The sequence below is a fragment of the Heteronotia binoei genome, chromosome 5 (genome assembly GCF_032191835.1).
Source record: "Heteronotia binoei isolate CCM8104 ecotype False Entrance Well chromosome 5, APGP_CSIRO_Hbin_v1, whole genome shotgun sequence".
Lineage (NCBI taxonomy): Eukaryota > Metazoa > Chordata > Lepidosauria > Squamata > Gekkonidae > Heteronotia > Heteronotia binoei.
This window is the reverse complement of record NC_083227.1, coordinates 126,120,478-126,408,835: the sequence shown is the minus strand read 5'-3', so window position 1 is coordinate 126,408,835 and position 288,358 is coordinate 126,120,478. Positions and strand designations below refer to the sequence as shown.

The following is a 288,358-nucleotide window of genomic DNA, read 5'->3' as shown; positions in this document are numbered from 1 at the left end:
AATATAATGCAGACATCTTTGCCAGATACAGTACAATATGTGTAACTTCTGGTTACCCTGAAAACAACACCCTAATCAATCACCGGACATTAGTAACTATGGCCACAGTCTAATACAGAGTTAAGCATACTTAAACCCATTGGAACCTGTGGGTTTATTGGTGCCTAACTTTGTGCTGGATTGCTTTCCATTTATGCTCTAAAAACAGCTTTTCAAAAGACACCTGCTTCTCAGCAACTCCCACTGCAAATCTTTTAAGTTCCTTTTCAAAAGAAACCGAAAAATGAGAGTCAGACTCTTTTAGAAAATTCTGCCTCTTTCTCTCTGTCAATCAAGCAGATTTCCTGAGCATTGAATCAAAAAAACTCATCAAATTATACTTCACTGATAATTGCCCTGACTTGGTCTAGTGCAGAGCTGTCACTTAAGGCACTACTGATGCCAGCACCCCGCCGGTTTACTCCTCTCTGTTTCTGCAGTCATTATTCTGTGTTTAATTCACAGAACAGTTTACTGCCCTGAAAGCAATTGCAATGTCATAAAATGTGTTTTCTGCTTTCAGGCAGTGAAGGAACAGCCATGACTTGGATCTAAGGTATCAAGCAGAGACTGCAATAGCTTTCATCATTAGAAAGGACAAGGAAACTTAGGGGGGAAAGCAATAAGCAAATTAGGGCAGATGATACAGAAACAAGAAAACTATTGCAACAGTTACCATTAGAATTGACAAAATTGTTTAAAACAGGCCTGTTTCATCCCATACACACTGCTTCTCTTTCATCCTGTTCATTAGGAAGATCATTCCCATGCCTTGATTTTTCTGCAGTTATGCATGGTGCAAGCTAGGCTCACTCACATGGCTATCCTACATGGACACAGGCTGACTTGGGCATTGTGAAAAAAATATTTATATCCATAAATATTTTATCATCACTTATTTTTAACCTTTTTGAATCAGCCTTTTGTGTCACCCCTACCATAGGTTTACTCCCCCTCTCCCCAAAATTGAGAATACGGGGACAGCCACTGCTGTCAGGTTGCCCCATGAGGACAGCCAATGCTCTTGATTCAGCGTGTATTGGAAACTTAATCTGTGATGCTCAATCATTTGTTCTAATTGCACAGCAGGACTATGGGATGAAAAGAATACCTGAAGTCTAAGTGAAAACTGAAGGTACAAGTCAAAACATTATGAGTGGGATCAGGCCTCATTTTGGACAGGAGCTCACACCTCTAAATTTTATTGTGCTCTTTCTTTCTTACCTCCCCCCACCCCAAAAAAACCTTTCTTCTGGGCTCCATTATTCAAACTCCTGTGAAAATTTCACTGAACTCTAAGATTCGATAAACTTTCTAATATTTTTCATACAAAAATGGGCAAATAACCAAAACATATAAAGCAGACAGATGGAAATCTTCATCATGCCACTGTGGCTACATAGGAGAAAGTTATTTAGAAAGTATGATGGGAGTATGGTTTTATTACGACAATTATAATTCTAGAAGCATTTTAAGGTAGATGTTGAGCTGATATAATTTAGTACACCTTCTGGTGATGTCAGGGGTGTGGGGGATATGCAAATGAGTTGTGCTAATGTGCCTCAGCACCTCTTTTTCTACAAAATGATCTCTGAGTGGCATCCTGTTTCTTCTTTAGACTGGAGGAAGTTCCTCAAGCCTAAAGAGCCTTCCTCTAACTTCAGGAGCTCTTCTGCTGAAGGAAGAGGCACTTACCGTATTTTTCGGACCATAAGACGCACTTTCCCCCCAAAATAAAGTGGGGGAAAAAGGGTGTGTGTCTTATGGAGCGAAGGGACGATAAGACGTACCTTCCTCCGGTGTGTGTGTGTGTGATCCGCTGCCTCTGATCCCGGCGCTTCTGGCAGCAGCCGGCGCTCGCGAAGTGCGGGGTTTGCAGAGGGGGCGGGTGCTTCCTCGGTGCCTGTCTGCCTGGCTCCAGCTCTGATACTTAAAGCAAGTGCCGGGATCGGAGGGTGGAGAGAGTGATCCTGGCACTTGCTGTAAGCGTCAGAGCTGGAGCCAGGCAGACAGGCACGGAGGAAGCACGCCGCCCCCTCCGCAGCCGGTGCTCGCGAAGCGCTGGGTTTGTGGTGGGGGCAGTGTGGAGCGATCCCAGCACTTGCTGGAAGCAGAGCTGGAGCCAGGCAGGCAGGCGCGGGAGAAGCGCTGGGATCGGAGGCGGATCGGAGGCAGTGGATCACCCCCCAGGAGGAAGGTGCGTCCTATGGTCCGGAGCGTCTTATGGACCGAAAAATACGGTAAGTTGGAGGAAGTCTCCTCAGGCACTAGGAAGGTTTCATATTTGCTTAGTGAAGTAGCAGGATACAGGCCATTGTGCCTGTACTTGGCTCTGGTTTGTGTTTCTTTCCTGGCACCACAAACTTTGAAGGAGTATATAATGGTCATTTCATGCAATCACAGCTCAACCATCAATAGCATGGCATGCTAAGTAAATCCTTACTGAACAAGAGTGCATGACAAGAGTGATGATGGTAATAAAATATCAGCACCAGCAGCTTATTAGGGGCTTCAATTCCTGAAGGAGAGCATCGCCAAACAACTTGGAAGACTGGTATCCTCTCTGATGGATGTCTGACTGATATGTCTCATTCTTTCTGCAGTAGGGACAGATTTTTCACTGATGCAAGAATTGCCATGTTAATTGACAGCTGATCTAATCTTCTGTAATTTGGAATCAGCCCCCAAGAATCTGCAGCTTTCATCCAGAAGTAATTACCTGTAGCCTTTGTTAAGCCAGTTGCTTTGGTCTCTGCTTTGCACTATCACCAAGGATGCTCTTATCTTCTTTGCCTTCTTCCCCCCCTTCATTGATGCGTAACAGCAGCTGCAGGAGAAATCCTATATCTTATCTCTAATCTGTTCAGTATGCTGGTGTCGTCACTGCCAATACTAGAGTCCTTTAGGCACATTCCAGGAAATCTGGCTTCCATAGATTCATCTGGCTATGAAACTATATAGGAATGGGTTTAAAGGTCACTAACAAAGATGGATGGTGTGGATGCTGTTATAGAACTGAAAAGATTCAGTGGAGCAGCAACCCAAGACAGGAGTTGCTTTACCTAATGCTTTTCTAGGTGGCGTCTATCCAGCATTTGCTTTGAATTTGGTAAAAAAAAGGGTAGTTCCCTGTGCAAGCACCAATCGTTTCTGGCTCTGGGGTGACGTCGCATCATGACATTTTCACGGCAGACTTTTTATGGGGTGGTTTGCCATTGCCTTCCCCAGTCATCTACACTTTCCCCCCAGCAAAGCTGGGTACTCATTTTACCGACCTCGGAAGGATGGAAGGCTATTATAGCATTGGAGAAAGTTCAGAAAAGGGCAACTAGAATGATTAAAGGGCTGGAACACCTTCCCTATGAAGAAAGGTTGAAACGCTTAGGGCTCTTTAGCTTGGAGAAACGTCGACTGAGGGGTGACATGATAGAGGTTTACAAGATAATGCATGGGATGGAGAAAGTAGAGAAAGAAGTACTTTTCTCCCTTTCTCACAATACGAGAACTCGTGGGCATTCGATGAAATTGCTGAGCAGACAGATTAAAACGGATAAAAGGAAGTACTTCTTCACCCAAAGGGTGATTAACATGTGGAATTCACTGCCACAGGAGGTGGTGGCGGCCACAAGCATGGCCACCTCCAAGAGGGGGTTAGATAAAAATATGGAGCAGAGGTCCATCAGTGGCTATTAGCCACAGTGTGTATGTGTGTGTGTGTGTGTGTGTATATATATATATATATATATATATATATATATATATATATATATATATATATATATTTGGCCGCTGTGTGACACAGAATGTTGGACTGGATGGGCCATTGGCCTGATCTAACATGGCTTCTCTTATGTTCTTATGTTCTTATGAAGGCTGAGTCAACCTTGAGCTGGCTACCTGAACCCAGCTTCCGCTGGGATCAAACTCAGGTCATGAGCAGAGAGCTCAGACTGCAGTACTGCAGCTTTACCACTCTGCACAATGGGGCTCTTCTTTTGAAGTTGGACAAGATACTAAAATTAGGGAAACCCGGATTCAAGTCCACACAGGGACATGAAGTTTACTGGGTGACTTTGGGCCATTTACTACGTGTCACTGTAACCAATCTTGAAGGACTGTTGTGCAGATCAAAAAGGAGCACCATGTAGTCCCCCAGAGCTCCTTGGAGGATGGACAATGTAAAACTCAGACAGACTGACAGACAAATAGGGAAACAGGTTCTGGGAAGGTAGACAAGGAAGCTGACAGGTCAGTAGTTGATCAAAATTAACCTGGAAGTTCTTCACAGCCTGCCAGGCCAGAGAAGATCTGCTTAAGGCCTGCAAGTGGAGAAATGGGACAGAGGACAGTATATAGTTATTTGCCCTCAAATAACATAAGCGCATAGCCATATCAGACTGGTTGCATGATAATGTCACTGCTGCTAGAATGAACAAGACTTTTATTATTATTATTGGTGATGAAACTGCAGCCATTTGGGATAGTATACTTACACAGAAGTTCTGCTGTTGTCTGGTGGGGAGGGAAGTCCTTGTGAATCAAAGAGGGCACTCTTGCTGAGTGAGCAGTTTTACCTCCCAATTCATGCACCTGCTCTCCAAATCAACAAAATTACTTCCCAGTCTCAAATTTGTGATTTCTGGGGAAGATAATTGAGATAGCAGTAGCTGAGCAACTCCAGAAATTCCTGGATGAAACATTTGCATTAGATTCATTCCAGTCTTATTTCAGACCTTGGTATGAGATGGAGACCATACTTGTGGTGCTTGTTGATGACCTTTGATGACAAGCAGACTGTGGTGAGTCAGCAGCGTTTTGATTTTATTAGATCTTTCAGCAGCATTTGACATGGTTGACCACCCAATACTGATTAACTGCATCATTGCCCTGGGGATACTGGGTACTGTGCTTCAGCATGTTTCCTCATTCCTGAAGCGACATTCACAGAAGGTTGTTGTCAATGGCAGCAGTTCACCTAGTATGCCACTCACTTGTGGTGTTCCTCAGGGTATGATCCTGTCATCAATTTTATTCAACATCTATGTGCGCCCTCTGGCCAATCTCATCAGGGGTTGTGGGGTGGGGTGCCATCAGTAAATGGGTGACACCCAGCACTCTTTCCTGCTTCATGATCAGCCAGAGTCTACTTTTGCTGGATTATCCCAGTGTCTAGACACTGTAGTGCAGGGGTCCCCAACCCTCGGGCCGGGGACCACTACCGGGCTGTGGCCTGTCTGCAAGTGGGCCGCGAAGCCTGGCGGCCCCCCACCACCACGGAATTTAGCTTCATTACCCCCCTGCCACTGCCCTACCTTTCTCCCCAGTGCTGCAATGCAGCGTGGCGCTCTGTCGTTTCCCTCCCCCCTCCCCCATCCCTCCAATTGCACCAAATCAAGCCGTGCTGAAACTGGGCTTTACCAGTTTTGATGGGGCCAGCGCGCCATCTAACATTTTGAAGTACGCGTGAGAAAATGCTTCTCCCCCTCCTTCCTGGAACTGGAAGTGAGGGGGGAGAAGCATTCTCTCGCGTACTTCAAAGTGTTAGATGGTGTGCTGGCCCCATCAAAACTGGTAAGGCCCAGTTTCGACTCTGGTTGATCTGAGGGAGGAGGGAGGGAGGAGGGGGGAAGGGTGACGACGGAGCGCCGCACTGCATTGCAGCGCAGGGGAGAGAGGGAAGGCGGCAGGAGGGGGGACCTGAGCTTTGTCGCACAGGGTGGGGGGCGACAGAGCTAAATTCTGGTGGGCCACTTCTTCAGCAGGTTGCCCAGTGCTGCGAGGGGTGGGCAGTGAGGGGAGGGGGACAGGGCGATGAGGCTGCACAGCACCAGGGGGGCAGTGAGGCTGCGCAGTGCCACAGGGGGCAGGGGAAATTTGGTGCTTCCACCCTGCCAGCTCTGGGGCCGCGGTGGGCGAGCCACCCCTGGTGTTGGTCCCCGGTACCAAGAAGGTTGGGAACCACTGCTGTAGTGGACTGGTTGAGAGAAAACTGGCTGAAGTTAAACCCTTCTAAGACAAAGGCCATATTGCTGGGTTGACATGGACCTGTTTGGCAGTATACAACTCCCAGCTCTTGGTTGGGTTCTGCTAATGTTGCTGGACTCTGTCAGGAGTCTGGGGGTATGGCTGGATACCTCAGTCTCAGAGAAACAGAAAATGTCAGAATATAGGTCTGACATTGCAAGGATTGCCTTTTACCATTCTACAATGAGCCTGCCAATTAGTTCCGTACCTCTCTTGTTCTGACCTTGCTACAGTGATCTATGCCATGGTCACCTCTTGCTTAGATTACTGTAATTCGCTCTATGCAGGGCTTCAGGTAGATTGTATCTGAGACTGTTGTATCTGAGGGACCAGCTTTCTCACTGTAAGCCCGTTCAAATGCTGTGCTCATCATTGTCCAATTTATTGGTGGTGCTGGGCCCCCAAGAGGTCTGCTTGGCTACCGCAAGGAGAAGGCAGGGCCTTTTCCACCTTGGCCAATCCTGGTGGAATGCCATGCCACCTAAGATTTGAGCCTTGCAGAATCATCTGAGCTTCTGCAGGGCTTGCAAATCAGTCTTGTTCAGGGAGGCGTTCTCTTGATCTTGTTCTTTTGGCCCTCCTGGAATTTACCTATTCACTTTTAACATTTTATTGATTATTTCTGAATAATTTTATTATCTTATATATTATGGTTTTTTATATACAATTGTTGTTTTATTGTTGGAATCCACCATGAGCCTCTGGGAAAAGGTGGAATAGAAATTAAATAAATAAGTGGGAAGTACATATGTTGGGGGGGGGGAGAATGCTCACAAAAAGCATAATGTTTAGCTAATTCCTGTCAAAGCCTTCCTTTAAAAGATGTGTTTAATTGTTCGTATTTATCAATATCTTTCTGCAGATTATATACTATATTAAATATTTATTGTTTTAACATACCCCCAAACTCATATATCCATCTGTCACACAGTCAAATGGAAAGCTATTAAGCTATTATTGGGGAGGGATGGTGGCTCAGTGGTAGAGCATCTGTTTGGTAAGCAGAAGGTCCCAGGTTCAATCCTCGGTATCTCCAACTAAAAAGGGTCCAGGCAAGCAGGTGTGAAAAACCTCAGCTTGAGACTCTGGAGAGCCGTTGCCAGTCTGAGTAGATAATACTGACTTTGATGGACTGAGGGTCTGAATCAGTAGAAGGCAGCTTCATATATTCATATTATGCTGCAGGTAACTCAATTTCTTCATTTTTTCTCCCCCCCCCCTTCCCTATTAGACTTCTGTATGCTTTCTTACCCCACTACAATTTTCTGCTCTTTCCTCTCTTGATATACTTCTTAAACTGCAGCATCTAGAATGGAAAATAGAACCCTCCCCCCAGTGAAGTCTTTTCAGTGACAAATTTATATAATTTCTGCTCTAAACATGAAATTGATGGCCGACAATGGCATTGACCATTTATGCTTCAACATGACACTGCTAGCTTATGTACTGTTAGCTTGCACAGTAGTACTCTGCCACATTATTCTACCACAATAGTTCCTTATTGCATCTGTGGGCAATTTTCTCCAGAGCTTGGCTAAGATTGCTGAATTTATTGCATTGTTGTGTTCAAAAGAGAAGATTTCTTTAGCAACATGTGGCATAATTTCTGCTTTTCTAGAGTACGACTGTGAAGCATCTGAATTAACATTATAAACATTTGGTGATATGTGCACACAGGCTCAAACAGATGTCTTAAAATGAAGAGAGAGAATGCTTTAGGAAAAAAATGTCTACTCTGTACAGCTTTTTGAGAAGCATGGATCTGAAAATCTAGCTACCAAGACCTATATGACAGAGTTCTCCCAGACTCAAAGTGAAGTTGCAGGATTTGCCACATAGAATCAAGGTTAGCATTATATTTTGGGGGGTGCCAACTTTTACCATACTGAACAGGACTGTTAGTAATTTTAGAGGAAGCAAATGAACATCTTTCTACACATTTGATGCTTGCATATTCTAATAATTTCAAACCAAGTATTCTAATAAAGCAAGGTGATTTATTATTAGTTTATTTCAATTATTAGTTTATTGTTTCAACAATTTTCACCATGTTTTTAAAAAACTATTTTTTTTATTAAAGTTTTTAAAAACTTCATGTTTCCACTGAGAATCAGCGCAGGTCTTGGCCTTCTGTCATGGTTGCCTCTGCAAAGTGAGCTGTGGAGGTGGGTGATATGGTAGCCATGGTTTCTTCTGAGTGTGCCCCCTAGTCAGAAGGAAACATGACTGCTGGATGATAGTGGCTCCAACACTCCCCTGAGAAGCTCCTTGCAGTGTGCTTGTCTCAGGGCTCCTTTTCTTCACACCATAGGCTAGTAGAGTATGTGTGTGGGGGAGGAGTTATGCTTCCTTCATTCCCATCTTTGCTGTTTTTTTGCATGCCGCAGTGGGATGACATCAAAGGTTTGGCTTCTCTAGCAAATAATGTTGGGTCAGGTATAACTCTAATACTCTTAACTGAGTCAGCCAGGGTCAGCTAAACCACATCAACCTCTGCCTTCCTGACCAGAATCACCTCAGTCTTGTGAGGAATCAGTTTCTTCACCTGCACTCCACCTGCAGTCACTTAATCACACTGGCAATATTACAGCAATAGTTGTACCTCTGACATAGATTTGTTTTCCATAAATAAAAGGTTTCCAAGCATTCCAAGTCAATTGCCACACAGTATCTGGAATTTCATTAATTTGGGGGAAAAAAATCACTGAGTCCCTGTTTAACCAAATTCTTCAGAAGATTATTATCTAATCACCATTGTCTAACTTTTGTCTCTGGACATTGAATGACAACAAGATCATGGTCAGCCCAAAGTCCCAGATATTTCTTGAATTGCATTTGGCAACCCTAAACAAACAAAGACTCCATCTCTCCTCAAATTTCAAAATTGTTCGATTTCTCAAATATGTTAATTTCACCATTGCTGTGTAATCAACAAGTTTATTTTCTTTTTCTAAGCTTGGATAAATTCCTGATTTCCATTTTTCTGTGTAAATAATTCTAACCACTGCCACCACATATTCAAATATCTCTTCCAAAATGCTTGGTAATTCATTCCGTAATATTCCCAATAGCTTGTTTTTAGCTTCCATAGGGAATTTAAATTTTATTTTCCCCCCTGCATTTTTCATGTATTTCCTTCCAATATCTTCTTGCTTATTTACAAGTCCATCACATATGATAAAAAGTTCCATCTATATCTTGACATTTCTAGTATTTTCCTTTATAATTTTTGGCAACTTTCTCGATATTCTTTGTAGAGATATAGCATCTGAAAAGCATGTTGTACAAATTTTCTCTTCATGCCTGGATAGCTATGAAAATAATTCCTTTTCCCCATAATTGTTTAAATGATATTATTGTTAATCATGATATTTTTATTTGTAAGCTACAAATGAAAAGCAGAGAACAAACCACTGTATGATCCTTAAGTAAACTGAGTAGTTTTATGCATATCCTATACTTTGTCTAACAATTTGTGCTTCCTGAAAATTTTAAGCACTTTCTATTTATTCCAGCTATACATATTCAGCTGAAAAGGGATATTCCAATTATTCTTTAAGCTACATTTTCTCATCTGTCAAAATTTGAAAATGTTACCTCTTAACAGTGTTTCTGGAAGTAAGTCATTAAGGATTAATAGCTCTTTTTTCAATTGAGAAGGGTTTTTTTTTTTTGCCATTCAATACCTTTGTTAAAATTTTCTCCTTCACTGTTAAGGACAGAAATGTTACCAAAATATCTCTGGGTTTGTTTAACCTTTCTGCTATTTTAAAGCCAACTAGTGACAGCTAACACCCACACCAAAGGTGCTTTACATATCTAAGCACTGTTTCAAAAACTGTGCTAAGAATCCTACTAAACCTCTTATTTCTGCTTGCTCTGAAACGCTTCTGGCTGATTCACACATTAGAAATAACTTGTATCCTCCATTCTTCTGTCCTATTTCTACTAATCTGATGTGTGTTGAGAGTCTCCTGCTCAGAATGTAATTCTCTGATGTGCAGAGGTCAAATTTGAATTAGTACCATGGTATAAAGAAAGAGAATCTTTAGCCACCCCTATGCCATGGCGCTGAAGAGTCACTATTTGGCCCATTGCGGAACCGTGCATATATATGTTTCTTCAATGGGGAAATGGCAGCTCCTTAGGGCCATTTCAGGTCAGGAAAAAAACGACACAGTGAGGCCTTTAGTCTCCTCTCCTTGCACACTACAGGCCTGAACTGGGCCATCATGAGTGTGTGGGAATTTAGTTCTGAGCATGTTCCTTTGTGCACAAGGACATGAGAATTTTGTAACATGTGAATTGGCTGTCAGGTTGTTCCCTGCACTATCCTCATCATCAAAAGAGGGAGACTCCAGGAGAGAAGTAGAGCCCCCTATGATCCCCTTTACACATCAGGCTCCTTACCCCACAGCATCTTCAGGAGATTCCTGGCCATGACTGTCACAACTGCTTCCAACCCCAAGAGCTAGGAAACCAAGCAGATTAAGAAACAGTTTCTGGCCAAGAGCCAGAGTTTCAGGTGGATCAGGATCCCCCAAGTGGTCCCAGTCCCTGCCTTCATTCATGGAGGACCAGACAGGGAATGGGATGTTGCCTTTCATTTAAAATTATGCTTTCTTTTCCCATTCTGTGCCTCATGTTCAACTGGCTTCTCTTTTTTCCAGCATTTTCCACAAGTTTTTTTGGTATGTTCCAAGGATCTTTTCCCCAGTCCCTCAGACCGATTTCCCACTCACCTTATACCACACTCATGTTCCTCTTCTCAGCGGGGCTTCCTTCCGATTTCACACGATCTGCTGGGGGTGTCAAGTAACGGTGTTTTCGTGCAGCGAACAGAAATTGCTAAAAACCAGTTTCTGTTTGCTGTGTGAACACACCGAAGCTAGCTGCAGCCCCGGGGCAGACAGTTTGAAATCGGAAGGAAGCCCCCCTGAGAAGAGGAACGTGAGAGCGGCGTAAAGTGAGTGGGAAATTGGTCTCAATCTCTTGCTTCAGTAACACTATAGATATAGTTTCCAGTGGGTAGCAGTGATGGTCTGCAGTGGAAGAGTGAGATTCAAGACCAGTAGCAACTTAAAGACCAACAAGATATTGGGGTGTAAGCTTTTGAGACCTAAAGCTCTGTTCATCAGATATAAACTATAGATACAATTTATTATTTTATTTTTGTGTCCATGAAATAAAAATCTGTGTCCATTTTCAAAAACATTTAGTTTAACTTCCAGTACCCCCCCTTCCATTTCCAGACCCTTCTTCTTAGAACAAAGTTTGAGTCCAGTGACACCTCTAAGATTGATAAAGTTTAATTCTTGGTACATAAGCTTTTGTGTGCATGCACACTTCATCAGATATTTCATCAGGCATGAGTACAAAAACTTATACTTGGAATTAAACTTTGTTGGTCTTAAAGGTGCCATTGGACTCAAGCGTTGTTCTCTTGCTTCAGACCAACATGGCTGCCCACCTGAACCTTCTTCTTAGCTCTTCCTTCACTATTTTTCTGTCTTTCAACTTGGGTCTTGATATCATAAGCTTCAAATAATGTTTGCCATAGAACTATTTAAATAGACTAAAAGGAAAAAAATATGACACCCCCCCTCAACCAGCATAAAAGGAAGGAATTTAAACTGAATCTATAACTATAATCAGAAATACTCACAATTAACTTATTTATTTATTGAATGACTTTTATCACACTTTCCCCACAAACAGTCTTGTTATTATTAATTATTAAACTAATTATTGTTAATTGCCACTATTTATTGATTTTCATTAATGTAGAGAAAGATAGCCTTAAAGGATTAATTTTCACATAGAAATAGCCCAGTTCAGATTAGGTTATATAATAAGTGGAAGATAATGAAATGAGGTTTGAATAGAGAAAATAATTAGGCTCTGTAGGTAACACATAATAGATAATCAGGGGCTAGTTCTCCAGCCATTGTTCTCAGCCTTTCAGTTTCCAAGCTGAAATTTAGTTCAAGGTGGTGAGAAAAAAAAGCCCATAATGGAGGAGGTTAATGAGAAGGCATAGCAAACTCCAGAAGTGATGTGTAATAAGTAGTTAATCAGCATCCAAGTTACTTGTTAGTTCCATATTATACTTTGTTCATCAGGCCTCCATTCATCTCATAGTTAGTATGTTAGATCAAATTAACGTGATGAGAAAGTTCCAGATCTAGGAAAGAAAAGGAAGCATGAGAAGTCCAAAACCCCAAAAGCAGCAGCCTGTGGAAAGCCAGCTTAACTTCTAGGATCCAGCTCCAAAGATCTTTAGCCACATAGCTCTGGCAGATACCAGAGGTATGACCTCTGGCTACTTCTTTTGCTCTTTCTCCCACTAATATGCCCAGAAAACAGGCCCTTAATTCCTATAGGATAAGATTTAAAAGGTGTTGTTTGCTGTTTCAGTCCATGGGCTCAGGTTAACTTGGGTGGAGGGGCAGTGCTGGTATTTGCCTCTTCTTTGCAACTATATTAGAAACACACACAATGCTTCTGGCAACCTCTGTTGGTCTTAGGGTTGTCAACTTCCAGCACCTAGAAATCTCCTGCTATTAAAATAGATCTCCAGACAACCAAGATCAGTCTCCCTGGAGAGAATGACTGCTTTGGAGGGTTAACTCTATGGCAATATATCCTGCTGAGGTCCCTCCCCTCCCCAAACCCTGCTTTCTCCAGGCTCCACCCCCCAAATCCCTAGGTATTTCTCAACCCAGAGCTAGCAACCCTTTACAGGGAAAGAGTAAGTGCCTTCCTACCACCAGAGTATTCATGAACTGACCCCTTCTTCCTCCCAGACTCTGGGACATTTGCAGGGATTCATCCAGTGGGTCAGTTTCACACCTGGAAGGTGGCTAGGGTTACCAGTCTCACGGTGTGGCAGTGGGGGAGAGACCTGAAATTTTCCTAGAATTACGATTTATCTTCACTGTACCAGGGCCGGCTCGCCCACTAGGCAAACTAGGCAATTGCCTGGGGCACTGGCGGGGGTGCCAAATTGGGCTCCCCCCCTCCCAGTGCTCAAGACAAATACTTAAATTTGCCTCTCCCCCCACCGCTGCCACCACCACTGCCCATACCCTCCCTTCCCTAGTGCAGTGCCGCACCGTGCTCCACCTGCCCACCGCCCGGCACAATCAGAGGAGTGCGCCGTGATGGGGCTTGACCCTACCGGCTTTGCCATGGCCGGCATCGAGTTGTTCTTTGAAGAGACCACTGGAGGAGGTTTCGCTCCCCCCTCACTTCCGATTCCAGTGCCCTCTTCAAAAATGCTTTGATGCCAGCTGCATCGAAGCTGGTAGGGCCGAGCCTCATTGTGGCGCACTCCTCTGATCAATCGAGGCGGTGTGTGTGTGTGTGACGGAGCACGGTGCTGCATTGCTGTGTTGCAGAGGAAGGGAGGGAGGGCGGAGGCGGGGAGCAGCATGCAGGGAGCCTGCCTGGGGCACCACGCACCCTAGGGCCAGCACTGCACTCTACAGACACTAGTTCTTCTTGAGGAAACGACAGCTTCAGAGGACTGACTCTACAGCCCTGAATCCCTGTTATTTACACAGACACACTCACACACACACATACACACACATGTATACACTGAAGCAGATGGGGGGCAGGGAATCCCCTGGCTGGGAGATATTTCCTGAGTCAAACCTGGCAACCCTATGAGGTTTTAAACATAAGCAGAGCCTACTTCACCGTGCTATGCTAAGCGAACATGTTTTTATGCCATAAAAAAAATGTCTTTCAAGTTCCATAGTAGTCCTGATAATTTCTATAAATGTTTTACATAAACTCCTGGTACTGACTTCCTGTAGAGACAACAAGATTTCAGGGGATAGGAATGGTGATGTAGCAGTAGCACAACCCCTATCAAAGGGTTCAGAGCAATAATTCAGAAATTGCATAATCAGAATGTTGACAAGATGAGGGAAATTAAGCTTTATGGGGCACTTAGGCCTTGACCCTTCTGCAACAGCCAATAACTTGCCTTTCTGTAAGGGAATAAGGGGATTTATTGCAAATCTTCCCCCAGTTGATCATTTTCATTGATTGTATGAGAAGGCTGACTAACTGTCTGTCTGTTTCTAGGCACAGAAATTCCTGGGGTTCATATAACTAATTAGAAGCACAGGATGGGGCTGGTGCTCTCAGCATGATTTTGAAGGAACACAAATTCAATAATAATTACTTTACAGCACAAAAAGATTAAGCAGGCTGGCACTCAGCCCAAGCTGATCGTGTAGTGAGGAAACAAAGACTTGTGAAAAGCGCCATTGGAGAAGTTGTTGGTCACTGTGGGGGCAGCACTTAGCCTGTTCTGAATTGTGCAGATATGGGGGCATAAGCATGTGATCAGGGGTAATAGCACTACATAGGATTGCCAACTTTGGGTTGAGGAATTCCTGGAGATTTGGGGGGGCGGAACTTGGGGAGGATGGGGTTTATTTTATATTTATCTATTTATTATTTAGACTTCTAGGCTGGCCTTCCCTGAAAGCAGGGCTCAAAGTGGCTTATATCAGGGTAAAGGAAAAGGAATGACCTCAGAAGGCATAATATAATGCCATAGAGTCCAGACCACCCCCCAAAACAGCCATTTTGTCTAGGGGAACTGATCTCTCTGGGCCAGAGACCAGTTGTAATTCAAAGAGAACTCCAGGGCACACCTGGAGGCTGGAAACCATAAAGCCTGAGCAAGATTTACTATACAGTTATGATAATTTGATCAGCTTTATCCCCTTCTGAAATGTGGCTTTCCTGTGGATCATGAAGCAAGAGATGTTTGGAGGGGATAGTAACTGAGTACAATGGAATAACAATCATGTCTCAGAGATATGGAGGCATTATAAAAATTATAATTTCTCATGGTTTCTATGTTTGTTTTCTTTTTCCTGCCCTGATCCCTGGCCAAAAGTTCAAGCTATACCTCAGAAATACAACGTACATTGCTGTTGCAGATATATGAACTGGTATTTTGTCCGGTATCGAAGGCACGTGGAATGATATAGTATACATGAAGCTGCCTTATACTGAATTAGACCAGTGTCCATCAAAATCAATACTGTCTACTCAGACTGGTGGCAGTGGCTCTCCAGGGTTTCAACTAGAGGTCTTTCCCATTGCCTACTACTTCATTCTTGAAACTGGTGATGTTAGAGTCTGAACCTGGGACATTCTGCATGCCAAGCAGATGCTCTGCCACTGAACCATGGCTGCTTTCTGGAGACAAACACTTGCTCAAGGGACAGGGGCAATTCTGTATTGCAGTGGTCCCCAGCCTTTTGGCACCAGGGACCGGTTTTGTGGAAGACAATTTTTCCAAGGACTGGGGGCGGGGGTGTGTGGAGGCGATGGTTTTGGGCAGGGGTCATTTTGTAGAAAAATAGGTGGTGGAGCTCATCCAGGCATTGTTATACAGCTGCATCTACTATTCAATGGGCAAGGAGGTGGAACTCTCAGAAGGAATAGGTGGAACTCTCAGAAGGAAGAGGTGGAACTCTCAGAAAGGTTCAGGAGCTGTGCTCCTGTGAGCTCCCACTGAATCTGAGGCCTGGTTTCGGGATGATACAATTGTACACATTATTTCTATTATTATATTGTAATATATAATTAAATAATTCTACAACACAACACGCGTCCACACTAGGAGTCCGCGGGGCGGTCTGTACTTGTGGATTTGTGCTGGGTACTCAGTATTATCTTGTCAGGTCTCAGAAGCTAAGCTCAGTTAGTTCTTAGATGGGAGACCACCAAAGAGGGCTTTTCAGAGGAAGGCAATAGCAAACCACCTCTGCTTCATCACTTGCCTTGAAAACCCTCTGGGATGGCCATAAATCTGCTGTGATTTGACAGCACCTGACACATTGGAATTGTCCAGTGGAATTATAATAGGAAATGAATAGATTAGCATGTCCCACCTGGATAAGTCTTTTGTAGCCTGCTTCAACATTTTTAGTACTACTTCCATTTTCTTGGAGCAGCAGCTGAAGCTTGTGATCCTTAGAGATTGACTGTGATAGCTGTTACAGGAAAGCTTTACTCTTGCCCTACCTAGTTTTCGAGAGCAAGCCAGGAGAGATTGCACAACCTTTATGCAGGGATAGTTAGTGCTTCCTTGGGTGAGGAGGTATGTTCATCTCCCTTTCAGAAATTAATGAGCAAGCCGCCATCCACGACAAAGAAAATCCTAATTCTGGGCAGAGAATATCTGGCGAGATCTAGACATGTTTCAGGGTATGTGGTGATGGAGCAACCTCAGACAACCCTGAATGTATCCTTCCTTGAGCCCATATCAATTTGACTTCTCTGCTAATCAAGACAGCTTGGGTAGCTTAGCATTTCCTAACATCCAAAGCAGGTTTTGATTTTGTGAAGTCCATTCAGCAGAATTCCCCAAAGAAGGAGAGGAGCAGCGTTTCACTGTCCATGGGCATGATAGAAGACATCTAATATCCCCTAATCAAATTTAGTATATTCCCATATCCTAGGCAGATGGTGTAGCACTGTGAAGATCTGTCATTCTAAAAGTGTGCATGCACATGAAAGCTCTTAGCTTGAATAAAACTTCATTGGTCTTAAAGGTGCCACTGGATTCTAACTTTGGCTGTGATCACACACATTGAATAATGCACTTTCAATCCACTTTCAGTGTATTTTCTAACAGGATTTTGCCAGTTCACACAGTAAAATCCATTTGGAAAATGCATTGAAAGTGTATTGAATGTGCATTATTTAGTGTGTGTGATTGCAGCCAATTTGTTGGGCTATCTGATGAACTACCCCTGGCTATGTATTTATGGGCTATAGCAGAAGTGGCCAAATTTGTTTAAGATAAGAGCCACATAGAATAAACACCAGATGTTGGAGAGCCGCAGGAAGGAAGGAAGGAAGGAAGGAAGGAAGGAAGGAAGGAAGGAAGGAAGGAAGGAAGGAAGGAAAACAGATGGGAGAGGGAGGGAGATGTAGAAAGAAATCAACTTTAATTTTAAATACATGCTGCCAGCTGGCTTGGCTTTGAGAAGTGATTGAAAGAGACAAAAGCCTTCTCCAAGCTGGCTGATGGAGCAGTGGGGGTTTTGAGAGCCACACAATATGTGTGAAGGAGTCACATATGGCTCCCAAGCTACAGTTTGACCACCTCTGAGCTATAGAGAATGGAACTTTGTGTGCTGGCAAAGCCTTGTGGTATCCATATAGGATAGGTCATGCACTGTGTGCCTGAATGATACAATTACCCCCCCCCCCCAATTTCAGCCACCTTTCCATAGGGATAACCTCTCCTTTGGTTAGGGTTTCTAACTATGGGGAAATTCCTGGAGAATGGGGGACGGAACTTGGGGAGGGCAGAGTTTAGGGATAGAAAGCGCTTCATCAGAGTAGAATGCCATAGGGTTAACCCTCCCAAATTGAATTTTCCTTCAGGAGAACTCACGTCTGTAGTGGAGATCAGTTGTAATTCTGGGAGATCTCCACTTGGAGTTGTCAACCATACCTACAGTATGACTCAGGTTGTTTAGAGTTGTCAAGAACTTTGTGTCAGGTTAGCGCCTTACAATCCAATCGGAGGACCTAGCATTTATTAACCATATTGAAAGCAGTGTTGGGCATCACAATGGAAAATCAATGCTTTGCCAAAGGTTTATGATCTGTGGCATAGTTTGCAGCTAAATTCTCTATTGCACAGGTCAAGAGGCACTGACGCTTAACCAGTTTTATTATTCTCCAGTGCCCAAGTGTCAGGACTGTTTTATTCTTTCTCTAGAATTATTTCATTTGTGAGCCCATAGCAGTATGCACATGAAATGGCAACTCATAGCCCTCTCTTGGAAAACCTCCTCGGCATCTCTCTCAGTTTAGCTTCTTTGGCTGCAGCAAAGTTGTGATTGTAGAGCAACTTGTTTGTTCCACCACTGCTCCATAGTAATTTCTCAATATCCCAGGCCCCTTGACCCTGTTTAGCTGTGGGAGAGATGAAAACTCAGACTGCCTCTTTGATTAAGCAACTCAAAAGTCTACAATGAGACATGAACTATGTACTGGCCAGAGAATTCTGTCCCATCTCCCCTGCCCCCACCGCAGCTTCTAATCTTTGGTGATGGTGATAAACCCTTCACTGGGTCCTGCTTTAGAGGATTAATGCTCATGAAAAGAAGAAGAAAAAAAATCTGTATTTTGGCAGGAGTGTTTGCATTGATATTTCTGGCATCCAAACGGTCAAGAATTTTTATTGCAACATCATCACATTTCAAAGATTAAGGAGTCCTTGCTTAATTATCTCTTAATTATTAGTCATTTTTTTTCTTGCTAAGGAGAAACCACAATAGTTCGGAACAGAAACAGTATGATTTTTGTTAGTGACATGAGCAGAAGCCAGAAATGTTAGTCTTAAACACAAATTAAATATTTAATTAAATAAATGTGTTTATGTTTGGCTTATTATAATACCTTTTTATCTAATGATTCAGGTTTCCAAAGAACATGCATAGTTGGTGAGGACTGGGAGAACAGGAAAAGGGCAATAGGATTTCTGCTCAACTTCTCTTGATTTGAGATCTTGCCAGACATTGTCCAAACCAAGTGTCAGAATCAACTCTGTTGCACTTCCCAGAAACCACAGAATGCTTAATCCTTAAAGATATTACATAATAAAGAATTAACCTTTGAAGCACATATAAGGATATTTTCATATATGACTGTTGCAGTTCCCACATCTGTCATTTTACTATAAACCCAAATGAATTAGAATGTATGTTTGACTGAAAAAATATTTCTCTGCATCTTTCTGTCCTCCATTGACATTAATCATATATTGCATACACAAAGCAAGGAAGACCTGGGCATTTTAATGTCTGGTTTGAAAACAAGAGATCCCTCTTCCTTTACTCATTCTTTTTCTCTCTCCTGTACCCTACATGCCAAAAAGAAATACCCATATGTTGCAAAAAAAAAAAAAAATTGCAATCCAAACAAAATGATCTAAATTAAGAAATTCATGCAAATATGATGAAATTGCCTCATTTATTCTGTACATGTTTTTAAGACAGAGTGTCCTGCCACACACATAGAGATTCCCTGACCTCCAAGTATGCAAATAGGCCTCAAGTATAGTATTTCTACAGGGAATATATTGGGCTCCTAAAACTCATGTTCTCTGGACAACATCTGAATGGCTGCTAGATGCCAGGTGCCGTATCTTTAGAGGAAAAGATCTGTGTATATTTTATTTTGTTGACTGAGTAAAGATCACAGCATTTCACTGTCTCTAGAATATCCAGGCTGGAACTACTGCACGAACACTTCCATTCAAGGACCATTCAGCTGTCTAAGGAAAGAGGCTTACATTCAACATCCTACCTGGTGAATAGAAACAGAGCCATGATACTTTGTTGTGCAATCCAGGCATGTAGAAGCTGCCATAGCTGCATGAGTCTCTCGGGAACATGAATGTGGTTGCAATGTAATCCCTGTTCTTGTGGCTCTACTGTAATATGGGCTACAGGAGCACCCTGGAACAATAAATGAATGAGTGTCTTGGACCTACACAGTCTCTGAGTAGTCTTCATTATAAATGAATATAGTTACATTTTTTTTGTTAAAGCACTCACTAGAGACTTTTAGGTACAGCCTGCCTACTAAATTAATAAGACTGGTTATGCTACAGAGCCCTCTGTTACAATTTACCACATAAGCTCATTTATTGAATGGCTGGAAGCTGCAGGTGACGTGGAAAGACATGCTAATGTACTACAGAGAAGGATAATTGTATTTTGAATATGCGGTTGCTTTTCTTTGTCTGTTCAACCCATCTGGTTTCTCTCCACACACATACACCACTTGCCACTTTTCTAGCAGTAATCAACTTAGAATCAGAAGGGCCCTAAGATCTGAAACCCACTTGACATTTGACGCTTTGTATAGATCTGCATCTCAACTTACACAAGAGTTCAGCTTGAACTTGTACTGGCTTCTGGCTCATAAAAGAAGTTATGTTCTTCTCATTCTTGGCTTCTAGGATGTATTAGGGATGCCAGCTTCCAGGTCTCCTGGAATTATAGATCATCTCTAGACTACAGAGATCAATTCTCCTGGAGGAAATGGATGATTTGGAGGGTGGACTCTGGCTGTGTACTCCACTGAGGTCCCTGATCTCCCCAGGCTCCATCCCCAGTTCTCCAGTTTCCCAAACTTGATCTGGCAAAACTTACCTCCCCTTCCCCTACCAATGGCTGGGGGACCTAGCAACTCTAGACTGTATATTCATCATTTTAATACTTGGTTTCAGGCTGAGGTGTCTGAAAACTTGCTTCTTCTTCTTCTGAACTGGAGCCTTTTATCACCATGCCAGTTGGAAACCTAAATATATATTTAACTATCAGCTTGTGTCAGAGATCCAGATCCTCTCCATTAGTCATCAGTCCTTAGTGAACATCTGCTTTCTGCTACTTCACTCTCTCAATTTTTAATTTAAGACCACAGGCATTGGCAATTTGCAATATCTGGAATCCTAGTAAAAGATGTTACTTGTTTCACTAAAACTTTTTTTCTTTCCTTTTGGCCCAGTAGGAGTTTTCTAATTTGCCTTGAAATTATGTATGAGGTGAAACTTCATGAAAACTGTAGATCTTTTCTTTATGATTATCCATGCTGATGGGGTAATGAGGCAGCCCTTAACTCTCTTGACTGGACATCACCAAATCTTTACCAGCATTCTGAACTGGGAAAAAGCAGGCTTAGAACACCTGCTTTATGGCAATATTTCTCTGAAAATGCTTTTCAAAAGTCTGTCCAGTATAAGTGTGCTTCTGTATATTTCCTAAGGGTGAGCAATACTGCTCATCTGTTGCTGCAATAAGTATTAACATTGATTAATATTTCCTCATTCAAAGCTGAAAGGTGGTTTCTGAGGAAAAAGAATGAGCAGTCATATGGCTGGCATTGTGTGTGTGTTGGTTTGTAGATATTTGAGGTACTCTGTACTCCCTAGTGCCCTAAACACTTTCCGGATAGCCTTATTGCAGGGCTCTGTGCTAATGCATGCTTACTTGGAAATTAGTGTCCTTTGTTGAATGGGTGTCACTCCCATGTAAGGATGCATAGAGTTATACATAAAAATTTATCAAAAAGAGGGTTTATCAAAGAGAGTTCGTACCCTTGAGGCCGAGGTGACTGCCCTGGGGAAGCAGAGACGGTCAGTTAAGCACTTGGGAAAGACTCTCGGGGGCGTATTAGATGAGCCCCGTTCTGAACGTAGCAGCCCCATTGCTGCCAGAGAGCGTGAGGGTCGAGAGGGAACAGGGCACCGTGCTGAGGATAAGGGATAAGGGGAATGCACCCTCAGAAGGGACCTCTTCTTTGGTTGGTGAGCGGGAATCCTTTCACGCCAAGGAACCATTCCTGGACAGGGGGACGGGGGGGTTGGTAGTTGGTGATTCGATCCTTAGGCAAGTAGACAGCTGGGTGGCGAAACCGCGTACTGACTGTATGGTGACTTGCCTGCCTGGTGCGAAGGTAGCGGACATTACACGTGTAGTAGATAGGCTGATAGACAGTGCTGGGGAGGAGCCTGTGGTCGTGGTGCATGTTGGCACCAACGATGTGGGGAAATGCAGTCGTGAGGTCCTGGAGGAAAAATTTAGGCTGCTAGGCGGGAGACTTAAGGCTAGGACCTCCAAGGTAGCCTTCTCAGAAGTCCTACCTGTTCCACGTGCGGGGCAGGAGAGACAGGCACAAATTAGAAGTCTCAATGTGTGGATGAGATGATGTGTAAGGAGGAAGGGTTTAAGTTTGTTAGGCACTGGGATGCTTTCTGGAACAAGTGGGAGCTGTACAAAAGAGACGGTCTCCACTTGTCCCCGGATGGAACCAGGCTGCTGGCGCTTAAAATCAAAAAGGTGGCAGAGCAGTTTTTAAACTAAATCTTGGGGGAAAGCCGACAGGAGATGAAATGTCTCTGGTTCGGGAGGACTCGTCTCAAAGAGATGAAGGGTTGGCTGCTATTTTTCTACCGGGTAACAGATCAGAGTTGTCCATTGTGATGGTGACAAGCAGTATGGACTGTCTGCCAGAGTCACGAGGCGGCAGGAGGAAGGTGGTGGGCCTAGCTTGCCTGGGAAATTATAGATGTTTGTATGCAAATGCTAGAAGTGTTCGAAGTAAAATTGGTGAATTGGAATGCTTAGTGTTGGGAGAAAACATAGACAATGTGGGAATTTCAGAAACTTGGTGGAATGAGGAGAATCAGTGGGACACGGTGATTCCTGGATATAAGTTATATCGGAAGGATAGGGAGGGAAGGGTTGGAGGTGGGGTGGCTCTGTATGTCAGAGAGGATATACAATCCAGTAAGACTGAGGTCAGAGAATTAGATTCCCTTTCAGAAATGCTTTGGGTTGAAATAGAGGGCCCAAAAGGAAATTTAACTATGGGTGTTCGTTATCGCCCACCAAATCAAAAGAGAGAGGACGATTATAATATGATGGAAGGCTTAAAGATAGCGGCTAAATGTAAAAACTGTGTCGTAATAGGTGATTTTAACTACCCGCAGATTGATTGGGTCAATATGTGTTCTGGTCGAGAGAAAGAGATTGAGTTTCTTGATGCTCTCAATGACTGTGCTATGGAGCAGATGGTAACAGAACCTACCAGGGGTGGGGCGATCCTGGATTTGGTCCTAAGTAATGCCCAAGACTTGGTGAGAGACGTAAAAGTGATTGCGCCGCTTGGGAGCAGTGACCATAATGTTATTAATTTCACTGTTTGTATAAATAGGGAGTTTCCCAAAAACACCGCCACAACCACGTTTAACTTTAAAACTTTAAGAGCCAGTTTGGTGTAGTGGTTAAGTGTGCGGACTCTTATCTGGGAGAACCAGGTTTGATTCCCCACTCCTCCACTTGCACCTGCTGGAATGGCCTTGGGTCAGCCATAGCTCTGGCAGAAGTTGTCCTTGAAAGGGCAACTGCTGTGAGAGCCCTCTCCAGCCCCACCCACCTCACAGGGTGTTTGTTGTGGGGGAGGAAGGTAAAGGAGATTGTGAGCCGCTCTGAGACTCTTCGGAGTGGAGGGCGGGATATAAATCCAATATCTTCTTCTTCTTCTTCTAAAAGGGGTAAATTCTCTGAGATGAGGAGGCATGTGAGGAGGAAACTGAAAGGAAAGGTAAATATGGTCAAAACCCTTGGGGAAGCTTGGAGACTATTTAAAACTATAATCCTAGAAGCTCAGATAAAATACATACCACAAGTTAGGAAAGGCACAAACAGGCATAAGAAAAGGCCTGCATGGTTAACAAACAAAGTAATGGAAGCTGTAAAAGGTAAGAAGGACTCCTTTAAGTGGTGGAAAACCAGTCCAAGTGAGATTAGTAAAAGGGAACACAGGCTGTGACAAATCAAATGCAAGACTGTGATCAGGCAGGCAAAAAGGGACTATGAGGAGCATATTGCAAAAAACATAAAGGCCAACAATAAAAATTTCTTCAAATATATTAGAAGTAGGAAACCAGCCAGTGAGGCAGTGGGGCCTTAGGATGACCATGGGGTAAAAGGATTACTGAAGGAGGATAGGGAAATGGCTGAGAAGCTGAATGCATTTTTTGCCTCCGTCTTCACTGTGGAAGATGAAAACTTTTTGCCCACCCCAGAACCACTAATTTTGGAAGGGGTGTTGAAAGACCTGAGTCAGATTGAGGTGACAAAAGAGGAGGTCCTACAACTGATAGACAAATTAAAAACTAATAAGTCACCGGGTCCGGATGGCATACATCCGAGAGTTCTGAAAGAACTCAAAGTTGAACTTGTGGATCTTTTGACAAAAATCTGTAATCTTTCATTGAAATCTGCCTCCGTTCCTGAGGACTGGAAGGTAGCAAATGTCACCCCCATCTTTAAAAAGGGTTCCAGAGGAGATCCGGGAAATTACAGGCCAGTCAGTCTGACTTCAATACCGGGAAAGTTGGTAGAAAGCATTATCAAGGACAGAAGGAGTAGGCACATTGATGAACACGGGTTATTGAGGAAGACTCAGCATGAGTTCTATAAGGGAAGATCTTGCCTCACTAACCTGTGACATTTCTTTGAGGGGGTGAACAAACATGTGGACAAAGGAGACCCTATAGATGTTGTTTACCTTGACTTCCAGAAAGCTTTTGATAAAGTTCCTCATCAAAGGCTCCTTAGAAAGCTTGAGAGTCATGGAGTAAAAGGACAGGTCCTCTTATGGATCAAAAACTGGCTGATTAATAGGAAGCAGAGAATGAGTATAAATGGGCAGTCTTCGCAATGGAGAATGGTAAGCAGTGGGGTGCCGCAGGGCTCGGTACTGGGTGCCATGCTCTTTAACTTGTTCAGAAATGATTTAGAGTTGGGAGTGAGCAGTGAAGTGGCCAGGTTTGCGGATGACACTAAATTGTTCAGGATGGTGAGAACCAGAGAGGATTGTGAGGAACTCCAAAGGGACCTGTTGAGGCTGGGTGAGTGGGTGTCAGCATGGCAGATGCGGTTCAGTGTGGCCAAGTGCAAAGTAATGCAAATTGGGGCCAAGAATCCCAGCTACAAATATAAGTTGATGGGGTGTGAACTGGCAGAGACTGACCAAGAGAAAGATCTTGGGGTCGTGGTAGATAACTCACTGAAAATGTCAAGACAGTGTGCGTTTGCAATAAAAAAGGCCAATGCTATGCCGGGAATTATTAGGAAGGGAATTGAAAACAAATCAGCCAGTATCATAATGCCCCTGTATAAATCGATGGTGCGGTCTCATTTGGAGTACTGTGTGCAGTTCTGGTCGCCGCACCTCAAAAAGGATATTATAGCATTGGAGAAAGTCCAGAAAAGGGCAACTAGAATGATTAAAGGGCTGGAACACTTTCCCTATGAAGAAAGGTTGAAACGCTTGGGACTCTTTAGCTTAGAGAAACGTCGACTGCGGGGTTACATGATAGAGGTTTACAAGATAATGCATGGGATGGAGAAATTAGAGAAAGAGGTACTTTTTTCCCTTTCTCACAATACAAGTACTCGTGGGCATTCGATGAAATTGCTGAGCAGACCAGTTAAAACGGATAAAAGGAAGTACTTCTTCACCCAAAGGGTGATTAACATGTGGAATTCACTGCCACAGGAGGTGGTGGCGGCCGCAAGCATGGCCACCTTCAAGAGGGGTTTAGATAAAAATATGGAGCAGAGGTCCATCAGTGGCTATTAGCCACAGTGTGTGTGTGTGTGTGTGTGTGTGTGTGTGTGTATATATAGACGTAATATAGACGTTTTTTTTAAAAAAAATATTTAAAAGCAGTATTTAAGATGTGCTGATAGAAATAAGTACTTCATTCATACCTACTGGGGAGCACCTTCTGTTTCCAAAACAGTGGACTTGGTTATGGTAGTTTATATGTTTACTTCCTGTAGTATATTTATTTACTTCCAGTGGGAGCCCAAAGTGGCTTACAACATTCTCCTCTACTGTCTAGCAGCTGTTCTCAGTGAACTAAAGCAGATACACCCAGGAAAGAATGGTTATTAGAGTCAGGTATGTGGTAAAAGAAGGCAAGATCAATGGCACAAAGTGTAGAAGTGGTTTGCCCAGGGCAGTGAAGCAGATCAGTGCCACAGGAAAGCATAGTACTGACCTGCTGAATGAATCCCTGATTGGTAACTTGGCATAGACACACTAGGTGTGTTCACACTACACTAAATAATTTGTTTTGCAAATGGATTTTTGCTATTCTTACAGAGTAATAATCCAGTTGCAAAACACATTATTTCGTGTAGTGTGAATGCACCCACTGTCTGCAACCTGTATTTCACTGGGAAGGAATCCAGTATAATCACCATAGGACATTTCATCTATGTAAGCCCCTCAGTGGCTGAACAATGCATGAACAGCAGCTGCCGCTGGCTCCCTCTCTCCCAGTGCTTTGCTGCTTGGTAAACGCACTCCCTTCTCCCTCTCTCTTCAGTACCTAACAGTGCCTCCAGCTTTGAAGGGTAGGGGCTGTCATTCATTCTCAGAGGCTGAAGCCTAGCTTGTCAGCAGTACCTTTATCAAGAATGAGGCGAGCTCCAGGGGGAAAAGACTTCTGTGTAATTTGGAGGGGATTTTTGTGAGTTACTTTAAGAAAGTGCTTTCTCCCCCTGGTTGGTACAAGTTAAATCCCACACAGTGGAAGAAGAGTGGAGGAAAATAAACAAAGAGTTCGGTTTGGCACCACAATGAAACAATAACTTCAGGTAAGTGATTTTCCTTTTATTTCATTATCCAGGAAGAGCAAGGTAGAGGGAAACCTGGTCTTTCAATTGCTAGGAGGTCTAGAAGAGAACTTGTTTTTCCTGTGTGACTGAGATTTAGCATGTTTCATCTATGCCAACATTTACAAAACAGCATTTTTGTAGCTCATTTTAGGCGGGAGAAAGACAATAATTTTTAAGAGAATTCAAGGTTGTAAAATGGAAATGCTGCTTCCCTCATGGCCAGAACTGATTTCTTTTGCACAAAAGGTTCTGCAGGTTTCTGAAGCAATTCAAAACATGACAGACCTGTAAATGGATACGCTACTGAGCAGGCATGTCTTGGGCAATTATGCCTCATCTCACCTTTTAGTTTCTCAAAAGGTATCGTCTGTCACCAGCCTCAAGGTGTTAGTGTTATGTGCAAACAACAATGCCAGGAGTTTTGAAACCTTTGTGAACTGTGGCTGGGACTAGGAGCTTGGGATGCAGGATGCTAATGGAAGAGAACAGTGTACAAACTTGGCTTCTTTTTGTGTTCACACTTCAGGACAACAGTAACCCTGAAAAATTCTGGTCCCCTTCTATGTCCCAAGCAATGCTGTTTCAGTTACCACCAGAAACACAATCCTGGGGCTCAATCCTGGTCCTTCATAGGTGTGATTACTACTCTCTTTCTGGCTTGTTTCTGATCTACATCCTGCATAGCTTAATTCAGCAGTCTTCAAGAGCTTTCTGGTATCCCAGGGCTGTTTTTGAGCAGGAACACACAGGAACGCTGTTCTGGTGGCTTGGCATCAGGGGGTGTAGCCTAATATGCAAATGAATTCCTGCTGGGCTTTTTCTACAAAAAGCCCAATGAAACAATGGTGACACCAGGGGGTTGTGACCTAATATGCAAATGAGTTCCTGCTGGGCTTTTTCTACAAAAAAACCCCTGGGTATCTCCTTCCATTTCTGTAACTGAAGTCTGCCATGTGGCAGTTCAAAGTAATAAAGCTGGCACAAGTATTGTAGACTTCCGGAGGCTAAATGCTAGACTCTTCACCTGTAGCGTTTTCTACACCCTACCTTTCCACTTCTATTATCATCCTATTTCTGTTTTTCAAAACCAGCAGAACATCTCTACTGGCAGAAATCTTGCTGTTCCTGGGCAGGAAAAAAATTTTTTTCACTAGTCCAACTCAATTTGTTCATGCAAAAAGACTTGCACATGATCAGTTCGGGTATGGAAAAAAAAATCCTCCAGTTATTGCTTGTAAATGGGTTGCTTAGCCAATGTAGATTTGAACCCTGCTAGGTACATAAGTTGATGCTTGTTTCCCCTTTTCTACGCCAGTGAGTTTGGGAATTTCTATCAGGCATCTCAGAAGGAAACTGCCTTTGTCTTCCAAGGTGTTTCACAAGCATCCTGCTGCTGTTCAGGAGAAACAGTCTTGTTCAAATGGAAGCAGTCTTGGGATGGGTTGATATTGCTTGGTTGCATTTTAATGGAGGATATTTAACTGATGCTTTTGGTATACTTATTTATGGTCTCAGGGTGGGGTTTTATATTGGGACAGCTACTGTTTGGTCTTCTCATTTTAACATATTTATAGTCTTTTTACTGTATGGTATTTTTAAAGTTCTATGACTGTGAATTGCCTCAAAGGGCTGGGGTGGAGAAACAGAAACATTCTAAAGAAACAGCCAACTGTGGAAAGGTCAGTTGTGAATGGCATGGAAGGCTTGACCCTCTGGGCTTTTTTGGCATTGTGGTGTAAGATGGCAGCCTCCAGGTAGAACCTCGGGATCCCCTTGGAATTACAGGTCATCTTTGGAGGGTAGAATCTATGACATTGTACTCCACTTAGGCTGCTCTCTACCCCAGGCTCCATCCCCAAATCTCCAGGAGTTTCCTAACCTGGATCTGGCAACTTCTGCCCTCCCCACTGGTGGCTGGGGGGACCTGGCAACAATATTATGGTGCCATAAGTCTGTTGATTCATTTTGATGTTAAGCAGAGGACTTTGGCTTCTTGACCAGGGATGGTATCCCAGAGCTTGAGGAAGAGCCTGAAGACCATGCTCTTGGATGCTTCCACTCTTGCATGTTCTTTCCTTTTCCCCTTTTGCCTGACACTCTCTTCAGACTCAGGAAGTGTTTACACATTTTGCTCATCTCCAGGTTCACATGCTTGACAAGGCAGAGCAGCAGAAAGGAAGATCAACAGATACTGGGGTCAGGGGTGTGCTTTTGTGTTTTCTCCCTGATTCTGCACCCCTCAACAAAACAATATAAACCGCACATATAATATATATGATTGCCCTCTTCTGGCTACACTTTGCAATAGTTTGGCCCTTTCATGTATGTATGAGTGAGAGTGTTCTGTATTCTGACAGGACAGTTTTCCTCTTGGGATACAGGTTGACTCCTGAGTTCCAAAAATGACATAATTGCTTTAGATAAAAGCTGTCCTGTAGAGTTCTGACAAGATCTGGATGCACTTGTGACGGTGTGATTTTGGCATAAAACTAAGTAGGAGAAATTACTGTGATAAACGAAGTTCAAGAGCTGTGCAGGTTTTTCTGCAACAATCCCTGTCCAACCTGGACTTGTACTCTGCTGCTCATTCTGACCCTACTAATCTCTAGATCTGCTGTCTGGACAGGCGGAGAGCAACATGGAGACCTGCACAGTTCCTGTATGGCTTGCAGGGGTCAGCTGCATTCTCAGGGCCAAACTAGACGTGGCTGGTTGAAGTACACTTGTTCTTCACTCACATATTCTCAAGTGCTGAAATGACCACACCCCTCTGTGGCTGTTTTGGCACTTAAAAGACTCTGGGTGGTGGTGGTGGGACCAAAAGCACTATCCTGACTTTAAAATGATGGCAGCTATGCTGCTGTGCCATGTCTAGTTTGACCCTCTGAAATTCTTCTATCTAAAGGCACCCTGAGAGTCAAGCCAGACAAGACAGGGGAAAAGACTGAATCTGCTATGTGGAAGCAGGTGGGATAAGAATGTACTACAACAATTAAATAAATAAAGGGCTTATCATTGGACCATCTCAGAATTTTTAAAACAGAAAAGCTGCTGTAATGAGGAAGCCAGGGTTTGACAGACTGATCCCATCAATCTCTTCAGGGAAGAGAAAAAAGGCAGGCTTTCCTGTCTCCTCCCAGATGTAAAAACATCACTAATGTCCTTAACTCGGGTTGCCAATCCCCAGATGGGGCCAGGGGATCCCCTGCTTAAGGGTTATCAGAAAGCAGGGGGAGGGGAAATGTTTGCTGGGCACTCCGTTATTCCCTATGGAGACCAATTACCATAGGGCATAATGGAGAATTGATCTGAGGGTATCTGAGACTCTTGGGGGCCCTTGCTTTTTGAGGTAGAGGCACCACATTTGCAGCATAGCATCTGGTGTCTCTCCTCAAAACACTCCCCAAGTTTCAAAAAGATTGGACAAGGGGGTCCAATTCTATGAGCCCCCAAAGAAGGTGCCCCTATTCTTCATTATTTCCAATGGAGGGAAGGCATTTAAAAGGTGCGTGGTCCCTTTAAATGTGATGGCAAGAACTCCCTTTGAAGTTCAGTTATACTTGTCATAACCTGGCTCCTGGCTCCACCTCCAAAGTCCCCAGATATTTCTTCAATTGGACCTGGCAACCCTATCCTTAACCAATATATACCATTCTCTCCATTCCCTCATTCCCCATAAGGGGGTATTTAAAAAGCAGTATCCCCAGTGGTAGGGGATAAAAACATGGAAATGGAGAGTAGTAGTAATAGTGTGGGAGAATTTAGCTAACAATAAAATGAGAAATAGAATGGAACAGGTGAGGACCTGCAATACTCATAGAGGAGGAATCCCTCTCACCATCTTAATTATTCCCATCACTGCTGTTATCCTTGGGGCTCTCGTCCTTCAATCATCAACGGTCTACCAAAGCTTCTCCCCCACATCACCACCTCTCCCCCATTGCTGCTGCCAAGCCTTCTTCCTCCCCATTAGTGACAATAGTGCCCCCAGCAAGCCCTGTGTGGATCCCAGCTGACAGGTCCACTGAGCCTTCCCTTTTCATCCCACCATCAATGGTGGTGAACCCCGCGTGGCTCTCAGCTGTGCCCCCCCCTCCAAGGCCTCTCCCCTCACCTCAGGAGAACTCCAGGAGAGGCTCTGGGGCTGGTCTTTCCTGGCATCTGCTGCAGCAGCTGCAAGGAGCCACTCCTGGGCAAGGAGCTGGTCCCACCACGGCAGCTGACCCAGAGTGATTCTCTGAGGTGGTGGCCACCCCTAGCTCCAACAGTAAGTGCATACTCAGACAATGCTTTTTTATTTGGGGGGCAATTTAAACTCCCAATATATTTTTGTTAAAATTTGGGATTTTTTTTTTTTGCAAACTTAGGTGGTCCCCCAAGATTGCAGAAAAATCTCTTCAACCTACATGTGGCTTCACTCTGCAGATTCAGATATCCGCAGATAGAGGCTACATATGGCTAATAGTATATAGATAATTCCTCTTAAGATGTTTGTTTACATGTTCACTGAACACACACACAGAGGGAAGTAGGCCATGTCCTCTGAACCTACCTCGACATCCAGTATTCTGCTAAACATCTCCAGCAAGCCCCCTGTATATATACATGTAGTCTGCTCTGCTGGAATGGGACCCTTTTTTAGCAGCAGTTGTGATTGTATTGAGTTTATATGTCAGGGGTTCTCCATTTTCCTGTCATTGCCACCATGAATCCAGAGGCATTTGCACTTGGAGTTTTGTGCATCTTTATTCTGTAAGCTGCCATTTACCTTGCATTTTTTTAAAAAACGATAATTCCTAGATCACAACAACATTTGACTTTAGATGGGGTAACTCACTCAAATGAGGGGGATTGTGAAGAAGAAACTGAAAGGTAAGGAGGGTCAAATCCCTTTGGGATACTTGGAGACTATTTAAAACTACTATCCTGAAATCTCAGATAAAATGTATACTGCAGGTTAGGAAAGGTTCAAATAGCTAAAAGGCCTGCATGGTTAAGGAGTGAAGTAATGGAAGCAGTAAACAATAAGAAGGATTCCTTTAAGTGGTGGAAGGCTAGTCCAAGTAAGGTAAATAAAAGAGAGCATAGGTTTCAGCAAATAAAATGCAAGTCAGTGATCAGAAAGGCAAAAAGGGGCTATGAGGAACAATTTAAAAAAAAAAACATAAAGACTAACAAGTAAAATTTCTTCAAATACATTAGTAGCAGAAAACCTGCCAGGGAATCAGTGGATGACCAAGGGATGAAAGGATGACAGAGAAATGGCAGAGAAATGGAATGCATTTTTTGCCTCTGTCTTCACTGTGGAGGATGGGAGGTGCTTGCCCACTTCAGAACTACTGCTTTCAGGAAGGGTGTTGAAAGACCAGGAGAGAGATCTTGGAGTCATGGTATAACTCACTGAAGATGTCAACTCAGTATGTGACTGGAATAAAAAATGCAAATGCTGTGCTGGGGATTATTATTAGGATAGGGTTGCCAGGCCCAACTCAGGAAATATCTGGGGACTTTGGGGGTGGAGCCAGGAGACTTCCATTCCCTAAAAAAATAAAAGAAATAAAAATGCAGCAGTGCAGTTCCCCTGAATACAGTCTTCATTTCCTCATTCTCTTTTTTTGCCTATCCTGGAAGCTGCACTTCCACTAAATGAAATTGAAATTTGTCATACTCCCCACAACTCTCCCTTTTAGGCATTAGAAGCATCTCCAAGAATGGTTTTTTTAAAGGGACACATATACACACACACACAAACGAAGAGCAGCCAAAATAAACAGAGTTTGGAAGCTCACACTTTTGTGATCTCACTGGGGCAATTTACTCACCATGAGAGTTGCTGAAATGTAACAATCTGCTGTATTTCAACCAGCTTCTTCAGCCTATCACAGGAACATGCTCAGCCTAGGAAAACTCCACCCCATAATCAGGTTCTAGCTAACTCTTTTCTATCTATTTCACTATGGAAACAACTTCTTAAGTGAATGCAGAACAAACAGAGGGACTATGCTGGCTTCCCTCCCTTTCTCAGAGGCTTTACACACTCATGGCTCTGCTGGCTTGCCCTGCCCCCATCCAGCTCTCCTGCATTGAGATTTAAAGGCACACACACATTTGGAAACACAAACAGTTGCAAGCTTCTCCTAACCCTGCCCAAAGTTAAAGGCACATGGAGGCTGTTGGGGGCAGGGCTTTCCCCTGCTGGACTGCTGGCTGCTGGTGGGGAGGAGCCTGCAAAACCAGGGGATCCTCTGCTGGGACCTGGGGACTGGAAAGCCTATATTAGGAAGGGGATTGAAAACAAATCAACCAGTGTCATAATGTCCCTGTATAAATCTATGGTAAGGCATCATTTGGAATATTGTTCCAGTCACCGCACCTCAAAAAAAGATATTGTAGCAGCCCTGACCTGGATAGCCCAGGCAAGCCCTATCTCTTCAGATCTTGGAAACTAAGCAGGGTTGACTCTGGGAAGTACTTGGATGGGAGACCTCCTTGGAATATCAGAGCTTGGAGGCATGGACATGCTTTATCCAACCACTTCTCTGAATATCCTTCATGCCCCCAGTAGGAGTTGATCACCAGAGGTCACCATGACTTCCAGGTGCACACTCACATGCACACACATACACAAAGTACAAAAAAAAAAAACAAAAGAAGGGGGGATATTGTAGCATTAGGAAAAATGCAGAAAAGGACAACAACAATGATTAAAAAGGATGGAACACCTTCCCTATGAAGAAAGGCTAAAGAGGCCAGGGCTCTTTAGCCTGGAAAATTATAATTGAGGTATGACATGATAGAGGTTTATAAAATTATGCATGGGATAGAGAAGGAAAAGAAAGAAGTACCGTATTTTTCACACCATAAGGCACTCTGGAGGATAGGACGCACCTTCCTCCTGGGGGGCGATCCGCTGCCTCTGCCTCCGATCCAGCGCTTCCCCTGCGCCTGCCTGCCTGGCTCCATCTTCTTCAGGCAAGCGCTGGGATCGCTCCACGTGGCCCCACCGCAAACCCAGCGTTTCGCAAGCACCGGCTGCAGAGGGGGCAGCGTGCTTCCTCCTTGCCTGTGTGCCTGGCTTCAGCTGTGATGTTTAAAGCAAGCGCTGGGTTTGCGGAGGGGGCAGGTGCTTCCTCCTTGCCCGTGTGCCTGGCTTCAGCTGTGATGTTTAAAGCAAGCGCTGGGATAGGAGGGGGGAGGGAGCGATCCCAGCACTTGCTTTAAACATCACAGCTGAAGCCAGGCACACAGGCAAGGAGGAAGCACCCGCCCCCTCCGCAAACCCAGTGCTTTGCGAGCGCCGGCTGTGGAGAGGGCAGCGTGCTTCCTCCTTGCCTGTGTGCCTGGCTTCAGCTGTGATGTTTAAAGCAAGTGCTGGGATCGGAGGGCGGAGGGAGCGATCCCAGCGCTTGCTTTAAACATCACAGCTGAAGCTAGGCACACAGGCAAGGAGGAAGCATGCTGCCCCCTCCACAGCCGGCGCTTGCGAAGCGCTGGGTTTGCAGTGGGGCCACGTGGAGCGATCCCAGCGCTTGCCTGAAGAAGATGGAGCCAGGCAGGTGCGGGGGAAGCGCCGGATCGGAGGCAGAGGCAGCAGATCCCCCCCCCTGGAAGGTACGTACCTTCGGACCATAAGATGCACACACTTCCCCCCCCCACACTTTTTTTTGGGGGGGAAGTGCGTCTTATGGTCCGAAAAATACGGTACTTTTCTCCTTTTTTCACAATACAAGAACTTGTAGGCACTCAATGAAACTAATGAGCACTAAGGTTAGGACAGATAAAAAGAAGTACTTCTTCACCTAAAGAGTAATTAATACATGGAATTCATTGCCCCAAGAAGTGGTGGCAGCTACAAGCATAGGCAGCTTCAAGAGGAGATTGGATAAACATATGAAACAGAGGTCCATCTGTGGCTATTAGCCACAAGGTATAGATGGAACACTGTGTCTGGGGCAGTGATGCTGTGTATTCTTGAAGCATAGGGGGGAGCAACAGTGGGAGTGCATCTGGACCTCCTGATGGCACTTGGGTTTTTTGGCCACTGTTTGACACCGAGTGTTGGACTAGATGGGCCATTGGCTTGATCCAACATGGCTTGTCTTATGTTCTTATGTTAGTGTTATAACAGTATAATAAATATATTGTCACAAACTAATAATTCCTCTGAATTCCCACCTTTTTTTGGGGGGGGGGAGTAAACGTCTAGTATTTTTTCATGTGGGTTCAGAATTAAAGGGGTTTGAGACTTACTTTTTTCAAAAAATGAACATTGCGGGTTGAGAGGAACTAGAAGATCACTGCAGTAGATCATTATAATATTATAATTCCATAGTGATTTATTCTTACCAACTAAAGGAGTGCTTCCTGTGGTGTGATGGGGAAAATGGCAGCCACGGGGTTCTGAGGCAAGGGAAATGGCATTGATGTGGATGGGACCTTAAAAACTGAGTACCTTCGTATTCACACGGTGTGTAAATGCACTTTGCCAGTAATCTTTTTAAAAGATTGTATTAAAACCAGATTTGGATAAGATTGTGACAAAACAAGTAGAATCCAAACCCTGGAGAACAGGGACAATGTCACGTGAATGCTCCAAAAATGGAAATAACCTTAGTGTGTTTCCTTGTATGTATGTATGTGTTCTCTGTAGATGCTTGGCTGAACATATGAACAGTGGATAGATCCAGGTGGGCAGCTGTGTTGGTCTGAGGCAAAAGAACAAATTAGAAGTTCAGTAGCACCTTTAAGACCAACAAAGTTTTATTCAGAATGTAAGCTTTCGTATGCATGCATACTTCATCAGACAATGGCATGGGATACAGTGAGCAGAGCTACATATAGCTGGGTACTACTTTGCATTCTTAATCACTGCCCATCAGCTATATGTAGTTCTGCTTGCTGTACCCCATCCCATTGTCTGATGACGTATGCATGCATATGAAAGCTTACATTCTGAATAAAACTTTGTTGGTCTTAAAGGTGCTATTGGACTCCTACTTTGTTCTATATGAACAGTGGGTTTGTGCACTTTCCTCTGTGCAATCAATGCATGCACAAAGTTTGGAGAGAGCTATTGTAACTAAGGGTGCTTATCAGCATCTTATGGTTCATCCTTTCTGTCTGAAAGACCAAGGGTAGATACAGGTTGTCATGGGGAAATGGTGTAACAATTGGAGAGAAATCCTTCCTGAGTAGGAGATGAACATTTATAACTTATTTGTATTCTCCTCATTCCTCACAGTCACATCTGGTAATTGAAAGAGCTTCCATCCCATGATAATTAGATTTGAACCAGTGAAAGGAGGTTGGTGGTTCCAGGTCCTTTCATTTTCAGCTTGCACCTAACAATAATTGTGATTTTAGAGAGTCATTTATTTGCATGTCACTTTTGCTATTATTTTCCTTCAAACTACTTTCCCCACTGTGCTGAGTGGAGGCAATAAAAACTGGCTGCTTATAGGAGAAAGATTTTAATTAATGTATTCCCCCACCCCACCAACCCCCGGTTTTCAGAGAGATTCTTCCTGGTTCTGTTTTTTCCCTGTCCACACCTCTTCCTATGTTTCAGCCCTCAGCCATCATTTCTCCGTTCCTGCCCAACTTCAGGTAGCGATTAGGCCTGTGATTTGCATACTGACATACTGTACAGAGCAAAGCTCCATAGAACTTATCAAGTGAGTAATTATAAAAACTCTGGGATAAAGAATTAATCTCCACATTAATGTTTGAGTAGAAGATCGAAGACAAAAACTTACTTTCCTGAGCAAAAGAAATAAAAAGCCTCTTTGATTGCTGGACAACAAACACTGAATGTTCGGAAGGGGAATAAATTGAGCATTTGTTACAATTGTTCAGTAATATACTAGAAAATATAATAACCATGTTTTCATACACAATTGAGTCTGCCAGAAGCATAGGAGACTTTAAAAGGGGATTAGATACATTCATAGGGGCCAATCTAGGATTACAACAAGTTGTGGCAGAAAAGTGCATCATTGTTGTAGTAGCCAAATACTTTTAGAGAGGGATGTCAATTTCTGTGTCTTGTATTAGTCCAGTTGCATCCACTGTATCAGGTGCATGAAATTAAGAATGTGCATTTTGAAAAGCACAATCCAAATACTTGCTCTTGTTAGCCTCAGAAAGGTAATTAATCGGGATAAAATTATAAAAGGAAGTACTTCTTCACCCAAAGGGTGATTAACATGTGGAATTCACTGCCACAGGAGGTGGTGGCGGCCACAAGCATAGCCACCTTCAAGAGGGGGTTAGATAAAAATATGGAGCAGAGGTCCATCAGTGGCTATTAGCCACAGTGTGTGTGTGTGTGTGTGTGTATTGGCCGCTGTGTGACACAGAATGTTGGACTGGATGGGCCATTGGCCTGATCTAACATGGCTTCTCTTATGTTCTTATCCCAGCATTTGTATTTGAACTGGCTAGGCCAGATCTGACCATCTCCCCCCCCCCCCACGCACACCCTGGGCTTTCTTTGAGCAGGAACGCACAGGAACGCAGTTCTGGCTGGCTTGGCATCAGGGGATGTGACCTAATAGGCAAATAAGCTCCTGCTGGGCTTTTTCCTTTAAAAAGGCCCTGTGTGAAACAATGGTGACATCAGGGTGTGTGGCCTAAAATGCAAATGAGTCCCTGCTGGACTTTTTCTACAAAAAAAGACCTGTCCCCTCTGATGTTGTGTTGTCTAGTTGTAATCTGTTTTCAGTTTGCCAATATTAAAGTTTCCATTCTCTGGCAAGGAGCAGGGCAGCAAAGGGAAAGGAGTGATGCAGCAGATATGTGACTGACAAGCACAGCTGCCAATTGGAACATGTAGCTTATGTTCATACCATACACCAGTGATCCCCAACCTTTTTGGCACCAGGGACTGGTTTTGTGGAAGGCAGTTTTCCCATGGACCGGGGGGGGGGGGGCGTGCTGTGTGGTCATGGTTTTGGGATAATAGAATTGTGGACTTTATTTTGGTGTGCTGGTTAAGTGTGCGGACTCTTATCTGGGAGAACCGGGTTTGATTCCCCACTCCTCCACTCGCAACTGCTGGAATGGATTTGGGTCAGCCATAGCTTTTGCAGGAGTTGTCCTTGAAAGGGCAGCTGCTGTGAGAGCTCTCTCAGCCCCACCCACCTCACAGGATATCTGTTGTGGGGGAAGAAGATAAAGGAGATTGTAAGCCACTCTGAGACATGGAGTGGAGGGCAGGCTATAACTCCAATGTCATCATCATCTTATTATTATTACTACATTGTAATATATAATGAAATAATTATACAATTCACGGCCCGGTTGCTAACAGGCCACAGCCCAGTACCAGTCCACGGCCCAAGGGTTGGGGACCCCTGCCATACACCATCGATTGTGACTGGCATTTCTGCTCAATCAGATGGCTCACATATTGCCTCATCATGCTATATAAGCAGGGATGTTTCTTGCCTTTGCTATTCCATCTCTTGGGCATTGTCACATTCTCAGGGTGCAGGCAGGCAGGAGTCTAAAGCCAGTCCAAGGTCAAAGTCCAGGAAGTCAAGCAGGAGCCAAGTCACCAATGCAGAATCACAAACCGGAATCAGAAGTTAATGTTCAAACACCAGAATGTCAGGGTGCCAAGGAAATCAAGCCGGTCAGAATCACAAAGGAGCATGGATGCAAGCCAGAGAATAGACTTGTTGCTTCCACAAGGTTACCAGGTCCTGGGTGGGAGCTATATGGGAGTCCCAATCAGCCTGCTCCCTGGGTGGCAGTGACTCTGCTAGAACTCAGGGCTGAGAGATGTGAAGCATCAGCGTGCCTCATGTCTTCGCTCTGAAAGTTCTTCCCGGAGCCTGCTTTGAACTCTTGAGATGGGAGGAGGAGAGCTTGGAGGAGATTGATCGTCAACAGCTGACACTGGTGCCTGGAGAGTGATTGATGGGCCAGATGCTGTTTGTTCAGCTGAGGAACTGGCTGGCAACTCTTCCAGGTCTGTTAACCCTTCCAGCTCTTCCTCGTCAGGGCTCATGACAGGCATGACCATGATAAAAGCACTGTACACTTTGCTTGCACTCTCTGGGACCTGTTCTCTGACCTTTTTCTCCTGGATTAAATAGCCCATCTCTGACATATTTCAACATCCTGAAAACTGGGACCGGGGTGGTGGGGTGGGATACAGATTGGCATAACTTTTCCCCTATGGGGTATAAAAATGTCTTCGGGTGTTTCTGCAGTAGGAAAATGGCAGAGGAAGAAATGGTTAAAGAGTCGCTCTTTCCTGTGCTGTGTACTACTTTTCCCCTTCAAAAGATAATCCTAGCAACTGCTTTGGGGAAGTGGTGGTGGTGGTGGGGGCTTTTAAAAATTGTTATGCATCTAAATGTAATAGTTCCACCTCAGATACTTCTATTTTATTGCATTAACAAAAAATGCTTCTTAAGGTTGCTAACTCTGGTTTGGGAAATTCCAGGAGAATTGGAGGTGGTGCCATGGAAGAATGGCATTTGGGGAGGGGAGAGACCACAGCTGGGTATAATGCCACAGAGTCCATCCTTCAAAACAGCCATTTTCTCCAGGGGAAATGATCTTTGTAGTATTGAGATTTGTTGTAATTCCAAGACATCTACAGGTCCCACCTGGAGGTTCACTATCCTGTGTTGTTTTCTTCCTATGCTTGCCCAATACCCTAAATTGGTTGCTCTAGACTATATGAAGCACTGTTAAATGACTCTATTATCTGTTTTATGAACTGACCTTCAAAAGATGTCCTCCATCTTGATAGTAGTCTTTCTTACATAAGGTTACAAATTGACTTCTGGAAGGAAATGTCCTGTTCCTTTATTAGAGACTTAATATATAAAAATGGCAGTTGAAGCATTTCATGGAATGGGTATAAATAACATCATATGGTAAATAACATCCTGTTAAGTCCCTCCTGGAAATCGGTGAGGTGTAGGGTTACAGGACCTTATCAGAGAAGGCATTCTGGTAGGCTGTTCCACAACAGCCCTGTGAGGAATGCTAGGCTGAGAGGAGAATGACAGGGTCAAGGCCCTCCCAGTAAACATAAGAACATAAGAGAAGCCATGTTGGATCAGGCCAATGGCCCATCCAGTCCAACACACTGTGTCACACAGTGGCCAAAAAACCCAGGCACCACCAGGAGGTCCATCAGTGGGGCCAGGACACTAGAAGCCCTTCCACTGTCCCCCCCCACCACCACCCCAAGCACCCAGAATACAGAGCATCACTGCCCCAGACAGAGAGTTCCAACAATACGCTGTGGCTAATAGCCACTGATGGACTTCTGCTCCATATGTTTATCCAATCCCCTCTTGAAGCTGTCTATGCTTGTAGCTGCCACCACCTCTGGGGCAAAGAATTCCATGTGTTAAACACCCTTTGGGTGAAGAAGTACTTTCTTTTATAAATTCTAACCCAACTACTCAGCAATTTAATTGAGTGTCCATGAGTTCTTGTATTGTGAGAAAGGGAGAAAAGTACTTCTTTCTCTACCTTCTCTGTCCCATGCATAATCTTGTAAACCTCTATCATGTCACCCCTCAGTTGACGTTTCTCCAAGCTAAAGAGCCCCAAGCATTTTAACCTTTCTTCATAGGGAAAGTGTTCCAACCCTTTAATCATTCTAGTTGCCCTTTTCTGCACTTTTTCCAATGCTATAATATCTTTTGGTTGAGTAGAAACTTTGTGAGAAAAAACCCCCTAATTTCAGAACATCGTAGTCACCTGTTTGGTTGCCAGGGTGCCTGGAGACTCAACTCACACACATCTGCCAGGAAAACGTGGGTTTTGTCTACCAGACTGTAAGGGACAGGTGTGCATCTAGCAGTACCCCATTCCTGCTGTTTAGATACATCCCTGATTCTTGGCCAGTTGAGGGTCCCCTTCCCCATCGTCCTCGTTTGTCGCCATTGGAGCCTTCCTTGAAGACTACGATTGGTAATTATCACCCTGTTTGTCCATCGTTATGTTACCTCTATGCATTTCTCTGTATTTTTATTAGGTCTGTATGTATGTTATATGAGTCTATTGCCTTGTATGTGTGTGTTCTATATTTTTCTGTAATAAATTCATGATTGTTTTACTTAATTAGTGCCCTTGGTAAATTTAGCAATAATTTCTGGAAGTGGAATCCTGAATACATAGATTCTAGATCCTTTTTAAGCCAAAGATGCCCACCTGTCAATTCTCCAACCTTTTTTGAGGGCATTTTGGCTTACAACTTGAACCCATATTCTTCCCAGTCAAATCTATCAACTCAATGTACTACATTAGTGCTGTGGTCTTAAGCAGGTCTACTCAGAAGCCTACTCGGGTGAATGCAGCAGGGGTTAATCTCAGAAAAGCATTCTTAGGATTGCACTATACCTTTGCTAATTCTCACTGCCACCGTTTGGCCATAAGCAGGGCTTTTTTTTGTAGCAGGAACTTCTTTGCATATTAGGCTACACCTCCCTGATGCAGCCAATCCTCCAAGAGCTTGCAGTAGGCCTTGTAAAGCCCTGTAAACTCTTGGAGGATTGGTTACATCAGGGGGGTGTAGCCTAATATGTAAAGGAGTTCCTGCTACAAAAAAAGCCCTGGCCATAACCACCGAAGTTAATGGTGCTATTGGACGGGGTGGTGTTAGTATGTGTGCGTATGTTTGGAAAATAGGATTACCAAGCATCCAGTGGGGGCTGGAGTTCTCCTGGAATACGACCGATCTCCAGACAACATGGATCAATGTCCCCAGAGAAAATGGAAGTTTGGGAGGGTGTCAGCTCCAGGTTTGGAAATTCCTGAGGATTTGGTGGTAGAACCTGGGGAAGGCAAGTTCTTGGGAGCAGAGGGACCTCATCACGGTATAATGCCATCTGCCCTCCAAAGCAGCCATTTTCTCCAGGGTCGCTGATCTCAGTCATCTGGAGATCAGTTCTAATTCTGGGAGAACTCCAGCCCTACCTGGAGGTTGGCAACCCTTGGGGGTGTAAGACTCATTTGTTATGAGGGCTGGATCTAACATAAATGGGACTTTATTGGGCCAGGCCATGTGTGCGATAAAATGTAATGCCAGGTAGCAGAAATATAAACTTTATAAAGGATATGCAGACAAACACAAAGATATGTTTTTAAAATTAAAATACAAACATGCTTAAAAACCCTGTGATGTTTTGTTTATTTAACAGCCTTTGATAACTGACACTTTTAAAAATTGTAATATGTTTTTAAACTGTGAATTGTAAATTATGGTTTTATATATTTTATTAGTTTAACTGTGTAAATGATACTGTGAGCCGCCCTGAGTCCGCTTGCGGAGAGAGCGGGATATAAGTCAAATGTAATAAATAAATAAATAATAAATAACACTTCTGAAACCTCCTCCCTTAAAAGATGCCTGCCTAAAATGGAAAGGTGACAGAATAGTGGGATTTGGCGATGTAATTAAAAAAACCATTAAAAAAGCAAAAGGATCATAGCAGAAACTAAAAATATAAACTAAAACCCTGTGATGTTTTATTTAACAGTTTTTGATAACTGACACTTCCAAAACCTCCCCTCTTAAAAGATGCCTGCCTAAAACGGAAAGGTGGGACAATAGTGGGATTTGGTAATGTGATTTTAAAAAAAAACATTAAAAAAGCAAAAGGATCACTGCAGAAACTAAAAATATAAACTAAAAATATAAAATGCTTTGAACCTAGGAAAACATAAAATGGCTGGGCATTGAAAGCTTTTCTCCCCCTCATACCTCAGATCTACTCAGAGTGAAAGTGACTCGCTAGTGTAATGACCCTCTTTGGCTGTGGGTTCCCAGGTTAGAGTACTCACTCAGGCAACTCTTCTCACGGCTGGATCTAGGGGATGGCAGAGGGGTAGAGTTGCCCAAGGCGCAGTGGGGGGGCAGTGCTGCCGCAAGTCACATGATGCTCTCCTCTTGCACCCGCCTGCCTTTCCCAGCTCTCCTCATCTGCTGCACACTTCCCCCTCCTCTCCTGATGGCCACCTTTCTCTCCTCTTCTCTCCTGCCCAGGGCCGGATTTAGGGGGGCAGCAGTTGCTCCCAGGGCTGTAAAGGGGGGGCAGTGGTGTGGCAAGATATGATGTGACATAGATCATCAGGATTTTTTTTCCTTCTCCACCCACAGTGCTGCCCATTACCCATTTTTTTTATATCCCGCCCTCCCCCGCCAAAGGCGGGCTCAGGGCGGCTTACAGACATGGAATTCCATGATTCAGATAAAACAATATACACAACAATTTAAATATAATCAGTTACATAAATAATTAAATAACATGGATAAAATAGATAAAATAGGTGCTATAAATACTATAAGTTATGATGTCCACAAGATGGCTAGGTAACTACACGTCAGTTTAGCCGGGTTCTATTTCAAAGGCAAGCTGGAAAAGAAATGTTTTGCAAGCCCTGCGGAATTGGTTCAGGTCCCGCAGGGCTCGTATCATCTCTGGAAGATGGTTCCACCATCGAGGGGCCATTACGGAGAAGGCTTCCTCCCTGGTAGTCTTCAGTCTAGCCTCTCTTGGCCCAGGGATTGTTAGCAGATTTTGAGAACTGGATCTTAGTGCTCTCTGGGGGATATATGGGGAGAGGCGGTCCCTTAGGTAGGCAGGTCCTCGGCCATATAGGGCTTTAAAGGTAATGACCAGCACTTTATAGCGAACACGGTACACAACCGGCAGCCAGTGCAGATCCCGCAGCCCAGGCCGCACGTGTTCCCACCGTGGTAGTCCCACTAGCAGCCTGGCCGCCGCGTTCTGGACTACCTGAAGTTTCCGTGTTCGGTATAAGGGCAGCCCCATGTAGAGGGCATTGCAGTAGTCTAGTCTCGAGGTGACCGTTGCGTGGGTCACAGTTGCTAGGTCGCTGCGTTCCAAGAAGGGAGCCAACTGCCTCGCCCTCTTGAGATGGAAGAAGGTGGATCTAGCAGTGGCAGCTATCTGAGCCTCCATTGATAAGGAGGATTCCAGTAGCACTCCCAGGCTCTTGACTTTGCGCACTGGTATCAGTGGCGCACCGTCAAAAGTCGGTAGGGTAATCTCCCCTCCCGGTCCGCCGCGGCCCACGCAAAGGACCTCAGTCTTCGCCGGATTCAACTTCAGCCTGCTCAGCCTGAGCCAGTCAGCCACAGCTTGCAACGCCCGGTCCAAATTTATAGGGACATCGCCAGCCTGGCCGTCCATCAGTAGATAGAGCTGAGTGTCATCTGCATATTGATGACAGCCCAGCCCATACCTCCGTACAATCTGGGCAAGGGGGCGCATGAAGATGTTAAACAACATCGGGGAGAGAACTGCCCCCTGAGGCACCCCACAATGAAGTGGGTGTCTCTGAGACAGCTCCCCCCCAATTGCCACCCTTTGTCCCTGGCCTTCAAGAAAGGAGGAGAGCCACTGTAAGGCTAGCCCCCGAATTCCTGCGTCAGCGAGGCGGCGGGTCAGCAGCCGATGGTCGACCATATCGAACGCAGCCGATAGGTCTAGCAGCAGCAATACTGCCGAGCCGCCTCGGTCCAGTTGTCGTCGGAGGTCATCCATGAGGGCGACCAGGACTGTTTCCGTCCCATGGCCCGGGCAGAAGCCGGACTGGCATGGGTCTAAGGTGGAAGCGTCCTCCAAAAAATCCTGTAACTGCAGCGCCACCGCCCTCTCAATAATTTTGCCCAAAAAGGGCAAATTTGAGACCGGTCGATAATGTGCCAATTCGGCCGGGTCTGATGAAACTTTTTTCAGGAGAGGGCGGACCAGTGCCTCTTTCAGGGGTGTTGGAAAAGCACCCTCTGAAAGAGATCGATTTATAATATCCCGTATAGGATATCTTAATAGGAGGCCTTAATTAGCCAGGAGGGGCATGGGTCCAGATCACAAGTTGTGGATCGCGCAGTGCCAAGAATTCTGTCGACCTCCTCCAAGCTGAGCGGGTCGAAGCAATCCAGGGTTAAATCAGAAGACACGCATTGGGCCTCGAGTTCACTTACTGCGTCCAAATTGGCAGGGCAGTCGTGGCGGAGCGATTGGACCTTATCAGCAAAAAAATTCGCAAAAGCCTCACAGCCAATCTCCAATTCCTTAGCTTTTAAATTGCCCTGTGGCAATGTAGTAAGGTTCCGAATTATTCTAAATAATTGGGCCGGGCGCCAATTTGCAGATGCAATCTTAGCCGCAAAGCCGCAGATGCAATCTTCTTTGCGGCCTTGACTGCCATCTCATAGGACTTCATAAACTTCCTATAAGATGTTCTAGTCGCTTCGTCACGAGTACGCCGCCACTGCCTCTCTAGCCGTCTAAGACCTTGTTTCAGCTGGCGTAATTCCGGGGTATACCACGGGGCCAGCTTAGTCCGAGGTCGCAGAGGGCGCTGAGGTGCGATCTCCTTGATGGCCTTAGAGAGCCGGCTATGCCAGGTCTCAATCAGGTCATCGAGGGAGTCGCCAGAGGGCCAGGGGTCCCGCAGAGCCATCTGGAACCATTCCGGGTCCATTTGGCTCTGCGGGCGAGCCATAATCGGCTCTTCGCCTAAACAGGTTTGGGGAGGCATATCTACACGGGCCTTGAGGGCGAAGTGATCCGACCATGGCACCGCCTCTGCGGTTATATCGCTCACTGCTACCCCAGCCGCAAAGATCAGGTCTAACATGTGTCCGGCCTGGTGAGTGGGGGTTACAACGAATTGAGAGAGTCCCAGTGTCGCCATGGAAGACACTAGGTCCGCCGCCTGACTAGAGGACGGGTCATCAGCATGGACGTTGAAGTCACCCAGGATTATCAACCTTGGGTGCTCCAGCGCCCAGCCTGTCGCCGCCTCAATCAGGGACGGTAAGGCATTGGCGTTAGGCGTGCGGTACACCAGCCAAATCGCCAACCCCTCTCCAACCTCCCAACCCAGACCGGCACATTCAATGCCCTCGATCTTTGGGGCCGGGAGCGCCCTGAAGGAGTAAGCCTCCCGTGCAAATAATGCCACTCCTCCCCCCTGCCCGCTAGTCCGCGATTGGTGGAAGACTGAGTAACCTGGGGGAGCTGTTTGCGAGAGGGCCACTGTATCACCCTCCCGGATCCAGGTCTCAGTCACGCAAGCCAGGTCCATGTTCTGTTCGAGCATAAACTCTCGAAGAGTTGAGGTCTTGTTGTCAATGGACCTGGCGTTGCATAACACCAATGACGGAGGCGGGTTACACCTGGTCCTACTACCTGTCACCCTCGGGATGGGACGCAGATTGGAGGGGGGCCGAGCACTAACATGTCTCTGTTTTCCTCCCTTATACCATCTGCTCCCACCGCCATATCTCCCCCTCCCCAGGAGCACTGGAATCCCTGAGCTGGCCATTTCTCGTTGGCTGCAGCTGCTATATCGACCACTGTCAAGGCTGCTATCTAGTTGTTCTCACCTCACTCTGTTCCACTAGATCCTAAGTCCTAATCAACCCAAAAACCCCCGCCCAATTCCTTTAAATATATTTGATAAAATTAATTCCAATAGCAATCAATTTTTTTTAAACTCTCTCCTTAATTTAAATCAATTTGCTAAAAATATTTATATAATCCAAACCAAATATATAATAATAAATAAATCAATGAGTTAATTGGTAGAAAAATTCATTTTAAACTAGTGGGGTTACAGGGTGGAGTTAAACAATTATTAAAGTGCGATGTAATTGTATGAGGTAGCAGGCACCGGTAAGCTATAATGAGGTATTGCCAATAAAATACAGTTAGCATGGAGTAAAGTGCAAAGTGCAGAGTCCAGGGCAGAGTCAGGGGTGCCGTATGAGTGTGCTAGATGGTTCCGGGGGATCGCAGGCTCTGGGTGCAAGTCTCGCGGTTGGGGGCTTGTTCGGTGTATCTTGCGTAGGCTGGTGAGTCCGCCGTGGGTGAAGGCCCGCTCGTGCTCCCCCGCCACGCCGTAGCCCTTCCTGTTTTATCTATAGGGGCAACCAGTTCGTATGGAGCCCTATTTTGCCTATGCGGCCAGTTGTTATTTTTAAGCACCCAGGTCACCTGCATCTACTCCCGGCATTGTCTGTGTCTGTATCTGTAGATGCCTCGAGACTCTCCGGGGCATCTGCCCCTCCGGCACTCCTCCCGTCGCTCCCAACGCATAAGCGTCGGGGGTCTTTCACTGTACTCGCCGCTGCTCTCCCCACTCCCCGGGTAAACGATTCTGGCAGCAGCGTCGGCTCTGCTCTCTGCTCTCGGCTCCACTCCTCGCCCTGTCAGCAACTCCGGTCTCCAACAGGGCATCAGTTACTCTCCCAATAGAGCGGGTTCTGCTCCGGCCCAGCTCGGCACCGTGGACTCGGCGTCCGGGTGTTCAAGGTGTTCCGTGGCCGCTAGACCACCAGGCCGCCGGACCGCGATCTTGCTTTCGCTCCCGGCCTGGGCGTCCACTTCATCGCCGCGCTCGGCCGCCGTCCACGCCGCCACCTCGGTTGTGCTCGCGGTCAGGTAGGCCAGCACGGACCCGCCCTCGGTTTGGCTTAGTTTGATGTTAGGGGCCCGGCGTCGGGGTATTTCGCCGGCACCCTAGTTCTCCGTGAATCTCCGGCGTCTCGCCCCTCAGCAAGGGTCGGTACCAGCCTGTCCGGGTCTCTCGCTGGTGGTTAGCAAGTGGTAAGAACCCGGCTTTCGGGAGCTCTAGCACCTGAGCTCCTTCCTAGGTTGCCATCTTGCCTTTTGCGTGAAAGTTTCGTGGCCTAAGGGGCCATGAGGCTTGAAGCTCCCCTGCACTATGTACTGGCCTGGCGGCGCTGCTGTATGGGAGCACAAAGAGGAACTGCCTGCCTGGCTTCACCCCCTAAGGCATCCTCCTTTTTTGCGGGCTGCAGGGAAAGCAGCAGGCAGAGAGCTAAGAGCATAGTGTCACGAGCTGGGGCCAGGCCAGGCGAAGTCCAGGGGCAGTCCAAGGTCTGTAACCGGTGAGCAAGAGTGTCCAAGGTGCCAAAGCCAAATCGTTGTCCAGGTATCGTAGGTCAGAGGTTCAGAAGGCGTAGTCAGGGGGTCCAGAAGTCAAGCCAAGGTCAGGGGGTCCAAAGTCAAAGCCAGAGTGGATGCTAGAACGTCAGGTAGATGACTAGTTGCTTCCACAAAGCCTTCTCTCAAAGCCTACAGCTATATAGCCCTCTGCTGTCTGTTGCCCATTTGGGCTAATTGCTGACTCAGAGGGCAGCCAGGATCCTGCTGGGACTCAAGCACCCTCACTTTTAGAAGGGCCAGAATCCTTTCAAAACTCAGAGCTCAGGGAGCATCTTGCTCGTGAGCGTGCCGCCCTTCTCCGATCCCTGAGGTCCTGACGAAGGCGGTCACGCACACGAGCCACCCGAGAGGGCGAGGCAGGGGGGCTTGGATCTTCTCCAGCAGGAGGCAGGGGCACTGGTGCAGGTGGCAGGGGCACAGTTTCTTCTGCAGGCTCGGTTTCTTCTGCAGGGCCCCCAGTACCCATGACACATAGTAGCACGTGCTCCTTACCGCTACTGCTGATGCTGCCAGACAGAGAACCAGCTGCTTTCCTCTTCCTCTCTCCTGCTCTAGCTAGAGTGCCTGCGCTGCCACCCCCCTCCCCCATTAAGGGCATGGCAGCTGCTGTGTACACATAGCACATGCTGCCCTGAGCTAGCCCACACCCGCCCAGTCTCTCTGTAGTCCTCAGAGCACGCTGCAGAGGCTGGGTGCCGGCAGGTCACCCTCCTGCTGTCCTCTGAACACAGGAGACTGTGGTGGGCTGGGTGGGCAGATTTATTTTCCAGGAGGGCCCGTTAGTGGGCAGGCGGCCAGCCCCAGGCAGGAGTGATCAGGATTGTGGAGCACTCTCCTCCACCTGTGCCCCATCCGGAGATGCAAATATGCGGGGGGGGGGAGGGGGAGGAGTAATCACCTACTTCTCAGGGACGCTGCCCCCATTAACTCCTTCTCCCTCCCCAAAAATCTAATAAACATTAAACAAAAGCAGCACGAAACCAACTCCCACGGCAGCAACCTGAAGCCAAAGAAAGCCTGAAGGGGGCTGGGAGATTGACACAGCCATGCCCACCCTGTTTTTGCTCCAGGCTCTTGGACCCTGGCTGGGGCTTCTCAGCTTGGCTCATGGTCTCAAGTTGTCCAGTGCTCTTTCCTTCTGCAATATAAACTGGCTGTGGCTCTATGCTCCCTCCCCACACCCACCCGCCCACCATTCTTCCCATGTATATACTGAGGGCAAAATGAGGATTCTTTTTCACCCCGCTAGTTACAAAAATGGAAGTGGAGTAATAGCTCTTCCAGGTTAGTTAAAAAGGAATGTGCTTGTGCATAAGTGGTTGCTTAGGGTTGCCAACATTGGGCTAGAAATCTCCTGGAAATTTGGGGGCATAGCCTGAAGGCCAGAATTTAGGGAGGGTCCTCTATGGGGTATAAGGCTATACAGTCCACCCTCCAAAGCAGCCTGTAATGTACTGAGTGACGAGACAGTTTGAAGGCAACATGCTTTATTCGGGGGTACATTACAAGAGAGGGAACACGTGGGCCAGGTCCCGCTTATATACATTTCCCGGAACTGCCCCCCAGTCTGACAAGTCCAATCCTGGCTAGTTAAACTTCCCGCCACAGATCTTGATGGGAGGGGCGTCTAGCGAGCTACATCCGGGGACCCGTGGGTTTCCCTGGGTCGCCTCTGTAGTGGTCGCCATGTGGTACATTGGCTTATGTTTCAAGACATAACACAGCCATTCCCTTCACAGGAACTCAACTCTGTAATCTGGAGATCAGTTGAAATTTCAGGAGATCTTTATGCCCCAGAGAGAGAGCGTCCTTAAAATCCAGGGACTCCTACACCCCCTTTCTTTTTCTTTTTTTACCTTCTTCTGGGCAGTGAGGGAAGGGTGTAGCAGTGATCTCCCTGCATTCATTGTGTAGGGGACTGATGACACTTGGGGTCCCGCCTATCTCTATGTTTCTACGGGAATAGTTCACTGATGTCAGTGGGAATTACTTCCAAGGAACCATGTTGTTTGGGGCTGGCTGCAGTCCAAATCACAGCATGGTTGGACTTGATGTTCCTGGAGATCCCTTCCAACTCTGATTCTATAGTCTTTAGGGACTGGAGCAGCTTTGGGATCATTTTGAAAATGCTGAATTTCTGTGCAGGAAACAGTATAGAAAGAGATAATGATATATCGTATTGCATACATGCTTTTCTGTGGGTGGGGTGGGTGGATGTGAGAGAGAATACGCAATAAATGGGGCTAATTTTCAGAGAATACATCTCTAAATGGAAAAATTACATTGCCAGCCTTCTAGAATGTAGCAGCCTGACCTTGGTATATGGCAGGGGTGGCCAATGGTAGCTCTCCAGATGTTTTTTTGCCTACAACTCCCATCAGCCCCAGCCAGCATGGCCAATGGTTTGGGCTGATGGGAGTTGTAGGCAAAAAAACATCTGGAGAGCTACCGTTGGCTACCCCTGGTAGATGGCAACAATTGAATAAGTTGACTTTTAAAAACTCATTGGACTCTTTTTATCCCCTGTTCTTTTCTCCAAGTAAATATATTCTACTGAAGCCAGAAATGGCTGAGAAGCATGGTTGTGTTTGTTTAAATTTGTATGTGAAAGGTGATTCCACAGGATTATTCAAAGTGATTTGTGTGTAAAACTTTTCTGTTGAGAAAGAAAATGAAGGATGGTTGCTTTACTTGTTCTTACAATTATTTTTAAAATAGTGATTTCAAGTTGGTTTCTTTGGTTTTGTGCATGTGTGTGTGTGCACCTGGAAGTCATGATGACAATTTGTTTGTTTTCAAAAATTGGTTATCAGTGTAGGCGGGGCAGCAGTTAGCCTTGCCAAGAGCAGCAGATAATCTGGCAGATATCAGGTCACCTGGAGAAAATGGCCATTTGGGAAAGTGGGTGCTATGGCATTAGACCCCACTGAAGTCCCCCCCAAATATAAGGGGGCGCAATTTTTTACTTTTGCCACCCCCCTCAAAAATATGTAAATCCGGCCCTGCCTGTTCTCAGGTCTATTCAGCAGAGACAAGCTGGCTCAAAACATCAACTGGCATACAAACACTGGAAAGTGAAACTACTTGAGCTCCACTCCATTGAAATACATAGCAGCACAGACAAAGTTGCAAAAAAAAAAAAAAAAGTTAACTGGGTTTTCTGTTAAGATCTCAGGACCCAGATAGACTATTCTGGAACTGAAATGATAGCTTCCCAGAGTGGAATGATGGTAGCAGAAGTGTTCTGGACAGGGCCAGCCCCGTCACTAGGCAAACTAGGTGATTACCTAGGGCGCCAGCCTTCTGGGGTGGCTGTATTGAGTGCCCTCCACGTGACTCAGTGAAGGAGGTCTCCCATCCAAAAAATTGCCAGAGTTGGCCCTGCTCAGCTTTTGAGATCTGACAAGAACAGGCTTGCCTGGGCTATCAGGTCAGAAAACAATTTCAGGTTTTGTGCTTTTCATTTTCCCCACAATTCATCTCTTTTTGAAAACTGATTATCAGTATGTGTGAGGGAGTGCCAGAAGTTAGCCTTGCCTAGGGTGCCAGATAGTCTAGGGCCGGCCCTGGTTTTGGGAATGGAATGAGGGCTCCCAGAGTAGCTGCTGCTACTCCCAAGAGCTGTCATTCCACTCTGCGCCCTGTCATCTCAGTCCTAGAACACAGATTCTGTTGCTAGGGTCCATCATTCCACTCTGGGTGCTGTCATTCCTGTCCCAGAACACTGTTTCTATTTCTATCTGGATGCAGAGACCTTAATGGAAAATCTATTCTGCATTTCCGTTGCAACTTTGCAAGCCCAGAAGAGCTTCTTGCTTAAGCAGGCAAAGACAAGGCAGAGGGAGCTGGGAACGTCCACAGCCTGCAGTTTTGAAGGCTGAGGACAAGTGGGGGAGTGGGAGGGGGAGAGAAAGGAGCTGTGGGATGGATCAAGGCTCTAGGTGGGCCGTTTCCATCCCACTGAATGTATGTTTGACACCTCTGCTCTATGGCACTGCATCTCTGCTGAGCTCCATTCCATTCTTCCAAATCTCCAGTACTCTCTCACCCAGGACAGAGTTGTCAACTCTAGAACATTACTGAACTCTAGGTCTCTAGGATTACTGAAGGAGGATAGGGAAATGGCTGAGAAACTGAATGAATTTTTTGCCTCCATCTTCACTGTGGAAGATGAGAACTTTTTGCCCGCCCCAGAACCACTAATTTTGGAAGGGGTGTTGAAAGACCTGAGTCAGATTGAGGTGACAAAAGAGGAGGTCCTACAACTGATAGACAAATTAAAAACTAATAAGTCACCGGGTCCGGATGGCATACATCCGAGAGTTCTGAAAAAACTCAAAGTTGAACTTGTGGATCTTCTAACAAAAATCTGTAATCTTTCATTGAAATCTGCCTCCATTCCTGAGGACTGGAAGGTAGCAAATGTCACCCCCATCTTTAAAAAAGGTTGCAGAGGAGATCTGGGAAATTACAGGCCAGTCAGTCTGACTTCAATACCAGGAAAGTTGGTAGAAAGCATTATCAAGGACAGAATGAGTAGGCACATTGATGGACACGGGTTATTGAGGAAGACTCAGCATGGGTTCTGTAAAGGAAGATCTTGCCTCACTAACCTGTTACATTTCTTTGAGGGGGTGAACAAACATGTGGACAAAGGAGACCTGATAGATGTTGTTTACCTTGACTTCCAGAAAGCTTTTGATAAAGTTCCTTATCAAAGGCTCCTTAGAAAGCTTGAGAGTCATGGAGTAAAAGGACAGGTCCTCTTGTGGATCAAAAACTGGCTGAGTAATAGGAAGCAGAGAGTGAGTATAAATGGGCAGTCTTTGCAGTGGAGGATGGTAAGCAGTGGGGTGCGCAGGGCTCGGTACTGGGTGCCATGCTCTTTAACTTGTTCATAAATGATTTAGAGTTGGGAGTGAGCAGTGAAGTGGCCAAGTTTGCGGATGACACTAAATTGTTCAGCGTGGTGAGAACCAGAGAGGATTGTGAGGAACTCCAAAGGGATCTGTTGAGGCTGGGTGAGTGGGCGTCAACGTGGCAGATGTGGTTCAATGTGGCCAAGTGCAAAGTAATGCACATTGGGGCCAAGAATCCCAGCTACAAATACAAGTTGATGGGGTATGAACTGGCAGAAACTGACCAAGAGAGAGATCTTGGGGTCGTGGTAGATAACTCACTGAAAATGTCAAGACAGTGTGCATTTGCAACAAAAAAGGCCAACGCCATGCTGGGAATTATTAGGAAGGGAATTGAAAACAAATCAGCCAGTATCATAATGCCCCTGTATAAATCGATGGTGCGGTCTCATTTGGAGTACTGTGTGCAGTTCTGGTCGCCGCACCTCAAAAAGGATATTATAGCATTGGAGAAAGTCCAGAAAAGGGCAACTAGAATGATTAAAGGGCTGGAACACTTTCCCTATGAAGAAAGATTGAAACGCTTGGGACTCTTTAGCTTGGAGAAACGTTGACTGCGGGGTGACATGATAGAGGTTTACAAGATAATGCATGGGATGGCGAAAGTAGAGAAAGAGGTACTTTTCTCCCTTTCTCACAATACAAGAACTCGTGGGCATTCGATGAAATTGCTGAGCAGTCAGGTTAAAATGGATAAAAGGAAGTACTTCACCCAAAGGGTGATTAACATGTGGAATTCACTGCCACAGGAGGTGGTGGCGGCCACAAGCATAGCCACCTTCAAGAGGGGTTTAGATAAAAATATGGAGCAGAGGTCCATCAGTGGCTATTAGCCACAGTGTGTGTGTGTGTGTGTGTGTATATATAATTTTTTTGCCACTGTGTGACACAGAGTGTTGGACTGGATGGGCCATTGGCCTGATCTAACATGGCTTCTCTTATGTTCTTAACATTTGATGTTTATCACACAGAACTTAATAATGTTTTAGAGTTTCTACAGGTTTCTGATGTAGTAAAAATGGCAATGAAGGGCTTCAGCTTGTGCCAGTCAGTGGGTCTATTTGCTGTTGCTTCACCCGTACAAAACTGCCAATTAATACCAGAGATTGCTCCAGAGGCGGTGCGTTACAACTCGATGCACTGCAGCATATTTTTCATTAGCTTTGCAGTTTTTAATGGAGAAACTCATTACATGTCATTAACCAGTCTAGAAAGATTGCAAATGATCCTTGATCTGATTAACATATCATCATTATAATCATCAGCACTGTCTGACCTCTGTTTTTAAAAATGTATTAATTAGTTCTCACACACTGGCCTTTGAAGAGCAAGGGGGGAGGGGGAATCAGTTAATATCCAAAAGGCTCTAAGAATAGTTATGTGTGTAGTGGCTCTCCAGTTGTAGCTTTGAGAAATGTTTAATGTTAGTCAGCAGCCAGGTGGCCCTCTACGCTCTAATCTCCTTGACCCAAATGCTGTATGCTTGACTATAACACAGGGTGAAAGTAGAGACTGTACATCACAAGAAGCATTCTTTGTTCTATTCTCATTCCTCTCTTCCCCCCAGATGTCTGCATAATGGGGAGAGAGGAAAAAGTCCAGAAAAATAACTCATACCAAGGACAAGATGTGGCTCATGAGTGTGGTGGCTCTGTGGATTAGGGCATATAGAACAATGCGGTAGCATTGGAAACACTAAAATATTCCCATCTGTCATCCTATTTCTTACCAACATTTTGAGCTGTGAACTTCAATATGACACCTTCTGCCCAAGAAAGTCAGAAAGCACTGCAGAGCATGCCTCTATTCTACCACTCCATTGAACAAAGTTCATTAATTAATTAAAATATTCCCCATATTTCCTTTTGGCTTATATTTGAAGCCTTCCTTCCTCCAAAGTAATGTCTTTTCCACGGGAGAAAGAGCCACTTAAGTCAGGGGTGTCAAACATGCAGCCCATGGGCCAAATCAGGCCCCTGGAAAGCTCGAAGCAACTCACTGTCATCTGCTTCCTTCTCTCTCTTTTGCTTCCTTCTACATCACAGCTTGCTTTGCCAGGCTTGCTCAATTTCACAGGCGCTACAGAGCAAAGCTGCTATTTTCTCCATTGGCTGACCAGTGCATGAAGCAACATATGTACAAAAGCTCACAATGCCCAGCCATTTCATGTTTTCCCCTGGGTCTTAGGTTCAAAGCATTGACCATGAGATTTCTGTAATGAATGTAAAAAAATCAAAAGTAGGTTTGCAACTTAAATGCACACACCTGAACAACACCTGAACAGCATACTTAAGACTGCTACAGCACATTGTCTCCAGATTTTGATGCAGTAATTCAGAGCAAGAGGTGTCAGTTATCAGAAACTGTTAGATAAACAATATATTGAAAGAGTGCTAATCTTTTAAGCATATTTTATTTCATTTTTTTTTGAAAAATCTTTAATTGTGTGTTTGTGTGTCCTTTATAAAGTTTTTAGCTGTGCTACCTGGCATTATATTTTATGACACACATGGCCCGGCCTGACAAGGTCTCATTTATGTCAGATCCAGCGCTCATAACAAATAAGTTTGACACCCCCTGACTTAAGCTATTTATTTATTTGGCTTCTAGCCCGCCCTCCCCCACAAGCAGTCTCAATTTGGGTTACAACAAAGCAATAAATACATAAAACAATATTTAAGATATCACAAATTTTAAAATCCAATATAAAATCAAATCCATTAATAACAAACAATAACTATCAATGGCACCATTCAATCACTCTATCTCCATCATCTCCCACCTAAATCCCCCAAATGTTGCAAGTGGATGATACTGATTGATACTGATATCAGTTGATACTGATAACAGGTGGACAAGGGATAATTCCAGTTGACAGCATGCACAACAGTACAGCCAATATAGATAGATCTCTGCCAGCTCAACCATGGGCATGGCAGAACATCTGCATCTTGTAGGCTCTGGCTTTGATTGAGGCTAAGCAAACATCCTTAGAGCTAGGAGATCACCAGTAGATCTTGGTCCAACAAGCACAATACTCTCTGGGGGACATACTGGGAGAGACAGTCATGAAGGCATGTTGATCCCAGATTGTATATGGCTTTGAAGGTCAAAACCAAAACCTTGAACTTGACCAGGTATTCAACCAGCAGCCAGTACAGCTGGTGGAGTGCCGGTTGTATATGTGCTCTTAATGGTGTTCCTGTAAGAACATGCGCCCCTGCATTCTGGACCAGCTGAAGTTTCTGGATCAGTCCCCAGAGTGCCTTGTGTAGAGCGAGTTACAGCAATTCAGTCTGGAGGTGACCATTGCATGGATCACTGCAGCTAGGTCAGGGTGGGGAGAGATAGGGGACCAGTTACCTGATCTGGTGAAGATGAAAAATAACAATCTGGCAACATTAGTGATTTGGGCCTCCCTGGAAAGGGAAGCATCCAAAATCACACCCAAACTCTTCACCATTGGCGCTGGTGTTAGAGTGTCCCAACAAGTTGGGAATTGAATCCCCAATCCCTTTCCTCCCTGGCCCAGGCACAGGACTTCAGTCAAAAGAATGCTCCTTGGACTGGAGGGTGGTTGGATCCACCTGGGCAGCAATGGACAAATTCAAGTGTAAGGCTTTCTCCCCGCAAAATACTGCCCACTGATCTTCAGCTGCATCTCTGTTCACATTAGAGAATTTCTGCAGCCAAGCTTGTTATTCAAGATCTATCCATTGTTGCTAGTGTTTTGAGCGAATAAAAGTATGCAGGGGAAACAGGAAGGGGAGGAAGCAGTGGAAGCCAATCTAAATTAGGCATTTTCTCTTTTTCCTTGGGCATCTCAAGTAGCAGGGCTCTGTAGCCAAGCAGTCTAGATACCAGCAGCAGCTCTCAAGAGATGCTATAAACTCTGTTCCACAAAGTGCCAAATGAATGGTCCCTTCTTATGAATTATAACATAACCAAATCCCCTGTCCACATTTGGACTGCAATTATTTTCTTCCATTTGTTTAAGGAACTATCTTAAATTATTGTTCGCTGATCAAGTGAGAGAGCTGCTGTCTGTTCCCCAAGATGTTTATGTTAATGCTAGTGATATTTCCAAATAGGCAGCCGTGTTAATCTGAAGGAGTAGAACAAAATAGGAGTCAATTGCACCTTTAAGACCCATGTAGTTTTATTCAGAACGTAAGCTTTCGTGTGCATGAACACTTCTTCAGTCGAGGAATGAGGTACAATAAGCATTCCAAACCCCATCAGCTATACTTACTGTACTCTGCTTACTGTACCTCATTCCTCATCTGAAGAAGTGTGCATGCACACAAAAGCTTACATTCTGAATCAAACTACGTTGGTCTTAAAGGTGCAATTGTCTCCTATTTTGTGCTAGTGATATTTATTCACCAACATACCTATGGCCACTGCTTTAAATCATGTATTGGTAAGTCACTGTGAATTTCATTGAGACTGTTCACAAGCTTTGTTTTATGGAGTATGGAATGTGAAATTTGTAATGGACTCTTCTGAGAGAAATAGACATGGTTGCTGCTGCATCCTTAATGCTGGGCAGCAGTATAAGGAGCCAGCATAGTTTTAAACAGAAGCACATTTTAACTCTGTATTATCTGTATGGAGCTGCGATAACAAGAAAACCCTTCCTTTTTCTCTGTTCTTGCCCACACTATGAGTAGTGTAGTCTAAAATACTGGCCTGCATAAAAGGAACAAAGTTGTCACAAACACCACAGTTGCTTAAGATGAAAATACAAAAAGCACAATTAACATTTGCAGGTTCATATAATTTTATTTTATTTTATTTTTTGCAAATGTAAATGATCAGAGCAGGCATTTGGCATGCACCCAAAGGTAATGATGAGACCTGACAAATAATACAATGACTTAATTATCAAGCACGCGCAAATTCATGGCATAGTGATATTCATTTGAAAGGAAGTTGAATGGATAATGTAAATTAGGATCTGTATTTAGTACTAGGAAAGAAGCATCATGCTAGACTGGTCCACACGTGCCAGTACTTTAATTTCTCATCACAAGCAGTGAAATATTATCATGCCTTTAATCATGATATTTAGATTAGGATAGGATTGCTGTTGAGACCCTTGCATCAGCAGAACAAAATTCTGGCTAGTGGATTCATCCTGGCACAGCAATGCCTTTGCACCAATAGTAGATTTTATGCACTTCCAACACAAGGGGCAAAATTTGGCAGGCTTGGGTATATGTTTGGATGGAACAGAATGTCGTCAATAATTTATGTTCATTTAAAGGTTGGTTTCACCCTTGATAACAGTGTAATTATTTCAGTGGTGGGAAAAGGTGGCATAAGTAATAACACATTGGTGTCAATGGGGAACACCAGATGACATCCTACATGTTTTCCCTAGCTGGATAACTTCTTCAGATCACAGAAGAGGTTTCCAAATAAAGCAATGGAACAGTAATATCTAGGTCCCAGCAAGGGAACACAGTTCACGCATCAAACACATAGCACTAGGTTCAGCCATTACCCCAACATGTCTATAAAACTATTATCACACACATGGAAACTATGACGTGGGGAACTTGTGTGATATGCTTTAAACTTCACTTCCAGATGTTGACAAATGGGATAAACATAAATGGGTTAGCCTGCCTGGTGGTAAAAGGGATAAATGAAACATCAACAGCCATAATAATAATAATTAAGAAGAAATTTTTATTTATATCCCGCCCTCCCCGTCAAGGCAGGCTCAGGGCGGCTTACAAGACATGATACATATACCATGATATAACAATAAAATACAATTAATACAATAAAATACAGTTAAATACAAATTTGTAAATTTAAGTTAAATAAATAATTTAAAACCGATATAAATTAATGGTGCAACAGTTTCAGTACATATATAAAGATGGCTGGATATCATTGCCAAGATTCCACCTTAGAAGGCAAGTTGGAAGAGGGCGGTTTTACAAGCCCTACAGAACTGATTAAGATCCCACAGGGCCCGCATAAGTGGTCTGTTGTTAGACCTCAAATCCACAGAACGGGCCACACTTCAAAATCGAATGGCCATAGACTCCTTGCTCCTCAGAGCAAATCATGGCTATGAGGAGTTTGATGGAATGTGCTGTTTGAATATAAGCCATCATTCAAAATCTATAGAAGCACATGTGAAGAAGTTACAAGAGTTAACAGAAAAAGTTACCATCAGTGAAGGAATATTTGGAGACCTACTGGGAGGTGTTGGGAAATGGTTCCAGAGCCTGGGGTCAAAAGTAAAACTTGTCCTCATGTATGCTTGCCTATGCATAGTTTTTGCACCTGTATTCAATGCATACCTTTGCTTATATCATGCTTGAAAACAATGACCAAAGGCCTCCCCAACAGGGGAAGCGAAAGAAATATACACAGAGAAAGGTCTGAGGTTGATGAAAGTGGAGTGTAGGTGTCTTCCCTCCATTTTAATCAAAAAAGTGGGATTGTAAAACATAGATTCAGAATTGCTCTAGAACATGGACAGAGTGCCAAATAGAATTGCACTAATCCTGATCATAGAACTCATTTGCACTAACCTGCCTTAACAGTTATAACTAAACCATTACATTCAGAGTATTATATTTGCATAATTTGCCTTAAAGTATATAGTGCCTTTTCCTATGGATTCTAGGCTCAAAGTGTGGGGAACAAAAAACAATAAGCCTCTATTAGAGTCTCTACTAAGTATATTAGCTTAGAGAGGAAGCCTCTTGTTTAGCAGAACTTTCTTATCACCATTTTTTCTGTAAACATCTTTTGGTGGAGAGTAAGCTTTATCTTTCCCACCTCTGGGGTCTATCTCTTGGAGGACAAATCCCCCTGCTAGAGCAGAAGTTGTGCTCTTGCACATTTTGGTGTTTAGCCAGGGGTCCACACTGGAGACCAACAGGAAAGGGGTAAAACCGCAGATATGAGGATATAAACAAGTGAGACTTGGAGGTCCTGATTACAAGACCCCGAGTAGTATCAATTCATCTCTCCCTTCTAAACCTGGAAATGTGACTTATTTGGCCAGTGAATGTAATCAGAATGTCAGAAGCGAGGAATGGTATAGCCAATCTGTAAATTGGTCTTTGTTTACAGGAAGGTATAAAATATTATGACTATGGGGAAGGATTTCAAAGGAGAACGGAGGAGGGGGTGAAGGGTTTGTTTTCCTTCCCACATTAATGTGAAAACATTACAGACCTGCACATTCATCTCTTTTGCACTCTGTTGCTGAGTCTCTTAATTGGAGGAAAAAGGGGACTCTGCTTTATACAATACTTGGGAATATGTACTTGTTTCCAAACAAATAAAGAAAGAACAAACCTCTATTCATATGATTTATTTGGATAGTGGTTGGAAAAATCAGTGAATGAATCAGTCAACTGATCAATAACATCAGCAGAGCCAGTTCTAGGTTTTTGTAGACTCTGGATGAGAGACTATAACCAGGCTTACCCTTTTTCACTTTGAGTCCTTGTTGGGAAGAAAGACAGGGTTCAAAGGAAGTATAGTGTAGAGGGTTCAATGCAATGAAGAGGTGAGGTGGTAGTGATCATCAGCTCTTTATTAGGTACAGCATAGTATAGGGCTGCACTATAAGACTGACAAACTGGGCCAAAGAGGCCAACTATATACAACTTAGGGTTCCTACACAAGCATGTTATTGGGTCATTCAAACCAGCAGGGGGCCTGTGATTGGAGCAGGGCAGCAGGGATTTGGCTCCTGCTGCCCACTGTTCCCAAGTTCCCAAGCTCTGTTCTCATGGCTCCAATGAGCCTGGCAGAAACATATGAACATATGAAGCTGCCTTATACTGAATCAGACCCTTGGTCCATCAAAGTCAGTATTGTCTTCTCAGACTGGCAGCAGCTCACCAGGGTCTCAAGGTGAGGTTTTTCACACCTATTTGCCTGGACCCTTTTTTGGAGATGCCAGGAATTGAACCTGGGACTTTCTGCTTCCCAAGCAGATGCTCTAACACTGAGCCACCATCCCTCCGAAACACCCATATAAGTCTTCACTTGAGTCCTTGTACACAACAGAAAGTATATAAATATCTTAATAGAGCCCTGAGAGGTAGGTTAGAGAAAGCAATAGCAACTTGATTCAGATTACACAGTGAGACTAGATTAAAGTTGAGTACTGAAAATTTTAAAACCTAGCCTCAAAGGTCCACATCTAATTCTTTCATCAAGTGGTTTTCAGTAATCACAGCTGAGTTCCTATATAGTACATGATGTAGTAGGCTTGCCATTCCCCAGTTGGGGATGGGGGATCTCCTGGCTTTGCAGGCTCTTGCCCACCACTGGTCTATGTGTGAAGTCTCCCCCAATAGCAATGTCACATGACATGCCTATGTCACCTGGAAGTGATGTGGGCTGAGGGGGGATGCTCTAGTTTTTGGGCAAAACTTTATGGTTGGAGGGTGATTTAACCATAGAGTTTTGCCCAAAACTCAGAGTGTTGCCTTTGACATGCCTATGTCTCTTCTTGGTGATATAGGCACGGTGCACAACATCACTTCTGGTGATGTCAGCAGTTTGGAGGTGACCAGACCTCAGATTCAGTGGGAGCTCACAGGAGCACAGCTCCTGAACCTTTCTGAGAGTTCCTCCTCCTCCTTCTGAGAGTTCCACCTCCTTGTCCATTGAATAGTATGTGCAGCTGCATAACAATCCCTGGATGAACTCGACTACCTATTTTTCTAGCTCCTGGAACGTCCCCTCCCCCAGCATCTTAAACAGACCAGGCAACTCTACGCTGTAGGTAAACCAGTATAAAGGCTAGTAATTACTGCACAGTGCTTTGTTATGGCATGGAAAAGAACATGATTGCATGGTGTTTTGTTTACACTTAGAATGTAAAAATTAAATCTCATGGGCCATGCTAGTCCACTAAAAAGAATTAAGCAGATGCAACAGAAAACTGCTCTATTTATTAAGACTAAAAGTCACTGCTAAATTTTGAACTTTATTTATTTAAACATTAATTTTCTCAGGATTTCATTATAAATCTATATTTTAAAATTTCTTCACAATGTAATCTCAGATTCTGGTAATCCGAAAAAGTAAAATGTGTCAGAGAATCCCAATCTTTTTTGTTTACAAATCTTGGAGCGTCACCAAGTAGCACCACTCCATCTTAGCTCTGTGTTGGCTTTTCACTATCAAAGATATACCTGAATTCCTAGTCTTCCCAGAACAGACTGAACAGGACAGCTCCCACTCATGGTACTCCTAGGCCCTGTCATTCCACTCTGGGGGCTTTCATTCCAGTTCCCAAAACACTCATGCTACTCCCTAGTGTCGCCATTGCACTCTGGGGGCTCCATCCATCCAGACCTTTAATGGCATAACATACACATTTAGACATATACAGAGTGGGAAAAGAAGTTTTAAACATTTGAAATAAAACCAAAATATATACATAAATTACATATACAGTCATACATGGTCAGATTTAAATTTAAGAATATCTGCCAAAAACTTTGCTACAGCCTTAGTAATCTCCAACATAGTATCATTCAATAAATGTTGACAAAGGGGCAGATTAGATCAGTAATCAGGAGACAAAGAGAGCTTTTGAAATAATTTGTTATGGAAGTTATTGTACAAGTGGCAGTCAAGCAGTAAACTATGTTTAACTGAGTTGGAAGTATTCACTCCTCAGGAACAGAGTCTTTCACACAGAGGTACTCAATGATAGCTCCTCTGTAAAACTTTAGAAGGGAATGCATTTAATCTGGCCAGCATAAATGCCCTATGGTGACTCAAAATCATTAAGTTCGATAAATAGTGGGGCATCTTACCACAAGAAACATCAAGACAAGGAGGCTGGGGAGCAAATATAAGGGATAATTGGACATAATTTAATTTTTTCCAACAATCTCTGTTTAACACATCTGAAGATAGGTGACTCATCATCAACTGCTGTCCCTAATTGGCTGAGTTTAGACGTGAGAACTGTTGAGCGGGTTGAGGTATATGGATTTCTTTTCAGGTAATCAAGAAGATTGTCAGGCTCAGTTCTAAAATGAATTTCAGAATTTGAATGTTGCAATCCAAGCCTTTGTCTCAACCAGGGACTGACCCACTTTGGAACAAAGAGCAAAATAGGACATGCATTTTGGCATGCTGAGAATTTGTCTAAAAATGAGGCTTGAATATCTTCCACTTTCTATGTAAACACTGAAATCCATATAGGGATACCAAAAGAAATCTGGACTAATATTTTAGTTTTATACACTCTAATTGTTGCTGAAACTAGTTGGTTGCCCCTTGCAAAGTAAAATTGTTTGATTTGGATAGGGTTGCCAAGCCCCCAGTCCGGGTGGGGGTTTCCCTGCCTGGGAGGTTCCCAACCTGCAGGCCCACATTGGGCCAGCAGGGGGAACCACGCCCCCATGTCGCTGACATGATGACATCACCTGGAAGTGATGGCATCATGCCAGTGACAGCACGCAGTGGCTGCCCTAGGTGATTCCTGGAAATCTCTATGGTTTTTCCAGACGCTCTAGCCATTTGAGAGGAGAAATTCTATGGTACAATAGGTACCATAGAGTTTTTCCCCTCTCAAATGGCTAGAGCATCCAGGAAAATCATAGAGTTTTCTCGAAAACACCTAGAGCGGTCGCACTGGGTGTTGCCAGTGCAATGCCATCACTTCCGGGTAATGTCATTGTGTTGTGCGCGGAAGTCCCGCGCTCTGGGACGAAAAGGACTTTGCAACCCTAGATTTGGAAAACCAAACACTTAGCTGAATTGATGGTCCTATTACGATGCAGCACCCAACTTAACTTGTGGTTAAAGATGATCCCAAGGTATTTAAAATGTTTTGTTTGCTCGATTGTTGAGTTGCCAATATATCATTTCTGTGTGCACCAGCAGCTTAAAAAGACAACTACTTTAGATTTGGCATATTTAATGGAAAGTGAGTTAGTTTGACAACCACCATAAAAGGCATTCAAATACCTTTGCAAACCCACTCTTTTACAAGAGAAGATGGTAGTGTCATTGGCATGAAATAATAAGGCGACAACTCAGCCTCCTAATTTAGTTGGATGACCATTTATAGCAGGGGTGTCAAACTCATTTGTTAGGAGGGCCGGATTTCACACAAATGAGACTTTGTGGGACCGGGCCATGAGTGTCATAAAATATAATGCCAGGTAGTGAAGATATAAACTTTATAATGGACACAGACAAACCCAATTAAAGATATTTTTTAAAACTTAAAATAGAAACATGCTTAAAACTCTTCCAATGGTTTAAGTTGGAAAGGTGGGTGACTAGTGGAATTTGGCAATGCAGTTTTAAAAATAAAACATCAAAAAAAAAGCACAAGGCTCTGACTCTGTGAAAACAATGAAATGGCATTGTAAACTTCTACCCACCAGTCTACTCAGATTGGTAAAGCCTTTCTAGTATAATATCCTCCTTTGGCTGTGGGTTCCCACATTAGAGTACTCACTAGGTTAGGTCCATTCAGGAGAGATAAGCTGGCTGAAAACATCAACCCTTGCTTGCAAGGACACAACTCCAGGAAGCATGAGTTTCAGCTAGCTATTGGAAAGCTGAAAATGTAACCATCTCCACTCTATTTGAAACCATTGCAGAGTACAGACAAAGCTGCAAGGAAAATGTGGAATAGATTTTAAAATCCCCCCCCCATGTTTTCCTTGCAGCAGACAGCAAAGAAAGGCAGGAAGAGCCTGGGACTCAGCCTGCAAGCTTCAAAGGGTGCTTCAAAGAGCCTTTGAAACTCCCAAGCTGAAGTTGAAAGCGTCTCAGCCTGGGATCTTCAAAGAGCCTGGGAGCTGTAAGAGCCTGGGAGCTTCAAAGGGTAAGGACAGGAGGGGGAGTAGGGGGGAGAAAAGAGCCCTGCAGGCCTGATCAAAGCCTTGGGCTGGCCACATCTGGCCTGCGGGCTGGATGTTTGACACCCCTGATTTACAGGGTTCAAAAATTGTGCCAGGTCAGTTTAAAATAGATTAAAGAGATGTGAGGCCAGCATGCAGCCTTGTTTAGCCCCTTTAACACTGAGATTTTATTAGTCAGATCACCACTAGAGGAATATTTCACTTGGCAAAGTGTATTGGTATAAAGTTTTCTCAAAAGAAACAACAAACAAGTATCCATTCCCAAATTTCCTAGCTTAACCCATAATTGGGCTCTATCTATTTAATCAAAAACACTCTTTAGGTCAATGAAAACAACATATATGATCACCATTTTCAAGTACTTGAAGAGCTGTCATATAGACGATGGTGTGGAATTGTTTTCTGAGGCCCCCTAGAACGTAGGACAATGGGTTGAAATTAAATCAAAAGACTTTCCGCCTCAACATTAGGAAGAACTTCTTGACCGTTAGAATGGTTCCTCAGTGGATCAGACTTCCTCAGGAGGTGGTGGACTCTCCTTCCTTGGAGGTTTTTAAACAGAGGCTAGATGGCCATCTGACAGCAATGAGGATCCTGTGAATCTAGGGGGTGGTATTTGTGAATTTCCTGAATTATGCAGGAGATTGGACTAGATGACCCTGCAGGACTCTTCCAACTCTATGATTCTATGATATAATTTATTTGTCCCTGTATTCATATTTTTTCTGCAAGGAAGACTAGAGTACAACAATGATCCATAGTAGATTTGCCTTTAGAAAAGCCAATTTGTTCAGGTCCTATGATATTATTTAGGTGCATCCAATCTGTTAGTCAGAGTGCCAAATGTTTGGCATGCGATTTGCCCACTATAGATAGTAAACTAATGGGGCAAAAATTTTCAAGTAACTCCACCCCACCCCCCTTATAGATTGAAATACTTATAGAGTCAAGTCTGGGACGGTGTCATGTAAATCAATCAGACTGAATGATTTCAAAAGAGGCAAGAGCCATCAGTCAGCAATTATTTTAAACACTGATTTCGTCCAGAGTTACTGGAGGCCAGACCGGCATATCTGTAGCAATAGGGTTTCCTGTATTAGGAAGAGCTACACATAACCAATCCATGATTGCGCAGAAATAATTGGGTCAATACTGGATTTGATTTTTAAATTAGCCAAGATGATTCTCCAAAAGGCCTACTTTGATTGTAAGAAAGCCTATACAGAGCTTACTGCATCCAAAAAGAAAATCTATTTTCTGAATAAATGGGACCAACTTTACCACTTGAATAAAATCCACTCTAGGGGCTGTCATTCAAGTTCCAGAGCACTTCTGCTACTCCCATGGCTGTCATTCCACTCAAGGGGTTCTCAGTGCAATCGCAGAACACTCAAGATCCTCCCAGAGGCTATCATTCCACTGGGGGGTATCATTCCAGTCCTAGAATACTCATGCTACTTCCAGGAGCCTGTATTCCAGGCCCGGAACATACTTGCTACTCCAAGGGGCTGTTGTTCCCAATAGGGGCATAATTTCACTAAGGGGGTCTGCGATTCCAATTCCAGAACACTCATGCTATTCCCAGGGACAATCATTCCACTCTGCAGGCCATCATTCCAATACCAAAGCGATCTATCTGTGCCCAGAGACCTTAATCCAAAATCCATTCCACATTTTCATCACCACTTGTTTGTGTTGTAATGTATGGAGCAGCCCTGACCTGAATAGCCCAAGCTAGCCTGATCTTTTCATATCTTGGAAGCTAAGCAGGGTTGGCCCTGGCTAGTATTTGGAAGGTAGACCATCAAAGAATACTACGGGAGTGACCCTGAGGCAGTCAATGGCAAATCACCTCTGAAAATTGCATTGAAAACCCTATGGGGTCACCATAAGTCAGCTGTGATTTGACAGCACTTTCCACCACCGCTACCACAATGTATGGAGTCCATGCAAGTCAATTGCCATTCTTGGCTGCCGTTATTGTGGGCCTTCAAGTCTCTCCCATTGTTCCCAATAGGCAATCCTATCCTTCACTGTAGTACATTCTGCAGCAAATACACAAAACCCTCCCAAGAACATAGGAACAAATGGTGTGTGTAGACAGCAGACTGAAAGGGGAAAGCTGGAGAGAGGAGGGCGGTAGGGAGGAGTAGAGGGGATCTGGGAAATAGGTGACTCCTCTCCCACCTTCAGCTGATTCCTAATTCACTAGCAAGAATCTGCCCCTATTTGTAGTCCCTCTGGCAGCTCTCATTGATCAGCCTTTGCCCATCTAAGCTTCCCTGTGTCACCAGCTGTGACTATTATAGGGTTGCCAGGTCCACTTACGTGGCTGGTGGGCGCTCCCAATGCACTTCCAGGAGACTGGAAGTGACACCACATATCTTCTGACAAACTGGGAGTGCCATCCCCAATGTGATGACATCACCTGGAAGTGACATCAGTGTGTCAGGGACATCAGGGGGAGATGCTCTGTTTTTTGGGCAAAACTCTATGGTAAATTTGCCCTCAAGCCATAGAGTTTATGCCCAAAAACCAGAGCATCACCCCTGAAGTCCCCAGTGTGAAGGCATTACTTGTGGGTGACATCATTAAGTCAGGGATGGCAGTTCTGGTTTTACCAGAAGTTGCCCAAAAATGTCTGTTGGGGGCAGGATTTCCTGACCAGATGGAGGGGCAGGACCCTGCCAATGCATTCCCCTGACATTGGGGGGCTGGGAACTCTAATTAGTTATCCTGGAGCCTGGTAGTATGGTTTAGAGAAATCAAAGATATCAGAAGGAAGAACAGAGCTTACCTTCTCCCATCTCATCTCTCCTTGTCTTTCTTCCCCTCTTTCCTCTCCACTGTCCTGTATTGAAAAGGAGGTGCCACACGATGGTGCACCCTGGGAAATGTGCTAGGTCTCCCTAGGAAATGACAAAGGCCCTGTCCTGAGCTTCTCTTTTGCCTTTTTCCATCTAAATTGTTATTGTCAGCAGCATACATACAAGGTATACAAACTGATTAACAGTTTCTTACTCAGAGTTGTATTATACAGGCTAAGATTTATATTCTTCTCTCTTCAGTTTGAAGCTTCTGCATTCCACATCCCCCCAAAGGACACATGTCCAGTCATATGTACATTTGGCATGATCATAACAAACTAACAACAACAACAAAACCCCTTTGCAACCAAAATGAGTAGGGTAGTCAATAGCATAACAGGGGGATGTTTGTATGTACTGCAAACAGGGAAATGCATAGGACTCTTAAAACATGCTATGTGGGGGCAAATGAAGACTGGTTTTTACTTTTTCTTTTTTTGAGGTTCCGGCAGCAATACTTACCAGCAATACTAGACTTTTTGCATAGGGAAGATCCTGCTAGGCTTGGACTGGAGCAAGTTTTCTAGTAATTCCAGAGTGGTAGCCATGTTAGAGAGAAATCATGAGCAGATCCAATCAGAATCCCACTCAAGTCTATTATTGGGACTTTCCCCTAGCAAAGGGGTTTTAAAATTGTGGTATCTAAAAGACTATCTAGTGGAATCTGAAAGACTAAAGACTGACAAAATGCTATTCTAGAATAAACTATTGTGAACTATAGTTCTTCAGATAGAGTTGCCAGGTTCCCCCTGGGCACTGGTGGGGGATGGGGTAGGGGTAGGGTTGGCAGATCCAGGTTGAGAAATTCTTGGAGATTTGGGGATGGTGCCTGGGGAGGACAGGGACCTCAGTGGGGTTCAGTGCCACAGACTCCATCCTTCAAAGCATCCATTTTCTCCAGGGGAGCTGATCTCTGTACTATGGAGATGGGTTGTAATCAGTGTTCCCTCTAAACTGAGTTAGTGTGAGCTAGCTCACAGATTTTTAGCCTCCAGCTCACACATTCTTGTCTTAGCTCAGGAAAAATGGCCCCAGAGCAGTAGCTCACAACTTTAATGCCAGTAGCTCACAAAGTAAAATTTTTGCTCACAAGACTGCAGTTTAGAGGAACCATTGGTTGTAATTCCAGGAGACTTTCAGCATGAGTCTATCACTGATTCTATTTTCTTCCCCAGCTTTTGTTGATTTACATATTTATATGTATTCATGCCCATCCTTCATTCAAATCTGTTCTGAGAAGCAGAGCCAAGGTTACAAGAGGCCACAAATGGCAGACTACAGACCAGTGGCTGGTTGTTCTTTATAGATGAGTAGAATGTCTGGTTTATTTGATTATGTCAGCCCGGCATTTGAAGGGGGTTTTTCTAACATTTTATTGTAGATAAATAGAATTTGTAAATAAAATCTTTTTTTACAAAAAAATTCAACTGGGCCCAGCCTTTTAGCTGTCTCTTTGGTAATAATTTTATCATGCGTATAAAATGGGGTCTAAGTGGGTTAACTTTTCTTCATGAGTGGCCATGGTAACTGTGTACAGAAATCATAAACATGATGCTATTTTTAATGTAAAAGAGGGGTGGGAGGAATTTAGGTATGGGGCTCAGTTTTAAATGCTCTTCCAGATGTGTCATTGTAATCTGAAATGAAAGATTTTCTCTTACCTGAAATATTGTCATTAAAAAATACTCTTGTTTCTCTCTTTACAGGCAAAGCGGCTAACTTCTACTCCTTCAGCCTAGTAGGAAGAATTAATCATGGGGTTGCTTGATCAAGTCAACAACACCATTCTCTTGGACATATTGGATAAGAAGCGACCATTTGGCTGGCACACAAAGAGCATCGTCACCCCTAGTCAGGGTCTCCAAGGATCCACCAACATTATGATGGACAGCACCAAGATCTTGGGGGTCCAGATCATATTGATAGCGGCCTACTCTCTCATAATTCTGTTGGGGTTCATTGGCAACTCCTTAGTCATCTACATGATAGTGAGATACAAAACCATGAGGACTGTTACCAACTTTTTCATAGCTAACCTGGCTCTGGCAGACTTAATGGTGGACACGCTCTGCTTGCCCTTCACTTTGGCCTACACTTTGCTTGATGAGTGGAAGTTTGGGGCTGTGCTTTGTCACTTGGTCTCCTATGCTCAGGCTTTAAGTGTTCATGTGTCCACCCTCACCTTAACTGTGATTGCTCTGGACAGGTACAGATGCATAGTTTTCCACCTGGACAGCAGGATATCCAGGAAGATCAGCTTCACCATCATAGCCATTACATGGCTGGTAGCTGCTGTCCTAGCCAGTCCTCTGGCCATCTTCCGAGAGTACAGGTATGAAGAAATTCCATCCATCAATCTCAAAATAGCTGTCTGCTCTGAAAAATGGCCTTCAGAAAACAGAGATGCTACCATATACAGCTTATCCATGCTCCTTTTGCAGTATATCCTTCCTCTTTCCATCATCTGCTATGCCTACATCAGGATATGGATTAAGCTCAAAAGCCACATCAGCCCCACCTCTAGGAATGATAGCCAGTGCCGCAGGAGGAAGACCACAAAGATGCTGGTGATGGTGGTGGTGGTGTTTGCAGTCTCTTGGCTCCCCTTCCATATTTTCCAGCTAGCCATTGACCTAGATCTGGTGCTTATCTTCCATGAATATAAACTCCTTTATACAGTTTTCCATGTGGTGGCCATGTGCTCAACTTTCGCTAACCCTCTGCTATATGGTTGGATGAATAAGAACTACCGAAATGGATTCCTTATGTTCTTCCGTTGCCAAAACAAGCCTGAGAGACTCTACACAGAGGGATCCATCAGAGGTCGATCTTACACTTTCAGAGCCACCACCTTGAATGGGAGCATCAAGCACTCAGCAGGCAATGGACAGCTCCCAACACAGGTTTAGTAGACACAGACACCTATATATCTCCACAGAAAGGTGTGGAACCTCAGTGGCAGCCACTTTGGACTGAAACCTTTCCTAACATAGAAATGTGTTGTAGTTAAAATTCTGCTGCTGTCATAGCCACAGAAGAGCACCTTGTGTATCTTATCTCCCCAACAAAACTCATACACCATCTGTTCTATCTCATGAAGCAAGTTAATCAATTTTTGCTTCAACTTTTGTGTTGCTTGTTAAGTAAGCAGCAGATAACATATTGTAGACAGGATGCTTTCATTTAATGGATATAAGACAAGTAAACTCCATGGTCATCTATGGGGGAAGAAGCAGACAGGAAATGCAAATGAAAGTATCTGTTGCCATAATTACAAAAGTGAAGGCTAGTATGTTGCACATTAAATACATTGTATATTCTTCTAAATGAGATGTTCTTCTGTTCTTAAGAATTTCTTATTTCAAATTCATTTTTAAAAATGTTCCTAGATCCTAGTCTTTGAGAATAAACTATTGCTATTATAGCAATATGAGAGGTGAGATGTTACAGAAGCAATGCTTACCTTTGAAGGAGGGAACACTGAAGACTTAAGACGTTTTTGTGGCATATGCTTTATTGACAAATATAGAAGTACAGCACAGATGAGATGAAAGAGCATTTCTACCAGAGAACAGATCTGCACCCCATAGCAGATCCTAGGGATGGATTCAGCCAACTCCAGCAGTGGCTGTTTGCTCTTCTCTGTCTTTTTTGGCATCAGGACTGCACTTCCCTTTCACATGAAGACACACATCTTCCCACTTTCTTCACCTGAGCAGTGGGATCATTTCTCCCAAGCCTTGTGGGGCTGCTTGAGCAGTAAATTTGCTTACAATTGAGGCCATCTGAGAAGACATCCACAATCATTACAACACATTACTGTTTTCTTTGTCATGTAGAATAGATTGAGCCACAGTAATTAGAGAGGGAAAGACTGCTGAGGTATTATTGGTAATTTGGGGATTAGTAAACACAACACTTTTAGAAACAAAAGATATGCAATATATGGATTCTGTAGAAAGTCTTGGTTAAAATATGGAATGGTGAGTTTTCATACAATTGTAGGCAGACAAAAATGCTTAGTTTGCATTTATGTCCCCATCAAGAATGGCCGTGGTAATGATGTATTCTTTCATGTAGAAATGTAGTCTTTCATGTAGCATCTACTACTGATATTAGTGTAGAAAACAAGTGACGTTCCCAATTCATTCATTGTTTATATTCCACTGCCAGGGGTAAGTGTATTATTAAAAGCATGTGCCACATTGCTGAAGTCCTTGTTCTAGAGAAAGGTTTCAGGTTTTCTGTCTTCTGTCCTGTGTCTTTCCCTCCCTCCTTCATTACTTGTGTATTCTTTTTTGGTGTGGTGAATGGGCTTTGCTATATTTGCACAAGATGATTTCTTTTGACAGACACATTACTAATTTTAAAGTAAGTGTGGCTACATTGTGATTCCTTTTTAAGGCTTCCTGTTTTAGACAAATGGGACCAAAATTTTTGAGACCGTATATAATATTAATATAGAATAATTAATATTTAGGGACCCCAAGCAATTTACATCATTCTCCTTTCCTCATTTTTTCCTCTCAACAATTCTGTAAAGTAGATTAGGCTGAGAGTGTATGACTAGCCCAAGATTATCAGTATCTATTAAGAACATTTTTTTAAAACCTGCACCCACTATTCTTAGAGAAAGAGATAAGTAGGTGCTGGAAACATGCCCACCTCCACCTAGATCAAAAGTGAAATGAAATGTCCCAAAAATGTCCTAGTCTGAATATACCTTTAGAAATAAGAAGCACAACCCATTGAGAATTTCTGTTATACTAATCTTATTGAAATTACTAGGAGGTATACAAGGGCACACTCATTGCAGCAGGATTTTTGTCAGAGAATTTCTGTATGGATCATATCCACAGTATGGTTGATATAGAATGGTGAATTGGCAGGCTAGCCCAAACTCATCAGATCTTGAAAGCTAAGAAGAGTTGGCCCTGATTAGTATTAGGATTAGAGAACACCAAGGAATACCAGGGTCGTTATGCAGAGGCTGGCAATGGCAAACCACCTCTTAATATCTGGTGCCTTCAAAACCCTATAGGGTTGCCATAAGTCAGCTGTGATTTGATGGCAAAAAAATAAATATTGGCAAGACTGGCAGTGCCAGAGTTATGGCAAAAAAATTCAAAATTAATATTGGCAGGGCTAGCAGTACCAGAGTTAAACACTTCTATGCTAATTGACTTCAATGAGCTTATAACAATGCTATCTTCCTAAGGCTGATACTGTGAATATCTGAAATTGAACATGTTGAAAAAATTCTAGTCTGATTCTTCACACGCATACAGCATAAAAAACCAAGGTGCTATATTTAGAGCAATAAGGAGCAAAAGAACAAACAGTCACACTTCCAGTGGTCCAGTCAAAAGTGCCATACTGCATGCTTTAAGAATGGCTTCCACATGGAGGCTTTAATGCGCTTTGGCTACTGTGGTCTAATTGTGCTCCAGTCATCCACTGTCTAGCTTTGGTACATTCTTTCCAAACCTGTTAATTTTTTTTTGTGGGGGGGGAGGGTTGCCATTCTTTATGGGATGAGTGCATCCAATTTGTTCTGTAAAGAAATGACTATATTACTGTGTCATAACATCTATTACAACATCTACTAGGTTCTCTGAAACCCCAGCTTTCAGTTTTTGAAAACAAAGTAAAAAGGCTAGAGACTTACTTTTAAAAATATATATAAGTGAAAGCTGAGAATTATGGGGAAGCAGTAGACTGTTCCAGTAGATCTTTATACTGTTAGAATGCTATTTTTATACTTCTAATTAAAATCCTGAAAATAGCCCTCCAGTGGCATGCTGGAGAATGGTGGCCATGGCAGGCTGGGGCGAAGAAAGTACATGGAACATTACAGTGCAAATTCTCTATTGCTACTGCCCCTGCATCACACCAGAAATGAGAACCACACAAATAATCATCACCATGTGGAAATAGCAAAAGAGAGAGTCTCTCACAAAGTCTTCAGTAAATCTGATCTAATAAAAATATTGTTCCCATCTTGAACATCTACAAACAAGCAAGCAAACACCTTAACAGCCTGCTGCATCTTCCCATGAAGCACACTTATCTTCAATGGGTCTATTGCAGTCTTAGAAAAAAGTGTATATTCTTCAGTTTCACTGGCTTCCAAATGAAATACATCTGCAAACATAATTATCATGACTTCCCACAAGAGATGCGGGCATTGTAGTTGGTGTGGCTGCAGAGAATTCCTAGATATTAATATGTCGCCACTCCATTCCGAGAACCAGTTTGGTGTAGTGGTTAGGAACTCACTCTAATCTGGGAGAATCAGGTTTGATTCCCCACTGTTTCTCTCAAGATCATTTATTGAAAGAGCCCTTTCAGCCCCAGGCCTGTAGCCAGAAAAGTTTGAATGGAGGGGCCCAGGAGATAAAAAATGTGATGGGGGGGCCATGGGGCTTGCTTCTTTCCGGTTCTGCTTTCAGCCTCTGCCCGCCCCCAGGAGAGGGTCATTTTCCCCTACTACTCACAAGAAAGCCCCTGCCTGCCTGAGCAGCCTGCAGCAGGCCACAGAGTCCAACCACGGTGGGTGGGGGGAATGCTGACAGGGAAGAAACCTCCCCTTCGGAGCCTTGCCATGCCACTCAGGCTCACCCCCTCAGCTTGCCCATCCCGTGCAGCTCCAGCTGTCTCTCCTACTCTATTTCTTGCTGTTGCTCTCTCTCGTGCTCCCCCTCGCTCTCTCTCGCTGTCACTCTCTCTCTCACTCTCCCCCTTGCTCTCTCTCACTCTCTTGCTGTTGCGCTCTTTCTCACTCTCCTCCTCGCTTTTGCTCTCTCTCTTGCTGTTGCTCTCTTGCTCTCCCCCCTCTCTCTTGCTGTCACTTTCTTGCTCTCCCCCTTGCTGTCACTCTCTTCTGCTCTCTCTTTTGCTCACTAGCTCTCCCTCCCCTTTCCCTGGATCCTGCTGGCCAAATTAGAATACATTGGAGACCCTCCAATGGAGGGGCCCTACAGAGGGAAGGGGGGTTTAAACAGAGAAGCCTGCCCCCCCTGGGGCCCCTTCATAGCTATGGGCCTGCTCAGCCCCACCTACCTCACAGAGTGTCTGTTGTGGAGAGAGGAGGGGAAGGAGATTGTAAGCTGTCTTGAGAATCTAAGAAAGGGTTAGGGTATAAATACAATTCTTCCTCCTCCTCAATTACAGCTTCCAGAGTTCTTGCAAAAATGTAAAGGGAATAAAACATTTTTACTTAACATCGCATCATATAACAAAAACATAGATCTTATCTTAGTACAGAGGACAGTGATCTTTAAAGTCCAAACAATTAACTTTCCCCTCTCTCACAGCTTTTCACTCCCACAGTTCATCTCTTCCTGCTTGTCGGTGGCCAAAGAAGTTGCCAGCTGAACAATCCATGCACCAGCTTTCAAGATGAAAGTCTCAAATGAACTCCCCATTAGATAGCACAACCCTAAAACAAGGTGTTAAAAGCCTATGATTAAGGTTCCAGCTCCCCAGCAAGGCAGTTTTGCTTCTCTCTTCTGCTTTCCAAACCTTCTGCACCCTTCTGCCACTGAAAGGCTCCACCCCTTCCTGGTAGGAGTTACAAATGGATTTCAGGTAGAGCTGCAACCATCTTTGGAAAGCAGAAAATGGCAGAACAATAGTGGTAGCCAGATCTGAAATAACAGTTCAAGACTATTAGCCATCAGTGTTAACCCCTGGTTTCTAAAAAGGGCATGTATTTTTCAGTCAAGCAAAACACTCGTGTGTTTGTCTGAAATTTCAACAATTTTTCACAGAGATGCCTAGACAACAGATAAAGTGACACAATACAGTCTGCTGTCATTCCAAAATGGTGTTTGTCCTTGAGAGGAACAGGAAAGAATCTGAATCTAGATTGTTGAGGTCATTTATATTCACCCCATCGTTTCAGAAGCAACAGGCAAAAACCTAAGGTTTAGCTGAGATAAAATTATAACTGCAGGATTATTGGCTTCTATCTGATTTTTAAATGCAATTAAGGTACCATATTTTAAATACATTCAATTCTATATTAAAGCTTTTATATCAGGAGGCAGAACTAACCTATTGACCCAATCTCATCCTGTGGACCACCCCCCCCACACACACCTGGTGGTAAAGCATTAAAAACAGTGTCTCTCTTTTTATATCTTTGAGGTTGTGTCAGCCAGAGAAGCGTATTTTTAACTTTGCTATCAAAAGGGGCTTGGATTGCTGTGGCAGCCTTAACAGCTTGTCACTTGTGTCATATGAAGCCTGTGCTCTACCAAGTAGAAACCTCCCTAATTCATAAATAAGACCTAACATAACTCCATTTTTTAAAAGTGTTAAAGCAGGGCTTTATTACAATAAGCAAAACCTAGTTGTTAGGGCTTAAATTCTTCAACTGCCATCTGTTTTATGCCAAGACTCAGGAGTGAGTGTGTAAAAGTTCTGCCTCACAGGTGCTGGGTACATTTCCCCCCTTAATAGTCCTCAAACATGACATCAGTGATTAAGTAGGTGAGTGAGAGTCTTTCATATCAAAGGTCCAGCATTTATTTTTAGCACTGGATATAGGATTTTCTGCACTGGAATTAGGAATGCCAGCCTCTAGGTGGGACATGGGATTCCCCTGGAATTACAGCTCAAATCTAGACTACAGAGATTATTCCCTTAAAGAAAATGTATGCTTTGGAGAGTGAACTCTGTGGTTGCCAGGTCCCCTCATTGATCTGGCCATGCGATTGGAGGGGCATTACAGGGGTGGGCACATTGTGTGATGTCTCTGACATGATGATGTCACCAGGAAATGATGTCATTGCATTGGGGACAACGCATGGGGGACACTGATTTTTGGGCAAGCTCTATGGTAAAATTGGGTTTAAACCATATAGTGTTGCCCCAAAGCCTGTGTCCCTGTATGACACCCCGATGTGATGACATCACTTCCAGGTATTGTCATCGCATCAGGGACATTGCACAACAATGCCCCCATTTAGGGGAGGGGTTTCCCTGCTGGCCAGCTGGTCCATGCTGGGGAGAAACCTCCAAAACCGGGGGATCCCCTGCCAGGACTGGCAACCCTATATTGTACCCCGCTGAGGTCTTTGTCCTTTCCAAGCTCCATCCCCAAATCTGCAGAAATTTCCCAACCTGAATCTGGCAACCCTATCCTTCCATCTCCTACAGATGACCAGGGGGCACTTGGTAACCCTAATTGGAATGTTCCATCAAGTCTAGAATCATAAGGAAGAAGCGTTATTCAAAGAGATTTGCCTAAAGGGCCTGGGTTTTGAACCTTACTGCCACCTAGGGTTGTCACCTCTGGGTAGCAAAATTCCTGGAAATTTGGGGAGAGAAGTCTGAGGAGGGACGAGTTTAGGGGTGGGGGGAACATAAGAAGAGCTGGATCAGATCCAGCATCCTCTCTTACACAGTGATCATTTAGTTCCTCTGGAGGGCTAACAACAGGGCATAGAGGGTGAGGCCCTGATCTTGCCTACTAGCTGTGGGATTCAGAGACTGGCTGCCTCTGAATGTGGAGATTCTCCTCAATCAGCATGGCTGGTTTATATAATCCCCTTTTACAGCTATCTATGCCTGTGGCCATCACTACATGATCTGTAGTGAATTCCACATTTTAAACACACTCTGTGTAAAGAAGTATTTCTTTTTGTCCATTTTGAATCTACTGCCCGGCTTTATTGAATGCTCTTGAATTTTAGTATTTTAGAAGAAAAAATTCTCTTTGTCCAGTGTCTCCACCCCATGCATAATCTTACAAGCCTATATCATGCCCTCCCTAAGTTTTAGGGTTGCCAGTCTCCTGTTGGGTGAAATACAAAACCACTGTGTACTACACACTTCAAATGATCATGCGACATAAATTTTTCTTATGCAGTTGCTCATTGTCATAATTATTCATGAAATACATGATTTATATTACTTATTTCAAGTTCAATATCTATCAAACTGTATTTAAAGTGAAAATCCAATCCTGGATGCTGAAAATAATTGGCACCAATTTCATGAATGTTAATGATTACAATGAGCCATTGCATAAGAAAAATTTGTGTAACATGATTATTTAAAGTGTATAATACACAGTGGTTTTGTATTTCAGCAATCTGTACACTGTGGTTTCCTGTTGTATTCAATCCCCAGTTGGGGGCAGAGGATCCCCTGCTTTGGAGGCCCTTCCCCTGCTTCAGGGTTATCAGAAAGCAGGGGATGGTGGGAGGGAAATGTCTGCTGGGCACTCCATTATATCCTATGGAGACTGATTTGTGGGTATCTGGGGCTCTGGGGGAGCTGTTTTTTGAGGTAAAGGCACCAAGGATATTATAGCATTGGAAAAAGTCCAGAAAAGGGCAACTAGAATGATTAAAGGTTTGGAACACTTTCCCTATGAAGAAAGGTTAAAACGCTTGGGGCTCTTTAGCTTCGAGAAACGTCGACTGCGGGGTGACATGATAGAAGCTTACAAGATTGCATGGGATGGAGAAAGTAGAGAAAGAAGTATTTTTCTCCCTTTCTCACAATACAAGAACTCGTGGGCATTCAATGAAATTGCTGAGCAGTCAGGTTAAAATGGATAAAAGGAAGTACTTCTTCACTCAAAGGGTGATTAACATGTGGAATTCACTGCCACAGGAGGTGGTGGCGGCTACAAGCATAGCCAGCTTTAAGAGGGGATTGGATAAAAATATGGAGCAGAGGTCCATCAGTGGCTATTCAGCATAGCATCAGGTGCCTTTTATGCAAAATACTGCCCAAATTTCAAAAAGATTGGACCAGGGGGGTCCAATTCTATGAGTCCCCAAAGAGGCTGCCCTTATCTTTAATTATTTCCAAATGGAGGGAAGTTGTGTGATCCCTGTAAATGTGATTGCCAGAATTCCCTTTGGAGTTTAATTGTGCTTGTCACACCCTTGTTCCTGGATATTTCTTGAGCCAAACATGGCAACCCTACTAAGTTGTCTCTTTTCTAAATTGAAATGTCCCAGACTCTTTGGCCTTTCTTCATAGGGAAGGTGATACAATCCCTGCTAGTTGCCCTCTTCTGTACTTTTTCCAGCCCTGTGATGTTCTTTTTGACCTGAATTGTACACAGTATTCCAAATGAGGCCACACCGTAGTAGAACTATACAGGGGAATTATAATATTGGGTGTTTTATTTTCAGTTCCTTTCCTAGTAATCCCTATCATAGATTTTGTCGATTTCACCGCTGCATCATACTGGCTTGACACTTTCATTGAGTTATCTGTTGCAACCTCAAGGTCTTTATTTCTCTCAGGCTCAGCATGTTTATATTCTATTAGCTTATACTTGAAGTGGGAATCACCTCACACTTACCAACACTGAAGTTCATTCACCACATTGTCACTCACTCACCCAATTTGTGAAGATCCTCTTGGAGCTCTTCACAGTCAGTCTTGATTTTCACCATCCTGAGTAATTTTGTGTCATCTGCATACTATAGACTACTCTCCCGTAGTTCCAGATAATTTATGAAAAAATTACTTAGTACCGGTCCCAATACTGATATTTAAGAGATCTCACTGCTTACTTCGCTCCATTATGAAAACTACCCATTGATTCCTACTCTTTGGTTCCTATCATTTAACACATTTTTTATTCCTAAGAGAAACCATCCTTTTATCCCATGACTGCTAAATTTACTCAGGAGTCTTTGGTAACGTACTTTGTTAAAAGCCTTTTGAAAGTCCAAGTGTGTAATATGTACTGGGTCACCATTTTCTGCACCATTGCTAAATTTACCAAGGACACTAATTAAGTAAAACAATTATGCTTTTATTACAGAAACTTATAGAACACACATACAAGGTAATGGATACATATAACACACATACAGACCTAATAAAAATAGAGAGAAATGCACAGAGGTAACACAGAGATAGACAAACAGGGTGATCATTATCGATCGTAGTCTTCGAGGAAGGCTTCAATGGCGACAAACTAGGGTGATGGGGGAAGGGACACTCAACTGATCAGGAATCGGGGATGTATCTAAACAGCAGGAATGAGGTACTGCTAGATGCACACGTGCAGAATGTTGGGTCAGAGGTTATAAAGTCTATCTTGACCTTTAAGGGGGTAGGAGGTTCAGGGGCAGATGACAGGTGGTCAGCTGGTACATGACCTCAGAAAAAGGGGAGGCTCCGCAATGACCATAAGAGTTGGACTTTTGCAGTAGCCAATGGCCAGTTTATTGGGGGCACCTGATTGGATACCCATAACTGGCCAATGAGCAGACCTGGCCCTGGTTACCTGATTGGGCTTCCAGGTAACAATGGGCAAGGGGGAGGCTCCAGTGTGACAGTTAGGGCAGGGAGGTATTGGGTGGAGGTGATTAAACAAGTTATCCAAACTTATCTATAAATGACAATAGAGGGCCAAATTGATACCTAAGGTGACACCCGATTTATACAATAACTATGGCTCTGAGTGAAGCTGTTCTTCCTCTTCTTTACTCCTCTGCTGGCACCATCCTTTGTCTTGGGTTCCGTTGGACAAAAGCTTAGGCAGTCTGGCAGGATCCACACCTAAGATAAGCTTGATTGCCTTATGCAGAAGTTGAAGCAGCTGTTGGATATGTGAGTCTCTTGCTTTGCTGTAATGGAGTCAGGAAAACAAGATGGATTCTGGTGGTGTTAGCCTTTGGTTCATGGAAACAGGCTGGAAACTGTTTGCCTGTACAGTTCATGGCGGCGTGGCTTCTTCCACTACAACGGCCGAGATTGTGCACGCAAGGAGCGGCTGGAGGCTCGTCTGTAGTTCTGGCTAACACCCATCCAGAGATGTAGAATGCTGCTGCAAAGCTAAGGCTTATAGTATTCACATAAGCCTTAGAAACCGTAGACAAAGTCCACTTCTTAGAGCAGATGTGTGTGAGTCAAAACTCCAGGCACCATACTGGTGATCATGATGTCCATGTGTATGAAAAGTAGGGGGCTTTTTCTTACAGTGTGACTTGACTCCTGCTTTGTTAAAGAACTCTTGGGTATATGTCATCAGGACCTAGAGACATATCAGTTTTTAATTTCCCCAATAGGTCTAGATCTTTATCTCTGGTCACCTCAATTTGGCTCAGTTCTTCAGACAGCCTTCCTAAAAATAGGGGCTGTGGCATTGGTACATGCTGCACACTTTCCACAGTGAAGACAGAAGCAAAAAAGTCATTGAGCCTTTCTGCCATCACCTCATCTTCCTTTAGCAATCTGTTTATACCTTGGTCATCCAAAGGCCCCACAGCTTCTCAGGCTGATTTCTTGCTCCAGATATATTTAAATAAATGTTTATTGTTTGTGTAGATTTTTTTTAGCAACCTGCTCCTCAAAATCTCTTTTTGTATGCCTCATTATTGCCTTGCATTTATTCAATTCACTGGGGCAGGGATGTGATTCCATGTATTTCACTCTGTGAAGCTGCCTTTTTCTCCTGGGAAATTGACCTCTGTGATCTGGAGATCAGTCATAATTCTGGGAGAATTACAGGCTGCACCTAGAAGTTAGCAGTCCTATTTCCCGCTCCATGCTGCTCTGGTTCCTGTTTAGCTAGCTGTCCAGGTCTACTGTATGCTGCCATGACAAATCAATGTCTTCCACATTATGTCTATTATTTGTACTAATTGGTTCTCAGACTGTAAAGGCACAATGGGAGGTAAGTTATTCTTTACAAAAGCAAGAACTTATTGTATTTTGTGTTACGGCATTAATTCCTTTCTAATGTTTACAGACTAAGGTCATCAACCTCCTGATGGGGCCTAAAGATCTCCTGGAATTACAACTGAACTCCAGACTACAGAAATCAGTTTCCCTGAAGGAAATGGCTGCTTTGGATGGTAGACTCTATGGCATTATACTCTGCTGGTATCCCTACCCTTCCCAGATTCTGCCTCCAGCTCATCAGGAATTTTCCAACCCAAAGTTGACATCCCAAGTCAAATGCTAGGAAATTTTGTGTCCTGAATTGATTATTTATTTTTGTTTCATTTCTGGCAATGTTAGATCTCCCATGGAAGAGAATCTGTCTTCCATACCAGTCCCCCACCCCCTAGCACCTATGTTGTTTTTCTGCCGGTCTGGATTCATACAAGGTAGATTTAGCCACATTTCTTAGAGAATGCATCATCCTGCATACTTTCTTTAAATTTCTGGGAACAGTTAGCTGGCTTTCTTCTTTCTAAGACCTTGGGGGACATATTGTAATGCCAGGCTTCATGGCCATGGTAGCTTACTGTATTTTTTTTTTTCCAGATGAAAGATTATTTCATTGATTTTTGAAGTCATGTTATTACATTCTAAATATTTGGCACAGTGCCACAGAAATTCTCATTTATCTACCTACAATTTAATGGTATTAAGCGCTTTCCTGACAGATCTTTGTGCTCTGTGACTCTTTTAATCTCAGATTATATATATTTTAGAATGACTAGATGCAAGGAAGAGATTTCAGCAGGTACAGTATTTATTACTTCCCTGTGGCAAACTGTGGCCTTCAAAAATACCATTTTCTCACATGCCTAGTGAAGATCCAGGGGCCTGCTCTTTCTTTGTGTCTGGCTACCACTTGTGACTTCACATACCTATCATTAGAGCAATATTCACAAAAATATACAAGTTGAGCAAAACCATCTTCTTTCTACAGCTGCCATATATTAAGAGCTTCCCAGGATACCCACATTTTACACTGCATTTTTACTTGTGTGAAGGTGGGGATGGAAGGACTAGGGCTGCCAACTCTGGTTTGGGGAATTCCTGGGTTCTCGGAGGCAGTGTTTGGGAAGGGTGTAATCAGAGCAGGGAGTGAACTCCACTGTGGTGTGATGCCATACAGTGAACACTCTGAATATGCAATTTTCCCCCCAGGGAAACCGATTTCTGCAGTCTGCAGAATACCTGTAATTCCATGAGAACTGTGGGCCCCATCTGGAGGTTGGTGACCATAAGAAAAACAAAGAAGTAAATTCCAATTATAAGTCTGTGGTCTAGTTACATCAGAACAAGTTTTTTGATAGGTATAACTTCTTGGTAAGCAGGTACACACAAAAATGATGGTAAGCAAAAGAACCTGAGAAACGCCATACAGTAATTGTTTCCCCTTCCTTATTAACTAGAGGCTGAATTTTTATTCCATCATAGTGAATGGGGATGCTCCATTTATTTTTGGTGGGACTAGGATATGGCTCAGCTATCACACAATAACATCACATTCCATTTATGTAGCCATTTATCTTCCTTAGGCTCAGAGAGTATTTTTTTTAAAGGAGGCTTAAAGGAGTGGAAACTATTCTGTTATATGCATCAACATTTCACAAAGCAATTTAATACTCACTAATACTTGTCAAAATAAAGCCATGTATTCAGGGCCACATCTACAGTGGGTCTGAGTGCTCTCTCAACTAGGATAGCTTGAAAAAGAAACCAATTTCCTATGAGCTAGCCAAAGCTAGCTGTTCTTTGACATGATATACAAAACATCTGGATGTGGTTGAGACAATTTGAATTAGTTTGTAACTGGAGAAACCGCACCAAGTACTCACACATAAATTATAGTTCTTTACATTTTTAAATAAAAATCTCATTTAAAAAATTAAATGAAAGGCTCTTTGTATCATGACACTCTTAGGAATACAGTAAAATAAGGTAAAGGTAGTCCCCTGTGCAAACACCAGTCATTTCCAACTCTGGAGTGATGTCATATAATGACAGTTTTGATTATATATATTTTATTGAAATTTTGAAAAAAAGGGGGGAGGTAAAGGAATACAGAGTGGAAAGGGAAAAGGGGTAAAAATAAAATAGTCAACATTTCCCACCCTGCATCGTTAGAATACATAATAATACTCTTAGTCTTAACAAGTTATACTAAATAGTTTGCTACTATAAATTCAACCATATCAAAATAAGGAGTACAGATAATATACATAGTCAAGTTCATGCATTAAGCCATTCATAAAAAGGTTTCCAAAGATTTTCTCCATCTTTTAGTAGTTTGCCTCATCACGACATTTTCATGGCAGACTTTTTATGGGGTGGTTTGCCATTGCATTCTATATATTATATAAACTGTAGGTGAATTTTAATACACTTTTAGAGATGGGCACAAACTGGGGAAATGGTTGATTTAAGTTCATAGTTTGTGGCTCACAAACCACCATAAACTTTTAGGCACCAAATGAACTTGTGTGGTTTATGATGCAGTAGAACACTGTTCCCCCCGCCCCCCAATACTGTAAACACCAAACTGGGAGGGGATCTCTGGCTGACTCTATATGCTCTCCAATTTCGGTGAGGATTAGATTACAGTGTCCAAGTTATGGCCCCCCAAACAAGGTGCTTTCTGGGGAAATGACAGGTGCAGGCTCAGTAGGTTCAGGAGTGTATAGCACAGACCTTGTGCAAGCTAGAAGAATCAAAAATGTCAAGGATCTCCCCCTGGTGCTCCTCTTTCCTGACTCTTTTCCTCTACACCCTCTCCAGGTTATGTGCAGATTGGATTTAGGGGGTCTGAGTTATGGCCCTCCAAAGAAAGTGCCTGCAGGAAAGTGCTTTTGGGGAAATGACAAGCACAGGTTCAGAAGTGTATAGAATGGGCCCCCTGCAAGCTACAAAAAGCAAACACACAGGGAGCCTCACACAGCCACCTGCTACCTACAATATCTCCAGGTTGGGAGTGGATTACATTTTTGGGTTCCCTGCTATGGGTCCCCAGAAAATGGTCCTTTTGACAGGCAGAGGTTCAGGAGGTTCATGAGTATATAGAACAGATCCTGTGCAAGCTAGAGACACCAAACTCACAAAGGGTCTTCAGCTGGCTTTCCTCTACCTGCACTCCAAGTTTAGTGAGGACTGAATTTATGGGGTCTGAGTTATGCCCCCCCCCCCAAAGAAGGTGCCTCCAGGAAATTGCATTCTGGGGAAATGACAGGTGTTCATTTCTACGGATGGACACTGTGACAGAACAGTCCTGATCTGGCTTGCATGTCCGGTTCCATCCTGCCCTCATGGGTTTTCCCCAAACATGGAGAGACTTCTCTCTCTCTTTCTCTCACTCTGTTCAACTGCTGCCACCACACCAACTGACCTTTGTAGGAATTGCTAGGGCTGTCAAGCCCCCAGGCCGGGCAGGGGTTCTCCTGCCCTGTAGATTCCCTAACCGCCACCCCACATCGGGCCGGTGGTGGGGAGGAACCATCCAGACGTCACCGGTGTGATGACATCACCCAGAAATGATGTCATTGCACTGGCAACGCTGTGCACTGGCCACTCTAGGCGTTTCCAGGAAAACTCTATGGTTTTCCCAGATGCTCTAGCAATTTTGGAGGGAAAACTCTATGGTACAATAGATACCATAGACTTGGGGGTGGCCTGGCCTGCTTGACATGTGTTTTTATTCTTCTCTCCAGTGGAATAATTCACCATGGTTGATGAGTGTGCTCTGAACCTGTGTGTTTCAGCTGGGGGTGCAGCAGTGATAGTGTGGGAAAACTTCCCTTGCTTGTCCCTTGCTTCTACCTCCCCTGTTGCTTTGCAGTTTGGTAAACACTTTGAGCAGAGATGGAGACAGTAAACACTTTCAGTGAAAGTGGTAAACACTTTGAGCGGAGACAGCAGTTTGGCAAACACTTTGATTTAGTATATCCAATCACAAACTGCCACAGACCACTTGAAAGTTCATTGAATGTTTGTGGAAAGCTCATGCCAGTTGACCAGCCATGTACTTCAGTTCGTGAATCACAAATAGCTGGTTTGTGAGCCAGTTTGTGCCCATTCCTATATGCTTGTATCTTGCCCTTTCTCAAAGAAACTCAGGAAGTCAGAACAATATTATAGCCCCACAACAACCTTGAATGCAGGTTTGGTCAAGAGACAAAGGCTTACTCATAACAAACAAGAGAGCTTTAGAAATCTAGGCACAGCTCCCTCCATCTAAAATTAGTCCACAGTAAGATTATCACAAAGATGGCCTTGGGCTTCTTGGAGGAAAGATAAAATATACATCCAATAAACATTTATTCCTAGGAACAAAGGACTGGCACAATTAGAGTACATCAGTTGCTACTCTAGATGTATGGTATTTACATTTTTAACTATACCCTTTACATTTTTTTACTATATCCTTAGGCCATATTCTACCCATTATAGCTCCCAGGGCAGTATACAGTTCAAATGCAAACAGTTCATAATTACTGCTAATAATAGTGCTTGGCAGTTGTGGCAGTATTAATATGCGTGTGTGTGATGAAGTTCTTTCACTTTGAAAAAGCTGTGAGTTTATGTATTGCATATCATTTTGGTCCATCATTTCTAACTATCATAGCTCTAAATATAATTTCTTATTGGTTTCTATCTCTTGGATGAGTTGGCAATCAATCAGATCTCTGGCAATCAATGGAATTTTGTCTTAGAAGAGATCATTTTGAGTGCCCCCCCCCAATCCTCTGCTAAGAAATTGGCAACCAGCTCCTCCCTCCCCATTGCAGAAGTTGGCATTGACTAACAGTTCATAAATTGAACTAGCACTAAGTATGCACATGGAATATGCTAAAAGTAAAGGTAGTCCCCTGTGCAAGCACCAGTCATTTCCGACTCTGGGGTGACGTCGCATCATAACATTTTCATGGCAGACTTTTTATGGAGTGGTTTGCCATTGCCTTCCCCAGTCATCTACACTTTCCCCCCAGCAAGCTGGGTAGTCATTTTACCGACGTCAGAAGGTGGAAGGCTGAGTCAATCTTGAGCCGGCTACCTGAACGCAGCTTTCACTGGGATCACACTCAGGTTGTGAGCAGAGAACTCAGACTGCAGTACTGCAGCTTTACCACTCTGTGCCACAGGAATATGCTAATACAGATTAAATGTTAGGAATCTACTCTGCTTTCAGTCCTGGGCTGAGCCAGTATTTAAATCTTTGCATTACAACTGAGACATTTCATTCTGTACAAACAATATCATCGTACATCAGCTTGGACATGGTGATTTTAAAAAATAGCTTTAACAAAGGACCTGCTGCAAAATGAATTTGTATCAGAAGACAGGATCAGTTCTTCTAATATATGCTAATGAAAGAAAAAATTTGCCGGAAGTCATAGATGGCCAGCAAATCCCCATTTTATTATTATTTCTAAATTAAGCCAAGCCAAATACATTTTTGTCTGGGCATGATCTATAATTATAACAGTGTCTTTATAGGATTATCTTGTCAACAATGAGTGATGTGGACTTAGGGGCTAGCTGATGCCTGGTTTGGTAGAAAAAGCACTCCTGGCAAAATCGGTATGTCAGATACAAACTTTTGGAATATACTTATCGCTTAGGGTAAGGATTTAGATCATTTTATTTTAGCCATCTAGATATACATTTTCTCCTTTCAGTGTATCCTGTGTCTATTTTGAGGATCATTACATGCCAGAAAAAATATTGCATGTACTTGTCAGAGTATTAATCTTCCCCTGGAGATAGACTCAGTGATTTGGCATGAAACAGAGGAAAGAATATAAATGATCTTAATTTTGTACATGTTGCATCATAAATAAGAGATAGGCCTTGCAAGCCACAAATAATTTACTTCAGAATATTTCTAAAATAGATCTGCAAACCACAAGCCCATTGAAATCTATGGCAAGAGCATCCCTAACTCTATAATGGATTGCGGCCGCTAAATTTTAGTGAGTCAATTCCAGAATTAGAAATTTGTAGATTTCAAGTACAGCAACTTGCATCAGCACAAAAGAAGCATCAATTTGCCTTCAGAGTTAGACACCAACGGAGTACATTCATTTTCCAACCCGGTTTTGACCTTGAGAGCATTTTGGGAACAAAACCCCCCTATAATTTTGTTGGAGGAAATCATTTTTTTTCCCTTTCACAAATCATTATGTCCAGGGCTTTTTTCTAGGAAAAAGTCCAGCAGGAACTCATTTGCATATTAGGCCACACCCCCTGACACCAAGCCAGCCGGAACTGACACTAAGCCAGCCGGAACTGTGTCCCTGTGCGTTCCTGCTTTAAAAAAGCCCTGATTATGTCCTTTCAGGTTTGTATTTACTAAAAGAAATGCTTTTCTTACCAAGAAATGCTATTCTTACCAAGCCTGTTTACAGATGATTAGCAGAATAGGAATAGTACAGTTATCTCCTGTTGTTCACAGGAAGGAAGCTTTATTAGCTCCTCTTGTGTTCATGATGTATTTTGTATATTTGCTCATAATGATTTAGAACATCATGTCTGAGAAGGAGGATTTGTGTTCACAAACCCTTTAATTGAATACAAGGGGTCTGAATTTCAGGCAGTCTTAGGGCATGCCATGGGAGAGGGGTGGCACTTGCTAAAGCACAGGGGGAGGACAAGAGCACCTCAGTCTGCCACACTGCAAGCATTTTCAAAACACTGGTGGCAGCATCCCCATGGCAGCCACAAGGATACCATCCTATCTAGCTTGGTCTTTACTCTCCAAAGCATCACAAATCCTCCAGCACAAAGTGGGCAGCAGGCTGCTTTTTATCGTATTCTTATGCAGTATCTCCAAAGACCTCCTAGTTCTTGTGGCTTCCCCTCTTGTATTTAACTAGTTTTGAATTTTTAAAAATTCCTTTGTTAGAACTGCTTCACAGTGCTATTTTTCCTATATAGTGGTGATCCTTGGGTAGAAAAATTGTGACGTATTTAAATTGCTGTACTAACCACACTTAATTAGAAATAGTTATTCTTCTTGAAATCAGTGACACAATGTCATCCTAAACTGAGTATGTTAATATTAATGGATTCAGAAGAGTGTTAACTATTTATTTATTGTTCAAACCTTTGTGGTTGTTTTTTTTGCTGAGACTCAAGGCAGATTAAAACTAAAAACAGGTTATGGAGCATTCCAGCTATGCCAGAAAGCTTTAAATGCTAGAATTTCAGTATTCCAAATTGCTAGTCACTTCAAATTATCCATGTAGGCTCCTTCATGGAAAAAGTCTGGGTTTTAGCATTTTTTATAAACTGGGGTTGTTCAGCAGTTCTGATGGGAGAGGTAATGGAGGAGAGGTATAAAGTCAGCTCACCTCAGGTAATCTTTCATGATTCAAGTGCTCCCAAATACATGTTGCAGTCTGAATGACTCTCTTCTTATCTACTCAGTCATGGCCGACAGCCTAAGCTACCTGTTCTGTAAAATAATCCCCATCATGTCACCACCATTTCATCCTGTAGAGCTATTTGTCAGCTATGCCTCCCATTGCGTTCTACTGCACTGGTCAGCAGCAATCAGTGCCCACTGAAGCAGATAGGCAGCATTGCGAACAGTCAAACTTTAGGCTTCAGAAACAAAGCTTAGCGGAGAAAAATCAATGACATATTTGTACTTGCTAAGACAATAAAATTCGGCAGGCTGCAGTTGGATACAGAGTGCTAGACTACATCTGATCTAGCAAGGAATTCCAGCAAAATGACAATGGAATTGAGACCCACAGGCAAAAGTAGCAAAGCATTTCACAAAGGATTCTGGGTAAATTGTAGCACGTAGAGGAAAAATCACTTATGTGATTAGTGGCAAGCCCAAATAAAAATTATTTTGGATCCCTTAATTTAAACTGTGGGAATTACATATTTACGGAGGATCTCTTGAATGTGTGTAGACATCCTTGACTGTTGAGCATGATGAATGATGACATAGCAATGCTTCTTTACTTGTGCATTTTTTGTTTAGTTTGACTTTTGACCCACTTTTTATGCTTTCGTGGCCATGGGCTTCTCCTCAGGTATAAATGAGTACCTATCTATAAAGATTTTCTTAAAGGGCAGGCAAACAGTGGCATAAAACACTCCCCCAGTAACCATGCACCACTGCACATATATATGAGAACACACGCATAGCTGGTCTTGAGGACAAAAGGAGATTGAGGAAGAATCGCACTGCTACAGGACCAACCCTAAATCAGACTTTTCCCTGCAGCCGCTGTGGCCGGACCTGCCTGTCCCACATTGGTCTTGTCAGCCACCAGCGAGCCTGCAGCAAACGTGGACTATTGCACCCTTCTTAAATCTTCGTTCGCGAAGCCAAGCCGAGAGAGATGCAGGATAATTGTATGAAGCATCTATAGAACAAAATTTTCAAGCATTTCAAGCATTTAACAAACATCACTGCAGTAATGTTTCTTATAGACTTGCAGTACTATTGTATTCTGCTGCAGATAGGTGGCCAAGAGTGAGACATCAGTAGTGTTGGGGGATTTCTATTGTACCTCCAACAACATAAAACCCCAAAATCAAAACCTGCAAGAACCCAAACAATCTGCAGTTATCAGAAGGCTAATGCATACTCACTCAGAAGTTTTAAGACCTTGTAGATAAACTTTCTTAGACTCCATGTTTAGAAAAGCAGTTATCAGTTTATTAGACTCCACATTTCTCTTTTAGACAGAAGGCTTCAACTGGATAGAAAACAAAGCAGTTAGATAAATTTAGTACATTTCAGTTTCTTCTTTAGACAGAAGGCTTAAGATATATGGATAGAAAAGCAAACAGAAAACAGTTACATAGTTAGAATTCAGTCAGGCCTAAAGCATAAATCCAATAAAGCAATAATGAAAAATATAAGTCCCAACAGGGACTTTCCCTATTAGTTACATTTTCCCATTTAAAATCAAAGTCCCATTTTTTAGTAGATGCTATGCTCTAGATTCTAAGTCTGAGCATTTTCTCTATGTTTGAGATCTCAAACAGAAGATGATTAAAAATCAACAAAGTCTGTCTCTCCTCTTAGGCTGTCCAGCAGAGAAATTGTCTCTGCAGAGCAACTCAAGAGTCTAAATTCCAATTAGTGTGGCATAATCTGACACAGAGGCAGTGTAGTGCAGATCAGCATTGCAGTCAACAAAGGCTTGTTCATTTCTGGGCTGGACTGGCACAGAGGTCCCCTGCCTCTGATACAGTCCGCACTTCTGTTCAAAACCCAGGGCTTTTAAAGGCTTCAACCCATCTCTTTATCAGATCTACTGGGTCACATCTGTGCTTCAGATGTAAACAATTTTACAGCCAAATAAACAATCAGAGCTAACTCAAAACAATCATGGCTGTCGTTGTCCCTAGTTTACTTCAACCTCTCACCTACTTAGCAGCCATGTTGCTTCCTCCTCTCCATGTAGGGTTGCCAAGTCCAATTCAAGAAATATCTGGGGACTTTGGGGGTGGGGTCAGGAGACTTTGGGGTGGAGCCAGGAGACATTGGGGGTGGAGCCATAAGCAAAGTTGTGACAAGCACAACTGAACTCCAAAGGGAGTTCTGATCATCACATTTAAAGAGACTGCACACCTTTTAAATTCCTTCCCTACCTTAGAAATAAGGATAGTGGCACCTTCTTTTGGGGCTCATAGAATTGGACCCCCTGGTCCAATCTATTTGAAAATTGGAGCGCATTTTAAGGAGAGTCATTAGATGCTATGCTGAAAAATTGGTGCCTCTAATTCAAAAACAGCCTCTCCAGAGCCCCAGATACCCCCAGATCAATTCTCCATTATTCCCATGGGAATCGATCTCCATAGGGAATAATGAAGTGTCCAGCAGACAACTTCAGAGTTCTGATGACTCTGAAGCCGGGGAGGGCCTGCTCCCACCTGGGGATTGTACAACACAAAAAGAGAATCACTGTAAAAATAGATAAACAGTACAAAGCACACAGCTTACCGCGACACTAGCTTCCATTTCTAAATAAACCAACTCAACAACCTTGAAAAACAATAACATGTATTAACTTCATAAACAACCTTGAAAAACAATAACATGTATTAACTTCATAAACAACCATATAATTAGTCCTTGATACAAAAAGGAAACATATACACCAAAGAGTTCACTCTTTTTCTGTGGCAAGTTGCTCAGTTCATTCCTTGAAATCCCAGTGCAATAATGAAAATGATTAATGTCTATTGATGGATGCAGCCAATAATCCAAATTTGAGCAGACAAGGTCATACTGGAACCCTTGTTTCGTCTGAGCTTCTTCAAGCTGCAAACAATCCTAAATACATAATAAGATCATAAAATTTCAACCATATACACATAAGCCGACATGTATACTTGTTGCAAAAACTGATTCATAAAGCAAACCTTTTAGCAATTTCTTCATACCCTGGGCCAAAAAACGCCAATTCATTTTTGTCAAAAGGCACTCCAAAGGTGCTAAAGTGAAACAGCACTAGTGGCTTAAATGCAACAGGTGTAACAAGTTTAAAGCGTTCCTTAAAGATACAGTATGACCAGCTACGGCAACGTCCAAAACAGAACTTACAGAACAGAAAAAACAAAACCTATACACATCCAACTATGATTGCAAAAAACATGCTAGGTACTAGTCATTGTTTATTCCATGGGGAGTTAAAGTCCTCAATTTAAAAATCATTCGCATTTCCTGTTGATGTAGCTATCTGCTGCTGTCTATCTTCCCATGCAGCCGTGTCGGAAACTTACTAAGTACACAAAAGCGCAAGGAATCAGGATCATGTCTAAACTGAATAAAGTGCTCCACCAAAGGAGCATCCATCACATGATTTTTCAATCTCAATTTGTGTTCCAATACACGAGTACGAATGGTACGTGTAGTGGAGCCCAAATAATTTTTTTTACATGGGCAGAGAATCGCATAAATACACTTCTGAGTAGCACAGGTTGTGGTATCCCTTAAAAATACTTTATAACCAGTTTCCGGGTGAACAAACACCGAAGTTTGTATGACAAACCACACGCTAAGCTTGGTGTATACATTTCCTTTTTGTATCACGGACTAATTATATGGTTGTTTATGGAGTTAATACATGTTATTGTTTTTCAAGGTTGTTGAATTGCTTTATTTAGAAATGGAAGCTGGTGTTGCGGTAAGCTGTGTGCTTTGTACTGTTTACCCACCTGGGGATTGGCATCTCTACTCACGAGTTGCTGAACTTCCAACTTCTTCAAAGTAACACAGAGCAACCGACCTCTGAAAAGATTATACGACCAATGAAGGGTCTGGGCTGCAAACAACCTCTGCAAAGATTGTGCAACCAATGGAGGGTCTGGGCTGCTTTCACAGCCATGTTCTTTTGCCTGCTACCCCGCCCCCATTCAGCCTTAAAGACACAGACACACCACCTTTCCAAGCAGAGTCTCCGGAGGTAGAAAGGCACATGGGGGCTGTGGGAGTGGAGCTTTCCCCTGCTGGTCAGCTGACTGGGAGCCGGAAGGAGCCTGGGAAAGCGGGAGAACCCCCGCTGGGACCTGGGGATTGGCAAGCCTTTCTCCATGTAAGGATATTCACCATATATGGAACTTCCTGCATGAAGAGGAAGCCTGAACTTTCACCCAGTTACCCCATCTAGCCCTCATATACAGGCTTCATGGTGCTGAAAGACTGAGACCTCTAGTGGCCAAATTCCATAACTGCAGCAAAGATTAACAGTTTAGAGCTGCTGAGAGCAATTATATTGCTGTTTAGAGAAATATGAATGCTTAATATTGCTGAAAAGCTTAGATCCCTTGTTGCCAATTTCATAAAGAGTATATTTAAGAGTATGTTTAAGATCATAAAGAGGGCCAACCCAAAATAAATTTCGCCACAAGTAGCTAAATTGCTAATGCTAGCAGGTGATGCCTGAGATGCAGTGTTAATGAGTCCAGCTGGCACTCCTTCCTTCAGTTGAAGTGATGGATTCGCTGTGATGGAAGGGAGGGTATGACAACCTTCCCACCTTCCCTCCCTCACAAGCAGGATTTTCCCTCTGTTTTTTCTTCCTTCTTGGCTGAGCAGCCCATTTATTTTCTTCCTTTCTGAAAGTTTATGGCGGTTCTGCCCTGTAACTTTATTGTATTTTAACGCTGGTTCAGCCCAAGAATTGGAGGGAAGAGACAAGATCACTTCTTAAACGTCTGAAAATGGCACATGAGAGGTTTTTTAAACTTCAAAAATAAACAAAATATTTAATTCAATGTAGAAGGGAAATGGTCAGGTGAAATCAGGGGTAAAATGTCTGAGGTAAATCAAATATAACTCTGAGGTAACTTGGTATAATTACAAATTTCAGGTCATATGTTTCCAGCAAGTGAAAGTTTCAAGCTTTACACAAAGTCCTAGAATCTTTGAGATGAGAGGCTTATGTTTTGGTGTTTTCTAAACACGCCAGTATCTTGAGTTTATCTGACTCTTTAGGTGTCAGAAGGCAGGGATAGTACCCAAATTCCTTCTTTAAGCACACCAAGGATCATTCTACTCTTTAGAGCTATCTCCCTTATCAGCTGGACAAGGAATTACTTCCCTAAACCAGAAGCTCTGCACCAATTTCTGGCCCAAATGGGGGTCTTCAGTGATTCTCCCACTCCTCCTTGCGAACGTTCCCAGTCCTTTGTCAGTATTAAACTTTCTTCTGATAGTCAGTCCTAAATTCTTCTCAGTCAGGGGTAAACTCCTCAGTCAGAGCTAAACTGCTCCTCTTCGCAGTCAGGGTTAAGCTTCTCAGTCAGAGCTAAACTATTCTCTTCTCAGTCAGGGCTAAACTCCTCAGTTAGAGCTGAACTGTTCCTGTTCTCAGTCTTAATTTATATTTTTTAATTATATTCACATCCAAATAATTCACAGAAACACTACAAAACACCCCAAATACCGATACCCACATACCCTAACGATATGTACATACACAGAATACATAAGAATGAGGATAGAGGCTGTGGAATCCTATTAAACAAAAACTTTCTTTCTTCTATGCTGTGACCCAAAGATACATTTGGTATATCAAGTCATATAACTTTGATTGTGAGTAACACAGTACCAACTTATTTCCTTTATTTTTTTCCCCGTAACCACTGATAAAATAAATCCCATTTACCAGCTATTTGTTTATCATTTCCCCCCTTAATTTATCTGTCAAGGTATCTACTTCCGCTACATCTAATACCATTGCTATCACTTCATCCATTGTTGGCACTTCTTTCCCCTTCCAGTGTTTTGCCAAAACAATTCTTGCAACTGTTAATACATTTAAAACCAAATATTTCACCTGTTTTTTTATTTTATCTGGTACCAAATTTACTAGGAACAGCTCTGGCTTGAAGGAAATGACCATTCTGGTAATTTTTTGCAAGAGCTTGTGTATTTTAATCCAATATTCTCTAATTTTTTTACAAAGCCACCAAACATGGTAATATGAACCAATCTGTCACATTTCCAACATAGGTTAGAAAGCTCAGGATACATTTTCTTCAGTTTTGCCGGCGTGATGTGCCAACAGTAGAACATCTTATATACATTTTCTTTCACAACTACTGACTTTGTGATTCTCACATTCACTTTCCATAGCTGGGACCACATCTCAATAGTGATGTTATGACTGAAGTTCTCGGCCCACTTTATCATTACCACCTTCACTTCCTCATCAACCATTTCATTTTGGAGTAGGTACTTATAAAATTTACTAATTAACTTGTCTGTTTCCATTAATAATTTGTCTAATACATATTTTTGTAAGTCAAATCCCATAACTTTATCCTTAGTGTACCTTGATTTAAGTTGTACAATTGGCCGCCAATCTTGAACTATTTTCTGTTCTACCAATTCATTACTCATCTTTAAGGTATTGTCTTGGTTCAAAAGATCTTCATATCTCATTGGCTTTTTACACTGAGGCTGTATAAAGGCTTCCAATGAGGACAACCAATAGGGGATCTTTTTATATATACCCTCCTTTATTTTATTCCATGCTGTTATTAAGAATTTCCTGATTAGATGGTTAAAAAAATATTTATGCCCTTTTACATTGTACCAAAGGAAGGCATGCCAGCCCACCTTCATATCATGCCCTTCTACACATATGAACATATGAAGCTGCCTTCTACTGAATCAGACCCTGGGTCCATCAAAGTCAGTATTGTCTTCTCAGACTGGCAGCGGCTCTCCAGGGCCTCAAGCTGAGGTTTTTCACCCCTATTTGCCTGGATCCTTTTTTGGAGATGCCAGGGATTGAACCTGGGACCTTCTGCTTCCCAAGCAGATGCTCTACCACTGAGCCACCGCCCCTCCCCTGATACACATAATAGTCTTCTATTTTCAAATGTCACTCATTCTTTAATCCACATCAAAACACTGGCTCTATGATACAATTCCCATTTGGGCAAGGCCAATCCACCTCTTTTTTAAAAGTCCTGTAGTAATTTATGTGTTATTCGAGGCCTTTTCCCTTGCCACACCAAATTTGTCATTAACTCATTCCTTTTTTAAAAAAAGGACCTTTCCTGTATTAATGGGGCTACCTGAAATAAAAATAACACTTTTGGCAATATGGTCATTTTTACCACAGCAATTCTCCCCATGAACAAAAGTTGTAGATTATGCCATCCTTTACAATCTTGTTCTATTTCCCTCAATAATTTAACATAATTTTCGGCTTCCGGGGTTGAAGCTTGGTGAGCTGACCTGTTTCCCTGTGTGGAGCAGACCAGGATCTTTGTTTTTGGACAGAAAAGGCTTTATAAAGCCTACTTTCTACTTTTTCCAGTAAAGAAAATTGTCTACGGCATGCATGTTTATTTCGAGGGGGATTCACTTTGGCTGACGAAAGATCCCAGGAGGGTTTTTTTTTTGGCTTTGAAGATTCCCCCGATGAAGAATTGCATTCTATCGCCTACAAAGAATCCTTGGAGTCATTAAATTGACATAAACTCACTAAGGCTTCAACTTCCTATGGACTTTAACAACATCTGAGATAAAGTGGACGGGATAATGAGAGAATAGACGTTAATAAGGTAACGATCCTTATCTGCTACTCTGGGTTCAATTTAGGCTTGTTAAAAGTGAAGATCTGGGACCCAGAACTATTTTTCAAAGAGGAAAATCAAGGAGAAGTGGAAGGGGGTAGAAGTGGGTTTTTTGGACTCAAAAGAAAGCAGAAAAGTGCAGAAAAATACTTGCTGTTATGAATTCCTGTGGCTTCGGAAAAAAACCCCAGTCATAACAAAGCTGCAGTCTCTCTCCTCAAAACAGGAAGTGACGTTTTCTGCAATCATTATGAGACTTCAATGCTAGAGAGTCAGGAAGTAACTGTGGAGTGAAGAGGAGCATCCAAGTATCCGGATACTTGCAAGAGTCAGTAACTATAGAGAAACATTGGAGGCTAATTACAGAAAGGCCAAAATATTTTCACTAAATAACTTGAAAGTGGACTATAAAAGGATTCAAAATTTATGTAAACAATCCCCTAAGGGCTAAATAACATGGACTATGTGCTTGAAATTGGAAAATAAGCCCTAGAGGGTAAAAGGAAAACTTTTTAAAAAGAGAGGCTTGGAACTTTAAAAATTAATATCTTGAGCTAGGAAGCTTTGAGGACGGCGTTTTTAGGCTTGTTGAAAAGGGCATGCTCTGTTCTGTTAAATGCAACTATCAGATTGGGGAGTGAAGATACCAATTAAAAACCCATTATTTGTAATGGGCAATCAGTAATGTCTGAGTAAAAGTTGGAATCAAGAATTACAAGGTTAATAATAATAATAATAATAATAATAATAATAATAATAATAATAATAATAATAATAATAATAATAATAATAATAATAAATTTTATTTCTATCCTGCCCTCCCCGCCCAGGCGGCTCAGGGCGGCTAACAACATTTAGAGCTGCCTTAGTGAGAGAGGGTAAAATGTCTAAACAAGTTTATGATCAACTGTGCGCTATGGAAGGAAGAATATTGAAGGCAATGAGTGATTTAATAAATGAAAGTGAGAAGAAACTAACTAAGGAAATAAACTCCAGTGCTGAAGAGGTAAAGAAAGAATTTAAGAAGGAAATTGATGACCTAAGGAAAGAGTCTCAAGCAATAGCTAAAAAGACTGTTGACACAGAAGTGAAAATTAGAGATCAAGATGCCACCATTAAGAAAATGCAAGAAAAAGCAATACTACAAGACTGTAAGTTGATGGAGAATATGATTCAGCTAAGGGGAGTCCCTGAGAATGAACAAGAGGATGTGAAGACTCATATTGTCACAATTACAGCTGGATTTTTGGAAGAAGATCCGGAGGAGATGGAGCGTTTTTGCGATGATGCATACAGAGTCAATTCAGAGCTTGCCAGAAAGCGTAAACTACCCAGGGATGTTGTGAAACAATTTTGGATAATGATTCAACAGGAGATCTCGAAAATCTTGGGTTATAATATTAGGAGAGCACCAGATGTCTTTCTGGTGGGATTACAAATGGAAAACTTTCCGAAGCAAGACAGAACATTGTTGTGGTATTTGCTTTCAGCTACAAGAACACTGTATGCGCAAATGTGGAAGCAAGATAGAATACCTGAAAAATGGGACTGGGCCTTAAAGGTTCTTAACTGGAGTGAAATGGACAAACTTACTAGAATCTTAAATGACATAATTTGGAGAAGTTTAAAGAAGACTGGAGTAAATTCCAAAGTTACGTGGAAATATAATGGAGGGTGAAGAGTCATTTAATCTTTTATGACAACATTAACTGAACTTTAAATGATAAAGAGGAATTGTGATTATTTAGTTAGTAAGATATAGTTACATGGTAATTATACATATATGAGTTAAGATAAGAATAAGATAGCCGGAATTCCGGAGTTGATTTTATAACTATGAGTTTTGTGCGTAATGAATACCAAGCAAATTATAGAGAAAAGGTTATTGAAAAATTATTTTTTGTGTAAAAATTTTATAATGGTGAAAAGATATTTAGTAGTGTTTGATAACATTAATTGAACTTTTAATGATAAAGAGGAATTGTGATATTGTGATAAAAGCATTAGTAGAACATGGTTATTTGGTAAACATATATATATGAGAGTTAAGATAAGACTAAGATAGGGGGAACTCGAACTGAATCAATAACTATGAGCGTTGTGTTTAATAAGTGCTAAGTGATTATTAGAGAATAGGTTAGTGAATGATAATTTTTTTTTCTTTTTAAAGATTTTACAAGTGTGAATTTACCTTTAATATGCCTTTAATTTGTTTTAAGTACCGGTGGAGGTCATGAATAAGAGTGGGGGGGGGGGGGAGGAAAATATGTAATGTATTGGAGAAATATATTTGAATTTGTAGAGATGAATTTATTTCAATATATTGCAAAATAAAAAGTTTGGTCACAAAAAAAAAATAATTTAACATAATTTTCTTCATATATTGTACTGCATCTGTTAGTTAGCCAAACACCCAAGTATTTTATTTTTTTAACTAATTGAAATAAGGATCTTTTTTCTAGTTCCATACATTCTTGTTTTGTCATATTCTTTGTGACCATTTTTGTCTTTTCCATATTGACTTTCATTCCTGCAGCCTTTCCATATTTATTCAATTCATCTTTCAAAGTGTCTATTGATATTAATGGGTCATCCAAAATAAAAATAAGGTCATCGGCAAAGGCCTGCAGTTTAAATTCCTCTCCTTTTAATCTCAACCCTTTAATATTCATATTTCTTCTAATTGCAATGTTTAGGACCTCTAGTGATAAAATAAAATGTAGTCCACATCTGTATGTACTCTGTTAGATCACAGTTTATAATTATTCTGGTCTTTTGCTCCGTATATATTGCCCGAACCATTTGTATGAATTGCTTACCAAATTCCATCTCTCTCAACTGTTCCAAAAGGAACCCCCAATTTACATTGTTGAATGCCTTTTCGGCATCTAAAGAAATCAAGGTCATTTTCTGTTCATTATGCACGTCATAATATTCTAACACATTTAAAATTAGCCTAACATTGTTCTTAATTTGTCGCTTGGGTAAAAAACCTGACTGATCCTGATGTATCAGATGCATTAAAACCTTTGTTAATCTTTTTGATAGGATGGCTGCAAATAGTTTATAGTCTGCATTTAGCAGAGTTATTAGCCTGTAATTTTTGACTTCGTCTAAATTCACCACTCCTTTAGGCAAAATTGTTATATTGGCCTCTTTCCATGATTCTGGTAATTTACCGGTAGCCCATATATTTCCTTAGTTGTTTAAAATATGTTATTACTGAGTCTTCAAAGGTTTAATGAAACTCTACAGGCAGACCATCAGGACCAGGAGCCTTCCCCTTTTTTTTGCTTTTTTCAATGCTTCATCTATCTCCTGCATAGTGATTGGGTCATTTAAGGTCTTCCTTTGATCATCATTCAATTTAGGAAGATTTTGACTTTTCAGATAATCTTTCTGTACTTCCTCCCCATTATTCGCCTTTTATATAATTCTTCATAATAGCTTTTCACTATGTTTTTCAGTTCTGCCATTGAAAATCTTCTGGTTCCTAATTTGTCCTTCAGGGCATGAATTTGATTTTCTTGTTTTTGCTTCCTAATTTTATAAACTAACCACCTCCCTGGTTTGTTTGCCCACTCGAAAAAATTTTGCCTAGCATATTTAATTTAATGTTGCATATTTAATGTTGCAGTGTTTTCACTTTCATTTTAATTTCCTTAACTGATGGTGTCCTCTTTAGTTTGTCTTCTTTTTTTTAATGCCTAAAGTAATTCTTTATATTTTTGCTTCTTGATTTTATTCTGGTGCGCTATATGTTTTATTGCAAGCCCCCTAAAATAAGCTTTGCTAGTATCCCATACTATATTGAACAACGTTTCTGCTTTTGGAATTATTTCAAAAAAACTTTGTAACTCTTTTTTAGCTTCTTTCATGAAGTGATCATTTTTTAAAAAATTGTGTATTTAACTGCCATCTAAATTTCTTAGGATCTTCTCTCATTGTCATTAATATGGGGTTAGGGTTCACGAATGTTCTGGGTAGAATCTCAATATTCTCCACCATTCCCATTGTTGTTGCTGGAAGCCAGATCATATCTATTCGTGACCATGATTCGTGTCTATTTGAATAAAATGTGTAATCTTTTGTTGTTAAATTACACGTTCTCCACCCATCAATCAGGGTATATTCCTCCATTAACAGAAAAAAACTTTTAGGTAGTAATTGACCACCTTTTTTCACTTGTTTACTTGTTTTCCTGTCATCTTTACCATCATACACTGCATTGAACTCTCCCAAAATACAAATATCCTCATATTCATACAACCTAAAAGTTTGGTGCAAGTTCCTATAAAAAACTTCCTGCTTTTCATTAGGGGCATATATATTAACTACTAAAATTTTTTTATTCCCTTTCTGTACTTCCACAAAAAGAGATCTTGATCATCTGATGCATATATACATTGCGACTTGTATTTCTCACTTACATAGGTAACTACCCCTTTCTTTTTTTTCCCCATCCAATCCACATACATTTTACCCAGTCTTCTATTTTCCAAAATATTTTTGTCTTTCAACTTAGTATGTACCTCCTGTAAACAAACAATATCTAACTTTAGCTGTTTCAACTGAAAAAAAGTTTTCCTTCTTTTTTGTGGCGAATTTAGTTCATTTATATTAAGAGAAAGTATCTTCATCTTGTTTTTCTCCATTTTGTTTATACTTCTTTATAATCTTCTTTATTCCTCCTCTTCCACTGGGCTCTTGTTTCTATTGTTCTGCCTGTCTTTGCATAATCTTCTGGTTCTTGTTCTGCCTCTGTTGATTCATCTTCTGATTGTTATCTTTGAACTGGAGAGCCAGTTTGGTGTAGTGGTTAAGTGTGCGGACTCTTATCTGGGAGAACCGGGTTTGATTCCCCACTCCTCCACTTGCACCTGCTAGCATGGCCTTGGGTCAGCCATAGCTCTGGCAGAGGTTGTCCTTGAAAGGGCAGCTGCTGTGAGAGTCCTCTCCAGCCCCACCCACCTCACAGGGTGTTTGTTGTGGGGGAGGAAGGTAAAGGAGATTGTGAGCCGCTCTGAGACTCTTCGGAGTGGAGGGCGGGATATAAATCCAATATCTTCTTCTTCTTTCTGCTTGCCATTCTTATTTTCTCTTCCTTCATTCTCTTTTTTCCCCTTCCCAAAAAATCCCCCGTTTTAGGTACTGAACTAATATTGTATCTTTTCTCCTCAAATGAAAAAAGAATACCTTCTGGCAATAGCCAATGATATGGAACTGAATTTTCTTGCAAGAATCTGACTAATGGCTTGTACTCCGCCCTTTTCTTCCTCACCTGCCATGGTATTTCTTTCAACACATTCACCTTTTGTTCCTTATTTTTTAATGGTTTGTCTCTCATTGCCCGCCACATCAATTCTTTTGTTTGCCTCCTAGCAAACCTTATATGGACTTCTCTCAGCAGGGAGCGTTTTTTAGAATAAATAGAGTTAACTCTGTGAACATAGTCTATATCTTTCTCCAAATCTTTTTCCTCCATTCCAAGTATAGGTGTCAAGGCCTCTATTATCACTTCTTTTATGTCTTCATGTTTATCTTCTTGGGTGTTCTGCATTCTTAAAATATTCGCTGCCTGCTCCATTTCAGTTCTCACTAGTCTGTCCCCTTCTATTTTTTCGTTTTAAACAATTTATTGGTAGCATATGGTTACAAAGCTTATCTATTTCTTAATTTTTTCTTTTTTTTTTCACATTAACCCATATGACATTTCCATCCCCCCTCCCTCCAATGTTGACTTCCCCGAGGTTATAAGTTCAAATCCATACTAAAGGCACTTCTGATTGCTCAAAGTTCCGTATATATATTCTTACAACTAAAAAAATGTCCAATATTTCTTTACTTTCCAAGTTTTCTCCATATATCCTTTAAATTTTCTCCACTCCCTTTTGAATATCTCTAAATCATAGTCTCTTAGTGTTCTGGTTAATTTGTCCATTTCACACCACGATAAAACTTTCATGGTCCATTCCCATTTCTCTGGTATTTTTTCTTGCTTCCAAAGCTGCGCGTACAAAGTCCTAGCAGCTGATAACAGGTACCAAATTAAAGTCCTGTCTTCTTTTGGGTATTTTTCTAATTGTAATCCAAGTAAAAACGTCTCTGCAATTTTCTTAAAATCATAGCCCAAAATTTTGGTGATTTCTTGTTGTATCATCTTCCAGAATTCTTTCGCTCTTTCACATGTCCACCACATATGGAAGAAAGAACCTTCATGTTTTTTACATTTCCAACATCTATCCGACATTTTCTTACTTATCTTAGCCAATTTTTTCGGAGTCATATACCACCTATACATCATTTTAAAACAGTTCTCCTTAATGCTTTGACAAGTTGATATCTTCATTGAGTTCTTCCAGAGGTGCTCCCATGTTTCCATTTGTATTTCTCTATTCACATTAATTGCCCATTTGACCATTTGAGACTTTACTACTTCTTCTTCTGTAGACCATTTCAATAATAACTTATATACTTTTGATATCAATTTTTCATTGTCACCTAACAGGACTCTTTCCAGTTCTGTTTGTTCTCGTCTAATCCCCTCTGATTTTATGTCATTTTCCATCAAACTTTTAATTTGTTGCATTTGAAACCAATCATAATTGTTATTTAGCTCTTCTGAGGTTTTTAATTCAATTTTGTCTCCTTGAATCTTAAGCAGTTGTTTATATGACATTTCTCTTTTTTCTTCAGAATCAGCTGTTATTTTTATTACTTCTGCTGGCACTATCCATAATGGTTTTCTCTCGTCCCCGTATTTCTTGTATTTTATCCAAGTATTTAGTAATGTATTTCTGACATAGTGGTGAGAGAAAAAACCATCCATTTTATTCTTCCCATAGTACATGTATGCATGCCAGCCGAATCTATTTCCGTGAGCTTCTAACCACAAAGGTTTTTTATCTAACAGCATTATCCAATCTTTTATCCATGTCAAACAAACTGCATCGTGGTATAGTCTTAGATCGGGAAGTTGAAAACCTCCTCTCTCTTTGGCATCCGTTAAGATCTTCATCTTTATCCTTGGTTTCTTTCCGGCCCAAATGAAATCAGAGATTTTCCTTTGCCATTTGTTGAATTGTTTTGCTTCTTTTACAATCGGGATGGTTTGAAACAAATACATTATCCTTGGCAAAATATTCATTTTGATTGCAGCTATCCTGCCCAGTAAGGACAAGTTGAGTTTATTCCATTTCATCAAATCTTTGTCCATCTTACACCACAGTTTTTCATAATTGTTTTTGTATAAATCAATGTTCTTCATTGTTATCTCTATTCCAAGGTACCTAACTTTGGTTGTGACTTCACAACCTGTCACCTTTTGTAGTTCGTTTGTTTTATTTGGTTGCATGTTTTTACAGAGGAATTTCGATTTCTCCTTATTTATGTATAATCCTGCTAGTTCTCCGTATTCTTTTATCTTAGCTAACAGCAGTGGTGACACTTGAACCGGATTCTCCATTATGAACACTATATCATCTGCAAAAGCTTTATATTTATAAGAGAATCTTCTAATTTTTAGACCTTCTATTTTTTCATCTTTTTGAATTTGTTGTAACAAAATTTCAAGAGTCATTATAAACAACAATGGTGATAGCGGGCATCCTTGCCTTGTTCCTTTACTCACTTTCAATTCTTTGGTAAGGTCTGCATTTATACACAATTTTGCATGCTGATCTGTATATATTGCTCTTGTCATTTTTATAAATTGTTCCCCTAAATTAATTTTTTCCATTACCGCAAACATAAAGTCCCAATTTAAGTTGTCGAAGGCTTTCTCTGCGTCAACAAAAAATAAGGCCACTTCTTTTTCCGGGTGCTTTTCATAGTATTCCACAACATTAATAACAGCTCTTACATTGTCCCTTATTTGTCTTTTAGGAAGAAATCCCGCTTGGTCTTTGTTTATAAAGTTGGTCAGGTATTGTTTCAGTCGCTCTGCTAAAATTCTTGTATAGATCTTATAGTCATTATTCAACAATGAGATTGGTCTATAATTTTTTACGTTTGTGCTATCTTTATCTTCCTTAGGAATCAGAGAGATTACAGCTTCCCTCCAGGTCTTTGGGATTTTCCCTTCTTCTCTTATCGTGTTTAACAACTTCAACAGTTTGGGTGTTAATTCATCCTTGAGAGATTTGTAAAATTTTGATGTGAATCCATCTGGCCCTGGAGCTTTACCCTCTTGCATTGCTTTTATTGCTGCTTCTATTTCAATTTTCTCTATTGGGTCATTTAATATCTTTTTCATATGTTCCGTCAAAGGTGCCACCTGAATGTTTCGTAGATACTCTTCCACTTTTTCTTTACTTACATTCACACCCTTGAATAAATTTGCATAGTATTTAAAGAATTCTCTTTTAATTCCTTCTTGATCCACTACTGTTTTCCCATTTGCCATGATTTTATTTATAGTCTTATTTTCTTTCCTTTTTTTTAATTGCCAGGCCAGGTATTTACCAGGTTTGTTTGCACTTTCAAACGATTTCTGTTTCAAATTTTTTAAATTCCATTCTAATTCTTTATTCAGCAAATGTTTAACTTGGGATTGTAATATCGTAATTTCTTTTATTAATTTTTTCTTCCCTGGTCTTTTTTTTAAGTCCTTTTCTTTTTTATCTATTTCATTTTGCAGTGCTGACAGCCTTTCTTCTCTTGCTCTTTTGTCTTTATTATTCAATGTAATTAATATACCCCTCATTACTGCTTTATAAGTGTCCCATACTGTTGGATATTCCATATCATCCGTTTCATTTATTTGGAAGAATGCTGCAGTCTCCTTTTCTAAGAATGATACAGTGTCTTTATTTTGTAGTAAATCCTCATTAATTCTCCATCTTCTTGATTTTCTTTGCAATTTTGTTGACCAGCATATTGGATTATGGTCCGCCCAAACCTTTGGAAGAATCTCAATTTTTTTTGTTATGAGGCCCAAGCCTTGGGAACCCCACAACATGTCAATTCTGGAAAAAGAATTATGCCTTGCTGAGAAAAATGTATAGTCTCTTACCTCAGGGTTGAACTTTCTCCAAATGTCTTCTAGATTTTCCTGTTTAATCAACTCAAAGAAAGAATTGGGCAGCTTCCCTTCTTTATCATTCTTCTTTGGACTTGATCTGTCAAGGTTATTTTGTATTGTCCCATTAAAATCGCCCATCATCAATACCTGGTCATAAGTCTCTTCGTCCATTTGTCTATTTATGTCTTTAAAGAATTTGTCTTTCGCTCCATTGGGTGCATAGAGTCCTAGTAGTAACGTTTTTTTCGCCTCTATCGTCACCTCAACAGCAATGTATCTTCCTTCTTTGTCTTTAAAGATTAATTTTGGGTCAAGTTGTTCTTTAATGTAAAAAACCACCCCTCTTTTCTTTTGCTCTGCTAGTGAAAAAAATTCCAACCCCAAATTTCTATTCCACAAAAATTTACTGTCCTTGCGTTGTATATGAACTTCCTGTAAACAAATTATATTACATTTTTGCTTTTTAATCCAATGAAATGTTCTCCTTCTTTTCTGTGGTGAATTTAGTCCATTTATATTCCAAGATAGTAATTTGTACTCCATTATGATGTTGGTTCTTTATTTTCTTCAAAAAAGCTATGCATCTCTTGTTCGCTTCTTATTGTAATCCTTTTGCCATTTTGTTCAAATCCAAGACCCTCTGGTATTATCCATCTATATCTTGTGCCCTCTGCACGCAACTGATCGGTTAGCTTCTTGTACTTTTTCCTATCGCTGATCACTTCTCTTGGTAGCTCTTTCATTATTTTAACTCTGCTCCCTTCTATTGCCCAGGCTTTTTGGTACCCTTTCCTCAAAATTTTCTCTGCCACTTCTTTTGATCTTAATCTTATGACGATGTCTCTTGGCAGACCTTTATTTTTCGCATAAACTGAGTTGACTCTGTAGGCACCCTCCAACATACTCTTAAATCTGTCAGGGTCTTCTTCTATGTACTCAGTGATGATATCCACCATATAGCCTTTTAAGTCTGTGTCTTCTTTTTCAGGTACCCCTCTTAGACGCACTTGTGACTCCAGCAACTTACAGTCGTGTATTATGACCTTTTCTTGAATTTTTAGCAAGGCAGAGGCCTGTGTATCCACTTTCATCTCTACCTCTTTCACTTTATTTTGAGTCTCTTCCTTAAAATTCTCTATCTCCTTCTTAAGGTCTCCAACTTCTTTTTTAATATCTTTTTTTATTGCCAAATGCAATTTGTCCATAGCTTTTAACATTTTTGCCTCCAGAGCGTCAAATTGAGCCTGCATCTTGTCAAATGATTGGGCTCTTGCACGTGTTGTTCTTTCTACTGACATATAAAAAATCACCAAACCTTAAAAAAATCCCCACATAAAATTTAGCATCCAATCCAATAGCTTAGAGCCAGTTCTTTCAGATGAGACTAGTTTCGTTTTTCTCCCTTCTTCCTGAGCAAAGATATTGAATTTTAACAATTTTGACAGTTTTTCTCCCTTTTAAAATGGCAATCGTTATTTCTCTATGGTACAGTTCCAGCCTAGAGAGGTCTCTCTTCGTCTTTCTTGATCTGAGTCTTGGACTCAATTCCTTCCTAGTTCAAAGGTCGGATGTCACAGCTCTTGTTGTCCTTATAGGCTCTGATTTATTGTCCAGCCCCTTTTAGTTTCACTTCCTGTCACAGCTTAGACTGATCTCGTGTCTAATCTCGCAGTTTTTTGAGCTGCATGAAGAAACCGCAACCACAAAAATTCACAACAATATGTCCTTTCTCCAAGATATCTTTGAAGGCAATTGTTTTTACGGCGTTCAGTTTTCCCAAGCTGAATTCTTTTCCTGCTGTGCCCCCACTCAGCTCAGTTCATTCTAGGTTCTGCAGTTTATGGGCATATATACACGGCAACTCTCTTTTCTTTCTTCTGCGTCACCAGCCTCCCATTGCCAACTTTCACTCTTATCTTGAAAGGTTTTTTTTTTTTTTTTGCTGTTGTTCACATCCAAAGCCACAGAGCTCAGCTTAACAAGGTAAAAGTTTTTTTTCCATTCAATTATGCTTTGCCTTCGTCTGTTATTAATCCACTCAGTGTTTAAACTATATTCAAAGTCTCTCAGAGTGAAGATAAGAATGATGAGTCTACCTTTTAGATGTTCTCAACTCCCCCGGCTGCTATTTTCTTGCAATTAAAATCAGTCCTTCTAGCGTGCTTGGATTCCGACAGCCTTAAGTGACCGAAGTCACTTTAGAGTCACTGCAGACGATGGTTGACATTCCATTGCCGGACATCAAGAAATGAAGGAGTCAGCTCCCTGACTGCTCCAGTTCGATATCAACAGCATTAAAGGAAGATAAGTCGTCTTGGGTTAACCCTTGCCTAGGGTTAATGAGCATAGACCTTATCAGGGGTCTTTAATACCCTGAACAGTGACAATAAAATCCCCCTCTGTTAGGGAGCTGCAGACTGTCTTCCAGCCAAACAGGAAGTCTGTCCCCTTCTATTTTTTGAATTGTATCAATCTCTTCAAGTTTTTCATTCACTACTTCCATCTTTCCTTTCATAAATTTTACAGATTGTGTGAAACCAAAAATCTCTTCCTTTGTTTCTGTCAATTGCTTTTGCAGGCCATCTAATTTCTTATTTACTCCATCTATTTGTTCTGTTAAATTTGCCTGTACTTAACTCAATGCATTCATGAAGTATAATTGCATAGAATTCTGTAGTTCCTTTATGGCTTCTTGAGAAAGCATCGCCCCTATTGATTTTGAAGCTCCCAGTGATGCGACTGTCAGTATATTGAGTCCTCCGTCCATAGCATGACAGAAGAATGAAGCAGCAGGTGGATCTACAGTGACAGCATCTGACAGGTCAGGTCAGATCAACCTTGGAAGTGAGCCAGTTCTGGCTGGACTGTTACCAGGGGAAAGCACCTGCTGAAGTCAGCAACTGTATGGACTGCCGTGATTGGCTGTGCTGTATATATAAGGACTACTGTGCCAGACAGAATTTCTCTCAGTCGAGACTTGGTTCCTGGCGTAGCACTTTGTCACTCAGTTTAATGTTATTCACTGCACTAGTTGTATTGTATATAGTTTGTAAATACACTACTTTTATACTAGGTGCTGGTATGTGGCTCAACTTCTTCCCAGAGTCTACTCTTAAGCAGTTCTCTGTTTTGCACTCTGCACATGCACCACCAATAGGGACTGACTTGTCTGGTTTGTCTGGCTTGTTTAGCTTACTCATTTTTATGTATTTATCTGTTTATTTCCCCCCTTTATTAGCCTATCAATTTCTTTCTTCAACCAATTACAAGTTTAGAATATATCACCCAGTCTTAGTTCCGAAATATTATCAATATTAAACCTAAAGCTATTTTATTATCCAAGGCCTTGCTGAGCTTCTCTGCTTACTATTCACCATTCTCTGCTTACCATTCACCATTCACCCTAATTCAAATTAATAAACTAAAAGATACCTTTATCATACTAACATACTACTTCACACTACTTCACTCAAAACTCATGCATCACCTTCCTTTAGCACACTCACTCACATACCAGTTGATTTTTAAACCCCTAAATTACTGTTCTTTACCATCAAACACCCATCGCCCATTCATTCACAGTCACTCACTACATATAGAAAATCAGCAATAATCAAGATAAACAAAAATTAATTATTTAGTCCATTAATTGTTTGGTTAAGTGTCTCTTTTGTGTCCTTAGTATTCTTCCAACCGCTTTCCCTTCTCACTTCCTCTTCTTTTCTTTTCCCTTTTCTTCCTCTCCTCTTCTTAGTCTCTGTGTCTCTCTTCTTCTTTTCCTTGTCTCTCTCTCTCTTTCTGTATCCTTTCTTTTGTCCTTGACTCAGTCTCTGCCTCCTATTTCTTATCTCTCCTTAAATAGTTCATTGTCACTTAGCCTAGAAACAAAGCAAAATAGCCAAACCAAAACAAACCACCCAGTTCCGGAAAAATTGTTCACGCCTCTGCCGACAAATCTCCAGCTCTCTGTCACATCTCTACCCTACAATCCCGGAAGTTCTGTACTATATCCAAAGTCCTCAGTCTTCAGTTTGGTCCAATTCGATTCAAAAATCCAACAACTTTCTTTCTGCCCAGCAAATTATATCCAAGTCACAAGTCTTTATTGTTCCCTTTTATTTTTGCCGAGCTCTTTCTTCTGCTTCTGCTCTGCACTCTCGCTGTTCTCACTGTTCTCGACCAACTCTTCAGTCCTCCCTCCACTCCATTCCAAACCTCTTTCTCCTCTTTACCACACAACATATACACAAGTCTGTTTGTTGCCACTTTCTTGGAGTTTGAAATTACTTATCTTGTTTCTAAACACCACTTTTCCTCCTGCTCTCTGCAGCATTCACAGTTCGCTCACCTGCCTGCATCCGCTTCAGTCAGGGTTAGGGAAGAGATCACCTAGACCTCGGCAAAACCAAGACCCAGACCTTCTTGAGCCCCCTCTGCTTGAGAGCCCCCACAACGGGGTCTCTCTTGGGTCCCCTCCTGAAAAGAAAACCCGCAAAATAGAGTGGTACAGACACCTCCGGAGCCGAAGCTCAGGAAACCGTGCTTATTCGTCGCCACGCCAAAACCGGAACCTCCCTGTTCTCAGTCTTCAGCAGGTCTTAAGAGGTCTTTCTCTGCTCAGCTGACACCAACTAATCAAATTCCTTTTGAGCAGCCTGTCACTCAAGTCTCTCTGTCTGTGTGAGGCATTAACCCTTCCATTACATGTTTACACAGCACTTACGAGCTTTAAAGTGCAATCTGTCACAGAGGGCCAACCAGCCTGACTGGATGCATTGAGGGGGTGAGGCAAGGGTAGCTACTTACCAAGCTAATGTTCACTTCTACCCAAACTGAAATCTGTAGCCTAAATGTACTACAGATTCCGTGACTGAAGTAAAACCTTTTAAAGTTGGTCCTTTAATTATCCCATCCAACTGTGTCAGCTTTACTTATGCCAAATTTTTATCTTCTAGACTTACAGTCTCTTCAAACTGGATATTAAGCTTATAAAATGGAGAACTAGTTATCTTCTCAGATTGTGTTTCTTTGTTTTACACATGGAGACTGTTTAAACTATTTGAACAGTCTCCCCCAGAATCTCTCCTTTTCCGAAGCCACACTACACTGGCTCTAAAACAGTCTTGGCTTTTTAGACTCCTCTTAATAGAGAGTCTCCCAGGCTCTCTTCTCCAACTGCCTAACCATCATACTCCCCTCTACAGTTAGCTGCAGTCATAGAATCATAGAGTTGGAAGGGACCTCCAGGGTAATCTAGTCCAACCCCTGCACAATGCAGGAAACTCACAACACCTCCCCCTAAATTCACAGGATCTTCATTGCTGTCAGATGGCCATCTAGCTTCTGTTTAAAAACTTCCAAGGAAGGAGAGCCCTCCACCTCTCGAGGAAGCCTGTTCCATTGAGGAACATTTAATAAAAAACCCCAAAAGTACACAAAATAAAATTAGGGATGTAGACCCCGGGGTGCATTATATACTTATTAGAATACATATCCTTTGTTCTACCCTGACCCAAATCATACATTCAACAATTAACCCCTTTTTACACTATATTCTTATTTCCCTCCCATAACCATTCATACAATAAGTTTCATTTTTCTTCTGTTTGTCAATTTCTTCTCGTCAGAGTATCTACCTCAGCTAAACCAACAAAAACTTTCTTCTACACTGTGACCCAAAAATACATTTGGCATTTCATGTCATATAACTTTGTTTATGAGTGACTTATTTCCCTGCAACCCAAAATCAGAAAGTTCGGAATACACTCTCTTCAATTTTATTGGTGTGATGTGCCAATGATATAACTTTAACGATTTGTCTCTCATCATCTGGCACACCAATTCCTTCATTTGCCTCCTAATAAATCTTATATGAACCTCTCTTGGCAGGAAGTGCTCCTTGAAGTAAAGCTAACTCTGTAACCATATTCTATATCTTTCTCCAATTCTTTTTCCTCCATTCCAAGAACTGGTGTCAAGGCCTCCACTATCACTTCCTTTATATCTTCATGCCTATCCTCTGGAACATTCTGCATCCCCAAGATATACACTGCCTGCTTCATTTCAATTCTCACTAGTCTGTTCCCTTCTTTTTTTGGAACTGTTTCAATCTCCTCAGGCTTTTCATTCACTACTTCCATCTTTCCTTCCACAGATTTTACAGATTGTGTCAAACCAAAAATCTCTTCGTTTCCGTCAATTGCTTTTGCAGGCTGTCTAATTTCTTATTTACTCCATCTATTTGTTCTGTTAAATTTGTCTGCACTTCACTAAATGCATTCATAAAATATAATTGCATAGAATTCTGTAATTCCTTTATAACTTCCTGTGAGGACATTACCTCTATCGGTTTTGAAGCTCCCAGTGGTGGGACTGACTTATCTGGTTTGTCTGACTTGTTTGGCTTATTTTTATTTTTGTTTATTTTCCCCCTTTATTAATCTATGAATTTCCTTCTCCAACCAGTTACTAGTTTAGAATATATCACTCAGTTTTAATTCCAATATAGTGTCAATATTAAACTTAAAACTATTCTATTGTCCAAGGTCTTACTGAGCTTCTATATAGTAAATCTCTGTTTACTATTCACCATTCGCCCTAATTCCAATTCATATACTAAAGGGCACCTTTATTGCATTAACACACCACTATACTACTTCACCCTACTTCACTCAAAATTCATACATCACCTTCCTTTAACACACTCACTCACTCACATGCCAGTTGATTTTTATATCCTTAAATTACTATTCTTTACCACCAAACATCCTTCACTCAATCATTCACACTCACTCACTACATACAGAAAATCATATTGAAAATCAGTAATAATGAAGTTAACAATAATTAATTACTCAATCCATTAATTGTTTGGTTAAATGTCTCTTTTAAATCCTCAGTGTTTTCCAACCGCTTCTCCTTCTGTCTTCCTCTTCTTTTCTTCTTCCTTTTCTTCCTCTTCTCTTCTCAATCTCAGTCTCTGCTCCTCTCTTCTTCTCTCTTCTTCCCCTCTATATCTTTTCTTACACCTTTAATCTAATCTCTACTTCCTATTTTTTATCTGTCCTTAAATGGTTCACTATCTCTTAACCTAAAAAGAAAAACCAAACCAAATTAAAAGACCCAATTCAGAAAGTCAGTTCAAAAAATCAGTTCAAAAAGCCAGTTCAGAAAATCCATTCCTGTTCTTTCACATCTCTGCCAACAAAATTCCAACCTTTCCACTGTACCTCCGCCCTTGCAATCCCGGAAACTCTATACTACATCAAAAGTCTCCCGTCTTCAGTCTCAAATTAGTTCAAAGGTCCAGCAACTTTCTTTCCACCCTGTAAATTATAACAATCATTGCGCCTTTATTTAGATCTCTGTCTCTTTAAGAAGATCACCATGCACGAGCATATGGGAAAAGGGAGAGGAAAAAAAGTCCACAAAGTCTCCTCTTAAGTCGTCAGAGGTCTCCTGCTTCTTGCCATTCCCCCCCCCCCGCGTTTTTCACCTCCTATGTCTCGGTGCTCTTTATAAACTTTGGTAATCACAACCAGTCTACAACTTCTGACCACCACCACTGCCACCAAAGTAGTCCTCTGCCGCTCTTCCACTTTCCGTCCTCTGCCCACCAAGCCAAGCCTTTTTCCTCCCAGCTTCACGCTTTACTTGAAAGTAGGGGCAAAATGAGGTTTCTGGTTTTGGTGACCCATCGTTAGGAGCGGCTCGGATCAGTGCATCCAGAGTCACTCCTTAATCTGGCAGTGGAGTGGTCTCCCCAATCAGGAGACTCAACCCTGGGACCCAGGAGGGGTCCTGGAAGGCAGACGGCTTGAGTTGTGGAACGGGGGTGACAGCGGTGGCTGCCTCTCGATCCCGGCTCGCTGTAAGCCTCACTGTCCCTATCGCCATTTTTAAATGGCACTGGGGTTGACTGTCGGAATTCTTCTTTTCTTCTCTTCAATTAGCGATTCTGCATGAGTTGGACAAGCTGCATCATTGTTATGAAGATTGTAAGTTCTAAGCAGGGAAAGTGGAGAGCTGGGACTGAAGTGGAACATAGACAGAGGCAAAGGCTGAGAAAGGGGTGGGGGGAACTCTCTCTCTTTCTCCTCCAAGGCTTCCAAAAGTTCCTGCCTAATCTGGTGACTTTTACAATCCTTGCATGAGAAATATAACTCACACCAGTTTCTAAATATAGAAAAGACTTGATGGCTGAATTGAATTGACTTGTTTTAAATTTCCTTCTGGAGAAAGACTTGGCTTTGGTAAAGTTGCTTGCAAGTATATATGGATGAGAAGGACAGCTGGCATAAGAAGCAATTTGAAGGTTATGATGAAGTGCTCTGAACAAAGTTATGTGAGCTTTAAATAGATACTTAAATCTTGGTGGGCTTTGTATACTGGACTATAAAACATAGCTAGATTGTTGGTTGACGGAAGAAAACCTGTGCAAACTTTTAAAGTGGATTATAAACTCCTGATGGTGGATATTATGGATATAACCCTTTAATTTTAGTCCTATTTTTCATATGGTTTGAATATTTCTGGCTCTTTATTTTTATATATTCATTTTTCCCTTTTTTCCATATTATATTTGGAGGATTTTTTTTACTTTTGTTATTTTTATTTTGGGAATATCTGGATTAATTCTGGTTTTTTCTACTTTTTTTTCTCTCTTGAGAAAAAAAGACAATTGAGAAGGTAAACCACCAATCTCCTCACCTAGTACTTCGTCTGGCCCAGGGAAATTTATGACCATGCTGGGAGATATGAAAGAGATGCAAAATACTCTACTAACTGCCGTAGCGCAGCTGACTGGTAAAGGAGATAATATAGGAAAGCAGATGACAGAGATCAAACAAGAGCTTCTAAAGAACAGAAAACAGACAGCAGAGACTAACAAAGCTTTAAAGGTACTAGATGCACAGGTGACGGACAATATACAAAAGGTGGAACAATTGGGAAAAGAACAGTACATGATACCAGACTTCTACAGCTGGAAATAGATAGAGCTGCCTATATGCTGAAATTTCAAAATGTACCAGAAGAGAAAACTGAAGACTTACAGAAAATATTAAGTGAAGCCTTCGCAGAAATTCTACAGGTGACTCCTCAAAGGATGGAAAAAGAGTTTGATCAAGTTAAGTGGGTACCATCAAGCTTTACGAGATGGAATAAATTGCCCAGAGAAATTAATTTAAAACTTACAAGAAAGAGGACCAGAGATGATATTTTGAAGCAGGCAAAAGACAAACCAATGATGATAGCAGGAAATATGGTGAAATCTTGAGAGAGGTACCATGGCCAATGAGATAAAAGAGGAGAGAATATCAAACTTTGACAAGCTTCTTGAGAGAAAGAGAAATACCCTACACATGGCTGATGCCAGAAGGTCTGCTTTTTACTTATGAAGAGAACAGATATAGGATAAATTCTATTTTTAAAGCATAGAACTTCCTGGATAGAGTGAAGGAAAAAGAAGGGAAGAAAAAGAAGAAAGAGGAAGAGGAAGAAGAAAGCTCTGGTGAAGAGGACCCAAACGAACCACGGAAATATCCGACAAGATTACAGAGTAAAAAAGATTAAAAAGATAGTGATAAGAAAAATCCATAATGGCATCAATAATCTCTATTAATGTGAATGGACTCAGTTCTCCCGTTAAAAGGAGGAAGACCTTTAGATACCTGACAAAATTGGAAATGGACATAATTTGTTTACAAGAAACCCATATTTTAGCTAAAGATCAACACCTTTTGAAAAATAAGGAATTTGGCAGTTTGTTTACAGTAACAGACATGAACAAAAAGAAAAGGGGAGTGGCAATTTATGTCAAGGATAAATTCAATCCACAATTACAGTACGCTTCTGAAGATGGAAGAATTCTTCTAGTGGAAGTCACAGTGGACAATAAAAAAAATGTTACTGGCAAATATATATGCCCCAAATGATCACCAAGAGAAATTTTTCCAAGATTTCCATTTCAAGTTGTCAAATCTGGAATATGCAGAATACTGCATAGTAGGAGATTTTAATGCAGTCTCTGACAGACAACTGGACAAAAAATACATAAACATACTAAAATCAAAAGTCTTCAACTACTAACAAACTTTTGGAAGCTAGTAGAAGAACTGGATCTGGTTGATGTCTGGAGAACAAGATACCCAAATTCGAAAGATTTTACATATTATTCTGCCAGTCATCAAACGTGGTCAAGAATTGATATGTGTTGGCTCTCTACAAATTTGGTTAAAAGATTTAGTTGAGACAGAAATCTAAACAACAGTCATATCAGACCATAGTCCTGTAATGGTAAAACTCAAAGGCACATGAATGAGAAGATCATGGAGGTTAAATACTTCTATTTTGAAAGATAAAGACTTTCTTAAAGAATCTAAGGCTGAAATAGAATCCTTTTTTAAAACAGAACATAACTCAAGATGTAAAGATGCAAGGAGTTTTTGACACTGCTAAAGCATATTTTAGGGGCCTGGCAATCAGATACAGTGCAAAGAAAGAAAGAACTGAAAATTTTCAAAAATTAATGTTGCAAGCAGGAGAAGCTGAAAAGAATTTAAAAGTGCAACCGACAAGACAGGTGTTCCAAAATAAGGTTAAAGAAACACAACATCAACTTAATTTACTACTCATAGAGGAGATGGAGATAAAACTGAGATTTGCCAGACAAAACTTTTTTGAACATGCTAATAAACCTGGAAGGTGGTTGGCCTATAGAATGAGAAAAGAGAATGCCAAAAGAATAATACTGGTTTTGAAAGACGAGAATAACAAAGAGAAAGTTCAAAGACAGGAGATACGCCAAATCATGGAACAATTTTATAAAAAAATACATGAAGACAAACAAGTTCATAAGGCAGATTTAGAAGAATACATTAGGCAAAACAATCTTAATAAATTTACAGAAGAACAACAAAAAATCTTAAATGAACCAATAACGATAAGGGAAATGGGAGATGCAATGGCATCTCAAAAGAATGGTAAAGCCGCAGGTCCAGATGGATTACCTGCAGAATTTTATAAAGCTTAAGAGGAGTCCTTACTGTTACCATTCAACGTCTCCTTGAAAGGATTCAAGAGGAAGCCCAAATACCAGCTTCATGGCAAGAAGCTACAATATCCTTAATTCCAAAAGAAGGTGCAGATCTGAAAGATATAAAAAACTATCAGCCAATCTCTTTTAAATGTGGACTATAAAATTTTTGCAGCAATATTGGCACAATGTCTGAAAAAAGTTCTACAGTCCACAATACATCAAGACCAGGCTGGATTTTTTCCTAGAAGATATCTGAAAGACAATGTTAGAACAGTCTTAATATAATGGAATATCTTCAAGAGGGGTTTAGATAAAAATATGGAGCAGAGGTCCATCAGCGGCTATTAGCCACAGTGTCTGTGTGTGTGTGTGTGTGTGTGTGTGTGTCTCTGTGTGTGTGTGTGTATATATATATACCCTATATACTCGAGTATAAGCCTAGTTTTTCTGCCCAAATTTTGGGCAGAAAAAACCCCTCCTCGGCTTATACTCGAGTCACTATTCCGCCCGTATCCCCGGAATTCCAAGGACAGCTAAAGCTGGAGTTCAACTCTCCCTGTCGTCTCCCTCATTTGGCAACCTTCGGCTGATCACTCCCTTTTAACGCCGTGCTAATAATAACCTTCCGTCGGCATCCTCTGAGGCTGTGAAGCCCGGAGAGACAGACCGTCAAGGAAGCGCTGCACAACAGCGGGATTAGCCAGAGAGAAGGGCAAATTGGGGAGGTGGCAAGAGCTGCTCCATCTGCGAGGCGGGGGAAAGGCGATGGCGGCGGCCTCAACCCCAATCACCTCACACTCAAACTCCTCCTCAGCGGGCGCCAAGGGAGACCCGCCGCTGCTGCTCCTCCCACCCCTTCAGCCGGTCCTGCCGTGACGCCTCCACGTTGTGCGCAGCCGCAGCAGCTCCCGGCGACTGTTGTATCCGGCCGGCGCCTTTTTCTCCTCCTCCTTTTCCCCCTCCCCGCTTCCCCGTAGAAACTGCCGTTGCTGCCACTGTTGCCACCTCCCTCCCCTTTTTTCCCCCTTCACCCGGCTGCGCCCCGATCACAAGCTCGCCTCCCTTCCTTCCCCCCTCTATGACGCGATGGCAGCGGCCAACTTCGGCAAGATCCAGATAGGGATCTATGTGGAGATCAAGCGCAGCGATGGTGAGCGGCGGTGGGGGGCGAAGGAAGAGAGTGTGGGATGGATGGATGAATGGAGTGGTTGTGGAGCGGCCGCAGGAGGAGCATCAGCAGCCGCCGCCCCCTGCTCTCCTCAGTGAAGGGGGAGGGGTCGTGCTGGGACTGGTGTTTTCAGTCTGACCAGAAATGACTTCTGCCTTGGTATTGTTGATTTGTGTTCTGTACCACCATTCTCCTCATCTTTCATTGCAAGCAGCATTGTGGCCTTACCTGCCACAGGAATAGTAACTGCTGCGTTTCCCACCCTCGGCTTATACTCGAGTCAATAAGTTTTCCCAGATTTTTGGGGTAAAATTAGAAGCCTCGGCTTATATTCGGGTCGACTTATACTCGAGTATATACGGTATATATATATATATATATATATATATATATATATATATATATATATATATATATATATATATATATATATATATATATATATATATATAAATTTTTGCCACTGTGTGACACAGAGTGTTGGACTGGATGGGCCATTGGCCTGATCTAACATGGCTTCTCTTATGTTCTTATGTAGATGGTTTCTAAATATATTTGGCAAGGCAAAAAACCAAGAATCAAACTAAAGATACTGTGAGATTCTAAATTGAGAGCAGGTATGGGCCTTCCAGATCGGCAATTGTATTACAAAGCTTCTGTGTTCCTGTGGGTAAGAGACTGGATACTATTGAATGATAAGAGACAATTGCTGCTAGAGGGACACGATCTTAATTTGGGCTGGCATGCGTATTTATGGTATCAAAGACTTGAAGGACATTCTTATTTTAAGAATCATTGGCTCCGGAAATCCTTGTACCACACATGGTCATGGTTAAAAGTGAGAATTTACCTTTGTCTCCCCGAAAGGCTGTAGCATAATTGATTACATTTTAATCTCTCCTTTATTGAAACCTTATGTCAAAGATTTTACATTGGGGGATTTTATTATTAGTGACCATTTCCCCTTCATTTTGACTCTTCAAATTGGTCCTCACATTTATCCCTCCTGTAACTTGTCCTAGCAACTTTACAAGACTGGCTTATCGCCCAGAATTCCATGGAACGATCGCACAGTTTGGAAAACCCAACAGCTCTTCAGATCTGGTCCTGCTGTAGAATACAGATCCTCTTTAAGATGTGCATCTGACCCTAATGTATCTGTATCAACGTACAATTCTTTAACATCTTATATCTCTGAATCACTGAGTGTCAGTTCAGGGTGCCCAAGCAGAGGTGAAACTATTCTAGTAAACTCTACACACTGATGGTTCGACAGAGAATGTAAAGAAACAAAAACTCTACTGCATAAAGTTTACAACCAATACCGGAATTCAAAGGCCCTGACCTTGCCATCACAATACTTTGAGCTTAAGACTCAGTTGCACCACCTTATCACAAAAAAGAGGCACAATTATATTAAAACTCAATAGGAAGAGCTATACCATGCTACTACCTTAAAAAATTCTAATAAATTCTGGGCCACAGTCTCGGGTGCATTCCAGGCCAATGACCCATCTATGTCTGCCATTTCCAATTATGTTTGGTTTCAGCACTTCTCAGTTCTGTTCCATCAAGTTCTAATTTGTGCTGAACTATCTGATTTTCCTCTAGCCGATTTACCTGACTGGTCTCCTGTCCCTCCAGAGGAAATAAAATAATTAATTACACAACTGAAATTAGGAAAGGCTTCTGGCCCGGATGCCATTTCCTCCGAAATCTTAAAATTAGACCCAGACCTTGCATCTCTGTTTACAATTGTAGATCAAACTGGCATAATTTCCTTGGCATGGTTGAATGCAATACAACATGGTTGAATGCTATACAAAAAAGGTGATCACACTGACCCTGCCAATTACAGGCCGACTAGTCTACTCTCCATCATTGGCAAGCTTTACTCCAAACATCTATTAGTCAAGCTCAATCTCTGGATGTTGCAGGAAAAAATTCTAGGCCCTGAACAGCTGGGCTTCTGCAAAGGGAAGACCACTTTAGACCACTGCATTACTCTATCCCATCTAGTCAACAAGTACACCGTGCAAAATAACCAGAAATAAGGAGGGGGAAATAATGATCTTATCAGAGATAAGGGTTTAGTAGGAAAACCTTAGTCTTTAAAAACAAAGGAATAAAGCTGAGTACTTTCTCAAGTCTCTGTGACTCACAAATTTTAAGGAAGGTCCGGCCCTTACCCAGCCGAACCTGCTTGCAGGGATTGAGGCTGGGGGCCGTCTTTGCCCCTCCCGGAAGGAGGGAGGAGCAGCATCACCCGATATCGGGTGTTTTGCTGGGGCGGGGAATCGGGGCTTTATAAGCCTCGGTTCCCGCCCTCCATCCACGCAGTTTTGTTTGGCTCTCTGAACGAGAGCCACGTGGGTAGGAGCGTTGCAGCGAGGGCCTGAGTGGGGAGCGGTTGGTGGGACTGACCCGGCTCCTTCGGCTCCTTCGGCTCCTTCTCTCGGCGGGGCGGCGCGGCGCGTGCATCAGCTGATCGGCGCTGCGGGGGCTGAATCCTTCGGTGGAGCGGCGTGGGAGCGGCTTCTTTGCCCGTTCGGGCGGCGCGTGCGGCAGCTGATCGGCGCTGCGAGGCTGAGTTTTTTTCTTTGCGCTGCGTCTTTGGGGCCTGGGTGGCCCGGGCCGGGGGGGGGGCTTGTGCTGTAAGCCCTTCGGGCTGTGCGGGGCGCGGGCGGCAATCGGAGCGAGGCCGTGTGGGGGCAAAGTCTGGTGGGCCAGGTAGAGGCCCGAGTAGAGGCCAGCGCGGCGTCGGGGCTTTACTGGGCTGGGGCTTCAGGCCGGCCACGTTGCTCTACACGGATCGCAGCGTCCTTATTGCAGTGGTGGTCGCAGGCGCCGGGCCAGCAGTAAGCAGTAGCCCCGTGGTTGGGGCCTACAGAAAGGGGTTCCCGGTGCCTGTTAGGGCCTCCCACACGTGGAGCTGGGTGGGGTAGGCTCTCGGCTCGTTAGTGGTTGAGCCCTGCGGGCAGGTTAGCCCTTAACACCCCCCACCCCCGTCTTCCCTTTTTTCTCTGGCACGAGTTTGAGCCTGCTGGGCTAGTGGTTGGGGCGTATTGGGAGCAAGGCGTTTTTGTACTCAACTCCCCCCCACCCACACCTGGACCTCCTTATCTTGTTTACAGGGTGCTGTCTCCTTCATTTTAACCCTTCTTCCACCACATTAATCATAAGGGAGTGCTGGGAGGGAACCCTTGAGGTGGGTTGCAGTTATTCCTGCTTTGGGCCAGTGCCATAGAAGCATTTGAGATGGCTCCCAAAAAAGGGCAGGGCAAATCAAAGGGCAAACAGCCCGCCCGCCCACCCCGTGGGCGGGGCCAGCAGCACCCCCCGGTGGAAGAACAGGCTGAAAGTGAGCGGGTACGGTTGGCCATTATGGGCCAGCTGGACGCCCTAGAGCAGGAGAGAGTTGCTAGGGGCGCTCCCATTTGGGAGGGGCGCCGCCGGGCATCTGGGCGGTCGGCAAGACTGACATTTGAAACAGAATTGCTCGCGCGTCTTTCTGCTTTACAGGGTGGGCCAGCTGAGACCGAAACACCACAGGAACCGGACCAGGAGGAGGATCCGGAGGAGGGCCCATCGGGTGTGGCACCGGGCGGCGGCGCACCTGGCGGCAGTGAATTTCGCACCCCGAGTGGCGCTGGGGTCTTCTCGGGTGACGGTGGTAAGCCCCTTTGTCAGCCAAGTCATGGGTGGCCGTGGGGCCTCATTCAACCTCCTCCCCCCCAGCCGGTGCAGGGTGGGGCATTTTTGGGTGTGGGCCAGCTAGGAGTCAGCGAGCAGTTGGGTCCTGTCCAGCCGTGGGGTTGGGGTTTTTACCCACCTAGCCCGTTGCCCAACTCGATCATTTCTCCAGTCGGCCAGCAGGTAAGCGCCATCGCGCCACCTGCTGCTTCTACACCCCCGTCCACACCTGGCGTTCTGCCATGGGGTGGTCAGCAGTTTGCTCAGATGCAGGGGGCTTGGCCAGGGGCTCAGGGTAGTGGGTGGTTTTACCCCCCTAACCCTTATGCCAGCATTCCCTTTCATGTTCTCCCATATGGGGATACCTCCTTACCCCTGGGTGACCATTTGACAGTCGCTACGCGGGAAAAAATTCTCCGCGGCGAATTCGTGGATGTCTTCAGTCTCCTATTCAGAGAGCTCGAAAAGAAGAATAAGGACGAGCTCGATGATAAGGAGAAGGAGAAACTGAAGAGGAGAAAGGTAGATAGATCTTGGGCAAATTGGTTGCCGGGATTTTTGATCTATGCTGGAGTCATTGCAAGAGCGCAGCCGGCCAGGGCGGCCGCCCTCTTTCAATACATAGACATTGTGTATCGGGCGTACACGGACTTCGCCGGTGCAGCGTGGCTGCAGTATGACGAAGCTTTCCGGATGCGGGCCGCAGTTAATCCTGGTATGCCGTGGGACCAAATAAACCAGCAGCTGTGGTTGCAGCTGATGTCCCCAGCGAAACCAAATGCCGGGGACAGGTCCGACAGCGGCCATTTAGTGCTGAGGGGGCAACAACAACAACAGTCTTCTACAGGGGCCCGCGTCGCCGCGGGCCAGTCGGTTCAAACCCGGTTGCTTTGCTGGGAGTTCGGATCTAAAGGTGTGTGTCCCAGGAAGCCCTGTAAGTTCCGGCATGAGTGCCCCCTCTGCGGCGGACCCCACGCAATGTCGGCCTGTAGCAGATCTAAGTTTAAACCGGGCAGTAAGCGCCCTGGGGGCGGTGGGGGCGGCCAGAACCCCCCTGGTAAAGGGGCCCAGCCCCATCCGCCTGACGGCTCTCAATAAGTGGCTACGCTTATACCCGTGCACAGCCGATGCTCGGTATTTGCGTGACGGGTTTAGCTTAGGTTTTCGGATTCCCTATAGGGGGCCTCGGGCCCCCTTTTTGGCTCCCAATCTGCGTTCTGTAGTTGGGCTCGAGCACGTGGTCCGGGAAAAAATAGCTAAAGAATGTCAGGAAGGAAGGGTCCTGGGACCTTTCGATGCGCCACCGGTTCCCACGTTGAGGGTATCGCCCTTGGGGGTGGTTCCCAAGAAGGTGGTGGGTGAATATCGCATTATTCACCACCTGTCGTACCCCAGGGGAGCATCGGTAAACGATGCTATTCCCGAGGAATTATGCTCGGTGCGTTATACCTCCTTTGACCAGGCGGTCAAAGTGGTGCGCTCCTGCGGGGTCGGGGCGGAGATGGCGAAGTGCGACATTAAGTCCGCTTTCCGCCTCCTGCCCGTCCACCCTGGGGACTTTGAGTTGCTTGGATTTTGCTTTGAAGAAAAATTTTATATGGACCGGGCTTTGCCGATGGGTTGCTCGATTTCTTGCGCAGCGTTTGAGCGATTCAGTTCCTTTTTGGAATGGGCGCTCAGGCACAAGACCAGGGTCAACGCTACGGCGCATTACCTGGACGACTACCTTTTTGTCGGTCCAGCGGGGTCCGAGCAATGCGCAAAGTTGCTGAACGCATTTCAGGAATTGGCCCTCGAACTCGGGGTGCCCTTGGCACACGAGAAGACTGAGGGGCCAAGCACGGTCCTCACCTTTTTAGGCATCGAGCTTGACACTCTGCAGCAAACGTCACGTTTGCCGGAGGCCAAGGTCGCCGACCTGAAGGCCAGGCTGGCTACTTTGAAGGGGCAGCAGAAGGTTTCGCTGCTGGAACTACAGCAGGTTGTGGGCCACCTTAACTTTGCATGCAAAGTGGTGGCCCCTGGTAGGGCCTTCTGTAGGCGCCTTTGTGACGCCATGGGCCGGTTGCGCCTCCCCCATCACAGGGCCCGCGTTACTGCTGGAATGCGAGCAGACTTGGAGGTCTGGGAGGGTTTTTTGGAATCTTTCAATGGTGTTTCCTTCTGGAGGGAGGACTTGAAGGTAGAAGCAGAGCTTCAGATTTCTTCTGATGCCTCCGGTGCCAACGGTTTTGGGGTATTTTTTAGAGGACATTGGTGCGCGGAGCAATGGCCTGCGGAATGGTTGGTCAGCGGGCTCTGCAGGGACCTGACGTTTCTGGAATTTTTTCCCATCCTGGTGGCCGTTTGGCTCTGGGGGGAGCAGCTTGCCAACCATTCGGTCCTCTTTTGGTGCGATAACTTGGCGGTCGTCCATGTTATCAATTCTTTATCGTCGAAATCTGTGTTAGTTATGAATTTGGTTAGGGCTTTTACCCTGCGTTGCCTCCGGTTGAATATTTTATTCCTGGCTAGGCACGTACCTGGGGTATGTAACGGGGTGGCGGATGCTCTGTCTCGCCAACAGATGGAGCGTTTTCGAGAACTGGCCCCAGAAGCAGATCAATGGCCAGCGAAAATGCCAGAGGAACTGTGGCGTCTTGGGAAAAGGAAGCCGGTAGGGCCATTCAGTTGGCACTAGCTCCTAGCACCAGGAAGGCGTACGACAGAGCGTCCAATCAATTTCGGGAGTTCAGAAGTGCGGCGGCACTGCCTGACCTGTGGCCGTTCCCTGTGGAGCACATTATGCAATTCTGTGTGCACCAGAAGGAAAGGGGCCTGGGACTGAAATCCATTCGGGGCCAACTTGCAGCATTGGCTTTTGCTAGCAAGGCCCGCGGCTTCCCTGAATATACTAGTGATTTTAGGGTTCGAAAAATGCTCGAGGGTTGGGCTCGGGAGCGGACCCAGCGGGTTGATGATAGGCAACCTATATCCCCATCTGTTCTTCGAGGGTTGTTTGGGGGTTGGCCCTGTGTTTGTTCCTCCCCCTTTGAAGCAGCATTGTTTCATGCTGCCTCTCTGTTGGCCTTTTTTGGGGCCTTGCGTGTAAGCGAGCTGGTGGTTCAGTCTAAGGCTGATACCTCTGGGAGGGCGCTCCAATCCAAGGACATCAAAATTTCTAACAGTCAGCTTGTCCTGACAATTCGCCGGTCTAAGACTGACCAAAGGCAGAGGGGATCTGTCATCACAATCGGCATGTGCTCCATTCAGGACTTATGTCCGGTTAGGGCTGTCCGGCGTTACATTCGCGTTAGAGGGAATGGCGAAGGCCCCTTTTTAAGGCATGCCGACGGCTCCCCTCTCACCAAATATCAATTTTGGAAGATTACGAGTAAGGCTCTGGCCAGGTTGGGTTTACAGGGCTTTAAATTCGGAACGCATTCCTTTAGGATTGGGGCGGCCTCCACAGCCGCTTCTATGGGTTATACACCCCTGGCCATTCAGCATATAGGCCGATGGCGGTCGTCGGCTTACAAAACGTATGTTCGCCCTTTGGTCACCTAGATGGAGGTGGGGGGCCTGTGGGGGTTGTATTATGGTTACTGTATGTTGACAGTTTTTTGTCTTTTCAGGTGCTGGTGCTCGTGGTGAGAGACGTCGCGTTCTCATCTGCGGGCACAGCATGGTTTTTTGGGCTGCCCATTTCGCCAGACGGTCTTCAGTGGGCACTCAGCTTGGCCTCAGTGCGTGGGCCACTGTGGATTGGCTGGGTCGTCGGGGGCTGCGCTGGCCCGGGATCATGCCCCTGCTTTTCAAGGAATGGCGGGCAGCACCTCCACACATTCTGGTTGTCCATTTAGGTGGGAACGACTTGGGGCTGCTGCATGGGAAAGCTCTCTCCCAGCAGGCCTTGGCCGACCTCCGGGAAATTCGGCGGAGGTGGCCTGGTGTTATCTTGGTTTGGTCGGCAATTTTGCCGCGTAGAGTGTGGAGGTATGCCATTTCACCGGGCGGGGTGGAACGAGCCAGGCGAAAAGCTAATCGGGCTATTCAGAAAGCCATGGATGGGGGATTAGGAATCTTTCTCCCGCATACGGCCATACGGGTCGAGCAAGCTGACCTGTACCAGCCGGATGGCGTTCACCTGTCTGATTTGGGTAACCAGGCCTTTTTAGACGAAATTAGGCAGGGGGTGCGGTTGGCTCTGGGCCAACCGGTGGGGCGCTAATGCCAAAGCAGAGGCTTGGCATTGGCGGTGGCTAGAGGAGGTTGGCCACAGGGTTTTCCAGGGGAGCACCTATGGCCTAGCACCGTTGGTGCGGTGGTCTGTATGAACCGTAGATGGGCTAGACGGCTCAGTGCGGGGATTGCAGATCACAGGGAGCCTCACCTGGGCGGATCTTTCCACGGGGATTGATGCCGGCCCTGATGGTGGTGGCTCGAGGCCTGGCCGCTCAGCTACAACCCGAATTTGGCGGGCTTGTGCTGGGGGCAGGGTGGCTCGCCCTTTGGACAAGGCGGGGTCCGGGGTTGACCCCAGGGCTTGTCTGGTCAGGTTTTCACCCCTCCTGCCAGTTACAGTTATTTAATGTTTTAATAAAGCGGCCCGGTTTTAAACCCAACACTTGTGTCTGCTTCTTCATTCCGACTGGGGGGGCAAGGTCCGGCCCTTACCCAGCCGAACCTGCTTGCAGGGATTGAGGCTGGGGGCCGTCTTTGCCCCTCCCGGAAGGAGGGAGGAGCAGCATCACCCGATATCGGGTGTTTTGCTGGGGCGGGGAATCGGGGCTTTATAAGCCTCGGTTCCCGCCCTCCATCCACGCAGTTTTGTTTGGCTCTCTGCCCACCCACCCTCCCTCGGCAGTACAGGCATTTGCTGGTCGCCCGTTTGGGGGCCAGGTAGGAATTTTTTCGCTTCCACTCAATTGGCTTCAGTGGGAGTGTTTTTCGCCTACCTTGTACTGCCTTATAGATTAGGAGTTGTTAGCGGTATTTGTCTTGGTCGCAGGCTAGAGGAGGTTGGCCACAGGGTTTTCCAGGGGAGCACCTATGGCCTAGCACCGTTGGTGCGGTGGTCTGTATGAACCGTAGATGGGCTAGACGGCTCAGTGCGGGGATTGCAGATCACAGGGAGCCTCACCTGGGCGGATCTTTCCACGGGGATTGATGCCGGCCCTGATGGTGGTGGCTCGAGGCCTGGCCGCTCAGCTACAACCCGAATTTGGCGGGCTTGTGCTGGGGGCAGGGTGGCTCGCCCTTTGGACAAGGCGGGGTCCGGGGTTGACCCCAGGGCTTGTCTGGTCAGGTTTTCACCCCTCCTGCCAGTTACAGTTATTTAATGTTTTAATAAAGCGGCCCGGTTTTAAACCCAACACTTGTGTCTGCTTCTTCATTCCGACTGGGGGGGCAAACAAGGTACTCTAGAAAAAGTACTAACAACCCAAATGTATTGTAACATCTGTAACACCTTCAGTGAAAGCAAAACACTCTAAAATCTTAAACATTTCTTGTATATTCAGCACCACAAGTCCCAAACTTTTGTGAATATATTTAACTTTTGCCTACCCATTCCAAAAACTTAACCACTATGTAAATATAAATTTTCTTCCATGCCAGGGCTTTTTTTCTAGAAAAAAGAGGTGCTGGAACTCTCAAGACTGCAATGAAAGAGAAACACACAGGTTCCCTCATGGACTTTTAAACATTTTTTGAGAATTTTGTTTCCATGAACTGTTACCCTGAGTGGTTGTAAGGGTCTTCTGAATTCGTTGGGGGAATTAGCTAGGAGACCCAGATAAGCAAGAGAGGGCAACAAGCAGGATCTCCACCTGTGTTTATGGGGATTTTCCCCCCAGTAGAACTCTCAATGAACCAGGCCTTAATTAATGAAATTGTTTTTATTAAAGAAAATTAAAAGAAATAAAATCAAACCTATTAATTGAAAAAGCACTCTATAAACATTCATACAGTTCAGAAAATAAAGGTTGTAGCTTTATAGAGACAAGAAGGGAACTTATTTTACACAGAAGTATATTTACGTATTCCATAACAGAGATTTGAGGAGAAGGATGAGCAGAATGAACCAGCATTCCACTCAGAGAAGAAGCTGTACCCAATTTTTGTTGGGAGTGTAATTTAGTGGATGTCCAGATAATACATACACACACACAAATAGTCAGACAGACACACACACACAGAGTCCAAGAAGAACCAGAGTGCATATGGATATAGCGTATAAGCTATGATGTGATTGTTCCTAGAGCAGTGCTGTGATAGTGTGAATGAAGCAATGTATTTGAACCAGGGAAGTGGCATAACTTTCCCATGGGTTGTGAATGCACTATAATGTTCATATGAAAATGTCTACTTTGTTTGGTGACCTCTAATAGACATAGCAAGAAAGCAAAGGATTAAAATAGTTTTGACTATAGACTTACATAAGATGAGCCAGGTAAGGGAAAGTCAGCCAAACTGGGAGAATGAATTGGTTGCACTGCCTTTTCTGGAAATTAATCTTTGGCACTGATGGATTTAAGAAGAGAACTGGCAAAAACCAGACTTTTGCACCTTTAGGATCACTTTCCCCAGACAAGCCTCTAGCCAATATTTGATGACACACATTCCATGTGATTGTAAAACCTATTTTGATCCTATTTATAGACCAGGCAAAAGTCTAGAGGAGTGGCTCTGTGAGATGCTGAGAAAGAAGGTTGTCTGCTGTCACATTGTCCAAGGTACCAGACTAGTCCTTCAAGGGAGGGGTCCAGGCATAACAGAAGAGGTTCTGGAACTCTGTTCTGCCGTGTTCCCCTAGGAAAAAAGCCCTGGTTCTAGTAATTCTGAAAACTGTTTACATCTTGACATGTGCCATTTCTGAAGGCTTTAGTGTCATTTCTGAAGGAAAATATTTGAAAACATCACCCCTCACCTAACCTTGGTGGCAGTTACTTATTTCAGTAAAACCCCACAAAGTATCTATCAGTAACCTGGTGGGACGAAGAATTTATAATAAAGTTATTTGTACAATTAGGATAGAGACATGCTACATAAAGGCTACCTAAACAAGAAAAAGGAGAACTGAGATATGTTTATGAGGGAAAAACTGAGACAATGTAAGTGTGATCATTTGGAGGTGATTAATAAAATGGTCAGCTTGTGACAGCCCTGCTTGGTCCACAACTTACCCTTAGCAACTTCATCCCACCATCTCTTAGTACAGCTCCTGGGATTTTAAAGAGACTTATGGATTAAGGTTGCCAGTCCCCAGGTGGGGGCAGGGAATCCCCGCTTCAGGGTAATGAGAAAGCGGTGGGGGGGGGGGGAGGGAAATGTCTGCTGGGCATTCCCTTCCCTATGGAGACTGATTCCCATAGGGCATAATGGAGAATTGATCTGCAGGTATCTAGGGCTTGGGCCCCCCTGTTTTTTGAGATAGATGCACCACATTATCAGCATAGCATCCAGTAACTCTCCCCAAAATACCCTCTAAGTTTCAAAAGGATTGGACCAGGGAGTCCAATTCTATGAGCCCCAAAAGGAGGTGCCCCTATCCTTCTTTATTTCCAGTGGAGGGAAGGCATTTAAAAGGTGTGTGGTCCCTTTAAACGTGATGGCCAGAACTCCCTTTGGAGTTCAATTATGCTTGTCACAACCTCGCTCTTTGCTGCACCCCAATGTCTCCTGGCTCCACACCAAAGTCTTCTGGCTCCACCCCCAAAGTCCCCAGATATTTCTCGAATTGGACTTGGCAACCCTGTTATGGATGGACCAGGCAGTATATAATTATATAAAGAACCTGGGACCTACAACTTGTGATAGCAGGAAGTTCTAACTTTTTCTATTAAAAATTATAGAAAACTTTTATGGAATATTGGTTGTTACATGTAATTATTATAGATATATTGCCTGTAATTATTTTCAGGGCCTCCCAGGATTAATCAGGACATGGTCTGATCAACAGAACTGCAGTTTTTAAACATTACTCCTCACTGCTGATATTGTATCTCCACCTCTGAGTTAAAAAGAGTGTGTATTCTCACACCAATAGAAATAGATTCAATTATTTTACCAGTTTTGTATCTAATGGTATATCCCAAGAGATCTATGATTCTATCATATGAAGTACTGCAAAATGTTAAGAGTGAATGATTGAAAGTTGCTCTGTCTAAAAGGTGGCAACAGTCTCTACTTCACGACAGAATACTCAGGCCTTTGTTAGGCTGTCAGCCAAGCTATTTCTGAGCTATGACTCACAAAGGGGTAAAAGAAGAATCACTTTGTTAACATTGTTCAAACTCCAAACACTATAGGGGAAAAAGTGCAACCAAAGTCATACCAGCAATCATATTAAGCACTTAGAGCTGATTCTTTGCATAGGAATGAGAGAAATCAGAGAGTTTGTTATTTAGATTTCTTTGTACATCGTTTTGTTGGAACAATGAAGGAATTATTGTCACCACCTCCTTTATCTCCAACTTATTTGGAGATCGTGGACAGATGACTCGATTGATAGATCCACTAGCAGTGGGACTGCTGCTTGCAGATGAGCTCACAAGAATGCTGTTCAACATAGGAAGTTGTTTGTGTAGAGATATGCACAGAAATGTTATTGGTGTCCAAGTCATTTTGCTCATTTGGAATGTTTAGTACTGTAATAGTATGTGTTCAGTGTCATAGCTATTTACAGGGCTTTTTATTGAGCAGGAACACACAGGAACACAGTTCCTGCTGGCTTGGTGTCAGGGGTGTTTGGCCTAATATGTAAATGACTTCCTGTTGGGCTTTTTCTACAATGTTTGCTTTTGTTTCCAATGGGACCACCTTTCTCTGTATATCCCCGTGCAGCCACTTCATTCTTCACAGCAAGGTCTATTGTCAGTGTCCTCTTTGTCCTAATCTGATATTCTGACCTTTACATCATACTGGTTGCCAAGTAACAGCCAGTAGGCCTGCTTCTTCCTCTGGCTCTCCTCTACCCATTCTTTCTTCTTTCTCCCTGTCACCTTTGACCTTTCACTGACTGACCCATCCTTGTCCCTCCCCCCCAAGCATCCTCCATCCATGGAACTGTCCTCCCATGGGACCCATAAGTAGGTGATCCTGGTACTAGGATGCCTTTAGAGACTAGCATAGGAATGTGCCACTCTGGAAACCAGTGTGGTGACTGTGGCATGATGTGGGACAATAATGGTGGGAGTGAGAAAAGAAGAAGAGGTTTCTATATCCTGCTTTTCTCTACCTTAAGGAGTCTCAAAGTCAGCCCCATAGCCAGGATTTGAATAATTGGGGAGCCCTGATTTTTTTCAGGGGGCACATAGTGGCCCCAACCTCCATGGCCTTCTCTCCTACCACCGCCGAGGAGGAAAGCTGCCAGCTCGCCTCCCCCTTCCCCACAGCTGCCCCAAGGTGATACGTTTCCACCCCTCTTCCAGCAGCTCTGGTGGGGAGCCACTCAGAGGTTTAGATAGGTGCCACACGGTCTCCTGCCCTTACCTGTAGCATGATCCATCTAGGCAAGCCCGGCGGGACAAGGGGTGGTGGTGGAAGGTGCCACCAAGTCTCAACTGACTACTGGGGCTACAAGACCTCCAATTCGGATTTCTTCCTGTTTGAGGGCGAGCCAAGGCTACCCAAGCGCAGCTCCCACCCTCGCTTGGGTGGCCAGCGAGACCAGGCGAACATCACCTCTCCACTGATCCCCAGCCCTGGACTGCAGCCAGGACCTCCACTTGTGTGCGCCAGCCTATCCTACCCTGCCCTATCTGCAATGGAGCCATCCGCCTCCTACCCCCGCCGCCCCACTTGAGGGCTAGAACGGCCTCTTCTTGCAGGCACCCTCTAGCCCAACGTCAGCCCAACGTCAGCCCAACGTGGAGTTTAACTTTCAGTCCTGGGTGCTGAAAGTGCCCCCTTGTTTCTGCTTGCTGAGGGGTCAGATTTCTTCCAGCCCCTAAGCAGGCAGAAGCAGCAGGGAGCTTAACTTTCAGTCCTGGGCTCCAAAAGTGCCCCGTTGTTTCTGCTTGCTGAGGGGTCAGAGAATTCTTCCGGCCCCTAAGCAAGCAGAAGCAACTGTGTATGATCACATCCCCTAAGAAACAGAAGCAACAGTGTATGATGACGGCAGAATGGAGAAGGATGCAGCCGAGGTACTGAAGGCTGGTTAGGGGCCCCAAGTCAGGGGGCCCTGCCTATCAGTCAGGGGACCCTGCCTATCAGTCAGGGGGCTGTGCCCCCACAGGCCCCCACGTAGCTACGGGCCTGCTCAAAGTAGCTTACAATCTCCTTCCCTTCCTCTCGCCACAACATGAACCTTGTGGTAGGTGGGACTGAGAGAGTTCTGAGAGAGGACTGTGACTGGCCCAAGGTCACCCAGCAGGCTGCATGTGGAGGAGGAGTGGGGAGTCAAACCCAGTTCTCCAGATTAGAGTCCACTGCTCTTAGCCACTACATCACACAGAGTTGGCAGTGAGTCAGCAGAGCTGGCTTTTAGCATGCTACTTTCCGCATGGTTGGTAGCCATACCCCTGCAATGAAAGATGAACTGTGATTGCATTGTCATATGTCTCTACAGCATATTTGCAAACAAGTCATCCTGGAAAATGCTTCCTGGAGAGGGGAATATATTTTAAATAGATGAATGAATAAATGAATATTGACATCACTCTAAGAGGACATAGTCTTATTTCTAAGTTCTAACGCTATTTTCCTAATAGTTTTAAAGCTGAGTAGCAGTATCAGTCCCTTCTAGGGTTCTCAGCCAAGTGCTTGAAACCGGTGGGAAGCATAAGGGGCAGAAGCATTCAAATTGACATTTATTCAACATTTATATGCTGCAACATTTATTCTGGTGCAAATCTGAAGGGGATTCCAGTGTGTCAGTGCCATGCTCCAAGATTCCACTGAAACCTAGGGCATCATGGCAATGCACTGGCTCCACTTCTGGGTTTGCTGTGGAAGTGATGTTGATGCATTGCTGCAAAATCAGTTTCTCCATCTTTTTCTTCTATTGCCGCCCAATGCAGCAGTAGGAGGCCAGGGCCAGGAAGTGTCCCATTGCCACTGGGAGACCTGGCTACCCTAATCCCTACCAATAACAGAAGAGAAACAGAACTGGAACCAAACTAAATTGATATTTCCACCAATTCTGAATCCCCTTCCCCACTGCAGACCTTCCTCATATTTTCTTCAGAGTTCCCATTCTTCCAGGAGAAGTGTTCCCTCTAAGCTGAGTTAGCATGAGCTAGCTCACAGATTTTTAGCCTCCAGCTCACACATTTTTGTCTTCACTCAGGAAGGATGACCTAGAGCACACTGATTTATGCAGTAGCTCACAACTTTAATGCCAGTAGCCAGGGCTTTTTTTGGTAGAAAAAGTCCAGCAGGAATTCACTTGCATATTAGGCCACACCCTCTGACACCAAGCCAGCCAGAACTGCGTTCCTGTGCATTTCTGCTCAAAAAAAGCCCTGCCAGTAGCTCACAACTTTAATACCAGTACCTCACAAAGTAGATTTTTTGCTCACAAGACTCTGCAGCTTAGAGGGAACATTGCACAGGGACAGGGTTTTGTAGAGATCAGTGGGCTGGAGTGGAAGAGGGTAGGCAGGGAAGTTGATCTGCTGAAGGGAAAGTTGATCTGGATGCGACCAAAAGTGTGAACTCAAGATTAATTTGTATTGATTTCTAAGGATATTTCACAATGTTTTTAAAGCACACTTTGGATCCACCATTTCAGCTCAGTGGATTCCTGCAAACTGTACTGTGCAAATCCCTGTGTGGCCAACCAGAAAGTCACTGAAACAGCAGGGCCAGTTTGTCAGTGGCACTGCAATTGATACAGAGGAAAAGTGTAAAAACTAGAGATTATATGGTATTACTTCTTTTGCAGGTACCACTTGTATGTATGTATCTATGTATTAAATACTGGAATGATTCATGCCCTGCTTTTTCAACCTCAAAAGACCTAGCAGCCAGCATTCATTTCACTTCATTCACCATGCTCCCAATTAACACTTCCAATGAAATGCAGCAGTAAATATAATGCAACATTTCTAATAAAATATTATATAAATCCTTTAACTAAGGGCTCTTGATCAAATTAAGGACAAGAGTTGAGAAAAATGTTCATGTCAATTTATCTACAAATTCATGCCTAAATTGTGTGTGTGCGTGTATGGTGGTTGGAGTGTTAACTTTTTTTTTAACACAAAAACAGAATGGGTGGGTGAGGGGAACGAAATCCTGCCTCTTCCCCTCCTTGTCTCCCTATGTGGTTTTTTTTTTGGCCTTCAGCAATTGAAATCAAGAGTTTTCCCCCACTGAAATGAAGGGAAGAATATAAAGCAAACATTAAACTGTGGCTTCCTCAAGTGACATGCTGGAGGAGACAAATTGTTTAGGCTTGTTATGAGGGCAGCTTATAATGTCACATACATCTTTTGTCAATCAGCAATGATGGAAAATTAAATTTAGAAACAGCAGATAGATGACCTTATGAAGAATAACATTTATCACATCCAGATTAGGTTACTGTAAAGCAGACAGCCATGTCTCAGTTTTTATGAGGAAAGAGATTGGTTCATGCTGTCTCAATCTGCCTCCATGGTTGCTGACTATTGAATGGGGCACCATAAAATAGAGAGCAGTGAGGACTGAGAAAAGCACAGTAGAAGATGGTGAGCAGGAACTGTGGGCTGGAGGAGTCCCATGACACTCTTAGGAGGGGTAATAATATGTTTTGCCACGACTCCCCCATTTTGCTTGACTTCTATCTCGATCCCTCTCCCACATCAGCCTGGGCTCATAACCAATTGTAGCCAAGAGGTGCTGCCTAACTCCTGAGAGCACCCCAAAAGTAATCGGGTTCCCCCTTCCTCACCTCCTAATAACAGGCCAAAGGAGAATACTCTCTGCCTGGGCCCAGAAGTCAGCCAAGGCTTCACACAAGGGTTTCTGTCTAAGGTTATAGAGGAAACTCACATCTCCAACACCCCATCCAATCCCATTTGTTATATCAATGCTAACATGTATACCTGGTTGCACAAACCCCCTCCTTTCCTGCCACAACCCTCAAAATACTGAGATAAAAATTATTGTTAACATTAAGAACCATCACAATCCTTCCTGTCATACATTAGTACCCATTCCCATCTTTTGTTTGAAATTGGGAACCTATTCAGTCCACTCCGGAAAGGTCATTAAAAACTCATCATAGTTCAGGAGGCAATACCACCCCTCAAAATAGTATAAGAACTAGAGTCTAGCGATGCCTCAGATGTGCAATTTGTGGATGCCTAGACAGGTTATACCCCCATTACGCTAGCAATTGGGACTTTTGGATGTATCACGCTAGTTGTGAAGGCCTTCTCACTCTCTCTCCAGTTTAATCAACACAGATATCTGCATATCTGGACAGGTAATATTACCTCATAGGGTTGCCAAGTCCCCAGCTTCCCATAGCGGAGGACTTTCGCGCATGCTTTGTGCATGTGTGATGCAATGACGTCACCTGGAAGTGATGTCATCCAAATGGTGGTGCCAATGCAGTGCCGCTCTAGATGTTTCCAGGAAAACTCTATGGTTTTCCCGGACGCTCTAGCCATTTGGGAGGTAAAAACTCTATGGTACCTATTGTACCATAGAGTTTCCCCTCCCAAATGGCTAGAGCATCTGGGAAAACCATAGAGTTTTCCTGGAAACACCTAGAGCGAAACCGCATAGGCATGTGCCATTTTGATGATGTCACTTCTGGGTGATGTCATTGCGCCAGTGATGTAGGGGGAGGTTCCCCCTGCTGGCTCAATGTGGGCTGGCGGGTTGGGAACCTCCCAGGTGGGGGATTCCCCACCCGGACCGGAGGCTTGGCAGCCCTACTCATAACTGATCCTAAATGTCTCTACTTTTCACTTCATAATTTCTTAGTTCTGTATTGTGTGTATACTGTGATTGATTTGAGTGTGATTGTAATCAAACATATTTTCTAGTAAAAATTCTTGAAATCTTTTAAAATTTGGAGTCTTTTTACTGAACTGGACCTTAGTAGACATAGGTGTGCAATCTTTTGTGCCCTTTTGGTCTCCCCAAGTCTCATAGCTAATTTCCCCAATATTGAGACACGACCATTTTGGGTAACACAGTCCACCAAACACCATTCAAAACAGCATGCCAAATGTAGCTTGAGGCCATCTATAAAACAATGGAGGGCAGCAGGCACCAGTGTAGTGGCATGAAGCTGCCCAGCCTAACTGCATTCCAGACATTCCACAATGAAGCTAACCCAATTAGGTGCAGTGGGCAATATTTTCCAATGTCTTGTCCCAAGCATTTTGGGTACAATCAAGAGAGGCTTTTCATACCTGGGGTACTGTTTCCTTACTGCCTTCCTACTGTTGAATATCATGTTGGCAGAGTTCTGGATATTATCCAACCCACACTTTGGAGTTTGCTTTCAATTAATTTACTGCAATCGGATTTTGCAAAAAGACAATGACTGTAAGGCATTAATGCAATAGAAGGCCTTTAGAGCATGAGCACTAACACATAGTAACACAAAGAAAAAACAAGAGGTAGAAAGAATCCTAAACACTATAGAATATATCACAGCCTCCTCCCCCCTGCAGGGTATAAGTGGACTAAACCACTCTTTCAACAGTATTTACAGTAACTAGCAGGCTGTCACTTCAACATATCAAAGACCAAACAACATCAGTTTTTCAATTATTAACCTCTTATGATTTATTTGTACTCTTTATTTGACTCCAGTAATTTTATATAGCTCACCCAAAGGGCAGTTTAGTGTTTGGTGCTATAAGATTCTGAATTCATAATAAGAACATAAAAAGACCCTTGCTGGATCAGACAAATAGTCCACCTAGCCCAGAATCCTGTATCATCCTCTGAATGGCTAACAACAGGACATATAGGGTGAGGCCTTCTCTGATGTAGCTTTTTGGCTCTGGGACCTAGAGGATTAGTGCCTCTGAATGTGGAGGTTCCCCCCAGTCACCATGGCTAGTAACCATTGATAGACTTATTTTATTTTTCTGACCTCTAGATCTAATAAGTTGCTCCCTTTCCCTCCTCCAAACTGCATCTCTACTACAGGTAGCAATATTTACACACAAAGGTTTGAATGAGTCTTTAGTTTTAGGCAAGTTTCAAGAATTTTACTTTCTAATTCGAGGTCTTTCCACTCTTGTAGCTCCAAATACTCCAAATACTCATCCGCACTATCCAGCTTGTCAGATGGGGGAGACTTGTCTTAGCAGTAGTAGGTGCAAAAAGGATCTAGGGGTCTTAGTGGACCATATGCTGAACATGAGTCAACAGTGTGATATGGTAGCTAAAAAGGCAAATGCAATTTTGGGCTGTATCAACAGAAGTATAGTGTTCAGATCACGTGAAGTGATGGTATCGCTTTACTCTGCTCTGGTAAGACCTCACCTGGAGTATTGTGTTCAGTTTTGGGCAGTACATTTTAAGAAGGATATAGACAAGCTGGAACGGGTCTAGAGAAGGGCAACAAAGATGGTGAGGGTTCTGGAGACCAAGTCCTATGAAGAAAGGTTGAAGGAGTTGGGCATGTTTAGCTCAGAAGCAATCCTGCCACTCCTCATCTTTGTAATCAGCAAGCAGCTGGCCTTGGGCTATGGCCTTGGGCCAGGATTTATGCACTTTATTGTCTTGTCTGTAGCTCTGTTCTCAGCCTCTGTCTGTGGTGCTCTAAGGGTGTAGGTGATACTGGTGGGATGGGAACAGCCAACTGAGGTTCACCTCCTGAACCAGGGCTGGAGGGTGTTGGTAGCTCTGCACCAGCTGTTGGCTGTGAATCCTGACAAGCCTGCATCTTATTTTCCTGTTGGTCAGTTTCTGTTAACTCAAGGCTGGCTACATGGGGCTCCTCTTCTCCTGAAGAGTCCTTGCTATTGTTAAGCCCTGGCTGACTCATAACACACTCCTTGTTCAGATGTTAGAATATAAGGCAGAAACTACATGTTACATCTAACATGTGATTGCTGTGGAGAACTAGCAGCAGGACTCCAGCTGTGAGTTCTTCATGGCAATTCATTTCTAAAGGACCACAGGAGCCCTGCTTGGATCAGAAGCATGGCTCAGTGGAAGGAGGGGCTCCAGCCTCCCCCTCATGCTGCTTTCCCAACCCAGAACAACCTGAAGGGGACATTATTTACAAGTAGTTAGTGTACATACAGCCATCCCCCAGTGGGGCAAATTATGCCCTCTGTGGCTTTTGGGAGTTGGGAATACAGTATGGGGTCATGTTTGCAAACAGCAGCTCAGAACCTGCTTTGAACTCAGAATTCTCCAAATTCAGTCTCTGGCATCTCCCACGGAAAGGTTCAGGTAGCAAGTGATAAAGACCTCTGCCTAAAGTCCAGGAGGAAGCCAGCCAGAGCAGACAAGACTGACAGTCCAACAGTCTCACACAATATAAGCCAGCTCCACATGCTCGGATTAAGAGCCAGCTGTGGTGCGGCGGTTAAGAGTGGCAGGCTCCAATCTGGTTTGATTCCCCACCATATGAAGCCAGCTGGGTGACCTTGGGCTAGTCACAGCTCTATCTCTCAGCCCCACCTACCTTGCAGGGTGTCTGTCGTGGGGAGAGGAAGGGAAGGTGATTGTAAGCCACTCCAAGACTCCTCTGAGTAGTGAAGAGCAGGGTACAAAACCAACTCTTCTTTTACTCTTTCTGGACTACAGCCCCCAGTTTCCATATTACAGTTCTCAATGGGAAGTCATGACAATTAAAAACCCAATATAAATTTGAAGTGTAGATGTAACCTAAAAGATAACAAACCACCCCCACCACCATGTGCTGAAAAAATAGGGCACATTTTTTCTGAATTAGCATGCAAAGAAAGTATATTTTCATTAGTAGACTACAGCCTCTCCTTCCCCCATGTCATGCTTCCAATCCAAATCAGTCCTCTGCAGTGCTTTAGAACTGAGTTTCCAAGAGGAACTTGCAGCTGGCACTCATGTATGGAATGTAATGTGCAGTTTGGGACTAAGTCTGCTGCTCTGGCTATGACCAGAGTGAGCGATAGTGAAGGAGAAAGATGAAAATGTGTTCATTCTTAAAAGTTCTAAACAGAAATGGGAAACATAGACAGACAGACAGACAGACAGATAGATAGATAATATATATAAAACCTCATAGATATAGTTTATTAAGTATCTCCTGCATCTTTCCTCAGATAGGAAGGAAAGCTGTCTATTTTAAACAAGCATATCAGAAACAAGTCATTTGATTTCTGGTTTATTTTTTCTACAACAGAAGAATATGGCTGCCCTTTGTAAATTATTATTCCAAATATGTGTCAAGGGTAAGAACTGGCATAAGCAAGAACACACAGTAAATCAATGTGGGTGGGTTCATAGCCAAGGCTCTCCCTCAGGTATCGATCAACCCTGAACCATGCAATATGAGCGCTCATAAACTTGTTTTAAAACTGCTGCACAGTAATTTCATTAAGTATATTGTATGTATTTGGCTGAAAATGAGGGGGGGAAAGGGAAATGGGCAGATGAAGGAATGTGTGCTTGTTTGTGTTTTCAACAGTATTGAGCTGTATTTTCCAAGGTACTTTAGGGTCATCATCAGTCAACAACTCAGCTGACACTGGAGCACTGAAACAGAAAGCAGATTTGCAAAAGCTATTTGTATATCCGCTTCACCTATCCAGTATCAATCCTGGATTGAAAATGGGAGCAGAATGCTTGTCAACATAACCACCCTTGAGCCTTCAGAAAAGCCTGGCAGTAAAAGATAGAGTTAGATACATGTAGTAATTAGCTTCAGAAGGATGATGCCATGTAAACACACTATGGTGCCTTTAGTGGTAGCCTATAAAAAGGTAAACCTGGTGAAGTGGTGTATGCTTTGGGATGTTTATAATGAAATAGTTCAGATTTACAACTCAGTGTAATTTACTCCCAATTGCACGGTCCATAAAACCCATATAAAATTGCTGTGTTTTGGAACTAAAGATCTTTTAAAGATACTTCCTCACATGCACATAAAGTGCTATCAAGTCACCGCCAGGTTCTTGCCACTCTGTGAGGTTTTCAAGGCAAAAGGCTAACAGAGGTAGTTCACTATTGTTATACCATTGTTATACCATAGAAATTCAAAATGCAGGCAGGAATGGAAGATTTCCCCAACATTTTGCCACTTCCATCTCTTTCTTATATATTTTAAATAGCTTCAATTCTTTCAGTCTGCCTATCACCTTAGTAGCTATTTCCCTATACAATAGAGACTCTAAAACTTATTTCCTACACATCAAGTGACTCTGTTAGTAATATTCAGTTTTGAACCTGAGTTTCAAACTGTTCCTTTTGCCCCTCATATAAATTATGATTCTTTCACTGCAGTCTTGTTTTTCTGGCTTTGAGCATCTAATTTGGAAGACAGCATAAACAATAATGGGGGCTTTGTTCATTTTCTTCCCTCTTCCAACTTAGCCTGGGGGAACAGCTTAGAAAGATGTAGCAGCTGCTGTCACAAAAAATAACAAATGTTTTCACAATAGGTGAGGATAAGCACTGAACCATCACTAGCCATTTCTCCTCCTATTTTCCCTTCTATTCTGCAGGGGCAAAGGACACATTACATGCAAATAAAGCCCAGTGCTGTTTGCTTTAAAGGAAAGCAGCTTTGAAAGGGGGACATTTGGGATGGTGGAACAGTAAAGGAAGAGTTCCTAAGAATTTTTGTTTCAATATGCATCACCTTTAGGGTTGCCAAGTCCAATTAAAGAAAAATCTGGGGACTTTGGGGGCAGAGCTAGGAGACTTTGGGGGTGGAGCCAGGAGACATTGGAGGTGGAGCCAGGAACAAGGATGTGACAAGCATAATTGAACTCCAAGGGAGTTCTGGCCATCACATTTAAAGGGACAGCACGCCTTTTTAAATGAATTTCTTCCATAGGAAATAATTAAGGATAGGGGCACCATCTTTTGGGGCTCATAGAATTGGATCCTCTGGTCCAATCGTTTTGAAACTTGGGGGGTATTTTGGGGAGAGGCACTAGATGCTATACTAAAAATTTGGTGCCTCTACCTAAAAAAAAATAGCCCCCCCCAGAGCCCCCAATACCCACGGATCAATTTCCTATTATTCCCTATGGGAATCTTTCTCCATAGGGAATAATAGAGTGCCCAGTAGACATTTCCCTCCACCCCCATGCTTTCTAAAGGGGGGGAGGGCCTCCAAACCAGGGAATCCCCTGCCCCCTCCCTCTCTCTCTCTCACACAAATACTTACTAGATCTTCTTCCTGCAGAACTTTGCTTGCTGTGAAAACGAAAGCAAAAGAAAGGGAGGGGCCGTTCTCCATGGAAACTGTTACTGACCCTTTCCAATGAAGCCCTTCCTGTTTCCTGTGCAGCCTTGTTGGGGCACACATTTTACAAACGGATCAGGAGCTGTACAACTAAATGATACCTACATGCATGTTCTCCCCCCCCCCCCCCCCGCTTCCAGATTTTTGGAGACTGGGGGAGGAGGCTGCAAATTCAGGAGTTGGGAAATTCGGGGGGTTGGGAAGCCTAATCACCTTACACTTGCCCATCTTGAGCTTTATTTGGCACATTGTTGCCCACAGCTCTTCACAATCTAGTTTGGTTTTTACCACTGTGAATAATCGGCAACTCAGTTCCAAATCACTTATGAACAAATTAAGTAACACTAGTCCCAATACACCATCCTTGTGGATTGAATGGCTCACTTTGTCCATTTATCCCTCCTCTCTACTTCCTGCCATTCTTAATCCACAAGGTGATTTATTCCATGACTCAGCAGTCTTTATGAGGTACTGTGTCAAAAGCCTTTTTGGAAGTCCAAATATATAATTTCTACCATATTGCCTTTATCCACATGTTTGTTACCCTGCTTAAAAAAGTCCAAAAAGTCAGTGAAGCAAGGACTATGCAGAAGCCATGCTGATTTTCCCTCAGCAGATGTTGTTCTTCTTTGTGCTTAATAATTGCCTCCTTAATTGCATTTTCTATTAATTTACATGGAACAGCTGTTAGGATAATTGGCCTGTAATTTCCTGGATTCCTTCTGGACTCCTTTTTAAAAATTGGGATAACATTTGCTATTTTCCAGTCATCTGGCACAGATGCTAGGTTTAGTGACAAGTTATATATACTTGTCAATAGGTCAACCATTTCACATTTGCAGTACTTAAGAATTTTTGGGTATATTTTTTCAGTTTGCCTACTGGTCCTAGAAAATAATTTCTTGTCACCTCAATCTGACACAGTTCTTCAGACCTAGGTTTGCCAATCCCCAGTTGCCAGTCCCCAGTAGAGGAGTTGCCAATCCCCAGCAGAGGAGAAATACTGGAATATAGAGACAAGTCAAGCATCAGATAGACCAGTTTCACACTCAGCTTACCCTGTGGTCACGTTCCTCTTCTCTGTGCAGCATCCATTGGATTTCCCACTATCTGCACCGGAGTTACAGGAAGTGTTGTGGCTTTCGCACAGCAAACAAAAACTGGTTTTTAGCAGCTTCTGTTTGCTGCACGAGAGCCGCAACGCTTCCTGTAACTCTGGTGCAGATAGTGGGAAATCCAACGGACACTCTGCAGAGAAGAGGAACGTGACCGCAGCGTAAGCTGAGTGCAAATCAGTCATTGATTAACCTGGGGCTTTTTTTGTAGAAAAAGCCCAACAGAAACTAATTTGCATATTAGGCCACACCCCCTGACATCACCATTGTTGCATACAGGGATTTGCTGTAGAAAAAGCCCAGCAGGAACTCATTTACATATTAAGCCACACCCCTTGACACCAAGCCAGCCAGAACTGAGTTCCTGAGCGTTCCTGCCCCTCCAAACCCCTGGATTAACCCATGCTTTGCAATTCTCATCATTAGTGTATTCCATAAAGAATGTGTTTGAGAAACACTGGCACATTGTCCAGGATATTCCAGGATGCCAGAAACCCCCTAGAATGGGTTTGAGAAAGACTAAAAACGTCAAAGATTTGATAATATGATCCAATTTAAATAGTTACAAGGAGGAGGGTGAAATCTCAGTAGGGAACTTTAAATGGTGCTCTTGTCTTGCTTGCAAGTTTTGCCTCCAAATTAAGAAGTGCACCTATCAGGCTACCGGTTTAAAAATAATTCTGCATTCTCATACATGTTGTTCCACAAAAAGAGCAATCTAGGCAATAATCTGTATATGTTTCCTTATGTACATTGGAAGTACCACAAGGGCAGTAAGAATGAAGGTATTGGAATACCACTCGAGTGTAAAAAATAAAGTTCAAGAGGCTTCTCTTCCTGAGCACTTTTAAAAAATGACCCAGATTCTGTCCTTTTTTTGTCATCTCAAAAAATACTTCTTGCTCCCATTTGAGTACAGACATTGGGAAATTCTTAATTCAACAAGAAATGAAATGTACATTTTGTTTAACAACAGCAAACAGCACCAAATGGTTTGAATAATAATTGGGACCTCTCTTGCTTTCTGTAAACTGCATGCACAACCTGGAGGATTTGAGCGGTCAATATTTTAACATAAATGTATAGATATAGTAGTGTGCTTGTTGTGAATTTTAGAGAATCCATTTTATAAAAGTTCTTAAAAATAAGATGTTGAATACATGGTAAATTGCAGAGTGTCTCTTTAATAAAGCACTGGACTGTAATTGACAACACCTGGAAATCTGTAATAATAGTACACTTTCCAGTAGGTGTTGTAATGAATGTTGAAACCATATGGAAGACTACAGAGTTGTTTAATATTTATACTGAGAAAATGTGAGTTTGGACAATGTAAGGCATGGAATGTTTTTTTTCTTTGTAAGATTTTTACCACATAGTTATTTGTGGAAGCATAATATCTCATGAATTTTAAATTATATAGCTTTGATAAGGCAACTGGGAAACACAGTGGAAAGCAAACAGGTTCCATTGAGTTAGCTGATTTGCCATTTGAGCAGAGTTGCCATTTGCTGGAATCAAAAGCCATGTTACTGCCTGGAGGTGGAGTGGCTGTTTGTGGATTAAGATTAAGCCATAGTGCTACTTGGGCTTTTGCATATGGAGAACTATACAATGGGGAAACGACAATGATCCATTGAATTTGGGACAGGTTCCCATTTTAACATACTTTAATTTGCATTTCATTGGATTATAGGATCCCACCGTGTCTGTTTTCACTGTATGTACTGATGGTGTATTATGTATAGGTCCTTTAAAAAGATATATCTCTAATTGTTCTAATAATTACACAAAAGAAAGGGAAATTTGTTGTTATTGTGACTTTATTACAAGGAGGCAGAGTGCTCTTTTCTCCTTCTCACTTTGTTGCTTAAATCCCCAGTGGGGGACAGGGGATCCCCTGGTTGGGAGGCCCTCCCCTCGCCTCAGAGTTAGCAGAAAGCAGGGGGTGGGGAATGTCCATTGGGATCTCTATTATACCCTATGCAGATCAGTCCCTAACCTATACTTATAAAAGAAAGAACTCATTTCCATATTACACCCCCCCCCTTGATGCCAAGCCTGCTGGAACTGCGTTCCTTTACATTCCTGCTAAAAAAAAAGCCCTGGATATAAAAACCAAGCTGAACAGGTGACAACTCACCTACCCTCCCTTTGACTGAGCTGCATGTCACTCAATCCCTCCAGCCCCAGGACAGATAAGGATTGGACCACTGGGGGAGCTGCCTTCATGTCCTATTGACCCATCCTGCCAGGTCCTCCATTTTTCCTCAGTGGCTGTTGCTAAGTAACCAGAGTATTGCAAGCTTGTTTCTGTCAGTAAAAGGCAGGGGGAGGAGACCCTTTCCCAGGGCTGGTGGTAGAGTTCCTGGCACCCTAGGCCCGCCCCCACCCTGGGCAGACCCAGGAAGGTGAGGCTGGGATGGGGTGTAGGCTTGCCAATCCCCAGGTCCCAGAGGGAGTTCTTCCGCTTTCCCAGGCTCCTTCCTGCCTCTAGTCAGCTAGTTGGTGGGGGGAAGCCCCGCCCCCAGAGGACCATGTGCCTCCGGAGGCTTCAGTCTCCGACTGAAAGGCTTCCTCTTGGGATGGTGTGTCTGTGTTGCTGTGAAGAAGTTGGCAGCAACTCGTGAGTAGAGAGGCCAATCCCCTGCTTCAGACTCGCCAGAAACGGGATGGAAGACATTTAAAAAGGTGTGCTATCCCTTTAAATGTGATGGCCAGAACTCTCTTGGAGTTCAGTTATGCTTGTCACACCCTTGTTCCTGGCTCTGCCCCCAACGTCTCCTGGTTCCGCCCCCAAAGTCTCCTGGCTCCACCCCCAAAAGTCCCCAGATATGTCTTGAATTAGACTTGGCAACCCTAAAGGGGTGGCAGCCTGTGCGCTCCTTGGAGCCCGCCAAGTTTGGTTTGGGTTTTCAGTCCCCTGATGTGCCCACATCACTTCTGGGTGGCATTGGGCACCATCCCCTGCACACCTGTGTCATCCAGAAGTGATGTGAGTGCATCACCCCAGTGTGCTCACATCACTTCTAGATGATGTGGGTGCCATTTGGAAGTGATATGAGCACATTGCTGGGTTCAGTTTGGGCAGGATTTTGGCTCGGTGGTGTGGTTTGGGGCCAACCAGTTTGCAAGTCCTGAATATGGCTTTCCCTGTCTGTCCCAATCCCCACTAACTGGTGGCATAAAAACAATGATGGGAAATGTAATATACACAAGATTCCCTTAGTGCCTTAGTGATGCAGTGAACCATAATATTTTCAAAAAGCTATTTGTGAATGACTTCCTGTGTGCATACCAGAGTTACTAGCTATTGCTGTCTGAAAGGTTAACTGTTGGGCTTGGCCAGGCTTATAGTACAAAAAGTGTTGTATCTGTGCCACAAAAACACCAAAACATGCTGAATAGCAGACATCTGTTCTCTTGATATTAATGTCTGTTGGGTGCAGGTTAATCTCATTTTAGAGTCCATGGCTTGAAAGCTATGAGGACTGCACATGCTTAATGGCTGCTACACCATTCCAAGTGTATAAAGTTTGGGGGGTGGGTGGGAACAATCTTCTTGACATCCATATGCTAGACGACACTCTAGGGTTCATAGAGTGCAGGGTAAATCCTACATGATGATGTCACATCTGGTTTTCCCCCAGGTGTGATTTTGTGCATTGGTGCCACGCTGAGGAGTTGTCTTTATTTCTCCCTCCTAGCCTGGGACTGGGGGTCTTGTATAGTGGGGATCTGCTACAACCCCCCCCCCCCCAAGAATACAAGTAAAGGGATATCAAATTGTTTTAAAGCATTGTCTATAAAATTGTGCTGTTCTGCTCATTGGAGACTTGTGTACATTTGGACACCTTTCACCATGCAAGCGACAGAAAGCCAGAAGCTGCTTTCATGATTCTTTTAATCAATGACCAGCTGCAGAAGGTGATAAGGTACATCAGAGCATTGATGTAAAATGCAGCTGGCAGCAGAGCAAGCAGGAAATAGAAGTGAGGGCAGGTGGGGGCAAACACTGTGAAGAGGCCAGGCCACAGAGGTCTGTCACTTCCTTTGCCCAAATATAAGGAGAATATCCTTTTGCTAGCTGAGAATAATACCCAAACTGAACAAGCTTTTCAGAATGTCAGTGCTCAAACATGAAAAAGGAACGATTTCTCTTGGACTAGACCTGATCTCATTTCCTCCACAGGCCCCAAACAGGGAACTAGTAGGAGAGTGAGACTCAAAATGACAGCCGCACTGCATGGGGGTTAGATGAGAGTCACAGTGGCCAGAAGCCACCCTTTTGTTTACCAAAAAAAGACAACTCTAAAAATATATATTTTATGTGGAAAACAAAGCATTCACTTTTGGGAGACATGTATAATGAGCTGCTGGAATGCAAACAGTCACATAAACTCTTAAAAAAAAAAAATCAGCAGCACTGACAACCTAGCACCAGGTAAGATATGTTCTGAATTGCTTTTAAGAAGCAGTCCAGGATCTATTGCAGAGGCTCTTGAAAGTTGTTTTTTTTTAAAGTGAGAAGTAAGGAAATGTGCTGACAGGCCAAAGATAACATGGATGGGCCATTATATAAGTAGGCTATTAATCAAGGCAAATATCTGCCTTTTCAGCCTACCCTAAACAAAAGGGCGAGCAACAGTTTTTAAAATGATAGAAGTAGATGCATCAGTGGCTGCCCAGCCAAGCTGCTTTCATTTTTGTTCTGCTACTTCTACATTCATGAGTTATTCTAACAATAAGGCATTATCAGCAATACTTTGTGGGTTGGAGCCAAACCATGAGGCTACAATGCTAGAGAAGCCAGCCTCCAGGGGATCCCCCAAAATTACAGCTCCTCTCTAGACTACAGAGGTCCCCTGGAGAAAATGGATACTTCGGCAGGTAGACTCTGGCATTGTACCCACTGAGGTGCCTGTCATCCCCAGGCTCCAACCCTAAGTGGAGTTTTCCCAGCCTGGGGCTGGCAACACTACCCCCCAACTGCCAGTGGCCGGGGGGGGGGGCAGAGGGGAACCTGGCAAACCTAATCTGGATCCAAAGATCAACTCTGAATCCAACCCTATATTTTAGATCCAGCCATTGTTCATGGAAACTTTTTTTTTTGCTTTCAACAGAATCCCACACAAGGTAAAGAATACACAATAATATGTCAAGTGGATCTGATGGCCTCCTCCCATATATCTCATCCCACAAAAACTACCCTGAATCTCCTATAGTGCCATCCTAAGCAGAGTTATGTCCTTTGCTAAAGTCAGTGGGCTTAGATGAGGATAATTTTGTTTAGGATGAATCGTGCCAACAAAAATCACAATCAGAAATCATTTACGCAAGCAGCCATTATGCGAAGAAGAATAGATTCACAGAGCAGAGTGAACATGCTAAATGACTCCAAGCTATGCTTCAGGTTCTGCTATCTTGGCTAATAGCATATAAACTTTTTTTATGAACTGAAAACTGATTTTCTTCTTATTTTGGATGAATGGGTGTTTTTATGGGGATTTAATCGATTCTGAGCAGAAAGCAATTATGGTTTTTTGGGGGAAAATCCACTGGAAGCGGTTTAATGGTGGTAAGAAAAAGCAATCAAGTGATGGACCGAGAAAATGAGGAAACACCAGGTATGGCTTAACAGCACTGCTACAGAATCCTGTAGAAAAGGAATGAATGCTAGAGGGAGGGTGAACTTTAGACTCTCTCTCTCTTTTTGGAGCTGAAATAGCGAAGATACCCAAGTTTCTAGGGGGACACAAAAGAGTAACAAGAAGTGTCATCCTAAACAGAGTGACTTCAATGGCCTTACAAGGGTGTCTCTCTGTTTATAATGGTACTTGTATTCAGGGCTTTTTTTGAGCAGGAACGCACAGGAATGCAGTTCTGGCAGGCTTAGCATCTGGAGGCATGGCTTAATATGCAAATGAGCACCTGCTGAGATTTTTCTACAAAAAAGCCCTATGTGAAACAATGGTGACATCAAGGTGTGTGGCCTAATATGCAAATGAGTTCCCGTTGGACTTTTTCTACAAAAAAAGCCCTGCTTATAGTTAACTCTCCCTCAGCTTCCCCAGTGCTCAGCTTCCCCAGTAAGCTCAGGACCAGTTTGGAGCTGAGTGTTGTGGAAGAAAGCTTTTGTATTGAAACAATTGAATTTCTGAGCATAGACGAAACACTAGGTTTTAAGGATTAAGGAGTCTGCTGAAAGGAACTTTAGTGGTTCTCTGCTTCTCTCCCCTTGTACTTCTGCATACATGGTAACACAGAAACAAAGTGAGAGAATGGGAGTTGTGAGGCTACTTTCTTCACCCACCCTCATTGTGGCAGCAACATTGGTAGGATTATCAAACACTTGTGGGGGTGGCTGCCAAAATGGCCTCCACTAGAAACATATATTTGGATATTAACTAATCAAACCCTAAACCAAAAATACCCAGTTTATCAATTTAGTTGTTGCTAACTGATCTGAATTGGAAATTTTAACAATAATCAATATTCAAGAATTTTCAAAACGAGCCCTTACTCTGGTAATTGGCTAACTCAATTCAAGAAAGTTGGTAGGGGGAGTAATGAGTGTCTGAAAGAGAAATGCATAAATGCCAGTTTTCCAAAGTAAGACATAGGTCTTATGACTGAAGATGATTATGTTATAGGCCTGATGCACCGATCACATTGCTCAGCTGTCTTACTGGCATGGAAGAGATATGGGTCTTGATTGCTGGTTATTGTTTCCCCTTTGTTGCTGTGTTTTGATGGCACCTAGCATGGCATAAAGGCACATAGCATGGCATGAAGGCACATAGTATTGCATGCCTGCTCCTATACAGCAAATTCTGTGTTTGCCCCCCAACATCTGACAGTGTCTGCTGCGCTATAGAGAGAGAGTGAGTGAGAGAGAGAGAGACAGACTTGGAGACAAACTAGGCATGACAGTGAGGAGGATCTGAGAGTTCTCAATATCTTTATATTTCTTTGAAAGTAGCTATAGAGGGCCAGTATGTGTGTGTGTTGGGCGGGGGGGAGGAGGTTCCATTTTCTCCTGTACTGTTTTTCTAATGAGAATCCCTCCTCCTCAGCTATTGCAGGTCTGGTTAAGGAAATAAAACAGACAACCCTTTTCACTTAATTAAGTTAAGCACTAAAGTAGATGTAATGTGGGGTCCTTTGCATGAATCTGCCCATTCATATATCAAGAGTTTGGAATCTTTTGTGTGAGTGTGTGTACTCCTAAACAAAAATGGAGCATGTACACAAAGGGAGCTAAACATTCACTGTGCCACTGCTGCATTTTATCTCATTATACTCCTCTGATTTCCAAATGTTTCTCCAGTCACTCATGCACACCCTTTAGTTCACTGTCTACTCTTAGATCCTGTAGAACTGCTAGAACCCTTTTAGTAATTGATTTAGGGCGTTTTCGCACTGACCTTAATCGGCAGCGACGTCCCTCTTCACCGCGCAGGATCTGCGCGGATTTCGCACCAATTGCTGTGGAGCACCCGGAAGAGCCGCAAAGTCCCGCGGCTTTTGCGGCGCAAATGGAAACTGGTTTTTGGCGGTTTCCATTCGCGCCGCAAAAGCCGTGGGACTTTGTGGCTCTTCCGGGTGCTCCGCAGCAATTGGTGCGAAATCCGCGCAGATCCTGCGCGGTGAAGAGGGACGTCGCTGCCGATTAAGGTCAGTGCGAAAACGCCCTTAGATTCTTGGGGACATTTCTTGATGCCTTGTGTATTGTGATGGTTTATCATTACTATTTACTACTACTGGTAGGGTTGCCAGCTCTGAGTTGGGAAATACTTGGAGATTTTGGTGATGCAGCATGAGGAAGGCAGAGTTTGGGGAGGGACTTCAGTGGGGTATAATGCCATACATTTCACCTTCCAAAGTTCCATTTTCTTCAGGTGAATAGATCTCTGTTGCCTAGAGATGGTTGTCAACCTAGGAGATCTCTAGCCACCACCTGGAAGTTGCCAACCCTAAACACCTCTGGTTAAGAATAATACAAATACCTATCTCAGATTCATGGTACAGTCATGGGAAGTTGTTTCTTACACTTGATACGCTTGATCCTCCTCTCCAAAGCACACAGACCATGACAGACTCGCCATTAATTCAATCTCAGTTCAAATTTAAGGACATTTCAATTTCACAAGGCACTGATCTCCTACTTATTTGCCAGCTCAGTGAGGTCTCCTTCTGCATCTTGCACATCATTCTGGGAAGGGATGAGAAACTGCCATTCTCTAACTCATTACTATATTAATTGAAAAAGGGATGTAGCCTCTTGCTTGTTTCTTGGAGGGGGGGGGAAGCTATTTAACAAAACTTGGACAACAAACTATTTTTGTGAAAATTTCGTGGGTGTTTACAAGGCTTTGGGCTCAGCGACACTTTATTTTTCCACGTTTATTTTAAATGTGGGTGCTTCCAAATGGGGATTTCTCCCAAGATGGACAACAGGATGCTTTTGCAGTAAAGGCAAAATATCCAGGCATTTTGACAAATGTGGGCACCAGGCAGCTTCTGGCTTCTTTCCCCTCCCCCTTTACTTCAGAGAATATATAAACTCATTTTCTTCAAAATAGAGGGGAAATTGCAGTGTAGCTGTGAGTAGAGGGCCCATCTGAATGCTTCTTCCTTGGGGGAAGGGTGGAGCTAAGCTCCACACATTCACACTTTTCAGACCTTTAAAGGCCCCCCTTTTACTGAACCACACGGAAATGATAACACAACTGGGAAGAAAAAGCCCTTAAATGGACTATGAGGGTGGTGGTTTGCAGGTTGCACATGGGGAGAGGGGTTGCATAGCCTGATTTAACAGCCATGACTGTCAGACCATCATTGATGTTATTTTTTTTAAAAAAATGTTTCTCTCACCAGCTACTTCAGTGTCTGCTGGCACAAGGCAACTGTACATATTGTGTAGTGTTCCTGTTCTTCTCCCCAGTATGCTACATTTTGTGCTCCATTAAAACTATGTGTTGCAAAGGAACAACAGAACATGTGTCCTACTGCACTATAGGATTCCATGTGTGTTTGCAAGATAGATGCTTAAGTGTAATATAAGGTCTTGCTCTGTCTATCTGTCTGTCTGTCTATCATCATCATCATCATCATCATCATCATCATCATCAATCTATCTATCTATCTATCTATCTATCTATCTATCTATCTATCTATCTATCATCTATCTATCTATCATACTTGCTTTAACTGCAAATAATGTCCTTCATCTGACTTAGCAATGTGATCTTTATTATTATTTTGTGTTAATTAGTTCAGCAAATCCCTGTAGAATGTGTAAAATAACTTTGCTATACATCATGGCCATATGGTAGTACAAATGTCAGTGACTCTTTTGAATATTGTCTTTGGCCTCACTGGGACAAGCAACACAACTCTTTTCTGTGTTTTGCCTACTATTTTGTGAACAGTGGATGCCTGCCATCCCACCCAAAGGCCTGGTGGAACAGCTCCATTTTATAGGTCCTGCAGGACCCTGATCTCATGTGGGAATAGGCTTGCCAATCTCCAGGTCCCAGTGGGGGTTCTCCCGCTTTCCCAGGCTCCTTCCCACCCCCAGTCAGCTGGCCGACGGGAGGAAGTCCCACCCCCACAGCCATCATGTGCTTTCGCCCCTCCGGAGGCTTCAGTCTCTACTTGAGAAAGCCTTCCTCTTTGGATGGTGTGTCTGCATCTTTAAGGCTGAAGGCGAGCGGGTGGAGGGGGAGGAGGCAGAACAACATGGCTGTGAAAGGAGCCCAGACACTCCGTTTGTTGCACAATCCTTGCAGAGGTCATTTGCATAGTGTGAAGGTAAACCTGAGGTTTTTTGAGGTAGAGGTACCAAATTGTCAGCTTAGCATCTGATGAGTCTCCTCAAAATGCTCTCCAAGTTTCAAAAAGATTGGACTGGGGGATCCAATTCTACAAGCCCCCAAAGAAGGTGCCCCTATCCTTCATTATTTCTAATGTAGGGAAGGCATTAAAAAGGTATGTGGTCCCCTTAAATGTGATGGCCAGAACTTCCTTTAGAGTTGTGCTTGTCACAGCTTTGCTTATGGCTCCACCCCCAATGTCTCCTGGCTCCATCCCCAAAGTCTCCTGGCTCCATCCCCAAAGTCCCCAGATATTTCTTGAATTGAACTTGGCAATCCTATCTGGGAACATGTTCCACCAGGCTGATGCCAGAGAAGAAAAAGCCCTGGTCCTCGCTGAGGTTAAACAGATGTCCCTCGGGCTGGGGACAGCCAGCAGATCTTGATCAACAGAACACAAGGCTCTCCAGAACACATACGAGGAGATGCAGTCCCTCAAGTATGTCAGTCCCAGGCCATGAAAGGCTTTGAAAGTCAATACCAGTACCTTGAAGCAGATCTGGTACTCAATCAGTAACCAGTGCAATTGGCATAGTGCTGACTGAATGTGTGCCCACACAGGCAGTGCAGTCAGCAGGCATGTCACGTTTTGCACCAGCTGAAGTTTCCGGATCAGCTGCAAGGGCAAGCCTGTGTAAAGTGAGTTACAGTAATCAAGCCTGGAAGTGACCATTGCATGGGTCACTGTAGCCAATTCCTGGGGAAAGGAGCCAGTTCCCTGAGATGATAAAAGGCAGACCTGACAAGGACCTGGGCTTCCATGGAGAGTGAGGCATCCAGGACCACCCTCAGGCTCCTCACCTTCTGGGTGGCACAATGATGCACCATCCAGGATGGGGATCCTGATTCCCATCTCAACTCCCTCCTCAAATGAGATACAGGATCTCCCTCTTTTTATGTATGCAATGCCTCTGTTTTGTAGTTTAGATCAATAAAACTTTTTTTAAAAAAAAGACCAACCAAGTTTTATTCAAGGTATAAGCTTTTGTATGCAAAAGCACTTCTTCAGATACATTGAAATGGAAGTTGCCAGTCCATACATATCGATAGAAGGTGAGCAGCAAATTAGCATACAAATTAGCTAATTTGCTGCCCACCCTCTAACTATATGTATGCACTGGCAACTTCCATATTTTGAAAGTTTATGATTATGAAAATTTGGTTTTGTTGAAATTCCCAAAGGACAACTGTTCTGTATTCAGCGTGTCAAGAAGAAAAAAAGGTGTTTCTATGAGCTCTGCAAGTAAGACACTACTAAGAATACTATAAAAGTTTTAGATCTGAATGGGTAGCCATGTTAGTGCATCTGTAGCACAAGAAAAGAGCAAGTCCAGTAGTGCTTTAAAGACTAACAAAATTTGTGGCAAACTCACTGCAGAGTCACTCACAAAAGCTCATACCCTGCCATAAATTTTGTTAGTTTTTAAAGTGCTATGCTTTTTTGTATTGCTATGGAAGCGTTATTACATGCTTTTGGGCCCATGAAGTTATGGTCTCTTTTTGCACATTTTATTACTTATTTGCTAAGGTTGTCAGAAAACTTTCTAGTTGTGAATTTTGCTTGCTTTAAGAAATACCTACTTGAAGAATGTCCCTCTTCCTCATATTCTTTTAAGATCTATCATCTATAATCCCCAAAGAACCACAAAGAGAATAAATGCTGTGCATCTTGCTGCCAGAAGGCTGTATGTGTGAATACTTACAACAACTGATGGTTTCATTTATCTAAGTTTTGGACAAATCACAGTCAAAGGAGACTGGTTCCTGGGGAGTTATCAGTTCACATCCTGTGGCTTGCATACCAATCACTATCTGAAGTGATAAACTCTCCAAAGTCCTCTCAGGTTTTGTCTGTGATATGTTCCAAACCCAACTCATATCTACAACCCCTAACTTGTTTCTGTATTAGTCTTCAACTAAATTCTTTTTTACTGTTCCTAGGAAGTTCATTTTTTTTGTAACAGTTGGATGGGCTTTTCAAACCATACCATGCCAGCAGCAGTGATGTCATGTGCCTGCTTATAGTAGGAATGCCTCCAGGTAGTTGTATTAGCCCTGTCTCCCACCATTATGGACTGTGATTCCCTGGCTCCTATGCCAGGCTCTCTATGGACATCCAGTCGCAATGGACTTTACTCAGTTAGGTTCTTATGCCAACTGCACAATGGATACTCAGTTTTACTGGACTGTAAGCATGGGGCCTCTGTGCCAGCCCCAATATGGACATATTCACTTGTATGGACTATGCAGCAGTGCTTCCAGCCAGGTCTCAGCCAGCTCCCTGCCTGTGACTATTACTGTGTGACTGTTTATACCTGCCCCGATACGAGGACTCCAGACTGTGCTTCACAGATAAGCTGCTTAGCCTTGCAGAACAGAAACTGCATCCCTGTCATTGAGAAGACAGTGCCAGAAGCAGCCCTGATAGAAGCAATGTTCCTGAAATGTCCCCAAAAGACAACACTCGTTCCTGCAAACCGCCATGCAGATGAGATGTCTCCACTATGTATCCCCCCACTTCAGGGTCATCAGAAAGGGGGGGGGAGGGAAATATCTGCTGGGCACTCATTATTCCCTATGGAGATTGATTGCCTTAGGGAATAATGGAGAATTGATCTGTGGGTATCTGGGGCTCGGGGGGGGGGCTGTTTTTTGTGGTAGAGGCATCAAATTTGCAGCATAGCATCCAACACCTCTCCTCAAAAGACCCTCCAAGTTCAAAATGATTGCAGTGAGGGGGTCCAGTTCTATGAGCCCCAAAAGAAGGTGCCCCTATCCTTCATTATTTCCAATGGAGGGAAGGCATTTAAAAGGTGTGTGGTCCCTTTAAATGTGATGCCCAGAACTTCCTTTGAAGTTCAATTATGCTAGTTACACCCTTGCTCCTGGCTCCACCCTCAATGTCTCCTGGCTCCACCCCCAAAGTCTCCTGGCTCTACTCCAAAGTCCCCAGGCTTCACCCCCAAAATCCCCAGATAGTTCTTGAATTGGACTTGGCAACCCTTCCAAGATAGCAGGCTGACACTGACCATACATGATTATACATGGCTGTCTCTCCATTTTTGCATTGCCTTATAGAAGTTGCAGTTATTTTTATTGGAAGACTATAATTTTGTAGACACATGGCCCTCCCTCTGTGTCATGATGCCATCACATGTTCTTGACTAGCGCACAAGGTCATTTATGTACAAAAGCTCACAATACCCAGTCATCCTAGGCTCAGAGCACTGACCATGAGATTTCTGTAATGAATGTCAATAAATGAAAAGTAGGTTTGCAGCTTACAGAAACACACCTGTATACTCAAGACTGCTACAACACAGGCATTTTGATGCAGTAATTCAGGGCACGAGGTGTCAGATATCAGAGACTGTTAAATAAACAAAATATTGCTAATGTTTTAAGTAAAAAAAATTTAAGTGTGTTTGTGTCCTTTATAAAATTTATATCTCTGCCACCTGACATTACATTTTATAACACACATGGCCCAGCCCAATAAGGTCTAATTGACGTCAGATCCAGCCCTCATAACAAATGAGTTCAATACCCTGCTATAGGGCTTCCAAAGAGAATGTGCTTATGGGAGCGATTCTAAAAAAGCTTACACAGAATCCTAACCAGATCTATTCAATGGGGCCTACTCTCAGGAAAGTCTTAGGATTCTACTGCATGTGTGGAATGCTACTCTTTGTACCTGTTTACAAGATCTGATTTCACAGAGACTTGGGTGAATAATACCTATACAGTATAGAACAGCTAGATGGCATTTTTGTGGTCCACTGCCCAATCCAAATGGAAGAGACTTCTTAATCCTTGCTCATTTAAGAATAAGAGTTTCTATTTGCCTTGATCCTTTATTGTTGTTTGAAGGAGAGAAGTCAGTTTTTGCTTCTAGAAAATTAAGGAAAAGTTATCTAACATAACAGCACTTTTAAAACTAGTAAGCCTCCAGCACACAAGATTTATCAGAATGCACTTTTTACTGAACTCCCTACTAGACCAACACTTCTATTCTTTCTCCACTACAACCTTATGGCATGTATTTAACTAAGAATATTGAAAATATTAACCTTCCAGAGGATTTGAATGTTTATCCTTGCTAATGTTCCCTCAACATAACAGAATCTGACAGGAAATAATAACCATCCCACTTTTACCTACGCAGCTGATACCGTTTTTTAAAAAGCAAAGCCTTGTTATCACTGCTGTGATATTTTTTTCATATATTTGCTGTGCAAAAGTAATTACGGTTATGAAGAGCTTTTCATAATGCTACAAAATTCCTCCCCCCATGCCTCAGGTGTAGTTCCTTCAGAAATAAGAAAAGGAAATTGCAAAACTGTATTACATTTTTTATTATATAGAAATTTCTAAATGTGGATCACAATAATCTTACCAGCATTGTCTAGCATCCTCTAGTTCAAAAAAGGTAAACAGTAATAAAAACAATAAAATATAACCTCATATTGTTAATTTGCAGCAGGGATCTCTGTATAGATCTATATAGGTCTAACAGATCTTCCCTATCTCCCCCCTGGTCTAGCCATCTTCTTTGTCCCTGAAAACATGGGGGAAATCTCCACTCTTTGCTCTTACACAAGTGCAGCAAACTTGACTCCAGGGTTTGCTTGATTTGTGCAAATGCAGAGGATGGATTTGATTTCACCTTCCCATTGTTGCAATTCCCATATTGTTTAGGAGGGTCCCAATGATTACTATACCCATGTTTGTCAAATGATCAAGGGCCAGTTATTACATAATTCATGCAGATTTTTGTTGTTAACTTGTGTTAAGGATGTAGATACAGATGAGTTGATATGTCTGTATACAGGAAAAAAAAGGGAAAGCCAAACCATTTCTTATCCAAGATTTCGACATCTTATCCATAGCAATGGTTTTGCATGTGGTATTTTACAGACTAACTCATTTATTGAAGTGTTAACTCACATAATATGCAATTCTAAATAGGAAATAATATTAAACTGTGGCCAAGACAACACACACCATGACTAGTTTAGCTTTGCATCATGGTTGTAAAATATTCAGCTTCAAGGGAGAGAAAATGTTTGTTAGACTTTAATTAAAAGAAATTGGTACTGACGTCATTATGCTGTGGTATAGTAATGGAGATCTTAAAATAGAAGTACATTTTTCCTCTTTAAAGAACTGTTACTATAAGAGAACAAAACACATGCACTGCTTTATTATTCCATGATAGTTTTATGTGCCTGCAGGAGATTCAGAAATTACACACAGTTTAGTTGAAACACTAAGACTTTTAACATTACTGTTCTAAACCAGATATTATTAGTTGTTGGCCTGATTTTGAGTAAAGCAATACAGGGACAGAATTTCATACAGTGAACTTCCTTCCCTAAATGGGCTGTCTCCGAAGCACTATGGTCATTTCAAACAGTGCTGCTTTGTCCTGCCCTTTTTCACTATGTGATTTTCCTCAGACTTAAAAAAAAATGTTCTAAGTTGAGTGCCACAGTGCTAAAACAATAGGCTTTGCCAGGTCCAATTCAAGAAATATCTGGGGACTTTAGGGGTGGAGCCAGAAGACATTTGGGTGGAGCTAGGAGCAAGGTTGTGACAAGCATAACTGAACTCCAAAGGGAGTTCTGGCCATCATATTTAAGGGACCACACACCTTTTAAATGCTTTCCCTCCATTGGAAATAATGAAGAATAGGGGCACCCTCTTCTGGGGCTCATAGAACTGGACCTCCTGGTCCAATCTCTTTGAGGAGAGGCACTGGATGTTATGCTGCAAATTTGGTGCCTCTAAAACAACAGCCCCTCCAGAGCCCCAGATACCGACGGATCAATTTTCCATTATACCTATGGGAATCAGTCTCCATGGGGTATAATGGAGTGCCCAGCAGACATTTCCCTCCCCCCCCAGCTTTCTAATGAGCCTGAAGTGAGGCGAGGGCCTCCAAACCAGGGGATCCCCTGCCCCCACCTGGGGATTGGCAATCCTATAAAATAATATAGCATTTCAGTGCTATAGCGGCACCACTGAGATGCATCTCAAGTGGTTTAATATTACAGGGGGTTGGGGGCTTTCCAGTGTTTTGCACTGAGTGTCACATGTATGACTATCTGCCCAAAGGACAGAAGTCTTGGGTGTGTGCTCGATGCAAGGAGCTCCTGGTCCTCAGGGAACGAGTTCGTACCCTTGAGGCCGAGGTGACTGCACTGGAGAAGCAGAGACAGTCAGTTAGGCACTTGGGGAAGACTCTCGGGGGCGTATTAGATGAGCCCCGCTCTGAACGTAGCAGCCCTGTTGCTGCCAGAGAGCGAGAGGGTCGAGAGGGAACAGGGCACCGTGCTGAGGACAAGGGGAATGCGCCCTCAGAAGGGACCTCTTCTTCGGTTGGTGAGCGGGAATCCTTTCGCGCCAAGGAACCATCCCTGAGCAGGGGGAGAGGGGGGGGGTTGGTAGTTGGTGATTCGATCCTTAGGCAAGTAGACAGCTGGGTGGCGAAACTGCGTACTGACCGTATGGTGACTTGCCTGCCTGGTGCGAAGGTAGCGGACATTACGCGTGTAGTAGATAGACTGATAGACAGTGCTGGGGAGGAGCCTGTGGTCGTGGTGCATGTTGGCACCAACGATGTGGGGAAATGCAGTCGTGAGGTCCTGGAGGAAAAATTTAGGCTGCTAGGCGGGAGACTTAAGGCCAGGACCTCCAAGTAGCCTTCTCGGAAGTGCTATCTGTTCCACGTGCAAGGCAGGAGAGACAGGCACAAATTAGAAGTCTCAATGTGTGGATGAGACGATGGTGTAAGGAGGAAGGGTTTAAGTTTGTTAGGCACTGGGATGCTTTCTGGAACAAGCGGGAGCTGTACAAAAGAGATGGTCTCCACTTGTCCCCGGATGGAACCAGGCTGCTGGCGCTTAAAATCAAAAAGGTGGCAGAGCAGTTTTTAAACTAAATCTTGGGGGAAAGCCGACAGGAGATGAAATGTCTCTGGTTCGGGAGGACTCGTCTCAAAGAGATGAAGGGTTAGCTGCTATTTTTCTACTGGGTAACAGACCAGAGTTGTCCACTGTGAAGGCGACAAACAATATGGACTGTCTGCCAGAGTCTCGAGGTGGCAGGAGGAAGGTGGTGGGCCTAGCTCGCCTGGGAAATTATAGATGTTTGTATGCAAATGCTAGAAGTGTTCGAAGTAAAATTGGTGAATTGGAATGTTTAGTGTTGGGAGAAAACATAGACATTGTGGGAATTTCAGAAACTTGGTGGAATGAGGAGAATCAGTGGGACACGGTGATTCCTGGATATAACCTATATCGGAAGGATAGGGAGGGAAGGGTTGGAGGTGGGGTGGCTCTGTATGTCAGAGAGGATATACGGTCCAGTAAGACTGAGGTCAGAGAATTAGATTCACTTTTAGAAATGCTTTGGGTTGAAATAGAGGGCCCAAAAGGAAATTTAACTATGGGAGTTTGTTATCGCCCACCAAATCAAAAGAGAGGACGATTATAATATGATGGAAGGCTTAAAGATAGCGGCTAAACCTAAAAACTGTGTCGTAATAGGTGATTTTAACTACCCGCAGATTGATTGGGTCAATATGTGTTCTGGTCGAGAGAAAGAGATTGAGTTTCTTGATGCTCTCAATGACTGTGCTATGGAGCAGATGGTCTCAGAACCTACCAGGGGTGGGGCGATCCTGGATTTGGTCCTAAGTAATGCCCAAGACTTGATGAGAGATGTAACAGTGATTGCGCCGCTTGGGAGCAGCGACCATAATGTTATTGATTTCACCGTTTGTATAAATAGGGAGTTGTCCAAAAAGACCGCCACAACCACGTTTAACTTTAAAAGGGGTAAATACACTGAGATGAGGAGGCATGTGAGGAGGAAACTGAAAGGAAAGGTACATTCGGTCAAAACCCTTGGGGAAGCTTGGATGCTATTTAAAACTACAATCCTAGAAGCTCAGATAAAATACATACCACAAGTTAGGAAAGGCACAAACAGGCATAAGAAAAGGCCTGCATGGTTAACAAACAAAGTAATGGAAGCTGTAAAAGGTAAGAAGGACTCCTTTAAGCGGTGGAAAACCAGTCCAAGTGAGATTACTAAAAGGGAACACAGGCTGTGGCAAATCAAATGCAAGACTGTGATCAGGCAGGCAAAAAGGGACTATGAGGAGCATATTGCAAAAAACATAAAGACCAACAATAAAACTTTCTTCAAATATATTAGAAGTAGGAAACCAGCCAGGGAGGCAGTGGGGCCCTTGGATGACCATGGGGTAAAAGGATTACTGAAGGAGGATAGGGAAATGGCTGAGAAGCTAAATGAATTTTTTGCCTCCGTCTTCACTGTGGAAGACGAGAACTTTTTGCCCGCCCCAGAACCACTAATTTTGGAAGGGGTGTTGAAAGACCTGAGTCAGATTGAGGTGACAAAAGAGGAGGTCCTACAACTGATAGATAAATTAAAAACTAATAAGTCACCGGGTCTGGATGGCATACATCCGAGAGTTCTGAAAGAACTCAAAGTTGAACTTGTGGATCTTCTAACAAAAATCTGTAATCTTTCATTAAAATCTGCCTCCGTTCCTGAGGACTGGAAGGTAGCAAATGTCACCCCCATCTTTAAAAAGGGTTCCAGAGGAGATCCGGGAAATTACAGGCCAGTCAGTCTGATTTCAATACCGGGAAAGTTGGTAGAAACCATTATCAAGGACAGAATGAGTAGGCACATTGATGAACACGGGTTATTGAGGAAGACTCAGCATGGGTTCTGCAAGGGAAGATCTTGCCTCACTAACCTGTTACATTTCTTTGAGGGGGTGAACAAACATGTGGACAAAGGGGACCCAATAGATGTTGTTTACCTTGACTTCCAGAAAGCTTTTGATAAAGTTCCTCATCAAAGGCTCCTTAGAAAACTTGAGAGTCATGGAGTAAAAGGACAGGTCCTCTTGTGGATCAAAAACTGGCTTAGTAATAGGAAGCAGAGAGTCAGTATAAATGGGCAGTCTTCGCAGTGGAGGACGGTAAGCAGTGGGGTGCCGCAGGGCTCGGTACTGGGTCCCATGCTCTTTAACTTGTTCATAAATGATTTAGAGTTGGGAGTGAGCAGTGAAGTGGCCAAGTTTGCGGATGACACTAAATTGTTCAGGGTGGTGAGAACCAGAGAGGATTGTGAGGAACTCCAAAGGGATCTGTTGAGGCTGGGTGAGTGGGCGTCAACATGGCAGATGCGGTTCAATGTGGCCAAGTGCAAAGTAATGCACATTGGGGCCAAGAATCCCAGCTACAAATACAAGTTGATGGGGTGTGAACTGGCAGAGACTGACCAAGAGAGAGATCTTGGGGTCGTGGTAGATAACTCACTGAAAATGTCAAGACAGTGTGCGTCTGCAATAAAAAAGGCCAACGCCATGCTGGGAATTATTAGGAAGGGAATTGAAAACAAATCAGCCAGTATCATAATGCCCCTGTATAAATCGATGGTGCGGTCTCATTTGGAGTACTGTGTGCAGTTGTGGTCGCCGCACCTCAAAAAGGATATTATAGCATTGGAGAAAGTCCAGAAAAGGGCAACTAGAATGATTAAAGGGCTGGAGCACCTTCCCTATGAAGAAAGGTTGAAACGCTTGGGACTCTTCGTGTTTTAAACAATTTTATTGGTAGCATATGGTACAAAGCTTATCTATTTCTTAATTTTTTCTTTTTTTTTCACATTAACCCATATGACATTTCCATCCCCCCTCCCTCCAATGTTGACTTCCCCGAGGTTATAAGTTCAAATCCATACTAAAGGCACTTCTGATTGCTCAAAGTTCCGTATATATATTCTTACCACTAAAAAAATGTCCAATATTTCTTTACTTTCCAAGTTTTCTCCATATATCCTTTAAATTTTCTCCACTCCCTTTTGAATATCTCTAAATCATAGTCTCTTAGTGTTCTGGTTAATTTGTCCATTTCACACCACGATAAAACTTTCATGGTCCATTCCCATTTCTCTGGTATTTTTTCTTGCTTCCAAAGCTGCGCGTACAAAGTCCTAGCAGCTGATAACAGGTACCAAATTAAAGTCCTGTCTTCTTTTGGGTATTTTTCTAATTGTAATCCAAGTAAAAACGTCTCTGCAATTTTCTTAAAATCATAGCCCAAAATTTTGGTGATTTCTTGTTGTATCATCTTCCAGAATTCTTTCGCTCTTTCACATGTCCACCACATATGGAAGAAAGAACCTTCATGTTTTTTACATTTCCAACATCTATCCGACATTTTCTTACTTATCTTAGCCAATTTTTTCGGAGTCATATACCACCTATACATCATTTTAAAACAGTTCTCCTTAATGCTTTGACAAGTTGATATCTTCATTGAGTTCTTCCAGAGGTGCTCCCATGTTTCCATTTGTATTTCTCTATTCACATTAATTGCCCATTTGACCATTTGAGACTTTACTACTTCTTCTTCTGTAGACCATTTCAATAATAACTTATATACTTTTGATATCAATTTTTCATTGTCACCTAACAGGACTCTTTCCAGTTCTGTTTGTTCTCGTCTAATCCCCTCTGATTTTATGTCATTTTCCATCAAACTTTTAATTTGTTGCATTTGAAACTAATCATAATTGTTATTTAGCTCTTCTGAGGTTTTTAATTCAATTTTGTCTCCTTGAATCTTAAGCAGTTGGTTATATGACATTTCTCTTTTTTCTTCAGAATCAGCTGTTATTTTTATTACTTCTGCTGGCACTATCCATAATGGTTTTCTCTCGTCCCCGTATTTCTTGTATTTTATCCAAGTATTTAGTAATGTATTTCTGACATAGTGGTGAGAGAAAAAACCATCCATTTTATTCTTCCCATAGTACATGTATGCATGCCAGCCGAATCTATTTCCGTGAGCTTCTAACCACAAAGGTTTTTTATCTAACAGCATTATCCAATCTTTTATCCATGTCAAACAAACTGCATCGTGGTATAGTCTTAGATCGGGAAGTTGAAAACCTCCTCTCTCTTTGGCATCCGTTAAGATCTTCATCTTTATCCTTGGTTTCTTTCCGGCCCAAATGAAATCAGAGATTTTCCTTTGCCATTTGTTGAATTGTTTTGCTTCTTTTACAATCGGGATGGTTTGAAACAAATACATTATCCTTGGCAAAATATTCATTTTGATTGCAGCTATCCTGCCCAGTAAGGACAAGTTGAGTTTATTCCATTTCATCAAATCTTTGTCCATCTTACACCACAGTTTTTCATAATTGTTTTTGTATAAATCAATGTTCTTCATTGTTATCTCTATTCCAAGGTACCTAACTTTGGTTGTGACTTCACAACCTGTCACCTTTTGTAGTTCGTTTGTTTTATTTGGTTGCATGTTTTTACAGAGGAATTTCGATTTCTCCTTATTTATGTATAATCCTGCTAGTTCTCCGTATTCTTTTATCTTAGCTAACAGCAGTGGTGACACTTGAACCGGATTCTCCATTATGAACACTATATCATCTGCAAAAGCTTTATATTTATAAGAGAATCTTCTGATTTTTAGACCTTCTATTTTTTCATCTTTTTGAATTTGTTGTAACAAAATTTCAAGAGACATTATAAACAACAATGGTGATAGCGGGCATCCTTGCCTTGTTCCTTTACTCACTTTCAATTCTTTGGTAAGGTCTGCATTTATACACAATTTTGCATGCTGATCTGTATATATTGCTCTTGTCATTTTTATAAATTGTTCCCCTAAATTAATTTTTTCCATTACCGCAAACATAAAGTCCCAATTTAAGTTGTCGAAGGCTTTCTCTGCGTCAACAAAAAATAAGGCCACTTCTTTTTCCGGGTGCTTTTCATAGTATTCCACAACATTAATAACAGCTCTTACATTGTCCCTTATTTGTCTTTTAGGAAGAAATCCCGCTTGGTCTTTGTTTATAAAGTTGGTCAGGTATTGTTTCAGTCGCTCTGCTAAAATTCTTGTATAGATCTTATAGTCATTATTCAACAATGAGATTGGTCTATAATTTTTTACGTTTGTGCTATCTTTATCTTCCTTAGGAATCAGAGAGATTACAGCTTCCCTCCAGGTCTTTGGGATTTTCCCTTCTTCTCTTATCGTGTTTAACAACTTCAACAGTTTGGGTGTTAATTCATCCTTGAGAGATTTGTAAAATTTTGATGTGAATCCATCTGGCCCTGGAGCTTTACCCTCTTGCATTGCTTTTATTGCTGCTTCTATTTCAATTTTCTCTATTGGGTCATTTAATATCTTTTTCATATGTTCCGTCAAAGGTGCCACCTGAATGTTTCGTAGATACTCTTCCACTTTTTCTTTACTTACATTCACACCCTTGAATAAATTTGCATAGTATTTAAAGAATTCTCTTTTAATTCCTTCTTGATCCACTACTGTTTTCCCATTTGCCATGATTTTATTTATAGTCTTATTTTCTTTCCTTTTTTTTAATTGCCAGGCCAGGTATTTACCAGGTTTGTTTGCACTTTCAAACGATTTCTGTTTCAAATTTTTTAAATTCCATTCTAATTCTTTATTCAGCAAATGTTTAACTTGGGATTGTAATATCGTAATTTCTTTTATTAATTTTTTCTTCCCTGGTCTTTTTTTTAAGTCCTTTTCTTTTTTATCTATTTCATTTTGCAGTGCTGACAGCCTTTCTTCTCTTGCTCTTTTGTCTTTATTATTCAATGTAATTAATATACCCCTCAAACTGGACCAAACTGAAGACTGAGGACTTTGGATATAGTACAGAACTTCCGGGATTGTAGGGTAGAGATGTGACAGAGAGCTGGAGATTTGTCGGCAGAGGCGTGAACGATTTTTCCGGAACTGGGTGGTTTGTTTTGGTTTGGCTATTTTGCTTTGTTTCTAGGCTAAGTGACAATGAACTATTTAAGGAGAGATAAGAAATAGGAGGCAGAGACTGAGTCAAGGACAAAAGAAAGGATACAGAAAGAGAGAGAGAGACAAGGAAAAGAAGAAGAGAGACACAGAGACTAAGAAGAGGAGAGGAAGAAAAGGGAAAAGAAAAGAAGAGGAAGTGAGAAGGGAAAGCGGTTGGAAGAATACTAAGGACACAAAAGAGACACTTAACCAAACAATTAATGGACTAAATAATTAATTTTTGTTTATCTTGATTATTGCTGATTTTCTATATGTAGTGAGTGACTGTGAATGAATGGGCGATGGGTGTTTGATGGTAAAGAACAGTAATTTAGGGGTTTAAAAATCAACTGGTATGTGAGTGAGTGTGCTAAAGGAAGGTGATGCATGAGTTTTGAGTGAAGTAGTGTGAAGTAGTATGTTAGTATGATAAAGGTATCTTTTAGTTTATTAATTTGAATTAGGGTGAATGGTGAATGGTAAGCAGAGAATGGTGAATAGTAAGCAGAGAAGCTCAGCAAGGCCTTGGATAATAAAATAGCTTTAGGTTTAATATTGATAATATTTCGGAACTAAGACTGGGTGATATATTCTAAACTTGTAATTGGTTGAAGAAAGAAATTGATAGGCTAATAAAGGGGGGAAATAAACAGATAAATACATAAAAATGAGTAAGCTAAACAAGCCAGACAAACCAGACAAGTCAGTCCCTATTGGTGGTGCATGTGCAGAGTGCAAAACAGAGAACTGCTTAAGAGTAGACTCTGGGAAGAAGTTGAGCCACATACCAGCACCTAGTATAAAAGTAGTGTATTTACAAACTATATACAATACAACTAGTGCAGTGAATAACATTAAACTGAGTGACAAAGTGCTACGCCAGGAACCAAGTCTCGACTGAGAGAAATTCTGTCTGGCACAGTAGTCCTTATATATACAGCACAGCCAATCACGGCAGTCCATACAGTTGCTGACTTCAGCAGGTGCTTTCCCCTGGTAACAGTCCAGCCAGAACTGGCTCACTTCCAAGGTTGATCTGACCTGACCTGTCAGATGCTGTCACTGTAGATCCACCTGCTGCTTCATTCTTCTGTCATGCTATGGACGGAGGACTCAATATACTGACAGTCGCATCACTGGGAGCTTCAAAATCAATAGGGGCGATGCTTTCTCAAGAAGCCATAAAGGAACTACAGAATTCTATGCAATTATACTTCATGAATGCATTGAGTTAAGTACAGGCAAATTTAACAGAACAAATAGATGGAGTAAATAAGAAATTAGATGGCCTGCAAAAGCAATTGACAGAAACAAAGGAAGAGATTTTTGGTTTCACACAATCTGTAAAATTTATGAAAGGAAAGATGGAAGTAGTGAATGAAAAACTTGAAGAGATTGATACAATTCAAAAAATAGAAGGGGACAGACTTCCTGTTTGGCTGGAAGACAGTCTGCAGCTCCCTAACAGAGGGGGATTTTATTGTCACTGTTCAGGGTATTAAAGACCCCTGATAAGGTCTATGCTCATTAACCCTAGGCAAGGGTTAACCCAAGACGACTTATCTTCCTTTAATGCTGTTGATATCGAACTGGAGCAGTCAGGGAGCTGACTCCTTCATTTCTTGATGTCCGGCAATGGAATGTCAACCATCGTCTGCAGTGACTCTAAAGTGACTTCGGTCACTTAAGGCTGTCGGAATCCAAGCACGCTAGAAGGACTGATTTTAATTGCAAGAAAATAGCAGCCGGGGGAGTTGAGAACATCTAAAAGGTAGACTCATCATTCTTATCTTCACTCTGAGAGACTTTGAATATAGTTTAAACACTGAGTGGATTAATAACAGACGAAGGCAAAGCATAATTGAATGAAAAAAAACTTTTACCTTGTTAAGCTGAGCTCTGTGGCTTTGGATGTGAACAACAGCAAAAAAAAACAAAAAACCTTTCAAGATAAGAGTGAAAGTTGGCAATGGGAGGCTGGTGACGCAGAAGAAAGAAAAGAGAGTTGCCGTGTATATATGCCCATAAACTGCAGAACCTAGAATGAACTGAGCTGAGTGGGGGCACAGCAGGAAAAGAATTCAGCTTGGGAAAACTGAACGCCGTAAAAACAATTGCCTTCAAAGATATTTTGGAGAAAGGACATATTGTTGTGAATTTTTGTGGTTGCGGTTTCTTCATGCAGCTCAAAAAACTGCGAGATTAGACACGAGATCAGTCTAAGCTGTGACAGGAAGTGAAACTAAAAGGGGCTGGACAATAAATCAGAGCCTATAAGGACAACAAGAGCTGTGACATCCGACCTTTGAACTAGGAAGGAATTGAGTCCAAGACTCAGATCAAGAAAGACGAAGAGAGACCTCTCTAGGCTGGAACTGTACCATAGAGAAATAACGATTGCCATTTTAAAAGGGAGAAAAACTGTCAAAATTGTTAAAATTCAATATCTTTGCTCAGGAAGAAGGGAGAAAAACGAAACTAGTCTCATCTGAAAGAACTGGCTCTAAGCTATTGGATTGGATGCTAAATTTTATGTGGGGATTTTTTTAAGGTTTGGTGATTTTTTATATGTCAGTAGAAAGAACAACACGTGCAAGAGCCCAATCATTTGACAAGATGCAGGCTCAATTTGACGCTCTGGAGGCAAAAATGTTAAAAGCTATGGACAAATTGCATTTGGCAATAAAAAAAGATATTAAAAAAGAAGTTGGAGACCTTAAGAAGGAGATAGAGAATTTTAAGGAAGAGACTCAAAATAAAGTGAAAGAGGTAGAGATGAAAGTGGATACACAGGCCTCTGCCTTGCTAAAAATTCAAGAAAAGGTCATAATACACGACTGTAAGTTGCTGGAGTCACAAGTGCGTCTAAGAGGGGTACCTGAAAAAGAAGACACAGACTTAAAAGGCTATATGGTGGATATCATCACTGAGTACATAGAAGAAGACCCTGACAGATTTAAGAGTATGTTGGAGGGTGCCTACAGAGTCAACTCAGTTTATGCGAAAAATAAAGGTCTGCCAAGAGACATCGTCATAAGATTAAGATCAAAAGAAGTGGCAGAGAAAATTTTGAGGAAAGGGTACCAAAAAGCCTGAAACGCTTGGGACTCTTTAGCTTGGAGAAACGTCGACTGCGGGGTGACATGATAGAGGTTTACAAGATAATGCATGGGATGGAGAAAGTAGAGAAAGTAGTACTTTTCTCCTTTTCTCACAATACAAGAACTCGTGGGCATTCGATGAAATTGCTGAGCAGAAAGGTTAAAACGGATAAAAGGAAGTACTTCTTCACCCAAAGGGTGATTATCATGTGGAATTCACTGCCACAGGAGGTGGTGGCGGCCACAAGTATAGCCACCTTCAAGAGGGGTTTAGATAAAAATATGGAGCAGAGGTCCATCAGTAGCTATTAGCCACAGTGTATGTGTGTATATAAAAAATTTTTTGCCACTGTGTGACACAGAGTGTTGGACTTGATGGGCCGTTGGCCTGATCCAACATGGCTTCTCTTATGTTCTTATATAGTGCTCAACTTAGAATGTTAAAAAAGGCTGTGAAAGATCACACAGTGAAAAAGGGTGGGGGAAATCACACAATTAAGGGCATTGTAGGAAACTATGGAAATTTTAAAGAGCACTACAGCAATTCAGAAGCTCAATGAAGGAGTAGAAAATGGAAGAAAGCAGTTTTCTCAAAAGTGGCTCAACCACGTTTTGTTAATTGGACACAAGCAAGTTTGTTAGTTGGACACAAACAGGAAAATAAATTCTGCTTACTAAAACAGATCTGTCTGAAATGACAGAAAAAACCCATTAGCAACCAGTTACTAAAATGGAATACAAAGACAGTTTGAAAAGGGCACTGCTTCATATACAACTGACAATATCTGGGCTCTGCTATAAAGTGTGTAAGGGTTGTGTTTTCATGGGGTTTTTTTTACCTTCCATCTCTCTTTATTTACATCAACTTGATGAACTCAATTAGTTTCTTTTTGAAGTGAATAAACACAATTAACCTGGGTCATACTGAACTTCCATAGGTACCCTCAAGAATTTCAGTGCAAAGTGAAAAATTGCAAGTGACCCACAGAAAAGACAGCTTGTGACTAGGGTTGACAGGTCCCCCTGGCCACTGGCAGAGGAGTAGGCAGGGTTGGGTTGCCAGTTCCAAATTGGAAAAGTCCTACAGACTTGGGGTTCAGCCCAGAGAGAACAGAGAGCTCAATGGGTACAATGCCATAGAGTCCACCCTCCAAAGCATCCATTTTCACCAAGGGAACTGATCTCTGTTGTCTGGAGATGAATTGTAACTCCAGGGAATGCCCAGGTACCACCCGGAGGCTGGCATCCCTGCTTATGACCCACTTGCTGTGGGGCTTTTTGTTGTTCAGTTGCACAGTTGAGTCCTTTGCGACCCCATGGACAAAGTAACGCCAGGCCCTCCTGTCTTCCACCATCCTCCAAAGTCTGCTCAAATTTGCGTTTGTTACATTAGTAACGCTGTCCAGCCATCTCATCTTTTGCTGTTCCCTTCTTCTTTTGCCTTCTATCTTTCCCAGCATCAGGATCTTCTTCAGTGAGTGCTCCCTTCTCATTTGGTGGCCAAAGTATTTGAGCTTCAGCTTCAGCATCTGACCTTCCAGGGAACAGTCAGGGAAATTGATATCCCTTAGGACTGACTGATTTGATCTTCTTGCAGTCCAAGAGACTCTCAGGAGTCTCCTCCAGCACCACAGCTCAAAAGCATGTATTCTTCTGCGCTCAGCCTTCCTTATAGTCCAGCTCTCACAGCCATACATTACTACTAGGAATACCGTTGCTTTGACTATACGGACTTTTGTTGGCAGGGTGATGTCTCTACTTTTTATTATACTGCCCAGGTTCACCATAGCTGTCCTCCCTAGGAGCAAACATCTTTTAATTTCATGGCTACAGTCACCATCTGCAGTGATCTTGGATCCCAGAAATGTGAAGTCTGTCATGACTTCCATGTCTTCCCCTTCTATTTGCCAAGGTGTGATGGGGCCGAATGCCATGATCTTAGCTTTTTTGATGTTGAGTTTCAAGTCTACTTTTGTGCTCTCCTCTTTCACCCTCAACAAGAGGTTCTTTAGGTCCTCTTCACTTTCTGCCATTAGAGTGGTGTCATCTACATATCTAAGGTTGTTGATGTTTTCCCCGGCAATCTTAATTCCGGCTTCTGCTTCATCCAGGCCAGCATTCCGCATGATGTACTCTGCATATAAATTAAATAAGCAGGGTGACAGTATACATCCTTGTCGAACTCCTTTTCCTATTCTAAACCAATCAGTTGTTCCATATCCCGTTCTGACAGTTGCTTCTTGATCCTTATACAGGTTTCTCAGGAGACATGTGAGGTGGTCTGGTACTCCCATCTCTTTAAGGACTTGCCACAGTTTGTTGTGATCCACACAATCAAAGGTTTTAGCATAATCAATGAAACAGAAATAGATGTTTTTCTGATATTCCTGTGCTTTCTCTATAATCCAGTGAATGTTGGTAATTTGATCTCTAGTTCCTCTACCTCTCCAAAACCCAGCTTGAACTTCTGATAGTTCCCGATCTACATACTGCTGAAGCCTAGCTTGTAGGATCTTTAACATGACCTTGCTGGCATGTGAAATGAGTGCAATGGTGCGATAGTTTGAACATTCCTTGGCATTACCCTTCTTTGGGATTGGAATATAAACTGACCTTTTCCAATCCTGTGGCCACTGCTGCGTTTTCCAAATTTGTTGATATAATGTGTGCATCACTTTAACAGCATCATCTTTTAGGACTTTGAATAGCTCAACTGGGATACCGTCATCTTCGCTTGCTTTGTTGTTAGACATGCTTTTTAAGGCCCATTTGACTTCACACTCCAGGATGTCTAGCTTGAGGTCAGCGATTTCACCGTCATGGTTGTCAAGGACATTGAGATCCTTCTTGTATAATTCTTCTGTGTATTCTTGCCACTTCTTCCTGATCTCTTCTGCTTCTGTTAGGTCACTACCGTTTTTGTCCTTTATCATGGCCATCTTTGCATGAAACATACCCTTGATTTCTCCAGTTTTCTTGAAAAGATCTCTTGTCCTTCCCATTCTATTATTTTCCTCTATTCCTTTGTATTGTTCCTTCAGGAAGGCCTCTTTATCTCTCCTTGCTGTTCTCTGAAAATCTCCATTCAGTAGGGTGAATTTTTCCTTTGCACCTTTGCCTTTCACTTTCCTTCTTTCCTCAGCTATTTGTAAAGCCTCATGAGACAGCCACTTTGCTTTCTTGCATTTATTTTTTTGGGGATGGTTCTGATTCCTGCCTTCTGTACAATGTCATGAACCTCCATCCATAGTTCTTCCGGTACTCTGTCTATCAACTTTAGTTCCTTAAACCTATTCTTCACCTTCTCTGCATATTCATAAGAGATGGAAAACCACCGCCTTCCCAAGATTGCCCTGTATGGCGAACTTTCCACCGGCCATCAAATAGAGGGGCACCAAAGAAGAGGTAGAAGGACTCCTTGAAAAAATCCCTTGGTACCTGTTGCATCAACCATCACCAGTGGTCTGACCTAGGCTCAGATCGCAAAGCATGGAGGCACACCATCCACCAGGCTGTCTCTTCCTTTGAGAACACACGCATAACTGGTCTTGAGGACAAAAGGAGATTGAGGAAGAATCGCACAGCTACAGCACCATCCCCAAATCAGACTTTTCCCTGTAGCCACTGTGGCCGGACCTGCCTGTCCCGCATTGGTCTTGTCAGCCACCAGCGAGCCTGCAGCAGACGTGGACTACTGCACCCTTCTTAAATCTTCGTTCGCGAAGTCAAGCCGAGAGAGAGAGAGATCAAGGTCAGACCTGAATGGCCTAATGGCTTCTCCAGTTTTCTTCAGTTTAAGCCTGAATTTTGCAATGAGTAGCTCATGATCTGAGCCGCAGTCAGCTCCAGGTGTTGTTTTTGCTGACAGTAAGGAGCTTCTCCATCTTTGACTGCAGAGTATATAATCAATCTGATTTCTGTGTCACCCATCAGGTAATGTCCATATGTAGAGTCGCCTTTTAGGTTGTTGGAAGAGGGTGTTCACTATGACCAGCTTGTTCTCTTGATAAAATTCTATTAGCCTTTGCCTGGTTTCATTTTGTTATCCAAGGCCAAACTTGTCAGTTGTTCTGGTTACCTTTTGACTTCCTACTTTGGCATTCCAGTCCCCTGTGATGAGGACATCTTTTTTTGGTGTTAATTCTAGAAGGTGTTGTAGATCTTCATAGAACTGGTCCACTTCAGCCTCTTTTACATCAGTGATTGGGGCATAGACTTGGATTACTGTGATACTGAATGGTTTGCCTTGGATACAGACCGAGATCAGTCTGTCATTTTTGAGATTGTATCCCATTACTGCCTTCCTCACTCTCTTGTTAACTATAAGGGCCACACCATTTCTTCTATGGGACTCTTGCCCACAATAATAAATGTAGGGATCCTCTGAATTCGCCCATTCCCATCCATTTTAGTTCGCTGATTCCCAAGATGTCGATGTTCAGTCTTGCCATCTCTTGTTTGACTACATCCAGCTTACCTTGATTCATAGATCTTACATTCCACGTTCCAATGCAGTATTGTTCTTTGCAGCATCGGACTGTTCTTTCACCATCAGACACATCCACAGCTGAGCGTCCTTTTGGCTTTGGCCCAGCTGTTTCACTCTTTCTGTGGTTACTTGGACTTGCCCTCTGCTTTTCCCCAGTAGCATATTGGGCACCTTCTGACCTGAGGGGCTCATCTTCCAGCACCATATCTTTTAACCTTTTGTTACTGTCCATGGGATTTTCTTGGCAAGGATACTGAAGTGGGTTGCCATTTCCTTCCCCAGTGGATCATATTTTGTCTGGGTTCTCAGCTGTGGCCTGTCCATCTTTGGTGGCCCTGCATGGCATAGCCCACAGCCTCACTGAACTGCGCAAGCCCTCTCGCCACGTCAAGGCAGCAATCCATGAGAAAGTTGTGGGGCTACATCAGGGTAAATAACTGATCTCAGATTTAACACTGTAATTTAATTTCACATAATACTTCTTCAATACAGTCAGATTTTAATTTATTGTCTACCATTAGAGGAAATCAAAATTTCTGTTGTACTTCTGTTTGATTTCAAAATGAGAGGCATGATTGGCTGTTCAGATATTTCTGTTCATGTATGTAAATTAATTAATGTGGTGATTTGATTCTTACATCTTGGACAGGATGTTGACAGCAACACCAAATAAAGTTCTACCACCCTCAAGTGGGGTTTGTTTGCCACTGATTTTAGTGGGATATGGTGACTCAAGAAATAGCAGAAGGAGGTGAATAAGCACAGTTACTACCAATTTGTGTCCTACCTCTCTTTATATTTTTATCAAAAGAGCTCAGAAGAGCAGACATGGTTCCCCCCACCCCCAACAATGTCACTTTGAAGAGGTTAAGCTGAGAGAAAGTGACCAGTTCAAGGTCACCCAGTGAGCTTCATAACCAAGTGGGGACTTGCAACCAAGTTTTCTCAGGTCACACTCACCAGTATCTTCACAACATGCAACGATACGGACAGCTAAAGTAAAGAAAAATTACATTTTTCCCATTAAAAATGCTACACTTCCATCAGTTTCACAAAGATTATGTGACGTTTGTATCCCCTCCCACTTTTTAAATACTAATTGAGAAGAACGGGTTCCAATGTAGACACTCCCTCTTTGCAAACTTTACATCATTGGGAACCTTCCTTTAAACCACACTTTGGCGCCATGACTGGGTTCTGGAAATCCTATGGTAACACATCTAGATATTTGGATTTAAACTTCTGGACCTGGCCTATGACACCTGAGATCAGTATATACAAAGTTTAGGAATGGACAGAGCTCAGAATTCCAGAAAATACATGACAGATATTTCCTTAATGACTTCTTTTCTAAGAATTGGTTGTGAACTGGGATTTGTTCAAACTTCCTGTCCTTGACAGGCACTATTAAATGCTGCTACATTGCTCAGTTAGCTGGAAGACAAGGAAGGAAACAGGATACTATGTAAGCCCTTAAAAAGTAAGATGCAAGCAAGCTAATGGAGGAAGTCCCAACTTTTCAGAGTGCCTGTTTATAAATAATGTTTTATTACAATGACATTTTGTAGGAAGCCAATGAGGGACAATTTCCTAATGCTTTCTTTTCTAAGAACTAGCTGTGCAGTTGCTCACAGCTGACAGGCACTACTTAATTCAGTTACACTGTGCAGCATGCTAGATGTCTGGGCAGCACAAAAGTCTTTTAAAATCAAGTAATGGAACGAAACATACCTTATGTTTTCATAATGCCCTTTGAATTGAATGGTATTCTGTAGGGCAAGGCCTAAGCGAAATTTCTCTGAGATTGGTAAAAATTTGTAAACTGTGTTCCTGTAAACTCCCAATATTCACACATACAATGTGTGAGTCATAGAAAGAAACCTTATACTGTATTTCTGATATGGCAAAAATGAACTACATCCAGTGCAGCTGTCCTGGAGCCAGAATTCCTATCCATATGTTTAGTTCTTGTCTAAAGGGCCAGTCTGCATGTAATAGAAATTCCTAATCACAACTACAGAAAAAAGGTGTTATCATAGCAGCTTATTCTATAAATACATGAAAAAACTGGCTTTTCTCATTCTTAAACCACATCTCAGCTTCAGTCCACAGGCAGCATCTCTCTCTCCCCCCCCCCACCCCCCCGCCTCAGTGCCACTAGGATTTTTTCAAGTTTTTTTAAAAATGGTAGTTGAATATCATTATAATGTTATAACCAGTTGTATATCAGATTCTCTAAATGCCCAGCTTTTTTTGAGTAAAGGGAAAGACATCCCTGCAACTAAAGAAGTGAGAGGCATACTTTTTTTTCAAAATGAAAGCTAGGAAGAGAGAGAACATTTAACATACAATATACATAAGGAAGAATGCAGGAGTCAAGTTGCACCTTTAAGACCAACAAAGTTTTATTCAGAATTATAATATAGTGGGTTCCACGCAATGAAGAGATGCTGTTGTAGCGATCATAGCTCTTTTATTAAGAACAGAATGGTAATGGCTGGACTCTAAAACTACTCCGGAACTGAGCCAACGGGACCAACTATATTCACTTCAAGGTTCCCATGCTAGGACGCCATTGGATCATTCAAGCCAGCAGGAGGCCCATGATTGGGGCAGGGCAGCAGGGATTTGGATCCTACTACCCATTGTAACTGAGTCCGCAAGCTCAGTCCTACAGGCTCCAATGAGCCAGGCAGGAACCAGTTGATACATACTATTGATCAGCATACACTACAAGAATGTAAGCTTTCGTGTGCTAGAAGCGCACTTCATCAGACAGTAAGGTGGAATGGCAAGCAGTCCTAAATATATAGAAAGTGGAAATGATTTTGCATACTAATTCATTGCCCATTTTCTCTATATTTAGGACTGCTTGCCATTTCACCTTATTGTATGATGAAGTGTGCTTCTAGCACATGAAAGCTTACATTCTGAATAAAACTTTGTTGGTCTTGAAGGTGAAACTTGACTCCTGCTTTGTTCTACAGCTTCAGACCAACATGGCTGCCCACCTAAATCTATACAATATACATATTAGGGTTGCTGGGTTTGTGCTGGAAAATACCTGAAGACTTTGGGGGTAGATCTGTGAGAGGGCAGGCTTTGGGGAGGGGAAGAGTTTCAGCATGGTACACTGCCATAGAGTCCACCCTTCAAGCAGCCATTTTCTCCAGGGGAGCTGATCTCTGCCAGCTGGAGATCAGTTGTAGAAGTGGGAGATCTCCAGGCCCCACCTTGAGGCTGACAACCCTAATTGGCATAACCTTAAAACAATTTTGAACTGCTACTTAAAAAAAAGCCCTCTGGTGGCAAGGCTGCTATGGTTACAGGGACAGAGGAATGGCTGGTGTCTCAGCAGGGCCAGAAAATTTCTCACCTACAAGGTAGTCCCCCCCTCCCCCCCATTTGTTGTGATTGCATTCCAATGACTTCACAGCAAAGCACATTTGGGAATGATTGGAGAGGTGTACAAAGTACCATGACGCTGTGGGGAAGAGGGAAAATATCCATAGGAATTTGGAAATCACAGCATCAATAGAGAAATTTTTTGAGCACTGAAAACATTTAACATACAATATCTTATAATTTATTTTACAGCTCTGGAAGGGAGGGGGGTGCTGAATCTGAGAGATTGCCCAAGATAACTTAGTAAATTGGTGGCAGGCAGGACAGAAACTGGGGACTTCCAAAAATTCATACTGCTTTCAAAGAAAACCTCCCACTAATGCACATACATTCATACACCCCCTTCCCAATTCCAAAACTACTAATTCTATAAGATCCTGTGTTGTGAGCCTGCTCAGTATTCTCACTTTTTGAATACAGGAGTTTTACTCTAGTGACTTCCAGATTCTAGAACAGTTCCCCACAGACTGTGTGTCAAACACTTACTTTGTTCCCTTTTAGGCATCAATTTAAAATGTTTTTAGTTGCCTAGGTCTTTGCTGTTATTTGATCACTGTTCAATTTGTTCTGTATTTATGATTTCTCTCCCACCTGTTTAAAGTTGGTTCTGGACCCCCTTGTAAGGCTACATTAAGTGGAAAGACTTGTACCCTAAGTCTTTTATTGATTATGTGGAATAGTGGTTAAAAGTGGTGGACTGTAATTTGGAGAATCACATTTGATTCCCCACTCCCTCCCATGCAGCCAGCTGGGTGACCTTGGGCCAGTCAGAGTTCTCTCCAAACTCTATCTCCGCAAGCAATATTCCGAAGCTGTGGAGTCTTGTGAGCAAAAATTTTACTTCATGAGCTACTGGCATTAAAGTTTTGAGCTACTACATAAATTATTTGCTCTGGGGCCATTTTTCTTGAGCTAAGACAAAAATGTGTGAGCCAAAGGCTAAAAAATCATGAGCTAGCTCACACTAACTCAGCTTAGAGGGAACACTGCTCACAAGGTGTCTGTTATGGGGAGAGGAAGGGTGGGTGATTGCAAGTCACTTTGAGACTCTCTATCCTAAGGATAGAGAAAAGCAGGATATACAAACCAACTTAAGTTCCTCTTCTTCTGTCCTATTGGACCTCCAGCAAACACATAATTCTATGTTTCCAATGTGCCATCAAAAGAAGGGCAAATTAATGACCGCTGATCTTGAATTAAATCAGTTCTGATAGCCTGCCCTGGCACTTAAGTTCATCTGCACTGTCCCCAGTTTCCTCCATCACCACTTAAATTCCAGAAGGATAGCTATGTTAATTGTAATTTAATGGTATGGATTTTTGTAAGTCGGTGCTTACTATGCCTTCCAGGTGTTCCTGTATCTGACAAAGTTTCAGGTGGATAGCCACATTGGTTTGCAGTAGAAAAGCACCCCAGAAAGAAGATTTCCAGGCTAGAAGCTTTGGAATGACTTTTCACGGAGTATACATGCTTTACTGTTACCGGCAGAGGGTTACTTATCAGACGTAACGGTGTTGGTCTGCGGCTTTTACTAAAAAATCTAAGTGAATTTTCCACCTGAATTTTTTTTTAAAGTTTAGCTATTCTACACTGAAAATATGACATAGCCACGGTGTTTTAATAAGTTAATCATAACCATGATTAAGAACTTCAGTGCCGCTCCTTTTGGCTATGCGATCCTGCCCGTCCCAAGCGCGCCCGAAAGACAAGCAAAGACACTCTATGATCATCCCTTGTTCCTAGATAGGCTCTTGACTGGCGCTTCTCACTTATGGACTTTCTCAGTCTATGGTTTTTCGCCCTTGCTGATTTCCCCTACGCAGGATATTCATACCTTGAATGACCTATAGACACAGGAAGAACTTGTGGAGGCTGAAGTTCCGGTGCGGTGCCTGGATTAGGCTGTGGTGCCCCCGCCAAGGCATTCATTGCTGAGGCATCTCCCGCTCTCTCTCTCTTTCTTTTCCTTTGCGGATGTTACGGTTGTCTTGAGTAGAGTGGCCCAATCCTGCTCCTCGGCATGCTGAGGCTGCGGAGTTTTCTCCTCAGGACCGGCCCGTCCCGCGCGCCCGGGTAAGTTCGGGCTCGCGCCATCCCCAGGAACGGTTGCCTTGGATGGATCGGCTCCTCTTTAGTAAGCGAGCTGTGCGGGACATGTGTTCCCTTCTGCTTCCCTGTACGTCAGCCTGCTGCTAGCGATGCTAAGTGCTGCACTAATATCGGAGGCAAGTGAAGGTGATGGAGGGGCGCTTGGAGGCTGTGGGGTCCATTAGTAGGAGGATGGAGAAAGATTTACAGAAAAACTGCCCAGATCGGGGCACAATTCTTATTTACAGCCGTTCTCCAATGGAATGAAAGATAAAGTCTCTTCTAGAAGGTTTTTCCCCCTGCAATTAGGTTTGCTAACCTCCCGGTAGGGCCTCAAATTCTCCTGAGATGACAACTGGTTTCCAGATCACAGAGATAGCTCCTCTGGGTAAAATGGCAGCTTTAAAGGGCAAACAGCATGGTATCACATGGATTCTAGGTGAAATCCCTCCCCAAATGCTCCCATCGGCAGGCAATATCCCTTAATCTCCAGGAATTTCCAAGCTAGATTTGGCTGCCTTATTGGACATTGAGATTTTCACAGTTTTTGCATCACAACTGTTGTGATGGCCCTAAAGGATTTGTATGACAGAATCCAAAGCATACTGTACAAGCTCATGTGTGCATTTTTCTGGCAGAAATTCTATCTGTGAGAAATAATATATGCAGTAGGTGTAGATTTGTTATACATGCCTTTAATGTTGTTGAGCAGAAGCTACTTAAGGTGGGACTTGAAGTGGCAGTTTTAAAAGCTTTGCTTTGTATTAAGTTGTATTTATTTGTTTTAGGGCTTTTCTACATGGGATATTTAGTGGTGCTTTTGGTAAACAGAATTTTTTTTTTTTTTGCTTTCCACAGCAGCATGACATAGTCGTGCAGCTCATGGGTTTCCCCAAGCTTTTCTCTGATCCTTCCCAACTCTGCATTGCTGCAAAGTTTTGAGAACAATCACAGCATGTACAAGATGGCTGCCATGTAGGTGGGAAAGTCTGGATTTTCCTGGTCTTACCCACAGTTGCAATCAAATGGGCATTTTGGCCCAACATAGTCACTTTTCCCCTGTGGATTAAAAGGGCTTGGTCAGACAGACACAGCTGTCAGCTGTTCCCCAGTCTCACTCACCTTGCTTTATGAGTCCGAGATGGAGTAAACAGCCATCAGGTGACACCCCGGTGCTGACAGTTTCCTGTGCATGCATTGAACATTCCCAGATGGCTGAATGTGGGAGAATGTGCACACAACGAATTGGCAGCGCAAACCCACGAGTTCGTTCCAGGTTTTTCTCCCCATTCTGCTGTCCATGGTGCGCATATGCAAGGAATATTTAAAACAATAACCCAGACTACACTAAGGGGATGGCGCACTGCAACAATGTGAATGCTCCACTGTGGCCCTCCTGGGGTATACAGGCACTGTGCACTGCAGTGGTGGGAAGGGTGGGATATAAATCAAATACATGAATAAATAAACAAACCTTGTTGCTGCTGTACTGTATCTGTAGCTGTACCAGGTAAGGGAAACCACACAAGTCTGTCCCTGTGTGGAAACCACCACTGTAATAGCCATTCTCCTAAAAGCTACCAGAAGGCTTTTTTTGGGAGGGAGGGAGGTTTTAAAAAACAGTAATCAATGTTCTCAACATACTGATAGAAAAGTTTTGTAAATTATGGTCTTAAAAAAAAAATCCTCAGAAAAGACCCAGTGTTGGATGGCACAAAAATAGGGGCAGGCAAAATGCAAGGGAAGCTGTCTACTAGCAAGCTTGTTGCTGCTATGCTGCATGAGTAGCTGCAGCAACAACGGAGTTTCCGTTGGAGAGGGCTGTTGTGTGGAAAGCCCTTCTACTCTGCCCTCCTCTCAAATCTCAGATCATCCCAGTAGCCTGAGATATTTAGACCCATAGTTGTTTTTACTGGACTAGAAGCTGTCCAAGGTATAGGGGTTTAATACTGGGTAGCTTTAAGAGTTCCTTTGTGACAATGAAGTATTCTGGATCTACACCTTTCAGCTGAATTGTAAATGAGGACCAATTTTATACCATATAACAGAGTGTTATAACGATTTACAGTGTCTAATTTGGGTTCTCCCCCTAGTAATGGAGGCTCCATATAATGGTAGTGAAGTAACTGTAGTAATGGAGGAGATAGAAGGAACATACACCTACTCATCTCCAGTGCCATCTAAAAAGAAGAAGAAATACAGAAGTCCTGGAGATCAAGGGGAAAAAGCTAAAAAACCCAGGTGCGTGATTTTTCTTTAGGGTGACTTTACATACAGAATGATTTCCTAACACTCATGCTTGGCTAAAATAGATCTTTTAAAAACCCAAATCTTAAGTGTTGTGAATAGAAACAGTCTGTCATGAGTCTTATTGACATATTCATTTTGAACATATGTGAAGCTGCCTTATATTGAGTCAAACCATCAAGGCCAGGCAGTGATTTTTCTTTTTTTTTCCAGTTTCAAAACAAGTTTATTACAAATAACAACATGGTGATACAAAAAAAGACAAAATAAAACATAACAATCACAAGATAACATAAATAACATGAACAACAAGCAAAAACACCCACCACCATCCCACCTAATAACAATCACACTACAAACTCCTCACTCATACGAGGAGCGTTCGGGGTCCGTCAGTTTACAAGTCTATTACTCCAACTCTAGACCTTTACCTTTCGCCCAAAGATAAACTGGATTCCATGTCTCATTACATTTTTGCATATTACCCTCTTGTAATCTTGTGGTCAACGTGTCCATCTCTGCGGCTTCCAATAGTTTTGCAATAAATTCTTCCCTATTTGGAATTTGGGGTGTCTTCCAAGGCCAGGCAGTGATTTTTCTCCAGGTCAGTTTTGCCAGGGATCATGGAGGGTTTTTTTGCCATCTGGGTGTGGAGTGGGTGTCAGTGGGGGTCCATGGGAGGAGGTATTTGTGAATTTCTTGCATCGTACAGGGGGTTGGACTAGGTGACCCTGGAGGTCCCTTCCAACTCTATGATTGTACAGCCCATATCGTCTACTCAGATTGACACCAGTTCTCCAGGATCTCAGCCAGAGGACTATTGCATGACCTCTTACCTGATTTTGAATGGAATCTTCAGCCTGCTGTGTGTAAAACAAAGGCTTTTCTACTGAGCTTCAGCCCATCCTCTTTTGTTAGAACCTTGTTGGGAAATGTGAGGCTATTACTGATTTTGCACTCAGTTTACCCCGCGGTCACGTTCCTCTCCTCTGTGCAGCGTCTGTCGGATTTCCCACTAGTTACCGGAAGCGTCGTGGCTTCCGCGCAACACACGGAAACCGCTAAAAACCAGTTTCCGTGTGCTGCGCAAAAGCTGCGACACTTTCTGTAACTCTGGTGCAGATAGTGGGAAATCCGACGGACGCTGCGCAGAGAAGAGGAACATGACCAATGGGGTAAGCTAAGTGCGAAATCGACCACTGTTGACTTTGTTTTATGACTCAGTATGCAATGACAGCATGGTAACTCTTGGTAACAGATAAAATGATTTTGAATTTGTTTCAGAGATTATTCAGATTATTGAAATGTTTGAGTGCCCAAGAGTACAAAGAAAACTCATGCAATTTGTTTACAGTAAAAAGCATATTTTTGCAATGCAGATGGAATGTGTGTCCACACTATTAGCTCGTCTAAGAAGTATTGAAGTGCCCCTTGCATTTTCTGTATTTATGAAAAAGAATTCTGAAAGTAGGGCAGGCAGTGAATTGCCACTTTCATGCCTAAAATGCTTCTCCATTTTTTTTCTCATCCTTGCTTCCTGCAGCAGCAGCATATTACCTTATAGAACAAAGGCTTTTGGGCCTGACAGAGTTGCAAAGCGCAAGTAGGCAGATGATTTACTGTGATATGATACAGAGTGGCTCTAGCTGCAGTGGGCATTCTAACTGGGATGACAGAAGCACCTCACTATGTAATTTATAAATTAAAGGGGTATCAAACATGCGGCCCGAGGGCCAGATCAGGCCCGAGAGCAACTGGCTGTCATCTGCTTCCTCCTCTCTCTCTCTCTCCTTCCTTCTGCATCACACCTTCCTTTGCTAGGCTTGCTCAATCACACAGGAGCTACAGAGCAAAGCCTCTGTTTTCTCCATTGGCTGGGGAGGAAGGCGAGGGAGGGAGAGCTTTTTCAATCACACAGCAGAGCTACTGAGCCAAGCCTCTCTTCTTTCTATTGGCTGAGGCTCCTCAGAGCAAGAATTGTCAGTTATCAGAGATTGTTAAATAAACAAAATATTTCAAGAGTGCTAAATGTTTTAAGCATGTTTTATTTTAAGTTTTTTTTTTTAAAAAAATTGTGTTTGTGCCCTTTATAAAGCTTATATCTCTGCTACCTGGCATTACATTTTATGACACACATGACTCAGCCCAACATGGTCTCAATTGTGTCAGATCTGGCCCTCCTAACAAATGAGTTTGACACCCCTGAGGAGGAGGAGAAGAAGAACGTAGTTTTATACTCCACCCTTCTCTCTGAATCAGAGTCTCAGAGCAGCTTACACAATCTCCTTTCAGCCACAATCTTATTCACAGAAGGCAATCTTATATTTTCTTTCTATTTATCTAAAAACACATCTGTCAGTCCTGGCAGGTGTTGAATAGGTGGGTTCTTTGATTCAAGTGTGATATTTTGAGTAGTTTTTAAAAGGCTGGATTTTGTTTTCTTTTCAGATCTGCATACCTTCTCTACTATTATGACATATACCTGAAAGTTCAACAGGAGCTCCCACATCTCCCTCAGTCTGAAATTAACAAGAAGATCAGTGAAAGCTGGAGGCTGCTCAGTGTGGCTGAGAAAAGTTATTATTTGGAGAAGGCTAAATTAGAGAAAGAAGGTTTAGACCCGGTAATTTGCTTAAGTAGCCTTTTTTCATGATACTTCCAGGCATGGGGATTACTGTAGTGTGTGTTGCTCTACATCAGGGTTGGCCAAACTGTGGCTCGGGAAACACATGTGGCTCTTTCAGACATATTGTGTGGCTCTTGAAGCTTCTACCACCCTGTTGGCTGACTTGGAAAAGAAATTTCTCTCTTTAAATCACTTCTCCAAGCCAAGCCAGCTGGCAGCTTGGAAAATGCATTTAAAGTCCCTCCCTCCCCTCCCTTATGACTCTCAAACATCTGACATTCATGTCTCGTGGCTCTGAAACATCTGATATCTATTCTATGTGGCTTTTACATTAAGCAAGTTTGATCACCCCTGCTCTACACTGAAAACCTACACTAATAAAGTGCTGACATTGTTGTAGTCTTTTATTTCATTATTATTCTGAGAAATTTCAGTATTTTGAGAAAGGAAGAGCAGTTTTGTGGAGCTGCAAGCATCTAGGTTTCTTTAAACAGCTAGTCTGTCTTGTCTTACAATGCCACTGGGTGGAAAAAATTCCAAGAATCTGGGAGGATGGGTCCCTGAAAATTTTGGTACAATTAACTAGGGCACCTAAAGTGGCCTAATTACAGTACATTTTTCAGGAGTCTTACCAGTAACACAAAATACTTAAAAGGGCAACTTGCTGATGCTTGATACAGTGCAATCTCTAGCATTTATAGGTCATTCATATTTGCACGGTAAAAGCAGCTATTTTAAGCAGTTACAAAATCCACTGCTGTAAAACAGCCACCTGTGCATGAAATGAATGCATGCAAATGTTGGGTGGATATCTACACACTACAGTAAGAATGTGTGCCTCAGTGGAGGGATTTCCTTAAGCTTTCAGATGGAAAAAGTGAGTGAGGTACTGAAAGTTTTTGTAAAAATAAAGAGGCCTTGCTAGCCTTTTGCCTTCTGAAGGATTACCAATATCTGACTGCTTTAGCCTATTTGTGGGGCCACATATAGGATATGATTTTATGTTACTGTTCTGGCATTTTAATCAATATTTTATCTGATATTTTAATCCATATTTGATGTTATGATATTTTCTTGACTGAGCCCACTTGTGGAGAGGGCAGATTGTAAATAGAAATGAATAAATAAATAAATTGTGCATCAAAACAACAGTTGTCTGGTCGCACTGGTGGGCCTCCTAATGGCACCTGGGTTTTGGCCACTATGTAACACAGCATGTTGGACTGGGTGGGCCATTGGCCTGATCTAGCATGGCTTCTCTTATAGTCTTGTGTTTCCTTTTCACCTTTTCTATAGAATTCGAAGTTGTCTTCCCTGACTGCTGTAGTTCCGGACATTCCAGGTTTCCGTAAAATCCTTCCTCGCTCAGATTACATCATTATTCCCAAAGGTACTCTCCAAGAGGAGAGGAGTAAACAGCACTTGGAACTCTGTGTTGCCCAGGGCCAAACACCATCAGAAGGACTGACGTTATCTGCTAATACCACGGGTGCTTCCCACAGTGCTGTACAGAACATCCTTTCTGTAGAATCTAGCCAGGTTGGCATTTCTGAGCAGTGCATTGCCATTGAAGGCATTGCAGAAGACGCAGCCTCATTTGTTCAGTCAGACACAATAGAAGAAGTTGTTGCATCAGAAATCTTGTCTCACTATGCCCGACCTACAGCACCTAAGGTAGCTGGAGATGTCATCGTGGATGAGACCCCTTTGGAAGTGGGAGACAGCTATCCTTATCAAACAACCAGCGTGGTTATTGAAGAGACTTTGGTTAACAGCTCCTCAGATGCCTCCAATGGGTGTGTTAGTGTGGCACAACCACAGATTTCAGATGGCCTCTCTGTGGTAACAGTGCTGACCAGAAGAGTAAGTAAAGATTATGGTAATCTCTCTTCCTGTTTCTAGATTTATGCTAGTCTGAGGCATTTCCCCTCTGGAAGGAGGTTCCATTGAAATCAGTGGCACTTACTCCTAAGTAAGTGTATTTAGGATTCATTTTGCTCCTTTTCATGTAGGATTTGTACCATTATGTAGCTTCATCCCTAGTCACAATAGGTTGTATCCAAGAAACTGAGTAGAGCTTTGCTTGTTCAAGTTTCCTGCTTCCTGCTTTTCTTTCTGCGGCCCACTGTGCTCTCTGAAATGTTACTGTGGGAGTTCAGAGGACCTTAGAGGTACGGTGCTGAGTGCAGTGGGGGTCTGCATTGAGTGGGAGCATAAATCATATAGTGGTGATGACAAGCAGTAGATACAGTCCTGCTCCTGTTGTTAAACCTCTAGTTCCAAGGGGTGGGGGAATCATTAAAGCCCTTTTTGGGCTGATTAGCACAATTACAGTTTGAAATAATAGAATCATAGAGTTGGAAGGGACCTCCAGGGTCATCTATGTAAGAATGTTTGAGTCATTATTAATAAACAGAAACATCAGTAATTTCTTTCAAGTATTGTTTAGGAGATCTCCAGGCACAGAGGAGCAGGAAGGACTGCCTTAGCTTAGTTTAAATCAATAATTACTTTTAGAATGATCCTAAACACTTTCAGCTGGAAAACAAATAGTCTGTTAAGCAAACTTAATTTCTGTAGGTCTTGTTAGTTTTGTATGACCTTCATATTGATGGATGCCTGTGATGGATCACTACAGCACAGATAAAGTTGTCCATGTTTTCTTACACTGATTTTTATTTGTAGGATAGAGGAGAAAGTAATTCTTCAACACCTACTGCACAGTTCATTATGCTACCTCTGCCAGCGCATTCTGTTCTGGAAAATCCAGCATCAATCAAACTGGTCAGTGCAAGAAATGCTGAGGCCGTCTGATTTAGAAAAGCTTTTCATTTTACTTGTATTATAATAATACATGTCTAGCTCTGTGGGAAGTGGTCTTCCTCATAACTTGAAGGATTAGCGTTTGGGCTCTTCTTTTGCCCAGGTACCCTGGTAAAGATATCAGGCAGTGAAGTGGTAACTGTGCCCTGGGAGCTGGAAGTGTTGCTGCTGCTTCACAGCAATGTGTGTCATGGCTTTGTAGAAATGGTAGACAAGAGGATAATGATGATGATACTAGATTTATATTCTGCCCTCCGCTCTGAATCTCAGAGACTCAGAGTGGCTCACAATCTCCTTTATATTCCTCCCCCACAACAAACACCCTGTGAGTTAGGTGGGGGGGGGGGAGAGAACTCTCATAGAAGCTTCCCGTTCAAGGACAAGCTCTGCGAGAACTACGGCTGACTCAAGGCCATTCTAGCAGCTGCAAGTGGAGGAGTGGAGAATCAAACCCGGTTCTCCCAGATAAGAGTCCGTGCACTTAACCACTACACCAAACTGGTTCTCCAGTGGGCCAGGTTGATTGGTAGATGAATTCAACCAATACAGTTCCTGGTCTGCACAAAATCCCAAGCTGTGAAGGGGTATTTTTCCTTACAGCTTAAAACGTCCTAGGAGGTGGGAGAGTGGGTGCCTATCTTGGACCACAAATCCATGACCAGGTTCCTCCCATGTTTGGTTGCCAGACAGAAAATAGGCACACAGTCATCTTTCTGGTTCCTTTCTGCCGTCCAGGAGGGAACTGGAGAAGTTTTCCTTCCTCTTCCAAAATATTAGAATTCAGGGGTATCCTATTATCTGATGGGCAGTAGATTCAGGATGAACAAAAAGAAATACTTCTTTATACAGAAAGTAATTAAAATGTGGAAGTCACTGCCAGAGGATGTAGTGATTGGCTACTGGAATAAACAGCTTTGAAAGGTAGATTCATGGAGGATAGGTCTGTCAGTGGCTACTAGGCATGGTGGCTGAGGGGAACCTCCACATTCAGAGGCAGTCAGCATCTGAATCCCAGTGCCAGGAAGCAACATTAGGGGAAGGTCTGGGCCTCTATGCCAAGTTGTTGAGCTTCCAGAGGGTTTGCCACTTTTGCAAAAGGATGCTGGACTGCATGGACTACTGGTCTGGTCCAGTGGTGTTCTTCATATGTTCTTAATTGGCCACTTTCTGTCTCTGTTCTCTGGCTGCACAACAAAGCAAAAGCAATTGTGCGTTTCCTATTCTCCTTCCTGCTCATATAGTTTAAGATATAAAGCAAGTCTGCTTTAATATAATGCAAATCAAAACTGGTATAATGGGCATGGTTTTAGTAACCTTTGGCTTACTGAGGCTGAAAATGAGCTGTTATAAAGCGTACCAGTTTAGTGAGATTGACGAGAGTGTGGCAAGGGAATCTCATTCTCATCAACTTCCTAGAAACTCTGGCGAACATGAGCTACATTTGGGGCTGCCCAGATTAGGCTTCTGTCTAGAGAGCCACGTGAAGTAGTGCATTTGATTCTGTCCTACTGATACAGTCTTGTTTCCACTCCCATCACCTGACAGTAATCTGTTCACACACTTGTTCTGATGTTCCATCAAATGGAAACCAGTTTCACTGATTGACAAATTGTGTCATTTATTTAGTTAAAGAAGCACTCTCCCCCCCCCCCCCCCCGGCCGAAAACACTATTTTTTATAGCCTGTCCCTCCATTATGTGGGAAATATTTAACTTTCTGTAAGTCTCAGTAGTCATAAAGCCATGGGTCGCTTTGTAGAAAAATAGGTGGTGGAGCTCATCCAGGGATTGTTATGCAGCTGCACCTACTATTCAGTGGACAAGATGGGGAGGATGAGGGGGAACCCTCAGAAAGGTTCAGGAGCTGTGCTCCTGTGAGCTCCTGCTGAATCCAAGGCCTGCATAAAGCATGTAATTTCTGCTGGATAACTGTGGGGCCTCATGTTTGTATCTTTGTTGAGAGGCAGGAAACTTATGATGTAAATTCTTGTTTATAAAGTAATTTATACCCCTGTCACTTCAGACAACTACTTACACTCGCAGAGGGCATGGAAATTGCTCCAATCCTGGCTGTTCCTTTACTTATGTGACCAGACACAAACCACCAAAATGTCCTCTGTGTGGAAACTTCCTGGGGGGAAAATGGATCCCAAAGGTATGTTTCAGATTATAGACAAACACATCTAGCCTTTTTGCATTGGTTTCTAATCCAGAAAATAAAAGCATGGAAGTGATGATAGAACATTTTTTGTAGATGTAGTAGATCTCTTTTATTGTTGTTCATAGCAAGAAGAGTATACATTTTTTTTTAAAAAGACACTAAAATATTGATAGATGAGTATACCATTGTAGTGACAGATTTTTCAGCTCTGAATTTCCAGCTTCAGAAAAAGTCTGTAGCTTCTTTCCTTATGGAGATATGCCTTTTTTCTTACATTTTCATGAGGACTTGGGACTTTTTTTTTTAAATGAAAGCTGGCAGTTCAGAGAATCTATCACTACAACAGCATATCAATATTACCATGCACCAAAAATAAAAAGGAGGGATGCTGTGGTGTCACTGATGACACCACTGATGACAACACTCTCTGTTGAAAACACTGATTATTTAAAGCATAAGTGCAAAAAAGATTACTCCACAACTGTGAAAATGCAGAGGGAGGGCAGACATGCAGAAGAACCATTCCTTAACCCATTCTAGTGCTTGTGGATCAACTGCCAAGAAAATCAGGAGTCAGTTAAGGATGCAGAAAAACCCCAAGTCTCACATAGAACAGATCTGCCAGTTATAGTTTGGTTTAAAGACTATGGAAGGCAGATGGCTGTGGTGTATTTCCAGATAGTGTGTGAGACTTTGCTTTAAAACAAAAAGAGGAAGATGCTGAACTTACCTTTAACATTTCTGCACACCGTACCCACTACATTGAATCCTTTTAAGGAACTTCCTATCAAATGTTGGTAGAATCAGAATTGGCCCTCAATACTAACAGAGTCTTAGAATCGGAAGGGACCTCCGGGGTCATCTAGTCCAACCCCCTGCACAATGCATTTTCACAGTTGTGGAATCATTAATTTCTTTTTCAAGTCAGTTTGATTTAAATATGATTAGTTGTGAATGTCCAAACTGAAGTAAGTGTGATATTAGTTGTATGTTGTGCTTTCAGGTGAAGCAGCCAAAAGGTAAATCTGAGCCAAATTCAGGCATGCCTATAAAAACATTGGGGCCCAAAAGAAGTCAGCCACCATCAACCTTAGGACAGGCAATGGGACAGGATGGTGCATCAAAATGTACTCAAGAGGTCTCTGAAGCTGTTAGCCAGCTATTGAACGCAGCTCCTGCTGGTGAGCAGGTGCAGGAGACTGAGTGGGAAGAAGTAATAATCTCTGAGGCTCACATCCTTGCGAACAATGTTCAGCCAGAGGAGCACGGAAATGCTCCTACAGTTATTCAGATTCAAGAGAACTCTGCATCTGTAGACTCTTCATTAGAACAGAAGGAGAGGGAAAATGAAGGGCCGGAGACCCAGCCATCCACTGAAGTGGTGAACTCTGCAAATGTGCTTTCAAACCCAACATCTGCAATGAAACAAACAATTGGGTAAGTCAGTTTTCTGTGAAGGAAATGGGTGGTGTGTTCCAGCTATCATTGTAGTTCAGATCCAAGTGGCTGCATACATTTTTAGTGCACTTTGAATCAGTGAATTAAAACAACTTTTACCTTCTAGCCTGTTTAGAAAAGTCCTTAACCTATCTGTTTACAAGTCTATGAGCCAAAACTATCTTCTTTTCACCATGCCTCATTTAGATGACAATTGATGAATTTCAAACCCACAACTTTGTCTCACAGGCAAATTGTAATTGTTGCTAGCATATGTGGACTCTGGAGTTCTCAACTGCATTTTTTACCTTTTCAGGGGTGACGTTCTGGGCACTGCACCCAAAGGCCAGGAGCAGAAGAGCAAAGTGAGACCGAAGCCATCCTTGCTAGCAGCTGCAAGACCCATGAGAGCAATTTTGCCTGCACCTTTTGGCATGGCGAGGGAAACCAAGGCAGAGCAGCCCAGTTGCCGACAGTCATTTCCAAATAATGGTAAAGCCCAGGAGAGGGGTTGTATTTTCTGACTAGTAGGCCTTGACACTACAACTGGAGGTTTGGTGGTTAGGAGTGACTGTTAGTGCAACTTTTGGAAAGACAGTACTTAGAGCAAAATTTCCCTGTGTGATGCAATGCCATGATCTTCTGTTCTGTAAATGCACCCTGATACACCAGTTTCACCTACCCTTGTAAGACAACTGTTACAACAATGGCACTGACTCCGCAGCTCTTGAGCAGCCATATTTGCAATTACCATCAACAGAAAGAGCCACTTCCACCCTAGCAGGAACTCTACACTTTTCGAAGACTCTCATCTTATCCATTCCTCATCTTACCCACACCAACTCTGGTGGTGACTGTTTTACTGTGGGAACCACCAGTAGCCCCATCAGGCAAGGGCCTTGCCCACATTCCTGAAATGGGGCAGGTGCCACACTGGGGAGCAATGCTCAGAAAAGCCACATGTAGTACATGTGGCTCTAGAGCCTCTTTTACAGAGATTTCAGGTGCGGCCTTGAATAGTTCATTGGCTGCAGCACAACCCACAGCTGCATCAGTGCACACTTGATATGCTAAGCATCCTGTTCTTGTTTTTTCTTCAAGAAAAAAATTCCCCTGTAAGAATCTCAGGACTGAAGCCTAATACTCTGAAGCAGCTGGGCCAGTCCCCACTGCCCAGTGTAGAAGAACACAAGGTAACTGTGCTTTGTCTGAATACTTGTTATTTTATTATCCTGGAATGTATATGTTAGTATGCAATGATAATTTGGTTCTCTACTGTGATTTGACAGGGGAAATAGGCTGATGGTACATAAGTGATGTACTTGAGTGGGGGTTGTATACTTGAGTTCCTTGGGGTTTGTGTGGGTCCAGTACCGTGTATCAGTAGTAGTCGGAACCATTCTTCAGACAACAGCTTGATAGTCCATAGGTACGTTACATGGATTGTGAAGTGAATAATGAAGTGATGGTGGTGAGAAAGAATCAGATCTAGGGAGGAACTAATAATTAATCTGACAGTCTCATTTCTCTTTTGTCTCCTTGTTCTCTATATAAAGCTTCCTGGCAACACAAACAGCTCAGCATCTCAGGTCAAAGTGGTGGAGGTCAAGCCAGATGTATTCCCTTCTTATAAGTACAGCTGCACTGTAACCCTGGTAAGAATCTGAATGTGCATTCAGATACTTCCGGTCTGATTAAATATTTAAAAAATTACCTTATTAGTATTTCCTGGGTGTCCAGATGGTAGCTAGGATTTTCTAGGATGGGTCTTGAAATATTTCTAAATGGGCCTCAGAATATTTGGGAGTAACCAGGAATATTGGGAAGGGGAGGGGCTGTGCTTTAAGGCTCCCAGAACCATCTGGGTCAGTGTCTTCTTGTTAGGGCATGGTATCGGTTTGCCAGGTTGGTTTGGCTTGAATTCTGTGCTTCCTGGTACCTAAACCCCTTCTCTTGGATCACTAGAAATCTTCTTGAATTTTTAAGTGACTTTTAAAGTTTCCACAAGCAGTTTCAATCACACTAGACCAGAGATCTCTACTTCTCGGAGATAACTTTCCCTGTTTAACTGGGCAGGGATTGTTCTTCTCTCCCTAGAAGATCTATTCCCTTTTCCTTTTGGCTTGAATGGGAGACTTCTTATGGTACCCAACATCCTTGCTAAAGTTTTCCCCAGTTCGCTGTCTTGTGTTCAAACTGTTCTCAGCTAATGCTGAATTAAGACTATATTCAGCCATGGAAGAATTCTGAGTTTGTCAGCCCTAAGCTCTTTACTCATCACAGTTAAGTCAGAAATCAGACTCAATTTTCTCAGCATACAGCTTGCACCAATCTTTCTTTGCTAAGCTGATGCCAACCAATTAGATTGCCTGGAACAGCCTGTCACTCAAGAGTCTCCCTCTATGAAGTATTAACCCTTCACAGTCCTGTAGTTTTATGTACAGCACTTTAAAGCCTCTTAAAAAGTGCAGTCGGTCACAGCAGCACACAAAAGTTTCAGTGAAAATGTGGAACAGATTTAAAATTACAGTCTCTGGACCAGATAGACTGCTGTGGGGCTGGAATAATGCCCCCCCCCCCCAAATGAATGATGCTCCCTGGGAGTAGCAGAAGTCTTTTAGTGTCATTTGTTTGAAAAAAACAGCCCCTCTAGCCCCATGGAAAGATTCCGCATAGGGAATAATGGAGCCAAATAATATCAGAATCCTGAAAAAATAAACCTTGATCCCAGTACCAAACCACTAGTTGGAACCTGAGTAATTAAGTATACCAATATTTTTTTGTTCCCTAATATCCAAATTTGAAAAATACCATTTTTTTTGGTGGTCACATCTCTACTTTAGAAATCTTCTCACTACACTACGTTGTCTTTTTTTTGGCAAGATGCAAAGGAAAATAGACTAGTAAGAATCACTTGTATATCAAGCAAGGTGAATAGTTACGTGGTCAACTGGATGTTGGCAAAATCTTTCTTGAGGCGCTATTTGAAACCTTGGCCACTTTCCAGATTTCAAGCAGGTTGTCTAAAGATGAAAATTATGCAGTTGACTTTAACCAAATTTAAAGATGAAAGCTCTGTGTCATTTATCCATTGTTTGAGTCCCATGTGGTTTGGTTTCTAGCTCACCATCTATCTCCTCTTCTTCCTCTTGGATTATGTCTTGTCATGATTTCAGTCCTTAACTGTTTACGGTTTGATTTGCACATAAATGTTGCAACTGCTAGTGTGAGTGCATACATGGTTTCCATTTGTCATCTGCTTGTGGCTCACAATGATGCAGTGAAATGTAACATGTACAGGCTTTATTTTAGTTGACATTAATCCTTTCTGAATAAGATTTGCCTTGGCTCCCTGATGGAGCTTTTGCCTTTTTGTTAATATAAACCTCCAGTGTTCCTGTTGGAATATAAGCAGGAAGTAAACATAGACATCTGGTTGCCTTGTGGAACACAGAGTGCAAGGAGGATAGAGATGTGGTCTGTTTCTCTGCAGGATCTGGGGCTGGCAACGTCACGAGGTAGAGGCAAGTGTAAGAACCCTTCTTGCAACTATATATATACTAATCGGCACAAGCCACGGATCTGCCCCAGCTGTGGCTACAATCTTGCCAAAGACAGAACTGAGAAAACAGTGAAACCACTGGTGAGTTGTGATTCTTTTAATTTTTTAATTTATTGTTATACCTGGAATCATTAGATGCTGTGTAGAATTTTTTAAAAAATAGATGCTGCACAATTATTTTAGCAATCCAAGAAAGGCAAGGTTCCAGAAGGAGCACAGGGAGGTGTTTGGCTGGTAGTTCAAAGTATTTTATTGTTGTAGCCATAGGCCATAACAACCCAGCAAACCCCCCAAAGTATACAGTTTACTTCTAGCCATAAAAATTAAAACATTAAAAAAACATAGTAAAATACAGAACTATGAATAAGATTTAAAACATAAGTAAAAAAACAACGTAACAGAATGAGACTTCCCATGTTTGGCAGGTAGGCATTCGGAGATGTTTGGCAGCAAGCATTACAAAGCATGCAGAGCTGGCCCTCTGGAGTCCCAGGGCAGGAAATGCCTAATGTAGCTCAGCCACATAGTAGCAGTTTCAATGGCAAAGTGATTTATTGAGAGAGGACACATTTACACATTCCTCAAATTACTACACATGGGCAGGGAAATGTTGGTGCTGAACTTGTTTGTACAAATCCAGAAAGCATCCCTAGGCCAGCAAAACAAATCAATGATTGGCTGAAACATGGTCACAGAAACCCATCAGTCCAATCCTGTTTTGTAAGACCCATATATGTGTTACTGGTTTGTTGCTTACATTGTTGCTTTTCCCACTCTCTAGTTCCTGTTGCCCTTGCTGAAGTGAACTGAAATGGTGTCATCAAGGCACCAGATTGCAGGGGTTTACCTTTCCCAATTATTTCCAAAATAGTTTTAAAAATAATATTTAGATAGCTTTTTTAAAGGAAAGCACGTGCTGGTTTGCATTTTGAGCCTGCTTATCCCTAATAACAGGTATGGATTTCATTATTTAGTAAAAATGGGCTTGGTTTGAAACGGCTTTCTTGGGTGTAATGGTATTGCATTGGAATTCTGCAGCAGAGATGACTCTGTCGACATGTGGTTACCTTATTTTCCCTTCATTTCCATATTCCTTCTGCTTGGCTTCCCATGCGTAATTTAAGCATTTCTGCAGTAGCATAGTTGCTAATTCCCTGTGATGGAATCCCATGCCACTCTGGTGGTAATTGGATGAAAAGATTGTGTGGGTCAGCAGGTCACCCAAGCAAGTGACCGTGTCAGTATAGCTGACTGTCTCCTGGAATGTACTGCATTCATTATAACTGGCAGCTATGAGTAGTTAGAAGAGGTACTTTTGGTACTTGAACTGCTCCGAGTTCATATAAGATTGACAAACTCTCAGCAAGATCTGCTGAAACAGCTTACCTTCCACCAAATACTGTCTGGAATAGCACTGCCTTCCATGCCATTTGGTGTAGAGCCAGTTTGGTGTAGTGGTTAAGTGCAGGGACTCTTATCTGGGAGAACTGGGTTTGATTCCCCACTCCTCCACATGTACCTGCTGGAGTGAGCTTGGGTCAGTTACAACTCTCTCAGTTCTGTTCTGTTCAAAGAGCAGTTTCTGGGAGAGCTCTCTCACCCTCCTCACTTCACAAGGTGTCTATTGCAGAGAGGGGAAAAGAAAAGAGATTGTAAGTTGCTCTGAGACTCCTTTGGGTAGTGAAGGGTGGGGTATAAATCCAATCTCTTCTCTTCTTCTTTCTAAGTGTAACGGTGGAAGGTACCTTGCCCACTATGCCCATGATGTTGTTACAGCTGCCATCTTAAGGGAGAGCACCTTAAGGAGGAGGCTGTCTGCAGAATGTAACTGGCACAGAGGAGTTTGCTGGGAAATATGGTTTGGTGACTCTGAGGGCTCTTGGCTGCCAAAGGCTTTAATGGTAATAACCAGCACTTTGATTTGTGCCTGGAAACAAGTAAGTAGCCAGTGTAGTTGACCCAGCACTGGAGTTTTCTGTTCTGAGTGGTTGACTCCACAGAGGAGCCTTGTGTAGAGCACATTACACTCATCCAAAATGGCGATTACAGTAGCATAGATCAGCATAGCTGGGTGAGCAGAATCTTGATAAGGGGGCAGCTGGCTGTAACTGAATGAGGCAGCACCAACCTGCTTATTTAGCAGCTGAGTGCAGGAGCAGGTAATAAAAGGCACTCTTGGCTGCCACTCCAAACTGCTCTTTCAAGAGCAGGGCTGAGTGGTCAGAAAACTCTTAAACTTTTAACATGATTTGATAAATTTATTCTAACAGCATCTATAAATAGCAGTAACAGTACATTTGCTTTCAAACAGAGAGAGTGAGGTGGATCTAGCCATCTCTAAGGAGTTCCAACTTAAGTGGCTTATCCTCCAATGGAAGAGCTGCTTGGATTGGAGGAACACTTCAAAGTTGAGCCAAAAGGAAAGGTGGGCTGTAGGTTAAATACTGTAATAATGGAATTCCTCAGCGGAGTGGCATAAGATGAGTAGGATGAATCCCATTATTGTGATGCTTCAGATTTCTCACATGTCTTGGCAGAGAATCAACGTGAAATTTTCCCTTTATTTCTAGGAGGTCACCACTGGCCCCAGAGATGTCTTGAACACCAGTGAGCCTTTAATGCAGTCCCAAAAAGAAATCCAGCGCCAATCTACTCTCCAGCTTCTACGCAAAGTGATACAGATCCCAGAGAACGAATCTGAGCTGGCTGATGTGTTTGCACTGATTCATGAACTCAACAGCTCTCGGCTCATCCTTTCCAACATGAATGAGGAGACAGTCACCATTGAGCAAACGTCTTGGTCAAATTACTATGAGTTTCCATCCTCTCAGTGTCTTCTCTGTAGCAGCCCCTTATTCAAAGGGGACTTGAAGTAAGTTTTCAACTTTGAAAATGGAATTTATTTTAGGGACCTTGTGTACAAGATTGCCTTTGGTTTAATGTTTGGATTGAAATCTCACTAATTGTAAATTCTCTTTATTTCAATACTAGTCTGTGTTTTTAGAATCTTAGGAAGTTGTATTTGTGTTTTAACTTGCATCTTTGTTCTCTGTATACCTTCTGTGTGCTGAAATTAGGATTCCACCTCTGTTCTCTTGAGAATTTTGAAGACAGCTTGCAATTTGTGTATTCTGATCTCTTTATGGATGGCAGTTCAGAAAAATTCCATGTTTGCCATGACCTGGATAGCCCAGGCAAGCCCAGTCTTGTCAGATCTTGAAAGCTAAGCAGGGTTGACTCTGACAAGTACTTGGATGGGAGACCTCCTTGGAATACCAGAGGCAGGAGGTGGGGGCAGGCTTTATTCAGCCACCTCCCTGAATATCCTCCAGGTCCCAGTAGGGGTCAGTCACGAGAGGTTACCATGACTTCCGGGTGCACATGAACTCATACACATGCACACATAAGAAAGAAAGATTCCATGTTTCATGTGTGTCTTAAGCCCTCACATTTCTAGTGTGGTTTGAATAGGCACTATGTCTGTAGTTTCCATTCATTTGTTTTTACAACACACAAACACATATATGAATAATGCGAACAGCATCAGACTGTGTGTTGCGGTTTTTATACTTAAAGATGGAGACCAGTTTATCGTACATGGTTAATTTAATCTCCTCTCTGGAGAGCCAGTTTGATGTAATGGTTAAGTGTGCGGACTCTTATCTGGGAGAACCGGGTTTGATTCCCCGCTCCTCCACTTGCACCTGCTGGAATGGCCTTGGGTCAGCCATAGCTCTGGCAAAGGTTGTCCTTGAAAGGGCAGCTGCTGTGAGAGCCCTCTCAGCCCCACCCACCTCACAGGGTGTCTGTTGTTGGGGAGGAAGGTAAAGGAGATTGTGAGCCACTCTGAAACTCTTCAGAGTGGAGGGCGGGATATAAATCCAATATCATCTTCTTCGTCATCTCTCCATTGTTACAGTTCCCTTGCAGGCCCTCAGGAGTGCTGGTTGCTGACAGCTAACCGACTGCAAGTGGTCACTGCTCAGCTCAAGGTGTGTGTGAATGTGCAGTGCTTGGCCCTCCATAGTTTCAATGATATATACACAGGTAAGTGAGTGCATTAATAAATCAGTTTTTAGAAGCCCTGGGCTTTAAAGGGAGGAATGCAAAATTGGGATAGATGCATTTTCAAGTCAAGTCAAGTTAGCCTTTATTGGCATAAAATATATAGGTGTATATATCAGAGCAAATTGGTTTTAAAAAAAAAGATAAAATGGAACGATTGCATACATATACATCAGGAAAAGCATAAACAAACTATTTCTATGAGATCCTCTGGTGTGCCTTTAAAACAGAATAAAGAAACTTAGCCACTTTCTCAGTGACACTAGATGAAGTATCGTTCAAAAGATTATAGACCTTAAGTGCATCAGAACAATCAACCATGCTAACTAAAAGAGGATGTAAATACTTGTGACAAAGATCTGTATACAAATTACAATAAAGAAGAATATGAGTAACTGACTCCACACCTTTTTGCTTACAGAGACAGTATCTGACTGAGTAGGCTGTCTTGTTAAATCTGCCAGAAAGAATGGCAGAGGGCATGGCGTTGTATCTGGCAAGGGAAAAAGCTCTACACTGCTGTGGCACCTGCAAGACGGATAGATATGAGGCCATTTTCCCAGTACTAAGAGAGATCTCAAAACTCAGTGGGGAATAAGTTTTCTTAGCCAGACTGTATAGATCTTGGCGCTCAATATCTAGCAACCTGTTTTTAATTTGTTGGACTGTGGTGGTGAAGGACAGCATGGACAATAGTTCTAGGGATAAACCCATTGCTTTTATTTTTCTCTCAATTTGTGCTGACCAATTTGACAAATTAAATTCAGAGAGCATTTGAGAGATATAGCTCCCTGGTTCAGAGTTGTAGTGCAAGCATAGCCAGAGTTTGAAGGTCATGAGCCATGCACTAGTAACCATTAAAGACATGCCAGTTTCTAAGCAGATAACTGCATATGGGACACATTTTGGCATGCCCAGAATTTTACACAAGAATTTGGATTGGACACGTTCGATAGCACCTTCATAAGATCCAATCCAGATTGGGATGCCATACAGAAGTTGTGAAATCACTTTGGCTTTGAATATTTTTATGGCAGCTGGCACAAATTGGTTACCTCTTTCATAAAAAAGCGAGCTATGGCAGATGCACTGATGTTAGCTATCTTCACTGCATACTTGCGATGGGTAGACCAAGTCACATTATATTGAAAATAAACACCTAAATATTTAAAATACTTGACTTGCTCTATCTTTTTACCATCAATAACCCATTTGTAAAGTCTCCACTTTTCTGAGAAAACTAAGATTTTGGACTTCTCATAATTGAGCTGGAGCTTATTACTAGTAAAATACAGAACACAACGGGACAACAGACGTCTTAAGCCCACTCTAGAGCAGGACAACAGCATCATCGTATTGTCAGCATAAAATAACAAGGGTACATGTAATGCACCGAGTTTTGGACTATGGCAGTCAGGACCAGACAACTGAATAGCCAGGTCATTAAGGAAGAGATTGAATAAAAAGGGAGCCAAAATGCAACCCTGTTTGACATTTTAAATTTATATGTTTCATGAATGTGTATTGCATGTAGTAGCAAAGGCTGAACTTGGGACAGTTTCTCACTACCTTATGATCCGTATTTCTTCGTTTATATTAATAGCTGTTTTGTTTCCCAACTTCAGGCTTGTTTAATGTAGGTAACAAACTTTTGGTGAGCCTGGACCTTCTGTTCGCCATAAGAAATCATATTAAACTCGGCGAGGATCCTAAGGTGGCTGTCAGCAGTATCTTGGAATCTGTGCAGGAGCAGACTGGTACTGATATTCCCCTTCCTTCTGTCTTTGAATCAGTTTCCATCAGTCCGCTAAAATCAGAACAGTGTTTAGAGTTATGGATGGGGTGGGCAGGGTGGTTATGTTTTTTTCAAAAAACGAATAACTTGGGCTTGCGGTTACAGTGAGCAATATGATGTTCCTGTTCGATGGGGTTTCCACCTCTTTTAGATACCCACCCAGCAATTTTGACTGTATGTTGTATCAAAAATGTCCCTAGCTTCCACTTCACATTTTGTCTAAAAAACTGTGGCTGTTTCACAATATTCTTGGCTGAATCTGCTGAGGGAAAAGACCTCCAAAAAGGCTGATTTTTTTTTTTGTTTAGCCTGGTGAGAAAGGCAGCGGGCAAGGGGTAGGGTGACCATAATGTCTGAAGGCCAGCCAGGGACACCTTGGGGGGTGGTGGTGGAAGGTAGGGGTGCGCGCGTGCGAAGCCGGAAACAGGAAGTGACGTCACTTCCGGTGACATCACTTCCGGTGACGTCATGCCACCGCCGGAAACAGGAAGTGACACCACTTCCTGTGACATCATTTTCCCGCGTCACCTGCCGGAAACGGGAAGTGACATCACTTCCTGTGACATCACTTCCCCCAAATGACATCATTTCCCCCAAATGCCACTGCCGGAAACAGGAAGTGACTTCACAGCACTTCCTGTGACGTCCCCAAAAATCCCCCAAATATCACCGCCGGAAACAATTTTGTTCTCAAATCCTGTATATACTTCATCAGTATATGGGATAAGGCACTTTCTCAACTGTGCTGCATAATGCAGCCTATTTATTTTGTCCTGTTTGCTCTGTTGGCTCTATCTGCGCCACCTTCATCACTTTCAGTGTGTGGATCCCCCAGTGGGGTGGTCTCGCGACTCCCTCTGCCGGCTGTTTCTGATAGCCCTGCGCCCCCTCTTTCATTTGATATGTGTCCCGTGCGGGTGCCACCCTCCCGCCAGGAGATGCCGCAAAATGAGCCCCCTTGAGGCTTATGGCGGCAGGGCTCGGGGGAAGTGAGCTAGACTGCTGTTCTTTTGAGGGGTTATAGAGTGTTTCGAGCCCGTCCCTGTGGCATCGGTCCCATCGTTGTGGGACCCAGGGGGCCGGCGCAGCAGCACGCCGAAGCAGCCTGTCACAGGTCGAGATGCAGGACAGGAACCCGGAAGTGACCGACAGGCTGCTTCAGCGTGCCGCTGCGCCGGCCCCCTGGGCCCCACAACGATGGGACCGATGCCACAGGGACGGGCTCGAAACACTCTATGACCCCTCAAAAGAACAGCAGTCTAGCTCGCTTCCCCCGAGCCCTGCCGCCATAAGCCTCAAGGGGGCTCATTTTGCGGCATCTCCCGGCAGGAGGGTGGCATCCGCACGGGACACATATCAAATGAAAGAGGGGGCGCAGGGCTATCAGAAACAGCCGGCGGAGGGAGTCGCGAGACCACCCCACTGGGGGATCCACACCCCGAAAGTGATGAAGGTGGCGCAGATAGAGCCAACAGAGCAAACAGGACAAAATAAATAGGCTGCATTATGCAGCACAGTTGAGAAAGTGCCTTATCCCATATACTGATGAAGTAAATACAGGATCTGAGAACAAAATTGCACCAGAAGACACAAACACAAAGCTCCCTTACACTGAATCAGTGCTTGGGTCCACCAAAGTCAGTATTGTCACATAAGAACATAAGAGAAGCCCTGTTGGATCAGGCCAGTGGCCCATCCAGTCCAACACTCTGCGTCACATAAGAACATAAGAGAAGCCCTGTTGGATCAGGCCAGTGGCCCATCCAGTCCAACACACTGTGTCACATAAGAACATAAGAGAAGCCCTGTTGGATCAGGCCAGTGGCCCATCCAGTCCAACACACTGTGTCACATAAGAACATAAGAGAAGCCCTGTTGGATCAGGCCAGTGGCCCATTCAGTCAGGGAGGGAAGGAAGGAAGGAAGGAAGGAAGGAAGGAAGGAAGGAAGGAAGGAAGGAAGGAAGGAAGGAAGGAAGGAAGAAAAGAAGGAAGGAAGAAAAGAAGGAAGGGAGGAGGGAGGGAGGGAAGGAAGGGAGGAGGGAGGGAAGGAAGGGAGGGAGGGAAGGAAGGAAGGGAGGAGGGAGGGAAGGAAGAAAGGAAGGAAGGGAGGAGGGAGGGAAGGAAGGAAGGAAGAAATGAGGGAGGGAGGAAGGAGGGAGGGAGGGAAGGAAGGAAAGAAGGAAGGGCAGCCGCCCCCCCCCAGCCGCCCCCCCCCCGCTTTTGGCTTACCTGGATCCAGGGCGGTGGCGGCCTCTCCTCCGGGCTGCTGGCGGGGCTGGCGGCAGCTGCGGAGGCCGGAGAGGCCGGCGCTGGTCTCTGGAGGCCTCCAGGGACCAGCGCAGGCCTCTCCACGATGCCTCCGCTGGCCTCTGGAGGCCTCCAGGGACCAGCGCAGGCCTCTCCACGAAGCCTCCGCTGGCCTCTGGAGGCCTCCAGGGACCAGCGCAGGCCTCTCCACGAAGCCTCCGCTGGCCTCTGGAGGCCTCCAGGGACCAGCGGAGGCCTTTCCACGCTGCCGGCGCTGGCCTCTGGAGGCCTCCAGGGACCAGCGCCGGCCTCTCCGGACCCCGCGCGCGGGCGGGGAAGGCGGGGAGTGAGGCAGCCAGCGTCCCTGCGCGTGCGCACACCGCTGTGCGCACGCGCAGGGACGCTGGCTGCCTCACTCCCCGCCTTCCCGGCCCGCACGCGTGGCGCGCCGGCTCCCCGCCGGCTATACCGGGACTTTGTAATGGTCCCGGTATAGGCAGCCTGGGAGCCGGGAATTGGTGGCCAGAACCGGGAAAGTCCCGGGAGACCGGGACGGTCTGGCCACCCTAGCAAGGGGGGCTGTTGATATGCTGTAGAGACAGCTGAAAGATCAGGGCTGAATATCTGCTGCATGCAGTGCTGTAGGCTGCAATATCAGGCAAGTGTGACTAGAAGTGCCCCAAGGTACAGAGCAGATAAGGCTCCACAGAGTTCTCTAAGGTGATCTGTCATTGGATTATTTGCTGACAGAGTATAAAGTTGCTTTCACAGGTTCAATAACTCCTTTTCCTTCTACTATTTTAAGGTCCAGGCTCCAAAATTAGAGGATTTGTACTAACAAGCCTTAGGCTCAGTCGTGGCTTCCAAACCACAATGACTAGAATGCTTTAAATATTCTTTGTTTTAGTTGCATGACTCCTTATGTCCCACAGTTGGGAGTGTCATGGAAAAGGCAAAAGTACCACCTTTGGGGAACCACTGAAATTTTGTGGTAAGCCTATGGCACAGTTCACACTGTTGTGCTGTCCTTGTTAGCTCTGGGAACTACCTTCTGTGCGCACTCTTCTGAAGGCATGGAGTTGGGAAATCTGCAGAAAGTTTCATTTATTGGTTTCTAAGAATTATGCCCAGCTTTCTGCCGTTTTCACCTTCAAGCCTCCTTAAAATAAATTTGAATAAATAAGTTGTTAAAATATGAATACACTAGTAATAATAACCGTTGTGGGGAGAAATACAACGGGTGTTAGAAATTTGCTGTGGGTGAGTGTCATGGCCTTGAAGGGGCTGGGAAGGGAAAGATAGAGGGAGGCAACGTATGTCAACCTACCTTTATCTGCCCCTCTGACTTTAGCTTTTCATCTCCTCCCCCACTCCCTGCAGCCTCCACCTGGGGACCACAGTGGGGACCAAAGCCGCTTACATAATTTTCCTTTCCCCCTTTTGATCGACATAACAACCCTGTGAGGTTGATTAGGCTGAAAATCACCCAGTCAGCTTCCACAGTAGGAGTCTGGGTCTGACAGACAGTGCTCTGAAGTGCTGACTGTCATGTTACAGTGAACATAAGAACATAAGAGAAGCCATGTTGGATCAGGCCAATGGCCCATCCAGTCCAACACTCTGTCACACAGTGGCCAATATGTGTGTGTGTTTATACACACACACAAACATATATACATACATACACACACACACACACATACACATACACTGTGGCTAATAGCCACTGATGGACCTCTGCTCCATATTTTTATCCAGTCCCCTCTTGAAGCTGGCTATGCTTGTAGCCGTCACCACCTCCTGTGGCAGTGAATGCCACATGTTAATCGCCCTTTGGGTGAAGAAGTACTTCCTTTTGTCCATTTTAACCTGACTGCTCATCAATTTCATTGAATGCCCACGAGTTCTTGTATTGTGAGAAAGGGAAAAAAGTACTTCTTTCTCTACTTTCTCCATCCCATGCATAATCTTGTAAATCTCTATCATGTCACCTTGCAGTCGATGTTTCTCCAAGCTAAAGAGCCCCAAGCGTTTTAACCTTTCTTCATAGGGAAAGTGTTCCAAACCTTTAATCATTCTAGTTGCCCTTTTCTGCACTTTTTCCAGTGCTATAATATCCTTTTTGAGGTGCAGTGACCAGAATTGTACACAATATTCCAAATGAGACTGCACCATCGATTTATACAGGGGCATTATGATGCTGGCTGATTTGTTTTCAATTCCCTTCCTAATAATTCCCAGCATGGCGTTGGCCTTTTTTATTGCAATCGCACACTGTCTTGACATTTTCAGTGAGTTATCTACCACGACCTCAAGATCTGTCTCTTGGTCAGTCTCTGCCAGTTCACACCCCATCAACTTGTATTTGTAGCTGGGATTCTTGGCCCCAATGTGCATTACTTTGCACTTGGCACATTGAACCTCATCTGCCACGTTGATGCCCACTCACCCAGCCTCAACAGATCCCTTTGGAGTGCCTCACAATCCTCTCTGGTTCTCACCACCTTGAACAATTTAGTGTCATCTGCAAACCTGGCCACTTCACTGCTTACTCCCAACTCCAGATCATTAATGAACACGTTAAAGAGCATGGGATCCAGTACTGAGCCCTGTGGCACCCCACTTCTTACCGTCCTCCATAGTGAAGACTGCCCATTTATATTCACTCTCTGCTTCCTATTAATTAGCCAGTTTTTGATCCACAAGAGGTCCTGTCCTTTTACTCCATGACTCTCGAGCTTACTAAGGAGCCTTTGATGAGGAACTTTATCAAAAGCTTTCTGGAAGTCAAAGTAAACAATATTTATTGGGTCCTCTTTGTCCACATGTTTGTTCACTCCCTCAAAGAACTGTAACAGGTTAGTGAGGCAAGATCTTCCCTTACAGAACCCATGCTGAGTATTCCTCAATAACTTGTGTTCATCAATGTGCCTAGTCATTCTATCCTTGATAATGCTTTCTACCAACTTTCCCGATATTGAAGTCAGACTGACTGGCCTGTAATTTCCCAGATCTCCTCTGGAACCCTTTTTAAAGATGAGGGTGACATTTGCTACCTTCCAGTCCTCAGGAACAGAGGCAGATTTCAATGAAAGATTACAGATTTTTGTTAGGAGATCGACAAGCTCAGCTTTGAGTTCTTTCAGAACTCTTGGATGTATGCCATCCGGTGACTTATTAGTTTTTAATTTGTCTATCAGTTGTAGAACCTCCTCTCTTGTCACCTCAATTTGATTCAGGTCTTTCAACACCCCTTCCAAAATTAGTGGTTCTGGAATGAGCAAACACTTCTCATCTTCCACAGTGAAGACTGAGGCAAAAAATGCATTCAGCCATTTCCCTATCCTCCTTCAGTAATCCTTTTACCCCTTGGTCATCCAAGGGCCCCACTGTCTCCCTGGCTGGTTCCTGCTTCTAATATATTTGAAGAAATGTTTATTGTTGGTCTTTATGTTTTTTGCAATATGTTCCTCATAGTCCCTTTTTGCCTGTCTGATCACAGTCTTGCATTTGATTTGCCACAGCCTGTGTTCCCTTTTATTAATCTCACTTGGACTAGCTTTCCACCACTTAAAGGAGTCCTTCTTACCTTTTACAGCTTCCATTACTGTAAGCCAGTTTGGTGTAGTGGTTAAGTGTGCGGACTCTTATCTGGGAGAACCGGGTTTGATTCCCCACTCCTCCACTTGCACCTGCTAGCATGGCCTTGGGTCAGCCATAGCTCTGGCAGAGGTTGTCCTTGAAAGGGCAGCTGCTGTGAGATCCCTCTCCAGCCCCACCCACCTCACAGGGTGTCTGTTGTGGGGGAGGAAGGTAAAGGAGATTGTGAGCCGCTCTGAGACTCTTCGGAGTGGAGGGCGGGATATAAATCCAATATCTTCTTCTTCTTACTTTGTTAACCATGCAGGCCTTTTCTTATACTTGTTTGTGCCTTTCCTAACTTGTGGTATATATTTTATCTGAGCTTCTAGGATTGTAGTTTTAAATAGCCTCCAAGTTTCCCCAAGGGTTTTGACTGAATTTACCTTTTCTTTCAGTTTCCTCTTTACATGCCTCCTCATCTCAGAGAATTTACCCCTTTTAAAGTTAAATGTGGTTGTGCTGGTCTTTTGGGACAGCACCCTATTTAAACAAATAGTGAAATCAATAACATTATGCTCACTGCTCCCAAGCAGTGTGATCACTTTTTCATCTCTCACCAAGTCTTGGGCATTACTTAGGACCAAATCCAGGATCGCCCCACCTCTGGTAGGTTCTGTGACCATCTGCTCCATAGCACAGTCATTGAGAGCGTCTGGAAACTCAATCTCTTTCTCTCGACCTGAACACATATTGACCCAATCAATCTGCGGGTAGTTAAAATCACCTATGACGACACAGTTTTACGTTCAGGTGCTATCTTTAATCCTTCCATCATATTATAATCGTCCTCTATCTTTTGATTTGGTGGGCGATAACAAACTCCCATACTTAAATTTCCTTTTGGGCCCTCTATTTCGATCCAAAGCATTTCTAGAAGGGAATCTAATTCTTTGAATTCATTCTTACTGGACTGTATACCCTCTCTGACATACAGAACCACCCCACCTCCAGCCCTTCCCTCCCTATCCTTCTGATATAACTTATATAAAGGAATCACCGTGTCCCACTGATTCTCCTCATTCTACCAAGTTTCTGAAATTCCCACAATGTCTATGTTTTCCCCCAACACTAAACAGTCCAACTCATCAATTTTACTTCGAACACTCCTAGCATTTGTATACAAACATCTATAATTTCCCAGGCAAGGTAGGCCCGCCACCTTCCTCCTGCTGCCTCAAAACTTTGGCAGACACTCCGTACTATTTGTCACCATCTCAGTGGACAACTCTGATCTATTACCCGGTAGAAAAGTAACAGCTAACCCTTCATCTCTTTGCGATGAGTCCTCCCGAACCAGAGACATTTCATCTCCTGTCGGCTTTCCCCTAAGAATTAGTTTAAAAACTGCTCTGCCACCTTTTTGATTTTAAGCGCCAGGACCTTGGTTCCATCTGGGGACAAATGAAGACTGTCTCTTTTGTACAGCTCCCGCTTGTTCCAGAAAGCATCCCGGTGCATAACAAACTTAAACCCTTCCTCCCTACACCATCGTCTCATCCACACATTGAGACTTCTAATTTGTGCCTGTCTCTCCAGACTTGCACGTGGAACAGGTGGCACTTCTGAGAAGGCTACTTTGGAGGTCCTGGCCTTAAGTCTTCTGCCTAGCATCCTAAATTTTTCCTCCAGGACCTCATGACTGCATTTCCCCACATCGTTGGTGCCAACATGCACCACGAACACTGCCTCCTCCCCAGCACTGTCTATCAGCCTATCTACAACACGAGTAATGTCCGCTACCTTCGCACCAGGCAGGCAAGTCACCATATGGTCAGTACATGGTTTTGCCACCCAGCTGTCTACTTGCCTAAGGATCGAATCACCAACTACCAAGACCCCCCCTTTCTCCCTGCCCAGGGATGGTTCCTTGGTGCGAAAGGATACCCGCTCACCAACTGAAGAAGAGGTCCCTTCTGAGGGTGAATTCCCCTTATCCTCAGCACGGTGCCCTGTTCCCTCTTGACCCTCATGCTCCCTGGCAGCAACGGGACTGCCACGTTCAGAGTGGGGCTCATCTAATACGTCCCTGAGAGTCTTCTATGAGTGCCTAACTGACTGTCTCTGCTTCTCCAAGTCAGTCACCTTGGCCTCAAGGGTACAAACTCATTCCCTGAGTACCAGGAGCTCCTTGCACACACCTAAGCCAAGACTTCTGTCCTGTGTGCAGATAGTCATACATGTGACACTCAGTGCAAAACACTGGAAAGCCCCCACCCCCCTGATGGCATTCTACCTTCATGATAGCTTTTTTAAAATATGCAGTCCCCTTTTAAATCCTGTTTGTTTATGTGGCTCACCTTCTGGAGGGTCTACTTACCTTATTGGGAACATAAGGAAAATAGGGATCTGGGTTCCTGATCCATACACAGCCTCCAGGCTAAGAGCCACAGGCCAAGAGCCCTTTAGCTCTCACCAAAGGCTCATGCCTCTGGCAAGGCACAGCTTAATAATGCAAAGAGGGTGGGGCCTCAGTCTGCCCCAGGAACACAGCCACTCCTAATCAATCAGCAACAATCACCTTCAGCCCACTCAAACCAAACAAACAGCAGTTCCCCAGCAACCACAAACTCAGAATTTTCAGTAGTCACATAGTCACACAAACTCATAAATTCTCAGCAACTCCCCCAGCTGTTTAGAAAGCCATACCTCACCCTTATAGCACTTCTTATCTGCTCTCTCAGAGCTCTCTGAAATGTGCTCAGCCTCTGGCAAGGCACAGCTTAATAGTGACTGTCATAGGGGGGCTGCTGCTGTACAGGAGCAAGCAGCCAGGTCTAGTTAAGTCATGCTGGTCAGATGGCATGAAGTCACTTAGAGGGTGCTGCCAGGCCTAGAATAGGAAACTTCCAGGTGGAGGCTGAAGATCTCCTGGTATCACAATTGAATTTCAAACAACAGATTTCTCTCCCCATCCTGGAGAAAATAAGTGCTTTGGAGGATGGGTCCCCAGCTGGGACCTCTCCCCTCCCCAAAGTGTGGCTTTTGAGACTCCACTACAAAATCTCCAGGAATTTTCCAACCTGGAGCTGGCACCTGTAGTCAGGCATGGCCCCAATGAGTTCTCCCTCAAAGGCCAAAATAGGCCTTGAAAGGGCTTCCTCCCTCTGCTTTTTACTGACATAACCAAGTTTGTTGACTAGCAACAGGCACAAAGGGGAAAGCAAAGGCAGCTTCTCCAGTGGCCCAATCTTAAACACAAGATGCCATATGATCTCTCTCTCTCTCTCTTTCCCTCTCTCTCTCTCTCTGTACCTAGAATAAAACGTTGTTGTTCTGCTGGGAAGGGATGCTACTTTTTGTCTATGTCTCTCTGGCTGTTTGGTTCCCCAGAGGAGGAAGGGGAGGAGTCCTCAGCCAATTGAGGGAAGGCTTTTTGTGACTGTTTCCCTCCTCCCTCTCAGCCTCCTCCCTTCATCAATCAATCTGGGGAAGCCTTTCTTTCTCTCCTCTGCAAAGCAGTGCCTGAATCCTTAGCCAATGGAATGCAACAGACCTTGAGTGGTGGTAGATGGGCTAGTGGTTGATGCATACCCCTCAGCTAATGGGAGACCTGCTTTTGGCCACCCCACAGTGTTTTTATTATAGAGAGGATATCAAAAATGGTCCTTTACCCTCCTGATGTCAGTTGCAGTTCTGCAGGACTTTGATGCAGCAGGGTCTAGGTTGGGGATTCAGAATTGCTGCAGTGACACAACTGGCTCAATGGCCAGTTAAAGGCACTTGTCAAGGGTGACCTGCCTTGGTACCGTAATACAATCAAGCTTAAACGCTCCAGTAACATATACCATAGAGCAAAGAAAGCTTTACTGAAGAAAATTAAGAAAAGATTTTAAAAGCAATATATGTCATTCTGGTGAGAGGTTCAAGTACACAAAAAAGAAGAAAATTATCTGGCTATTCACTTACTTAATTCTGCAGCAAAGATGCTGGCTTTTCTTAACTAAGGCAAAAGGCGTTCGAGAGCATACAACAAAAGTCCCTAGGCAGCATGGATGGGGTGAGAAGACAAGAAATAGCAAAGGGAAGAGAATATACTAACCCATCATAGGCTATAATTTATAGAAAAAGCAGGCCATGAACTAATCTTTCCCAACCTATGACAGGGCTGTTTCCAAGGAATATTCTGGGCAGGAGAAGGCTGCCCTCTCCCCTGACCACATCTACAGCTGTAATGTATGGGCTAATTAACAGGCTTGAGAGATGAACTTGACTAGTACCCATCTGTCAGAGGGCAGGTAGCAGTCCACGGGCTTCCAGGCCAGGGAGCAGGAAAAAAGTTAAGTGGTGGTGGTTTCTCTCCTGACAGCATCCGTCAAAGCCACAGGCTTGTTAGTCAGCCCACAGTTGTTGGGTATGAAAGTGACTTTAGGTATTTTGGTTACATGATTCTTTTTCTATTTTTCCCAACAGAGAAAAATCTGAGCACTGAGGAGTTGAGTCAACTTGAGGAGCTGCTGTGCAATGGATATTGGGCCTTTGAATGCCTTACTGTCCGGGACTATAATGATATGATCTGTGGTATCTGTGGCATTGCACCCAAAGTTGATATAGCCCAGAGGAATGTGGAAAATGTTTTGTCACTGAAAAACATTGAGGTAGACAACCTTTTAATAGCCATATAAGAAGTGATGGATGGATGGATGGATGGATGGATGGATGGATGGATGGATGGATGGATGGATGGAGATAATCTTAGGCATAACATCCAGCTGCACCTTTAATTGTTTTTCTCGCAATGTTGGTTTTAGTGCTAATACATTGTTTGCTGTGTTAAGCTATATTTTTATTTACTCCTTTGAAAACAAGAAAGGGGGACTTTCAGAGGCTTTATCTTGTTTGCTGACATAACAGATCAGCAACGGGTCCATTTTTGTTAACCTGCAGGGAAAGAAGAACCCATTTAAATGTGTAGGTTTGAGCAGAATGTATACCTGGTTAAATATAATCTTATAAACTGTTCATACTTCTGTTTTTTCCCTCCCCCTTCTTCCATTGTTAAGTTTACCTGGCCAGAATTCTTGGCATCTAGTGAAGTAAATGTGGAAGATTTCTGGTCTACTATGGAGACTGAAGTGATAGAGCAAGTGGCATTTCCTTCCAGCATCCCTATCACAAAGTTTGATGCCTCTATCATAGCCCCCTTTTTCCCACCACTGATGAGGGGCTCTGTGGTCGTCAACACAGAGAGAGAGAAGAACTTTGACGCACCTATGATGACAGGTATTTTGTAGAAATTCTGGTCTATAAGAGGGTCACTGGTGTCTCTGTTTCTAGAATGTCTGTATTTCCATGGTATGCTAGAATCTTAAAAGGCCAATATAAATTTTGTCAGCGTCTATGTTAGTCCACATGAAAGTTGTAATGTTATTTCTCATCCCGTTTGTTGCCCAATGACAAACCCTATGCACACTTGTAACAATTTTTGCCAGGGTTATCCAACAGACAACAGACATAGTTGGTTAGCTTAAGGGTTTAGAAGCCTTTAAAGTTTGCTATTCTCTTCTAAGAGCAGCTAAACAAAATGATCTCTTGCTTTTTAGGCCATGCAAGTGTTTTGGTAAGGCTGATTCAGGATGAAGCCTGTAAAATGGAGCAGATTGGTTCTTACAGCAAGGAAGAGTTACAGAATTTCTTGACACAGTGCAGTATTCCCTGGGATGCAGGTGATTCAAAGGTAATAGGGCTTTTTTGTAATACCAAATGTATTAGAATTTCAAAGTGATAATTATAATTCTTATTGCCAGTAATCAATTTAAAATTATTGAATTATCTAAAATTTTAAAACTTTATTCAAAACAATAAAAACAAGAAAATCTCTTCCCCTCCCATCAGAAGTAAAGATCACAGTCTCAGTTACAAAAATGGAATCAGGTGCTCCTTGTGATACTTAGGATGCAGACTGCAAAGCACTTTGAATTAATCTCAGAAACACATTAGCCATTGTAACTGCTTTGATAAAGGCTTCATATGATTTTTGCCTGCTTGTGCCTGATATCAATCTAGCCATAGTATTCTGCACAACCCATCTTCACAGTCAGCATAACATGCAATGTGTTAAACTAGGTCTCATCTAAAAGTCGCTTCTTGATATGATGACAGTGGGATCTTTCTGTTCTCCAGTACAGGATGCAACTGCCAGAGGTGGTAAAAGGTGTTCTGGGCCACAGCCGGATCCCAGGCACTTACGAGCTCCCCTATGAACCTCGTCTTTCGGGATGAGTGCAAGTCCAAGACAAATCTTTTCACTTTTACTTGGTCCATAGAATGCACCTCCATGTATTTTTTTAAAAACTGGTTTGAATTTAGAGCTCATACACAACTTCAAGACATACTGCTTTGGTGTCAACAAAGTGACAGTTGTACTCAGTAGTTCCAGATGGCCTTTGTCAGTTATGTCATGTAGATATTTTAAAAGTATTGAAGATCAAATTGATCCTTGAGAACAACTGTCTCTTAAAAGCTTCTGAAATCTACTGTCCGACAAAGAGCATAACCATAGCAAAGTAGAACCCTCAATCTCGAACTTGTAAAACTATCCAGAAGGATGTTCTGGCTAATAGCACCAAAAGCCACTGAGAGATCTAGGATTGGAACACGCTTCCCCTATCTTTCTCTCAGGATCTCTGTGGTAGCTAGTGCCGTCTCTCTCCGAAAACCAGACTGAAAGCCAGTTTGAAATTATTCTAGGTAATTCGTGCACAGAACTTTGAAATACTTGCAGCTTATCTGGAAGAGGTTTATTATTCATGTATATCTGCATCTAACATCCCTGCCCTTCTCTCGAAGAACCAGCTATTTTCAAATGGCTAACTTTCCCCCCCTTTGTTGATATGCTGATGGTTCCTAGGAGCAGCTCTGTCTTTCTCTGCTGGCTCTGTATGATTTTGTACAGAATGGGACACAGATCAAACAGCCCCCCTCACATTTGACTGGAGGAAAAATCTACAAAGTGTGTCCACACCAGGTGAGTTTGATTTAAAAGTTCTACTAGTGCATGGTAGGTGTGGACAACTGATGAGAGCCATGGAATGCTTCAGCAGATTTGATATTTACATTATAAAGTGTAAAATATATGCAAGTAGAAATTGTGGTTTATGTGGTATGTTACATGGCTAGATTGGCTGATGCTGTTCTTCATGGCTTGCAATATAGGAGTCAGCATTCATATGTGGTAATTCGGGACAGAAATTTTTAAGTGTTTGCTAGATTGTGGTGCTACAGTGGTCTGTGTTTTTTGCCACCATTGGAAAATTTCTTGTGTAATGTTTGTTTGCAGACAAGGTTCATTTGTCACGCTAGCATTTGAAAAGCATAGGATGGAAACAGCTCAGCTTGGTTTGTTTTTTATTTCCTGGGTGCTTCCCTTTTCTTCCAGTGTGTTGCACCAAACCTGCTACAACTTTTTTCTTCCCAGGTCGTGTGTGGCTCAAAATACATTGTGAGAGGGGAAAGTCCCCGGGACCATGTGGATCTCCTAGCCTCTTCACGCCACTGGCCACCAGTCTATGTGGTAGACTTGGCCACTTCTGTGGCATTGTGTGCAGATATCTGCTATCCTGACTTGACTGCTCAGATGTGGGGGAGAAACCAGGGTTGCTTCTCTGACCCCATGGAACCTTTAAGGGTTAGTTGCCTTGCTCTGTTGCACTGTTTTCAAAACTAGTGAGAGCACTTGCGATGACTATCCTCTCTAGAGATGTTACTGAGAGGTGTAAGTGGGGAGGGTCCCAATGGTTGTATGTGTGTGTTTTTGATAACATGTGTCACAGTTTTGTGTTTGCCACAGCCTATGCCATTTTTCAAATACTTGTTTTGCTTACTGCGTTCAACTTTAGGGTTTTTTTTTTGCAATTTAATGAAAAAGATAGCACTATCTGTCATGGTACACTTGTGTGATGGGTTACTTTTGCAGTCTTCTGTCCTCCTTTTAAGGACGACACCCGTTTTTCAAATGCTAATGACTCATTGTTCCCCAGAGCCTTAGGCATTCCCAGTCATGTTATTTAAGCTCCTTTATGTGGAGGTAGCAGGGACTGAGTATGTGTACAAAACATGCATGTAGCCACTGAGCTACTGGTCTCACCTAGTTCTTGCGCTTGTTCGTGGTAAGGAAAAATGTTCCAGTGTGTCTGAAATTTTAAATGCTTAGGACAGGCGTTCATCTCTCGAACTCATCCTATCTTGAGTGTTTCTCCCAGTAGCAATAATCAGCTATTTCTATTAAAATAAATGGAGACTAAAGCATGGAATTTATTTATTTATTGGATTTATATCCCACCCTCCCCACCGAAGCAGGCTTGTGGCGGAAGACTCTATTATTTACCAGAAGAGTGTTTTGGACACTTAGGGGGTTGAAGCCAGCTGCAAATCCAGTGCATTCAAGGCTCTGTGCTGGTTTCTGTTATGAATTTATTTTTATTTAGCCAGTTCTGATTGAGGAAACTAAGAAAAAAATATATAACTTTTGTTTTCTCTCTCATCAGTATGTGTCCTGCCCTGAACTGCTGGACAGGCACTACAATGTGGACATGACCAGTGCTGAACATACAATTCAGCACCCAGTCACCAAGTCTGCATCCCGCCGAGTGGTTTTTACTGGAACAGAGCAGAGCACTCAGAGTGACCCAACAGCCCGACATCATTCCCTCTCCCTCTGCCGGGAATTAGAACCCTACAGCGCCATCATTGCAGCCATCAATGATAGCAAAACGAATAATGTCCGCCAGAGGCCTATAACCTTTGACAATGCAACCCACTATTACCTCTACAATCGCCTGATGGATTTCCTCTCTAGCCGTGAAATTGTGAACAGGCAGATTCATGAGATTGTGCAAAGCTGCCAGCCTGGTGAGGTGGTGATCCGGGATACCTTATACCGCCTGGGTGTGGCCCAGATCAAAACAGAAATGGAGGAAGATGAAGAAATCCAAGCAGAGGATGGTGTGGTTTAACCTACTTGGAAGTGGGCGTCTTCTGGCCATAGAGATGAGAGCTGGGTTGTTGAGGCACCTCTGCAGATAGTTCAAGCAGTTTATCACACAGCCGAGTTCCAGTACTGAACAGCTTCGACAGTTTACATTGACCAAAGAGTCATGTGCTTCCATGAAATCTGGATGTACTCCTGTGGGTTTGAGATCTGCGGACACCTTGATATAAAAAGGGCAGTTTCTCCTTCCAGTATGTTGTTTGGATGTATAAGCTAGCCAGGACAGGATGGCATAGGAGAGAGAAGGATGTTTTGGGTAGCTGGAAGCTGGGAAGGGAAGGCAAATGGGTTTACAGAAGAGCTTGACCTGCTTTTGACAATAGCTGGCGTGACAACATTGTTGTGTTTTGTGGGATCATTAGGGGATGGAAAAGAGCAGAGAATGTTTATATATCCCCAATGCTATAGCCTAAATTTGATGGTTATAATAGACTGATGAGCCTCTTCTGGAGCCCCAGCTGCTATTGGGCTCTCTTCTGAAGAAACTTAGCCCCCATCAGTATTAAGGGGATGAGCACGTATCTGCTTCTTTAGCTAATTCTGTTTCAACCTGAGGAGTGAACTTTTTTGTTAATGGAAATGTGAATTAAAGTGTGATAGATCTATAATTGGCTGGCATGGTTTTGCAGGCTGTTCAGGGATTTGTATGTTTGGGATGATGAAACTAGACTGTTGGTCAGGAGGGGATCTTCAGGCTTCTGCAATCTCTTTTCAGGCACTTTATTTTATTTTTTTATCCCATCCATAGACTCCATAGGTTGTAATTCATTTAGGGACACTATGAAGAGTACTTGTGCAACATAGTTGGATTCAGGAAACACAGTCCAACAAGACACTTTTCTGACTCGTGTCCCTTGCTAAATGTTGCTTGGGAGAATATGCAGCACTTGACTGTCCGGACCCTCTGAAAGCCACTACATACTTCCCAGTTCTAGAATTATAAAACTGTCCTGGGTGAGTTTCATATTGTGTTTTGAAGAGACCAGCATTTTCCCCCTCCCCATATAATGCATTAAGCTGTGTTGTGTGAACTAATTGCATTGTCCACTAATTGCATTGTCTCTTTAACTTTTGACCATCCATAAATCTGAGAGGTGAAAATAGTCTTCTGCTATAGCTGAAAGCAGGAAATCTGGAGTGTGTATGTGTGTGGGGGGTTCAAGTATGTTTTATTCATTGAATGAACAGATTTGTGGTGTTCAGCTCCCTTCTATGAAGGATTCTAGTGTGTACTGTGCTGTAAAAAACATGTATTGTATTTCTGAACAAAGATTATGATTTGCTCTTAAATGCTAATTTATTAAAGACACTTTTTCAGTCAGTAATGGACGGTAATAAGTTATTGCTTCCAGTGTTTAAATAAGTCTTCCTAACTTGCCAATCTAAAGACTTCAAAATCCAAAGAAATACTGGTTTGGGTTGCTGGGGATCTCAGTTCCCTAGAAATGTATGGAGAAGCTTTGTGGATCATTGTCACAGAGCTGTTAACAACCTAAACTACTTTAAATGCCTGCCGACATCACATATTGGGTTGCTTGTTGTATAAAAGCAGGCAATTCATAATTTAAACATTGTTAGAGAGATTCTCCCTTTCTAAGTCAGCAGTGTTCTGACTTTCCTAAGGTTAACTGTGTATGTGCTGTCAGGTCTCTTCCAATTTGTGGCGACCCTATGCATTAATGACCTCCAAACCGTCATTAACAGTGTTGCTCAGGTCTTGCAAACTGAGGGCCGTGGCTTCCTTGATTGAGTGAATCCATTTCATGTTAGATCTTCCTCTTTTCCTTCTGCCTTCAACTTTTCCTAACTCCTCTCTTTTTTTAGAGTGTCTTGTCTACTGAGAGGGAAAAAACTGACTTTCATCGCAGTACTGTTTTATTTAATGTTGGGAAGCCCAAAAATGTATTGGAGAACTGTGTTTGATTCTGTCTAATAGATTCCTGCCCTTGACCCTATGACTGGAACTTAACATGCTTCCCCCCTCCAAAAAGAACAAAACTGTGCTGTCATAGCTTGTAAGTTACTAAGCTTTCTGAGGAGTGGGGACTAGAAAAGTTGACAAAGACCTGTTGGGCTTTTTGAAAATAAAATTCCTAATATTGAAAATCACACTGTACTTAAAATACTAATGAAGAAAAATAACACAGCCATCATGCAAATGTACTTAATCAAGTTGATTTATTTTGAGAGAAAGTATAAGTCTGTTCATCTTTAATCAGTTTAATTGGAATTTGTTGATAGTCTTGAAACAAAGTTGGAGTCCAGTAGCACCTTTAAGACCAACAATGTTTTTTTGTCTGATGAAGTGTGCTTTTAGCACATAAAAGTTTATATTTTGAATAAAACTTTGTTGGTCTTAAAGGTGCTACCGGACTCCAACTTTGTTGTGTTGCTTCAGACCAACATGGCTGCCCTCCTGGATCTTGATAGTCTTGGATACTTAAAACATGGCAGTTACACTATTTAAAAATTACCAAGTATCCAGTAGATGGCAGTGCTAGGAGAACAAACAGAACTGCTTCTATCAAGTCAGACTAGTTTAGTATTGCCTTCTAGTTGGTCTCCAAAACCTCAGGCAGCAACTTTCCCAGACTAGTTGCTTGATATCCTCACCTGAGTATATCAGTTCTTTGTACATTAGTTCTGTGTACATGAACACACATGAAGCTGCCTTATACTGAATCAGACCATTGGTCCTTCACGGTCAGTATTGTCTGCTCAGACTGGCAGCGGCTTTCCAGAGTCTCAGGTGGAAGTACTTCACATTACTTAGTGCCTAGTCATTTTTTAACGAATTGCCAGGGATTAAACAGGACTTTCTGCACGCAAAGCACATACTCCTCCACTAAGCCGCAGCCTCTTCCCTTTTGATTTTCTGTGTTAGTTAAAATCCTAGAGAGTTTTATGATAGGTGTGAGATGAATTGGATTTGAGCCTCTGAAAAATGGGTGGAAACTCTCATCAAACCATCCAGTCAAAAGGATACCACCCTGTTTTTTTGGGGGGGAGGGGGCAAAAAACTGGGTGGGCCCAAAAGCATCTAGGTGACCCCTGTTTGGAAAGAGTCACTGAGAGGTCCCCAAACTTTTTGAGCTTTCTGGCACTTTCAGACTTTTGAGAAACGGTAGTGGGCACCACTGCAAAATGACTGTTATGGGAGGAGATTGGATTTATACCCCACCCTTTACTACCCAAAAGAATCTCAGAGCGGCTTACAATCTCCTTTCCTTTCCCTTCCCCTCCCCACAACAGGTATCCTGTGAGGTAGGTGGAGCTGAGAGGGCTCTAAAAGAAGCTGCTCTTGAGAGGAACAGCTCTGCAAGAATTTGTGACTGGCTCAAGTTCACATCAACATTTGGAGGAGTAAGGAATCAAACCCATTCTCCCAGATAAGAAGAGTCCATGCGGCTTAACCACTGCAGCAAACTGAGTCTCTGGAAGGTGCTGCCAAACAAAACATTGGGATGCTCTAAGCCAAGCATGCTCCTATGATGGAAGCCACTGTTTCTGAATGAGTTCTCTTTGCATGCCTCTGGGTACTTCTGAAGCACCTACTGCTCCAATGAAGCAGAGGAAATCCAGGACTGGCTCAGTACTTTCAGGAACTAGAGTCCAGTGGCACCTATAAGACCAACAAAGCTTTATTCTAGGTATAAGCTTTCGTATGCAGGCACACTTCCTCAGATACACTGAAACAAGTCACCAACCATTACATATGGGTAAAGGGTGAGGAGAGTGATGCCAGGAAGGGCCAATTAGAGTCAAGATACAGAAGTAACTGAGCAGTATACATAGCTAAGACTGGATGAAGGTGATGTATGCAGCAAATTAGCATACAGCATAGTAAAGGAGTTTACAACAGATGTGACAATTGAATTACATTAGTATATGTAGTGAGATAAGAAACCAGTATCTGAAGAAGTGTGCATGTACATAAAAGCTTATAAAAAGGTAAAGGTAGTCCCCAGTCATCTACACTTTTCCCTCAGCAAGCTGGGTACTCACTGACCTCAGAAGGATGGAAGGCTGAGTCAACCTTGAGCCCACTGGGATTGAACTCGGGTCGTGAGCAGAGCTTGGACTGCAGTACTGCAGTTTACCACTCTGTGCCACAGGGTTTAGAATTAAATTTTGTTGGTCTTAAAGATGTCACTGGACTCAAACTTTGTTCTGCTTCGGACCAACATGGATACCCTCCTGAATCTACTTTACGGAAGAAAAGCCTCAGGGAAGAAATAAGTAGGCACTAGGAAACTCATTGGTGGGCACTGGGGATCACATCCTGTATCCTTTCAATTGGGGACTTTCAATCTGACTTTTGCTACAGCCTTCCAGATAGTTGTATAATCTCATGTAGTAAAGAAAAGAAAAGCTACACATCTGTATCATATATCTAATTTTGAACTGGGCCATAGAGTGTGTACCAAAAATCCATGAAATGCAGACAAGGGCAGACAAGGGACTTTTCTCCACAAATCTGAAAGATGGTTCAGGCTTGCAGAAAATTTTGAAATTTTTTTTAAAAGTTAGATATGGAGGATTAAAAGTCACCCAAACAATGCAAATAACACCTGTAACTTTAATTTAAAAATGCCCACTGTGACCATGGTATTGTCACCTCAGGGCCATCTTTGGGATAATATGACTAGCCTTCCAAGCCATGGCTGGGTGGGGGGGGGGGGGAGGGTGGATTTGGAGACCAAAACAGCTCTGGAAAAAGCCCCTCACCCCTCTTATGCCCTGATGCAAGAGGACTTGCTGAAGACAGACCTGGTGGTAACCACCAGAGATTCATTATGCATGCAGTGGCCACTGCGGGAGAAGCTGCTAGGCAAGGGAAGGAAGGAAAGCTGAAGCTGGGGGCAGATAACGATAGGTTGGCTGGTGCGTAGAAAGGACAAGGAAGCAGGAAAAGGGAGAGGCTGTGGGGGGTTGCCAGGGAAGGGAAAGAGGGAGGAAGAGAAGAATATAGGGTAGAGAATGAGATTTCCCTTCTTCGCCATATGATATTGTAATTGCACAGTTAGTTCTGGCCAAGCTGCATTGGTTTCCTGTTTAATTTACATGTCAAAGGTGGCTGCTTTAGAAAAGCTAGATCTCTGTATAAAACCAGTATACGCTGAATTGCAGTAGAACATTGATTAAAATGTAACATCTTATTTTAGGATATTTGGTTCTAATTTGTGATTTTCAAGCTATGTTTGCAATGTTGTACACATATATACATTTACAAAACACTTCACATGAGTGCTTGGGAATGTCGAATGTATAAATGAAGAACTGCTAAAAAGTGCAAATTATAGAACAAGTAACACATTTTGAGGAATAAATGTAAGTTAAATGTTCCACATCAGCATGGCTCTTACTTTGTATTAATTTTTCTTATATGAAAATAGCTCAGGAGAAATCATGAACAATTAACAGAGTTGTCTGCCTCGCTGCTATTGTTGTGAGTTCTGGAACTTAATACATTCCAACAATTACATTATTGCATAAATACAAAATTAGCTTAATTTCATAATATTCCATGATAACCAGCCCTGTCCAACTAGAGTAAATGCCAATCTTTTCTGCTTCAAGGCTGTCTGCCTTTACAAAGTTATGCTGTCTTCAGTATTTTCAGCAATTTTTAAAAATTTCACTTGAGCACAGCACTGTGTGCCTCTGCACTGTAGGTCCTGATCATCCTATAGCTCCATAAACACAGCCATAAACAGACCCCCAAGATTACTCTGGTTCATTGCTGTGCTTCTTCCAGGAGTATCTCCAGTGAGCTTAAAAGGTAGTTTCAGCAGCCCCTGGCTAAGAATAATGAGACTGAGATATAGTCACTGTTGAACTTCTGTCCACTGTGTCAAAAAACTAGCGCAGCAGCTATACTTTGTTATAGGTGAAGTTAGGCGTCAGTGGACAAAGAGACAAACACTAGAAACCCTGAAAGCTCTCTGGGGAACAGAAGGAAAATCCACAGGGCTCCTTCCTTGCTTACTCTTACAGGCGAGGCCAGAAGAAAAACAAGAGGGTGGGTACTCCCATCTGGAGATGGAATGATCAGCCCTACTTCCTGACTCCATGGATGAGGGGTAATGGTGTACCCAAATGTTCCAGAATGCCTCCTTTCCTCTAAACAAAAATGTATTCGGGGAGGGATGATGTACAGCTTTTGTTGTGCATCAAGTCCTTATGAATTTGAGTGCTAAATTCTGCTTACACCATCCAGTCACCACCTTAATAGAATCCAGTATGGGTAATAATTTGACGACTAAGTCACAAAGTGAAGCTGTAGAGAGAGTTTTAAATTTCTTCATATCACGTGAAATTAACGAGTTGGTTCACACATTTAGCTGCCAGGAATAAGGTATAGAACACAACTCAATCAAGTGATGTACCAACTCATCCTGTGAATTTAGGCGGAGGTATTTGTGAGTTTCCTGCATTGTGCAGGGGGTTGGATTACATGACCCTGGAGAACCCTTCCAACTCTATGATTCTGTGATTCTCAGATTCTTTGGATTTTCATCCTTTGTATCTGAGATGGCAAAACATCCTGGAATAGGCATCCTTTTATTCTTTCCATTAACTTAAAGTACTAGTTTGTCAAAAGTTTATAAATCAGTTTCTAAATATTATAATGATTTAGCAAGCAATCCATTATGTTGAGTTGCAGTTACTCCTAGATTATAGTTTAGTTACTTGAACTACTGCAAGCCATTAAACAAATGATAAACTATAGCTATTCCTTAGTTCTCATCTACGATCAATTGGCTTAGTTCATTCAAAATCGGTAATTACTCAAATCATAAGTGTGCTTATATATAAATCTTAACTAATTGGTTGTATCACTGAAAGCTATAGTTACAAACATGCATTTTTTTGTTTACTTGGTTAATGCATTCTGCATGGTAATTCTAAATGAGAGATACTTGTGGATGAAGCACTGCTTCTTGTTCTGTCTGTGCTCATTTTTTTGTCTAGGAAGTCACTGTGGAATGGTGAATGACCATGATTCTTCCTGTTCTCTTTGTCCCCCTGCAGAATCCTGTCTGAGAGATAAAGTGGATAGGTTGTTGGTTCTTTGCAGCAGGAGATTTTATCAACTTCTGGCAATTAGTTTGTGTGGAAAAAAGAGTTCTCTAAAGATAGGGAAAGGCATTCATCTGATCTCTTGGAACTTACAAAATGTGGGCCAGTGAAGTGCATATGAAATGCGGAATGTTTGGCTTTAAAGTTTCAGGCTCCATTCCCATTCATGCAAGCATGGTTTCATACAAGGTTGGTGCTTGGCTATACCAATTGCCCTCTTGACAGCTGTTTATTTCAAGCTAAGCTAAATGCAAGAGGGAAGCCATTATGCCAGATGTTAAGGACGAGGAAATGAATGGCTTGGAGTCTGTTGCCAATGCATGTTACAGCCCCAGGCTGGGACTTGTGAATGAAAGCATCTAGTTTTCAGACATGAAAATCCCCGAGAGACCTGTGGAGGACCTGCATCCCAGCTGAAACAGTGCTCAAGCAGACATGAAGATTGCGAACGACAGTCTCTAACAGAACTGGTAATTGTTGCTGCTCAGAAGGGGCTGCCTGCTTTCTCTGGCTTCACAGGATTCTTCACAGAAGCTGGTGGGCTCACAGGCACTGTCATTTTCTGTGTTCCTTGGCAAGTTTGTATAGTCCTTCAGAGGATAGGTAAGGGGGGAAAAAATTAGCTCCCAAATTGCCATCATCACAGTTTGACGCAAAAGGGAAATGCAGTTAAGTCTTATTTAAACTGCTTGTTGCCTACTTTTCATGCTCCATTAGTCTTTGACATGAAAACTATATCAATTGTGGAAGGCTCCCTTAACAAATAATAGCTAGGTATTGTATCACTCCTGTGCTGAAAGATCTGTACTAGCTGCATAGCTGTTCCTGGGCACAATTCAAAATGTTGGTTCTTACCTTTAAGGCTCAGGGTATCTGAAAGATCATCTTCTCATATGCTGTCCAGCCTGCCAGTTAAGATCTGCCTCCCAAGCTTGCCCCTACCTTCAGAGGTGAGACCACTGGCAACCAGAGACAGTATTTTCTGTGTTGGCCCCTGGCCTTCAGAATGTCCTCCCCCTTGAGGCTCACCTGGCACCTGCTTTACTATTTTTTTAGGCACCAAGTCAAAGCATTGCTTTTCATCCAGGCTTTTAATTTGGGGCTTATCTTTCCAGTTGTTTTGTGACCTGTTTCTAGTCTGGTCTGTTTTTTGAATAACTTTATACTACTTATATGTCTCTGGGCTTGTTTTTATATTAATAATTTAGTATTTTAATAGTAAGCCACTTTGAGCAGGGCTCTGAAGAGGTAGCATAATATCTCCCTCCTAAGTAAATAATAGATCATGGCCAAGAGTACTGGATTGTCCTTCTGCCACTGTACAGATGGGCTCTGAACTAGTATATGCTCAACCAGTAGTAAACTGTTATGGTAAGAAATCCTTTTCCACAATACTGCTTATGGAAATCTCACCCAAACAGTTACATTAGGGAGGGGTGAGCCAGGTAATGTACTTTCTATGAAAACACACTGCGTGGGTATGGTTTCCATCTCCCTTTTCACCTTAGTGATTTAAATCTCTACCTGTTCTTTGATGGCATCTAGCTGTTTTTGAATGACAGTACAAATTTCAATGAAGGTTGGCCTTTGAGTGGGCTCCAAGTTCCAGCAGGCTTTCATGATGTTGTACCTAGATGGAGAAAAAAAATCTATCACATCCTCACACTAAATTGTAGTAGTGCCCTGCGCAGAATCAGGTGGGGAGAGCTTGTAACTCTTGTCAATGGATAAAAGCTGATCTTACAATGATTTTCAGGTTGGAGCATATATTTAGCTGCTCAGTTCTTTCTTATACTTACAGTGACAGCAAATGATTCAACAGTGTACTGTATTTCTGTGTGGTTCTTGGAAGCTTGCAAAATATCTTATATTCTAATAGCGAAGTCAGGATATCTTTGGGTACTTAAATCCAGTGACTGGAGCTGTGAACGGGCAACACTGCTCTTTCTATAAGCCCCAAAAGGGCCCTAGATGTGAAATCTTTTTTAAAAAAAACACTGGGCAGCTTAATCTGAAAATGATAAAAGGAGTGCCTGTAGCTTTAAGCAACAGATTCCTTCAGTGGTTGTTGCTAGACAACCACAGCATTCCAAGCTTGACTCTGTCGCTAAAAGGCAAGGGGGATGGCTCTTTCCATCCCTATTTTGGTCTTTGGGGAGAACTCACTGGTAAGAATATAAGAACATAAGAAGCCATGTTGGATCAGGCCAATGGCCCATCCAGTCCAACACTCTGTGTCACACAGTGCCAAAAAAAAAAGGAGGTTCACAAGTGGGGCTGGAAGCCCTTCCACTTTGCCCCCCCAAGCACCAAGAATACAGAGCATCACTGCCCCAGACAGTTCCAATAATATGCTGTGGCTAATAGCCGCTGATGGACCTCTGCTCCATATTTTTATCCAAGCCCCTCTTGAAGCTGGCTATGCTTATAGCTGCCGCCACGCCCTGTGGTAGTGAATTCCACATGGTGCTATGGAAGGGAGCATATTTTTCTGGAGAATTATTTTCAAGCTATTTCATAGTAATGATTGATTAAGAAAAGAATAATCTTGCTGTGACTTCAGTTTAGATCACTGGGGGCAAAACTTTAATATCTGTAATAGTGGGAAAATGCAAAAAAAATGGTATGTCATCATCTGATGGACCCAAGTATATGACTCAGACAGTTTCAAACATTCAGTTGTTCAAGTCCCATCCCTGAGTCATCCTACTTACATGTCATCTGAAGCAAAATCAGGCCTGGCCATATGATATCCCTGTTTCACCAGGCTATAAAACTTGCTGTCCACCTTCATACCAGGATAGGGGCTCTTGCCTGTAATTGTAACAAGAAGCATAGTGCTTTAATAGGAGAAACAATCTGGGCACCATTCTATTTATGTGTACTTTTCAAGCAGGATGAAAGGATGTTGGAGTAGCTTGTAGGAGGGCAAGTATGTAAACTAAGAGAGGCCTCTGAATTGCTAAAGGTTTTGAGACACACTGGGCTTGGCAGAGTCAGAAGCAGTGTATGTTGCCTCTAGCCAGGCCCTGCTTCAGGTGAGGATAATGTTGACAGCTCTGGGCTGGGAAATAACTGGAGGTTTTGGGAGTGGAACCTATGGCATCTGGGGAGGGGTGGGACTTCAATGGGATAGAATGCCATAGAGTCCACCTTCCAAAGTGGCATTTTCTCCAGATAAACTGATCTCTAGAGATCAGTTGTAATCCCAGGAGATCTCCAACTATCACTTGGAGGCTGCAGCAAACCAATGGCGGTACAGTGATAGCAAAATAGAAAAAACAACTGCACCTGAAAACAAAACTATTAAGTAACTTATAATATTTCTATAGAATTAACACTACAAATACAAAAGATACACAAGATTCAAAACGATACTTCCAAAGGTCCAGTGTCTCTTAAGGCAACAAGAAGTTCTTTCTGTATGATTCCTCAAAGTTTTTTTCTTTAATTAAGGTCATGAAAGATCCAAAGTTCAATTCATAAAGAGTCAATATCCAGAATTCGGCTCCAAAGGGTAATTTTCCTTCACGCGGTTGCCGGCTAGATGATCCACGTTCCTCTTGAACAAAGCTTTTTCACAAGCTCTTTCAAGACGGCTCTTGAAAAGAATGTCTAAAGAAATGGGCAAACAAAAGTGATGCTTGGAGAGCAAATGGTAAAATTGTCATTCGGCTTGCGAAAAAGCTTTGTTCAAGCGGAATGTGGATCATCTAGCCAGCAACCGCATGAAGGGAAATTACCCTTTGGAGCCGAATTCTGGATACCGACTCTTTATGGACTGAACTTTGGATCTTTCATGACCTTAATTTAAAAAGAAAACTTAGAGGAGTCATACAGAAAGAACTTGTTGCTTTAAGAGACACTGGACCTTGGGAAGTATCGTTTTGAATCTTGTTGTGTATCTTTTGTATTTGTAGTGTTAATTCTATAGAAATATTATAAGTTACTTAATAGTTTTGTTTTCAGATACAGTTGTTTTTACCACTTGGAGGTTGGCAACCCTAGGTAAGGATCAAGATGACAGTGCTGACCCTGGCTGATCTGAACCCCAATAAGTGTGTGACTTCCGCCATGCTTGCTCTGGCCTTGCTTTTAAAAATATCTAGAATAATTTCCCTGTTCTTTCATGCTTTTCCTCCAAGAATAATATCAGCCTTGTATCCTACACTCTCTCAAAATTTATCCATTTCTAGCAGAGGTTCTTTCATGAAGAAAAATAGAAACCAGACAAGCTTTCCTTACCTAGAGAATATATCTCCCAGAGAAGGATGCCATAAGACCATACATCACTTTGTACTGTGTAAACACATTCAAAGATACTCTCTGGTGCCATCCACTTCACTGGCAGGCGAGCCTGAAATTGCAAAACCATTCCTTATTCATGAGCCAGCAGATAAAATCTGTGCCTTGACTGATCTTTTTGCTAAACCAGACTCTGCTAGGTAGCCTCCACCTATCCCTGCATGTGACTCCTCTTAGCCTGTTGTGCTATCTAACACACAGGTGTCATCCCAGGTACTTACATTGCCTTTGACGACATAATTTGTATCATTCATAATGTCTCTAGCCAGGCCGAAGTCACAGATCTTTGCCACTTGTCCATCAGCTACTAGCACATTCCTTGCAGCCAAATCTCGGTGGATGCACTGGATGGGATAGACAGTAGAGTACGCTGCGCATTATTGTCCTTTGCTTTTCTTGAATTTTGTACCTAGCTATGGCCATAGCCACGTGAGATCAGCAAATGAAACAATTGTATTGAGATGTCATGATAGTAATCTAAGTATTTATGGCCTAGAAGGCATCCAGATCTAAGCATGTATCGGTAGGGCCTTACCAATGATATCATGATGTCACTTTCACACCGATTCCTCACTAGCAGTTGCTCCACCCCCTGGCTTCTACTTTCCACCATTGATTCCTCACCAGTTGCTGCGTGGGGACATTTCGATCTATGGCTTCCTCCAATTTTCCCTGAGGCTACTTGATCTTGTTTTTTGGAGATCAGGAAGCCTCAGGAAAATTGACGGGAACCACAGGTCAAAATGCACCCACACAGCAACTGATGAGGAATCAATCACTTGAGCTGTGGAAAGCAGAAGCCTGGGGGTGGAGCAACTGCTAGTGAGGAATTGGTATCAGTGTAACCCAAAAGTGACATCATTGTGTCACTGGCAATTTTATGGCATTTTGGTCCATATTCTGTGAGTTTGGGGTGACTGTTAGAACATCAACCGATATGACAGCACCTCTGATTCATGCTGTCATGATTTTGCTTGCAATCCTGATGGCCTCCCATTTCTCCCTGCAGTCTTCCCTTGCTGCCCAGTTGAATGGTGGTGCATTGAACTGGCTGGGGATGAGAGGTATCCCGCCAAAGCAGGAGACCTGGGCTGGATAAATAAGGGCTGACCCATGCATCCACTTCTCTGTTGTTCAGCATAGATAAGTGATTGTGTGACCGCTTTGCCAGAACACTGCCAGAACTTACTAAAAATATAGCCAAATCCCAAGTTTTGTTCAATTTCCATGTGTGTCAGTTGGTCATGTTAACTATAGCATGGGTTCATTACCAACATGGGCTGTGGGTGGTAAGACTATAATCTAGAGCAGGGGCACCCAGATTTGAACAGCCTGTGACCTCTTTTAGAATTCTGAGGAAAGCTAATGGTTGAAACTATACGACAGATGTCTTGGGAGGTGGGCTGATCCATCACAAAATGGCTCCTATGAGGAGCAATCACAAAATTGTTGGGAGGTTCTAAGCCAATTGTCTTCCTATGATGGAAGCAGCTGCTACTGAATGGTACTACTCCCTGCAGACCCGAAGGTGATTGTTGCTGGGTTCTTCTTAAGCACCTTTCACTCCAATGAAGAATGCCAATCCCTTTACTTTAGGGAAGAAAAACTTTGAAGAAGCGAGTGAGCACCAGAAAATACATCAGCAGGTGCTACATTGGGGATTACTGATTTAGAGTGTTTCTTTTGGCTTTCTGTTCACCCTTCAGTGGTGCTTTGTGGGATTTCATTCTGATGAATTCTGGGCTAAAGTAGTCTTCTAGCTATCATAATTTCACAGGCATACTTCAGAAAGGTACAATGGAAAATGGTAGTTTGAAAATCACATTTGATGTACATTTGGACACACAGGAGGCTACTCCTTTTACTGTGCTGAACCGCCCCCCCCCGCCAAACAAAACATAACCCATACTACACAAATGTCACCAATTCACCACATATAGAAATGGCCATGAATCAGCCATGACAGTTACAGCTTATTTTTATCTTGCTTGGCAAACAGCTTTCTATTGTGTGGCCCAATGAGGTTACTCGATATTTGCATGTTAATGGTAGTTCATTTTCCCCCTTCCATATAATGCTGAGGTTTCCAATGACACTGTTCATTCATGTTTGCTAAATCTTCCCAAATTTCAGAATGCTGCATATAATATCTCTTGTCTAACTGCATAACTGATAAAATCTTATCAATATGCAAACTTCAAAAAATGTAGATGATTGTTGTGTTCTTAATGCTAAATAAGGAGGCAGCATAATTTTAAACAGGGAGAAGAAGAAGATGATATTGGATTTCTATCCCACCCTCCACTCCGAAGAGTCTCAGAGTGGCTCACAATCTCCTTTACCTTCCTCCCCCACAACAGACACCCTGTGAGGTGGGTGGGGCTGGAGAGGGCTCTCACAGCAGCTGCCCTTTCAAGGACAACCTCTGCCAGAGCTATGGCTGACCCAAGGCCATGCTAGCAGGTGCAAGTGGAGGAGTGGGGAATCAAATCCGGTTCTCCTAGATAAGAGTCCGCACACTTAACCATTACACCAAACTGCACAGTATAATAAGTCAGGTTCTTTCTCTGAGCAGAGCAGTCATGGCCTAGGGCAGTCTAAAAGACTGGTTCAGATTAAAAGAACAGTGTTAATGTAAACACCACAACTGTGGTGTTGTGGTGGTCTGAATCTCTGCTCTCAGGTTCCCTTGGTGACTAAGCCACTGCAAGAGGGTATTAACCTCTGTGCAAATTGTCACGAGCCAGAGAGGCTGCTATTGCCAATTATAACATGGTAGGGACACAGAACCCCCAACGGTAAGTTTCAGTTCCTTCTTCCTGAAAGGAAGAAAAAGGCAAGCTACAGCTTTAGAACACGTTGAGGTTAACCCATTGAACAGATACAATTCAGGCATAACAAGATGTGAAAATTCTGCAGCTTATGGTGGAAGATACTAGCTGAAGAGCAATATTCACACGCACACACAAAAATCCTGATTATTTATGTCATAGATTTAAGGAAGTGGAATAATCTACAAGAATTCTATCCATCAGTGTCTTTTACTTTTTGAAGTTCAAGTTCTCAGTCTAAAATAGAGACTGCAGAACAAATTTTGAGTCCAGTGGCACCTTTAAGACCAACAAAGTTTTATTCAAGGTGCGAGCTTTCATGTGTGTACACACTTCCTCAGACACACTGGAATGAAGGTTAATAGTTCATATATATATATAGACAGATGCCTCTGCATATGTCAACAGCATATTAGCATACAACTTAATGAAGATGTTCTGACATATGCAAAGGTAAAACAGCAATAGCAAGCTAAATTCATTAGGTCACCATCTGTTTTGATTTAACTTGTGGAAACAGCAAAGCAATAAATATGTCACGAGACAGATGTGTAAGCATGAAAGCTCACACTGTGAATAAAACTTTGTTGGTCTTAAAGGTGCAACTGGACTCAAAATTTGTTCTACTGCTTCAGACCAACATGGCTGCTCACCTGGATCTATCTTCACAGAGACTGCAGATCTTTCCTGTTTCCCTTTGCCCATGTCTAACCATAGGAAAGTCTATTTCTGAGTGTGCAGGACTAGGCTTGCCAACCTCAAGCTGTAGCCTGAAGTTTTCTCAGAATTATAGCTGATCTCCAGTCCAGACTACTTCAGAGATCAGTTCCTCTGGCAACTCACAGGATTTTTCAAAATAAGATAATACATATTTAATGAGCAACATTAAACAGCTTATTCTAACATTTCATTTAAAGATGTTACTTCAAAGTGTTTCTCAATCATACGTTATGTGCTTCCGCTTCTCTGAACAGTAGAAAGTCAAGGGAGAATAGAATAGGTTTTTGTTTCTTTCGCATAGTGTCTTTATATCACCCGAAAGAAGAGAGTTCAGCTGCCAGTCTTGCCGTATAATCCTAAGGAGCTGCTTCATCCAAACTAAAACCTGTTGAAGTCCAAATTAGCTTCAAACTGTTTCTCAGTGTCTTCCACTAGCTGAAGGGTATTGTTTTCCAAAGGCAGGGGAGAGTGATCATCATTATATGCTTCTGTTAAATGCTGATCCCAACCCTCTGTTAGCTGCATTAGGTGAGAGGCTCATCCTCAATAATTAAGACAGCCAACCTCCTCAGTGGCATTCACTTGTCAAAAGGAAGAACTAGCTCCCAGACAATTTTAGCTCACTCTAGAAAAATAAAAAAAATCAACATGCTGGCAAAAATTTAAGATGATATGAAATTAGCTGTTTATAAAACAGTTATCTCTGCAAATACTCTTCGATCTATTACAGTTTCCTGTTAACAAACTGAAGTATTCAGGTTTAGTTTTTATACAAATGTCATACCTTTCACAGAGCTGGGTGTAGTAATTATAAGGGGGGGGGGAGAAATCTTCCATACAGAATACTAGATTCTAGGACACAGAGCTTTAGTCTAGCCTTCTCTTTTGTATGAAGTAGGGTTGCCAACCTCCAAGTGAGGTTTGAAGAGCTCCTTGAATCTCCAGACTACAGAAATCAAGCTCCCCCACAGGCTATATCCCCAAGTCTCCAGGAATTTCCCAACCTGGAATTGGCAACACTATGAGGCGGCATGTCTCACACGCACACTCTGTTTCTTTTTCAAGTCTTGTAGAATATCTCCCTTTGCCTCTCTGCTCCTAATGTCAATCATTTTGCTAATAAGAAGTTATTTGGAGGATGACATACATTTTTTGAAGCAAGAAAAGACATTCCCTGAGCCACCTGGCTGGAGAACCGTAGCAATTCACGCAGGCCAAGAACTGGTTTGTTCTCCTTTTCCTCTTCTGAATCTGAGCTGTGTCCTTGATTGGAGAAAAATTCATGGTGAGCAACAGAAGGCATCTCCCCAGCAGGATAATATTGAACCTCAGCACTAGGGTGGGTACGAACCAGGTTTCTTGGGCCACATGAACCTTCCATTTTACTGAACTGGTTCATTTTGTGAGGTTAGTGATGTGGTAGAACAGTCTTCCCCTAGGGTTAGATATGCCAAACTCACATCTTGTCTCCAGCTGACTCTCCTCTACCTGCCCTCCAAGTTTGGTGAGGATTAGACTGGGGGGGGGGGGGGGGGCTGAGTTACAGCTCTCCAAAACAGGTACCCCAGGAAAGTGCTGTTTGGGGAAATCACAGCCACAGGTTCAGTAGTGTGTCAAAAGGACCCCCTGCAGGCTCGAGGCACCAATGAAGCTAAGCCCCTCTGCTCGGCATGAGCAGAAGGATAGGTGCCTGAGAATCCTGAGTAAGCACCCTTGATCCTATTGTTCACACTGAAGAATGACTTCCAATTCCCTTCCCTCTCTGCCTCTAACTGCCATGCAGCATACTTGCTGCAAACAGGAAAAACTGGCTGTATGTGAGCTACTGCATATCGTTCTGCTCCCATAGAGCAGAATGGGAGCTCTCTTATTGGAAGCCAGCACTGCCTGTTGAGCTTTGGAGGGCTGCTATTGGTGTTTCCAGGGCTGCAGAAGTCCATCTCCTGTTGCCTAAACAATCATAATTGATCTGCGCCAGCTTGTCTGCCATGAATACTGCCAACATACAGCACCCAAACCTCCAAAAACCATGTGGAGGGTCATGAGAGGTTTGTAACAGGCAAGACTGCATGAACAAGGCAATTTTTGTCACAGATTTAGATTTGTGGACCGGTTCATGCCCATCCCTAATCAGCACACAATAGTAAACAAAGTCCAGCATAATGGACATTAATATGGAATTTTGGTTAAAACACTTGAATTTGACACCACAAGGGTATCATGAAACCTGTTCACAGAAAAGGAAATAATCTTTCTTTTCTTGTCCGCTCCTGAATGTCCTGTGTGTCCCAGTCTTGCAAGTTGGATCCAATGTTGCTCTTCCACAGGAGTGCATTATTTCAACAACAACCACGGGCAAAGCAGTGACCAATTTTTGTGGTATTACAGTAAACAGTACAATCTTTGTTTACTTTAGTCATCTCCCTCACTTCTTTCTCTGTCTTAAGATCACCAGGTGGGGAGGGGCAGCTCTCACACTACAGCACTCTAGCAAGACCACCCAGCCTGTGCCCCCTTTCATCCATTGCTGTGAGATAAGATGATGGGAGAAGAATGAGGAGGCAATTTGGCATTGCACCAATGCATGACACCACTTCCAGTTTTGCACTGGAAGCCCAAGGAGTTTAAAAGTTATGCTACCACCTTTTGAATATTAAGCACCAATGGTGCAAAGCATGCATCCTCCTCCTTTGACTATTTATCTTTTGCTGGTATGGAGACTGGTGTTGCCACAGGTCTCATTTTCAGACAGTTGTCTCCTATACACTGACTTCCAAATACACTATCACTGAATGAAACTATCACTACAACAGTGCATCAATCTAGGATTCACACAAAACTCTATGGTTTAAAGAGGTTTGAGTGAATCCTAGAGTGTCACAAAGATGTGATGATTTCGCTTCTGGTTTCACAATGAAATGATGTTACACACTAGTGCAACACCATATAGCTTGTGCTCATCTTGGAAATTCTCCTGCCACTCTTGTTCATTGCTTCCATCAGGCAAGTGACAGTACCCCCCCCCCCCTTCTAAGTTACCCTTAGGTTATGGTAACTCACAGTGGTTCAAGGGGATATATTCCCCTTATGATTTCTACTACATTTGACTCGATAGCCTCTATGATAGCAGAGCAACACCACCCACAACATGCCTTTCCCTGCCCTATCATCCAGAAATAACCACATCCCATTTGATTTTCTTCCTTCCACCGGGTTTCTGAAATGCTACTATATTTAAGTAGCCTTTTAACATGAAACATCTCAGCTCCCTACATCTTGGCTTTGTAGCCTACACGTCATTTTAACTCCCTTGGCCCTTCTCAAATGTCCATCATTTATTCTCTGCTCTCATGCTCAATTGCTAGCTCATTTCCACTCAGAATTTACTGCATCATCCCTTTCAGTCAGTCTGAAATGGCAGTTCCCCAGCTCCTATCAACTTTCCCCCAGCCCACAGAGTTTAAAAGTTATGCTACCACCTTTTGAATATTAAGCACCAATGGTGCAAAGCATGCATCCTCCTCCTTTGACTATTTACCTTTTGCTGGCATGGAGACTGATGTTGCCACAGGTCTCATTTCCAGATAGTTGTCTCCTATACATTGACTTCCAAATCCACTATCACTGAATGAAAGAAAAACAACCAGAGAGCAAAAGTTAACAACAATGTAGTATCTATGGCCTTTAAGCCATACAGCAAAAATACTTCAAAAAAAAAAGAAAAGAAAATCAAAGCAGTATTTGATTTATGCAACTCAGAGGATACTTGACCAGAGTCAATCATACTACAGTTTCTTGCAATGCAGATCATTCTTCTCCTCTTTCCAATTGTTTCAATGAGTGTGCAATGTCTAAGTGTGTAACTGGGTTTTTTAAAGCCAAATTAATGGCCAAGGATATGACATTTAAAATCACATCTATTATGGTGTACCAAATTGGGGAGGGAATTTGGTAAGCAGAAGGTCCCAGGTTCAATCCCTGGCATCTCCAAAAAGGGTCCAGGCAAGTAGGTGTGAAAATCCTCAGCTTGAGACCCTGGAGAGCTGCTGCCAGTCTGAGAAGACAATACTGACTTTGATGGACCAAGGGTCTGATTCAGTATAAGGCAGCTGCATATGTTCATATGTTCTAGAGCTGTGCTGGCTGGTCTTCGAAGTGCATAGTATAGCTCACAGTCTCTGCTGGACCCCATTCTTGGCAAACACTCTATTGTTTGAATGCATTCCAGAACAGGGTTGCCAGATCCCTGGTGGAAGTGGAGGTCCCCCACCACCAGGACCTGCCCCAGCTGCTGATCACCTGGCCAACAGGAGGGCTTAACAGGAGAAAGAGGCCACATCTCCAGTGTCACACAGGAAGTGATGTCAATCATGCCAGTGATGTCCAGGCAAAGCTCAGCTATTTGGGCAAAAGCTCTAAGGAAGAAGCCATTTTACCATAGAGTTTTTGCCCAAACACCTGAGTGTTGCAGCAACAGTGCAGCGTGATGACATCACATCCTGTGTGATACCAGCAATGTGGCCTGGGCTTTTCTCTTTCTCCTGGTAAGTCCCCCCATCAGTTACAAAGAGGTATCTGGCAACCCTATATACTAAGCACATCATGTGCCTCAGATAAGCTTGTAGGCATCCAATATTTTTCATGGACAGGTGAGGCAGGCAGACATCAGGAGTTTGACAGCGAACTCTTACTTAAAATTGCCTTTTCTTTTTTGCTGTCTCTGGCAAAAAAACAGCCTGATATAACAACCTGTTATGTAAGATTTTGCCTCTGTGCATCTGGCTGTGAAGAGATCTGCCACTGTATGTTTTTCTGTCCCTTATATATATTTCTTTGGAAGGGATTTGCAGGCACATTTATTTCAAATCCACAAAGACAGGCATTTACTGTTTGAAACTGCTTTCCGTTATTTACATTCATAAATTATTGCCGACGAAAGTGGTGCAATTAGTATAGCTGGGATTCAGTCCCAGTTTATTAAGGGTGAGATGCTGAAGTGAAATACTGTAAAACATAATAGCAAAATGTAACACAGTAGACTGAGTGATCTGTTGATTGCTCAGACTGAAGAGGAACTTATTTTTATTTTTTTGTGACAAATTATATGTGATTCCTAAACATATGAAGTGAATGAAGTCTCTCTATCTCATTGAACTTTACCCTTGGTGACACATGGCTTCAATTCTTACCTTCGGACATATTTCTTCCCAAGGTACATATTCTTATAGTCAGCCACCGTGCTATCAAAAGAGGAGTCCACGGTCAAATCCTGGATTATGAGATTCTCAGCTACTTTTCGCAGGAAATTGAGCAAGTCCCCATGTGGACAATACTCAGTGATGACAAAGATGGGACCTAGAAAGAAGCATACAGAAAACATTGCCAGAGAATGGTTTTAATGCATTCTCTTTATGCTTTTTAAGTGTTCAGATGTAGCCCTTTATGTGTATGTACATTCTGACCCATTAGAAATTGCTGGCAATGTTTTTCTCCAATACGCATCTCATGAGTCATTCTGATTTGTTCCTATCAGCAAAATGATGATAGCTGGTTAGACAAGAATGATTTGTGGGCTCCAACAATGCAAAGAGTTTTGTGGCACAGAATTGCATGGGATCAAACTAAATCTGCCAACTTCACCTTACTTCCCTACCCCCCCTCCCCATTTTAAAATCCAAAGCAGTATAAGTAGGCTATTGTTATGATCAGAGTTATGGCAGAAGGAGAGGTTACTTATTTCACTGTGGTTAAGTAGAAATGAAAAGTTCAGAAGAGTCTGAATGGGGGCAACAGGGATGTAGTGGCAGCATGACGGCTTGTTACCTCCATGGGTACATGCACCCAGCAGGTTGACGATATTCTCATGGTGCCCCAAATGGCTCATGATCTTCAGCTCTGACATGAGGGCTTCCTGCTCATCAGCATGTGCTGTTGCTGGAATCAGAAAGAAGAATGGTATATCTAAAATCTAACATAGAGACAGGGTGAAGGAAAGAAAAGGAAAAGACTGGAGAGGTAGAAGGAAAGAATGATAGAAATTCAATAAGCTCTGTTCTTAAAAATATATCAATAGATTCCGTGTCCATTAATTCTTGCATCTACGGCTCCGAATCGTGGGTTTTATACCGTCATCACCTGCGACTCCTTGAGCGCTTTCATCAGCGCTGCCTTCGCACCATCCTCAACATCCACTGGAGTGACTTTGTGAGCAACACTGAAGTCCTCAAGCGGGCGGAGGTTACAAGCATCGAGGCATTGCTGTTGAAGACGCAGCTGCGCTGGGCAGGGCATATCTCCAGGATGGAAAACCACCGCCTTCCCAAGATTGCCCTGAATGGCGAACTTTCCACCGGGCATCGAAATAGAGGGGCACCAAAGAAGAGGTACAAGGACTCCTTGAAGAAATCCCTTGGTACCTGTTGCATTAACCATCACCAGTGGTCTGACCTAGCCTCAGATCGCAAAGCATGGAGGCACACCATCCACCAGGCTGTCTCTTCTTTTGAGAACGCACGCATAGCTGGTCTTGAGGACAAAAGGAGATTGAGGAAGAATCGCACTGCTACAGCACCAACCCCAAATCAGACTTTTCCCTGCAGCCACTGTGGCCGGACCTGCCTGTCCCGCATTGGTCTTGTCAGCCACCAGCGAGCCTGCAGCAGACGTGCACTTTTCTTAAATCTTCGTTCGCGAAGTCAAGCCGAGAGAGAGAGAGAGAGAGATACCCCATTTCCCTCTTGATCCAATGTTGGGGTTGGTTTTAATAAGCAGGCCTGAATACCAAGCACTAGGGTTATGCGCTTTTTCAGACATTACAGTTCTAAGTTGTGCTCACTATGGCAAAGACAGGTTTGCCACCATGAAATACATGAAGTGCCTCTGGGCTAGGAGTATGTGTATGAAGAAGAGGTATGAACAGGTCATATGCAATTGTGGAAGCAAGGTGGATTGCAAATCAGAGTCAGCTGCAATAGGGGACAAAAGTATCCTGAAAGGCTAATGAAGCTGTCTACACACATTAAGAAAATTCTACAATACAGGCAGATATGAAGGACAAAAATTACAGAACAATAGAAATTTGATATAGTTTATATTTTATAAAGTCTGGTCATGATCCAGATAACTGGCATTATGGATGCACTTACTTGCTATTCTGAGAAGCAGAAATATTTAGTCCATAAAAATTATGAACATATGAAGCTGCCTTATACTGAATCAGACCCTTGGTCCATCAAAGTCAGTATTGTCTTCTCAGACTGGCAGCGGCTCTCCAGGGTCTCAAGCTGAGGTTTTTCACACCTATTTGCCTGGACCCTTTTTTGGAGATGCCAGGGATTGAACCTGGGACCTTCTGCTTCCCAAGCAGATGCTCTACCACTGAGCCACCGTCCCTCCCCAAATTAGGTTTGGTAGGGGAAGATGTAGAAAGGGGTATTTGGTCAGATTCATTCTGGCACTTTCTATTGAACGGAGGATTGTTGGGTTTATAATGCACCTAAAAGCCTTTTAGAAGTGCATCTGCTGTTCAAGTGGAACTTGGCCTGAATGAAGTCTGTGACGCCTGAAAGATAAGCTACTTTGTGAAATCGTATGCTTGGATGGCATAAACTGCCTTTGGAAATAGTACAGGACCTGTTTACTTATAGGGATTATTCTTTAAATATATGTACTCTTTATAATAGCAGTTTTGCTACCTTGCACTCACATTTCAGCATTTTCACAGCCACCTTCAGGACTGAATCTTCTTTCCCGAGCCCAAATGCAGTGGCTTCAACCACCTCTCCAAAAGCTCCGGCTCCAAGCGTCTTCCCTGTGTAAGTAAATCTGATGTTTAGAACCACAACAATATTAGGAAAGTAACTTTTGACTTCAGTGGAGGGAGTGTGCATGCAGGGATGTGTATGTGTAGACACATGGCTGAAAGTTAATGGGTAGAAGTATCATTAATCACAATAAATCTGGATTAGGTACCCAGAGAATGGGCTTTTTCACATTCTTATTATACTCACTGATGCTCCTGTTTCTTTGGATTTTTTACTCTGTTCTGCATATATTTTGTTCCCTGTAGTGGTCGATTCAATAAGTTGATGTGATATCAAGTCGACCACTAGAGGGAGCAAAATACATGTTGAACAGACCCTCTCCCCCTCCTTCGCCCTCCCTAAGAAACAAGAATTTACAGCAAGTAAAATCAGAATGCAGAAAAGCCCAACAAGAAGAGCTTCTTTCAGGGTTTCATATTATTTTTCCATTGCTGCTAGCCCTTTCTATCCCTATAAAACATGGTTGTACTTTCTGTTGTATTTATCTTCTGCTGCCAGTTAAGGGGAAAGTAAGTGTTTTTATTTTTTGTTAATTTTACAAAATTCCAAGTGTTTCAACAAGAATAAATTGTGTGCCAAAAGCCCCAAATAGATGGATATAGGACTTGGGCTGGAGTGCTACCCTCAGGCATGGCATTCTAAGATTGTGTCATTTCAGTTTTGACCATCAGGAAATGAGCATGATCAGTGTAAACAATCACATACATCAGGATCAGAGACAAGCCCGCTAGGATTGCCCCTCACCAAACTGCAAGTTGTTCCTGGGAAACTCCCATTTCTCATTATAATGGAGCAGGGTGGGATCAATAAAAATGTAATTGTTTCCTTCAGAGGACTCAATGATCTTCCAGCGGACTTCGTACTTTGGTTTCTGAAAGGAAAAGAATTCCATAAATCAAGCATGGATTGTTGTTACAAGGTTAGTACCAGTTATCACCATCCCTTATAGTCTAAAATGCCCATGGTCTACTTCCTAGAAAGGAGGCTCAGTTTAGCAATCTGTGTATGGGCTTTTAAAAAAGAGATTAGATATGGGGACTGGCTTGATTCAGTCAAATTTTTTTCCTTCTCAGTTTAGCCTGAGTTATTCTGATGCCATTTTGAAGCTGGGGTTGAAAATCCCATTCCCTAGGAGGGTCTTCTCCTGTGCTGCACAACTTTTAGAATAATGATAATAGTAATTGTATAGCATTTTGTGTAGAATAGCCAAGAGATACTAAGATTGTATAATTAAACTTATTTGCGGCCTTAAAGCTGATCTGGTTAGAGGTTGTGAAATTCCTAAGGCCCCTAGGCATCTATGTACACTGCCTATTAGTAAATCTGACATTAAATAAAACATTGAAAACAAGGAGAGCAGAAAAGCTAACAAATTAATGCTAGGGATTATGAGTACCACAGTATACTTTTGCTGGTAGGTGTGGATTCAGTACTGCCTGTTCACTTGGCATCCTACTCTCTCCAGGGCCATGACAGCAGCAACACACCATTTTAAACTCCCTCTCTCTCCTTTGCAAGTCATGAATCTGACTGTTAATTTCTCTGCAGGACAAAATCAGCCTACTGTTCAACTGGAAATTCTCCTCATTCTAAAATGGCACTATTCAAGTGAGAATACTAAAGTAGACTTGTTGTTGTTACACTGTCCCCCATGAACATGGGGCTCAGAGCAGATTACAACATGAATAGATAGACATAAACAATTTAACAATTAAAACTAAGCATGCACATCAGAATCAGTTAACCAGATGGTGTAAAAACTATTTCACTGTTCCAATGTCCCTGGGAGAAAGGGAAGGGAAAAACAAAGGCAGTATTTCGATAAAACTCACTGGTCTCACCCATATGCCTGTTTCTCAGGTAGGGTTGCCAATCCCCAGGTGGGGGCAGGGGATCCCCTGGTTTGGAAGCCCTCCCCCTGCTTCAGGGTCGTCAGAAAGCGGGGGGAGGGGAGGGAAATGTCTGCTGGGAACTCTATTATTCCCTATGGAGATTTATTCCCATAGAAAATCATGGAGAATTGATCTACGTGTATCTGGGGCTCTGGGGGGGCTGTTCTTTGGGGCAGAGGCACCAAATTTTCAGTATAGCATCTAGTGCCTCTCCCCAAAATACCCCCTAAGTTTCAAAAAGATTGGACCAGGGGGTCCAATTCTATGAGCCTCAAAAGAAGGTGCCCCTATGCTTCATTATTTCCTATGGAAGGAAGGAATTGAAAAGGTGTGCTGTCCCTTTAAATGTGATGGCCAGAACTCCCTTGGGAGTTCAATTATGCTTGTCACAGCCTTGATCTTGGCTCCACCCCTAATGTCTCCTGGCTCCACTCCCAAAGTCCCCAGATATTTCTTGAATTGGACTTGGCAACCCTATTCTCAGGCCCTGTGGAACTGAGCGAAGTCCTGCAGGGCTCAGGTCTCGATTAGAAGCATATTCCATAGAGCCAGAGCTATCACAGAGAAGGCTGTAGCTCAAGTTTAGGTCAGGTCTTGGGACTGTCAGTGTGTTGTTATTATGGGTGTGCATTTGGCTTTCCCAAGCCTAAAAAAAATGCCTTATCGGTATTTATTTGGTATTTCCTAAGTCTCATTGAAGGTTTTTTTCCTGGTTGGCAGTTAAAAATGAAGATTTACTTATGCATAGATGAAGAATCACATTAAAACAGAATTACTTGGATTGAGACAGGAACAGTTGGATTTGAGAGGAATGAGAAGGATTGATATACTAGCATATATGGATGGAGAACTGTTATAGAAATCAAGGTTAACAGTAGTAGAGTTTCAGAGCTTTTTTCAGTCTCTGAACTTAAATTATTCTTTGGCTACTTTTCTACACAGACAGGATGAATCTTACCTTTGTGCATTTGTAGAATAAGGTGATGATACAGAGAAGAAGAAAAATCGTTGTTCCCACAAAGCTGGCAATCAATGTCTTGGAGATATTTGTGGGGGTCATCTGGATTACTTTCAAAAAACCAAGAAGAAGGAGATCAGTATGGATTATTGAAACACCATTTTAGCAGATCCCAACTATTAGTTAGTTTAGGATTTATACTAGGGTTGCCAGGTCCAACTCAGGAAATATCTGAGGACTTTGGGGGAGGAGCCAGAAGATTTTGGGGGTGGAGCCAGGAGACTTTCCCATTCTCTAAATAAATAAATATACAACAGTGTAGTTCCCCTGAATACAATCTTCATTTCCTCATCCTCTTTTTCTGCCTACCCTGACAGCTGCACTTCCACTAAACGAAAATGGAATTTGTCATACCCCAACCCCCCACAAGTCCCCTTGTTAGGCTCTGGAAGCAGTTCCAAGCATGACTGTTTAAAGGGTCACACACACGCTCAAAAAGCAGCCAAAATAAACAGTTTACAAGCCCATACTTTTGTGTGATCTCACCGAGGTAATTTACTCACTGGGAGCTGATGAATGTAACAATCTGCTGTATTTCAACCAGCTTCTTCAAACATAGAAACACAAAGGGAGAACAACTTAGATGGTAGAGCTTTTCTCCCTCCCATAATCAGGTTCTAGCTAACTCTTTACTCTCTATTTTACTGTAGAAACGACTTCTGAAGCAAATCCAAAACAAACAGAGGGACTGTGTTGGTTTCTCTGCCTTTCTCACAGGCCGGATTCACAGCCACAGCTCTGCCTGCTTGCCTGCCCCCTCCAACTCTTCTCAGCTGATTTAAAGGTGCATACATACTTGGTTAGGCTTAAACTGTGACTGGTTCAAAATCACACAGTCAGCTTCCACAGCAAGATGGGGATCTAAACCTGGGTCTCACAGACCATACTCTGAAGCTCTAAACCACATTAGCTTTCATAGCGAGGCTGCTCCTGAATAGCAAGAAGCCAAACATAGTTCAGTCATGCAAGTTTGGTGGTATCAAGTCATCCAAAGGTTGCTTCCAGGCCTAGAATTTCCAGCCTCCAGCTGCAAACTGGAAATATCCCAGAATTACAACTGAACTCCAGACAGAAAATGACTGCTTTGGAGTATAGATTCAATGGCATTTTGGCTTCATGGTATTTTGGCTCTCTGCCCCATGGCAGAACCTGTTTGGTGTAGTGATTAAGAGCAGAGGATTCTAATCTGGAAGAACCAGTTTTGATTCCCCACTCCATCACATGCAGCTGCTGGGTGACCTGGGGTCAGTCACAGTTCTCTCAGAGCTGCTCTCAAGAGCAGTTCTTGAAAAGCTCTTTTAGCCCCACCTACCTCACATGGTATCTGTTGTGGGGAGAGGAAGGGAAGACTATAAGCCGCTCTGAGGTTCCAACTGAAGGGTGGGGTATAAATCCAATCTATTATTATTATTATTATTATTATTATTAATAATTTTCAACTAAGGCCTCTCCCTTCACCAAACCCTAACCTCCTCATCTACCACAAAATCTCCAGGAATTTCTCAACCTGGAGCTGGCTACCCTAGGCCCAGGCATGGCTGTAATGTAGGCTTCCCAACCCTCCCGCCCTGGCGGGGGACCCCAGGATTTCCACCATCTTCCCCCGCTCCTCAATAAAATGGAAGCGGGGGAAGGGGGGAGGCGGCGCCGGCTGCCCCATCTTGGGGCGGGCAGCGCCGCTGCGCAGCTGCCGCCTCTTCTAGGCTCACCGTGGCTGCTCCTCCGAGATGGGCTCAGGCTGGGCCCATCTCGGAGGAGCGGCTGTGGTGGGGCCGGGTGGGGCGGCGGCAGCGTCGCCCGCTCCGCCTCTGGGGGTGGGGGGGGGGCGGGCCAGGAGCGTGGCGGGCCGTGAGTCTGGGTCCTTCTAGGGCCTGGACTCGTGGCTCGCTGTGCTCCTGGCCTGCCTCTCCCCTCCCTGTTGTGCTCCAAGCCGGCGCAAGCCTCTCTCTGCTGTTGCCAATGGAGCACGAAGGCTCTCCCTTCTCCCGCAGCCCCGGGACAGGCTAACGCGGGAGCCCTGGCAGCCGGGAGTGGCTCGGGTCCAGGATGCGGGGCATGCCCGTCTTGAGGTGCCTGCTGCGAGCGCAGCCGGAGAGGCGAAGCCCCGGCGCCTTGCTCCTTCTTGGGGCTCTGTGCTCAGCTGTAGGGAGCGTCTTTGTCTTCTTGCTGGCACGCGGCGGCTTTTTCTCAGGCCGCTGCACTGATGAGCAGAGCCATTGCATCTTGGCCCGGCTGGTAGGTGGAGCCCACCGCGGGATGGGGGAGGGGAGGGGAGGGGAGAGAAGCCCTGTCCACATCCAACCAGCAGGGGGGCACGGCGAGGATGCAGCCTGAGAAAAAGCCGCCGCTCCGGGGTGGGGGTGGGGGCTGGCCGGGAGCATGGCGGGCCGCGAGTCTGGGTCCTTCTAAGGCCCGGACTCATGGCTCGCCGCACTCCTGGCCTGCCTCTGCCCTCCCCTCCCCTTCTCTGGTTTTGCCTGGGGGCGGGGTGGGTGGCGCCGCTGCGCTTTGCCGTGGCTGCTCCTCTGGGATGGGCTCAGCCTGGGCCCGTCTCGGAGGAGCGGCTGCGGTGGACGTGGGCGGCGGGGGGGGCGCCCACTCGAGGGGGGGTGGCTCGCCGCGCTCCTTGGCGCCGTTCCCCCCTCCCCTAGCTCCACCCCAGTGTCTCCTGGCTCCACCCCCAAAGTCTCCTGGCTCCACCCCCAAAGTCCCCAGATATTTCTGGGAATGGACTTGGCAACCCTACTGTAATGTCCTCCTTTAAAAAGCAAAAATAGGTCTGGAAAGGGCCCTGCTACCCCCCCCCCCCGGCCTTTTAATGACAGAATCCAGCACGGGATACTGTGGTTGCCTAGCAACAGCCACTGAGAGACTCTGTTCTTAAAACTACAGATGCTCCTTTTATAATTTTTTCAATTTTAAAAGCTGCCCAGTGATTTTTTTTTTTAAGATTTCACATTTTTCCTGCACACCCAGGGTCTTTTTCAGGTTTGTAGAAAGATCTGTTTTATCCCTTCACAGCTCTAGTCACCAAATTTAAGTTTCTAAAGCTATTCCAGCTTCGCTATTGGAATATAAGATAAAAAATGTTTTTAAAGTATTGAAAAATGCTGTTGGGATGGGAAAAATTCTTCATGACAATAGTGGAGCTATCCAAGTAGGACTGTGCATGGGTAACTTCTGAAAATTTACAGAATTATTTGCAGTGCCCTTGATCATGGAGACAAGCTTGGTTGTCTGACCAGAACATAATGAGCAAGCTTCCAGTGTGGCTCTGCTACTTAAGTAATGTCTTATACGCATGCACCCCTCTTCATGCTGGAAGCTTGTTATTTTAGAGCAAAGTGCAGCTACAACTGAGACTGAGTAAGATGTCTTTGAAAAGGTAATACTTTGCCAATGAGGTGCTTTGATTTATCTCACCTTTACTTGGCGGTTTGTAGAAGTTAGGATCATTTCCTTCACTGTTAATTGCAAGGCAGCAAAACGTGATGTTATCTTCAGTCTCCTCAACTAAAAGGATACTCTTCACTGACACTTTTCCAAAGGGAATTGCATGAATGATCTGTGGACTTGGGTCCTTCTTAATCAGCTCTCCATCTTGGCTGCATCTGTTAAAAAATCAAAGATGACAGAAGTAAAATGGCTGCATCCAGACACTACAATCAACCTTAGTTTACCAGGTTGGTTGATTAAACCCCAGTTTAATGTAATGTTAGAATGGAGGCTGTTCAACAAAATGGTTTTGCATTATATTTTCTGTGCTATTTGCATGTATCCTATTACTTTGTCATGCACAGCAATAACACAGTTTGTGAGTAGAGTGGATAGAACCCTTCATAGAAAACAACAGATGATATCCTACCATCATTTCCATTTCCTCATTGCAGCTCCTGTCCCATATGGCTTTTGTTCACATGTGTCCCACAATCCTCAGTACAGCTTTTTTGGTGCTCAAAGCTTCCCCCTGCTTCTGTCAGCAAAAAAGCTGGTAGGAGCCAGTACAGTAACACAATGAATGATATTTACCCACAAAAAAGGTAATTTGGAAGTCCCCACAGCTTTTCCAAAGTGCTGATGGATTAATTACTCTTTTTACCACTACTGGTGCTGAGTTACTATTAAATGAAATTGCTGCTTACTTTATTTTCCCCTACTGAGTATTTTATTGATAACTTGATTTTGACTTTAAATGTACATAGGTATTAACTCACCTGGGTGCAGAGTGATGGTGAGGCAATTTATACCACTCAATACGTGGAGCTGGGTAACCAGCAGCTTCACACCAAAGGCTAGTGGAATTATTGTTCACCACGTAGGCCTCAGGTGGAACTGCACAGAAAATGCAGAGAAGCAATGAAGTACCACAGCCATATCCATCTTAATTCTTTGGTAAGCAACATAAAAAACTGCATTATGAAATACAGTTGGGAAAGAAGGTAACATGCTGATGACTCATCTGATATGGCCTTTGGAATGGATATGAGCTGCTCTGTTGCTGGTCTGCCCTTTACCCAAGTAAGAGAACAGTCAATATTTATTTCTGTTTGGGATACTTTAATCCCCACCCCAAAAGGCAGTGAGGTTCAGGACTGAACTTTGACCCCATGAGTGATTACAGCATCCTTAATTTTGTGGCCACAGGAAGAGACAAGACCCATGTTTACACTGCTTAATCAGAGTTCTTGTAAAACTATTTTTGTAGCTCTTCTGCAGCATCTATATTCTTGGGGCTTGGGAAGGGCAACAGTGGGAGGGCTTCTAGTGTCCTGGCCCCACTGATGGACCTCCTGATAGCACCTGGGTTTTTTGGCCACTGTGTGACACAGAGTGTTGGACTGGATGGGCCATTGGCCTGATCCAACATGGCTGTTCTTATGTTCTTATCTCATTTGCCTACCGGAAGAGCAGCAAGTTTTATCCTGAAACTTTTTCACTTTAGTTCATTGGTTACAGTTTAGTTTTCTTCTGTTCTTTTTGGTGGAATATTGGTGGAATGACAATGAACAGAGCACTTACCTTTCTCAGTGATGTTGAAAGTAACTGAGGCATTGGCATCACCATTCTCGGCAAAAAATGTGTACATTCCACTCACTGTTTCCCACGACTTGCTCAGCGTGAGTGTATTCCTGCGCATTGCACAATAGAAAGCAAATATACATGCTATAGTCTTTACAGAGACAACCAGACCTGGGGTAATGTTGCATGCTTGTTTCATAACCCAAGTGCATTAGTTTCACAAAATATGACATGTGCAATAGAGAAAACTTAGGGAATGAAGGCATAATTCATACTGCAGGTCATTAATAGCTGCTCCACTTAACACAGTTATGCAAAAGGATCACAATCCAATACATGTTTCTGTATGTAATTGCATACAACTATCAACAACCAGTTCACAATTTTACATTACCCATTGAATTTACAACAATCAATAACCAGATCACAATTCTATTCCAGCAGAAATGGCAAAAGCAATCCTTCAGAATTCAGGTGATGAACATTTTAAAAATCATAGTACCTACATTAAAAAATCTTCCTGCCTTTTTCTGGGTTATGTCACCTTGAGCTCAGCGGGGGTCCGCTGACTGTCTCTCCAGTGGCCCCCCTGAATCAGGCTGTTAGAGGGGTGCCACAGACGCGGCATCTCCAAGGAGACCCTGAAAGGGTTTTCTTTTGGCATGGGACTTTTGCAAGAAGCCAGGGGCATAGCGGCGGCTGTTCCTGTTCTTCTTGTATGCCCCGAAGCTCCACCGCCATGATCGCTATCACAGCAGTAGGAGGTGAACACCCGACCGCTTGCTCTCTTTTCTCTTAATAAGCTTCTGATGCATCACTTCCCTACCTCAAGCATGGCAATTCTACTTGGCAAGTAAGTTTGCTTTCAATACCACCGGCTAATGGATTGTTTTACATAACAATAAGTGGGACAGTTCAAAGGAAGGGAAAGAGGTGGATTTCCCCCCCCCCCACTTTCCTGTGAATGAGGCTTCGAAAAGATAAAGAACAACTTTGAGCATTGGCAACAATCTGAATTAGAATGAATATAGATACCCAAATCGACCTGGATTGTAATTGGATATGTGTTAAAGAGACTACAATTTGGCTGCAATATGGTCTGAACAAAAACGAGATATATTCTAGAGAGATCTGTCTTTGTTGTCTGAAGGCAACTGAAATGGTAACATCAAAAACCATGGCTGGAGGAGATTTGCAGACTAACTTGGTCTCTGAGCTACTTTTCAACTTGGATTAATGGACTGAGTTTGTTGATAGAAAAAATGGCATTACCAAGTGAAATGTTTTATAAAAAAGTTATAATGCTTAGCATAATTTCTCTATAGCAGGATCTTGGTTCATTAACAGAGTTGATTAAAAAGCAAACGGGAGCTTTTATGCTGAAAGCTAGCGAGATCTCAAATCTACAAGAGGAGAGTGTTAAAGAGATCTTGGTGACGTCTGTGAAATTCGAAATGGAGAGTGATCCACTGGGAAATGAACAAAAGAAAACCAAAAAGGAACCTTGTGGCGCAGTTAAAAAAAAGGACTGGAAATCGAGACTGATTGAAGTTTTTTCGAGAGGAACAAATGGCGTGGAATTCTTCCTACTTTTACTGAGAGGGATGACTGCATTAAGGAGAGAGAAGGTGCATCTCAGCCAAAAAATCAAGATTGGAAATTTTTCAGGAAGAAGGGTCTTTGAACAGTCTCTCTGTGGGTAATCGGATATGGAACTCTCAATAAGACCTGATATGTGATCTTAAAAGGCTGAGATTTTTGGGTTATATTAAGTTGTTTCTTCTAGAGTAATATGGATATAAGAGCTAAAGGACTGAAAAGTTTTAAAAATAATTTTATGTAAATACATAGTTAACTTGGATTAACTTTTAAGAAGGCAGACAACATAATTATCTTGTAATCTGGTAGATCCACTTTTAACAAAGATATTTGTTTCTTATGCTCGTTTTAATGATGATATTGTTAAACTAACAAGCTAGTCTATATTTTTAATATGGTTGAGTTAAGCAGCAAAAAATCAAGGCATGGAAATCTTTCAGGAAGAAGGGTCTTTGAACTGTCATTCTCTCTGTGGGTAATTGGATATGGAATTTTTAATAAGAACTGATATGCGATTTTAAAAGGTCAAGTGAGATTTTAAGGATTGAAATGTTTTCCAAAGAATGTTATATAAATAAATAGTTAACTTGGATCAATTTTTAAGAAGGCAGACAGCACAATTATTTTGTAATCTGGTAGATCTCCTCTTAGTATGTTTGGAGAAATTGTTTATACTGATTGTTTATATTAAGAGACAGATAAACTACTATTTTATTTTTAGCTTATTATTTTTCTTCTCCCTATGTTCTATATTTTAAATCTGATTTTTTTCTTTCCTCTTGAATTAAGTTAGAAGGATAAAGATATTTGTTTCATATGCTCATTTTAATGATGATATTGTTAAACTAACAAGTTAGTCTGTGCTTTCAAAATGGTTAAGCTCAGCCAGTCAGTTCTGTGTTGAGACTTTTCTGATTTTTTTATACTTATATGTGCTGAAGAAGAAATGTTTAGACTTGTATTTTAAGTAATAGTTCAGTAAAAAATCTATAATGAAAGATAAAGATGGTAAAATATAAGGGGAGAACTTTATACTTGCAGGTAGAAAGAACTGGGTATTTCATTTGGAGGTAGAATTGTAACTGATATATTTGCATTTTTCTTTGTTTCTGCTTTCCCACTTTGTATCCACCCCTTCCCCTCTTTAATGTATCTATGCTTGTGCCTCTTCTTTCTGTAGTTAAAATCAATAAAAATTACAAAATTCAAAAAAACCATCTCCCTGCAAGTACAAAATGAATACAGTAGGGAGTGGGATGCATTGGAACCATTACCTCCTACTGCTGTATTACTCCATTAGTTGCAGCAAATTGTTTGTATGGGGAACCATTCAAAAATAAGCCCTACCTGTAGCAAGAAATGAAATTCATCTCAGGATTCTACTATGCTGAGAATTCTTGGTTGATACCAATACTGGGGGAGGGGGAAATAAACTGAAAGGTATAAGATGAGATGGGATTGGAGGAGGGAGGAACAAGTAAGACAAAAAAAAAGAAAAGAAGAAGCAAAGTAGAGGAGGGAAGGGTGTATCAGAGAGGTGGGGAAAAAACAGAGACTGCCCAGGGAAAGAGATGGGAAGGGATTAAGGTAGTAGAGAGGAAGGAGGGGGATAGCTGTAAGGACTGCTAGAGAAATATGGTGGGGGATGCAGAGGAAGGGGCAATGAGGTCTCCTCATAGGTACCTTATCTTTTCCAGTATAAAACAAGTACTAAACCTGTGGGGGCTGCATATCATTCAACAGGTTTGGTTATTAAAATTTATTAACCACTCTCCCACAGGAAAACTCTACTCAACACTACTTGAATGGAAAAAGAAACCCACACAAGGACGACACCCGAAACCAACCAATCAACAATACAAGGATGCAGTTCAGAGCAGATCTGAAAGTAGCAATACAAGCTAAGAACCAGCCAGCATTCAGATTCTACTTTGTTATTCTGCTGCATGTGTAGCTCAGGCCATCCTGATGAGTGGAGGAGTGAAAGTGACCTGTTATTACATTCATCATAGGGAATGCACTAGAGAAATGGAGAGTGCAGTCTTCACTATTGTTACAAAATAAGTGTACAAAATGATGGGATTAACTGTCGTATATTTCAATGCCAGTACAATCACAACAGTTTGTGAATATGGGTGTATATGTGTGTACCTAGAATCTCTAACAAACCTGTTGTTGTTTATGCTGGGAAAAATGAGATTTTGCTTTCATTATTTGTAGTTGGTTGAATTTCATGCCCTTTAGGGCATGTGCTTGGATTGCCCAACCAAGGGCTGCACTTTTCTCATGTATGTGTGTAAAATGCCATCAAGTTACAGCTGACTTACAGTGACCCAGCAAGAGGCTTTCAAGGCAAGTGAGAAGCAGAGGTGGTTTGCCTTTGCCTTCCTCTGCAGAGTCTTTCTTGGTGGTCTCCCTTCCAAGTACCAACCCTGATGAGCTTCTGAGATCTAACAAGGTTGGGCTACACCATTCTGCTTTCCCTTCCTGTGCATTTCTTATGAAATAAAATTACAGTTTGGACAAAAGAGATCAACAATTCTTTACCTGGTATGATCAGAACTCATCCAGCTGTTTAGTGTGGCATTTTGGGAGCCACCTGATGGGTTCGTATATGTCCATGTCCAGTTGTGAACTCTGTGATAAGCATCAATGAGTATGTGCAGTTTCAGGCTTTCAGTCAAACTCACCTCCTGGCTTGTGTTCTGTAGGATGGACAAATGAACAAAGCCTCTCTCTAAAAAGAAAAAAGAATTAAAATGTCACATGGGAAGGACAAAAGCTTTTCTCCTGGGCATCATGGCCCAACAGTTATCAGTGGAGCTTTCAATCTTTATACCTGGGTGGAATGTGATGCCTTTATAATCACAGTCAGAATACAAAGTATACCCTTCCAAATCCATAAGTAATTTGTGTCATTTCTCCAAGGGATTTTGCATTTTGAAAAATTTTGATAGGATTTGAAAGGTTTTGATGCCTCTTAGTTCATAAATATTATAGGACTCAACAGAGGTCACTTTTTAAAAAGAATTATAAGGCAGCTGGTAACTTCTGAAGTGCTTATAAGAAATTTGCATATAAGATCACACAGAGTAAATTATGTCTTATTAGGTATCTAGCTAAAGGGGCCAACAGATCTGCTATATATATGAGAAATATGTGTTTTAAGACATTGTGCATTACATAGGACAGGATTTTTAAAAAGTGCAATAAATCATGCAGAACAGAATCACACTTAGAATTTCAGCTAATAGCCATTTGGCAGCAGAGACCCTTGCACATTAATTGGGTGGAGGGAAAGAGTAAGAGGATGCTGGGCAACTGCACCTCTTGGCAACTCCTAGCTGGAAACCCACTGCAATAATCCCTGGAGTGTGACAGGCACATGGCCTCTATTGGGCATGTCACGGTTCTCCATGCAATGTTGTGTTGCCTTTATTCCTTCCCTTGTTCTATTCTGACTGAGTGATGTCATGGAGGCACACCAGCATCATCATGCTTTGGTTGGCTGCTTCTATATCTAGCTGGAATGGGGGTGTGAGTGACATGCTGCTGTATGATTGATGGGTGTTAGCAATGCCATTACGGATTCCAGGAAAGTTGCTATGCTAATGGCTCCCTGGTGTGGATCTTTTTATGGCATTTCTTTTCTCTGTCTAAACAATATAGCTCCACTGGTGTTGCACCAACATCATGGGGTTGGGACTGGGATCTTATTCTCATTTATAATATTTTACTTCCAGAAAAGCATAAGACTCTTGCTCTTTATTATATTTCTCCAGTATTGAGAGACTAGGGTGCTGAATAGACAAAATACCTTTTCAAAAAACAGAGAAAGCTCTTGGAAATTCTTTTCATACACTGCAACTTTTGCCATACTAAGTGAATGATGATGACTATTAATAAAACAATACAAGTCCCAGACAATGTTCCCTCTAAACTGTGGCATTTTGTGAGCAAAAATTCTACTTTGTGAGCTACTGGCATTAAAATTGTGAGCCAGAAATTTGGCTACTGCATAAATTAGTTTGCTCTGGGGTCATCCTTCCTGAGCTAAGACAAAAACGTGTGAGCCAGAGGCTAAAAAAGCTGTGAACTAGCTCACACTAACTCAATTTAGAGGGAACAGTGGTCCCAGATTACCCCATTAGGTGGAATCTGTTTGAATAATCTGTTTGAGAATCCATTAAAAGTTACTCACCTACCACTTGAAGAATGGCAGAAGTATTACTTGATCCTTCAGAAGAGTTTCCAAAGCAAATATATTCCCCAGTATTACTTAATTGCACCTTTGGAATGTACAGATTCAGTGACGTAGTGTATTTTTTATAACCAGCCCCATAGGTTTCATTGACATAGACCTGTACCCAAGGAGGACAGAGGAGGATCATGGCACATGTTGGATGACAAAACATTGTATTGGCTATTGTTACCTTTACTAAATTCTTCCCACACCTCTAAGGCCCATCCTAAAACGTGTAGCTACACTGTGCAAAGGATAAAGTTCACATTGATGACAGTACTGGTTGAGGGCAGTATTGGGCACCTAGCTGGGGTGGGAAACCTCTGTCCCAAGGGCTGTATACGGCCCTTGAGGTTACTTGGTGTGTCCCTTGGGGATTGCAGGACTGAAGCGAGCCATGTGGCAGTCCCCTCGGGGCCTGGATGGTCAGCGAGGATCGTGGGGCCCAGCTGCACGGTGCAGCAGCCTCCCCAAGGCCCGGCAGGGATCACAGGGCTCAGATGTGCTGGGCGGCAGCCTCCCTGGGGCCTGGCTGGCCGGCCAGAATTGCTGCAGGGCCTGGAAAAGTTACTGTCACAGTTCAGTTTGCATTTGATTATCCCAAATGGTGTGGCCTAATATACTAATATTAGGGGATGCAGTCTAATATGCTACTGCGTTCCTGCTGGGCTTTTTCTACAAAAAAGCCCTGGAGCTATGAATTTGCCTAGGGCAGTGGACCGAGTGTGTGTGTGTGTGTGTGCCCGATTAGGCTCTCCCCACATGACTTCAAATAGAAAAACAATTATTTGCATTAATTTTGCTGGCCTGAATCATTCTCCCTTGGCGAAGCACTGTTTTTTAAGTTGATCATTTTTTATGGCCAGCAAATGATGTTATAAATATCCATATGGCCCTTGGCAGAAAAAAGGTTTCCCACTCCTGGGCTACAGCAAGTGTTTTGCCTCCCCCTTCTTCCCATTTCCTCCTGCTTCCCCCCCTTTCTTCCCTTCTTTAGACGCTTTATATTGCCCTTCCATAGGAGTTTTATGCCATCTTAAACTATATAAAAACTGTTTTACTGATTGTATTGTATTTATTAATTTTGTTTAACTTATGTTGTATTTTAGAAGGTTTTGTATTGTATATTTATGAATTTTTGCCACCCGCTCTTTCAGGGAGAGCGGGTTATAAATAAAATAAATAGCTACTCCATTAAATGGTCAGAGTGCTGGCATTTATTGTGGTTATGTTCAGGGGTCATTTTGTAGGAAAAAAATAGGTGGTGGGGCTCATTAGCATAACTCATTAGCATATGCCGCCACCCCCCTGCCCCCCAGCAAAAAGCAACCTGATGCCAGAAAGGAGAGCCCTGGGCAAGCAAGGCCTACTTGGGCTGGCTAGAGATCCAGCCAGCCCAAGCAGGCATTGCTCACCTGGGGCTCTTCTTGGCCACCCCCCCCTCCCAGTCAAAAGACCAGCAAGCCACCCACTGCCAAAAATCACATAATAAGTGGAGAAAGGGTGGTGCGGGATTCTTAGGGTTGCCAAGTCCAATTCAAGAAATATCTGGGGACTTTGGGGGTGGAGCCAGGAAACATTGGGGGCGGAGCCAGGAACAAGGGTGTGACAAGTATAATTGAACTCCAAGAGAGTTCTGGCCATCACATTTAAAGGGATAGCACACCTTTTTAAATGTCTTCCTTCTATAGGAAATAATGAGGAATAGGGGCACCTTCTTTTGGGGCTCATAGAATTGGACCCCCTGGTCCAATCCTTTTGAAACTTGGGGGATACTTTGGGGAGAGGCAGTAGATACTATACTGAAAATTTGGTGCCTCTACCTCAAAAAACAGCTCCCCCAGAGCCCCCAAAACCTCCAGATCAATTCCCCATTATACTCTATGAGAATCTATCTCCACATAGGGAATAATGAAGTGCTCAGCAGACGTTTCCCTCCTTCCCACCACCCCATTTCTGGCGAGTCTGAAGCAGGGGATTGGCTTCTCTACTCACGAGTTGCTGCCAACTTCTTCACAGCAACACAGACATACCATCCCAAGAGGAAGCCTTTCAATCGGAGACTGAAGCCTCTGGAGGTGCAAAGGCATATGGTCCTCTGGGGGTGGGGCTTCCCCCCTGCTGGCCAGCTGACTGGGGGCAGGAAGGAGCCTGGGAAAGCGGAAGAACTCCCGCTGGGATCTAGGGATTGGCAAGCCTTGGGCTTCTCCAGGGTTTAATGAGGGCTACAGGGGGTGTGGCAAAGCTCCTGGAGGCTGGCTGGCTGGCTGCTCTCCTAATCCAGGGATTGTTATGCAGCTACACCTACTATTCAGTGAATAAGGTAGGTGGAGAAGAGGAGGGGAGCTGTGCTCCTGTGAGCTCCTGCTGAATTTCAGGCCTGGTTATGTTGCTTCTCAGACTAGTCTTGCCAATCCCCAGGTCCCAGCAAGGGTTCTCCTGCTTTTGCAGGCTCCTTCCTGCCCCCAGTCAGCTGACCAGTGGGGGGAAGCTGGGACCCTACAGCCTACCATGTGTCTTTCCACTTCCTAAGGCTAGAAGCTTGGAAAGGCTTCCTTTTTAGATGGTGTATCTGTGCCTTTAAATATGTAGGACCCAACTTGAATGAGGGGTGGAGTGAGCCAGCAGAACAACATGGCTGCTCCCAGTAGCTGTGAAAGCAGTCCAGATGATCCTCCATTTGTTGTACAATCTTTTCAGAGGTCATTTGCATTGGAAAGGGTGAACTAGAACTTTTGGTTTCCCTGTGTTAGAACTTGGAACTTCAGCAACTCGTGAGTAAATAGACCCAGTGAGACCGCACAAGTGTGGAATTGCAAACTGTTTATTTTGGCAGCTCTGTGTGGGTGGCTGAGTGTGTGTGAGAGAGATGACTTGCAGCTGTTTGGGTGAAGCAATGAAGACTATATTCAGGGGAACTGCACTGCTGTATTTTTATTTATTTTAGGAAAAGTCTCCTGGCTCCACCCCCAAAGTCTCCTGCAGCTCCACCCCGAAAGTCCCCAGGTATTATCTGAGTTAGACTTGGCAACTCTATCTCAGACTGGGACAGTGACATACAATAACTGTACTGTCACAAATTAGCCTTAAAACAGCCAGCAGAAACCAACTACCGCTCTTTCTTACCATAATTAGCTTGGGTATAAATCTCACTGAAATTAATAAGATTCATGTTGGCAGAGTAGGCTGAGGATCACAGCCAATGAAGGCATTATATAATTAATTGGTTGGAAATAAGAATAGATTTAAAGATGATGGTTTAAAAAAATGCTCAGGGACATGAAACAAGAGAGTTTACATCTTTTTACTAATTACACGTTCTGCAAAGCCATGCCATGTCAGTGCTTATCTACTCTAGCCACATTGTAAAAAACATATTTACAAGTCTTTCTAAAAATTATAGAAAATTTACTTACATTTGGAGAAAGAGGATAACTCCAGTTGCAATCGTATTTGCTGAGATGGTAACTTAGCTCGCAGGTGATACTGAATGGTTCACCCTGGATTCTCACATAGTATTTCTTTCCGATTGTAACAGACACAGGCTTGACTTCTAAGTAAAGTCAAAACGTACTGTAATCATTGCTTTATTAGGATCAACCAGAGGATCAGATTTCAACATTCCCTTAAGGTTGAACTTAAACCAACACAAAAGTCAGGCTCAGGAAAGATAAAATTTTATAACAAAACAGTAGTCCAGGACTGAATCTCTACTCATCTACTTGAGTTTACTGGGTGACCTTGGGCCAATCAAACATGCTCAGCTTAATCTGCTTGTTGTGAGGATAAAGTGGAAAAGAAGATGACAATGTTCCTGTAAGCTGCAGAGTCTTGTGAGCAAAAATTCTACTTTGTGAGCTACTGGAATTAAAGTTGTGAGCTACTGCATAAATTATTGTGCTCTGGGGTCATCCTTCCTGAGCTAAGACAAAAATCTGTGAGCTATAATAATAATAATAATAATAAATTTTATTTATATCCCGCCCTCCCCGCCTAGGCAGGCTCAGGGCGGCTGACAAAAGTTCGATAAAATTATACAATATAAAATATACAATATAAGGTAATTTAAAACCACATTTAAGTTATACATTGATTTAAAACAACAATCTAAAACCAGTTCCAAATGTCTGGATCATTCCATAGTTTAAACGGCGGTGATCTTCCTGATGTTATCTGTACACTTGTATTATGGCAGGGGTCACTAGATAAATCGTTGGTAATTAAACAGCCATCCTATCAAGTTCTACAAACGCCTGCTTGAAAAGGATGGTCTTACAGGCCCTGCGGAATTGGTCCAAATTCCGCAGGGCCCGTACCTCCTCCGGAAGTTGATTCCAAAGGCACGGGGCTATAACAGAGAAGGCCCGTGCCCGTGTACTCTGTAATTTCGCCTCCTTTGGCCCAGGGATAGTCAGCGTGTTCTTCCCTGCCGACCTCAGTGCTCTTTGGGGCTCATATGGGGAGAGACGGTCCCTTAGGTAGGCAGGTCCTCGGCCATATAGGGCTTTAAAGGTAATAACCAGCACTTTGTATCGGACCCGGTATGTAACTGGCAGCCAGTGCAGTTCACGCAGCCCCGGCTGTATATGCTCCCATTTCGGGAGTCCCAATAACAGCCTGGCCGCTGCGTTCTGCACTAGCTGCAGCTTCCGGGTTCGACACAAAGGCAGCCCCATGTAGAGGGCATTGCAGTAGTCTAGTCTTGAGGTGACCGTCGCATGGATCACTGTTGCCAGGTCCCGGCGCTCCAGGAAAGGAGCCAGCTGCCTTGCCCTCTTCAGGTGGAAGAATGCCGACTTGGCAGTGGCCGCTACCTGGGCCTCCATTGATAGTGAAGGCTCCAGTAGGACTCCCAGGCTCTTGACCCGGCCCGCCGCCTTCAGCGGCGCACCGTCAAAAACCGGGAGAGGTATTTCCCTTCCCAGAGCGCCGCGCCCCACGCAAAGGACCTCTGTCTTCGTCGGGTTCAGCTTCAACCCACTCAGCCTAAGCCAAGTTGCCACGGCCTGCAGTGCCCGGTCTAAGTTCACTGGAACGCAGTCAGGCCGGCCATCCATTAGCAGATAGAGCTGGGTGTCATCCGCATATTGATGACAGCCCAGTCCAAAACTCCGGGCAATCTGGGCAAGGGGGCGCATGTAGATGTTAAATAACATCGGGGAGAGAACTGCTCCCTGAGGCACCCTACAATCTAGTGTGCGCCTCCGGGAAAGCTCACCCCCGATTGCCACCCTTTGTCCCCGACCTTTGAGGAAGGAGGAAAGCCATTGTAAGGCCAGCCCCCTGACCCCTATGTCGGCGAGGCGGCGGGTCAGTAGCCGGTGGTCGACCGTGTCGAACGCTGCCGACAGGTCTAACAACATCAGCACCGCCACATCTGTGAGGCTAAAAATCTGTGAGCTAGCTCATGCTGAGAGCCAGTTTGGTGCAGTGGTTAAGTGCGCAGACTCTTATCTGGGAGAACCGGGTTTGAAGAAGAAGATGAAGAAGATATTGGATTTATATCCCGCCCTCCACTCCGAAGAGTCTCAGAGCGGCTCACAATCTCCTTTACCTTCCTCCCCCACAACAGACACCCTGTGAGGTGGGTGGGGCTGGAGGGCTCTCACAGCAGCTGCCCTTTCAAGGACAACCTCTGCCAGAGCTATGGCTGACCCAAGGCCATGCTAGCAGGTGCAAGTGGAGGAGTGGGAAATCAAACCCGGTTCTCCCAGATAAGAGTCCGCACACTTAACCACTACACCAAACTGGATTACCCACTCCTCCACTTGCACCTGCTGAGATGGCCTTGGGTCAGCCATAGCTTTCATAGAAGCTGCCCTTGAAAGGGCAGCTAATGTAAAAGTGCTCTCAGCTCCACCTACCTCACAGGGTGTTTGTTGCGGGGGGGGGGAGGTAGAGGAGATTGTGACCGCTCTGAGACTCTGAGATTCAGCGTATAGGGCAGGATATAAATCCAAAATCTTCATCTTCTAACTCAGCTTAGAGGCAACACTGCTTTGGTCCTGATTGGGATGAAAATAGGGTGGTCAGACCGTCCCGGTCTCCCGGGACTTTCCCGGTTCTGGCCACCAATTCCCGGCTCCCGGGCTGGCTATACCGGGACCATTAGAAGTCCCGGTATAGCCAGCGGGGAGCCAGCGGGCCGCACGCGCGGGTGGGGGAGGCGGGGAGTGAGGGAGCCAGCGTCCCTGTGCGTGCGCATGGCGATGTGCGCACGCGCAGGGACGCTGGCTCCCTCACTCCCCGCCTTCCCCGCCCCCCGCGCGGGGCCCGGCGGCGATGGCGGAGGCCGGGGAGGCCCGCGGAGGCCGCGGAGAGGCTGCCGCGGGTCCCTGGAGGGCCTCCAGAGGCCCGCGGAGGCCGCGGAGAGGCCGCCGCTGGTCCCTGGAGGCCCTCCAGAGGCCAGCGGATGCCGCGGAGAGGCCGCCGCTGGTCCCTGGAGGGCCAACGGAGGCCGCGGAGAGGCCGGCGCTGGTCCCTGGAGGCCCCCGTGCTGGTCCCTGGAGGGCCTCCAGAGGCCAGCGGAGGCTGCGGAGAGGCCGGCGCTGGTCCCTGGAGGCCCTCCAGAGACCAGCGCCGGCCTCTCCGCCGCCTCCCCGGCCTCCGCAGCCGCCGCCTGCCCCGCCAGCAGCACCAGCCGCCCGGAACAAGGTAAGCCAGGAGGGGCCGAAAGCGGGGGGGGGGGGGCGGCCTTCCTTCCTTCCTTCCTTCCTTCCTTCCTTCCTTCCTTCCTTCCTTCCTTCCTTCCTTCCCTCCTTCCTTCCTTCCTTTCTTCCTTCCTTCCCTCCCTCCTCCCTTCCTTCCTTCCTTCCTTCCCTCCTTCCCCCCTCCCTCCTCCCTTCCTTCCTTTCTTCCTTCCCTCCTTCCCCCCCTCCCTCCTCCCCTCCTTCCTCCTTCCTTCCCTCCTTCCTTCCTTCCTTCCCTCCCTCCCACCCTTCCCCTCCTTCCTTCCCTCCCTCCCTCCTTCCTTCTCTCCTCCCTTCCCTCCTCCCTCCTTCCTCCCTCCCTCCTTCCTTCCTTTCTTCCTTCCTTCCCCCCTCCTCCCTTCCTTCCTTCCCTCCCTCCCTCTTTCCCTCCTTCCTCCCTCCCTCCCTCCTTCCTTTCTTCCTTCCTTCCCTCCCTCCCTCCTCCCTTCCTTCCTTTCTTCCTTCCCTCCTTCCTTCCTTCCCTCCTTCCCTCCCTTCCCTTCCCTCCCTCCTTCCTTCCTTTCTTCCTTCCTTCCTTCCCTCCCTCCCTCCTCCCTTCCGTCCTTTCTTCCTTCCCTCCCTCCCTTCCCTCCCTCTCTCCTCCCTCCCTCCCTTCCCTCCCTCCCTCCTCCCTTCCTTCCCTCCTTCCTTCCTTCCCTCCCTCCCTTCCTCCTTCCCTTCCCTCTTTCCCTCCCTCCCTCCTTCCTTCCCTCCTCCCTTCCCTCCCTCCTTCCTCCCTCCCTCCTTCCTTCCTTTCTTCCTTCCCTCCCTCCCTCCCTCCTCCCTTCCTTTCTTCCTTCCCTCCCTCCCTCCTTCCCTCCTTCCTCCCTCCCTCCCTCCTTCCTTTCTTCCTTCCTTCCCTCCTTCCCTCCCTCCCTTCTCCCTTCCTTCCCTCCCTCCTCCCTTTCTTCCTTCCCTCCTTCCTTCCTTCCTTCCTTCCTTCCTTCCTTCCTTCCTTCCCTCCTTCCTTCCCTCCTTCCCTCCCTCCCTCCTCCCTTCCTTCCCTCCCGCCTTCCTTCCTTCCTTCCTTCTTTCCTTCCTTCTCTTCCTTCCTTCCTTCCTTCCTTCCTTCCTTCCTTCCTTCCTTCCTTCCTTCCTTCCTTCCTTCCTTCCTTCCTTCCTTCCTCCCCTTCCTTCCTTCCTTCCTTCCCTTCCTTCCCTTCCTTCCTCCCTCCCTTCCTTTCTTCCTTCCTTCCCTCTCTCCCTCCCCCCTTCCTTCCTTTCTTCCTTCCCTCCTTCCCTCCCTCCCTTCTCCCACCTCCCTCCCTCCCTCTGGCCACCCCTGGAGTAGACAATACTGACTTTGGTGGACCCAAGCACTGATTCAGTGTAAGGGAGCTTTGTGTTTGTGACTGGACTAGACAATACTGACTTTCGTGGACCCAAGCACTGATTCAGTGTAAGGGAGCTTTGTGTTTGTGACTGGACTAGACAATACTGACTTTCGTGGACCCAAGCACTGATTCAGTGTAAGGGAGCTTTGTGTTTGTGTCTTCTGGTGCAATTTTGTTCTCAGATCCTGTATTTACTTCATCAGTACATGGGATAAGGCACTTTCTCAACTGTGCTGCATAATGCAGCCTATTTATTTTGTCCTGTTTGCTCTGTTGGCTCTATCTGCGCCACCTTCATCACTTTCGGGGTGTGGATCCCCCAGTGGGGTGGTCTCCCGACTCCCTCTGCCAGCTGTTTCTGATAGCCCTGCGCCCCCTCTTTCATTTGATATGTGTCCCGTGCGGGTGCCACCCTCCCTCTGGGAGATGCCGCAGAATGAGCCCCCTTGAGGCTTATGGCGGCAGGGCTCGGGGAAGCGAGCTAGACTGCTGTTCTTTTGAGGGGTTATAGAGTGTTTTGAGCCCGTCCCTGTGGCATCAGTCCCATCGTTGTGGGGCCCAGGGGGCCGGCGCAGCGGCACGCTGAAGCAGCCTGTCGGTCACTCCCGGGTTCCTGTCCTGCATCTCGACCTGTGTTATTAGTGACAGGTTGCTTCGGCGTGCCGCTGCGCCGGCCCCCTGGGTCCCACAACGATGGGACCGATGCCACAGGGATGGGCTCGAAACACTCTATAACCCCTCAAAAGAACAGCAGTCTAGCTCGCTTCCCCGAGCCCTGCCGCCATAAGCCTCAAGGGGGCTCATTTTGCGGCATCTCCCGGCAGGAGGGTGGCACCCACACGGGACACATATCAAATGAAAGAGGGGGCGCAGGGCTATCAGAAACAGCCGGCGGAGGGAGTCGGGAGACCACCCCACTGGGGGATCCACACCCCGAAAGTGATGAAGGTGGCGCAGATAGAGCCAACAGAGCAAACAGGACAAAATAAATAGGCTGCATTATGCAGCACAGTCTCACTGGAATCTCACTGGAATCTGACTGGCTTCTCAGTGTGGAACCCGTTCTCTCTAGTCTTCTCACTTTGAAAAAAGTAAAAAAAGAGTTTTATTTAACTTTATTTTCCCGTTTCCCTCTCTATAAATAATCTTGGTGTTTCCGGCGGTGATATTTGGGGGATTTTTGGGGATGTCACAGGAAGTGCTGTGAAGTCACTTCCTGTTTCTGGCAGTGACATTTGGGGGAAATGATGTCATTTGGGGGAAATGATGTCACAGGAAGTGATGTCACTTCCTGCTTCCGACAGGTGGCACGGGGGAAATGATGTCACAGGAAGTGATGTCACTTCCCGTTTCCGGCAGGTGGCACAGGGAAATGATGTCACAAGAAGTGATGTCACTTCCTGTTTCCGGCGGCGCGCGCGCATACCCCTACCTTCCCCCTCCCAAAGGTGTCCCTGGCTGGCCTTCAGACATTATGGCAACCCTAGATGAAAGGCAGGATCTAAATTTTTAAAAAAATCACACGAGAACCAGAATTTTAACATTGAAGTTCTCATAGTCTGCAGGTAAACATTTTGTGATGTGGAAGTTCTCCATCCTCTATCATGTGCTGCAGTTATACCTGCATTTTTAGGAGTCGTGTGCATACTTTGTGTTCTTGACTAAAACACTCAGTGGCTGATAGCAGACGGGCATTCTGGGGTGGGTGGGAGGCGGCTGAAAGTAGGACGGCTCAAAAAGAGCCATCCCGGAGCCTCCTCACGGTACCGGGGAGGTGGCCCCATCCTGTCCATGCAGCAGCCGGGGGCCTCCATACAGGGAGGCGCCTCAGAAGCCACTGCTCGGTGTTTTTTAAAGGGGCAGAGTGCTCCTGTGCACAAGTGCTCCCACCGGGCTGCATGGGGGGAAAAGCCAGAAATGGCTCAGGGCGGCTTGGCGCTCCCACACTGCCAAGTTGCCTTGTGTGCACCCTTCCCTTTCCTGACAATGTGGAGGAGACTGGCAGCCGCTCCAAAAATTTGCGACCACTTCCGAAGTCGTAGCTTTTTGGACCGGGTGGATTGGCCTGGAGGACGGGGTGAGTGCAGGATGGGGACGGGAGGCAGATGTTGCCGTCTGCAGGGATTTTTTGGGCTGACTTCAGAGGCATCTCTGAGTCAGCCCATAATGCCAGCCTGTTATCAGCCCACGAGACCTTATTGTTCCATACGCATCCTCTGCAAAAATTTGACTTAATTCCACTTTTTCAGTTCTCCTGGGCAAGTAATTCTGATTTCTCGTTGTGTGGGCAACCACATTTTACAAGGTATGCAAATTGGCTTTCATGATTTTCATGGAAAAGTGATTCTGTAAACTAAATACATATACTTGAACTACTTTACCATCTGTTCAGAGGAGAAAAAACAAAAAAAGTCACATTTATTCAGCCTGCATTCCACCCCTAAAAAGAAAAAGATGCTTGATGCCACCCCAAATCCTTGTCAAGGCCTTCATCCTTTCCTTCTCATGGTGTCTGGTTCCATGAATCTTTTCAGTACTTAAGGCAGCAATAAATTGGAATGTACTGTTAAAAAAGTCATTGTAGTGGTGTCCTAAAATGGAGCATGGTAATAATAATACTTTGCAATTATATAGGTGTTTCTGCATTCAAGCACTTTACATATATTATCTTGCTATATAATATCTACCAGTGCTTGTTCAGATATGCCAATAGAACTATCATCTTCCTGTATTTTAGATGGGCAGCTTTTACACAGAGAGGATTCTCAGTATAGCTCTCATTGCTGCTGCAAATACAGAGGCAACGGAACATCATTACAGAAGTTTTGTCAGCACTTGCCTTGCATCAGGCTGCCATGGCTGCCAATCCCTTCCACCTGCCATCTGACTTTTTTTTTATTTTTCAGTAAAATCAGTAACTGATTAATCATGACAGCATTGTAACAACCTGTTGTAGTAATGTACTAGTTCCCAGCTTTCATTTTAATACAAAGGCCAATTTCGCATTCACCTTATGCCGCTCTCACGTCCGTCTTAGCGCGGCATTCTCTAGATTTCCCACTATTTGCGTCGGGCCCGCAGCAAACATCGCGGTTTTACGCAGCTGCACAAAACGGAAACTGGTTTTTAGCGGTTTCCGTTTGCTGCACAAAACCACGATATTTGCTGCAACCCCGGCACAAATAGTGGGAAATAGGGAGGATGCTGTGCTGAGAAGATGGACGTGAGAGCAGCGTAAGGTTGAGTGCGAAATGGGTCAAAGTAAGTTTCTAGCGTTTTCAGCACAGACTTTTACAAATGGCTCCATCAGCCTGAATAAAAGAGGGAACAACAACAACACCCTCAAGATTTGACCATGATGGAATAATCCCCACTTTTTCTTGCTACATCAGCTTAACCACTGACAATATTTATAACAGGGAGAGGGGAAGTGAGAAGAAGTGAATCAGAACCTCAGATTGCTGAGGAAGGCATTGTGAACAAAAACCTCTATGTCTTTCAGTAGCTGAGGAAACACATTGCAAATGGTTATCTCTGTTTTGGGTTAGGTGGCTCTGTTTTCTTTCTCTCTCCTGCGTTCCCCCTTAGGAATGCTATTTCTCCACTTCTGCTTTTATACCCTATTCCAGACTGTAAAACGGACTCATGTTTAGCATGGCCTTGTGTATGCTACAGTTGGCATGCTGGTAAAATGACTGGTCAAATATTGTCAATTCACTAGTTTTACCATAGTCAAATGTTGTGAAGCATTGCTTGAGGACAACAATGTTGTAGCGTCATTTGTTAGCAAAGAACAGAAATCAGGGCTGCTCCACCCCACATCTGTCAGGCCTAGCAATGAAAGGAAGCATCGCCTGCTGACCACCGCTGTAAATGCAGGGATCTCCAAACAGGAGAACACCCTTTAGTGTAACTGTTTTTAAATTGACTTTTACGTATAATAGATGATGCAGAACAAAACCCAAAAACAATGTACAGTGAATCATTTACATTTATAGGCACCTTACCTAACATTATTAAAAGCGATAGTATTTTGTTACCATTTTAAAAGATACATATGATTTCAAAACAGTTAACTAATCTCTTTATAAGATGCAACCTGTCTGCAAACTGCTGATTATTTAAATATATTTTGATGAAGTTAATAAAATAATATTTTCCAATATTATGTAGTTCAGCTGAAGAAATCTTTTTTGACTAGTCAAATGACCAATTCTTATTACATTATCTCTATCTTCATGGCAGTCCAATGAAAGTCTTCTTTATTTATTCCAGTGTTGAGTAAAATGGCAAAGTTCATGTCTTAGAAATTAATTTGCTTTAGATGCTAGATACATTAAGAACAGTTACTGACCACCTGAAGGTGGTGAATTTTATGTAAAACTTCACTGTCCATGGTATCTGTAAATTTTTGCCGATCGCTTAGGGAACTGGCAAAAGAGAGTGGAAGTGTTAACCCAAGGGCATGGAGCACTGTCTGCACTCTGTTTTAGCTTCATGATATCATGAAGCCAAATGAGAGTGTCTGAATGGCATTGTCAGGATGCCTATTCAGAGTGAGACCCTGATGAGACCCTTGTTCCATCAAGATCAATATTGTCTACTCAGGCTGGCAGCAGCTCTCCAGAGTCTCAGACTGAGATCTTTCACGTCACCTACATCTGATCTTTTTAACTGGACATGCTGTGGACTGAACCTGGGATCTTCTGAATGCTGGGCAGATGCTCTACCACTGAGCCATGGTTCCCCCTCCCCCCAAAAAAACCTTGCTGCCATTTGCTACATTGAAGGAAAAGGTTTTAAAGGGATATATCAGTCAGCCCTAATTACAATATCAATAGACTACAGTTGTTCATTGAATACTGCTATCACTTTATAGCCATGGTTTCTTGACCAGCCCTCCTTGGAATTTCAAAATAATCAGGTGAGCACAGTCTTCTGCTTAAATCAAAATTTGATCCAAATACAAAATACTTGCTATTTTAATGCTTGTGCTTAAGGTGAATTCTGGTTGTACCTATGAAATCCCAGGGCTTTTTTTTTGTAGCAGGAACTCCTTTGCATATTAGGGTTAGGGTTACACCCCTGATGTACCCAGTTCTCTAAGAGCTTACAGGGCTCTTATTACAGGGCCTACTGTAAGCTCCAGGATTGGCTACATCAGGGGTGTGTGGCCTAATATGCAAAGGAGTTCCTGCTACAAAAAGCCCTGTGAAATCCAATGTTATTCATGATGAAATCTGCACATGTGACCTGCTCATTCTTAGCAAGGGGCAAATGTGTGTTGTTTCAAGCGGTTTCTGGGAGGCACAACTTCTAAAACTCACAATAGTCTGTAACCATGTTAGAATTTTTGTTCCACTTGGTTTTGGAAAGTCAGATGGGAAATGATGGGGTAAGATATAGGCTGCTTCATTGTTTGCAGCTATGCTTTATTATGATGTATCGTTGCTGATCCAATATATTCAGATGCGATCAGCAACAAACCAACTTGTCTGATGAACATTTGTATAAGCCCTCAGTAGAGGATGGCAATCCTAAACACTGACGAGGCCCCCATCATCTACACCATCACAGGTCTGGGAATGGGAGGAGGAGATCCAGCATACCTCTCAGTCATCCTGGGTGGAGGGCACAGATCTTTGCCCTGTGAGAGGATATTGTTGTGTCTTATCGTGTAATATTTATGGCAGCCTTGCAGCAGAGCGATTCAGTGAGAGACATAATATTTTTTCACCACTAATGTCTTATCTTAAGGTGCTGGATCCAAACACGTCTGGAATTAGATGTATTTCCTTGTCTGAAGAAGTGTTCATGCACACGAAAGCTTAGGTTCTGAATAAAACTAAGTTGGTCTTAAAGGTGCAATCGACTCCTATTTTGTTCTACTACTTCAGACCAACACAGCTGCCCATTTGGATCTGTTTATACCTTTGCTTATTCTAAATTGTGCCTTGGCTCTTGCAGATAGGGTGCTTCTTTTTGGGGGGAGTAAATAATTCCCAATTAACCAAAGAAATGTATGTTTGTGTTGCACATGGAAGAATATCTGCACAGTCTCTCTAAGGAGAGGTGGGGGCACACTGATCTGTTCTCTACTTTGTCTGATGTCAAAGCATAAGGCTGTAGCACCTGGCTCAGGAGTCCGATGCACAGGATGTGGCAAAAAGCCATACTGCTAAACCCAACCTTTAAGTAACCAATGTTTCCCAAAGCTGCTTTGAAGTGGAAAGCTTTGAGAGGACTGTGGGGAGGAACTGCATTCTTTCCCAATGTTACAGATGTCTCTACAGTTCCAGTCACAGTTCTGGGAGACTCCTATTAGATCTCCTTACTCTTAAGCTGTTGCTGTTGTTGTTAAAGACAAAAGTAAATAGCTGTCCTAGGTCTAATTTGTGGGGAAAGAGGAATCTTAATCTTTTCTTGCCACTTCTTTTTTTTTGACCCCTAACTACCCTCTGAAATAGCTATTTCTCATGTAGGAGAAACAAGAAGACAACTTGTGTGCATCCCCCTACAGTGCAAATAGAAGATGGGGATAATTTTAAGTTGGAAGAATAATACAGGGTAGGGGGATTGTTAAACCTTTTCTCCAGTGCCTTGCCCAGAGTAGAATTTCCCCCCAGCTGCTATTTATTAATACAAATGTTCAGGATATCCATTCACAACATCTTGTCTACAACGGTTTACCAGGTCTCCCCTGGCCACTGGTGGGGGTGGCAGGAGGTAATGCTGCCAGCTCCAGTTTGGGGGATTTGTGGGTGTAGCCTGGGGAAGACTTCAGTGGGACACAGTGCCATGGAGTCCACCCTGCTAACCTAACCATCCATTTTCTCCAGGGGAATAGACCTTTATAGTCTGGAGCTGAGCTGTAATTCTGGGGGATCCCCAGGTCCCACCTAGAGGCTGGAATCCCTATTGCACTGGCTCCAGCATGGTCACATCAGAAAAGACAGCGGCTATTACATCTATCTGCTGCTTGGAATTTGGCAGTGCTTGGCTTTTAAATTTTTATATACATTTATTCATTCATTCTTATAATTTATACCAGTTGTATCTGTTGTATGTCTTGCATTTGTATACATGCAATTCTTGTGATACTCCATCATTCTGCAGTTTTTTAGTTATATGCATACAGTTTTATTGTAATAGAACATCAGGGGCTGTAAAACCAGCTTCTGTAGTTTTTTCACAATATAGAATGACTTTTTTTTTGTCATTTCGCATAATTGACCACTATGAATTTTCACACAAAGCTGCAGAACATCACTCCTGCCGTTCCTTGCCCACTTCCTTCATACTTTCCGTAAGTGCAGTCCCCACTAGCATTGCGTAACAGGGATGTGCTGAGTCCCATCCAACTTGTGACATGTGGGCATGTAACTTCATCACCATGACTGTTATCTGCTGTCCTATATTCAAAAACTAAACCAGAAACATTTTCCCTTCGCTTCCAGTTTAGCCAATTAATGGCAGCAACATTTGATGTCCTCACTGAATATCAGACAACATAATAGTGTATTAAATAAATATGCTAAATTCTGAGACCAGACTCTTTCATTCTTTATTTTACATAATGGGAATTTTGAATTTAGGACTTTAAAAAAAGTGTGTGCATGCTTGTATATGGGGGTGGGCTTGAAAATGGCTAGGAAAGGAGACTGATAGTAACAGGAAAATGTAAGAGGAAAACTTCCTTCAGGTACATATACACAAGCCTATGGTGTGTTTGGAAAAATACTAGTTTATTATCTTTTTATTTGGAAAAATACTAGTTTAATATCTTTTTATTTTTTATTTTATTTTTAAATGTGTGTGTGTGTGTGTAGCCAAAATGTCCCATTTGTGCAGATATCTAAATCCATGCAGGATGGGGGGGGGGGGGGGATGGAGGCTAAAAAAATCTGTATGCGTGCATGTATGTGTATATACACACACATAGTGCAAGAAACTTGCAGGAAGGGGGCATTTTTCTGCAGAAAAGTCTGAAAAGTTTTAAAAAAACACCTGGGGGTTTTAACCCCCCCCCCCCATGAAAACCTGGTCTCAGTGACTGGCCTCCCCCACAGTCTCCTGGGTGCCTCAGACAGTCCCTGTTGTGCCTTCCAGAATGCAGCACAAGCTGCCACTACAGCAGCTGGGTCCATCCTGCAGCCAACAGGATGCTGCCACTGCTGGGTTCCTGCTGCAGTCTCCCTGAGGCCAGCAGGATGCCTCGGGAGATGCTGCTCACCTAAACCCTTCTTGGCCTGATGCCCACTGGTCTTTGCCTTGCCCAGCAAGGGAAGGGAGGGGAGGAGGCATCTCACTCTGTCCCCTTGCCTGAGGTGGAGGAATGGCGCTCCTCGCTGCTGTGGGATGAGATGTGGCCCTCACTGCTGCCACCACTGCTCAGTTGGGCCTGCACCTCTGCGTGCTTGCCAAGGAGCATCTGCAGCATGGCAAAGGTGGGCTAGGCCTGGATGGCAGGAAGGGAGAGAAGGGAAGTAGGAGGGAGCCTGCATAGAATCCTTGTGTGGGGGGGGCAAAGGTGAGGGAATGTCCCCTTCCTACACACACACACGCATGCATGCATGCACGCATACAGACACACACACACACACACACACAAACTGCCCTGAATACTGCAGGGCAATAACTTTTACTTTAATCCTGCTGGCACTGTTTGCTTTATTTGTTTTACTGATTTTACTGTTTATTTTAACCAGTAATAATATGTATTCTTTTTCATTGTGAATTTTGACACTGAAAAATAGTATGGCTGGTCCAGACATCTCACACAACTATGGTTTATTTTAGGTATCATAATGTGTGAAACCAGGATTCAGCTAACAGACAATGGCTGTGATCACACACACTAAATAATGCATTTTCAACCACTGTCAACGTACTTTCCAATTGAATTTTACTGTGTGAACTGGCAAAATCCAATTGGAAGGTAGATTGAAAGTGTGCTATTTAGTGTGTGTGCTTGCAGCCAGACTCAAATCCTGGTTTGGCTTAACAAATGCTGGTTTAATTTCTTTTTGCCTGTAACCTGAAACAAGCCAGGATTAAACCAGGATAAACTCAGATATCTGCATCTGGATATTATGTGAAACCAGAATAAAGACAGGCTGTGGTCAGACAGGCAATTTGGCCTGATATAGTTGCTGTTCCCTTACAGATTAAATGGGCTTGTTCACAAGCCACATCTGGCACCTGTTCCCCAGTTGTACTCACTGCATCGTATGATGAGTTGGATGCAGAGTAAACAGCCACTGGAGAATGTCTGGTGCTTATGGACATTTATCCATGTTTCCCGATGTCTGAACTTCCTTGATGCATGCTCAAACTGATTCAGAAGTGTGAATCTTTAATTCCATTTTTGCTGTTTTGTTTTGTAAAACTGATAGTGCATAAGCACACGTGTGCAGGGGTGCACATACACACTCAAAAATGCTTTTTAAAATGACGAAGCTGTTTTTTTTTTAAAAGACCAGACTGCTCATTCTGTGGTTGACACACAGAACTAATCTGAACGGTCAACCATGGAAGAAGTGTGTGGTGAGGCCAGATTAGGGTAAAAGCCTGATTAAAAATCTCAATCACAAAATGCAACAGAGTAATTAGTGGCATGCCCAAACCATGCCAGCCATTCAGTTTGACCGCAGCCTAACTGTGGTTAGTAAACCAGCTTCAAATCCTAGTGTGACAAACCCTGACTAACCATAATTAGTGCAGAGGACAGACTGGCATTCACAGTCATACTAAACACATTTTGGCCCAGGCTTACTAGCAGTAGAATAATTAACAGTCATTCTCACATTCTGACATGTTATTGTTTTATTGGTTTCCTACGCTAATGCTACTATTCTGCCATTGGATTTTAACTTTGTACCACTTTGCATTCTAAACCACTGCCCACCAGCTATATGTAGTTCTGCTCACTGTACCCCATTCCTCGTTTGAAGAAGCGTGCATGCACACGAAAACTTGCATTCTGAATAAAACTTTGTTGGTCTTTAAGGTGCTACTGGATTCCTACTTTGTTTTATTGTTTCAGACCAACACGGCTGCCCACCTGGATCCATACTAATCACAGTTACTTTAATTAAACAGCGTTACTGCACATCTCATCTAAGCCTTTATGAATGTGTGTGTGGAGTATTGTCCAACTGCAACTGATTTACAGTGACCCCAGAGCATTTTCAAGGCAAGTGGTTAAGCAGAGGTGGTTTGCCATTGCCTTCCTCAGCAATATCTTCCTTGGTGTTCTCTTATCCAAGTACTGACTCTGCAAAGCTTCCAAAATCTGACCAGATCAGGCTACATACTCATTTTTATGAATTTAGTAAGTAAATAAACATTCAACTAAAATGTTAAGACAATTTGCAGTCCAAGAAAATCTGGGACTGTGTCCAGATGGGATCATATGATATGTGTGCCCTAATTCTATGATTATGTATGTGATACAAGGTATCTAGGAGCCAGTAACTCTATCAAGTATCAAAGCAACAAACTCTGACAGAAACATGTTTTTAACTACTAATCTGAGTCACATTGTGATAACTTATACTTGAGCTGTTAACTGCATCTTGGATGCCGCCAGGAAGTTTTCATGATGTTTCTTTGCACCCTGTGAGCATTCTCTATCTTTTGTGCGCTGTCTCTCAAGCTTATTTTGCAGTGATGTTTTGAGAAACACTGCAGCGAAGCTAAAGTGGCATTAGGATTACCAGTAGACATGGAGGAAAATTTTGTCCCTTTATCAGAGGCTTGGCATATGGAAATGGGCAGTTGAAGCTTTTCATAATGGAGGTAAATAACATCACCCCATTAACCTTTTATTAAGGGAACAGGCATTTTCCAAACCTAGGTGGCATTCATGTAGAGGGAAAGTCTGGATCTTCCTGGTCTTGGTCACAATGGCACCATTTTTCTTGTTCCATCCCCCACAATGGCCATTTCCCCCTTGCCGTTGGGGAGGTTTTGTTTGTTTGTTTTTAAATTGACAATTGGATATCTTATATGACGTGATAACAATGTATCCATTCGATTAGGGAGGTGTTTGTGAGTTTCCTGCATTGTGCAGGGAGTTGGACTAGATGACCCTGGAGGCCCTTTCCATCTCTATAATTTTATGGGTTCTTTGAATCCCCAGATTCCATTTTGAAAATAAAAAAAGTGTCTAGCTCTGTTTGTCGTAGAGATATGCATTTTTTTCTTATATCTTAGCAACAGAATGGGCTGGAGAATTACATTTTAAAAATGAATATTGCTAATTCAGAGGAACTAACTGATACATTGTTACAACATTATACTGCTATAATGATATTCAATTGCTGAGTTAAAGAAAAAAAACTTGAAAAAGCCCCTGGTGAGACAGAGGGAAATGGTTGCTATTGGTGAACTGGGGCATGGAAAGTGCACGGAAATTTGATATGTGGAAGCCCCATTGCCGCTGCAGTGTATTGGCAGCCACAGGCAATGGAGAACAACATGAGCCCATCCCTTTGTGGAAAAAATAGATGATCCTGCTACATATGATATGCTAATGAATGACTGATTTCCATGGTTTTATTAAGCTAACTATTGTGAGTATGATTATATGAACAAAGGACGCTAGTTAAGGCACATCAGACTAGGATATGAAGTTGTAACTATAGTTTGTGCACCCTGTCCTAGTCAAATCTCATCAGATCTCAGAAGCTAAGCAACGCAAGACCAGTATTTAATGGGAGCATCAAGGAAGTCCAGGGTTGCTTCACATATCCAGGCAATGGCAAACCACTTCTAAGTGTCTCTTGCCTCAAAAAACCATATGGGCTTGCCATAAGTCAGCTGCAATTTGACAGGGAAAAAAAGGTTTTGTGTGGTGTCTGGATGCATACTTCCCAGCTTAATCCTAGTTTAATCTTAGCTTGTTCTCTGCTGCTGTGCTTCCTGGTAACAGAAACAAGGAAATGACACTAGCATTGGCAAATCCCAGTTTCACAAATTAACAATCAGCAAAATTAACCATGGTTCTGTGAATTGTACCATACTGTCAGACTGGTGGCCAATTTAACTCAGTACAGACTGTTCTTACTAGTACTGCTATTCCTACTAACAACATTATTCCATCAGAGCTGTTAGGGAGACAGGTACCTGATTACAGTATAAAATTTACAGCATACAATTTGCTGAGGGAGGATGCTATGAAGAGGGAAGCAAAGGTAAGCAAAGGCAGAACAAATGTCCAGTTCAGCCGCATGTGGAAGTAAAGGGTTAAATCTCTCTACACAGCCTCAATTTGAACCAGCACCACACTTGCTATTAATTTATCTTTTGAAGATGAATGTATATTTGTGTTCTTCATCTCTAGTTTGACCCCAAAGCAGAGATTTTCTTTAATCTTGTTACTTGAGATCTATTAAACAAAAAATTCCAGGGACTGAACTGGGTATTTTCTGTGGTCAATGCATAAACTCTTTGACTGAGCCAACCATTGAAGGTCCACTTAGGATTCAAAATACACTGGAAACGACGTTCAGTTCCATCAAAGAATCTGTGATGTAGATATATGGAGAAAATAATGCAGTGCATGGCATTTGATATCATTTTTTTTTTCAAATTTGAATAATTTTTATTATCACATATATAATCAAGAATAGTCATACATATACTCACACATACAATACCAACATATACTTACTACCTAACAAACACACCTAACAAACCCTACCAAACAACACATAACGGACGACCCCAAACAACACTTAGTGGAGCGATGAGTCAGTAAAAATTATCAATTTCAATATTTCCCTGTCATTTCAAATCCTAGCGTTTTAGCCCATTCATACATCGGGCTCCATGAAATTCTTCCATATTTCCTCCTTTCAATCTACAAGTTAGTGTATCCATTTCAGCTGCTTCCATTAATTTAGACAAAAATTCATTCTTATTTGGAGTTTGCGGCTTCTTCCAGTATTTCGCATACAATATCCTAGATATTGTTATAATATGCAGTAACAATCTTTTGGCTTTTTTAGGTAGTGAAGTTTGACAAATGTTCAATAAGTATAGTTCAGGTACATGAGGGATTCTTATTTTTAACATCTTTTGGGTCCAGATAGATATTTGTAACCAATATTTTTTAGCGTAATCACATTTCCACCACAAATGATATAACGATCCCTTAACTTTTGCGCATTTCCAGCATTTATCTGAACTATTTGGAAACGCTTTGGAGAGTCTTTCGGGGGTATAGTACCAACGGTAGACCATTTTGTACAGGTTTTCTTTTAATAGAGAGGATTTAAACATCTTATTATTTTCCCTCCATATTTTTTCCCAGTTATCTAAATCAAGAGTATATCCGAATTCTTGTAGCCATTTAATCCAGCTTTCCTTCACATTTTCCTCTTGCATCTTAGTTTCTAACAGCCATGTATAACATCTGGAGATCATTTTTCTATCAGATTCAAATATGATATCATCAAATTTATTTAAATTTTTTGAAAAACCTAACCCCTTATCTGACTTATACCTAGATTTCACTTGTGTTCTCAACCACCAATCCATTTTAGAAATTATTTCTACATTCAGTTCCTGTCTAGCATTTAACAAGCTTCCATATGTATAATCCTCTTCCCAGTTGAAAAGGTGGGGTTGAGTCGATACCTCCACCGGGGAAAGCCATTTAGGAGTATATTTGTATATTAGATTTTTAATCTCTAACCAGTTTTTATATAAGGATTTCCTTATTTCATGTCTCAAAAATTTGCTTCCTTTTGTTGGGTGATCATACCAAATAAAGGCATGCCATCCTTTGGTCAAATCCGCTCCTTCCATTGTTAAGAGTCTTTTATTTTTTAGAAGTAACCAGTCCTTGACCCATGTTAAAATACAAGCTTTATGATAAGTTTGCCAGTCAGGCAGGGCGAAGCCTCCTCTTTCTTTGCTATCCTGAAGAATTTTCAACTTAATCCGCGGTTTTTTATTTTGCCAGATGAACCTTGCTACCATTTTATTCAGCTGTTTAAAAAACGATTTGGGTAGTATTATTGGTAGCATTTGGAACAAAATAATATTCTTGGAAGTATATTCATTTTAATTGATGATATTCTTCCCATAAGGGAAATTTGTAGGTCATTCCATCGTTCTAGATCTGTTTTGATTTCTTTTAAGATTTTTTCATAATTATCAGGGTTTTTAAATCAGCTGTTAAGTATATACCTAAATATTTAACTTTCCTTTCACAACAAAATCCTGATTTGGCTTCCAATTCTAAGATCTGTTCTTTTGTCATATTTTGGGACAAGAATTTTGTTTTTTGAAAATTAATTTTAAAGCCCGCTACCTCCCCATATTGCTGTAGGGTTTTCTTCAGTTCTGCTATTGAGCAATTAGGATCTTCCAAGGTAATTAGAATATCATCTGCAAACGCTTGTATTTTGTAAACTTCCTTTCTAATTTTGACCCCTCTGATTTCCATTTGATATCATTTTATATGCTTGGCACAGAATATTAAACATTGGCTTCTGTAAAAGCTATGTAATAGGTAAGTAGATGCCTTTGGGAATTGTCAATAATATCCATTTTGGATTGACTTAATGTCATAGGAAGATCCTTTAATTCCCCAAGTAGCTGCTGTCCCCATAGCCTCTTGAATTATTGTTCAGCTCACTTCTATTCACAAAGTTCAAATTAAAGCTTGTTAGGATCTGACCTTTATCATATCACTTATGGATTTTTCACGGCAATCCTGAATGGTTTGTTAAAGTTATAATGGCTTTCATGTTTAGGCAGAGGGTCCTCATGGCCTTTGCACAGTTGAAGTTTATCCAAGGAATCAGATGGAGGTTCTGACTATTCTATTCATCAAAATATTACCTAGAATTATGTACAGTCCTTCTCCTCCCCCAAACTAAAACCCCATAGTCATCCATTGTCCTGTTCTTATGAGCACTGTATTATCAGAGTTGGTAAAAATCAAACCTACCGTGCCAGAGAACAGCTGCTATCAGCAGCATCAACAAAGGCAGGCCCATCACTCCTGGTATGGAGGTAATCATTCAGCACAGGATAGGTGTGCTGGGATAGTAGAAGAGTGCCAGTGCCACAGCTGGATGGATCTTCTTTGGTAGGAAAGTGATGGACAAGATGCAAAATGCTGCTAATCCTTCTTCAGTCATGTATTGTCTGTAGTTCTCTCTCTCTCTCTTTCTTTGGAGAAGAAACTTCTCCTTTTCTGAAATGACCACAAGTTAGGAAATCCCGAGTTTTCTACTTTTTTTTAACAAAGTGTGTGTGATAAAAAGTCATCTAGCAGATGGGGAGGGGAGGTTCAGCTTCCTAATGAGCTATTGATACCCCCATTTAAAGGAAACTCCTTCTTACAGGTCAAATTTACCCGTCTATGATGCCTGTAACCACAATTTAGGTTTGATTCTGTATTTGCAATATAAAATTGTCATTTGTGAGCAATGGCCCTGTTTAGATATTCACTTAGGAGAGAAGAAGGGACAGGATGGTACCCACTAGTCCTGCTCTAACCTGCACACATTCAAGGGTCTCATGTACAAAGAACTTAAGCATAATATATTAGACATTTATGTCTTCTAAGAATCTCCCATTTTTCAGGGACCTGAGCCACATTTACGGGAGATGGGCAACCAAGATGATCAGAGGACTGGAGCACCCTCCCTATGAGGAAAGGCTGAAGAGTCTGGGACATTTCAGTTTGGAGAAGAGACATCTAAGGGGGGACATGACAGAGGTTTATACAATTATGCATGGGGTGGAAAGAGCTGACAAAGAGAAATATGTTTCCCTCTCCCCAGATACTAAAACTCAAGAGCATTAAGTGAAACTGATGGGCATTAGGTTCAGGATGAATAAAAGGAAATGCTACTTTATGCAGCAGGTGATTAAAATGTGGAATTCACTGCCAGAGGATGTAGTGATGGCCACAGGAATACACAGCTTTAAAGGGGGATTAGATAGATTTATCCTCCATGAATCTATCAATGGCTGCTAGCAATGCTGACTGAGGGGAACCTCAACAATCAAAGGCACTAAACCTCTGAATCCCAGAGCCAGGAGGCAACATCAGGCAAAGGCCTTGGCCTCTATGTCCTGTTGTTGGCCATCCATAGGAATGGTTGACCACTGTGTGTGACAGGATGCGGGACAAGACCATTGGTCTGATCCAGCAGAGCTCTTCTTATGTTCTTACACACAATCTGGAGAATTAAACTGGATGAGAAGCTGGGAAATCCTTGATCAGAGACTTCCAACGTTTTTAAAATGCTAATAGAAGGTGTACAGGAACTTATTTGGTTAGTGGCTACATACTGTGAGCAGGGGCAACTCTTTTCTGGAGAGGTTTCACTGAACAAAACTGACCTCCATATACCCTTCTCTGTACTAGTTTTAGCCCTGAATGGGAAAAAAATAACTGTGTGGGTGACTTTCAATCAACAAAATACTATTGGGTAGGAAGAGCTGAACCTACTAATCCTATAATATAGATAGTGTTTCCTATATGGAACCCTGACAGTCAGTTCTGGCTTCTAATGAGATTAGCATAAGCACTCTCCATCAACTTGCTCCTTACGAGTTTGGCTGGCTTAATCACTATGAATGAGTGGTCAAAGCCATGACTATAAGATAGGCAGAGTGAGATTTCACTTCTATATTCATAACTTAGAATGTGTAAAGATATAAGAAACTCTTAGCTATTTTCAGTTTTGTTTCTGTATCTCATCCTGAGCCCTTCTGACAAATGTAGCAAAACTGGATGAAAGTGGCAGTCACTCTGCTGTCTTGGCAACCTGCTAACTGCAATAGAGCAGCAAACCGCTGAGAACAGGAAGACTATGTAATGATATGGAACAAGTGTGCAGACAGAGGAGACAGACAGTGTGGGAGAGAGAGCTGAGAGCTTCTAGCTGCACTTTGGCACTTGTAAATGAAAATACTGTTCACAAAGATACCTAAATCCAGCTTTCTCTCCTCCTAAGGAAAGCAAACTCTGCAACTCTGCCTTCTCACCACTTTGAGAAAACGGAGATAGCCAAGCTTTTAGGCTGCAGTCCTTAATATGTTTACAAAACTCTTACCCTAATAATGGGAAACAGAATTAACTTCACATATAAGGAATTTCTGAAGGGGAAAGTTCTATCTGTTAGCAAGAAAAAAGCTCCTTTGCTTCTTCAAACCTTTGCACAGGTTTTTGCCTAGGGTTGCCAGCTCTGGTTGCAAAATACATGGACATTTTAGGGATGGAGCCTGAGGGAGGTGGGGCTTGGGGAAGAAGAGGGGCTTCAATGGTGCATAGTGCCATACAGTCCACCATCCAAAGTGGCCATTTCCTCCAGGTGAGCAGATCTCTGTTGCCTGGGGATCAGTTGTAATCCCAGGAGATCTCTAGCCACTACTACCTGGAGACAAAAATGGTATATCTTTAAGGAATGCTTCAACTTTATATGATGGGCTACACCTGTTTGTATAAAGTCCATCTCTGTGATCTTGCTATTGCAAGACTAAGGGCTATTAATAGGGAGCTGTAAGTGGAAGCATTCTTGCCAGTTCTTACTAATTCTTATGAGTAAATGCAGAGAAGGCAAGCCTTTTGTGTAAGGTTTAAAATATTTGTGCAGCCTATTGTAAATATATACAGATGGTTTGTTGCCATTCTTCTTATACCACTCGATAAAGCTACAGTGAAACAGGAAAATATGAGTACTGCCTCCATGTGGAAGCGGTCAAGCTCAATTTCGACTTAAGAAGATTGGTCACCTTCAGAAGATATTGCACGGACTTTACCCCAGGTGGACTTTGCATTGAATTGCCTTATAAATTAGGGAATGGGTTTTTAGATCTTGTAGCATCTGATATTATTATTTATACTGAATTGCGAGAATCTTATTATTATATTTCTATTCTGAGTAAAATTATTCTTGTTATAAGTTTGGTTGGAGGTTGAAATTTTACAGAATCCTTTGAGTTTATTTCACTTTAACTACCTGGAGAATGGTAACCCATTTTTTGCCCTAATCTATCAATAAAAATGAATTGGTCATGTTAAAACTTTATGCAGCATGTGCTGAAAGCAGGCAGTATCTGGCTTGAGATGGTAGGGATGCCTAAGGTCTAAGTGGGGGATTCCCCTACTTTTGGAAGCTCCTCTCTACTGTGAACCAGCAGGCCTGTTTGTGAGAAAAAAGACCCCTAATTCACACCGTTTGGTTGCCAGGGTGCCTGGAGACTCAACTCACATACATCTGCCAGGAAAACGTGGGTTTTGTCTACCAGACTGTAAGGGACTTATGGGAGTACTAACAGCCACAACGTTGCAGCAGCACTCCGTGTCTCTGGAAGAGTGCTAACCAGGAGAACAGATGGGTTTCCAGTCACTCCAAGCGATCACCATCTTGGCCATTGCAGCGGAAGAAGTTGTGCCGCCAGGAACTGTCCAGGGCAAGCAGATTCCAGCCTTGACCATAGAAATATTGGTAGGCTAACATCACCAGCAACTATCATCCTGCAGTGCCAGACTGCATGACAGCGAAGAGGGAGACTCACGTACTCAACAGATGTCACCTATGCATAAGGCAATAAAGCTTATCTTAGGCATGGATCCTGTCAGACTGCCTAAGCCTTTGTCCAACAGAACCCAAGACAAAGGATGGTGCCAGTAGAGGAATGAAGAAGAGGAAGAACATTTGGTAGCAATTTGGCCATCTATTGTCACCTTTTAGATAAGTTTTGATAGCCTTTAATCACCTCCACCCCAATAATTTCACCCGTTCTTTCCCTTAATGGTCATCCTGGAGCCTCCCCCTTTTGGTCAATTGTTACCTGGAAGTCCAATCAGGTAACCAGGGCCAAGTCTGCTCATTGGCCCAGATATGGGCATCCAATCAGGTGCCCCAATAAACTGGCTATTGGCTACAGCATAAGTTGCTGAGCAGACAGGTTAAAACGGATAAAAGGAAGTACTTCTTCACCCAAAGGGTAATTAACATGTGGAATTCACTGCCACAGGAGGTGGTGGCGGCCACAAGCATGGCCACCTTCAAGAGGGGGTTAGATAAAAATATGGAGCAGAGGTCCATCAGTGGCTATTAGCCACAGTGTGTATGTGTGTGTGTGTGTATATATATATATATATATATATATATATATTATATATATATATATATATATATATATATATATATATATATATATATTTCGCCGCTGTGTGACACAGAATGTTGGACTGGATGGGCCATTGGCCTGATCTAACATGGCTTCTCTTATGTTCTTATGTTCAGCCCTTATGGTCATTGCGGAGCCTCCCCTTTTTCTGAGGTCATGTACCAGCTGACCACCTGTCATCCGCCCCTGTACCTCCCATCCCCTAAGGGTTCATGGTAGTCCTTATAATCACAGTTCCAACTCCCCACAGATGTGCATCTAGTAGTACCCCATTCCTGCTGTTTAGATACATCCCCGATTCTTGGCCAGTTGAGGGTCCCCTTCCCATCATCCTCGTTTGTCGCCATTGAAGCCTTCCTTGAAGACTACGATCGGTAATCCTGTTTGTCCATCCTTATGTTACCTCTATGCATTTATTCTTTGGTTTTATTAGGTCTGTATGTATGTTATATGAGTCTACTATCTTGTATGTGTGTGTTCTATATTTTTCTGTAATAAAATCATTATTGTTTTACTTAATTAGTGCCCTTGGTAAATTTAGCAATAATTTCTGGAAGTGGAATCCCATATGCATAGATTCTAGATCCTTTTTAAAGCCAAAGGTGCCCCCACCTGTCAATTCCCCAACCTCTGTCGAGGGCATTTTGGCTTACACTGTGGGAGAAAAATCCTCCCCTAAACAGGGATGTCACAATGCAATGTCCATGACCAGGGGGTCGTTTTGCAGAAAAAATAGGTGGTGGAGCTCATCCAGAGATTGTTATGCAGCCACAATACTATTCAATGGACAAGGAGGTGGAACTCTCAGAAGGAGGAGGTGGAACTCTCAGAAAGGTTCAGGAGCTGTGCTCCTGTGAGCTCCCACTGAATCTGAGGCCTGTCCATGACACAATCACATTGCGGACGCTCTTGTTTCGAAGCAAACACTATGGTTTAAGCCCAATTTAACTATGGTGTTTGCCCCAAAACCAGAGCATCCCACCTGCAAAGTCCCTGACATGATGATGTCATTTCTGGGTGATGTCATCACATTGGGGTGTCATGTGATGATACCGCACACCTCCAGAATGCTCCCCAAATCCCCCACCAGACAGACAAGGGGACCTGGCAAGCCTATGAGATGGGTAAGACTGGCATCAAAACAGAGACAGAGAACTCTCTTCACCTTCCTTAGTGAATTTCCAGTTTGGTCAGCATTTGAAAGAAGGAAGTTGCAGAAGTGAAACATCCCTAATTCTTAGTAACCTTAAGTTTTTGTTTATGAAATACACATGTGGGTCAGGGCCTACCTGTGTGTCTGTAGAGTAGCTATTCTGGTGATCAACTGGTCGGTCGAAGTGGAGAAGCACGCAGATACAGTTGGCAACTCCAGCATGGGAAATTCCTGGAGGATGGATCCTGGGGGAGAACAGGGTTTGGGGGAGAGAAGGGACCTCAGCAGAGTATAATGCCTTACAGTCGACCCTCCCACGCAGCCATTTTCTCCAGGGGGACTGATCTCTATATTATGGAAATAAATTGCATTTCCAGAACACCTCCAGGTGGGACCTTAAATGGGAACTGGAGACTGGCTGGTGATTTGGAGCCATGAGCAACCTGAGCAACCTGTAATCAATAAAGCTGTGGCCTGGCTTTCTCCCAGTCTAGTGTGCCTGTGTCATTCCCCTTCCTCTCTTCAGTCTTCACTCCAGACACAAATATCCATGGGTTTTGTGTGTGAACTGTACTATCCCTGAAAATAGAGGTATATGTGAGGAATAATTCTAATAATCATCACGTTTTGGTGCACCAGCCACCTCTAACAGGAGTGTGTAGGACCCACTATACTCACAGTGTGCATGGTCACCATTTTGTATTAATAATACATGTTTGCAAGTGCTGAAGCTGTACTACCCTGGGAAAAAAATACACACAAAATGGTGATTGCACATATCAGGAGGACTGCATAAAGTGTACATCCCCATTACGCTTGGTTGCTGCACCAAAACCAATTGTCTGCAAAGGGCTTATCAGAAATAGGCCCAATAAATTTTTCTCTTAGCCATTTTACATCATTCATATTGTATAACTGTCATTTATGAAGTATGATTGATAGTACAAAGAAGGTTCTTTTTTTAAAATATAGTAATACTCTGAAAATGTTCCAAGAAAGTTTGGACAAATTATTTTCGATAATTTTCAACTGTTTTTATTTTATGAAGTAGTTTTAGCAAATGCAATATTGACTGACTGTGATAAAAAGGGCCCTTACAACCCTCTACATGAGACCCCTATCCTCTACTACACAGCACATGGTAACACTAAAAGTATGCACAACATTCTTAAGACTTCATGGTTCTGAATTACCTGTAGCAAAAATCATTTCAAAAGACAGGAGAAAGCCGGTAACAGGCCACTTTGTCTTCTCCAGTAAAATATTCAGACAGGTGGATTTGGAATACTTCTCCCAGTCATTTTGGTATTTTTAGACTCCTAGGAAAAGTTTGCTATAAATCATAATATTCCATCCCAAAATTTCCTAGAGTGTGAAATCACCTGATTATTCAAATATATGTCAAAAAATTTGGTGAAGGTTTTGGATTGGTTTTAAAATATCAAGAGCAGAACAAAGTTCATGGGAAAAGACTTTCCTTCCCCTCCCTCTCACTGTGGTCAGCTGAGCCCCCCTCCCCCCCCCCCCACAATCCAGTTCTGCTCCTGGAGCTCAGGGAACCTTCACAAACAGCTTGGGAGGCAAGACTGCCCGCAGAAAGAGGGACTATCCCTCTCCCAGTCTGCCAGCGATAATAAAGTGTCATTCTACTGTTAATGCTGGCAGAATAGCATCTTTGGATCCAACTCTTTATATCTGTATTTGACATCCAATAATACCTTATTTTATTTAATATTTGACAGTTTTGATGGCTATTGTTAAAATAGCATTTAGAATTTGGCAGTATTTTTCATTTGAAAACTTTACAAGATATTTATTATTACATTCATTTATTTATTACATTAAGCTTATATCCTGCCCTCTCCGCAAGCGGACTCAGGGCGGCTCACAACATTACATTACTACCATTAAAACCAATAAAACATATAAAACATAATTACATATTTAAATTATTTAAAACCATTTAATGGTGCTGTATTAATACAATACAATATAGGCGGTTCTGAAAATTTGGTGGTGACCACCAGTACTCTACATGGTGCTCTATATGATGTCCAGTGGCAGCTCTCTCTCAGATATTGAAGGCCTGTCGGAACAATTCGGTCTTACAGGCCCTGCGGAACGTAGGCAGATCCCGCAGGGCCCTTATGGCCTCCGGGAGAGCGTTCCAGAGTTCTGGCACTGCCACCAAGAAAGCCCTGGTTCATGTCATACGCAACCTGGCTTCTTTTGGTCCAGGGATGGACAGTAGATTTTTCATCCCTGAACGCAGTGCTCTCTGGGGGATATACGGAGAAAGGCGGTCCCACAGATAGACAGGTCCCTGACCATAAAGATCCCATAGTCCATAACCATCAAAGTCAAAATGATCAAAAAAGGACAAATCTACAGAGAGAACATGTGGTGTAATGGTTAGAGTGCAGGGTCCAGATTGGACTGTGGTGTGCGGGGAAAAGGGGCTCCTCTCTTTCCCATTCTGTTTTCAAAACTGCAACCCCCCCACAGCAATTAGGCTCTTGAAAATGGTGCACAGGTAGGGGAGAGAAGCAGTTTGCTTCCCTCACAGCTGTACTCCTGATCAGGATTGGGCCCCAATGGCTTTTGTAAGCAGAGGGAATTTTGATTCAGGGGCACTGTCACATTTAGTTTGGCTCTTAAGAGTGGTGTGCCTGGCATAGACCAGAGCCTGGGCCTTTTCTATTGTGGCTAACACTTGTGGAACAGCTCTCTGAAGAGGGGTGGAAGGCATGTTTGTTTGCCAGGGCTTTTGGTGGACTATGAATAGCAGGTATCTTTTTTAGAGAGGGGTATTTATGGTTTGTTATTTAATTCTGGTTTTAACTTGTAATGTTTTAGTGATTATTGTAAGCCTCCTTGAACCAAGAGGAAAGGTGGGGTGAAAATGAATCAATAAAAAGGGCTGTTGTGAGGATAATAATGGCACATTGAAGTCCAAATCATGATTTTGTATTTAAAATGTGATGTTTTGGCAAATTTTGAATACTCTTCAAATTGGGACAGTTACAAAGGATAGCTACAGCCAAGACACAGATGTTTATAAACAGCAGCTAGCCTTAAGCTAACTCTGTGATTCGGTGTCTGATGCTAATGAAACAAATGAATCATCCATGTGGAAGATCACAAGGTCTTCCCTGCTATGAAATCCATTGTTGACATGTTCAGAACAGGCTGGCTGTTACATTCTGAATTGTGTCCCCACTCTGGGAGCAAGAAATAACAAATCCTTTGTGGCTTGGGCCCTCCCCTGACTGACCCAGTAAATGCAGTGTCCCAGAGGTCAGGAAGTGCAGTTTCATACCGTCGACTGTCTAAAAATGCACCATCTTGCAAGCCAAAGAACTTGACATGAAGAAGTGAAAAAGGTTGTTGCGAAAATAGCAGTGAGGAAGAGGGTAGAATGTGAAAGAGCTGCATAAATTCACAGCTCTGTGGCTACCCACTCGTAGGTGATCAGCAGGGCGTAGGGTTGCAACAGCTCTCAGCTGTAATAAAGGCTCCTGAGCCTCCAAGATATGTTGGATTTATTAGACTCTTGGAATGCCATACAGTTTACAAATCCCATGGCCCTCCTGGGCCATCTGGAGTTTTCAGGGCTTATGCTAACTCTCCTAGGGTATTATGGCAACTGTAGGCTTATTCAATAACAACACAGTTAAATGAAGGGCAGAGCATCTGCATACTTCAAACATTTTAAATGGGCTCCCTGTCCAAAAAATTTAATGATCACTTTTATAGGACTTTCTGGAACCGTGCTGTGCCACTTCAAAATTAAATGTCAATCTTTTGTTATTTATTTATTTACTTCTTGTCTCCCTTCCTTTCTCCTCCATGGGGAGCTTGCATCATCCAAACATGTAAAACAGCATAACACAAACCACAGCCGCCACCACCACCTAGGTGACGTTCAATTAAATAGGACAGAATACTGAAAAGAATAAGAGCTAGAAAAGAGAAGGTGTTGGGGAGAGAAAAGAGGAGAGACAAAACTCCCTCCCTCCCTCCCAGCAGCTGGTATTTTTCCAAGCAGGAGGGAAAATAATTCCAGCCCACCAAGGTCAGCCGCTTCAAAAGAAAAGCTACTACTCTCCTAGGCTGCAGCAAACAATACCACATTACAGAGTAAGGGTGGGGGATCCGAATATAAATTTAAGCTATAGTTAAAAGAAACAAACAAAATCACTAAGAATGGAGCTCAGCATTTGTTGACTTTCTTTAGAACCTAATTCTCCTTTCCTCCATTTTATCGTTGCAACAACCCTGTGAGGTAAGTTAGGTTGAGAGACTGTGACTGGTCATCCAGTGAACGCCTGTGGCACAGTGGGGATTCGAACCTGGGTCTCCCAGATCTTAGCACAACACTCAAACCACTTTACTACACTGGCTTTCTTATATTACATACATATGTGCATCCTGAAAATACTTTCTTAGTAGAACATGGGGTTTTCAGGTATGATGAGGAAAGTAGGTATACAAGTAGAGAGATGGAAAAGAGATAAGTGGCACATCATGAAAAGAGATGGGAAACAATGAAAGAAAAATCTCTTCTGGAAGCAGGGTCCAGTGCACAGCTAAATTTCTCACAAAACTAAAAACTCTGGGCTATGTTGTGCATCCACGCACTTAGTATCTGAAAGTTCAACAAAGAGAGGGTGATTCAATTGCAATAGCATTGCATCACAGATAGTAAAAAAGAATCAAAGTTCCACAAAATAGAGAGAATATCAACCCAACAATGGTGAGGTACACAAATTTGTGAATTTTAGGCATAAGGTTACATCCTTGTAACTAATACTTTCTTATGGGTGGAACACTTAGAATTGTATCATATTATTTTGATGAATAATTTGTCAACCCAAAGCACACTAACTGATTGACCTGGTATCAGGAAAGTAATGGAACCCTTATTTTCCTTTACTGTGTGTGATTGAAGATAAAGTTAAGGCTACATTACTTTAAAAATGGTTTAAATCTGGGTGCTTTTTTTTGAGCAGGAACACACAGGAAAATAGTTTTGGCTGGCTTGCTATCAGGGGGTGTGGGCTAATATGTGAATGAGTTCTTGCTGGGCTTTTTCTACAAAAAAAGCCCTGGTTCAAATACTATAGGCATAACTAGTCAGTAATAATGAACATTGTAGCCTTCTCAAAAGGCTTTGTCAATTTATGCCTTTATCTTAGAGGGACTGTGTTTTTTCCTCTATTTTTCTAGGAATGAATGACAGTTCAAAGAGCACTGACTCACTTAAAGGAACAAGTACCAAATCATCAGCAGAGGGGAAACAGTGTCTCAGTGGCATATCAATTGTTTCTGCCCTTCCAGATGCACATGGCTGATGAGTGCCACAAGACCTACCTGTTACTATTGTTATGGCACTGCCATTGTTACTATTGTAATTGTGAGTCTCGCAAAAGGGTATTGGACTGGCACATTCAGAGCTCACATGTCTGGCCTTGAGGACCCCATCCCCTAATTTACCTGAGCCAGGATGGATGCTCCCAGACAACCAGTGCAGGTCCCACCAAGGGCTGAAGCAACTATAGTGAGTAGCATTGCCAAGAGAGGCTGACAAGCCGGTGGGGGACTTACCAGGAGGCTCTGGGAGAGGGGAGGGAAGAAGCATGATTGAACTCCAAAGCGAGTTCTGGCCATCACACTAAAGGGACTGCACTCTTTTTAAATGCCTTCCCTCCTTTGGAAATAATGGGGACACCTTCTTTTGGGGCTCAGAATTGGACCCCCTGGTCCAATCTTTTTTAAACTTGGGAGGAGGGTTGAGGAGAGGCACCAGCAGCTATGCTGAAAATTTGGTGCCTCTGCCTCAAAAAACAGCCCCTTCCAGAGTCCCAGATACCCACAGATCAATTCTCCATTATACATTATGGGAATCGGTCTCCATGTGGTTTAATAGAGCACCCAGGGGCCATTCCCTTCTTGCTTTCTGCTAGCCCTGAAGATGCGAGGGGCTCCAAACAAGGGGATCTCTTGCCCCCAACTGGGGAATGAAAGAAGAGCCCCAGGGTGACAAAAGACTTAGATACTTAACAAATCTCTAAAGTGTTTAACATCTGTAATTAAGAACACTATGCAATTGGTTGTTGTAGATTTTCAAAGCCTACTTTAACAAGTAAATTTACAAACAACAAAGCAATACAATATGTAGCATTACACAGACAATTGCAGGTTGCTCTTAACAAATGGATGTCAAGCTAGTCCAAAAATGTGGCTCAGCAAACCGTATTCTTCTCTGGCCACTCCAGACTTGACTACTTTAAGAAAGCTGAGTTGTACCAGTAATTGATAATGTCCGGTTTCGAGTAGCCTTAGTCTTCAGCTCTCATAAATCTCAGAGCAACGTCCCCATGTCTGCAATAAATTCCAAGTTCTATGCAGATACACCAGACCTGCAAGACCTCAGTCTGCATCAATTCAGATGTGTGTTAAGATGGGGACAATCCAGTCCAGCTATAGTATAATAACAACACAACAGCCAACCACTTGTGAATGCTTGTGTCAGGCTGACCCAAGCTGAACCCTGTGGGTCCCCAGGGCAGTTCTACACAAGTATCTAGACTGTTGTTTAATTTTTAAAAGATTTATAACATTTATTTCAACTTCTATCAACATGAAAACTTATTCTATAGTCAACACAGTACCCTAAAATCATGCAGCAAGAAAGCAAGGGGGAAAAAAAACACACTAGCTTAACTAACACTTTTCAGAACTTGCATTAGATTGCACAAACCTTAAAGTCAAGAGTCAAAGGCCAAGTGCTTCTATGTTGCTAGCAATTGCAATTCCAGGAGGTCCTAGTTCAGGCCTTGAGTCTCTGTCAAAATCCCAGCTAGTCACTCTTCTTCAGGGTCTTAGCTCAATTATAGTTTTTGGGCCCTGCAATATCAGGCAATGATGACATCCAATCAGGACACATTTTCAGAAGCCTCTAGAACATTATCACATCACTCCCAGTTCTCACTCACCACAAAGTACACAGCTGCTTGTGAGAAGCTAATCACTACACTCCTATCTCTGGCCTTGAAGATTATATAAATTGTGCAGGTCAAGAGACCAATTAGTAATATCTGCAGGGCGGGCCAGGCTTTCCCAGCATCAGGGTCTTCTCCAGTGAGTGCTCCCTTCTCATTTGGTATTTGAGCTTCAGCTTTAGCATCTGACCTTGAAGGGAACAGTCAGGGTTGATTCCCCTTAGGACTGACTGATTTGATCTTCTTGCAGCCCAAGGTACTCTCAAGAGTCTTCTCCAGCACTACAATTCAAAAGCATCTATTCTCCTACTTTGATTTTTCTTTAAATTACCAGTGCCACCTTAAACAGTTCTAGTCATGAGACCAGGAAAGTATTCTTATGGGACTGCACTGTAAGAAATTCAAATAAATAAGTACATCATAAACTAACATCTTATGTTTGTTTGCAAAGTGCTGTCAAGTCACAGCTGATTTCTGGCAACCCCAGAAAGGGGCTTGGTTCAGACTTAACACAAAGGTATGGTTTATTTTAACTGTAATAAGTTTATGCACAAGATTCAGTCCACCAATTCACTCAAATCCTGGTTTGCCTTGACAAATAGTGGTTTCATTGCTCTTTCTCTATAAACTGGTAGACATTTGCTAGAGAACAAACTAGCATTGTCAGGATCAAGCCCCATCTCCCCCAGATGTCTCCATTCAGATGAAACCATAGTTAACAGTAACTGTGGTTAATAAAACAAATTCAGACCCTCGTTGAACTATAACTAGCCTTAGTAAGAGTGGATGGCACTTAGATATACATTCATACAATACTGACCACATCTATTTTAACAGTGGTTTTGAACAGTGTCTGAACAGAGACAGAGCCTTATTTGGTGCTTACATACATATTGAATAATGCCATTTCAATCCCTTTTCAATGCACTTTGTGATGGATTTTACTGTCTGAAATGGCAAAATCCACTTGCAAACAATTGCTAATTGTTTCTTACGTCAAATACTCAACCCAAATTGGTCAAGATGTGAGTGTAATCAAGTTATCTGAAATCCGTGTATTTTCTGTCTAATGCCTATGGCTTTCACCATAGTCACTAGAATTAATTCAGTTTTACCCACAGTGGGGCTGAAAGAATGGTTGCCTGGTCTCCAGTCACTGGTGGAAGTGGGGTAAAGTTGCCAGTTTTGGAATGGGGAACTCCTGGAGCCTTGGGGATGAAACCTGTGGAGGACAGGGACCTCAGTTGGGTACAATGCCATAGAGTCCATCTTCCAAAGAATTCATTTTCTCCAGGGGAATTGATCTTTGTAATCTGGAGATGAGCTGTAATTCCAGGAGATCCCCAGGCCCCACCTGGACACTGGCATCCCAAGCTGAAAGACCAATAAAGAGAGATGCGGCCTGGCAACCATAGATTTTGTTTGATAGGGGAGGGAGTGATTATTTTTTCCTTAGTAATGACTCAGCTCAGACTATTTATGAAGAAAAGTTGCCAGCTATGTCTGCACCAGCTCAGCTTCCCCATATGAATCAGGTGTTCTCTTTGAGAAGTGCTCTAATAAAAAAGCCATCCTCCTTATCAGCAATTTGCTTGCATCCAGGATAAGCCACAACACATAGGAGCAGCAGGTAGCTTGACAGGCTGTTCCAATCTTTGTGGGTAGTTTCAGGATTTAAAGTCCCAGTAGTGTAACTGACACCACTGTGCTGATTTCAGATACACAGATAAAATGTTAGGAACCTTATTTGAAGAACACGCTTTCTAATCTTGGAATGGTAGCTTAACTGAATGAGAACACCCCCAAGCATTGACCTTTGCACTGATTATGCTATTTTTCTGGTGATGGTGCCTTGGTGTCTGCAATAGCAGTCTGCTTTCGATTCCCATGTCTTTAAACGTTGACTTCTGAGGGGTGGCAAAGAATTGGGAACAAGAGGAGAAAGTGACTCAGCAGGTATTTGCCTGACAGGCATGTTGGTTAGCCAGAACACTTTGCCCATGTTCATGTCACACAGGTAGGGTTGCCAGCCTCCAGGTAGGGCCTGGAGATCTGCTTTTACAACTGATCTCCAGCTGGCAGAGATCAGCTTCCCTGGAGAAAATGGCTGGTTTGAAGAGTGGACTCTATGGCATTGTACCTTACTGAGGCCCCTCCCCTCCCCAAACCCCACCCTCTCGTGACTCCACCCCCAAAGTCTCCAGGTTTTTGCCAGCCTTAGTCATCACAGCATTTTCCTTCAAACATTGCTATCTTCTTCCTGACTTGGGAAAGACTCATTGTATGTAAACAGGGGTGCCTCCTTAATCAGGTCATTCAGCTATTTGATGCTAGCCTAATAGCTGCAGTCAGTTAATGCCTTACTTGCTGAGGTTTTGGTATCCAGTTTCCCATTCGCACCCCACCTGGTAATTTAAGAGAAAAAGACAAAAAAGTCTTTGCTGTATAAAAGTCATCCCACTACAATAATGACTCCAAATATACACCATAATCATATTTTTTCAAACAAATAAATAAATCTACAGAGCATTCTAAATTTTAAAAAACAAAACAGCCCACTCTAAATAAAGTATTTGTGCCTAGTAATCTGGAATCTGCCTGAATAGGGGAAGAAAAACACAGTGCCAGAAGAATGGCAAATTGCTTTAAAACTAATTGGCTTAAGGGGCTGCAGCTACCTGGATGTGCTGTGGGGAGGGTCATATTACCACCCTGAACCTCCATGGACAGAGGAAAAAACAGGATAGAAGTTTTGAGTAAACAAAAACCAAATGAATCTCTTCTTAGTTAAGTATCCCATGAATCCTCACAGATTGCTGGTGTTTTTCCAGGAGACTGCATTAAAAGAGTTATTTTACCAAACATGGGCTATACTAGGAAAGGGGCATAATGAGTACTGACAATAATTTAGGATGAGACAAGGTTGATGGGGCATCTTTTGTCTTTCTCCAGCCAGAGAAAAATGTTCAGTCTAAGGGCATTTCAAGCATGAATCTTGTATACACAGACAGACAATATACACAACCTATATGCATGCAGCCCGCATGTAGATTGTGGCATGTGACACTCACACACATGTGTACATTTTGCTGAGTCTGTACACTGCTCACATGCAAACTTGCCCCACCTAACTGCTATTTGCCCTGTGGAGAACATTCAGAAGTACCACATGAGGACCTGTGCTTTCCCCATGCGCTAAATAGTAAATAGAAGGACAGGATGATGGCAGCTGAGGGTTGAATTACAACTTTCCTTCCTAAGTGTTGTGGGCCCAACATATATATATAGGTTTAAGCCTGTACACAGGAGGCCCTACAGACAGGTGTGGGGAGAACACATCCTTATCTACCGGTAATTTGCAGGGCCCAATAGCTTCAGATAGCCCCAGAGCTCCAAGGGGCTGTCATATGACCAGATATTGCATGTCCCAGAAGGGGGTCTGAATATAAACAATGCAGGGAAATCCTGTCCTGCAGCCCTGTTTGTAAGTCTTCTTGGACTGCCAGATAGCACCTGCCAGTTCTTTTTACTTACCTTTTGCTCTTCCATACAGCAAACGACTATCTGCCCAGAAATTCAGAGCTCCAGTATCACCCACATTTTCCCTCTCTCATCATACACTTTAGCAATACCACAGCAAAACTTTCTGTAAACCCAGAAGTTGCACTAAGCTTATTAACATTCTTCTCTTTACAAACTGTTAACTTTCAGTTCTAAGCAAATCTTAACTCACTGTTTCCAGAAAAGACAGGAAAAGGTTTCAAGCAAAAAAACAGAAAATCAGATTTTAAGGAGCTTTTTTAATTTTAAAAATCTTTCTTGAAAAACACATACAAAAAGTTTACAGCATAAAAATAATATCTCACTTCTCTAGATGTGGTTTAATAAAAGAAATATTAACATACACATGT

At 43.2% G+C, this 288,358-nt stretch overlaps 3 protein-coding genes across 5 annotated transcripts; 2 read left to right on the top strand and 1 right to left on the bottom strand.

The window, feature by feature from the left end:
* Window positions 1-26,222: 26,222 nt before the first annotated feature.
* LOC132572846 (neuropeptide Y receptor type 2-like) lies at window positions 26,223-69,923 on the top strand. Its single transcript, XM_060240326.1, has 2 exons — window positions 26,223-26,300; window positions 68,680-69,923. Exon 2 carries the CDS (start codon window positions 68,728-68,730, stop codon window positions 69,880-69,882), a length of 1,155 nt encoding a protein of 384 aa, XP_060096309.1. The 5' UTR covers window positions 26,223-26,300; window positions 68,680-68,727; the 3' UTR covers window positions 69,883-69,923.
* Window positions 69,924-176,738: 106,815 nt separating this feature from the next.
* HMGXB3 (HMG-box containing 3) lies at window positions 176,739-213,885 on the top strand. 2 transcript variants are annotated; one of them, XM_060240321.1, is made up of 20 exons: window positions 176,739-176,957; window positions 179,066-179,213; window positions 181,668-181,842; window positions 183,142-183,708; window positions 184,531-184,629; window positions 186,691-186,822; window positions 187,832-188,265; window positions 188,582-188,757; window positions 189,367-189,458; window positions 189,822-189,920; window positions 191,759-191,908; window positions 194,398-194,699; window positions 195,747-195,874; window positions 197,518-197,649; window positions 207,989-208,173; window positions 208,579-208,798; window positions 209,119-209,252; window positions 210,426-210,542; window positions 210,993-211,202; window positions 212,062-213,885. In XM_060240321.1, exons 2-20 carry the CDS (start codon window positions 179,068-179,070, stop codon window positions 212,527-212,529), a joined length of 3,966 nt encoding a protein of 1,321 aa, XP_060096304.1. In that variant the 5' UTR covers window positions 176,739-176,957; window positions 179,066-179,067; the 3' UTR covers window positions 212,530-213,885. The 2 variants fall into 2 exon arrangements, with proteins under 2 accessions (XP_060096304.1, XP_060096305.1); XM_060240322.1 differs by lacking the exon at window positions 176,739-176,957 and adding an exon at window positions 177,810-177,951.
* A 3,820-nt stretch (window positions 213,886-217,705) lies between these two features.
* CSF1R (colony stimulating factor 1 receptor) lies at window positions 217,706-284,588 on the bottom strand. 2 transcript variants are annotated; one of them, XM_060240323.1, is made up of 22 exons: window positions 284,207-284,588; window positions 278,637-278,762; window positions 277,580-277,688; window positions 272,086-272,334; window positions 252,514-252,650; window positions 249,056-249,215; window positions 247,402-247,591; window positions 243,256-243,365; window positions 242,451-242,568; window positions 241,660-241,847; window positions 238,177-238,286; window positions 236,071-236,197; window positions 235,209-235,313; window positions 233,327-233,437; window positions 232,693-232,858; window positions 231,042-231,127; window positions 228,651-228,766; window positions 224,174-224,296; window positions 223,893-224,004; window positions 222,362-222,461; window positions 221,172-221,277; window positions 217,706-220,237 (listed from the first exon to the last, which is right to left on the bottom strand). In XM_060240323.1, the coding sequence occupies exons 4-22, from the start codon at window positions 272,156-272,158 to the stop codon at window positions 220,106-220,108; spliced, it is 2,370 nt and encodes a 789-aa protein (XP_060096306.1). In that variant the 5' UTR covers window positions 272,159-272,334; window positions 277,580-277,688; window positions 278,637-278,762; window positions 284,207-284,588; the 3' UTR covers window positions 217,706-220,105. The 2 variants fall into 2 exon arrangements, with proteins under 2 accessions (XP_060096306.1, XP_060096307.1); XM_060240324.1 differs by lacking the exons at window positions 277,580-277,688; window positions 278,637-278,762; window positions 284,207-284,588 and having other exon boundaries at window positions 272,086-272,355.
* Between the last annotated feature and the right edge of the window lie 3,770 nt (window positions 284,589-288,358).

Excerpts from the sequence above, each read along its gene's own strand:
- LOC132572846 (XM_060240326.1), top strand. The coding sequence starts at position 68,728 with ATGGGGTTGCTTGATCAAGTCAACAACACCATTCTCTTGGACATATTG.
- CSF1R (XM_060240323.1), bottom strand. The coding sequence starts at position 272,158 with ATGATTACCTCCATACCAGGAGTGATGGGCCTGCCTTTGTTGATGCTG. Across the intron at positions 242,569-243,255 it reads TTTCAACATCACTGAGAAAG|TTCCACCTGAGGCCTACGTG; the intron begins GTAAGTGCTCTG and ends TTTTCTGTGCAG. Across the intron at positions 233,438-235,208 it reads GGCTGTGAAAATGCTGAAAT|CAACAGCACATGCTGATGAG; the intron begins GTGAGTGCAAGG and ends TTCTGATTCCAG.
- HMGXB3 (XM_060240321.1), top strand. The coding sequence starts at position 179,068 with ATGGAGGCTCCATATAATGGTAGTGAAGTAACTGTAGTAATGGAGGAG. Across the intron at positions 183,709-184,530 it reads TAACAGTGCTGACCAGAAGA|GATAGAGGAGAAAGTAATTC; the intron begins GTAAGTAAAGAT and ends TTTTATTTGTAG. Across the intron at positions 209,253-210,425 it reads GGGATGCAGGTGATTCAAAG|GAGCAGCTCTGTCTTTCTCT; the intron begins GTAATAGGGCTT and ends GATGGTTCCTAG.